General features: G+C 42.5%; 3 protein-coding genes and 2 long non-coding RNA genes across 7 annotated transcripts in view; 2 read left to right on the forward strand and 3 right to left on the reverse strand.

Moving 5' to 3' along the window:
• Positions 1–460: 460 nt before the first annotated feature.
• Positions 461–9039, forward strand: SP8 (Sp8 transcription factor). 2 transcript variants are annotated; one of them, XM_069729809.1, is made up of 2 exons: positions 461–551; positions 5951–9039. In XM_069729809.1, exons 1-2 carry the CDS (start codon positions 531–533, stop codon positions 7460–7462), a joined length of 1533 nt encoding a protein of 510 aa, XP_069585910.1. In that variant the 5' UTR covers positions 461–530; the 3' UTR covers positions 7463–9039. The 2 variants fall into 2 exon arrangements, with proteins under 2 accessions (XP_069585910.1, XP_069585911.1); XM_069729810.1 differs by lacking the exon at positions 461–551 and adding an exon at positions 675–775.
• Positions 9040–55077: 46038 nt separating this feature from the next.
• On the reverse strand, positions 55078–56132 carry LOC138643577 (uncharacterized). Its single transcript, XR_011314194.1, has 3 exons — positions 56093–56132; positions 55512–55843; positions 55078–55126 (listed from the first exon to the last, which is right to left on the reverse strand). It is a non-coding gene; the product is annotated as an uncharacterized lncRNA (long non-coding RNA).
• Positions 56133–64202: 8070 nt separating this feature from the next.
• On the forward strand, positions 64203–65386 carry LOC138643578 (uncharacterized). Its single transcript, XR_011314195.1, has 3 exons — positions 64203–64286; positions 64536–64867; positions 65253–65386. It is a non-coding gene; the product is annotated as an uncharacterized lncRNA (long non-coding RNA).
• Positions 65387–91739: 26353 nt separating this feature from the next.
• LOC138641967 (ATP-binding cassette sub-family B member 5-like) lies at positions 91740–217953 on the reverse strand. Of its 2 annotated transcripts, none has more exons than XM_069729812.1 (28): positions 175550–175574; positions 172217–172338; positions 170110–170167; positions 168516–168666; positions 167516–167558; positions 167234–167425; positions 166978–167149; positions 164533–164657; positions 164271–164445; positions 164063–164176; positions 139352–139462; positions 139104–139229; positions 138810–139013; positions 134106–134276; positions 133821–133982; positions 132349–132507; positions 129649–129792; positions 129221–129325; positions 126915–126992; positions 126739–126822; positions 123843–124046; positions 122123–122223; positions 113354–113494; positions 107449–107605; positions 107085–107282; positions 104414–104620; positions 92960–93106; positions 91740–92806 (listed from the first exon to the last, which is right to left on the reverse strand). In XM_069729812.1, the coding sequence occupies exons 2-28, from the start codon at positions 172303–172305 to the stop codon at positions 92609–92611; spliced, it is 3816 nt and encodes a 1271-aa protein (XP_069585913.1). In that variant the 5' UTR covers positions 172306–172338; positions 175550–175574; the 3' UTR covers positions 91740–92608. The 2 variants fall into 2 exon arrangements, with proteins under 2 accessions (XP_069585913.1, XP_069585912.1); XM_069729811.1 differs by lacking the exon at positions 175550–175574 and adding an exon at positions 217851–217953 and having other exon boundaries at positions 92468–92806.
• Positions 217954–260382: 42429 nt separating this feature from the next.
• The window catches only part of LOC138641968 (ATP-binding cassette sub-family B member 5-like), a 189792-nt gene continuing 161816 nt past the window's right edge, over positions 260383–288358 (reverse strand). The window contains exons 13-28 of the mRNA XM_069729813.1: positions 288053–288256; positions 285198–285368; positions 284919–285080; positions 283397–283552; positions 280558–280701; positions 278566–278670; positions 276817–276894; positions 276659–276742; positions 271643–271846; positions 270627–270727; positions 269721–269861; positions 264431–264587; positions 263639–263836; positions 262510–262716; positions 262149–262295; positions 260383–260927 (exon numbers count right to left, since the gene is read on the reverse strand). Coding sequence (XP_069585914.1) covers positions 260730–260927; positions 262149–262295; positions 262510–262716; positions 263639–263836; positions 264431–264587; positions 269721–269861; positions 270627–270727; positions 271643–271846; positions 276659–276742; positions 276817–276894; positions 278566–278670; positions 280558–280701; positions 283397–283552; positions 284919–285080; positions 285198–285368; positions 288053–288256 — 2457 coding nt within the window. The 3' untranslated portion in view covers positions 260383–260729. The remainder of the gene's footprint in view (positions 260928–262148; positions 262296–262509; positions 262717–263638; positions 263837–264430; positions 264588–269720; positions 269862–270626; positions 270728–271642; positions 271847–276658; positions 276743–276816; positions 276895–278565; positions 278671–280557; positions 280702–283396; positions 283553–284918; positions 285081–285197; positions 285369–288052; positions 288257–288358) is intronic.

Here is a 288358-nt window from a genome sequence, read left to right on the forward strand (position 1 = left end):
CTATATAAAAATTCACTCTCTGGAAATTACTAAATAAAATGTCCTGAGCATGAAATATTCCTGGTAAGACATCAAGGGAATCCACAGTAAAGTGAGCAATTAATGTCAGGAAAGAAACCCCGAATAAAAAGAAAAACAAGACTGGAAAACAGGAGAGTAGCAGCTAAAGAGGAAAAGTGAGAAGAAGACGCTTCGCAGTGAACTTGTGCGGGGGGCGTCCTGGCAGAGGAGCGGCCGGTGCAGCCCGGGGGGCACAGACAGCGGGGCGCTGGAGAGCTGATTGTGTGAGCCCGAGCTCCCCCTGGCGGCAGAGTGAGGCGCGGCAGGGGCTGTGCTCGGGGTCTGCCTGACCTGAGCCGGGCGGACGCGCTTCTGATTGGCTGGCGGGGGCTCAGCGGTACTTCAAAGCCACAGAAGAGCTACAATAGTGCGGGGATGGGCGGACCTGATCACTGGATCGCACACCTCTAAAAAAAGCCAGCTCTGATATCTACGTATAAAACGGATCCTCTGAGGAGGGCGCTGCTGGGATGGCCACGTCTCTGCTGGGGGTGAGTGCTGCCATTACTGCTTGTCTTTATTAACAGCGCAGGTCCGGCCCGGGGCCAGCAGCACTCCTCCATTGACTCCTGCAGTGTGAGGGAGTGGAGAGTGAGAGAAGAGGAAGGACACAGAGGGGGCAGAGTCAGTGGCGGGCAGCACCAGCACCTGGCAGCAGCACCGGCACCGGCGGCGGCTCGGTACATGACGGCACCCGTCAGCCTCTCCTCCACAGGTAGGTGCTGAGGCTTTGGACCACCCGTGGCCTCCGAGCGGGCGATGCCCACGATTCTTTCTCTCCTGTTTGAAATCTTCGGACTTTGGAAAGTTTTAAAAGAAACAAACAACTGTTGAGTGGGGTCACCCGAGAGCCGTGGGGTCACCCGAGAGCCGTGGGGTCACCCGAGAGCCGTGGGGTCACCCGAGAGCCGTGGGGTCACCCGAGAGCCGTGGGGTCACCCGAGAGCCGTGGGGTCACCCGAGAGCCGTGGGGGTCCCGTGTGTGCCCAGGAAGGACGGACCCCCATCACACAGTATTATCGCCGCTTCTCTCTCAGCTGACTGCTCCAAAGGTGTCAGGAAAGTTCACTGCAGGTCTCAAAGCCGCTAATTTAATAATTTAGAAAAGTTTAATATGCAGGAAAAATATGTCATTTTTTATAATAAGTAATGAAATAACAATTTTAGATAGAGTGATCTTTCCACAGATATACCGGTATATACTCGTTATCATGACGCTATAAACCAATTATTGGTGATATAACTGCATCCAGCGAAATGCCAGGATCGATCACAATGATACATTTAATCTAAATATTTAAAATTATTATTATAATACATCAGTGAAGTATTATGTCACACAGACACACACACATACATATATATATATTTTTTTCTATATATCATATATATGAAATAATAATAAAAATAATAGTTACCCACATACATATGTACAATGTTTTTATACATACCATTTTTATACAATATATTGATGACGATTTTTACTTTTGCATACATACAGTTAATGAAGGATGTTACTTTTTATATGGTTCTGTACACAAACAAATACTACACGCTTAGCAATGGTTCTGAGTCCATTAGTATAAATTGTGGAGGTACAGCCAATTTATTATATCTCTTAAATACCTATCTATTTATGGGTGTAACTATCTGTCCATTTCCATCTTTCCATTTTTCTTCTATTTTCGGTTTTTCACATGTAGCAGAGCTATGTTACTAAGATCACAAATTTTGGAAATATAGTTGATTTGGAAAATCGAGCTTTCCTTTCTTTTTCTTTCTTTCTTTCTTTCTTTCTTTCTTTCTTTCTTTCTTTCTTTCTTTCTTTCTTTCTTTCTTTCTCTCTTATCTATATTCCATATATTCTATCTATCTATCTATTATCTATCTTTCTATCTATCTATCTATTATCTATCTATTATCTATCTTTCTATCTATTATCTATCGTTCTATCTATTTATCTATCTATCATAGCTGTTTTTTCTGTACTAGTGACCACAGGGATGTAATACATACATACGAAAGTCCATGGTGTAATATATTGTTGAATACATACAGTGATGACACAACTTTATCCTTGATGTGTATGAGGCAGCAGAGTTATTATATGATTATAATTACCCAATGTATGTGATATATGCGGATTGGCTATGTGGAGAAGAATGATTAGTCATATGCAGAATATGAGGCAGTTGTGAGTGATACTTTATAGAGTTATATGAATATATATATATATATATATATATATATATATATATATATATATATATATATATCGTTATTGGCAATGTTTGTACAAACAATGTCGATAATACTAGATCTGTAAACATGTTGTGTAATTGTAAATATTTACATTATATGGATCTTGATATACTTGTGGTTATGATAAAACTTTGGAAATAGAAAGCTGCTGTTCTTATCCAGAGTTACATAACGCACCTGTAGCAGTGACAGAACTTTATATGTCTGATGTATGAATTATTAGTGTTATATTATACAGGATACCATACACCTATAGCAATGACACAACTTTCTAAGTACTGATGTATTAATTTGCAGTGTTTTTACACCTGTAGCGATATATGGAATTAGCAGTGTTATTATAGTGTCATATCCTTCTATAGTAATGATTGGACTCTGTATGTCTGGTGTATGAATTATTAGTGTAGGATATTGTACACCTGTAGCAATGACACAGAGTTATAGCATGGTGTATACATTTGCTGTGATTTTATACAGGGTTACACACTACACACCTGTAGCAATGGCAGAACTTTATATGTCTGGTGTATGAAGTGCAGGATACTGTACACCTGTAGCAATAAAACAACCCTATATGTCTGATAAATGACTTAGCAGTGTTATTATACAGTGACCTATCCTTGTATAATAGTGATGGTCTCTATAGGGTGAGAGGTTGTGGTGTTGTTATACAGGGACAGATCCTTGTATAATAGTGATGGTCTCTATAGGGTGAGAGGTTGTAGTGTTGTTATACAGGGACAGATCCTTGTATAATAGTGATGGGCTCTGTAGGGTGAGAGGTTGTGGTGATATACAGTGACCTATCCTTGTATAATAGTGATGGTCTCTATAGGGTGAGAGGTTGTGGTGTTGTTATACAGGGACAGATCCTTGTATAATAGTGATGGGCTCTGTAGGGTGAGAGGTTGTGGTGTTGTTATACAGGGACAGATCCTTGTATAATAGTGATGGGCTCTGTAGGGTGAGAGGTTGTGGTGATATACAGGGACATATCCTTGTATAGTAGTGGTGGGCTCTGTAGGGTGAGAGGTTGTGGTGATATACAGGGACATATCCTTGTATAGTAGTGATGGGCTCTGTAGGGTGAGAGGTTGTGGTGTTGTTATACAGGGACAGATCCTTGTATAGTAGTGATGGGCTCTGTAGGGTGAGAGGTTGTGGTGATATACAGGGACATATCCTTGTATAATAGTGATGGGCTCTGTAGGGTGAGAGGTTGTGGTGTTGTTATACAGGGACATATCCTTGTATAATAGTGATGGGCTCTGTAGGGTGAGAGGTTGTGGTGTTGTTATACAGGGACCTATCTTTGTATAGTAGTGATGGGCTCTGTAGGGTGAGAGGTTGTGGTGATATACAGGGACAGATCCTTGTATAATAGTGATGGTCTCTGTAGGGTGAGAGATTGTGGTGTTGTTATACAGGGACCTATCCTTGTATATTAGTGATGGGCTCTGGAGGGTGAAGGATTGTAGTGTTGTTATACAGGGACAGATCCTTGTATAATAGTGATGGGCTCTGTAGGGTGAGAGGTTGTGGTGTTGTTATACAGGGACAGATCCTTGTATAATAGTGATGGTCTCTGTAGGGTGAGAGATTGTGGTGTTGTTATACAGGGACCTATCCTTGTATATTAGTGATGGGCTCTGGAGGGTGAAGGATTGTAGTGTTGTTATACAGGGACAGATCCTTGTATAATAGTGATGGGCTCTGTAGGGTGAGAGGTTGTGGTGTTGTTATACAGGGACCTATCCTTGTATAGTAGTGATGGGCTCTGTAGGGTGAGAGGTTGTAGTGTTGTTATACATGGACAGATCCTTGTATAGTAGTGATGGGCTCTGGAGGGTGAGGGATTGTAGTGTTGTTATACAGGGACAGATCCTTGTATAGTAGTGATGGGCTCTGTAGGGTGAGAGGTTGTAGTGTTGTTATACAGGGACAGATCCTTGTATAGTAGTGATGGGCTCTGTAGGGTGAGAGGTTGTGGTGTTGTTATACAGGGACAGATCCTTGTATAGTAGTGATGGGCTCTGTAGGGTGAGAGGTTGTGGTGTTGTTATACAGGGACAGATCCTTGTATAGTAGTGATGGGCTCTGTAGGGTGAGAGGTTGTGGTGTTGTTATACAGGGACAGATTCTTGTATAGTAGTGGTGGGCTCTGTAGGGTGAGAGGTTGTGGTGTTGTTATACAGGGACAGATCCTTGTATAGTAGTGATGGGCTCTGTAGGGTGAGAGGTTGTGGTGTTGTTATACAGGGACAGATCCTTGTATAGTAGTGATGGGCTCTGTAGGGTGAGAGGTTGTGGTGTTGTTATACAGGGACAGATTCTTGTATAGTAGTGGTGGGCTCTGTAGGGTGAGAGGTTGTGGTGTTGTTATACAGGGACAGATTCTTGTATAGTAGTGGTGGGCTCTGTAGGGTGAGAGGTTGTGGTGTTGTTATACAGGGACAGATTCTTGTATAGTAGTGATGGGCTCTGTAGGGTGAGAGGTTGTAGTGTTGATATACAGGGACAGATCCTTGTATAGTAGTGATGGGCTCTGTAGGGTGAGAGGTTGTGGTGTTGTTATACAGGGACAGATTCTTGTATAGTAGTGATGGGCTCTGTAGGGTGAGAGGTTGTGGTGTTGATATACAGGGACAGATCCTTGTATAGTAGTGATGGGCTCTGTAGGGTGAGAGGTTGTGGTGTTGTTATACAGGGACAGATCCTTGTATAGTAGTGATGGGCTCTGTAGGGTGAGAGGTTGTAGTGTTGTTATACAGGGACAGATCCTTGTATAGTAGTGATGGGCTCTGGAGGGTGAGGGATTGTAGTGTTGTTATACAGGGACAGATCCTTGTATAGTAGTGATGGGCTCTGTAGGGTGAGAGGTTGTAGTGTTGATATACAGGGACAGGTCCTTGTATAGTAGTGATGGGCTCTGTAGGGTGAGAGGTTGTGGTGTTGTTATACAGGGACAGATCCTTGTATAGTAGTGATGGGCTCTGTAGGGTGAGAGGTTGTAGTGTTGATATACAGGGACAGGTCCTTGTATAGTAGTGATGGGCTCTGTAGGGTGAGAGGTTGTAGTGTTGTTATACAGGGACAGATCCTTGTATAGTAGTGATGGGCTCTGTAGGGTGAGAGGTTGTGGTGTTGTTATACAGGGACAGATCCTTGTATAGTAGTGATGGGCTCTGTAGGGTGAGAGGTTGTGGTGTTGTTATACAGGGACAGGTCCTTGTATAGTAGTGATGGGCTCTGTAGGGTGAGAGGTTGTGGTGTTGTTATACAGGGACAGATCCTTGTATAGTAGTGATGGGCTCTGTAGGGTGAGAGGTTGTGGTGTTGTTATACAGGGACAGATTCTTGTATAGTAGTGGTGGGCTCTGTAGGGTGAGAGGTTGTGGTGTTGTTATACAGGGGGCCTACAATACTCCTGCAGTACTAATGACACAAGTCTCCAGTGCAGAACATGGCCATCTAGTGATGATCTGATAGCTGCACTTTCAGTCCTGTTCTTCTGTTGCACCTGACACCAGTGACACTTGCAGTCCTGTTCTTCCGTTACTCGGTGCTCCCGTGGTCTGAGGTGACATCACTGACGTTGTTTCCCGGTCTTTGTCTTGTGTCCCCGCAGGAAGAGCCGCGCTTCGGATCTACACCCCTGGCCATGCTTGCAGCCACCTGTAACAAGATCGGCAGCCCCAGCCCGTCCCCGTCGTCCCTGTCGGACAGCCCCGGCTCGTTCGGGAAGGGATTCCACCCGTGGAAGCGCTCCTCGTCCTCCTCCTCCGGGAGCTGCACCCTGGGCTCCAGTTCCCTGTCCGGTTTCGGGGTCGGCGGCTCCTCCAGAGGCGGCTCCTCTTCCTCCAGTGCAGCGGCGGCGGCGGCGGCAGCGGCGGCGGCAGCGGCTGCCTTGGTGTCGGACTCCTTCAGTTGCGGAGTTTCTCCGGGCTCCAGCGCCTTCTCCCTCACGTCCTCCGGAGGTGGCGGAGGTGGAGGCGGGAACTGTCCGGTGTCAGCCGCCTCTCCTTTTGCTAACGAGTACTCTGTGTTCCCGGTCAGTGGAGGATCCCAGGAGGCGGCAGCGGCGGCGGCGGCAGCGGCGGCTGCAGCGTCCCACCACCACCAGCCGGTCTTCCTGTCCAAAGTGCACGCGTCCGTGGACGGCCTGCAGAGCATCTACCCCCGGGTGGGGATGGCGCACCCCTACGAGTCCTGGTTCAAGCCCTCGCACACCGGGGACGTGAGCGCCGCAGCTGCCGGGGGTGCCTCCAGCTGGTGGGAGGTAGGAGCGGGCTGGATAGACGTGCAGAGCCCCGGGGCCGGGACAGCGCTGCACCCCGGCTCCCTGCAGAGCTCCCTGCACTCCCCCCTGGGCGGATACGGCTCCGACTACACCGCCGCCGGCTTCGGACACTTTACTACTGGAGGGGGCGGAGGAGCCGGGACTGGGGGCACTGGAGGAGCTGGAAATGGGGGCGCTGGGGGGACACCTGGAGGCCACCTCCTGAGCCCAGCCGGGCAGCACCTGATGGACGGATTTAAGCCGGTGCTGGGCCCTGGGAGTTACCCTGACCCGTCCTCCTCGCCACTCTCTGCCAGCGCCATGCTGGCGCCCACCGGCCCACTGGGGGGCTCCCCGCGCTCCTCAGCCCGCCGCTACTCTGGACGAGCCACCTGTGACTGCCCGAACTGCCAGGAAGCGGAGCGGCTGGGACCCGCGGGGGCGAGTCTGCGGAGGAAGGGGCTGCACAGCTGCCACATTCCCGGCTGCGGCAAAGTCTACGGCAAAACGTCCCATCTGAAGGCGCACCTGCGCTGGCACACTGGCGAGCGGCCCTTTGTCTGCAACTGGCTCTTCTGCGGCAAAAGGTTCACCCGCTCGGACGAGCTGCAGCGCCACCTGCGCACCCACACGGGGGAGAAGCGCTTCGCCTGCCCCGTGTGCAACAAGCGCTTCATGCGCAGCGACCACCTGAGCAAACACGTGAAGACGCACAGCGTGGGGGCAGGCGCGGGCACTGGAGGGGCAGGCAGTGGGGGCAAGAAGGGCAGCGACACCGACAGCGAGCACAGTCCCTCTGCCAGTCCGCCCTGTCACTCACCAGAGTTGTTACACAGCACGGAAAGGAACGGCTTGGAGTGAGCTATGGACACTGCTGTAATGTGAAGACCCCCTATACACCCACCTGTGCTTACTGGACATAAGAATGACCACAACTGGAGCCCCCTCTGGTCCTGATGACCCCCATACTATTGGCATTAATAAACCTGGAACCAACCCCCCTCCCCCATACTTATACAACTTTGGAGCTGAGAGGGGGCATCAGAGGGAGCCCCCCAAATTACTGTACCCTCCAGTAAACTATTGCCAGAACTGAACTGTATGGCGAAGTAATATCTTACAAACCAGCCTGGAAGTTACATCAGGACCAATGGACAGCACTGGCCTCACCATAATGTCCCCCAGGGGAACACAGCACCCAGAGACTGGTGCACGCTGCTGTCTGTAGGGCTCTCAGTTATCAGCCAACAGGTAATCCTAATATATTCACTGGACTCTGCTAGTTTGTGGCTTTATACTTCTAGGCAGATACCTGTTTGCAGTGGACATTTCTAACAACTCTACACAAAAAAAGGCCAACATTTTGTAATATAATGATTAATGTAAAGGGTTAACACGTCTATTGATAGGGCAAAGCCATGACCTGAAGATTATATGGATACTTAGAAATGTTCTCATTAATATCATTCTATGTCTATATACATCTATTTTACCACCCAAGCCCCCCTTTCCCCCACTAAGCAATTTACTGCCCACCCTACTTGGCCAAAGGCTCAAAGTCTAAATATATAATATATAAACTGTCCCTAGCACTGGATCCACTGGCTTTAGACTTAACGATTTGGTCGTCGAATATTGTGCTACTAAACCGATCAGATGAGATCAATCGAAAGCCCGACAATTGAGAATAATCTTATATTTGTGGATCGGTAACCCAATTGATCGGATTAATGTAGTAACGATCTCCTGCATAAGGAAGTCTACATCAATCCAGGTTCATTGGGGGAGAATCGTTCTTTCCAGGGCCAGCCCCACTGACACATAGTGGCCATCAGCCCCACCGACACATAGTGGCCATCAGCCCCACCGACACATAGTGGCCATCAGGCGGTTTGTATAGTATTTTTCTTGTATATTCATTACAGTAAATATATATAGGAGTACAGATGAGTTTCTTTGTTGCAGGTGACTGCAGTCTTTTTTTTAATTAATATAATTCTAATTATTTTGTTCCTTGAAGTTGCACTTTGAGGGGCTAGTTTTGCTTGACTATGACTTTAGATAGGTATAAACTTGTATGTCACCCGTGGTGAATGAGCTGTCAGTGAGGACTGTCCTGGGTTTTATTCACCAGTGGGTGAGGCACACACTCATGTATTAAATAAATGTGTCTTTGGCCTGTGTATTTCCTGCTTCAATCACGATCACCCCAGACCTTTGTCCATACAAGTGCTGACTGACACTACAGCTAGAGTTTGCAGCCGCTGCAGACTGTTACTCCTTGTTGTAATGTTCAAATTATTTGAATATTTCACATTGAAATGGAAAAAAAAAACTTTCACTGAGACGTTTTAGATTGCATTATAAATGCATGAGATGTAATTGGTTTTATTTGTAATATTTTAAATAATGGTATTAATAAACTCTGAAAAAAATGATCGAAATTGTCTTTGTTATTCTATTGCGTTGATATTTACTATATTTTTTTCTCAATGTGCTGTGGACATTGCTTTTTTTTACATGAAGATGAATTAATAGTGTAGAGTAGTCACGAACTTTACTTAATTTATTAGTTGAATTTGATTAACATTTTTGTTGTTATTATTATTGCTACAATTACTAATGATAATATAATAATAATCTCTTTATGATATAATATTCTTACATTATAGGTTTTCCTAGTGCAAATAACATAATCTCATGCATGTTAATTTCCACCGTTGTCTACTTTATTATTATTGTTATTATTATTGTAAATTTTCATAGCACAATTTATTCCATGGCGCTTTACATGTGAAAAGGGGGCAAACTTGGTTTAATGTCAATTGTTTAGATTATTTTATATAAGAAATCAAGTAATGTTTAATTTTTTATTATAATAATATATTATGATGGGTATTATTATTATTATTATTATTATTATTTTACAATTCTTAAATTACTTTACATTATGCTGCTAGTACAATTAAAATTACCCATACTTGATATTATTTATATTATTAATATTATTATTATTATTCATACATCTTTCAGCCAATTTTTTTTTTTTTACATAAAAAGCTAGTATAAATGTATAAGATAATGCATAATAACAATTACTATTATAACTGATCTCTGCATTATAGGTGCAGGATTGTATATAGGGCTGATGATAAATAGCTTTCAGTTCGGGCTTAGCAGGTGACTAATGGTCATTGTATCCTGACAATATCAAACATGGAAAGCTGTTAATGACTGTAGACGAGAGCCATTCAGTGCTATATCTAGAGATGATGGTTGGGGCAAGATTTCATCTTTTTTTCACATTCTAAGGGGAATCTCTACTGAAAGCTACAGGCATGAGATAAGAATCCTGTAGTGTAATGTCCAGAAGTCATTATTATTACCTCCAGTGGCCACGCTGTCATTTAGGGGCAATTACACTCAGCCAAGGGCAATTTATGTAAAGGGCCAGGAAGTTAAGATGAAACAGTGGCTTTACATTCCTGAAGGGTAATAAATTGAGTTTGTGTTATATTAACCTCTTTGTGGCTGGTTCATCACAGTTTCGGGAAGTTTTTCCACCCACACTAACATTTCTTCCACTAAACTGCTATTATTACTACAACCATGCTACTATTATACCACTATTGCTGCTGACAATAATGAAAAATAAGGAACATAGAAGCTGTGCTAACGAAATCTATAACCAGAAATAGTTAATTTGGTTTCCCTATGTTAAACTCTTCCTTTATGGTTACTGTCTATTATCCATTTATCTCTCTATAGAAGTTGTTCTATTCTCTTATATAAAAAAGTCACACAACGCTTCAGTTTCAAGCTTGAATCTCCGAAATGTATGATTTTCTTTCATAAGGTAGATGAAACAGTTTTATATTTGTAGGGCTGCCATATTTTTGTATTTGCTATCTATTATCGAATGTTCTGAGACATGCAAATACTTTTTGCTGTTGGGGTGCTGCTCCTATTTTTTTCTGATATCTATCTATCTATCTATCTATCTATCTATCTATCTATCTATCTATCTATCTATCTATCTATCTATAGAACATGAATATATAGATAGGAAAGAGTAACCAATAGACATGCAGAATGGAAATAAGAAGTAGCTGTGACAAGTTCTCCAGCACCAGGATCGCTCTCCAAACTTATGTCTCTGACTTCTGTATTCGGGAATATGCGGCCATTGTGGTTCGGTGCCAAAACTAAGGGAATAAATCTTATTTTTTCTTGTTTCCATAAAACTAAAGAGGTTTTTTTTGTAGTCTAAAAACCCGGTTGCATTGTGTGCAGTGAGATCCCCCCCTACCCCCGAGCTGTGCGCCGCTGGAAAGTTTTCTTGCCGTTTATTACACAGGGACTGAATGACAGGAGCCAGGAGCTGGGGCTGTGCGCTGTGTGCTCTGCGCTGTGTGTAGTGCGCTGTGTGCTCTGCGCTGTGTGCTCTGCGCTGTGTGTAGTGCGCTGTGTGCTCTGCGCTGTGTGCTCTGATCTGTGCGGTCTGCGCTGTGTGTAGTGCGCTGTGTGCTCTGCGCTGTGTGCTCTGATCTGTGCGGTCTGCGCTGTGTGTAGTGCGCTGTGTGCTCTGCGCTGTCTGTAGTGCGCTGTGTGCTCTGCGCTGTGTGCTCTGATCTGTGCGGTCTGCGCTGTGTGTAGTGCGCTGTGTGCTCTGCGCTGTGTGCTCTGCGCTGTGTGTAGTGCGTTGTGTGCTCTGCGCTGTGTGCTCTGATCTGTGCGGTCTGCGCTGTGTGTAATGCGCTGTGTGCTCTGCGCTGTGTGCTCTGCGCTGTGTGTAGTGCGCTGTGTGCTCTGATCTGTGCGGTCTGCGCTGTGTGTAGTGCGGTCTGCGCTCTGGACTGTGTGCTCTGCGCTGTGTGCTGTGTGTAGTGCGCTGTGTGCTCTGCGTTGTGTGTAGTGCGCTGTGTGCTCTGGACCGTGTGATCTGCGCTGTGTGCTGTGTGTAGTGCGCTGTGTGTAGTGCGCTGTGTGCTCTGGACTGTGTGCTCTGCGCTGTGCGCTGTGTGCTGTGTGTAGTGCTCTGTGTGCTCTGGACCGTGTGATCTGCGCTGTGTGCTGTGTGTAGTGCGCTGTGTGTAGTGCTCTGTGTGCTCTGGACTGTGTGCTCTGCGCTGTGTGCTGTGTGTAGTGCGCTGTGTGTAGTGCGCTGTGTGTAGTGCTCTGGACTGTGTGCTCTGCGCTGTGTGCTGTGTGTAGTGCGCTGTGTGCTCTGCGTTGTGTGTAGTGCGCTGTGTGCTCTGGACCGTGTGATCTGCGCTGTGCGCTATACACCAGCAGCCCGACAATCACACACACAAGTAATAATGGCTGCTGTTATTTTTTGGGTGCTAGAAGTCAACTTTCCGGGTGCCTGAGTCACTGACTCGTCTCATATCACAACTCGGGACCTGTAACCTGCTGTCACCCGCGGGTCACCCAGCTGTCAATCATCCCACCGCCCGAGTGTGTAAAGATCGCACCACCCTGCTGCGTTTTATTTCGGTATAATCCGTGTAATTATATCAATCTTCGTGCAACTCACTGCGCAAAAAAGGCGCAAACTTAAAAGCAAAACAAAAAAATACCCAATAGGCAAATAAAAATGCAACAATACCAAATGGCCACCCTAGATAATATAGTGATGGTAATTGTAAGGGAACAGGAATTTTTTAAATCGATACCAATTAATACTCATAAGATAATACTGAAGATAATCCAGTAATAGAACAATGTACGGAGTAAGATACAACTAACATTGGAATTATTATGTGATGCATAAGGTTTAATAAATAATAGTGTAAAGTTTATAATTTACAGCTAAGGTTAAATAAAAATAAATATCTTCAAATAATAATTTGCAGAAACACTGGCTAGGAGGATTTTGGATTGTGAGGGACGTTTCCTCCATGTCCTGCACTTGTCCCCACTCAGCGGGGGAGATCACTGGTCTTTGGGGGACAAAGGATGAGAGACCCCTGTGCTGTTGTCCCGGGGCCTGGAGAGGAAATCGCCATTCTTTTACTGTGAGGATTAAAGGGCTCTGAATGTAACCTCTTCTATTCAGGAGTGGTCGCACTGCGCCCCCAACTTCCTCCCGGGCACTCAAGCAAGTTCCGACTACACAATGCATTATGTGTGTGCACTGTGTGCGCCTGTGATAGACAGGCAGAGAGGACAGCCTTAGTATTAGTCTACTGGATATGTGTCTAGAATATAGCACTCATTCTATATGTGTTTATAATTAGAAAGAACAGCGCTGCTGTACACGTGTGCGCTATAACCGGGACACAGCTCCCAGACAGACAGGAGATACTACACATTGTGTGGCTATAGGGTAGTGCATAAGAACTATATGGGTTATGTGACTGTCATTTACAGATTGCTGCAGACAGTAGTGTAGTATATATTACCTACACTAGAAAACTCATCTACACCCATATATACATATATGTACCCATATAAAACCCCTGTATACCTGTATTCTATAGAGTATATGGTTACTATATAGAGTATATCTGTATTATATAGAGAATGTCTGTATTATATATAGTGTACTGTATATCTATTATATAGAGAGAATATCTATATTATATAGAGAGTATATCTGTATTATATATAGAAGGTACTGTATATCTTTATTATAAAGAGTGGTTATTATATAAAGTATATCTGTATTATATAGAGAATGTCTGTATTATATATACTGTACTGTATATCTGTATTATATATAGAGAATATCTGTATTATATATAGAGAATATCTGTATTATATATAGAAAGTATTGTATATCTTTATTGTAAAGAGTGGTTATTATATAAAGTGGTTATTATATAAAGTATATCTGTATTATAAAGAGAATATATGTATTATATATAGAGAGTATATCTGTATTATATAGAGAGTATATCTGTATGATATATATAGAGTACTGTATATCTGTATTATATATAGAGAGCATATTTGTATGATATATATAGACAAAGTACTGTATATCTGTATTATATATAGAGAGTATATCTGTATGATATATAGAGTACTGTATATCTGTATTATATATAGAGAGTATATCTGTATTATATATAGAGTACTGTATATCTGTATTATAAAGAGTATATGGTTATTATATAAAGTGTATACAGTATGTATTATAAAGAGAATATATGTATTATATAGAGAGTATATATGTATGATATATAGAGTACTGTATATCTGTATTATATGTAGAGTACAGTATAGAGAGTATATCTGTATGATATATAGAGAGAGTACTGTATATCTGTATTATAAAGACTATATGGTTATTATGTAAAGTATATATGTATTATAAAGAGAATATATGCATTATATAGAGAGTATATCTGTATGATATATAGAGTACTGTATATCTGTATTATATATAGAGAGTATAGTATAGAGAGTATATCTGTATGATATATATAGAGTACTGTATAACTGTATTATATGTAGAATATATCTGTATTATATAGAGAGTGTATCTATATTATATAGAGTTTATCTCTGCCTATATGCACATTATCTCTACAGTACATGTGTGTATCATTACTATAATATCTATATACAGGTATGCCAATAATATACAGGTATATACTATGCAATATATGGATAACTATTTTATGCAGGTCGGATTTCTACATCTATTTTACGGAATATGATGTTTGCATAAAATGTACAGACAGAAGGCGAGATGTGCAGCATGACATATTAATAGTCTGCACAATGTACGTGTAACAATAATACCAACATCAGACTGGGAACACTTTCTGAAAAGTAGATGTGTGTCCATTATACGTAGAAGGATGACTATAATAAAATGCACAGGCAATATGTCAGTGGTGCGGGAAAGTTTGTGAACACTTCAAAATTTTGTACATTTCTGCATAAATTTGTCATAAAACTATGTCTGATTATCAATCAAGTCCTAAAAGTAGATAAAGAGAACAAAATGAAAAAAGTGTCAAAAATATTAGACTTGATCGAATATCAAAAAATGTACCAGTTCCTATAAATTAGATATAATCACAGATTGGCGACTCATACCAATATATATAATATGGAGAAACAGAGGGTCAATTTAAGCCAAAGTTAGTTTATTATAGTAATTTTGTTAGCATCAATATCACGGCCCCTGAAGAAGCAACATACATTTAGCGAAACGTACATTAGGGAACGGGACCAATGCCAGGACATATGCCGACCATGGGCAAATACCTATAACTATACTTTTTAGCCCTCTTTATTACTGATAGTGGTGCACTCCATAGGAGATTATAATTATAAAATCTTAGGTATAGGCCTTTTATGTGTTTAACAGAGGAGCTCTGTATACGAACTTACTAGGTTACCCAATTGATATCTTATAAAATTTGCTGCTAATTAGCACTTTATACATTTTTTCTTTAAGGAATTTTTTTTTACTAAGTTTTGTCCTGATTTTGGTCCCCCTTGTTTTCTCTTGGGTCACACTGTGATAGACCTATTTGTATCCATTATACCTTTTTTATATATTGATCAATTTTTGTGATATTGATGCCAATAAAATTACTATATTTAACTATCTTTGACTTAAATTGACTCTCTGTTACTCCTTATTATATGTATTGATCCAATATCATATGTTTGCGAAAAGCAAAAGTATGTGAACCGCGGCTTTCAGTATCTAGAGTGACCCGCATTTGCAGCAATAATTGCACCTAAGGTCATTGTTGACCAACCCTAAATATTGGCTTGGAGGAGTTTTAGCCCATTCCTCCCTGTTTTGTGAACTGTTTACTTCAGCTCTCCATAAAAAATTCTATAGGACTAAGGACTTGCATGATTCAGATTCAGTTTGTTTATGCAGAATATATAATGTATATATATATATATATATGTATATATACACACACACACACACACACACACACACACACACACACACACACACACACACACACACACACACACACATATATATATATATATATATATATATATATATATATCAATTTGTACACACAGTGGTGGCGTTATGTATATATTTATATATATATGTATATATATTAATATATATACTACACTGTTTATGTGTGTATACACTATATAGGTTGACTGATTGCAAGCACTGGTTGTTAAATGTGTGTCTATGGTACACATATATGCAGGATATAAACTGTTGCGCATTACAAATCCATAATATGACAATTCCTTCTATGGACTTTCAACATGGATTTAACCTTTTGCAATGCATAGAGTGAAATTTACACCAAAATCTGCATATAATACGCGTTTTGTGCTGCAGATCTGCAACAAAATCTATGACAGAACCCAGAACATTTTTTTCCGATTACACATAGATGTGACCTTACATCTGAGACCTAGCAATAATTTCATCGATGCCATATTTTCCTGTAGTCTGGGAGTATAAGCTTATGACAACCTTTGACACTCTCAGTGCAGGAATGAATGTGTCACATGGATTTATGTTTTTTACATCAATTAAGGAATTTGCTCCTCAGACCTAGCGGGGGCATCACAACCTGACCAGACCTCAATCATAGGACAGCAAAACATTCACGCTCCTTATCTATGAACTGTTCCAATAATTATGGACAGAACTGTTTATCGCTCTCCCATATTGGTAGTTCTGCTTCAGGTCACCTGCCTTATCTATGGCATTATTTCTGTAATGTGTTGTGCATAAATATGTAATTCTTCAGATTTTGCCTGACGAAGAGACCTGAGTAGTCTCGAAAGCTTGCAATTTGTTATCATCTTTTCAACCACTGAGGACTCTCAATTCTAAACATTTTTCTATCTTTTCCTGTACACTCACAATACTAGTAGCATCCTGCACAAAGCAGACTCACTTTCCTATTTGTTAGAAAGCATGAACAAGTACAAGCCAACTTCCCTTATACATCTGTTGTACTTTCCCCCTTTTATTCACCCTGATAAAGTGTTAAAGTGAACCTGTTATTTGTCTTATGCTGCCCAAACCGCAGGCAGCATGAATCAGAGCCTGGTTGCACGACTGCGGCCAGCTATATTCTTCTCTGAGATGCTCTGGTGTTCCATTGAAAAGTACTTTGGGCTACATTCTCATCATGAGCTTTTTGGGGCATAGTTTCAAAATCTCATTAAAGCTCATGGTGTGAACGTAGCCTGAAGGATCCGGCCAGAGACCATGGCCAGAGACGAGACTAGTCCAGGTCTGCCCCCTGGATGACTTTTCCAATATACCTGGGTGTAATCATAAAGGTAGGATCTGATTTTTTCCAGCTGCAGTTTGGGCAGCATGAATCCGGTGAAAGGTTCCATTTAATACATTGACAGCTGGATGTGGTGCCCATTCATACACAATTTGTTACACTGTTGAGAAGATTCAAAAAGACGGGCTACAAAATGGGAAGACTGCAAAACCAAAAAAGATAATAAAAATGAGAGTATTTCATTGAAAAAGTAGACAACTGATCCAGTAACTATGCATAATTGACACATAATTCTGTTATCTGTTTCTATCCAGCCAGCACTGTATCTATAACAAGGTGTCATTCCCTACCGCTCAAGGAAAGGAGGCTATTTACCAACATTAATGAGGATTCTTTCCAGTAAGAGCAGTGACACTATGGAACATTCTGCTACAGGAAACCTTCATTATGAATTTACTATAAGGGACCTCACCAACTTTATTGAGTGTTAAGGCTAATTTACATTGAACATTTGTGACTGTGTGTTTCAAAACTGCATAAAATATAGTTCCTTTTTTTTGGCTGTGCTTCGTATACAGGGGAAGATCAGGTGAAAGTTTAGAATGCACTAACAACATTACAAGTTATTTGTGCCAGATTTCTAAAGATGTGGAGTGAATCCAGGGATTTAGGGCTCATTCAATAAACAGTATTAAATGTCCATGCGTTCTCCATAGACATACAGGTCACCATCCGTATGTGTTGCATTTTTCATGGATAAAGAGAGGAAGCTAAATTTGTCCTATATCATTTATTAAATTATTAATTTCAAAGCTGGATACTATACACATGTACAGACCTATGAATGCAATATGGATTCGAAAACTGGACATTATTTCTTTTTTTTTCAGGACAAAAGTGGGACAATTTTGAATACGCTGGTGTGAACCCAGTTTTAGACCCCCTCACGTGTCCTGGTGATTCCTATACTGGAAAACCAGTACTGGTGAGATCCGTAGTCCGTGTCCATGTGCCATCCGTATGTGCCTACGTGACATCTGTGTGACATCCATGTATCCATTTGCTGTCGGCGTGTCCGTTTGTCACATCCGTGTGTCTGTGTGCTGTCAGTGTGACACGTATTGAGTGAAATGCAGAATAGAACTCAAAGAGGGTTAGGTATTAAAGATGTTAAAAAATATAGATAGTGATGAGAAACATGATAGATGATAGATATACAGTGAAGTAAATAAGTATTTGATCCCTTGCTGATTTTGTAAGTTTGCCCACTGACAAAAACATGAACAGTCTATATTTTAAGGGTAGGTTAATTTTAACATTGAGACATAGAATATCAAAAATAAAATCCAGAAAATCACATTGTATAAATTACATAAGTTTATTTTCATTTTGCAGTGAGAAATAAGTATTTGATCCCCTACCAACCGGTAAGAGTTCTGGCTCCTACAGATCAATTCGATGCTCCTAATCAAATCGTTACCTGCATTAAAGACAGCTGTCTTACATAGTCACCTTTATAAAAGACTCCTGTACACAGACTCAATTAGTCAGTCAGACTCTAGCCTCTACAACATGGGCAAGACCAAAGAGCTTTTTAAGGATGTCAGGGACAAGATCATAGACCTGGGCAAAGCTGGAATGGGCTACAAAACCATAAGTAAGATGCTGGGTGAGATGGAGACAACTGTCAGTGCAATAGTAAGAAAATGGAATAAATACAAAATGACTGTCAATCAACATCAATCTGGGGCACCATGCAAAATCTCACCTCGTGGGGTATCCTTGATCATGAGGAAGGTGAGAGATCAGCCTAAAACTACATGGGAGGAATTTGTTAACAATCTCAAGGCTGCTGGAACAACAGTGACCCCCCAAAAAATGGTAACACATTATGCCGTAAATTGATTGGGAGAAGGTGCTGTGGTCAGATGAGACAAAAATTGAGGTCTTTGGCATTAATTCAACTCGCCGTGTTTGGAAGAAGAGAAATGCTCCCTATGTCCCAAAGAAAACTGTCCCCACTGTCAAGCATGGTGGTGGACACATTATGTTTTGGGGATGTTTCTCTGCTAAGGGCACAGGACTACTTTACCGCATCCATGGGAGAATGGATGAAGCCATGTGGATAACCCCCCAAGGGCTGTGGGGTACTCAGTACCAGGTCCTTCTGTTTACAGGGGGATGTCACGGTGACTGACCCAGTCTTTGGCCCTGGGACGTCCATATTAAAGGGAAAGTTCTTTAAAGGGATCGAGTTTATGTTCATGATGCCACCTGAGGTATTCAGGCAGGGAGACCGACGCTGCTTTAAGGGGTGATGTTATGGCAGCTAGATGGTATACCTTCCCACAGGTGAAGTGTGTCCCCAGGGCTTTCCGTTGTGTTGATGGTGGTATGGTGATAGGCGCAGAGAAGAGCGAGGACACAAGGTTTCAGTCTCTTTACCTTTTACTGAAGGCTTCAGCATCCACAATCCAGGGCACCAGATCACAGGGCAGGCAGAGTCTGGCCAGTTTGGAGGCAAGTCCAGAGTCCCCTTATCCAGGTGAAAATCAGTAGCCTTCCTTTGCGCTGCAGTGGTGTAGTCTCTTACTGCCTATGGCTTCACATAAGGGTCTCACATATGTGGTGTTTCCTTCTCTCTGTCCCACATATAGGATAGGACAATACCCGTATGACTGGTGACTTGAGCCTGTTTATAGGGTCTCTTAGCTAACCCGACTCTGCAGGTGTCACTGTGCCTCCTGGGTGTAGGTGCGGAGAGGTAACCTGCAATTAGCTGTCCTGCCAGTCTCTGAAATAAGGCGTAGAGGTCCTTACTCCCTCGGTGTTCTGGCTACCGGGATTCTGCGCCTCAGAGGGAGGCAGCCTATTCGGGGCTGGTTCCCTCTGGTATCGTCTCCTTTGCTTTGACTTCCTTCACGCTCGCTGGAATACAATTCTGCCTTTTGAATGTCTCTTTCTGGGTACTGCAGCTCTGAGGGCATGCACAGCTCCTTTTAGCCTTCTGTCCACCTAAGACTCAGGTCTGGAACGTTCTAACAGAACTCCTGACTGGAGCTCTGTCAGGAACCAACTCCTGTCTGGAACTAACTATCTTTCCCTACAGATTACCAGTTATATATATATATGGGGAGTGACCTAATAAATAGGAGCAGAAGCTCCCTCTGGTGGTGTGGAGTGTGAAATATGTTGCATGTTTGTGATACCGGGATGCAGTTATCCTTCTTTGCCTCCAAACGTAGCATCACTCTCCCCGAGAGGAAAGCAATACCACTGCGACGACCAGGACTCTGGGGCGCCGCACATGTACCGTAAAATCCTGAGTGACAACTTCCTTCCCTCCGCCAAGACATACAAAATGGGTCGTGACTGGGTCTTCCATCAAGACAATGACCCAAAACATACAGCCAAGACAACAAAGGAGTGGCTCAAAAAGAAGCACATTAGGGTCATGGAGTGGACTAGCCAGTCTCCAGACTTTAATCCCATAGAAAATTTATGGAGGTAGTTGAAGCTCCGAGTTGCAAAGCGACAGCGTCAAAATCTTAATGATTTAGAGATGATCTGCAAAGAGGAGTGGAGCAAAATTCCTCCTGACATGTGTGCAAACCTCATCATTAACTGCAAAAAACATCTGACTGCTGTGCTTGCCAACAAGGTTTTTGCCACTAAGTATTAAGTCTTGTTTGCCAGAGGGATCAAATGCTTATTTCTTACTGCAAAATGCAAATAAATTTATATAAATTATACAATGTGATTTTCTGGATTTTATTTTTGATATTCTATTTCTCATTGTTAAAATTAGCCTACCCTTAAAATTATAGATTGTTCATGTCTTTGTCAGTGGGCAAACTTACAAAATCAGCAAGGGATCACATAATTATTTCGTTCACTGTAAATATGTCAGTGTCCTATATAATCAGTGCTTTGTGTTTTTTTTAATAAATACATAGTAAAAAAAAAAATGTGTGGGCTCCCGTGTAATTTTCAAAACTAGCAGAGGTAAAGCCGAATGCTGGGGGCTTCTATTAATAATCTGGGAAGGGGCCATTAGCCTTAAATGTTTCCAGGCTATTAATAACATCTCAAAGATGTTTGCTTAGTCTTTACTGGTTAGATTAAAGGGGGACCCATGAAAAAAATCATGTAGGGTCCCCCTCTAAAGACCACTGTAGGCTGATATTAATAGTTAGAGAGGAGCCACCTCCGGGGCTAATAACATCAGCCCTGAGCGGTACCAGAAATAGCAAATCAATAGCATGCGCCAAATGTGGCTCTAAGCCTTGCTCTTCCCACTAGCCCTGGTGCAGTGGCAGGTGGGGTAATAGGGTTGGGGTTGATGTCAGCTTTGTATTGTCAGCTGACATCAAGCCCAGGGGTTAGTAATAGAGAATCATCTATAAGACGCCCCCCTTACTAACTCCATAGTCATATTGTAGAAAAGACTCAGCAAGAACAAAGTCCTTTAATTGAAATAAACATACTCCACCCTCATTTTCCCATTCATCGACTGCCTGTCGATAATGCATTTGTCTCATGTCATAATAGATCTCTGCTTCATCTGGCATGATTGAACTGTTCAGCATCAAGTCCAGGAGACACTGAGCTGAGTGTCAGAGCGCAGTGATCCCTGAGCTTGATGTCAACTGACATTACAAAGCTGACATCAACCCCAACCCTATTACCCAACTTTCAACTGCCACAGGACTAGTGGAAAGAGTGCGAATTGGCGCATCTCATGCACCATTTCTGAGCCAGCTGAGGGCTGATATTGGTAGCCTGGAAATGGGGGGTGCAATATTCTTGGCCCCTTCCCAGGCTATTGATATCAACCCACAGGTGTCTGTTTAGCTTTTGCTGGCTAGAATCTAAAGGAGGACGTCATTTTTTTCTGGGGTGCCCTGTTAACTAATCAATGAAGGCTAAGCAAACAGCTGTGAGCTGTTATTAATAACCTGGGAATCTTTGGGGATGTTGTCCCCTTTCACAGATTAGTAACATCAGCCCCCAGCAGCGGGCTTTCCCTCTGTTGGTTTTCAAAATTACGCATGAGCCCAGGCAATTTTTTTAAATTAATTCTTTAGTTTACACACGATGTACACAACGAGTGCTGTATACAACTCACCTCATTGTCACTTGATCACCCTGATCTCACGGAGATCAGCCGACAATGATGAAAGCTGCCTCCAGCAGCCGGCACCTGGGAACAGCGCAAACTGTACGGCTTCTTCCCAGGCACCGGTACTTATTATGCTAATCAGTCGTGCATGTAAAAAATGAAATCGTGATTAAGGGTGGGTGTTCACCTCAAATGCGTAGATGTGAGCGTTATATCAACGCTAGATCACCTGTCATTGTGACTTTTAAGTCCTGTGTATGGATTTCATATAAATAAATAAGAATCTATTCGCAAAGCTGGCCTATTTCTTAAGGTACCGTCACACTCAGCAACTTTGCAACGAGAACGACAACGATCCGTGACGTTGCAGCGTCCTGGATAGCGATCTCGTTGTGTTTGACACGCAGCAGCGATCTGGATCCCACTGTGCCATCGCTGGTCGGAGCTAGAAGTCAGGGCCGCCATCAGGGCATTACAGCCGTGACTGGCGTATGGGGCCCGGTGAGTAGAGTTATCTGCTCACCAGGCCCCTACCGGCAGCCGCAGGCTGAACCGGGCCCTTAGCGGCGGCCGGCGCTGCAGCTGTTTAACAGCCGCCAGCCAATCTGAGGCTGGCAGCTGATGTCAGCCGCAGCGTGCAGGTCGCCGGCGTCTGACGTCATTGTCAGTCGCCGGCGAGTGCACGCTTCAGCTGCGTGGAGAGAGCAGGAGCGCGGCAGGTAAGCAGAACTTTTTTTGTTTATTTATTGAGAGCGGCGATCCGGGGGGAAGGGCCCAGGGCAGTAAAGCTGGACACGGGGGGGGGGGGGGCAGAAAGCTGGACACAGGGGGGGCAGAAAGCTGGACACAGGGGGGGCGGCAGAAAGTTGGACACAGAGGGGCAGAAAGCTGGATACAGGGGGGGCAGAAAGCTGGACACAGGGGGGCAGAAAGCTGGACACAGGGGGGCAGAAAGCTGGACACAGGGGGCGGCAGAGAGCTGGACACGGGGCAGAAAGCTGGACACAGGGGGGGCAGAAAGCTGGGCACGGGGGGGCAAAAAGCTGGGCACAGGGGGGGCAGAAAGCTGGGCACAGGGGGGCAGAAAGCTGGGCACAGGGGCAGAAAGCTGGGCACAGGGGCAGAAAGCTGGGCACAGGGGCAGAAAACTGGGCACAGGGGCAGAAAGCTGGACAAAGGGGCAGAAAGCTGGACACAGGGGCAGAACGCTGGACATGGGCAGAACGCTGGACACAGGGGCAGAACGCTGGACACAGGGGCAGAACCCTGGACACAGGGGCAGATTGCTGGACACAGGGGCAGAATGGAGAAACGGGGCATGATTGGAGATACAGGGGGTAGGATGACAGACATGGCGGCATGACTGGAGACACTGGGGCATGACTGGAGACAGATGGGGCAGAATTGAGACACAGGGGGCATGATTGGAAAGGGGGCAGAATGGTGATATGGGCATGATTGGAGACACTGGAGGCAGGATTGGAGACAGATGGGGCAGGATCATGGGGCAGGATGGATACGATGGAGACAGATGGGGCAGGATGGGGAGATCATATGGGGCAGGATGGGAGAACATATTGCTGACGCCAGGAATGAGACACATGGGGGCTAGGATGGCGAATATTATTACCATAGGGGCTAATTAAGGGATATTATTACTGCAGTGATGTATTTATTTTATTTTTTGAGTATACTGTTCTAAATGGGGGGGCGGTCCTATTACTGTGTAGAGTGATACTATGTCGCCTTCTTCATGTGGTGTAATGTAGAAGTTGGGAAAATTAAGTAATGTGTTCTGCAAGTGGTACTCGAGATAACGGTGTTATTTCCTGCAGAGATGAGTCCTGGCTGGATGAAGTGATGGCGGTCTGTGCTGGATGAAAGATGAAGGACTTCACCTAGAGACGTCACTGGTGAGTCAGTGTGTTACCTATACACTGACACTACACTGTATACTATATACAGAGGTCCTGTGTATAATGTCACCAGTGATCACTGGATTACCTATACACTATATACAGAGCTCCTGTGTATAATGTCACTGGTGATCACTGTATTACCTGTACACAGACACTGCATACTAAGTACAGATCTCCTGTGTATAATGGCACTGATGGTGATAGTATTGTGGCTTTTTTTTTTATTATTGATCAGTATTGTAGTATTCAGTCACTATGTGGTGGTAATATGTGATCTGGTCATGATGTTGTGGTATTTGTTCCTTGTATTTGATATTATTCGATCACTGTGGTGGTAATATGTCATCTGGTCATGGTGTGGCGGTATTTGTGCCTTGAAGATAGTATTATAGGTCACTGTGGTGATATGGTGTCTGGCCCTGGTGCTGTGGTATTTGTTCCTTGTATGTGGTATTATAGGTCATTTTAATATTTGAAAAATAAATAAAAATATACCTAAATTGTATTGCATATTTTAACAAATATTTAATAGGTTACAGTAGAGTAGGGCCCGGCCAAAAGTGTCTACCTTGTCATTTTGGTGGCTTAAAAAATCTTTTGGCCAAAACAAAAGCTGCTATATGTGTGATCTGGTGATGGGAACTGTTAATGTGTGATAGGTGAGAAGTGGAGTGGAGTGGTGGAACTGTGGACAGTTTGAGGGGTGGAACGTAGAGGTGGGGCTGGGGTAGAGCCTGGGCGGAGTCTCAAGGGGGCCCCGGACATTTTGCCAGTATGGGGCCCTGAAATTTCTAGTGGCAGCCCTGCTAGAAGTCCAGAACTTTATTTCGTCATCAGGTCGGCGTGTATCGTCATGTTTGACATCAAAAGCAACGATGCCAGCAATGATTTACATGGAGCTAACAACCAGCGAGAACGATAAGTGAGTCGCCGTTACGTCACTGGATCGCTCCTGCATCGTTCTGGTGTTGCTGTGTTTGACGTCTCTACAGCAACCTAAACAGCGACGCTCCAGCGATCGGCTCATTGTCTATATCGCTGCAGCGTCGCTGAGTGTGACGGTACCTTTATTTAAGGTACAAAGCCAAATGCTGTGCTTGGCTTATCTATGAAGAATGAATGGATTTCATGTGGATAAGAGTGGCTTGTTCTAACAATCAGTGAACTCCCAGTGCTGGACCCCTACAGGGGATAGGTGATAATGTCTCTTCACTGGACAGACCCTTTAACAATAAGACAGTTTTTGGTAAGCTCCCATGTCCCCTATAGTGGTGGCTTAAGGTAGTCAATATTTAATCTTTTATATTTTTACCTATGTAAGAGACTTGGAGTGCTGTATCCGAAAAATGAAGCCTGGGCAACTGTAAAGATACATTAATATATTAATCAGCATAGGATTTTGGACCAATGTAGGACCTTTAACAAGGTGAAAAATCATGTTAAAATTTTTGACTTTTTCCCCACAATCCGCAATCTGTAATGTATGGGCACAACCTGACGGTTAACGGATGCTAGAGTAGTGAGAGGTTAAGCACGACACTGTAACCTGTCATCCTTGGATTAGTGCCGCTAGATGTGTCTGTTGCAGTTGTCTCTCTCTGCCTATTTTAATAACATGCACAATTAACCAGGCCGAACATCCACATTTATGGGAAAGATCGATAGACAAATATCCTATGTGTAACTGTAAAGCTTTATAAGATCCATAGAGAAAGAGCAGATACAGTAACATACAGGGATGATAAGACCACCATTAATCAATCATCGTTCTGCAACCATCTCATTAACTGTTGTTATCTGGGATGTAGGTTCGGGAGGGTAAGAATAGAGAGAGGGGAGGATGGACATTTTTTTATTTGCTGATAGGGGGAAGTGCAATTTTAATAAGAAGTGGTATTATCATGAGAATATATTTCTAAAGACATAATACCTAAACTACCAGGAGTGACAGAGGAACAAATCTGATGAAATTCGATTCTCTATATTCAGTCAAATTCTTGGGGGGGGAAATTATTTTTAGATTTATTTAGCACAAAACAAATTGCTGGTAAAAGTGTTTTTGTCTTGATCCAAAGTCTTGCCAGACCCCAAAACATAATAGATGGAGGGGTTAAAAAATAAAAAAATATAATCAACTGTCCAGGCGCCGGAGTTCCCCACCTGGTTCCCCACTCACTTCTTTCCTCCTTCTTCTGGTCTACTCTTCCATTTTCAGCCTTTTTCCTTCTACGCTCATTAGGCCTCGTACAACGTCATGAGGCCACTGGAACCAAGTCAAAGAGAGAAGGCAGAAGGGAAGACCGAAGCCGGACAGAGGAAGTGAGCAGAGGACTAAGCCGGGAGCTGCAGTGCCAGGACAGGAGAAGTAGAGCCGAGTACAATGATCATTTTGTAATTTTTTAAACCCCTTACCGGCGCTATAAAAAAAATCAAATAAAAAGGCGTCCAGTACACCGCCATTTTTTTTTCTTGAATTGGGAGCATGCAATAGCAAAAAAATTCAGGTTCTCTCAAATCTGAATACTTTTGTGAACTTGCTCATCTTTACTGGAAGTAGATAATAAACTATAAAATATTTAAACAAAAATTCCTTTTTAAATGTATAGGGAAGAGTTAAAAACTTTTTTTTTTTACGGAGTAATGCAATAAAACATGTTAGCCACTACTGTGGAAGACATCCCAGCATCTGTAGTTCTACAAAAAGTTAAATGTAGCGTGCGGAAAGTTCAGCCTCCTATAAGAGCAACATCGACCTCCGGTGGCCAATCCATGTAGTGCATGCTGCACTTATTACGTTTTACGTCATTTTTTTCATGTTCGTTTTCCCTGTGTGAAGACTTTATTAGAACACACATATATATATATATATATATATATATATATATATATATATATATATATATATATATATTTTTTTTTTTTTAAATATAAACAGAGAAAGATATTATCAAAAAACTTTGCAGTCATTCTCCAGTCTCACCTTGAATTTCTAACAATGCAAATGACCATAAAATATAAAATGTCAGCCAGAAGGCAGTCATATTGTCTAATAATGAAATTATTGAATGAAACAAGACATTCTTCATAAGTTATCAGATATTCTACTCCCCCCCCCCTTTTAAATACGTTCCCACACCTTTTTCTTATCATGATCATTATCGTTATATTAATAAAAATCTCTAATCCTTACGCTTTCATCATTTCTTTTAAAGTCTATGGTAAGGAATTAACACCTCTAGTCAAAGTCAAAGTTTTTGCCGCTCGTAATCCGCGCGTGACATTGATTCTGCCTCGCTGATCGATAGCTTCTACGTTAAAAGCAACAGGAATTGACTTTTCTATCTGCGGATAATTCACACACTTCTAACTGGTTTGTCAATAAGTGAATATATCTATTCAGGGGCCCAGCTGGCTTAGGAAGACAAAAAAGGAAAAAAAAGAAAAAAAAAAAAAGGATGTTTCAATAAATACAAACACCCGGGTGCAAGTGGATGTAATAGAAAATCATGCCGGGGTATTTTACATGGTGTCACCGGCTCGTTTTCCCAGCTGATTCCACCTTAAATGCTTAAGCTCTTCTAGCTGATCGCTAATTAAATTTTCTTTCTTTGCGGATCACTTCTAATGGGCCCTGGGTAAAAGAATAATTATGCAGTAACATTTCATGGCTTGTTGGCCGAGGAATTCCCAGTGAGCTGTAGTCAGCATTTTATACCCCAGACAGAATTCCCATGTGCTGCCCTGTGAAATGAGGCACCAACGGAGAGAGAACAGATTAGCAGCAATGATCTCCTCTGCCAGCCCCGCCACGCTGCGCCAAGCTAATGGAAGGATATCCACATTATCTGCCGTCTCGATTTCTTACCTTACTCATAGGCTAAGTTATAAAAAAAAAATCTGATTTTCAACCAGAATAACGATTTTTATTTTAGCCGTATGACATTCGTTTTTATACATCTGAATGTTGTCAAAATTTACAAAACATAAAACAGTTTCCGGAACTAATAACTGCAATGTATCTGTGAAAATTAGATGCAATACAATAGGAACCCGAACCAAATAGAATTGAATAGACGAGTCTTTTCCAAAAATACAGACGAGAATAGTGCATTTTTATGTTCCACTGGTAAAAAAGTAGACACCTGGACAGCCCTCTTGAGTAACGTCGGCCCGTTGTTTTTCACGGACAGCACTCAAAAATATGGTTGTGCGATTGGGTTTTTAATGTACAGGTTGGGCCATGTATATGGATACACCTGGGTGGGCCATGTATATGGATACATCTAAATAAAATGGGAATGGTTGGTGATCAACTTCCTGTTTGTCGAACATTAGTATATGGGAGGGGGAAATCTTTTCAAGATGGGTGGTGACCATGGCGGCCATTTTTGTAGTTGACCATTTTGGATCCAACTTTATAAATGGTCCACCCAGGTGTAGCCACATAAATGACCCACCCTGTAGTTTTCATATTACAGAAAAGCTTTGATTCTGCACTTAAAAAAGTAACAGCAGTTTTTTTACATGCGGTTTTTTTTTTGTTTAGGCTCCCCAAAAAAGGCTCTGTAGAAAAAAGCACCAAAACTGCACAGTTCGGCAGCGTCTTTAGATGCACAGGGGGCACAGTTTTAATGAAATCACATCCGATTTGCTTGGACAGGTTAATTCAGCAAAATTTCTTTGCAAAAAAAAAAAAGCAGCATTTACGCTAAATGTGAACAGGCCTAGAAGTGGATGTTATTTCATGAAAACTTCAGCTGACACATCAAATAAAGAGGGTAACGTATAAAAATAATACAGCAAACATACAATAATTAGAGAAGATTGTTATTGCGTCACATAGTGCAGACAACAAGGAGGAGAAAAGCACGTGAACCTGCTACATGTGAATCCGGCCTCAGCTTTATGTTATTATTATATTATTTAATGGGTTTAACAGAAAAAAAGATCAATCACACCATTGTTTTGTGCCATTCACCATAAATAGTCTTACCACTGTGTCGTGCTGGTTTTCATGATTGCAGGGACACTAAATATGTCCGTGATATTTGATGATTTGTGATGTTTATTATTTTATTAAAAAGCCCATTAAAAATGCCATTTTTGCATTTGTTTTTTTATTACTTTATAGCAATTCTATAGAAACAAAAAATCTTACTGTTATTTTCCTTCTAGAATACATGTACATTGAAATACATTGCTATGTACAGATGTATCTCTGTGTATCAGTACAATCTGCCTGTGGGTTCAGTGCCTACAGAAAAGCTTCAAGTATAGAAAATCCTCTCTAACGTATCAGTGCAGGTTGTGGCTAACAGCTTCACCTGCTGCCTGCAAAGAAACAAGTTTTCTGTTCATATCCTAGGGAGACCATATTTCAAGTAAAGAAGAGAAAATGATATTTTTGTGACTGTTTTTCATTTCAATTTTTTAGTAATCTTACAGGAAGAAAAAAATCTGACTTTTATTTTTTCCTCTAGAACACAGGGACATAGAAATGCACGGCTGTGTACAGATAAATCTCTATGTATCAGTATACCTGCATGTGAGTTCAGAATCCTCAAAGCAAAATCAAGTGTAGAATATTCTCCAATGCCATTCATTGCATAAGTTTAGTTGCCTGCACTGGTTCAGGTTGTGGGTTTAAGTCCTGGAGATTAGAATCACAATAAAAGAAGAGAATTGTTTATTTAATTAATTGTAATTGGGAGAAGAGCAGAGATGCTGACCCCACCTCCAAGGAGGAGGCACGACGGAGTGATGAAGACGCCTAGAGAAGACATCACAGAGAAAGAAAGTGGAAGTCAGGACAACGCCCTGGCCTAGTATAACTGCCCCCTGAAATCGGGACAGTCTCGCAGAGGTGAAGAGAAAAAAAAAGGTTCCTTCATTATGACAGTGAAAAGGTCATCTGAGTGTGGTACAATTTCTTTGAGGGACCCATACACATGAACGGTCAAGTACCGTCTGATTCTTGGAGACAAATCGTGTATGCTGCAATTTTTTTCACTTGAACCACTCAGTCCAAGGAAAAAATCAGATGTGCACAACACCATAGAATAACAAGGATGTGAGTACTGTCAGTGAAAACTGCAGATACCACTCACCCAATTAAAAGGGCCACCTGCACGAGACCTTATTGAACCTCTAATGTCAAAAAATGCTATTATCCTGCAGATATAGAGTTAATCTGCAGATATAGGGTCAAATGGCAGGTTATTAATATGCTATAGCTGTGCGACCACCAGACTGAAAGCCTGAAACTTAATCTCCTCCCAGGAGCCTCTGGATTTCAGTCATAGAGGCGTGGCCATCATGGCTTCAGTCACCACTCTGAAACCATGATACTGTCTGACAGACAGCTGTATACCGATGCACTGTAGAGTCAACTGTCATCCAATGCCAGCGTGTGGTTACAACGGCTGCTCATTATGCGCTAAGTGGTGACTGAACCTTCACCAATATAACTGAAATCTGGAGGATGCTGAGAGGATTAAAGTTTATTTCCTCCTGGTAGCATGGCTTTAGAATGATATTAATCTGCAGATTAACCCTATGTGTTCAGGTTACGGCTTTATTCAGATGTCAAATTTTCACGTACAAGTATTTTCTGTGGTTTTCACAGATAGCACCAGTACATGTGATAGTCTACGAGTCCATTCATATGTATGAGGGTCAGATCGAAATTGGCAATACAAGTCAAGGGTTCCAAGAAACATTAGACCTCACTTCGATGCAATCCAAGTGACGTCTGATTTTCATAGACTGTGACAGAAGAAGCTGGAGAAACTGTTTTTTTCTCCACGTTTAGTGGCATGTAAACGTTTGGGCACCCCTGGTCAAAATTACTGTTATTGTGAACAATTAAGCAAGTTGATGATTAAATAATCTCAAAAGGGCCGAAAATTAAAGATGACACATTTCCTTTGTATTTTAGGCAACAAAAAAAATATATTGTCATTTTTTACATTTTAAAAATTACAAAATGAAAATGGGCTGATGCAAAAGTTTGGGCACCCTTTCAGATTTGTGTGCACAGATAACTTTGACTAAGGGTGCCGTCTCACAGTGGCACTTTGGTCGCTACGACGGCACGATCCGTGACGCTCCAGCATCGCTCCATTATCGCTCCAGCGTCATAGACTGCGGTCACACTTCGCAATGCACGACGCTGGAGCGATAATTTCATGACGTGTTTGCGATGTAGAAGCTGTTGGTTACTATGCGCACATCGTATACAATATCGTGCACACCTTTGTTACACGATGCGATCATGCCGCCACAGTGGGACACTTGACGACGAAAGAAAGTTTCAAACGATCTGCTACAACGTACGATTCTCAGCGGGGTCCCTGATCGCAGGAGCGTGTCAGACACAGCGAGATCGTAAGTATATCGCTGGAACGTCACGAATCGTGCTGTCGTAGCGATCAAAATGCCACTGTGTGACGGTACCCTAAGCTTTCAGATCTTAATTAGCCTGGTAGGGTTATGGCTTGTTTACTATCATTGTTAGGAAAGGCTAGGTGATGCAAATTTCCCAGCTTTATAAAAACCCAGCCTCCTCTAACCTTGTGTCAAAAAACAGTAGTTTTTAGTACTTCTAAGAAGCTGCCTAGCGCTCCGAAAATGAAAATGTTGGAAGCTCACAAAGCAGGAGAAGGGTATAAGAAGATAGCAAAGTGTTTTCAAGTTGCCCTTTTCTCAGTTCAAAATGTAATTAAGAAATTTAAGAAACTGCAACAGTGGAGGTCAATATAAGGTCTGGAATACCAAACAAAATCAGCTCCTCATAGCATTGCTAGAGAAGGGAATCAGAACCCCAGCTTGACTGCAAAAGACCTTCAGAAAGAATTAGCAGACTCTGGAGTTGTGGTACATTGTTTTACTGTTCATAGACACCTGCACATATATAGCCTTCATGGAAGAGTCATCAGTAGTGTTGAGCGATACCGTCCGATACTTGAAAGTATCGATATTGGATAGTATCGGCCGATACCCGAAAAGTATCGGATATCGCCGATACCGATATCCGATACCAATAAAAGTCAATGGGACACCAAGTATCGGAAGGTGTCCTCTATGGTTCCCAGGGTCTGAAGGAGAGGAAACTCTCCTTCAGGCCCTGGGATCCATATTAATGTGTAAAATAAAGAATTAAAATAAAAAATATTGATATATTCACCTCTCCGGCGGCCCCTGGACATCACCGCGGGTAACCGGCAGGCTTCTTTGTTTAAAATGAGCGCGTTTAGGACCTGAGAATGACGTCGCGGCTCCTGATTGGTCGCGTGCCGCTCATCTGACTGCCACGCGACCAATCTCAAGCCGCGACGTCATTCGCAGGTCCTAAATTCCTAGAATGAGGAGTTTAGTGCCTGAGAATGACGTCGCGGCTTCTGATTGGTCGCGTGGCGGTCACATGAGCGGCACGCGACCAATCAGAAGCCGCGACGTCATTCTCAGGTCCTAAACGCGCTCATTTTAAACAAAGAAGCCTGCCGGTTACCAGCGGTGATGTCCAGGGGCCGCCGGAGAGGTGAATATATCAGTATTTTTTATTTTAATTCTTTATTTTAAACATCACTATGGATCCGATACCGATTCCCGATACCACAAAAGTATCGGAACTCGGTATCGGAATTCCGATACCGCAAGTATCGGCCGATACCCGATACTTGCGGTATCGGAATGCTCAACACTAGTCATCAGAAGAAAACTTCTCCTGCATCCTCACCATAAAATTAAATGTCTGAAGTATGCAAACGAACATCTAAACAAGCCTGATGCATTTTGGAAACAAGCCCTGTGAACCAATGAAGCTGCAATAGAACTCTTTGGCCACAATAATCAAAGCTATGCGTGGAGAAAAAAGGGCACAGAATTTCAGGAAAACAACATCTCGCCAACCATTATGCATTGGGGTGGACCGTCTTTTCAGTTTGTGTTGCAGCCAATGGCACAGAGGACATTTCACAGGTAGAGTGAAGAATGGATTCAATGAAATTTCAACAAATTCTTGATGCAAACATAACACAATCTGTACAAAAGCTGAAATTAAAAAGAGGATGGCTTCTACAAATGGATAATGAATAAACACACGTCAAAATCTACAATAGACTACCTCAAAAAGTGCAAGCTGAAGGTTTTATAATGGCCCTCACAGTCCCCTGATCTGAACATTAAAATAGCAGTGCATGCAAGATGACCCAAGAATCTCACAGAACTGGAAGAATTTTCCAATGACGAATAGCAGAAAATCCCTCAAACAAGAATTGAAAGGCTCTTGTCTGGCTACAAAAAAGTGTTTACAAGCTGTGATAGTTTCACAAGGGGGTGCTACTAGGTACTAACCATGCTGGGTGCCTAAACTTTAGCATCGACACATTTTCATTTTTGCAATTTCTAAAATGTAAAAGATGGCAATAAGTTTTTAGTTTTCTAAAACATAAAGGAAATGTGTCATCTTTAACTTCAGGCAGTAATTTTGCCCAAACTTTTACATGCCACTGTACAAGAGAAGCAAATGACTCTTGGGCCACAAATTTTAATGGGTTCATTTTTTTGCACATGAGAAAAACAGATTGGTGATAATGTCATGTTAATGGTTGCCACACCTGCACGTGAGAACGTATGTCCATTAGGTTCTATTGATTTTACCAAATTATTTTAATTTTATGTGCAACTGAATCAAACTAAATTAGATTAAAAAAATCTGATTTGTGAAGTTACATTAGTTTGCATAATTTGTTAAAGATGGGGTTCACTCAGGGCTGTTTCTGGAAAAATACGAGTACAGTATTTTCAGCCAAATGCAGAAGTGGATTTAGCAAGAGCTAGAAGAAAATGTTTTACTTTCTTTCTGGGGTAAGCTGTACTGTTGGTGTCACACTGGGCTTTGTTTGATCTTTCCAGTATTGTTTTTGGTTCCTGCAACAGTTTATACGGCAAAATTGAAAAAAAAAAAGGAAAAACTACTATAAATTCCCTTTAAATGATTGCAGAATTTCATACTTTGTCAATTTTGGTTCTCAAGTCCTCAGACAGTTCTCTTTTCTTTCAGTTCACCGTGCTCAGTGTTTGACAGATAATTACAATTTGTCAAAGGCAACTAGACCCTAACTAAAGGTTAAAGTAAAACATAGCTTTTGTTTTTAACTATTAAAGAATACATTTAAAATTTGCTAGACCAGTGGGTGTCCACTATTGTGATATTATCATATGAATTATCAAATCCTCGGGATTTTACTCCAACATTCAGTCTACTATGATTTCCCTAGAGTTGGTGTGGCCACTACCACTACTCTCATTGGGAGTTTATGCGCACTCCACTGACTAGCTCCTAAAAGCAATTCATAGACCTCCTAGACATGTTTCGCCAGTCAACCTGGCTTCATCAGGGTTTGAGGCTAGAATGCTCACACCTGTTACTTGCCACAGGTGAGCTTGAACGAGTATCACATACTTAAAGCAAAGTTGCTTACCCACAATTTTGGAAAGATGCCAACAATTTTGTCAGGTCCATTTTGGGGTTTTGCGTGAAATTATGCCCAGTTTGCCTTTATTTCAGTTTTTTTGTTGTGTTGTTCCAATATATAGTTTACAAAGGAACAAAACGTGTATAACTAAACGTGTGCAATTGCGATCATTTTCTGGGAGAAATACTTCATTTTATTGAACAATTTCAAGAGTGCTAATATTTTTGGCCATGACTGTACGTGATATTTTCTTTCACTCTTTCAAATCCCTATATTACTCTTTTCACTTATGACATCCTGTGAGTCTTGTGCTGCACCTCACTATTATAAAGCCGTAGGTACATCTTGTGCCTCGGAAAAGCATTGTATTATGAATGTATCCTGTGGAGAAAAGAAAGTAGGAATGCACATGGGCGCATTGATGCATCTGTATTATGGCCGCAGGGTCCATACCTCTTGTGATGTGTCAATAATATAAAGGACTTATGAATATTGGTACAGAAGAAGTTTTCTTTACTATCAGTTAATTGAAAGATTAGCATAAAAGTTTGATGCCTAATTGAATAAAATTGATCCCTGTAATGTCAGATTTCTTTTACAGACAACACTCGGACTGAGAATACAGTCTAATGAATGTCGCATTAGAATCATATAATGTGCAGGATTGCGGACATCAGTGTATAGAGACATCTGATTGTGTTCATGAACTGTAGAATAGAGTATACATATAGAGTCAGTGGTATGGCAATAAAGCCACCTATTTGTGAGGATTTACTCTAGTACTCATATTCCATTCTGCTGCTGGAAATCTGGCAGAGGATGTAAGAAACATGTTTGTAATTTTTCCCAGGTTACATACTACCGTATTTTAACACAGAAAGAAAAAGAGCTCAGTGAAAGAACAGTATATGGGCCCATTGCAGTCCAATAGTCCATCATAATGGACCTCTTTATGTGTCTGTAACAGAAACTTCTTGCTTTTCTGGAGGTGGAAGTGGCCCCGCAGCTCTTGTGCCCTTGTGCTACTGTACAAGTTACTCCAATGTTATGTCCACTCCCGAATGACATCTGTTGGAGGCTAAAGACCACTTATGAAGCAAATTTCAGGATCCACCTGTATGTTATTTAACATGAGTTTTCAATGCTCATATGCCTGACTTATTTTATGGATATTTCACTAAACACTTTCCTATCTGGTGGCACCTTGCATTGGTGCACACTTTTTTTGGGGAAAAGTAAGAAAATGTCAACATGCAAGTCATTTTAGATGTATGTTCAAATTAGTTTATGCATGAAGTCTGATTCAGGGGTCTGGTCAACATGTATTAATACCCCGGAGCAAAATAAACTTTGGGGTGATATAAATACTGACCCTGCTGCTCACCCGTCCCATTGCTGCAACTCGGTGTCCAGTGCTCCAAGGGTACTATCCCAACTTTGTCCATGACTTTACTTGGCCCGATGCAGAGTGAGGATTGTGGAAGATGACAGAAGAGAAGGAGCAGAGCACACATCTTACACTTTAATTGCAGCGCCTACATCATATTGGCAGCAATACAACAAATATATTAGCATAGCAAATGCGCACATAGACATTTCAGATGTATATAACTGTACCAGTAACTTACAGTGTGTACGGAAAGTATTCAGACCCCTTTACATTTTTCACTCTGTTTCTTGCAGACATTTGGTAAATTCAAAAAAGTTCATTTTTTCACATTAATGTACTCTCTGTACCCCATCTTGACTGAAAAACAGGAATGTAGATATTTTTGCAAATTTATTAAAAAAGAAAAGCTGAAATATCACATGGTCTTAAGTATTCAGACCCTTTTTTCAGACACTCATATTTAAGTCACATTCTGTCCATTTCCTTGTGATCCTCCTTGATATGGCTCTACTCCTTCAGTGGAGTCCAGCGGTGTTAAATTAAACTGATACAACTTGATTTGGAAAGGCACACACCGGTCTATATAAGACCTCACAGCTCACAGTGCATGTCAGACCAAATGAGAATCATGAGGTCAAAGGAACTGGCCAAGGAGCTCGGAGACAGAATTGTGGCAAGGCACAGATCTGGCAAAGGTTACAACAGAATTTCTACGGTACTCGAGGTTCCTAAGAACACAGTTTGGCACCCCAGGAGTTCGGGTACCACAGTGGTGCTGCCTTCCTCTCGGGGAGGGTAATGCCATGCTTGGAGACAGGAGGAGTCCCTTTGGCAGGTAATCTCACATGCGACACACTCTGACTCCAGGCCAGAAGGGGGAGCTCAAAACCTGGTTTTAGGGGAGCTTCCCTCAATTTACATCCTGGTCTGGAGGAGGAGTCAGTTAGTTAGTGGTAGCCAAACTTATCCGAGACCTCAGAGAAATTCTGAATCATCACCACGTGAGTCGTTAAGGATTTGGTCAATGCCAATTACACGAAGAAGATTGGAGTTACAATCATGGACTCTCTTAAAGTGATGTGGTATTGGCTTGAGTATTGTTAAATCATTAACATCATGGGTATTCACAATATCACGAACATGTTCTCCAATACGTATCTTAAGTTGGCGAGTAATCATACCAATGTATATTAGAGAACATGGACAGACAGCGAAATAAATAACATGATCTGTACCACACGTGATGTTGTGAGTGATATGAAAAATTTTATCACCTTGAGCATTTTTGAAAGTCACCGCTTTATCCATGTTGGTGCAGGCCAGACAGTTCTTACAGGGGAAAAAAAAAAACATTTAGGTCCTTTAGAACCAAAGCATCTTTCCATAGTTACACCTCTATAATGGCTAAGGACCAATTCGTCCCTCAGGTTTCTAGTTCTTCTGTATGTGATGGCAGATGAGAGCCTGGTGCTCCTAGCTAGAACAGGATCGCTTCTTATCATTGGCCAAAACTTCAAGAGGGCCTGCCTCATGGAATACCATTTTTCATTGTACGTGGATATAAATCTTACCTCAGTGGAATTGGATTTAGATTTTTTGGGTTGTAGTAAATCAGTTCTATTTTTACTGCGTGCCTTGGACCATCCATGGTTAATGACCCGATTAGAGTATCCCCTTTGAGAAAAAACGTTGTGTCAATTCAGAAAATTGAGTCTCAAAGGAAGATTCATTGGGGCAGATTCTCCTAGTTCGTAAGAATTGGCCATATTGGATGCTCACTTTTAGAGGTTTAGGGTGAGAGGTAGTGGCATGTAAAACAGAGTTCACAGCTGTTTGTTTCCTATAAACTGCTGTATGTAAAAATCCATCCTCACCTTTGAAAATTCGGGTATCTAAAAAATAAATGCTTGTTTGGTTGTATTTATATGTCAACTTGATATTCAGATTGTTGTCATTAAGATATTAAGTAAATAACAGCAAATCGGTTTCAGAGCCCGGCCAGATGACAAAAATGTCATCAATAAAGCACATCCAAGTAGAAACTTGTTCAATCAAAGGAACACAATTAGTAAAAAAGATGGTATGTTCCCAAGACCCCAAAACTAGGTTAGCGTATGAGGACGCAAATGCAGCCCCCATCGCAGTTCCTTGAAGTTGGAGATAGAGAGTTTCTTTGAATATGAAAAAATTGTGCGTAAGAGCATATTCAAGTAAAGACAGAAGAAACTCACTAAGTCCATTATCAATATTAGACATGTGCAAAAAATGTCTGACAGCTTCGATACCATCATGTCGAATTGATGTTTATAGTGATTCAACGTCAAAGGTCACTAACCATGTTACCCTCAATAGGAATACCTTCAAATTTCCTTAACACATCACTGGTGTCTTTGATGTAGGATGGCAAAGATTCAACAATTGGTTTCAAATGGAAATCAAGGAATTTGTTAATGGCTTCACATAAACCTCCACCACCACCAGAGACGATGGGTCGCCCTGGTGGGTTGGTGATGGATTTGTGTACTTTAGGCAATAAGTACAGACAAGGGGTTCGCGGCTTTTCAGGAACCAATCCATTGCTCAATTCCTTAGAGATTATACCATTAAGGATTGCTTGTTCAGTCAAGTCATGCAATTGGTTTTGAAAAAAGGCAGTGGGATTAAACGATAGTCTTTTGTAGCAATTGAGATCCCTCAACTGCTTCAATGCTTCCTTTTCATACATCCAAGATGGCCATAAAACAATATTGCCCCCTTTATTTGCAAGCTTAATTAATATATTCTTAAGGAGTTTAAGCTCCTTCAAAGTCAATCTCTGTTTTTTGGTTAGATTGTCATTATATATCCCAAATGGGATATGATGAAATTCCTCAGTGACCAATCTGAAACAAATTGATCTCAGGGTAGATATTTAAAGGCAGAAATTTCTTAGATTTAGGAGTAGGGAACTTACTAGTAATAGGTGGTGTAGATGTTGAATTCCATGATTCCTCCAATATGGCAATCGACTCCTGTTCTTCTGGAGTCCATTCGCCTGTTGTGGGGATTTATCATTCAACTTTCTTAACACCAATTTTCTCGCAAAGAGATGCAAATCCTTCAATGTTGTAAAATAGCCAAATGGTGCCACAGGGGAAAATGTTAAACCTAGACTAAGAACGTCAATTTGATCCTGAGATAACTCCATGTTAGACAAATTTATTACCTGCAGTTTAGAGGGCTCATTAGAAGATCTTAAATTACGATGCTGATATGGACTATATCTGCGATTACCACCATGTCTCGCTCTATTAATACGAACTTCCTTTTCAGATCGTGATCCAGATGTACTCTCCATAGATGATACAGATGAAATAGATGCAGCCCTGTTAAGGAGATGGGACTGTTGCCATTTGTATATATTATTATTCTGATAGTCATGTAGGTCACGTTCAAACTTTTTTGTTTTAGTGTCCTGCATTTCTTTGGCCCAATTAGTAAGAATGTTATCAACTTCACCCTTAAAAGTATCTATATCAGTGATGGGAAGGACACTGTTCAACTTAGTCTGAAGTGTATCAATCTCTCCTTGCAGAGACTCAAGGGATATTTTATTCATACAGATGAGAATTGCCATAAGAGCAATTAGTGCAAATTTCCTCCCATCTGTTGCGGAGGAGTTGGTAACCAACAGGAAAAGAGGGAAGAATCCTAACCCTAAGATCACGAGGTATTAAATTTTTAGACAGGTAGTTTTCAGGCGAAACCTTGTAATACAGAGTGTATCTGAGTCCTTCTCTGAGTCCTTAATTTTTGGCTTCCTTCATAAATTTTTTTTTATCAAAAATTCAAGTTTGGTTTACTTAAAAGTATTATTTTTTTAATCCTTTTAAAATTTTGCCTTACATACAAGTCATAATGAAGGAAAAATGTTTCTTAACATTTTTTTCCCTGTAAGCAAGAAGTTTTCTTTGATTTTGAATGTTTTATTGTCAGTCCTTAAAGTGGAGCAAAAATTTGACACCATTGTTCTCAGCAGCGACCTGGGAGTCTGAGATGCTTCCAGGTGTCTTCCCCATCCTGTTCTCCTTCCATTCAGCACTTTTTCCATCATTTCAACATTTTCACTGCCCCTCAGACCTCCTTGTAGGGTCTGCTGCAAAAATGCTCAGATTTTCCTTTGACTTCCTTTATACTCGAAACGAGCACCTGAGCATCAGGAACTGCTCGGTTCGAGTAATGAGCATCTGAGCATTTTAGTGCTCTCTCGTCTCTAGTGCAAAGGGGTCTGGAAGAAACAAGGTAACTAATGGATTGAGGAAGGAACTGTCAAGTTTGGTGGAAGAAGCCTGATGATATGGGGTTGTTTCAAAGTCAAGGGTATTGATAACTTGACGAGAATTGATGGTGGTCTCATAGCTGAGCTATATATGAGTATCCTACAAGATGAGTTACTTGGCACACTCGAGTACTATGGGTTTGAAAAAGATGACATAGTTTTCCAGTAGGACTATGACACGAAGCATACATCAAGATTGGAAAAGAAATGGTTCAAAGCCAATTAAGTAGAGGTGCTGGATTAGCCCTGACATTCACCAGACCTCAACCCAATCAAACACTTGTGGATAGAGTTGAAGGAAAAGCTGTATACTTACTCAAATAAGTTTACTATTATGATGAACCAACTTTGGGAACGTGTAAAAGAGACATGGGAGCAGATTTTGGTTGAAACATGCTTGAATCAGGTCGAAAGCATGCCCAGAAGGGTTCTGCAGTGTTGAAAACCAACGGTGGATTTACAAAATAACAAAATAATAAAAATTAAAATTGAGATTTGTAGCAGCAAAACAGTAACAATGCAGTAACATGACAAGAATCTGCATAATTAATCATAGGCAAAATGGTTGCAAGTCAAATTTATGTATGAAATAGCCAAGATGATTGTCTAGTGAGATATGGAGCCTGAAAGTCCAAAACATTGTTACCCTTTAGCTCGTCAGTGTATGGAAAATGTTATTTCTTGCTCATTTTATGTGGTATAACTATCTGATTTAAGGGCACACAAATTTAAAATTTGAAAATTGCAAAAATTTCAATTTTTTTTTGTAAAATTTTCAATATTTTCATAAATAAAATCATACAGACCAAAACTTACCAATATCATGATGTCACGAAAAAACATTCTCAGAATCACTAGGCTATGTTGAAGTTTTCCAGAGTTATTTCCTCATAAACTGATGCATGTCAGATTTTTAAAATAAGGTTCGGTCATTAACGTACAAAGTGGCTTGGTTATTATGGGGTTAACAGACATTTTCCGCATTGCATGGTTTTAAAGTGGACATGAATCATAAAGTAATAGTCTGCAGAAAATGAAGAATGTACAAAAGCCATCATTGGCTGTGACTCATCTACAAAACAATTTAAGAATGTTGTGAACTTAACACTTTGGTAGGAAGTGTTATAATAGGATTAAGTAAGTCACTCTTGAAGATTCTATAGATAACTGACAGGTTCCTGCATTGCTAGAGGGCTTTCAATGATGAAGCAGAAGATTGGAGAGTTACTTTCACTTCCAGTGAAGACTATTAGTAGGGCAGAGATGGTCCACAGCGATTGGGTTTCCTCCATAGAAAATGTATAATGAGATAAACTGAAAGGTGAAAAAATCATTTAAGCTTTCCTAACTGTAGGGAAATATAGCAGATTGTCAATCTTCTATACTACTGTTCTTTTTTTATTAATAATATTATTAATTGTATTATTATTATTTGCTTATATATTTTATTTTTGTAAAAAAAAAATATTTACACACACACACACACACACACACACACACACACACACACACACACACACACACACACACACACACACACACACACACACACACATATATATAAATCACAATTCTCAGGTTGATGAAAAACAAAAAAATAGCAATACTTTTGTCCCTCCCAATATGCTGCGCAGTTCTAGGAACATGGAATCGCTGAAGCCAATCCTAGACCAGAGCGGTGGTTAGCTACAGTTACGGATCGGCTGCAGTAGTCATAGACATTGTAGCTGCATCAGGTAATTGACACTGGAGGGGAATAAGGAGTATCGTACGGGAAGAGGTGAGCATTGCTTTTTTTTGCTCCTGAGACTACCCCTTTAAAGGGTTTTAACACTGCAGAAAACTACAATACTTTGCTTGGATACACTAAACTGTGGTTGTCTTGACTGTATTGAAAACATTTTTTAGCAGTAGATGAATGAAAAGGGAATTTACATGATCAACAAGGGTCTGAATCAGGGCCGGACTGGGACTAAAATTCAGCCCTGGCATTTGAAGTTACACAGGCCCACTTGTCACATGGTGACTGTATAATATCTTTGTACACTTGTAGGCAGGGCCAATTTTAGGCAAAGTGGGGCCCTAGGCAAAGTTTAAAATGGGGCCCCAAATGCTAACATATAGCACATCACACAAAAGCATTTCGGTTGTATTTACATGCGCTGATCTCAGGCCGCTAAATGAGTTTGATCAACAATACTGAAGTTGTTTAACGCTTGCATCCCAGCTTCTTTCCACCAGCTGAGGAATAATGATGGGACAGAACGATCACTAATAGATCACTAAGGCTACGTTCACATTTGCATTGTGCGGTGCTGCGTCGGCGACGCAACGCACAACGCAAACCAAAACGCATGCAAAACGCATTGTTTTGTGACGCATGTGTCCTTTTTTGGCATGATTTTGGACGCAAAAAAATGCAACTTGCTGCGTCCTCTGCGCTCTGACGCATGCGCCAAAAAAGACGCATGTGTCACAAAACGCAATGCAACACATGTCCATGCGCCCCCATGTTAAATATAGGGGCGCATGACGCATGCGTCGCCGTGGCTGCGCCCGACGCAGCCCGGCAGAACGCAAATGTGAACGTAGCCTAACACATCACCATTCAGTATCATGTTATCAGCAGCACATCTACAGTTTACACCGGCGATGTGCTGCTGAGAACAAGGATTTTTGTTTCAGCAAAACCAATCTGAATATGCAGCATTTTACTTGTTTAGTAAAATACACCCCATAGTCCTCCATATATAATAATGTGCACCACAGTCCTCCATATAGTATAATACATTCCCTATAGTCCTCCATATATTAAAATACACTGCTCAGTCCTCCACATAGCATAATACACTCCTCATAGTGCTCCGTATAGTATAATGCACCGCCATAGTCATCCATGTAGTACAACTCACTTCCCATAGTATAATGCACTCCATAGTTCTTCATATAGTATAACGTATTCCCCATAATCCTCGATACTGTATAATGCAGCCCACATATAGTATATATCAGAGCCCACATAGTAGTATATAGCACAGCCCACACAGTAGTATACAGCAGAGCCCACATAGTAGTGTATAGCACAGCCCACATAGCAGTATTCAGCACAGCCCACACAGTAGTATACAGCACAGCCCACATAGTAGTATATAGCACAGCCCACACAGTAGTATACAGCAGAGCCCACACAGTAGTATATAGCACAGCCCACATAGTAGTATACAGCAGAGCCCACATAGTAGTATACAGCACAGCCCACATAGTAGAATATAGCACAGCCCACACAGTAGTATACAGCAGAGCCCACATAGTAGTATATAGCAGAGCCCACACAGTAGTATATAGCACAACCCACATAGTAGTATACAGCAGAGCTCACATAGTAGTGTATAGCACAGCCCACATAGCAGTATTCAGCACAGCCCACACAGTAGTATACAGCACAGCCCACATAGTAGTATATAGCACAGCCCACACAGTAGTATACAGCAGAGCCCACACAGTAGTATATAGCACAGCCCACATAGTAGTATACAGCAGAGCCCACATAGTAGTGTACAGAACAGCCCACATAGCAGTATACAGCACAGCCCACACAGTAGTATACAGCACAGCCCACATAGTAGAATATAGCACAGCCCACACAGTAGTATACAGCAGAGCCCACATAGTACTATATAGCACAGCCCACATAGTAGTATATAGCACAGCCCACATAGTAGTATACAGCAGAGCCCACATAGTAGTGTATAGCACAGCCCACATAGCAGTATACAGCACAGCCCACACAGTAGTATACAGCACAGCCCACATGGTAGTATATAGTACAGCCCACACAGTAGCATACAGCAGAGCCCACATAGTAGTATATAGCACAGCCCACACAGTAGTATATAGCAGAGCCCATACAGTAGTATATAGCACAGCCCACATAGTATACAGCAGAGCCCACATCTCCCCTCCCCCCTAGAATGGCCCCACAGTCCAGTAAAAGAAAACACTCATCACCTCCCCTCGTGCCTGCGGTGCTCCCTGCTCCTGTCTCGGCGACTGCCGCTGCACTGCCTGGGACACAGTGAGTGTGCGCGCACCCGCAGTGTCAGGGGCAGAGCGGGGAATGATGGGAGAGGGAGCATCAGGTGACACTCTCTCCTCCATCATTGCATTCAACTGTACCAGCGTCATAGACGCCATTATAGTTGAATGCGGCAGCAGAGGCACTGGGGGGGGAAGGGTCAGTCGGCGCGCAGCGGCCCACTACTGGCACCTAGCCTTCTGGCATTTGCCAGAACTGCCCAATGGCCAGTCCAGCCCTGGTCTGAATTAAATAGATTACCCTGCATTTTATAATTAGGATAAGCCATCAATATGTGATAAGTGCGAGTATGACCCCCAACTATTTATAATAATAGCTTATTAAATATGCACTACCATCAAATGTTTAATCCTCTTAATATATTGCAATCCTCATATTATATAGCACTGTGTACTTACAATTGCTCATTTTGCTATTGTAACCAGTAAATTCTTCTCTTTTATCTGCTCTACAGTATGTAGAAAAAGAAATTCTCTTTTCCCTGAATAACTCATTCAACTCCTGACCCAGCTGCTCCACTCCTTTCATCTGCCTGGGACTTTTGCAGTGACTGATGAATCATACAGGGAAAATTGAGTTCCGATTTCTACATAGAGCTTGGAAGAATTCAGCTAGACAGTTTCTAATCACCTGATGTCATAGACCTAATGGAAAAGAGAAGAATTAGCTGGGAGAAAGGCAAAATGAGCAATTGTTAGTGTATAGTGCTATATAATATGATTATGATTGTTAAGAGGGTACAAACTTTAATGGGAGTGATTCTTTAAGTTTGGATAACTCCTTTAGAAGCTTGCCTAGTATCAAACAAGTGTAAGGAAGACAACTGGGCTGTGGGTACCAATGAGACACCGCGTCCAGTGTTGCAGGGGGGAGGAAATGGGAGATGGAAAGAACCCATGATCCAGGGAGAAGGGGCGTGGTAAGCGAGGAGAAGACAGAGGGTTTAGCGCAGGAAGAGGCAGAGAGTTCCCGCTGAAGAGAAGAGAGAGCCCCTGCTGCACGCCGCAGAGAGAGAGTGAGAGAGAACAAGGGCAGTGTACGCCAACTGGGAGAGTGTAGTGCAGGAATCCCGACCACAGAGCACGTTGAACAAGAGGGTGTTGTGCAGGACTCCCGATTACACGCCGAGCAGGAGATTGTGGTAAAGGACTCCCAGCTGCAGAGCAGCGTGATGGACTAGGGGCTGAACAGGTCAGACCGATGACTGCCCGTTGCCGCCAGAAGAGTGCGCACAGATACGTTGGGCGGGGAAGCCTGAAGGTCCCAGTACAGGCATTGGCCGGCTCTCAACTTCCATTTCTGGAGGAGTGAACAGCAACAGACTCACGATAAGTGAAGCAGTTAAATGCATAGAACTGCAGCTCTGAGTTATACTGTTCTTCATGTTATTTAGCTTTAAAATCTGTTTAACCCCTGGTTGGCTCCCTGTGAGGAGAACCCCTATTATTTGTCATCAATTTTCACAACATAGACTGTGTATATTATTAGCCTGATCAATCAGGCCTGATAAAGATGATGTATTTATTTTCAAAAATCAATAGAATGGTTGAATAACCCTGACATTAAGATTAGGATGATTTCAGCTAAAGAATGAAATAGCTCTTGAGTTTGTGTTCAGGCTGCAGCCAACCAGCCTGACTGACAGCTGCAGCTTGTACTGACCAGTGTGAGATCTTAGCAGCAGGAAGGACGGGGGTAGCTGTCAATCAGGTTAGTTGAGCAGAGATTGAGATAAACTTAAATAAAGGATTATACTGCCATTATGACATGTGTTTTTAACGTTAGTACACCGAGTCTAAGAGATCTATTCAGTAATGTATGCAGTATTTATTGTGTAATCTGGTAAAAGCTATGTTTTAAGTAAATGTATATAATGGCATGTGAAAGAATAGTTGAAGGGTTATTTCCTTCTTTGATGTTGATCGCATTGTGACCCATACTCTGATCACTGGATATGTACCACATAATATAACATCTGTCCTTTGACTGTCACCATTTTAACATACAGTAAAAGCAGGCACGACTGTTTTGCCTGGAACACTTGCCATTGAAAATGTAACCTTAACCCACATATAAAACCTTCTGAACCAGTCTAGCAGGAGCTTTATTCCTCTCGACTCTACATCCTTAATGACATTCTTTAGAATTCAAATTATTGAGACTCACATTACTATCTTCTGTCCCACTCTGGAGAACAAAAGTATCCCCACTAACACTGTATTGCCACCAAAGAAAAAAAATTGTCATGTACAGTACATTCACATTGAAAAGTAAGAACAGGCATACTTTTTTCTTTTTACATACACCTACACCTTATTCAATATTATGAGTCTGGTTTGGCTTCAAAAAGATCACCAAATAATTGATATAAGTTATCTCCTTTTGTCTCTTAAAACATGTTATAGTTCACTTGGTGAGGTGGATTCTCCAAGGTATAGTTCCGGGTTCGCAACGTGGACCAAAGACGACAACAAAAGCCAGCAGGAATTGTTTTCTCTTATCAATAAAGATCAGTATAGCAGGGTATACAGGAACCGGGAATATAGAAGACATTGAGCCACATGTGTGGCTATACTGTACACAGGAACTGTAGATGTATAGTCAGTCCAGGATTTGCAGCAATCAAATTGTTAATGGCAGAGTTGTATGCAATCAGCAAACATGGTTAATTGCAAACAGTAGTGACGAACAGGCAAACTTTATACTAAAGATCACAAACTGTTTCAGCAGGGTTGTAGTGTTAACAACATCAATATTAGCAGAGGAGAGTTTGTTTTGCTTAAAGAGAACCCGACACTTCATACATGTATAAGCTGCGTACCGGTGTAACAGGTCAAATTAACTCCTGTCCAGATTAGACCTGGGTATATAGTTTGGCCCAGGCCAGAATATACCCCGGGGGATAAACTATCCTAGATCAAACTATACCCAGTGGTTTAAAATAGCCTAGGCCAATCTATACCCATCCAGGCTACAATATGCCCCTCTATTTTATGAGCCCTTGGAAATGTAACTTAAAACTGACTTACATGTAGTGGGAAGGTATTTGTGGTGTTAATCACATGAGGAAGATTGATCTTAAGCTTTAAGGTACCTTCACACTAAACGACGCTGCAGCGATCCAGACAACGATCCGGATCGCTGCAGCGTCGCTGTTTGGTCACTGGAGAGCTGTCACACAGACCGCTCTCCAGCGACCAACGATGCCGGTAACCAGGGTAAACATCGGGTTACTAAGCGCAGGGCCGCGCTTAGTAACCCGATGTTTAGCCTGGTTACCATCCTAAAAGTAAAAAAAACAAACGCTTCATACTTACGTTCCGCTGTCTGTCCCCGGCGCTCTGCTTCTCTGTACTGGCTGTGAGCACAGCGGCCGGACAGCACAGCGGTGACGTCACCGCTCTGCTTTCCGGCCGCTGTGCTCACAGTGAGTGCAGGAAAGCACAGCGCCGAGGACAGACAGCCGAAGGTAAGTATGAAGTGTTTGTTTTTTTTACTTTTAGGATGGTATCCAGGGTAAACATCGGGTTACTAAGCGCGGCCCTGCGCTTAGTAACCCGATGTTTACCCTGGTTACCAGCGAAGACATCGCTGAATCGGTGTCACACACGCCGATTCAGCGATGTCAGCAGGAGAGCCAGCGACCAAAGAAAGTGCTGGCCCTCTAGCCCCGACCAACAACAGCACAGCAGGATTCTGATCGCTGCTGCGTGTCAAACTAAACGATATCGCTAGCCAGGACGCTGCAACGTCACGGATCGCTAGCGATATCGTTTAGTGTGAAGGTACCTTTAGTCACACTAAATGACTTACCAACGATCACGACCAGCGATACGACCTGGCCGTGATCGTTGGTAAGTCGTTGTGTGGTCGCTGAGGAGCTGTCACACAGACAGCTCTCTCCAGCGACCAACGATGCGGGGAACGACTTTGGCATCATTGAAACTGTCTTCAACGATGCCGAAGTCCCCCTGCAGCACCCGGGTAACCAGGGTAAACATCGGGTTACTAAGTGCAGGGCCGCGCTTAGTAACCCGATATTTACCCTGGTTACCATTGTAAAAGTAAAAAATAAAAAAACACTACATACTCACATTCTGATGTCTGTCACGTCCCCCGCCGGTGTCCACAGGGTTAAAACTGCTTTCGGCAGGAGCGCTGCTAATGCACGCGCTGCTGCCGAGAGCTTCCCTGCACTGTCAGCGCCGGCAGTAACAGCGTGTGCTCTGCTTTACGGCCGGCGCTGACACAGTCAGTGCAGGGAAGCTGTCGGCCGGAGCGCGTGCATTAGCAGCGCTCCTGCCGAAAGCAGTTTTAACCCTGTGGACGCCGGGGGACGTGACAGACATCAGAATGTGAGTATGTACTGTTTTTTTTTTTTTACTTTTACAATGGTAACCAGGGTAAATATCGGGTTACTAAGTGCGGCCCTGCACTTAGTAACCCGATATTTACACTGGTTACAAGTGAACACATCGCTGGATCGGCGTCACACACGCCGATCCAGCGATGACAGCGGGTTATCAGCGACCAAAAAATGGTCCTGATCATTCCCAGCGACCAACGATCTCCCAGCAGGGGCCTGATCGTTGGTCGCTGTCACACATAACAAGATCGTTAGCGGGATCATTGCTACGTCACCAAAAGCGTGACATTGCAACGATATCGTTAACGATATCGTTATGTGTGACTCCAGCTTTACAATACAATGTGACTGGTAACGGACAATAGTCATTATATTTGAGGATACACTGTTGTCCAGTAAGATAAGGGCTGTTACCTTATAATACAATTGTAACTTGACCTTATCACTTCACTGGTTTTCTTACCGTCTCTGATTGGTTGAAAAGTGTGCAGATCTCTATCATGCTCACAAACACATCTGCTTTAAGGGTATATGCAAACGTTACAGATTTGCCTGTGGAATTTTCTGTGTAGATTCTTCCTTTCTTGCCAGAAAACGCAGGTGTGGATTTGATGCATTTTTAATGCGTTTTTTTCATGTGGATTTGTATGCGTTTTTAATGCGTTTTTTTCATGTGGATTTGTATGCGTTTTTGAAAGCTAAATAAAGATCTATTATTGAACAAAAAAAAAAGAATTGTGATGTAATTTCTTGTCCAACCTCTCCATTTACATACTCCATTGAAGAATAATGTTTACACACACAGAGATAGATAGATAGATAGATAGATAGATAGATAGATAGATGATAAATAGATAGATCTATAGATAAATATATATATCTATAGATACAGTACAGACCAAAAGTTTGGACACACCTTCTCATTTAAAGATTTTTCTGTATTTTCATGACTATGAAAATTATGTCTTACTTGCTGAAGAGCCCGGCGTTGCCTGGGCATAGTAAATATCTATGGTTAGTTATAGCGCCTCACTTCTCTTATTTTCCCATCACGCCTCTCATTTTCCCCATCACATCTTTCATTTTCCCCCTCACGTTTCTCATTTTCTCCCTCACACCTCTCATTTTCCCCCTCACACCTCTTATTTTCCCCCTCACTCCTCTCATTCCCCCTAACACTTGTCATTTTGACATCACATCTGTCATTTTCCGATCACTCCACTATTTTCCCTCACTCCTCTCATTTTGCACTCACACACCTTTTCATTTTCACCTCACACCTCTCATTTTCACCTCAGTATATACATGTCTGTCATCTCCCTTATATATAGTATACACCTGTATGTCATTTCCCCTGTATATAGTATATACCTGCTACGTGTCATCTCCCCTGTATATAGTATATACCTGTATGTCATCTCCTCCTATTTATTGTATATACCTGTATGTCATCTCCTCCTGTATATAGTATATACATGTGTCATCTCCCCTGTATATAGTATATATCTGTGTGTCATCTCCTGTATATAGTATATACCTGTATGTCATCTCCTCCTATATATAGCATATACCTGTATGTCATCTCCTCCTGTATATAGTAAATACCTGTAGGTCATCTGCTCTTGTATATAGTATATACCTGTGTGTCATCTCCTCCTGTATATAGTATATACCTGTGTGTCATCTCCTCCTGTATATAGTATATACCTGTTTGTCATCTCCTCCTGTATATAGTATGTACCTGTATGTCATCTCCTCCTGTATATAGTATATATCTGTGTGTCATCTCCTCCTGTATATAGTATATATTATATACCTGTGTGTCATCTCCCCTGTACATAGTATATATCTGTATGTCATCTCCTCCTGTATATAGTATATAGTATATACCTGTGTGTCATCTCCCCTGTACATAGTATATATCTGTATGTCATCTCCTCCTGTATTAGACCGCGTTCAAACGTTATTTGGTCAGTATTTTTACCTCAGTATTTGTAAGCTAAATTGGTAGCCTGATAAATCCCCAGCCAACAGGAAGCCCTCCCCCCTGGCAGTATATATTAGCTCACACATACACATAATAGACAGGTCATGTGACTGACAGCTGTCGTATTTCCTCTATGGTACATTTGTTGCTCTTGTAGTTTGTCTGCTTATTAATCAGATTTTTATTTTTGAAGGATAATACCAGACTTGTGTGTGTTTTAGGGCGAGTTTCATGTGTCAAGTTGTGGGTGTTGAGTTGCATGTGGCGACATGCATGTAGCGACTTTTGTGAGATGAGTTTTGCGTGACGACATGCGTGTAGCAACTTTTTGTGTGTTGAGTTGCATGTGACAGGTTAGTGTAGCAAGTTGTGTGCAGCAAGTTTTGCGCATGGTGAGTTTTGCGGATGGCGAGTTTTATGTGTGGTACCTTTTGAGTATTTGCAAGTTTTGTGTGAGGCAACTTTTGCATGTGTTGCAACTTTTGTGCATGTGGCAATTTTTCCGCATGTGCAAGTTTTGCGTGTGGCAAGTTTTCCATGAGGTTAGTTTTGCACGTGTGGCAAGTTTTGCGTGAGCTTAGTTTTGCATGTGGCGAGTTTTGCGCGTGGCAAGTTTTGCGCGTGGCGAGTTTTGTGCGGCGACTTTTATGTGGCGAGGTTGGTGTATGTGTGGTGAAATGTTTGATAAGAAAGAGAGGGGGCACCACAGATTCCAAGGGATCCAACCAGGTCTATATAATATGAACCATTTCAAAAAAGAAGAGAAAGAAATAGACCAAAAATCGGGGATCACCGGAGGCACGGATCAAGTAAAAAAAGGCAAATTTTATTCAAAAGTGTATAAACGGACACAGAAAACCACATAGAGCACACATTAAAAACATTTAAAACATTGGTCATCCATGTGACCTATACATGGTACACTTAGGCCCAAAATAGAGCCATCCCCCTGTATGAACCAACTCCCCAGTATCAATAGATGACAAATATAAAGAAAATCCTAACTATTACCGAGTGTGATGTCTATGTGAACAGCACCTTATTTTATCATACAAAAAATATATTGAAAAAGAGAGCTAAATGGCAAGTACACAAATAGTCATATAGCTAGCACATTCAGCATATGTCACAATGACTTGTAAGGAGATCCACATTGCCTAGATGCACCATGTTATAGTGAAGGCAGTATCCATGGTGCAAACACATAAAAAAAAAAAGAGTCATCTAGACATGAACCCCAATTGCCATAGAAATGAATAAAGATACATATGGAGGTGCAGATAACCAGCCCAGCTGAGGGCACAATCAGGTTCAAAGACTAATAGATCTATTAGCAGAGTAAGTACGAGACTCAATGTGCCAAAGCTGCAGAGACTCCCATGCTGAAGAGGCATGCACACAGTTACCAAAGCCTCTGGGGCTAGATGACCAAAGCTCAATCACGGCATGTAAAATAGAGCCAAGGGCTGCTGGACACACTCAGGACCACCTGGGGAGTGGAGACAGGGGGTACGCTGACCCGACGCGTGTCGCCACACTCAGTGGCTTCGTCAGGGGTAACTCCTGTCAGTGTACTGCGTCCTAATATACTAGTTAATCACTTAGGAAATAGCTGCAGCTGTGCTGCTTACCAGAGAAGCATGTAGTCAGGAAACATGGAGGTGCCTCCCCCAGTGTCGAGGGAGAGCTGCCAGCACCTGCGCACACAGGCATATCTCCTGTGTAGTGTTGAGCGATACCGTCCGATACTTGAAAGTATCGGTATCGGATAGTATCGGCCGATACCCGAAAAATATCGGATATCGCCGATACCGATATCCGATACCAATACAAGTCAATGGGACATCAAGTATCGGAATGTATCCTCATGGATCCCAGGGTCTGAAGGAGAGGAAACTCTCCTTCAGGCCCTGGGATCCATATTAAAGTGTAAAATAAAGAATTAAAATAAAAAATATTGTTATATTCACCTCTCCGGCGGCCCCTGGACATCAGCGGGAGGATCCGGCGTCCGGCACGGCTTCTTTCTTCAAAATGCGCGCCTTCAGGACCTGTGGAATGACGTCCCGGCTTCTGATTGGTCGCGTGCCGCCCATGTGACCGCCACGCGACCAATCAGAAGCCGCGACGTCATTCCTCAGGTCCTAGAAGGCGCTCATTCTAGGACTTTAGCTGAGGAATGACGTCGCGGCTTCTGATTGGTCGCGTGGCGGTCACATGGGCGGCACGCGACCAATCAGAAGCCGGGACGTCATTCCACAGGTCCTGAAGGCGCGCATTTTGAAGAAAGAAGCCGTGCCGGACGCCGGATCCTCCCGCTGATGTCCAGGGGCCGCCGGAGAGGTGAATATAACAATATTTTTTATTTTAATTCTTTATTTTACACTTCCGATACCGATACCCGATATCACAAAAATATCGGATCTCGGTATCGGAATTCCGATACCGCAAGTATCGGCCGATACCCGATACTTGCGGTATCGGAATGCTCAACACTACTCCTGTGTATTGTCTCGTCACACCAGGTTGTCAAGGGTGCCTGGCAACACCCCGCCCACCCCACATCATCGGATCTCCAACACAGTTGCAATGGGAGCACAGACGCTTGGGCTGGTACATCCCTGCGCCCCCTGGTGGAGTATTGCAAATACTTGTGAATGTTTCAGTTCTAAATGCACAAAAACATAGCAAAAGGACAGTGGTGCGCATAACTATGAGGTGGCCTGTGATACTACACAAGATTGTATCCCCACAGAGTAAATTGAGCTCGCTGCATACATGAGCTCCATCCATGACATGTTCTTGCACCCAAGCAGCAAGAATTCTGTGCCTGTAGTGTATCACCATACTTTGTATACAGGGTGCCGACAGACACCTTTAACCCCATGCGTGCCACTGCGCAGGGGAGCAGAAAAGTGGCACAAAAATGTACATAGCAAATGCCACATTTAGATCAAGATGCCAGAGGGGCCCAGCAACATTCCCCCCATACCACATCATCAGGTCTCAGGCAGAGTTGTCATGAGCGCATGGACACTTGAGCTGATGTGCGTCTTCGTGCCCCATGTTGGTGCACTACAGGCTCTTATGAGCATTGGATTGCAAGTGCCCAGAACCACCGTAAGCCTACAGATATACAAATACCAGTGAGGCAACATATAGTCTCGTATAGGATAACGATATCTCATTAGATAAGCCTCGGCACATTCAAAGTAAGTTATCATAGCTGCGTGCAGGGGCTTCACCTGTCACATTCAATTGCACCTAGGCAGCAGTTATGTAGCTGCATAGATGCATAGATGCCACACCTGTAGTATTTAGGACATACCCAGACATCCAACCCCACGCGTGTCATCGTGCAGGGGGGCAAACAGGTGTAAAAAATGTGCATTGCCAGTGCCCCATACATTGCCACATCAGGTAGAACCATAACTTTGTTAGAATGGAGCACGTAGTATAAAGCATGCTCTTCCAGTGCCCCAATCAGGACTATTACAAGACTTAAAGACTCCATACCTTGTGTGCAATATCATATCATAGACACTCAAGTCATGCTATAACTCAGCCAGCATTAGCCCTATATGGGATTGCTGGGATTCCCCAGTTACACTTTGTCCAACCCCAAAAGTCTTAATCAGGGTGCAAATGTGGGCTCCCATCACGCTCCAGGCAAAATTGCCCGGGACACGTGGAAACCTATGCTCACTGTATGTCAACACCAAATACGTCATTACAAACCAGTAATGGTAGACTTAAAATGGCTGGAAAGCATGACAAAAATAAATATTTACATGTAAAATTGCTGGTTTAATAAAGCAACCTAAAGCCTCTTTCAAGGGCAGAATAATATTATATATATATACATATTCCATGTAAACTCAAAGTGGGCCACAGATGGAATGTGGCACTACTACAAAAAGACAAAATCACTGCAGAAGCACCAATTATCAAAAGATATTTGGACATGCAGGTCAAGGGCATACGGTCTGGTGTTGTTGACAAAGACATCACATATAGAACCAGCAGGAGTGATACTAGTACGAAAGGTGCTTATATTAAATTAGAGTCCTAGTAGTGCTGTTCACATAGAGATCCAAATTCTACCTAGGCTACTGCAAGTTATTGCTAAACAGAAGACCTAGTTCAAAATATAAAAGTGATGAATGATGATAACAAAACCAGAAACATATAAAGCGTTCCTAGACATAAAGAGGCAACAAAGCAGCGCACCAATAGTGGGCATGAACGAGTCTTTCAGGATTGCTTATAGAACCCTGTAAATAAAAGGTCCTCATTAAGGCCAAACGGAGCTTTACAGTTCAAATTGAAGATCCATTTGGACTCGCGTCTTAGCAATTCCAACGTGATGTCTCCCCCTCTGATGTCTGATTGGACCAACTCCAGGCCCATAATTCGTGTTCCCCTATGTTGGGAGTTGTGTACAGATAAATAATGCGAGGCCACCGAGGACAAGGTTTTCCCCCTTTCCAAGTCTTTCTTTGCTGTGGTGATGCTTGAAAAGTGCTGCTGTATTCTCTTTTTCAGTACTTGAGTCGTCTGACCAACATACGTTTTTGGACACGGACAGATAAGGGCATAAATCAGATTCCGAGTTTTACAGTTGAAGTAGGTTTTTGTCACCACCTTGAAATGAAGAAGGGGATGGAATGAGAGTCACATCATTGTTGATAAATGGGCAAATGTTGCAGCTGCCACATGGAAATGTCCCAACGAGTTTAGTCCCTCTGTTTAGCCGAGTTGTTGGGCGTTTAAAGTGGCTATGGCTCAGAGAGTCCTTAAGGTTTTTTGGTCTTCTGGCTATCAAGGTTGGCTGTGTGGAGATGTGTGATTTAAGTTTGGGTTCGCTACGTAAAATCCCCCAATATTTAGTGAGTATCTCTCGAACCTCCCGCCACTGGTTATTATAAGTTGTAATAACACCCAGAGGTTTAGAAGGTCCCTTCACACGGGGCTGCAATAAATCCCCTCTGCCCGCATCTCTCGCTGCAGTGTAGGCACGTGCAATTACCTTTTTTGGATAGCCTCTATCCTTGAACCGGTGGGTAAGATCCTGTGAGTGCATCCGAAAATCTTCTTGGGTACTGCAATTTCGTTTTATGCGATAAAATTGCCCTTTTGGAATCCCTTTTCTTAGATGCTGTGGGTGAAAACTTGAAAATTGTAAAAGGCTATTGGTAGCCGTCGGTTTACGATACAGAGTGGTATACACGCACCCATCCTTAGGGTAAAGCTTGAGATCCAAGAATTCCACTTCTCTCTGTGACAGGTGTGAGGTCAGCCGTATATTCCAGGGGTTTTGGTTCAGAGTCATAATGAATTGATGACATTCTTCCAGGGTGCCTGTCCAGAGAAACAAGATATCATCAATATAACGATACCATTTGATGACATGCATGGAAAAAGCCTCCAGACAGTACACCCTGGTTGACTCCCACCACCCCAAAAAGAGGTTTGCGTACGAGGGCGCACAACGTGCGCCCATCGCAGTACCTCTGGCTTGCCTATAGAAAACCCGGTCGAACACAAAATAGTTTTTATCGAGTACAAATGACAGTAGATCAAGCAAAAAGGAATCATGTAACCTGTCACCTGTTGTGTTCTGGTCCAAAAAGAAGGCAACCGCCTGAATCCCCAGATAATGCCGTATGCAAGTATATAGGGACTCAACGTCCAATGTGACGAGGTACACATCAGGTGGAACACTCAGGTCCTGTAGCTGTTGGATCAAAAAAGTGGAATCCCTAACGAAGGAGTCCAAGGAGGCAACAAGAGGCTGTAAGAAAAAATCAATGTAAGTACAAGGACGCTCCAAAAGTCCCCCTATCCCGGACACAATAGGTCTACCTGGTGGTGTCTGTACGGATTTATGGACCTTTGGAAGTAGATAGAAGGTTGGTACTCTCGGATGGTGATTAGTCATAAAATCTCTCTCGCGCTTGTTTATAATACTCCTGGTGAATGCCGAATCCAGAAGGCGATCCAATTTGGCTTTAAATACATCAGAGGGGTCCGAAGGAAGGACCTGATAACAATCGGAATCTGACAGTTGGCGTCTAGCTTCATCCAGATACAATTCAATAGGCCATAAAGCCAAGTTACCACCTTTATCAGCCTCGCGGATGACAAAGTCTCGATTTGAACCAAGTTTCGCAATAGCTTTTTCTTTGGCCTTATTAAGATTTCTCCCTTTATTAGGGTCTGGTTTTAGGCCCTGTATCTCATCACATACTGCATTAAAAAAGCTCTGGATGGCTGGAAAAAAAGACAAGGAAGGTGTAGCCTGTGAAGGTAACCTACCAGGGAACTTTTTCTTCTTTTGATGTCCTCCTTCATTTTCCTCCAATAGGTCCAAGAGGTCCCTAAAAACTTGTCGCTCTCCCATGGGTAAATCATCCAAAATGGATGGTTGATGATATAGCAGTTTGAACGCCAACTGTCTGCAGAAGAGATAGACATCCTTTATGACAGTAAATTTGTCCATAATGTTGGTAGGGCAAAAGGAGAGTCCCCTCTCCAATACCGAGATCTCTACATCAGACAAAATATAGGAGGACAAATTAATAATGGAGAGCTTACCAGATTGTACTGGACCAGCCGGCATTGTGGGCACATCTATCGTTTCCTGTTCTGTCGTGTCATGCACACAGTTACCACGAGGCATGCACACAGTTACCAAAGTGTTATGGCTGGCAATCAGGCAACACAGCGTGCAGTAATCAGCGCACATACAGAGATCTGGCAATAACCAAAAACAATAGGACGAGCTCTGAGACGTGGAATCTCTGTAGACTGCAGTACCTGATCTATCCTCACACATCTATAAGCAGCAGTGGATTGCGCCTATCACTACCTATGCAACTCGGCACTGCCTGAGGAGCTGACTAGCCTGAAGATAGAAATACAAGCCTGACTTACCTCAGAGAAATACCCCAAAGGAATAGGCAGCCCCCCACATATAATGACTGTTAGCAAGATGAAAAGACAAACGTAGGAATGAAATAGATTCAGCAAAGTGAGGCCCGATATTCTAGACAGAGCGAGGATAGCAAAGAGAACTATGCAGTCTACAAAAAACCCTAAAACGAAAACCACGCAAAGGGGCAAAAAGACCCACCGTGCCGAACTAACAGCACGGCGGTGCACCCCTTTGCTTCTCAGAGCTTCCAGCAAAAGTTAATAGCAAGCTGGACAGAAAAAACAGAAAACAAACTAGAAGCACTTATCTAGCAGAGCAGCAGGCCCAAGGAAAGATGCAGTAGCTCAGATCCAACACTGGAACATTGACAAGGAGCAAGGAAGACAGACTCAGGTGGAGCTAAATAGCAAGGCAGCCAACGAGCTCACCAAAACACCTGAGGGAGGAAGCCCAGAGACTGCAATACCACTTGTGACCACAGAAGTGAACTCAGCCACAGAATTCACAACAGTACCCCCCCCTTGAGGAGGGGTCACCGAACCCTCACCAGAACCCCCAGGCCGACCAGGATGAGCCACATGAAAGGCACGAACAAGATCTGGGGCATGGACATCAGAGGCAAAAACCCAGGAATTATCTTCCTGAGCATAACCCTTCCATTTGACCAGATACTGGAGTTTTCGTCTAGAGACACGAGAATCCAAAATCTTCTCCACAATATACTCCAATTCCCCCTCCACCAAAACAGGGGCAGGAGGCTCCACAGATGGAACCATAGGTGCCACGTATCTCCTCAACAACGACCTATGGAATACATTATGTATGGAAAAGGAGTCTGGGAGGGTCAGACGAAAAGACACCGGATTGAGAATCTCAGAAATCCTATACGGACCAATAAAACGAGGTTTAAATTTAGGAGAGGAAACCTTCATAGGAATATGACGAGAAGATAACCAAACCAGATCCCCAACACGAAGTCGGGGTCCCACACGGCGTCTACGATTAGCGAAAAGCTGAGCCTTCTCCTGGGACAAGGTCAAATTGTCCACTACCTGAGTCCAGATCTGCTGCAACCTGTCCACCACAGAATCCACACCAGGACAGTCCGAAGACTCAACCTGTCCTGAAGAGAAACGAGGATGGAACCCAGAATTGCAGAAAAATGGAGAGACCAAGGTAGCCGAGCTGGCCCGATTATTAAGGGCGAACTCAGCCAACGGCAAAAATGACACCCAATCATCCTGGTCAGCGGAAACAAAACATCTCAGATATGTTTCCAAGGTCTGATTGGTTCGTTCGGTCTGGCCATTAGTCTGAGGATGGAAGGCCGAGGAGAAAGATAGGTCAATGCCCATCCTACCACAAAAGGCTCGCCAGAACCTCGAGACAAACTGGGAACCTCTGTCAGAAACAATATTCTCAGGAATGCCATGTAAACGAACCACATGCTGGAAGAACAAAGGCACCAAATCAGAGGAGGAAGGCAATTTAACCAAGGGCACCAGATGGACCATTTTAGAAAAGCGATCACAGACCACCCAAATGACCGACATTCTTTGAGAAACGGGAAGGTCAGAAATGAAATCCATCGAAATATGTGTCCAAGGCCTCTTCGGGACCGGCAAGGGCAAAAGCAACCCACTGGCACGTGAACAGCAGGGCTTAGCCCTAGCACAAATTCCACAGGACTGCACAAAAGCACGCACATCCCGTGACAGAGATGGCCACCAGAAGGATCTAGCAACCAACTCCCTGGTACCAAAGATTCCTGGATGACCGGCCAGCACCGAACAATGAAGTTCAGAGATAACTTTACTAGTCCACCTATCAGGGACGAACAGTTTCTCGGCCGGACAACGATCAGGTTTATTAGCCTGAAATTTCTGCAACACTCTCCGCAGATCAGGGGAGATGGCAGACACAATGACTCCTTCCTTGAGGATACTCGCCGGCTCAGACAACCCCGGAGAGTCGGGCACAAAACTCCTAGACAGAGCATCCGCCTTCACATTTTTAGAGCCCGGAAGGTATGAAATCACAAAATCAAAACGAGCAAAAAATAACGACCAACGGGCCTGTCTAGGATTCAAGCGCTTGGCAGACTCAAGATAAGTAAGGTTCTTATGATCAGTCAAAACCACCACGCGATGCTTAGCACCCTCAAGCCAATGACGCCACTCCTCGAATGCCCACTTCATGGCCAGCAACTCTCGGTTGCCCACATCATAATTACGCTCAGCAGCAGAAAATTTCCTGGAAAAGAAAGCACATGGTTTGAACACTGAGCAACCAGAACCTCTCTGTGACAAAACCGCCCCTGCACCAATCTCAGAAGCATCAACCTCGACCTGGAACGGAAGAGAAACATCAGGTTGACACAACACAGGGGCACAGCAAAAACGACGCTTCAACTCCTGAAAAGCTTCCACGGCAGCAGAAGACCAATTAACCAAATCAGCACCCTTCTTGGTCAAATCGGTCAATGGTCTGGCAATGCTAGAAAAATTACAGATGAAGCGACGATAAAAATTAGCAAAGCCCAGGAATTTCTGCAGACTTTTTAGAGATGTCGGCTGAGTCCAATCCTGGATGGCCTGAACCTTAACCGGATCCATCTCGATAGTAGAAGGGGAAAAGATGAACCCCAAAAATGAAACTTTCTGCACACCGAAGAGACACTTTGATCCCTTCACGAACAAGGAATTAGCACGCAGTACCTGGAAAACCATTCTGACTTGCTTCACATGAGACTCCCAATCATCTGAGAAGATCAAAATGTCATCCAAGTAAACAATCAAGAATTTATCCAGATACTCACGGAAAATGTCATGCATAAAAGACTGAAAAACAGATGGAGCATTGGCAAGTCCGAACGGCATCACCAGATACTCAAAATGACCCTCGGGCGTATTAAATGCCGTTTTCCATTCATCTCCCTGCCTGATTCTCACCAGATTATACGCACCACGAAGATCAATCTTAGTAAACCAACTAGCCCCCTTAATCTGAGCAAACAAGTCAGAAATCAATGGCAAGGGATACTGAAACTTAACAGTGATCTTATTAAGAAGGCGGTAATCAATACACGGTCTTAGCGAACCATCCTTCTTGGCTGCAAAAAAGAACCCTGCTCCCAATGGTGACGACGATGGGCGAATATGTCCCTTCTCCAGGGACTCCTTCACATAACTGCGCATAGCGGTGTGTTCAGGTACGGACAAATTAAATAAACGACCCTTAGGGAATTTACTACCAGGAATCAAATCGATAGCACAATCACAATTCCTATGCGGAGGTAGGGCATCAGACTTGGACTCTTCAAATACATCCTGAAAGTCCGACAAGAACTCTGGGATGTCAGAAGGAATGGATGACGAAATAGACAAAAATGGAACATCACCATGTACTCCCTGACAACCCCAGCTGGTTACCGACATAGAGTTCCAATCCAATACTGGATTATGGGTTTGTAGCCATGGCAACCCCAACACGACCACATCATGCAAATTATGCAGTACCAGAAAGCGAATAACTTCCTGATGTGCAGGAGCCATGCACATGGTCAGCTGGGCCCAGTACTGAGGCTTATTCTTGGCCAAAGGTGTAGCATCAATATTACTCAATGCAGAATCTCCTGGTGCAAGAGAAAACGCCCAGTCCTGTGGGTCGCCGCGCAAAAAAGAAATAATAATCAAAACCTGTTGAATAGGATTACCAGAAGAATGAGGTTTCAAGGCCAAAAATAGCTTACAATTATTTCTGAAGCTCAGGAACTTAGTTCTGTCACCAAAAAACAAATCAGGAATCGGAATTCTTGGTTCTAGCATCGATTTCTGATCAATAGTATCTTGAATCTTTTGTACATTTACAACGAGATTATCCATTGAGGAGCACAGAGCCTGAATATCCATGTCCACAGCTGTGTCCTGAAGCACTCTAATGTCTAGGGGAAAAAAAAGACTGAAGACAGAGCTAAGAAAAAAAAATGATGTCAGGATTTCTTTTTTCCCTCTATTGGGAATCATTGGTTTGGCTCCTTGTACTGTTATGGCTGGCAATCAGGCAACACAGCGTGCAGTAATCAGCGCACATACAGAGATCTGGCAATAACCAAAAACAATAGGACGAGCTCTGAGACGTGGAATCTCTGTAGACTACAGTACCTGATCTATCCTCACACAACTATAAGCAGCAGTGGATTGCGCCTATCACTACCTATGCAACTCGGCACTGCCTGAGGAGCTGACTAGCCTGAAGATAGAAATACAAGCCTGACTTACCTCAGAGAAATACCCCAAAGGAATAGGCAGCCCCCCACATATAATGACTGTTAGCAAGATGAAAAGACAAACGTAGGAATGAAATAGATTCAGCAAAGTGAGGCCCGATATTCTAGACAGAGCGAGGATAGCAAAGAGAACTATGCAGTCTACAAAAAACCCTAAAACGAAAACCACGCAAAGGGGCAAAAAGACCCACCGTGCCGAACTAACAGCACGGCGGTGCACCCCTTTGCTTCTCAGAGCTTCCAGCAAAAGTTAATAGCAAGCTGGACAGAAAAAACAGAAAACAAACTAGAAGCACTTATCTAGCAGAGCAGCAGGCCCAAGGAAAGATGCAGTAGCTCAGATCCAACACTGGAACATTGACAAGGAGCAAGGAAGACAGACTCAGGTGGAGCTAAATAGCAAGGCAGCCAACGAGCTCACCAAAACACCTGAGGGAGGAAGCCCAGAGACTGCAATACCACTTGTGACCACAGAAGTGAACTCAGCCACAGAATTCACAACACCAAAGCCTCTGGGGCTAGATGACCAAAGCTCAATCACGGCATGTAAAATAGAGCCAAGGGCTGCTGGACACACTCAGGACCACCTGGGGAGTGGAGACAGGGGGTACGCTGACCCTGGTTGGATCCCTTGGAATCTGTGGTGCCCCCTCTCTTTCTTATCAAGCCTTCAGTTTGTATGCGGTTGTCTGTTTTTCTCCCGCATTTTCTGGGCGTGGCACGCTGATAGTCTTCTATAACTGATTGACTTATTTTTTGGATAGATATTGTATATTATTGTAGCAATTTTTGGCATGGATCTGGCAGCTAGGGAAGCAGCATGGAATAGTCAAATGGGTAATATCTTTGAGGATACCCCCCTCAATGTGGCCATTAGTGGTAATGAGGATCTGGATTTTCATGGAGTATCTAGTGAATTAATTGGATTGCATAAGTCACTCACCAAAACATGGTGGAACATAAAAACGTTGGAGGAGTACAGAAAGGTGGGCCTGGTGCCCAGAGGACTTAGAGTCCAAATTTTTCCGGCCTGGGAAGCAGATGCCAACTTCCAAAATACGTGGGAGAACGGCTTATTGAAGTGCTCAAATATCCTCATAGAGATGCTTATTGAACATGATCGGGTAATTTTGTCTGCTATTAAAGAGAAAATAAAGACTAGTGAAATTAAGTTGGAAAAGTTTGACAAAAAAACCTTAGTTGAGCCATTTCAGGGCCAGCTGAAGGATATAATTGATAAATTTGAAAAAGACATTATAGGGGGTAAGAAGCAAAAATTTAAAAGAGATCAGTTGGATTTTAAAAATGGGCGAGCATATAGATGGACACATAAGGGCAACAAGAGGGGTACGAACCTCAATGTGCCAATGGATAAAAGTATAGCGAATCTTCATGAACTTACATCAAGCGATTTTTTATCGTCCGAACAAAGCGAGGCCGAAGGCATAACCGGAGGGGCCGAAGGAGGAGACACGGCCAAAAGAAAACGGAACAAGAACTACAGGGTCTGGTCCCCCAAATACAGACGGGAGACACGACTGAACAGGAAACGATAGATGTGCCCACAATGCCGGCTGGTCCAGTACAATCTGGTAAGCTCTCCATTATTAATTTGTCCTCCTATATTTTGTCTGATGTAGAGATCTCGGTATTGGAGAGGGGACTCTCCTTTTGCCCTACCAACATTATGGACAAATTTACTGTCATAAAGGATGTCTATCTCTTCTGCAGACAGTTGGCGTTCAAACTGCTATATCATCAACCATCCATTTTGGATGATTTACCCATGGGAGAGCGACAAGTTTTTAGGGACCTCTTGGACCTATTGGAGGAAAATGAAGGAGGACATCAAAAGAAGAAAAAGTTCCCTGGTAGGTTACCTTCACAGGCTACACCTTCCTTGTCTTTTTTTCCAGCCATCCAGAGCTTTTTTAATGCAGTATGTGATGAGATACAGGGCCTAAAACCAGACCCTAATAAAGGGAGAAATCTTAATAAGGCCGAAGAAAAAGCTATTGCGAAACTTGGTTCAAATCGAGACTTTGTCATCCGCGAGGCTGATAAAGGTGGTAACTTGGTTTTATGGCCTATTGAATTGTATCTGGATGAAGCTAGACGCCAACTGTCAGATTCCGATTGTTATCAGGTCCTTCCTTCGGACCCCTCTGATGTATTTAAAGCCAAATTGGATCGCCTTCTGGATTCGGCATTCACCAGGAGTATTATAAACAAGCGCGAGAGAGATTTTATGACTAATCACCATCCGAGAGTACCAACCTTCTATCTACTTCCAAAGGTCCATAAATCCGTACAGACACCACCAGGTAGACCTATTGTGTCCGGGATAGGGGGACTTTTGGAGCGTCCTTGTACTTACATTGATTTTTTCTTACAGCCTCTTGTTGCCTCCTTGGACTCCTTCGTTAGGGATTCCACTTTTTTGATCCAACAGCTACAGGACCTGAGTGTTCCACCTGATGTGTACCTCGTCACATTGGACGTTGAGTCCCTATATACTTGCATACGGCATGATCTGGGGATTCAGGCGGTTGCCTTCTTTTTGGACCAGAACACAACAGGTGACAGGTTACATGATTCCTTTTTGCTTGATCTACTGTCATTTGTACTCGATAAAAACTATTTTGTGTTCGACCGGGTTTTCTATAGGCAAGCCAGAGGTACTGCGATGGGCGCACGTTGTGCGCCCTCGTACGCAAACCTCTTTTTGGGGTGGTGGGAGTCAACCAGGGTGTACTGTCTGGAGGCTTTTTCCATGCATGTCATCAAATGGTATCGTTATATTGATGATATCTTGTTTCTCTGGACAGGCACCCTGGAAGAATGTCATCAATTCATTATGACTCTGAACCAAAACCCCTGGAATATACGGCTGACCTCACACCTGTCACAGAGAGAAGTGGAATTCTTGGATCTCAAGCTTTACCCTAAGGATGGGTGCGTGTATACCACTCTGTATCGTAAACCGACGGCTACCAATAGCCTTTTACAATTTTCAAGTTTTCACCCACAGCATCTAAGAAAAGGGATTCCAAAAGGGCAATTTTATCGCATAAAACGAAATTGCAGTACCCAAGAAGATTTTCGGATGCACTCACAGGATCTTACCCACCGGTTCAAGGATAGAGGCTATCCAAAAAAGGTAATTGCACGTGCCTACACTGCAGCGAGAGATGCGGGCAGAGGGGATTTATTGCAGCCCCGTGTGAAGGGACCTTCTAAACCTCTGGGTGTTATTACAACTTATAATAACCAGTGGCGGGAGGTTCGAGAGATACTCACTAAATATTGGGGGATTTTACGTAGCAAACCCAAACTTAAATCACACATCTCCACACAGCCAACCTTGATAGCCAGAAGACCAAAAAACCTTAAGGACTCTCTGAGCCATAGCCACTTTAAACGCCCAACAACTCGGCTAAACAGAGGGACTAAACTCGTTGGGACATTTCCATGTGGCAGCTGCAACATTTGCCCATTTATCAACAATGATGTGACTCTCATTCCATCCCCTTCTTCATTTCAAGGTGGTGACAAAAACCTACTTCAACTGTAAAACTCGGAATCTGATTTATGCTCTTATCTGTCCGTGTCCAAAAACGTATGTTGGTCAGACGACTCAAGTACTGAAAAAGAGAATACAGCAGCACTTTTCAAGCATCACCACAGCAAAGAAAGACTTGGAAAGGGGGAAAACCTTGTCCTCGGTGGCCTCGCATTATTTATCTGTACACGACTCCCAACATAGGGGAACACGAATTATGGGCCTGGAGTTGGTCCAATCAGACATCAGAGGGGGAGACATCACGTTGGAATTGCTAAGACGCGAGTCCAAATGGATCTTCAATTTGAACTGTAAAGCTCCGTTTGGCCTTAATGAGGACCTTTTATTTACAGGGTTCTATAAGCAATCCTGAAAGACTCGTTCATGCCCACTATTGGTGCGCTGCTTTGTTGCCTCTTTATGTCTAGGAACGCTTTATATGTTTCTGGTTTTGTTATCATCATTCATCACTTTTATATTTTGAACTAGGTCTTCTGTTTAGCAATAACTTGCAGTAGCCTAGGTAGAATTTGGATCTCTATGTGAACAGCACTACTAGGACTCTAATTTAATATAAGCACCTTTCGTACTAGTATCACTCCTGCTGGTTCTATATGTGATGTCTTTGTCAACAACACCAGACCGTATGCCCTTGACCTGCATGTCCAAATATCTTTTGATAATTGGTGCTTCTGCAGTGATTTTGTCTTTTTGTAGTAGTGCCACATTCCATCTGTGGCCCACTTTGAGTTTACATGGAATATGTATATATATATAATATTATTCTGCCCTTGAAAGAGGCTTTAGGTTGCTTTATTAAACCAGCAATTTTACATGTAAATATTTATTTTTGTCATGCTTTCCAGCCATTTTAAGTCTACCATTACTGGTTTGTAATGACGTATTTGGTGTTGACATACAGTGAGCATAGGTTTCCACGTGTCCCGGGCAATTTTGCCTGGAGCGTGATGGGAGCCCACATTTGCACCCTGATTAAGACTTTTGGGGTTGGACAAAGTGTAACTGGGGAATCCCAGCAATCCCATATAGGGCTAATGCTGGCTGAGTTATAGCATGACTTGAGTGTCTATGATATGATATTGCACACAAGGTATGGAGTCTTTAAGTCTTGTAATAGTCCTGATTGGGGCACTGGAAGAGCATGCTTTATACTACGTGCTCCATTCTAACAAAGTTATGGTTCTACCCGATGTGGCAATGTATGGGGCACTGGCAATGCACATTTTTTACACCTGTTTGCCCCCCTGCACGATGACACGCGTGAGGTTGGATGTCTGGGTATGTCCTAAATACTACAGGTGTGGCATCTATGCATCTATGCAGCTACATAACTGCTGCCTAGGTGCAATGGAATGTGACAGGTGAAGCCCCTGCACGCAGCTATGATAACTTACTTTGAATGTGCCGAGGCTTATCTAATGAGATATCGTTATCCTATACGAGACTATATGTTGCCTCACTGGTATTTGTATATCTGTAGGCTTACGGTGGTTCTGGGCACTTGCAATCCAATGCTCATAAGAGCCTGTAGTGCACCAACATGGGGCACGAAGACGCACATCAGCTCAAGTGTCCATGCGCTCATGACAACTCTGCCTGAGACCTGATGATGTGGTATGGGGGGAATGTTGCTGGGCCCCTCTGGCATCTTGATCTAAATGTGGCATTTGCTATGTACATTTTTGTGCCACTTTTCTGCTCCCCTGCGCAGTGGCACGCATGGGGTTAAAGGTGTCTGTCGGCACCCTGTATACAAAGTATGGTGATACACTACAGGCACAGAATTCTTGCTGCTTGGGTGCAAGAACATGTCATGGATGGAGCTCATGTATGCAGCGAGCTCAATTTACTCTGTGGGGATACAATCTTGTGTAGTATCACAGGCCACCTCATAGTTATGCGCACCACTGTCCTTTTGCTATATTTTTGTGCATTTAGAACTGAAACATTCACAAGTATTTGCAATACTCCACCAGGGGGCGCAGGGATGTACCAGCCCAAGCGTCTGTGCTCCCATTGCAACTGTGTTGGAGATCCGATGATGTGGGGTGGGCGGGGTGTTGCCAGGCGCCCTTGACAACCTGGTGTGACGAGACAATACACAGGAGATAAGCCTGTGTGCGCAGGTGCTGGCAGCTCTCCCTGGACGCTGGGGGAGGCACCTCCATGCAGAGGCGTAGCTAGAGCTTTTGCCGCCCGGGTCTGTTCCCGAGTTTGGCGCCCCCCCCCATGCCCCCCCCCAGCTCAATACACACAAAGGTTACCAAAAATGGTTTTCCTGTTTTGTAGAACTTAAACTGGGCCTAATGGTGTCACCCCCACATGCCACACCTGTGACTTAATACCACCACACCATGACCAGGCCACATAGTGACCGAATAATACTACATACAAGGGACAAATACCACCGCACCATTTCCAGACCACATATTACCACCACATAGTGACTGAATACTACAATACTGATCAGTAATAAAAAAAAAACCACAATACTATCACCATAAGTGCCAGTATTCACAGGAGATCTGTACTTAGTATGCAGTGTCTGTGTAGAGGTAATACAGAGATCACTGGTGACATTATACACAGGACCTCTATATAGTATACAGTGTATAGTGTCAGTGTATAGGTAACACTGACTCACCAGTGACGTCTCTAGGTGAAGTCCTTCATCTTTCATCCAGCACAGACCGCCATCATTCCTTCCAGCCAGGACTCGTTTCTGCAGGAAATAACACAGTTATCTCGAGCTCCGCTTGCAGAACACATTACTTAATTTTTCACAACTTCTACATTACACCACATGAAGAAAAAAAGGTGATATAGTGTCACTCTGCACAGTAACAGGACCGCCCCCCCATTTACAACAGTATACTCAAAAAATAAAATAAATACATCACTGCAGTAACAATATCCCTTAATTATCCCCTATGGTAATAATATTCCCCACCCTGGCCCCGTTTATCTCATTCCTGGCTCCAGCCATATGTTGTCGTATCCTGCCCTCATGAGTATCCATTCTACCCCATATGATCTCCCCATCCTGCCCCACCAGCCTCCATCGTATCCGTCCTGCCCCATGATCCAATCCTGCCCCGTGTCTCCAATCATGCCCCGTATCTACATTCTGCCCATGCCTCAAGTCCTGCCCCCAGTGTGTCCAGCATATTACCCCCATGTTGTCCAGCAATCTGCCCCAGTGTGTCCAGCATATTACCCCCAGTGTGTCCAGCAATCTGCCCCAGTATGTCCAGCATATTACCCCCAGTGTGTCCAGCAATCTGCCCTCAGTGTGTCCAGCAATCTGCCCCAGTGTCCAGCCTTTCCCCAGTGTGTCCAGCAGTCTGCACCAGTGTGTCCAGCATATTACCCCCAGTGTCCAGCATTGCCCCAGTGTGTCCAGTATATTACCCCCAGTGTGTCCAGCAATCTGCCCCAGTGTCCAGCATTGCCCCAGTGTGTCCAGAAGTCTGCCCCAGGGTCTCCAGCATTGCCTCAATGTGTCCAGAAATCTGCCCCAGGGTCTCCAGTATTGCCCCAGTGTGTCCAGCAATCTGCCCCAGGGTCTCCAGTATTGCCCCAGTGTGTCCAGCATTCTGCCCCATAGTCTCCTGTACTGCCCCAGTGTGTCCAGCATTCTGCCCCATGGTCTCCAGTATTGCCCCAGTGTGTCCAGCAATCTGCCCCATGGTCTCCTGTATTGCCCCAGTGTGTCCAGCATTCTGCCCCATGGTCTCCAGTATTGCCCCGGTGTGTCCAGCAATCTGCCCCATGGTCTCCAGTATTGCCCCAGTATGTCCAGAAGTCTGCCCCAGGGTCTCCAGCATTGCCTCAATGTGTCCTGAGATCTGCCCCATGGTCTCCAGTATTCAGTGTGTCCAGCATTCTGCCCCATAGTCTCCTGTACTGCCCCAGTGTGTCCAGCATTCTGCCCCATGGTCTCCAGTATTGCCCCAGTGTGTCCAGCATTCTGCCCCATGGTCTCCAGTATTGCCCCAGTGTGTCCAGCATTCTGCCCCATGGTCTCCAGTATTGCCCCAGTGTGTCCAGCATTCTGCCCCATGGTCTCCAGTATTGCCCCAGTGTGTCCAGCAATCTGCCCCATAGTCTCCTGTATTGCCCCAGTGTGTCCAGCAATCTGCCCCATGGTCTCCTGTATTGCCCCAGTGTGTCCAGCAATCTGCCCCATGGTCTCCTGTATTGCCCCAGTGTGTCCAGCATTCTGCCCCATAGTCTCCTGTATTGCCCCAGTGTGTCCAGCAATCTGCCCCATGGTCTCCTGTATTGCCCCAGTGTGTCCAGCATTCTGCCCCATGGTCTCCAGCATTGCCCCAGCCCCAGACAGTCAGAAATAAAGAAAAAAAAAAAAAAAGTAAAATCCTCACCTCTCCCGTTCCCAGCGCAGGTCCGGTGCAGTCAGCGTCTCTCCGGCTCTGCGACGCTCAGGACAGAGAGGCAGAGCGGCGCGCACAGTAGTGACGTCATCGCGCCCTCTGCTCTGAGACGTCGCAGAGTCAGAGGACGCTGTAGCTGCCGGCGCCGCAGGAACCAGGAGAGGTGAGTATTAGAGCGGGGGGCGGGGGCGGGGGCGGGACCCGGGGGTGGGGGGAGCTGGCCCTGGTCGTGGCGGCGGACGGCGCCGCCCGAAGATTTAAAGGGGCGTCTTTTTTTTTTTTTTTTTTTATCTTCTTCTCCTGCAGCGCCGGCCGCCCCCAGCATTGTGCCTCCCGGGGCGGACCGCCCCCCCCGCACCCCCCTTCCTACGCCACTGCCTCCATGTTTCCTGACTACATGCTTCTCTGGTAAGCAGCACAGCTGCAGCTATTTCCTAAGTGATTAACTAGTATATTAGGACGCAGTACACTGACAGGAGTTACCCCTGACGAAGCCACTGAGTGTGGCGACACGCGTCGGGTCAGCGTACCCCCTGTCTCCACTCCCCAGGTGGTCCTGAGTGTGTCCAGCAGCCCTTGGCTCTATTTTACATGCCGTGATTGAGCTTTGGTCATCTAGCCCCAGAGGCTTTGGTAACTGTGTGCATGCCTCTTCAGCATGGGAGTCTCTGCAGCTTTGGCACATTGAGTCTCGTACTTACTCTGCTAATAGATCTATTAGTCTTTGAACCTGATTGTGCCCTCAGCTGGGCTGGTTATCTGCACCTCCATATGTATCTTTATTCATTTCTATGGCAATTGGGGTTCATGTCTAGATGACTCTTTTTTTTTTTTTTTTTTGTGTTTGCACCATGGATACTGCCTTCACTATAACATGGTGCATCTAGGCAATGTGGATCTCCTTACAAGTCATTGTGACATATGCTGAATGTGCTAGCTATATGACTATTTGTGTACTTGCCATTTAGCTCTCTTTTTCAATATATTTTTTGTATGATAAAATAAGGTGCTGTTCACATAGACATCACACTCGGTAATAGTTAGGATTTTCTTTATATTTGTCATCTATTGATACTGGGGAGTTGGTTCATACAGGGGGATGGCTCTATTTTGGGCCTAAGTGTACCATGTATAGGTCACATGGATGACCAATGTTTTAAATGTTTTTAATGTGTGCTCTATGTGGTTTTCTGTGTCCGTTTATACACTTTTGAATAAAATTTGCCTTTTTTTACTTGATCCGTGCCTCCGGTGATCCCCGATTTTTGGTCTATTTCTTTCTCTTCTTTTTTGAAATTGTGTGGTGAAATGTGTGCTGAGGGTTGTATATGTGTTCAAGCACGTGGTAGTGTGTGGCGCATTTTGTGTGTGTGTTCATATCCCCGTGTGTGGTGAGTATCCCATGGCGGGGCCCCACCTTAGCAACTGTACAGTATATACTCTTTGGCGCCATCACTCTCATTCTTTAAGTCCCCCTTGTTCACATCTGGCAGCTGTCAATTTGCCTCCAACACTTTTCCTTTCACTTTTCCCCATTATGTAGATAGGGGCAAAATTGTTTGGTGAATTGGAAAGCGCGGGGTTAAAATTTCACCTCACAACATAGCCTATGACGCTCTCGGGGTCCAGACGTGTGACTGTGCAAAATTTTGTGGCTGTAGCTATGACGCCTCCAACACTTTTCCTTTCACTTTTCCCCATTATGTAGATAGGGGCAAAATTGTTTGGTGAATTGGAAAGCGCGGGGTTAAAATTTCACCTCACAACATAGCCTATGACGCTCTCGGGGTCCAGACGTGTGACTGTGCAAAATTTTGTGGCTGTAGCTGCGACGGTGCAGCTGCCAATCCCGGACATACACACATACACATACACACACACACACACACATACACACACACATTCAGCTTTATATATTAGATATTCTAGGTTCTTCAAAGTAGCCACCTTTTCCTTTGATGACTGCTTTGTGGGGTCCCCTTATAATTTATAGCTAGAAAGGCTATGCAGACAGCTGCAGGCTAATATTCATAACCTAGAGTGTGGCCATGGATATTGGTCCCCCGGTTACAAATACCAGCTCCCTGCTGCCCCAGAAATGGCACATATGCAAGATGCGCCAATTCCGGCACTTAGCCTCTCTCTTCCCACTGCCATGTAGCAGTAGCATATGGGGTAATAAGGGGTTAATGTCACCTTTATATTTTAAGGTGACATTAAGCCCAGTTTAGTAATGGAGAGGCATCAATAAGACACCTATCCATTACTAATCCCATAGTAGTGAAAGAGTTAAAAAGAGACACAGCCAGAAAAAAATATTTTAATATTCTTAATTTCACCATCGCCATCAATCACCTGCAAAAAATTAAAAATAAACCAACAGTATACTCTCTGTCTGATGTAGTCCAATTAATAAAGAGTGTCCCACGACGATCTCCCCTATAGAACAGTGACATCAGGTGATGTGACTGCTCTACAGGGCCTCCCACAATGCACTGACAGGAGATAATGGCTCCTGTAGTGCATAGCTGAAGAGGTTACCTGAGTTCATTCTCTCGCTTTACGGCAATGCGGCGAGAAAATGAACTTAAGTGACTTCTCTCCCGGCAGCAGCGGAGGGATATACTGTACATTGAGGAAGATTACTCCAGCTGTCAATTCATCGCGGGGCCCCTGTAGAGCACGGACATCACCCGACGTCACTGTTCTACACGGGAAATCGTCATGAGACACTCGTTATTATCTGGACTATGGCAGAAAGGTAAGTATAGGTTGTTTTAGTATGTTATTTTTATTACAGGAGAATCGAGGGCTTTGGGGACTAGGTGTTTGGTAAGTATGTACTGTATGTTATGTGTATGTACTGTATATTATATATTGTATGTTCTGTATGTTTGTTTTTTTACTACTGAACACAGCCATTGTCTGATGGGACTACTTTTCCACCATCGGCAATGCTGTCACTGTAAGCATTCATTGCTGGATGGGAGCAGTCATCACATCAGACAATGGATGCCTACACAGATATGCACATACACAGGAACACACACAGACACACACACACACAGACATATACACGCAGACTCCTGCACAAACTATACATGCACATAGCTCCGCCCACACACTCCCTCCTCCTGATCTGCAGCGTTTCATCTGCAGCTAAACCGCAGATCTTTTTTACAACTGCAGGTTTGCTGCAGATGTGCCTGACTCAATGGAAGACAATGGGTGCTGAAACGCTGTTGATCCGCCAAAAGAATTGACATGCTGTGGAAATAAAAGCTGCAATTCCACGCGTTGTTTTCATAACAAATGTCAATTTTACATAGACTAACATTGGCTGTGCACTACACTGTGGATTTGATGTGAATCCGTGTGGCCAAAAATGCCACAGAAATGCATAAAAATCGGTAACGTGTGCACATAGCCTTAATGTGTAACTACTGAGAAGTGCGGCAGGATTCTTTACCACATTATATCTTTGTGGAAGTCTAATATTTTTTCTGATTTTATGTTTTTCTGTTTCAAGTAATAAAACATATGTTTTTAGAACTTTAAGATTTAACCCTTTCATGCAAGAGCTTGTTTTCGTCTTCGGGACAAGGCCATTTTTTTCCATTCTGACCAGTGCCACTTTATGAGATAATAATTCTGAAACGCTTCAAAGTATCCTGGTGATTCTGAGACAGCCCCCCGAGGAAGCCCAACACGAAATGCGCGTCGGGGCTATTGGACACACACTGGCACATACTTAATGGGTAAGATTAGCATGTCTTCATTAAGGTACCTTCACACTAAGCAACGCTGCAGCGATACCGACAACGATGTCGATCGCTGCAGCGTCGCTGTTTGGTCGCTGGAGAGCTGTCACACAGACAGCTCTCCAGCGACCAATGATGCCGAGGTCCCCGGTAACCAGGGTAAACATCGGGTTACTAAGTGCAGGGCCGCGCTTAGTAACCCGATGTTTACCCTGGTTACCATCGTAAAAGTAAAAAAAACAAACACTACATACTTACCTTCAGCTGTCTGTCCCCGGCGCTCTGCTTCCCGCACTGACTGTGAGCACAGCGGCCGGAAAGCACAGCGGTGACGTCACCGCTCTGCTTTCCGGCTGACCGGCGCTGACACAGGATGCAGGAGGAGTGCAGAGAAGCAGAGCGCCGGGGACAGACAGCGGTAGGTAAGTATGTAGTGTTTGTTTTTTTTACTTTTACGATGGTAACCAGGGTAAACATCGGGTTACTAAGTGCGGCCCTGCGCTTAGTAACCCGACGTTTACCCTGGTTACCAGTGAAGACATCGCTGAATCGGTGTCACACACGCCGATTCAGCGATGTCTGCAGGGAGTCCAGCGACGAAATAAAGTTCTGGCCTTCTAGCTCCGACCAACGACATCACAGCAGGATCCTGATCGCTGCTGCGTGTCAAACTGAACGATATCGCTATCCAGGACGCTGCAACGTCACGGATCGCTATCGTTATCGTTGTGAAGTTGTTTAGTGTGAAGGTACCTTTACTTTACCTCTTCCTGATTTATCTATCTGGAGGCTTTAACATTATATACTCTTGCACTTTAGTATGCACTATGCACTTTTTTTGAGGATTGCAATAGTATATATATTTTCAAGTGATCTGCTCATTGAACCCATGTTGCAACTACAGTGTGCTATGTCCTCTGTACACTAACTTTGTCTGGACCTTGTTATTTAAGTCTGTATGTGATCTTTTGCTAATATTAATGTTAATAAAACTCATTGTTACTCTTTTTAAGTACCGTAAGTGTTTTGGGACTTTTTACTCCAAGGTTTGTTGTAGGATTTATAGTACTGGAGAGTCCGTGGTAATTATATGCTGTCCAAATTTATAGGGTATATTCCTATTATTTTTTGAATGACATAAATCAGTGGAACCTGTTCTTAAGTATGCATACATGCAGTCATGTGCTGACTAGACTGTATCTGACCTCTCTTAATGCAAGTGTGAGTCGCCCACCAGGGCAGTGGGGATACTCAGTACCGGATCCGGTCACAGTTAAAGGGGTAGTCACGGTGGCAGCGACCCGGTCCGTGGCCCTGGGTGCTCAAGTAAAACGGGAAAGGTCTTAAAAGGGGTATTGAATAAAGTTTATATTCATAACGCCACCTGTTGTTCTCGGTCAGAGGGGACCGATGCTGCTTAAGGGGGTCCTCTGGGGCGATGTTATTCTAGCAAGATGATAACACTTCACACAGGTGAAGTGGGGTCCCCAGGGCTCCCAGTGTAGTGGGCAAGGATGGTGGGTTGCCAGTAAATAAATGGAGGACACAGGGTTGCAGTCTTTACCTGGCTTACTGTTGTTGTTGTCAGCCTCAGTCCAGGATACTGGTAACAGGTGTAGATGGAATCCAGGCAGCCTGAAGACAGATGGAAACCCCTTTGATAGGTCAGTTTGGGTGCCTTCCACTATGCGCTGGGCTATTAGTTCCTTGCGGCCTGTAGTGTCCTGACAAGGTCCTTGTTCTCTCCTGTCCTGGGACAGCACCTGCATGGTAGGCAACTTGAGCCCTTCCTCTGGGGTTTCGGTACATGGTGACTCCGGGCTCTAACTGCTGCTGTACCTCAGGTATTATGTGGGCAGGTTACTCTCTGCCTTCCGGTTCTACTTTGGGACTTGCAGTTCTACACAGCCTTGGTCTCCTGGCGCCCGGTTTCTGCGCTCAGCTTTGAAGGGCCCAATTGCAGCCTCCTCTAGCTCTTCTGTTCCTCTCAGCTCCTTCACTATCTCTTGTCTCTACCAGACTCACTAACTCCTCCTCCGGATCAGGATGTATATAGGGAAGTTCCCCTAAAACCGGGTTTTAAGCTCCCCCTTCTGGCCTGGAGTCAGAATGTGTTGAATGTGAGATTACCTGCCAAAGGGATCCCTTCTGTCTCCAGGCATGGCATTACCCTCCCCGAGAGGAAGGCAGCACCACTGTGGTACTCGAACTCCTGGGTTGCCACAAGTGTATTGAGCGATGTCGATTACAGTCTAGTTGGAATGTGACTGGAAGTATGGAAATCACATACTTGCGGTCACATGACTGCCCACTGCCACTGCCTGCACCAGAGAATCCTCACAGGAAGCGATAAGAGGATTCCCAAGTCTGTAGTCACATAGAGTAACTGGAGACTTGTGATTTTAGTTGGGACAATCCCTATAAAAATCCCTTTGTTCTGTAGAACGGAGAATGTTTAATAAGAGGTAAATTGCAAAGCGGCTTATTTTTACAAGCACGTTGCAATATTACACATTTAACAAAAAGGGGCAACCCCTTTAAATTATAAACTGATACTTGTAATCGTCAGCCTTACATGACATAATCATAAGCCCTCGGGGGAAAAACGAAAAATCAATCTGTTCTTAAAATTCATACAATTTAATACTCGAAGAATGTTTTCTGGAGTCTTTTATACTGAATGTGTGAAAAAAAAGTCAGCAACTTAATGAATTTCTGAAGTTCAACCATCGAGGTCTACCCTGACAAAGCTTTAATGCAAAAATAGTTGTACATGTCATATTGCAGACACAAAGCTTTGAAATGTGGCACAGTTTACCTATGACCTTGAGAGCGCTTTGTACTTCTGGAGTGCATCTGTCATGCAATGAGGTGAGTACCTTGCAGATTTTACAATAATTAGCCTGAAATGCTTTGGTCAGGAACCTGATCCTTATCCCTTGTAATTTGTATAGAGTTCACTAGGTTGTCTTATTTTCTAAATTACCAATGTCAGATCTGGTGTCAATGATGGTGTAATATATTTATTACTTTGGTTTCACACACAACGTTTTGTTTTAAATAAATGATGCATTTTTGCAGCATATTTTCACCCAATTTTAACATATTTTATTTTGGCTTGAAAGCAATATGGAAATATACAACATAGACAAAAGCATTTTTATACTTACACATTACACCTACTGGTGTATTGCCCCTAGAAAACTGTAATGCCCTGTGCAATTGCCATAGTGAGTGGCATCAAAACAATAATGCTTCTTAAGTGCCCAATTAACATCTAACAATGTCCACTGAGTCCCCCAATGAACAGCTCCCTTATACACAGTATGATGGGCCCACAGCTCTACAATACACAGTATGATGGGACTAGAGCTCCTGTATACAGAGTATGATGTCCCCACAGCTCCACTTTATACAGTATGAAGGTCCACCAGCTCCCTTATACACAGTATGGTGGGTCCACAGTTCCTTATACACATTATTGGGGACCATATTTTTCCTATACACAGTATGGTGAGTCCATAGCTCTTCTATACACAGTACAGCCTGACTTTTATACCAGGAGAGATCTTTGAACAAATTATTAAACAACATGCATCCAAGTACCTGGATGAGAATAAAGTGATTAACTAGAGCCAACATGGGTTTGTAGCTAACAAGTCATGACAGACTAAATTAATTTCCTTATATGATGGAATCACTGACTGGGTGGATCAGGGAAACGTAGTGGCTGTAGTATATCTTGATTTCAGCAAAGCATTTGACAAATATATAATACCATCCATATTGAAGACATAACCAAGTATGGAATGTACAAGGCAACTGTTAGATGGCTTCATAGCTGGTTTAGTAATCAGACCCAAAGAGTGGTCATAAATGGCTTCACATCGAGTTGGAAGAATGTCTCAAGTGGGGTACCACAGGGCTGTGTCTTAGGCCCTGTGTTGTATAACCTTTTTATCAATGGTTTAGAAGAAGGAATAGAGAGTAAACTGATTAAATTTTCTGATGACACAATGCTAGGAGGGATAGCTAATACTAGAGAAGCGAGAGGATTGGAAAAGGTCTAATCAAACTGGAGCTGTGGACAGCAACTAACAGAATGGTTTTTAACAGGGAGAAAAGCAAAGTCCTACATTTGGGAAAGAAAAGTTAAAAAAGCTTATACAGAATTAGAGGAAAAGGGTTAAGCAACAGCACATATGAAAAAGACTTGGGTATACTAATAGATCACAGACTGAACATGAGTCAACAGTGTGATGCAGCAGCAAAAATGGCAAACACAATTCTGCATTGCATTAACAGAAGCATACCGTCTAAATCATGTGAAGTAATTACCCCCCTCTATGCCTATTTGTTCAGACCTCATCTGGAATAGTGTGTCTAGTTCTGAGCTCCTGATTGTAAAAAAGACATGAACAAACTGGAGCCAATTCAGAGAAGAGCAACCAGAATGGTGTCCGGTCTTCAAATAATGTCGGGGACATTGAGGAACGATTGGAGGATTTTGGAATGTTTAGCTTGCAAAAGATAGGACTGAGAGGAGACTTATTAGCTGTATACAAATATCTCAAGGGCTGTCACACTGTAGAGTAATCAGCTTTATTCTCATTTGCACAAGGAAAGACTAGAACTAATGGGATGAAACTGAATGGGAGGAGACACAGATTTGATATTAGAAAAAACTTTTTGACAGTGAGCTTGATCAATCAGTGGAACAGGCTGTCACAAGGGGTGGTGAGTTTTCTATAAACAGAGGCTGGACAGACATCTGTGTGGGATGATTTTGTGAATCCTGGATTGAGCATGTTGTTGGACCAGATGACCCTTGAGGTCCCTTCCAACTCTAACATTCTATAATTCTATGGTGGGCCCACAGCTCCCTTATACAGAGTATAATTTCTCCATAGCTCCCCTATATACAGTATGGTGGGTGCACTGCCCCCTTTATACAGTATGGTGGGCCCACAGATCCCTTATGCAGAATATGATATCCCACAGCTTCACTATATGCGGTATGATGTCCCTAGAACTTACCTATATGCAGCATGATGGGCCCACAGCTTTCTTATACACCTTTTTGGCTTGTATAGGGTGCTGATCACACACAGGTGATGCCGTGTCTGACTTATAGCCTATTAGTGATGCCCATACTATTAGATTAGGCAGGTTGCTCAGCACTTCACATGTCCTGGTGTTTTTGGTACTGGAAAAAACAGTACTGGTTAGATCCGTGCTCCGTGTGCCATCCATGTGTACGTTTGTGACATCTATGTGATATCTACAATATGTGCTGTCAGTGTGACACGTACGCAGCATAGAAATTAAAAAGTTAGGTATTAAAGATGTTCAAAGATAGATATAGTGATAATTAACATGATAGATAAAAAGCAATATGCTGTAAAATGCTATGAAATCAGTGCTTTGCATGTATTTTTCTGTACTTGTTTTTTTTTATTATTAAATAAACAAATTAATTGAAAAAAATGGCATGGGCTCCAGTGTAATTTTCAGCAGAGGGAAAGCTGAACGCTGGGGGGCTAATATTAATTATCTTGGAAAGCGCCATTAGCCATAAATGTTCCCATGCTATTAATAACACCTCACAACTGTTTGCTTAGCCTTTACTGGTTAGTTTACAGGGTGACGCCAGAGGAAAAAAGACATAGGGTCCCCCTATAAATTTTAACCAGTAAATGCTAAACAGACAGCTTTGTATTGATATTAATAGCCAGGGAAAGAGGATATGGGTATTGCCCCCCTCCCAGGCTAATAACATTAGCCCTCAGCGACCCCAGAATTGGCGCATCCGTAAGATGCGACAAATCTGGCACTTAGCCTCACTCTTCCCACTTGCTCTGGTGCAGTGGAAAGTGGGGTAATAGGGTTGGGGTTGATTTCAGCTGTTTTATGGCTGCTGACATTAAGCCCAGGGGTTAGTGATAGAGAGTAATCTATAAGACACCCCCATTACTAACCCCAGTCATATTGTTAAAAATACACAGCTAGAATAATACCCTTTAGTTAAAAGGAAGACAGACTCCTTTACTTGAAATAAACACTCCCCAACCCTCTTATATCTATGTATTAGCGTACAATAAAAAAAAACATATTCCTCACCTAAGATGATACTGTATGGGGAAAAATTGATCTACTATTGATTCTTCTGTCCCCATCATTATTCCTCAGCCGGTGTAAAGAGGCTGGGAAACAAGCGGCGAATGACTTCAATATTGTTAATCAAACTCGTTTAGTGGCCTGAAATCGGCGCATGTAACTACAACCGAAATGTTTCTGCATGATGGTGCAATTTGTTAGCATTTGGGGCCCCATTTTATACTTTTGCCTAGGGCCCCACTTTGCCTAAAACCGGCCCTGTTTGCGGGACAAATGGATTGTCGCTGGACAGGTGAAGAATATGTTTTTTTATCATTTTCATTTTTACAGTAATAAATGGGAAAAAGAGGGTTGGGTGTGTTTATTTCAATTAAAGGACTTTATTCTGGCTGTGCATACTTTACAATACAATTATGGGGTTAGTAATGGGGCGTCTAATAGATGCCTCTTCATTACTAATCCCTAGGCTTGATGTCAGCTGACAATTTTTTTATTTAATTCTTTATTTTACACACTATGTACACAGCGGATGCTGAATACAACTCCTGCTATTGTCACCTGGTCGCGCTGAGCTCAGGAATACCAGGCGACAATGATCAGAGCAGTCTTGAGCACCCGCGTCTGGGAAAAGGGCTAACTGTACAGTTTTTCCCAGGTGTCGAGACGTGTCACACCAATGACACATGGATGTTATCCGTGAGTAATCAGTGTGCATGTGTCCATAGTGCTGGTAAAAAACAGACGTCTGCGGATTTTTAACAAGGACACAGAAAGAATAACCTGACATGTGCACACCACCATTGACTACAATGGGTGTGCGAGTGTCAATATTTGCTGTTGTTAAAAAACGGACCGCATACAGATAAGAAAATGGACATGTGAAGAGGGCCTGAGTGCACCCATGAGGACAGACACCCTGGTTTACATGGCCAACATGGATGGGCTTGGCTGCACCACAAACAAAAATGAAGTGCAAAAACAATATAATATATACGAGGTATTTTGGCGAAAATATGCAAGCTCACAACCCGAGTCCGGGGCGAAAAGAGGGGTGATTTGAACTTTTATTTTTTTAACTTTTTTTTAACTTTTTTTTTAGATTTTTAAAAACTTTTTTTTTTTACTTTTGGTATGCATCAATAGTCTCCATGGGAGACAAGAAGCTGCCAAAACCCGATAAACTCTGCTACATACATGTGATGATCAGATCACTTGCTATGAGCGTCGACCACCGGGCGGCAGTCATAGCAATCCAGTAGTGATGACCATAGAGGTCTGCAGGAGATCTTCTTTGAATTTTGGGAGGTATGCTGCAATCACAAGATTAGACTGAGAAAACATACGTCACAGAATAGGAACTGGAACCAGACTGAGACATACATTTTCTGCATCAGTCGAGAACTAGCTAAGCGTATGGCTGCCGTCACACTAGCAGTATTTGGTCAGTATTTTACCTCAGTATTTGTAAGCCAAAACCAGAAGTGGAACAATTAGAGGAAAAGTATAATAGAAACATATGAACCACTTCTGCATTTATCACCCACTCCTGGTTTTGGCTGAGAAATACTGATGTAAAATACTGACCAAATACTGCTAGTGTGACGGCAGCCTTACAGTGTCATAAAATCCAAAAGTATTGTGATAACCAGAAAAATAATATTTGCAAGGTATTGTTAACCTGTCCGATGAAGGGCCTAGCCAGTAGATATATTGCTATAATACTTCTGTCTAATTTTGAAACAAATATATTTGACATCACACAGATATTTCTGACTCTAGCACACTGTTGTTTATTAAAGTGTTAGCTCACAAACTCTGCAGTAGTTTCATCATCTTCCCACTAGATGGCAGTAGAAGCATACAAATAATTGGCTCATACTTTGATAAGTCTGATAACTTGACTAATAGATTGCTAGAATGCAATATATGATTACTACCCATGTAAAACAGTAAACAATCAGATATTACTATTATTGTTGCTATTGTAATATATTAAGACAGCATTTTTTTTGTTATCCATATTTAAAAAAGAAAAACAATTGGACATGCTTTTTTTTTCTAATTCTAATGTATTTTCCTATTTTAGCAATGAAATCCTGATAACTTGCAGTTTTCTCTCTGGCTAGTTAGACTAATAATAGGTTACTACTTTCCTTCAGCAGAGATTGCTTTTTAGTAGTCATCTCATTATTTTATCAGACACAATTAGGTTGTGTTCACAAATTGTGGTCATTTTTTTCACTTTATTTTTCTGTGTAGCATCACTGTGATTTTAAAAAACTGCACCACCCCTGCAATGTGTGAACATGGCCTTACAATAACAGCTACAGCATATATATGTGGCGCCCCAGGGTCCTGGTCGTCACAGTGACATCGCTTTCCTCACAGGGAGAGTGATGTTAAGCTTGGAGGCAAGGAAGGATAACTCTCACCAGGTAAACACAAACATGCAAGATGTTCACACTCCAGGCCACAAGGGGGAGCCTTTCATCCTATTCCTAGGTGACTCACCTTTATATATTGTGGTTTGAAGGGAAAGTGAGTTCAGCTTTAGTCAGATAGTGCCAGAGAGGAGACTGGAGCAGTCTGAGGCAGAAAGAACGTATGAGGAGCTGTGCAGCCACAAGAAAGTACTGCAGCTCCTGGACAGAGATAATACCGAAAGCAGAACAGATTGCAGCGAGCGTGTAGGAGAGCAAAGCACAGGAGAGTGATATCAGGGGAGACCAGCTGTGATTGGGCTGCCTCCCTCTGAGGCGCAGATAACCGGTAACCGGAACACCAAGGTTGTAAGGGACTCTACGACTTACAGCAGAGACTGGCAGGACAGCTGAACTGCAAGTTACCTGCCCGCCTCAATATCTAGGAGGCACAGTGACGCATAGAGCTCAGGTCATGATAGAGATCCTGTAAAAAGGCTCGAGTCACCTGTCATACGGGTTTGTGTCCTATCCTATATGGGGGATGGAAAGAACTATGAGGACCTTATTAGAAGCCATAGGCAGTAAGGGACTACAACACCACCGCGCTAGAGGAAGGCTTTTAACTTCACGTGGTAAAGAGGACTCTGGATTCGCTTCCATGCCAGCCGGACCCTGCCTACCTGTGATCTGGTACCCTGGACTGTGGCTGCCTGAAGTCTTCAGTAAACCAGGTAAAGAGACTGCAAACCTGTGTCCTCGTTCTTTACTGCACCATTCACCATCTTCCGTCTACACACCGGGAGCCCTGGGGATATACTTCACCTGTGGGAAGTGTTATCGCAGGTCTCGACCTACTCTCTGATGAGTCCACCGTAGAGATGACGTCACGGCACCGGAGAGATAAGACACAACGCACCAGGGCTGTATCTGAAATATCTCTAGTTTTAATAAGCTTACACACACTTTTTATGCATTCTTGTGTTGGAGGCGGATTCTCCATATTATGGGCTAAGCGTCGGCGTGTATTACTCCCTTGCCTCCCTATGGTTTCGCAAACATATTTTTACACAGTACATTATTCGTTACTTTACCAAGGACATTCCCTGCAACAATCTGCAATAACAGCTAAAATGAAGAATAGTGAATAACAACGTGTTTATCTGACCTATAATAACACTTACACAAAATGGAGGCAAGCAGGATAAAATGGATCCTGCTATAACAGGAAGGTATACCATCTAGCTGCCATAACATCACCCCAGAGGACCCCTTAAAGCAGGGTCGGTCCCCACTGACCAAATACCACAGGTGGCGTCACGAACATAAAGTTTATTCAATTTCCTTTTTACATGGGCGCCCAGGGCCACGGACTGGGTCGCGGCCACAGTGACATCCCCCTGTGAATACCGGACCCCGGTACCGGGTACCCCATGGCCCTGGCGGGCGAATCATATACATACCACTGGATGCACTATTCACAACAAGTCATGATCACAGCTGACCTCCTTCCCTTCCCTGCACAATGACCTCTGCACAGGTCATAGAGCATGACTGGAAAACTTTCAACAAGTCAAATCCTGACTATTACTATCTATAGTCAATGTAGCAGTTCTGAGTGCTGCTAACAAGAAACTCAGGCAAAATAACTGACACCACCTATAATATAACACTGGGAGCGTCACTCTGTCTGAAGCCATTATAGACTGCGCAAGCACAGCACCTGTGCAGTCTGGACCCCACCCCACAGAGTGAAGCATCCGAGGATGAGGACTGTGGCCCAGGAGATCACGGTATGCGTAAGCACTGATCTCCGATGGAGAAGCAGGGATGTGCCAGGAGGGTGAGTATGATGGGGGACAGTGAGCCATGCGTTATTCACCTGTCCCCATTCCACGCGCCGAGCGCTACTCTGTCTTCTGCGTCCTCTGGCTGTGATGTTTAGGTCAGAGGGCGCGATGACGTGGTTAGTGTGCGCCCTCTGACTGAACAGTCACAGCCAGAGGACCCAGAAGACAGAGCAGCTCATGGCGGTGAAACAGAGACCGGTGAATATCGCAGGTGAATATCGTGACTCCAAGACCTGACCCCCATAACGTGCCAGTGTCCCTGCCTTCTCAGGCTCGCGGCACTTGGTGTCCAGCGATGAGAGGTGAGTATGTCATTTTTTTTATCGCAGCAGCATATGGGGCATATTATGCTATGGGGCATCTGATGGGGCCATCAACCTTTATGGAGCAGCAAACTGGGCATATTATGCTATTGAGCATCTTATGGGGCCATCAACCTTTACGGAGCAGCATATGGGGCATATTATGCTATGGAGCATCTGATGGGGCCATCAACCTTTAGGGAGCAGAATATGGGGCATATTATGCTATGGAGCATCTTATGGGGGCCATCAACCTTTATGGAGCAGCATACGGGCATATTATGCTATGGAGTATCTTATGGGGCCATCAGCCTTTATGGAGCAGCAAACGAGTCATATTATGCTATGGAGCATCTGATGGGGCCATCAACCTTCATGGAGCAGCATACGGGGTATATTATGCTACTAGATTGTGGCCCGATTCTAACGCATCGGGTATTCTAGAATATGCATGTCCCTGTAATATATGGACAATGATGATTCCAGAATTCGCGGCAGACTGTGCCCGTTGCTGATTGGTCGAGGCAACCTTTATGACATCATCGTCGCCATGGCAACCATTATGACATCATTGTCGCTGTGCCCGTTTCTGATTGGTCGAGGCCGCCAGGCGGGATGACGTAGACGCGGGATGTCTACGTCCTTTATGACATCATCGTCGCTGTGCCCGTTGCTGATTGGTCGAGGCCTGGCGGCCTCGACCAATCAGAGAGCCGGGATTTCCAGGACAGACAGACAGACAGACAGACAGACGGAAAAACCCTTAGGCAATTATATATATAGATGGAGCATTGTATGGGGCCATAAACCTTATTGGCACAACATACAAGGCATATTATGATATGGAGCATATTATGGGGCCATCAACCTTTATGGAGCAGTATATGGGGCACATTATTCTGTGGAGCATCTTTTGGTGCCATCAACCTTTATGGAGCAGCATATTGGGTATATTATGCTATGGAGTATCTAATGGGGCCATCAGCCTTTATGGAGCAGCATACAGGGCATATTATGCTATGGAGCATTGTATGGGGCCATCAACCTTTATGGAGCAGCATGTGGGGCATATTATGCTATGGAGTATCTGATGGGGCCATCAACCTTTATGGAGCAGTATATGGGGCACATTATGCTGTGGAGCATCTTTTGGGGCCATCAGCCTTTATGGAGCAGCATACAGGGCATATTACGCTACGGAGCGTTGTATGGGGCCATCAACTTTTATGGAGCAGCATGTGGGGCATATTATGCTATGGAGCATCTGATGGGGCCAGCAACCTTTATGGAGCAGCATATGGGGCATATTATGCTATGGAGCATCTTATGGGACCATCAACCTTTATGGAGCAGCATATGGGGCATAATATGCTATGGAGCATCTTATGGGGGCCATCAACCTTTATGGAGCAGCATATGGGGCATATTATGCTATGGAGCATCTTATGGGACCATCATTAACCTTTGTGCAGCATTATATGGGGCATATTATGCTATGGAGCATCTTATGGGGCCATCAACCTTTATGGAGCAGCATATGGGGCATAATATGCTATGGAGCATCTGATGGGGCCATCAAGCTTTATGGAGCAGCATACGAGTCATATTATACTATGGAGCATCTTATGGGGCCACCAACCTTTATGGAGCAGCATACCGGCATATTATGCTTTGGAGCATCTTATGGGGCCATCAACCTTTATGGAGCAGTATATGGGGCACATTATGCTGTGGAGCATCTTTTGGTGCCATCAACCTTTATGGAGCAGCATACATGGCATATTATGCTATGGAGCATCTTATGGGGCCATCATTAACCTTTGTGCAGCATTATATGGGGCATATTATGCTATGGAGCATCTTATGGGGCCATCAACCTTTATGGAGCAGCATACGAGTCATATTATACTATGGAGCATCTTATGGGGCCATCAACCTTTATGGAGCAGCATACCGGCATATTATGCTTTGGAGCATCTTATGGGGCCATCAACCTTTATGGAGCAGCATATGGGGCATATTATGCTATGGAGCATGTTAAGGGGCATCAACCTTTAAGGAGCAGAATACGGGGCATATTATGCTATGGAACATCTTATGGGGCCATCAACCTTTATGGAGCAGCATATGGGGCATATTATGCTATGGAGCATCTGATGGGGCCATCAACCTTTATGGAGCAGCATATGAGTCATATTATGCTATGTAGCATCTGATGGGGCCATCAACCTTCATGGAGCAGCAAACGGGGTATATTATGCTATGGAACATTGTATGGGGCCATCAACCTTTATGGCGCAGCATTCAAGGCATATTATGCTGTGGAGCATCTTATGGGGCCATCAACTTTTATGGAGTAGTATATGGGGCACATTATGATGTGGAGCAACTTTTTGTGCCATCTACCTTTATGGAGCAGCATATTGGGCATATTATGCTATGGAGCATTGTTTGAGCCCATCAACCTTCATGGAGCAGCATGTGGGGCATATTATGCTATGAAGCATCTGATGGGGCCAGCAACCTTTATGGAGCAGCATATGAGGCATATTATGCTATGGAGCATCTTATTGGGGCCATCAACCTTTATGGAACAGCGTATGTGGCATAATATGCTATGGAGCATCTTATGGAGCCATCATTAACCTTTGTGCAGCATTAGATGGGGCATATTATGCTATGGAGCATCTTATGTGGCCATCAACCTTTATGGAGCAGCATATGGAGCATATTATGCTATGGAGCATCCTATGGGGGCCATCAACCTTTATGGAGCAGCTTACAAGGCATATTATACTATGGAGCATCTTATAGGGCCATCAACCTTTATGGAGCAGCATACCGGCATATTATGCTTTGGAGCATCTTATGGGGCCATCAACCTTTATGGAGCAGCATACGGGGCATATTATGCTATGGAACATCTTATGGGGGCCATCAACCTTCATGGAGCAGCATGTGGGGCATATTATGCTATGGAGTATTTTATGGGGCCATCAACCTTTATGGAGCAGCATACGAGTCATGTTATGCTATGGAGCATCTGATGGGGCCATCAACCTTTATGGAGCAGTATATGGGGCACATTATGCTGTGGAGTATATTTTGGTGCCATCAACCTTTATGGAGCAACATACATGGCATATTATGCTATGGATCATTGTATGGGGCCATCAACTTTTATGGAGCAGCATGTGGGGCATATTATGCTATGGAGCATCTTAGGGGGGGCATCAACCTTTATGGAGCAGCATGCGGGGCATATTATGCTATGGAGCATCTTATGGAGCCATCGACCTTTATGGAGCAGCATAAGGGGCATATTATACTATGGAGCATATTTTGGGGCCAACAACCTTTATGGAGCAGCATGTGGGGAATATTATGCTATGGAGCATCTTATGGGGCCATCAACCTTTATGGAGCAGCATGTGGGGCATATTATGATGTGGAGCATCTTCTGGGGCCATCAACCTGTATGGAACAGCATATGGGGCATATTATGCTATGGAGCATCTTATGGGGCCATCATTAACCTTTGTGCAGCATTATGTGGGGCATATTATGCTATGGAGCATCTTATGGGGCCATCAACCTTTATGGAGCAGCATATGGGGCATATTATGCTATGGAGCATCTGAATGGGCCATCAACCTTTATGGAGCAGCACACGGGGCATTATATGCTATGGAGCATCTTATGGGGCCATCAAACTTTATGGAGCAGCATATAGGGCATATTATGCTATGGAGCATCTTATGGGGCCATCAACCTTTATGGAGCAGCATATGGGGCATATTATGCTATAGGGCATGTTATGGGGCATAAACCTTTATGGTGCAGCATACGGGGCATATTATGCTATTCAACATCTTATGGGGGCCATCCACCTTTATGGAGCAGCATGTGGGGCATATTTTGCTATGGAGCATCTTATGGGGGCCATCAACCTTTATGGAGCAGCATATGGGGCATATTATGCTACGGAGCATCTTATGGGGCCATCATGAACTTTATGGAGCATTATATGGGGCTCCTGATTCAATATGGATATACAAAAACATTTAACCTACTGATGTCTCAATCAATTTTACTTTTATTGGTATCTATTTTTATTTTTGAAAATTACCAGTAGCATCTGCATTTCCCACCCTAGGCTTATTCTCGAGTCAGTTTTTTGTGTCAAAATTAGGGGTCTCGGCTTATACTCGGGTCGGCTTATACGTGAGTATATATGGTACCTATCCGGTATTGCCGCGGGGTCTCTTCAAGCCAGAGGCCGGGACATGAATCCTCCGTCAGAAATGGCGCGTGCGTGTAGCGTATTTCAGGTGTCATTTTGTAAGTTACGCATCCGGAGATGAGGATTGTGGTGACGGCATCGGCATCGGCACCTGCACAGTCTGCTCTTTCCACCGCCATTTTTATACTGAATCTATATGTATAAAATACGTCAACGGAGCGCAGGATGGGAGCAGCACATAATGGATAGGGGCACAGGATGGGAGCAGCACATGACTGGATGAGGGCGCAGGATGGGAGCAGCACATGACAGAATGTGGGCGCAGGATGGGAGCAGCACATGACAGGATGGGGGCGCAGGATGGGAGCAGCACATGACAGAATGGGGGTGCAGGATGAGAGCACCACATGACAGGATGGTGCGCCGATTTGGAGTAGCACATACCAGGATGGGGGTGCAGGATGGGAGCAGCACATGACAGGATGGAGGAGCAGGATGTGAGCACATGATAGGATTTGGGGTGCAGGATAGGAGCACATGACAGGATGAGGGCACAGGAAGAGAGTAGCACATGACAAGATGGAGGCGCACAAAACAGGATGAGGGCGCAGGATGGGGGCTGCACATGACAGGAAGGGGGCGCAGGATGGGAGCAGCATATGACAGGATGGGGCGCAAGATGGTAGCGGCACATGACAAGATTAGGGCGCAGGATGGGAGCAGCACATACCAGGATGGAGACCATATACCAATATAAATGCTCGCCACCCGGGCGTAGAATGAGTTCAATAGCTAGTAACTCTATAATCAGAAAAAGTAAAACAGATTAACAAATTAGAAAAAAATATATATATTTTCTTTATAGTTGGTTTTAAGAAATAAAAAAAAGAGGTATGTTCCCTTTAAATGAATTTAAGTGTAAAGAAATGACAGACATCCAGTGTTTTCTTTGTGTGGTTTTTATTAGTTATTAGTCAGCCGAGCGTCTTATACACATATTGAGCAATCCTATAAACAATAAAACTGCAAATCTTCAATATATTCAAAGAAAAACTCCTCTCATGCTGCACGTTTACCATCCACAGTTTATATTTACACAACATGTTGAATATCTTTATAAATATAGTGCTTTGCTTTCCATCTGCTACTATTGATTTATATGATGTTTTATTCTCCATTCAGACCATCTGACAGACAGAATATTATAAAAATACTGCGTGATTCCTCTTACCGCATGGTAACTTGTAGGTCAATTGTCAGTCACATGAAAGTCTGTGACGAGCAAATAAACCACTCAAAAAAATCCAAAAGGGAACTAAAAGAGGTTTCGTATTCATTTTGGATGTAATATAAAAAAATGCAACACATTACTCATTTTAGCACACGATAAAAACACAACTTTCTGTAAAGATGTTAATGGGGTTGTCCAGGATAGAAAGTAGAGTCTGTCATTTTTTCTAGAAACAGACCCTCCGTTGTCCACAGCTGTGTTTTGTACCCAGCTTGATTTAGGTGGGGCTGTAATACCAGGTATGGCCCATGTATAAGAGAGGCGCTGCATCTAGAAAAAAACAGCATAATAATGGTTCTAAATCAGGACAGCCTCTTTTATTGATGAATGGCATTAGTGGGGTTTTTGCTTTAACAATATATTTATAACTAAATATAAAACAAAATTTGATATAGATTTACCTACATAATAGATTGTTTACCCATAAATACTAAAAACACCGAACAGAAAAATAAAAAAAAACATACCATAAGGAAACAGCCTTACCCAAACCTGTCAGATGATAAATGCACTAGAAGGATGCAGCAGGCCCCCACGACAGGTGTTTTTGAAATTAGTGTTAGGACTCGCAAGTAAGAGGACCCTTGATGTTGTGTGGTGAGCTTATCTATTTTGGCCAAAATACCAACCAATACTTCATTTAATGTATTTATTATATGCGATAAAAAATAATGCATATAATAAACACATTAAATGAGGTATTGGTTGATATTTTGGCCACAATAGATAAGCTCGAAACCCAACATCAAGGGTCCTCTTACTTGCGAGTCCTAACACTAATTTCAAAAACACCTATCGTGGGGGCCTGCTGCATCCTGCTAGTGCATTTATCATCTGACAGGTCTGAGTAAGGTTGTTTCCTTATGGTATGTTTTACCCATAAATACTAGAAAGTAAATAGAGTCTTGAAAAAAAATATGATGGATACAGTAAAAAATTCAATTCTGGTACCAGTCAAACCTGAGGTAACGTGGCACCTTTTATATAGAAATGTACTCAGTCAACAGGAAAGCCTAGTATAGAGCACTCGACTTTTAATGGAGTTGCCCTTGCAGAGAATGTCCAGCCTTTTCTTCATTCTCAATAAGTGAACAATTTGTGCTGACTATTTTCCGAGTATATTTTTATAATGTCTAGTGCTCCATTTTACTAAAACAGAACTCCAAATCCCTCGTCAAGGCACACATATGATAAAATTCTGTCTGCGTGCAGCCATCACTAAGCTTACCACATACTGTTTATACAATTACCAGCTAACTAATAGAACAGTATGCGGTATGCTCACAAGCGCCCCTTAGAGGCATCTGAAGGCAGATTGAATCTAATCACTTTTCCCATAGGACAATTCCCACCTTAGAAATGTTCATCTACCTTAGGCCGGCGTCTGACAAGTGTATGGCATCTGATGCAATATGCTAATGACCCTGGGCTCCTGCTCTACTGCGAGCGGGAGCTGAGTGTCATGTGTCTGTGCTCCGAGCCTCTCGCCCAGAGAGGATCAGAGCACAGCTGAGGAGGAGGTGGAGAAATGAATTTCTCCATCTCCTCCATTGCCGGGGTCTGCTTATAGCGCACATCACTCGGATGATATCCGAGTGGTGTGCGCTGTCTCACTCGCACCCATAGGTTTATATGGGTGCGAGTGAGCCGAGACTCGGCCGAGTGTCAGTGACATTTCACTCGCACACTGAAAAAGGCAGAGAAAAAATACGTTGAAGGGAGCTGCCCAATAGATGAATACTTGTCCGAGTGCTATGTGATTTTTTATATCATAGCACTCGTCCATATTCAACAGTAGTGTGACTCCGGCCTTAGGAATATGCTGCTGCCAGTCGACATTTGGCCACACCTGCGAGGATCTCTTCATCTCTCCATTACAAAAGGAGTTCCATAAATTGTCAAACATGAGTACACAGCTATATTCAGTCACTCCCAAATAAGTGAATGGAGATAACAATGCCCGTGTGCTGACCTCTCCACGATGGGGGTCCATGGGGAGGTCTCGTTATCAAGACAGGTCTAGTGTTGTGTGTCTTGTGCCTTTTTTTCCATCCATTTCATTATTCTTTTTGAACCTTTCTTGAAGTCTATTTTATACATGAGATTTCAAATGTTTTCACCATTCTCATCAATTGTGACTTTTAAAAAGTTACACAATTTTGAACAATTCCACTCCAGTCCCGTCAGTGTATTTTTGAGTACATCAGTTGTTAGTTCCATTTTTGGCATCAAAAGTGGCAAAAGCAGTTTAAGACAGAAACAAATTCATGAATCGCTAGCACCATTTTGATACATTTGGCACCAAAAACAGCAACTAATACCGCAAGACAAAAAAGGAAAGTGACTTAATAAATGCAAATAATAAATTAAGGCATAAATTTCCGACCTCTATAAAGATTAAAAAATCAGTCATCATTGAATGTTTTTTAAATAATGTTAAAGTAATTTACTTAAAATGTCACAGAACTGTCATCCCATACATCAGAATTGTCTTCTACATGTATTCCTGATCATCAGATATCAAAGAAACCAAAGCAAATCATTTCTATTTGTGTTAAAAAATGCTTATACTATAGCTAGAACAATCTATCTATCTATCTATCTATCTATCTATCTATCTATCTATCTTAAGACAGACATCTTTATAAAGACAGTGCAGTCTGCCTTATTTATCCCGATGCTCATGCAGTTGTATATTTGCACTTCTTGATCATTTCCAATAAATAAAGATACCAAGCAGTTGAGTCTCATCAGGGTCACAACTCTCATCATAGAGACCTTAACCCCAAGCTGGAGATGGTAAGACTCAGCAGCTCGCCCTCTTTATACCGATGTTTGCTCTTCTTTATGCCGTTGTGTTGAGTAGTCGCCCATTCACGACTCCAGGAGTTGACGTTTCGCACCACAATAGTGTGCATCTGATTCTATTTCCAGACTTTATCAAGTTATAGTTTGTGCATTCACAAGTTCATAATACTCCCCTCGGTTAGCGAGAAGCTGCTGGTGAGTTCCCTTATCTATCACCTTCCCGTTCTTCATAACGATGATCAGATCTGCATTTTGGACGGTGGACAGTCTATGAGCAATGATGATACAAGTTCTTCCTTTCCGTGCTTGATCTAGTGCTTGTTGTACAATCTAACCATGATAAAAAAAGATAAAGTCAAAGTTTGACCAAAAGAAACAGCCAATAATGAATAAAGGCCCTCCTGTCTCTCATGCTTCCACATTACTACGCAAATCGGCTTATGGGTTTGCAAAAATTTGTGATAAAAAATATTTTACCCTCACCTTTTCACTCTCATTATCCAGGGCTGAGGTGGCTTCATCAAGGAGTAGGACTTTAGGAGAACGGATAAGTGCTCGGGCAATAGCGATTCTCTGCTTTTGACCTCCTGACAGCTGGGTGCCTTTACCTCCAACTGATGTGTTATATTTCTGAAGAATTGTACATAAAGGAAACAACATATTAACATCTCAACATACTTATGAATGTACTACAGATCTGTGCAGTTCCTCAATGTATCATCTATAATAGGGATATATGACCCATACTCTACTCTTAGTTTTATATGGTGAAATACAGAGGTTTTCTTACAAAAATATTGGCATGAATGAGTTTGCTCGTAGTGGAGGCTTTTGGACCTCGAGAAAGTATTACATGGCACTACATCTATCACACTGTGGCCATGTAACAGACAAAACCTAAGATAAGAACAGATTGAGCATACACCCTGTAGTAAGCAAATAAAAAAATACTAATAGTACATGTAACTAAAATAATATAGTGTTGTGAATTCTGTGGCAGAGCTCCCTCCTGTGGTCACAAGTGGTACTTCGGCTGGTTCTCTCTGTGAGCTTCCGTTGGTGGAGGAAAGTGGTACTGCGGCTTCTGAGTTTCCTTCCTCAGGTGATGTGGTGAAGTCGTTAGGTGCTGCTCTATTTAGCTCCACCTAGTGCTTTGATCCTGGCCTCCAGTCAATGTTCTAGTATTGGACCTCTTTCCTCCTGGATCGTTCCTGTGGCCTGCTGCTCTGCATAGCTAAGTTCCTCTTTGCTATTTGTTTGCTGTTTTTTTCTGTCCAGCTTGTCAATTTGTTTTTTACTGCTTGCTGGAAGCTCTGGGACGCAGAGGGTGTACCTCCGTGCCGTTAGTTCGGTATGGAGGGTCTTTTTGCCCCCTTTGCGTGGTTTTGTAGGGTTTTGTGTTGACCGAAAAGTTACCTTTCCTATCCTCGCTCTGTTCAGAAAGTTGGGCCTCACTTTGCTAAATCTATTTCATCTCTACGTTTGTCTTTTCATCTTAACTCACAGTCATTATATGTGGGGGCTGCCTTTTTCTTTGGGGTATTCCTCTGAGGCAAGGTAGGCTTATTTTCTATCTTCAGGCTAGCTAGTTTCTCAGGCCGTGCCGAGTTGCATAGGGAGCGTTAGGCGCAATCCACGGCTGCCGTTAGTGTGGTTGGAGAGGATTAGGGATTGCGGTCAGCAGAGTTCCCACGTCTCAGAGCTCGTTCTTGTTTTTTGGGTTATTGCCAGGTCACTGTATGTGCGCTGACCTCTATGTCCATTGTGGTACTGAATTACCTTTCATAACAGTACTGGAGGCCAAAAGTACTAATGATTCTCAATAGAGGGAAAAAAGAAGTTCTGAGACCATTTTTTTTTCTCTGCTCTGTGTTTTGCCTTTTTTTTCCCCTAGACATTTGGGTGGTTCAGGACACAGGTGTAGCAATGGACATTAAAGGTCTGTCTTCATGTGTGGATCAGCTCTCGGCAAGAGTACAAAGTATTCAAGACTTTGTGGTTCAGAATTCTATGTTAGAACCGAGAATTCAAATTCCTGATTTGTTTTTTGGAGATAGAACTAAATTTCTGAGTTTCAAAAATAATTGTAAACTATTTCTGGCTTTGAAACCTCGCTCCTCTGGTGACCCAGTTCAACAAGTTAGGATCGTTATTTCTTTTTTACATGGCGACCCTCAGGACTGGGCATTTTCTCTTGCGTCAGGAGATCCTGCATTAAGTAATATCGATGCATTTTTCCTGGCGCTCGGATTGCTGTACGATGAGCCTAATTCTGTGGATCAGGCAGAGAAGAATTTGCTGGCTCTGTGTCAGGGTTAGGATGAAATAGAGGTATATTGTCAGAAATTTAGAAAGTGGTCCGTACTCACTCAGTGGAATGAAGGTGCGCTCGCAGCTATTTTCAGAAAAGGTCTCTCTGAAGCCCTTAAGGATGTCATGGTGGGATTTCCTATGCCTGCTGGTCTGAATGAGTCTATGTCTTTGGCCATTCAGATCGGTCGACGCTTGCGCGAGCGTAAATCTGTGCACCATTTGGCAGTATTACCTGAGCTTAAACCTGAGCCTATGCAGTGCGATAGGACTTTGACCAGAGTTGAACGGCAAGAACACAGACGTCTGAATGGGCTGTGTTTCTACTGTGGTGATTCCACTCATGCTATCTCTGATTGTCCTAAGCGCACTTAGGCTACGTTCAGATTAGCGTTGCGCGCCGCTGCGTTGGCGACGCAACGCACGACGCACGAAAAAACGCGTGCAAACGCACGCAAAAACGCTGCGTTTTGTGACGCGTGCGTAGTTTTTTGACGAAAATCGGACGCAAGAAAAATGCAACTTGTTGCATTTTCTTGCGTCCGACGCTAGCGTCAAAAACGACGCACGTGTCAGAAAACGCAACAAGAAAAACGCATGCGTCCCCCATGTTAAACATAGGGGCGCATGACGCGTGCGTCGCCGCTGCGTCGCCCGACGCAGCGTCGGGAAACGCTAATCTGAACGTAGCCTAAGCGGTTCGCTAGGTCTGCCACCATTGGTATGGTACAGTCAAAATTTCTTCTGTCTGTTACCTTGATCTGCTCTTTGTCATCGTATTCTGTCATGGCATTTGTGGACTCAGGCGCTGCTCTGAATCTGATGGACTTGGAGTATGCTAGGCGTTGTGGGTTTTTCTTGGAGCCCTTGCAGTGTCCTATTCCATTGAGAGGAATTGATGCTACACCTTTGGCCAAGAATAAGCCTCAGTACTGGACCCAGCTGACCATGTGCATGGCTCCTGCACATCAGGAGGTTATTCGCTTTCTGGTGTTGCATAATCTGCATGATGTGGTCGTGTTGGGGTTGCCATGGCTACAAGTCCATAATCCAGTATTAGATTGGAAATCCATGTCTGTGTCCAGCTGGGGTTGTCAGGGGGTACATGGTGATGTCCCATTTCTGACTATTTCGTCATCCACCCCTTCTGAGGTTCCTGAGTTCTTGTCTGATTACCGGGATGTATTTGATGAGCCCAAGTCCAATGCCCTACCTCCGCATAGGGATTGTGATTGTGCTATCGATTTGATTCCTGGTAGTAAATTCCCAAAAGGTCGACTGTTTAATTTATCTGTGCCTGAGCACGCCGCTATGCGGAGTTATGTGAAGGAGTCTTTGGAGAAGGGGCATATTCGCCCGTCATCGTCGCCATTAGGAGCAGGGTTCTTTTTTGTAGCCAAGAAGGATGGTTCACTGAGACCTTGTATAGATTACCGCCTTCTAAATAAGATCACGGTTAAATTTCAGTACCCCTTGCCATTGTTATCTGATTTGTTTGCTCGGATTAAGGGGGCTAGTTGGTTCACCAAGATAGATCTTCGTGGTGCGTATAATCTTGTGCGTATTAAGCGAGGCGATGAGTGGAAAACTGCATTTAATACGCCCGAGGGCCATTTTGAGTATCTAGTAATGCCATTCGGACTTGCCAATGCTCCATCAGTGTTTCAGTCCTTTATGCATGACATCTTCCGAGAGTACCTGGATAAATTCCTGATTGTGTACTTAGATGACATTTTGATTTTCTCGGATGATTGGGAGTCTCATGTGAAGCAGGTCAGAACGGTGTTTCAGGTCCTGCGTGCTAATTCTTTGTTTGTGAAGGGATCAAAGTGTCTCTTTGGTGTTCAGAAGGTTTCATTTTTGGGGTTCATCTTTTCCCCTTCTACTATCGAGATGGACCCTGTTAAGGTCCAAGCCATCCATAAATGGACTCAGCCGACATCTCTGAAAAGTCTGCAAAAGTTCCTGGGCTTTGCTAATTTTTATCGTCGCTTCATCTGCAATTTTTCTAGTATTGCTAAACCATTGACCGATTTGACCAAGAAAGGTGCTCATTTGGTCAATTGGTCTTCTGCTGTGGTGGAAGCTTTTCTAGAGTTGAAGCGTCGTTTTTCTTCTGCCCCTGTGTTGTGTCAACCAGATGTTTCGCTTCCGTTCCAGGTCGAGGTTGATGCTTCTGAGATTGGAGCAGGGGCTGTTTTGTCGCAGAGAAGTTCTGATTGCTCGGTGATGAAACCATGCGCCTTCTTTTCCAGGAAGTTTTCGCCTGCTGAGCGAAATTATGATGTGGGCAATCGAGAGTTGCTGGCCATGAAGTGGGCATTCGAGGAGTGGCGTCATTGGCTTGAAGGAGCTAAGCATCGCGTGGTGGTCTTGACTGATCATAAGAACTTGACTTATCTCGAGTCCGCCAAGCGGTTGAATCCTAGAGCTCATTGGTCGTTGTTTTTTGCCCGTTTTGACTTTGTGATTTCATACCTTCCGGGCTCTAAAAATGTGAAGGCGGATGCTCTGTCTAGGAGTTTTGTGCCCGACTCTCCGGGTGTATCTGAGCCGGCGGGTATCCTCAAAGAGGGAGTAATTGTGTCTGCCATCTCCCCTGATTTGCGGCGGATGCTGCAAAAATTTCAGGCTAATAAACCTGATCGTTGCCCAGCGGAGAAACTGTTTGTCCCTGATAGGTGGACGAATAAAGTTATCTCTGAGGTTCATTGTTCGGTGTTGGCTGGTCATCCTGGAATCTTTGGTACCAGAGAGTTAGTGGCTAGATCCTTTTGGTGGCCATCTCTGTCGCGGGATGTGCGTACTTTTGTGCAGTCCTGTGGGATTTGTGCTCGGGCTAAGCCCTGCTGTTCTCGTGCCAGTGGGTTGCTTTTGCCCTTGCCGGTCCCGAAGAGGCCTTGGACACATATCTCTATGGATTTTATTTCAGATCTTCCCGTCTCTCAAAAGATGTCAGTCATTTGGGTGGTCTGTGATCGCTTCTCTAAGATGGTCCATTTGGTACCCTTGTCTAAATTGCCTTCCTCCTCTGATTTGGTGCCATTGTTTTTCCAGCATGTGGTTCGTTTACATGGCATTCCAGAGAATATCGTTTCTGACAGAGGTTCCCAGTTTGTTTCGAGGTTTTGGCGAGCCTTTTGTGGTAGGATGGGCATTGACTTGTCTTTTTCCTCGGCTTTCCATCCTCAGACTAATGGCCAGACCGAACAAACCAATCAGACCTTGGAAACATATCTGAGATGCTTTGTTTCTGCTGATCAGGATGACTGGGTGTCCTTTTTGCCTTTGGCTGAGTTCGCCCTTAATAATCGGGCCAGCTCGGCTACCTTGGTTTCGCCGTTTTTCTGCAACTCTGGGTTCCATCCTCGTTTCTCTTCAGGGCAGGTTGAGTCTTCGGACTGTCCTGGTGTGGATACTGTGGTGGACAGGTTGCAGCAGATTTGGACTCATGTAGTGGACAATTTGACTTTGTCCCAGGAGAAGGCTCAACGTTTTGCTAATCGCAGACGCTGTGTGGGTCCCCGACTTCGTGTTGGGGATTTGGTTTGGTTATCTTCTCGTCATATTCCTATGAAGGTTTCCTCTCCTAAGTTTAAACCTCGTTTTATTGGTCTGTATAGGATTTCTGAGGTTCTTAATCCTGTGTCTTTTCGTCTGACCCTTCCAGATTCTTTTTCCATACATAACGTATTCCATAGGTCATTGTTGCGGAGATACGTGGCACCTATGGTTCCATCTGTAGATCCTCCTGCCCCGGTTTTGGTGGAGGGGGAGTTGGAGTATATTGTGGAGAAGATTTTGGATTCTCGTGTTTCAAGGCGGAAACTCCAGTATCTGGTTAAGTGGAAGGGTTATGCTCAGGAAGATAATTCCTGGGTCTTTGCCTCTGATGTCCATGCTCCCGATCTTGTTCGTGCCTTTCATATGGCTCATCCTGGTCGTCCTGGGAGCTCTGGTGAGGGTTCGGTGACCCCTCCTCAAGGGGGGGTACTGTTGTGAATTCTGTGGCAGAGCTCCCTCCTGTGGTCACAAGTGGTACTTCGGCTGGTTCTCTCTGTGAGCTTCCGTTGGTGGAGGAAAGTGGTACTGCGGCTTCTGAGTTTCCTTCCTCAGGTGATGTGGTGAAGTCGTTAGGTGCTGCTCTATTTAACTCCACCTAGTGCTTTGATCCTGGCCTCCAGTCAATGTTCTAGTATTGGACCTCTTTCCTCCTGGATCGTTCCTGTGGCCTGCTGCTCTGCATAGCTAAGTTCCTCTTTGCTATTTGTTTGCTGTTTTTTTCTGTCCAGCTTGTCAATTTGTTTTTTACTGCTTGCTGGAAGCTCTGGGACGCAGAGGGTGTACCTCCGTGCCGTTAGTTCGGTATGGAGGGTCTTTTTGCCCACTTTGCGTGGTTTTGTAGGGTTTTGTGTTGACCGAAAAGTTACCTTTCCTATCCTCGCTCTGTTCAGAAAGTTGGGCCTCACTTTGCTAAATCTATTTCATCTCTACGTTTGTCTTTTCATCTTAACTCACAGTCATTATATGTGGGGGCTGCCTTTTCCTTTGGGGTATTTCTCTGAGGCAAGGTAGGCTTATTTTCTATCTTCAGGCTAGCTAGTTTCTCAGGCCGTGCCGAGTTGCATAGGGAGCGTTAGGCGCAATCCACGGCTGCCTTTAGTGTGGTTGGAGAAGATTAGGGATTGCGGTCAGCAGAGTTCCCACGTCTCAGAGCTCGTTCTATGTTTTTGGGTTATTGTCAGGTCACTGTATGTGCGCTGACCTCTATGTCCATTGTGGTACTGAATTACCTTTCATAACAATATAGTATACTTAGTTAACACTATTTTGATCAAAAAAGCTAAAAGCCATCCCACCGCGATAAGGTGCACCCTTAGTGGGACAGTCCTATCTTTAGTATTAAAACATCGCCTGGTCTCAACTGACCTCATGGGGGCAGAGCAGGATCCAGGCCCGACTGCTCAGACACCTGACTATGGGAAGCTATGGTATATAGATAAAATACCTACTTTTAAGGGGGGGGGGGCGCATGCCCCATTTGTACAAATTACAAGAAACTTCAGCAAAACCAAAGAAATGAGCTAGAGCATAAGTTATTATAAATGCAATTTCTAGGAGCACATTCACACTTTGGCCATTTAACAGACAAAACCCCTAAGATGAAAACTAAATGAGCATATACCCTATAGTAAGTAAATAAATAGTAGCAGTGCATGTAAATACCATATGGTACTTAGTAGGGTTGAGCGACCTTCACTTTTATAGGATCGGGTCGGGTTTCACGAAACCCGACTTTTGGAAAAGTCGGGTCGAGTGAAATCGGCCGATCCTATAAAAAAGTCGGGGTCGGGGTCGGCCGAAACTTGAAACCCAATGCAGTGCATTGGGTTTCCATGGTTCCCAGGGTCTGAAGGAGCGGAAACTCTCCTTCAGGCCCTGGGATCCATATTTAAGTGTAAAATATAGAATTAAAATAAAAAATATCCTTATACTTACCCTCTGACGCGCCCTGGTACTAACCGGGAACCTTCCTTCCTTAGAATCAGCCTTCCAGGACCTTCGGTGACGTCGCGGGTGACGTCGCGGCTTGTCATTGGCCGCGCGGCCGCCCATGTGACCGCTCGCGCGGCCAATCACAAGCCGCGACGTCACCCGTGACGTCACCGAAGGTCCTGGAAGGGCTGATTCTTAGGAAGGAAGGCTGTCGGAAGGAAGCAGGGCGCTTCCGAGGGTGAGTATATTCCTATTAGGTATATACTCACCCTCGGAAGCGCCCTGCTTCCTTCCGACAGCCTTCCTTCCTAAGAATCAGCCCTTCCAGGACCTTCGGTGACGTCGCGGGTGACGTCGCGGCTTCTGATTGGCAGCGCGAGCGGTCACATGGGCGGCCGCGCGGCCAATCACAAGCCGCGACGTCACCGCGACGTCACGGCAAGGTCCTAGAAGCGCGGATTCAAAGGAGGAAGGCTGCCGGTTAGTACCAGGGCGCGTCAGAGGGTAAGTATTGCAATATTTTTTATTTTAATTCTGTATTTTACACTTTAATCTGAATTCCGATACCAATTCCCGATTACTTAAACATATCGGGAATCGGGATCGGAATTCCGATTCCAGATTCAAAAGATCGCCGACTTCATGGCCGACCCCCCACTGGGGTCGGGTCGGGTTTCATGAAACCCGACCTTGCCAAAAGTCGGCGACTTTTGAACAATTTCGACCCGTTTCGCTCAACCCTAGTACTTAGTTTACACTATTTTGATGAATAAAGTATTGTAAGTACCCTATGTTAGAATCATAGAATGGTAGAGTTGGAAGGGACCTCCTGGGTCATCTGGTCCAACCCTCTGCTCAAAGCAGGAATCACTAAATAATCCCAGACAGATATCTGTCCTGCCTCTGTTTGAAGACTTCCATTGAAGGAGAACTCACCACCTCTTGTGGCAGCCTGTTCCACTCATTGATCACCCTAACTGTCAAAACATTTTTTCTAATATCTAATCTGTGTCTCCTCCCATTCAGTTTCATCCCATTGCTTCTAGTCTTTCCTTGTGCAAATGAGAATAAAGATCCTTCTACAATGTGACAGCCCTTGAGATATTTGTAGACAGCTATTAAGTCTCCTCTCAGTCTTCTTTTTTGCAAGCTAAACATTCCCAAATTCTGTAAATGTTCCCCATAGGACAGGGTTTGCAGAACGGTCACCATTCTGGTCGCTCTTCTCTGATCTTGTTCCAGCTTGTTGATGTCTTTGATGTTGATGTGGTGCCCAAAACTGGACACAATATTCCAGATGAGGTCTGACCAAAGAGGAGTAGAGGGCAATAATGACTTTGCATGATCTAGACTGTATGCTTCTGTTAATACATCCCAGAATTGCATTTGCCTGTTGCTGCTGCACCACACTGTTGACTCATGTTCAGTTTATGATCTATTGGTATACCCAAGTCTTTTCACAAGTGCTGTTGCTTAGCCCTATTCCTCCCATTCTGTATATGAATTTTTCATTTTTATTGCTCAGATGTAGTACTTTGCATTTTTCCCTGTTGAAAACCATTCTGTTAGTTGCTGCCCACTGTTTCAGTTTATTTATATCTTTTTGAATCCTTTCTCTCTCTTCTCTAGTATTAGCTATCCCTCCTAGCTTAGTGTCATCAGCAAATTTAATCAGTTTACACTCAATTCCTTCATCTAAATGATTGATAAAGATGTTGAACAATACAAGGCCCGGGACAGAACCCTGTGGTACCCCACTTGAGACATTCTTCCCACTGGATGTACAACCATTTATGACCACTCTTTGGGTCCGATCACTAAGCCAGTTATGAATCCACCTAAGGGTATGTTCACACGTTCCTGATTTCCATCCTTTTTTTTTCAGGACTGTTTTTTAAAAAACTGCAGCTCTTGGCAGAAAACGCATGTCCTTTTTTTGGTCCTTTTTTTGTCCTTTTTTGATGCGTTTTTTGATCCTTTTTTTGATCCTTTTTTTGATCCTTTTTTTTATGCAGTTTTCTATGCAGTTAAAATGGCTGAAAATACCCTAACCCTACCCCTAACCGTACCCCTAACCCTAACCCTACCCCTAACCCTACCCCTAACCCTACCCCTAACCCTACCCCTAACCCTACCCCTAACCCTATTCTAACCTTAGTGGAAAAAAAAAAAATTCTTAATTTTTTTTTATTGTCCCTACCTATGGGGGTGACAAAGGGGGGGGTGTCATTTACTATTTTTTTTTATTTTGATCACTGAGATAGGTTATATCTCAGTGATCAAAATGCACTTTGGAACGAATCTGCCGGCCGGCAGATTCGGCGGGCGCACTGCGCATGCGCCCGCCATTTTGCAAGATGGCGGCGCCCAGGGAGAAGACGGCCGGACGGACACCGGGACGCCGGGTAAGTATAAGGAGGGGAGATTAGGGCACGGGGGGGCATCGGAGCACTGGGGGGGCATCGGAGCACGGGGCGGTGGGATTGGAGCACGGGGGGGTGGGATCGGAGCACGGGGGGCAGCCACACTCCACCCACGCACTTCCGCCCGCTTCCCCGCACTTCCTGCTGCAGCGGTTCGGCACCACAAACCGCAGTAAAACCCGCAGATATTTTTTTCATCTGCGGGTTTTACTGCGGGTTTGACCTCACAATGGAGGTCAATGGGTGCAGAACCGCTGCGGCTCCGAAAAAAAGAAGTGACATGGTACTTCTTTTTTCCCGCAGCTATTCAGCGCGGTTTTTTTTTTATTTTCCGCATTGTGGGCACAGCAGTTCCTGTTTTCCATAGGGTACAATGTAATGTACCCTGCATGGAAAACAGCTGCGGACCCGCAGCGGGAAAATCGCGGCAATTCCGCGTGAAAAAAAGGATCGTGTGAACATGGCCTAACAGTTGCCTTGTACATTCCATACTTGGTCATTTTTTCAATAAGGATTGTGTGAGCTACTTTGTCAAATGCCTTTCTGAAGTCAAAATATACTATATCTACAGCATTTCCCTGATCTACCCAGTCAGTGATTCTGTCATAGAAGGAAATTAAGTTAGTCTATAATATAGTACTATAATTAAGTTACTCTATATATAGTACTACTTCATACAAACAGAAGTGTGGCTCCCCTTTTTTGAGCTAGGCATTTCATCTATATACCTTCCCATGGGCATGTGTCTGCACAGTCAGGCATGTGTCCTGCTCTACCCCATCTATAGGTTGGTTGATACAACATAAGGTTTTAATACTAGAGATAGGAACATACTGATTGGGTACGCCTTGTTACAGTGGGATGGTTTTTACAATAAATTTGATGAAAATAGTGATAACTAAGTCCCCTATGTTATTTACATGTACCATTACTATTGATTTACTTACTGACTATAAATTAGCAGTACACTACTTAAAGCACTGGAGTGTTTTTTTTTTCAGTGCTGGAGTGGCGCTTTAAGTGTATGCCTCCTGTTCCCGGTCATATACTCACCATTTTTCAGCACCACTCCGGTCCCGCGGCGCCATCTTGTGAGCGCAGCTTCTGACTGGCTGGAAGTCAGACGCTATGTCACAAGCTTTCAATGCAAGGCTATGAAGGGCAGAACGAGGACAGAAACAAGACTCTCATAGACTTATATTGAAGAGTGACCTCCGAAACATTGGAGCCATCGGCAGGTCACTTTTTGCCAGAGACCGACGGGAGCAACGCTGGAAAACGATACAGGTGGTGGTGGAAGACAGGGGCAGGGGAATAACATTTAAAGCGCCACTCCAGCGGTGCAATAAAAAAACCAAAAGACTGGAGTGGTACTTTAAATAGAGTAGGGATGTTACACTTCCTCCATAGTGTGCACAGCCAGTGGATGTCATTATATTTGTATATACTATCATAAAAAGCACATTGAGTTAAAATGTACCTCCACCAAAGTTTACAGCAGGAGTTACAGTCTGAAGAAGGCAAGACTAGGGCCCTTTCATAATTCTTTATAGCCCCATTATTTTTAATGTAGCTATAGAGTTTGTCCCTTTACTCATTCCCATGGGAGAAACTCTACATGGTCTCAGGATGCAAAATAAAACTAATTGGCTAAGGATGCAGAAAATGCATATATTTCATAGTATAATCCTAATCACATAATATTTACCTCCGGCAGCTCTTCTATGAAGGAATGGATATTGGCAGCTTTTGCAGCTTGTTCTATCTCCTCCATGGGCACTTCGCGGGAGTTGTCCCCATAAGCGATATTTTCAGCAATACTGCGGTCAAACAGCACTGGCTCCTGGGACACGATTCCAATCTGATTTCTTAGCCATTGTAGATTCAAGCCCTTTGCTGCACTTTTGTCAAACAACTGAAAACAGAAAGTCCAAATTGTAAAATTTGACATAATTAATAAAATTAATACTAATATACCGATGCCATCTTTTTTTAATTAAAGTTTAAATGGGGTTTCCAACCTTCAGGTAAATTTCTGCAGTCACTCTGTGCAACAGTGCAACAGCAGATTGGTAACTCCTGACTGTGCAATGTGCACACTGTCAGGATTCTTCTAATTTGCCAGACTGAGCAAGCTGTCATATGTTTTGTTGCACTGTGGAAATGTTTTATTTTTGCAGGTGAGTTGGAAGGCGGTCTGCGGTGCCCTACGGTGCCATTTTATGTGTGATGCTGTCACTGAACTAAGGAATGATAATCTTCGGGTGACAGTTACAATAAACGAGCAGATGAATGGATATACTGGGAAAGAGTGTGGTGCTTTCTGAGGGATACATTGCTTAGTGACACTGATAAACTTCATTTCTAGGTGATGTCAGAGAGAGCCCATACAATCAAAAGGTTTGTGATAGACTGGAGTAGACAGTGGGGAGGGAATATACTGTATGTAACCTGCTGAGATTCATGGCCAAAGTAGAATTGCTGCCATAGTGTCAGTGTAACTGAATGTACAGTAATCCAATGGGTAATGTTTCTCCTTGTGGAGAGTGACTTGTCAAGACTGAGGTGAGGAGACTTTAAAGCCACATTGATCCACTGGGAAATACACAAATTGTGTCTTCAGAGAGGATGAGGACTCGAACTCTAGTGCCACCTATTGGAAGTAACAATCCTAAAAGTCATTATCGACCCTTTAACAAACCTTGTCACATGACTTAGGATAAAAAACAAAACCAAAATCTCAATTTGCAGACATGGTGTTTCACGGTACTGCCCCTCGTCAGTGCAAAGTGTGAAATCTGGTTTGGCTGAGTGTGGAGCCAAACTAGACCTCACACTTTGCACCGACGAGTGGCAGTACCCTGAAACATTGTATCTGTAAATTGAGATTTTGCTTTTGGCATTTATCATAAGTCATGTGACAAGGCTCGTTAGAGAGTTGATATTGACTTTTAGGATTGTTACTTCCTATAGGTGGCACTAGAGTTCGAGTCCTCTTCCTCTTTGAAGAGACAATCTGAATGTACATTGCACCTGATTGTCCCCAAGTGTGACTGCTTGCAGGACAGATATGTGGCGCCCTGTGTGTGTGTCGCCATAAAATAGTCAAATATGTACTATTTTATATGTGTATTGTGAATGACGGGAGTTATGCTTTCTCTGCTGGGGACAACGGCACACACAATTTACCCCGCTCCTTTACTCTGTCTGAAGCTTAGAGCTTTGCAGAGATACCCTAACTGGGAAAGGAGTTGCATAGTTAGTCTGTGAGGAAACAGTGTGTGAAAAGAAAATGGAGAATGTTCATGGAGGAGAGACATGTGCTGTCTCCAGGGACAGTCCTGAGAAGGATCAGGGCATCAGGCCATCCAGGCTTCCAGAATCGTGGTAAGCTGAGATGCTGTGTGGTTTTCATAACCAGCAGCGAAGAGTTTTCCCAGAAGCTCCAAAGCAACAGAGAATCAGTGAGGGATTGTGCAAGAACAAACACATGCTTCACATTGAGTACGTGGCTGTACTGGAAGTTTCAGACTCCAGGAAACCTTTGTCCCAGACGGGATTAGAGCAGCAGGGAGTTCATACTGAATCACAGCAGAGAGAGGATTCCCATCGTGCAGAGCAGACTGTATACCTGGTGAGAGTTGTATTCCATCCTCTGAAACTGCATCTGGACTTCAGTAAATGGTAAAGTGACTTTCCCTGTCTCCTGCCTTATTACTCTGCACCATCTACTTCCATCACTATCGCTGGGGGCCAGCCCTAGTTGGAGGGGGTTAAACACCTGCACTGCCATCATCACTTACCCCCCAGGGATCATCTGCAATGTCGGCCATCTTACAGCCGAACACTCCAACTGGTGTCACAAACTATTCTTTTTAATTTTTGTTTTCCTTTTTATCTTTTTATTTTTAATCCCTATTTCACTGTCCCCGGAGCACAGGCACCGGACTGTCTGCCATCTCCGTGACCCCCTGAATCCAATGATGCCCGGCGACCTGAGTACCACACTCTGGGCGATACAGATACAAAGAGAAAAAATGTGTGTGGACAGTGCCCTTCAGAGCAAGGTCTTGGTAAAAAAAAAAAATAACATGGCCCATAAAGTAGGATTGCGATAAAGAGGCAAAGCCCTAAAGAGAAAGGTCTCATTCATACGTCTGTGTTGCACATATGTTTCTATCCGCTTTTTTCATGGACCCATTATAATCTATGGTGCTATTCACATTACTGTGTTTTTTCTCGAACCATCGGAGAACATACATTTTGTCTTATTCTACTGCTCTGTACATTTATGATGAAACTTTGGATTTTTGACTAAATTTCCCTAAATGTATTCACAAAGGATGTTTAACAATTTTAATAAACATGTGAGATCTTACCACCGCTCCTTGGATTGGATCATAAAACCTCTGGAGCAGCTGAATAGAGGTGCTTTTTCCGCATCCACTGCTGCCAACGAATGCCACTGTTTGGCCGTTGGATATTGCCACAGACAGCGCTTTCAGCACAGGCACATCCGGACGAGATGGATAGTTGAAGGAAACTTTTGATATTTCCAAATTGCCTTCATATTTTTCCTATTTGCACAGAAAATAAATAAAAATTTGAATAAAAATAGTATAATAATATTATAACAATATATAATAATAATAATAATAATAATAATATTAGTATAAGGTTCAGTAAACCAGAACCATCTTTTTACACATCATGGTTGTGCTCCACTCTGTGTCATTCACTTACTGGTTTCTGTCCTTCCATGCTGTAGCTGTCAATGGATGGCTCAGTGTTGAATAGATGAAACAAATGGGAAGCGGCAGATTTGGCTTTTGCATAATCAGGAGCAAAGGATAATGTTTGTCCTACAGTAATAGCTCCGTACGCCAGGCAGGAAAACACACTGTGAAATATATCATATAATATTTTCATCAGACATTTTATTTAGTTTCTCAAAACATCAGTGTATCCATGTAGTCAAAAGGAATCAAACACAATATTTAATATTTTATTTACTTGTATAAGATATTTTGGTTTACATTAGTTTCCAATAATAAGGCCGTGTTCATGCCGTATTTTCTGCAATGAGGGATATATATTTTCCAAAAGTGTCCTTCTGTTCAGATGGCTACGTTTTGTGCCAGTCTGAACATATAAGCAAAAAAACATTTTTAGAAAAAGAATAAAGATCATTTTAAAGCTATATCATTGCAGTTTTCTGCCCTGTTGAGGGTTCGCATGCATCTGATTTTTAGGCCATGTTCACTATCAGGTCAGTATTTTAAATTAGTATGTGTAAGCCAAAACCAGGAGTAGGTGATAAATACAGAAGTGGTGACGTGTTTCTATTATACTTTTCCTCTGATTGCTCCATTCCTAGTTTTGGCTTATAAATACTGATGTAAAATACTGACCAAATACTGAATGTGTGAACATGGCCTTACAGGGCTTTTCAGGTGAAACCTCCAGGAACACTGCAGAAACTCAGTGTGGACATAACCTAATAAGAAGTGATATTCACGTCAAATTCATTGCTGATTATAGCTGTATGTACACAGATATACATCACAAAGTGCCCACTGCTGTAAATAATAAAAATATTAGAAGTCATAAAGACTGTATAAAAGCACATGGTCACAGGCACATTGAGAAACAATTGATAAATAGGTTTCAAATTGAGCTTCAATACTGTTGTACCTCCCATGTGTTGCACTAGCACGGCTCTAGACATCTTGAATTTTTTTTAAAGTGAATTAAAAGGGACCTGGGCTTAATAAATATATAACTTTCCCTACATTTATTTATGGCGTGAACCTCTGTGATAAATTTGTTACAGTTTCTCACTGTCACTTTAAGTTTATAATTAGTGATGAGCGAATATACTCGTTACTCGAGATTTCCCGAGCACGCCTCGGGTGTCCTCCGAGTATTTTTAGTGCTCGGAGATTTAGTTTTTCTTGCCGCAGCTGAATGATTTACATCTGCACTAAAAAATACTCGGAGGACACCCGAGCGTGCTCGAGAAATCTCGGGTAACGAGTATATTCGCTCATCACTATTTATAATCTATGAGGGTGATTCTTCAAAGGGTTTTACCAGAAATCTGGTGTAAAACATTTTGAACAGTTACAATATTTTTGTGCAACGGGGTGGTGCATGGTTACATTCTGTGACTTTTGTCATTTTCAAACAGCTCCAACAAAATGGATGCAGTTGGGCAGGAGGAGCCAGAAATGTTACTCCAGTCTAGTGATGAGCGAGTATACTTGTTGCTAGGGTTTTCCCGAGCACGCTCGGGTGGTCTCCAAGTATTTGTTAGTGCTCGGAGTGGTCCAGCTAATGTAAGCTCCCTGACCCTAGTATTATACTTATCAGTCGCCTATTGGAGTGGTGCAGCTAATGTAAGTTCCCTGTCCCTACTATTATACTGATTAGCTGCGCTTTGGAGTGGTACAGCTAATGTAATTTCCCTGACTCTACTATTATACTGATCAGCTGCCTGTAAGCGTGGTGCAGCTAATGTAAGCTCCCTGACCCCAGTATTATACTTATCAGCCAAACTTTGGAGTGGTCCAGCTAATGTAAGCTCCCTGACCCCAATATTATACTAATCAGCTGCCCATTAGAGTGGTGCAGCTAATGTAAGCTCCCTGACCCCAGTATTATACTTATCAGCTGCCCATTGGAGTGGTCCTGCTGATGTAAGCTCCCTGAAACTACTATTGTACTTATCAGCCGCCCATTGGAGTGGTGCAGGTAATATAAGCTCCCTGACCCCAATATTATACTAATCAGCTGCCCATTAGAGTGGTGCAGCTAATGTAAGCTCCCTGACCCCAGTATTATACTTATCAGCCGCCCATTGGAGTGGTCCTGCTGATGTAAGCTCCCTGAACCTACTATTATACTTATCAGCCGCCCATTGGAGTGGTGCAGGTAATATAAGCTCCCTGACCCCAGTATTATACTTATCAGCTGCACGTTGGAGTGGTCCAGCTAATGTAAGCTCCCTGACCCTAGTATTATACTTATCAGTCACCCATTGGAGTGGTGCAGCTAATGTAAGTTCCCTCTCCCTAATATTATACTGATCAGCTGCCCGTTGGAGTGGTCCAGCTAATGTAAGCTCCATGACCCTACTATTATACTTATCAGTCACCCATTGGAGTGGTGCAGCTAATGTAAGTTCCCTCTCCCTAATATTATACTGATCAGCCACCCGTTGGAGTGGTGCAGCAAATGTAAGTTCCCTGTCCCTACTATTATACTGATCAGCTGTGCGTTGGAGTGGTACAGCTAATGTAAATTTCCAGACCCTACTATTATACTGATCAGTTGCCTGTAAGCGTGGTGCAGCCAATGTAAGCTCCCTGACCCCAGTATTATACTTATCAGCCGCCCATTGGAGTGGTCCAGCTAATGTAAGCTCCCTGACCCCAGTGTTATACTAATCAGCTGCCGATTGGAATGGTGCAGCTAATGTAAGCTCCCTGACCCCAGTATTATACTTATCAGCCGCCCATTGGAGTGGTGCAGCTGATGTAAGCTCCCTAAATCTACTATTATACTTATCAGCCACCCGTTGGAGTGGTGCAGCTAATGTAAGCTCCCTCACCCTAGTATTATACTTATCAGCCACCCGTTGGAGTTGATATAGAAGGGTTAATGTTTTGCCTTTAATTGCCTTTTGCCTTTAATAGCTAAAATTGCTAGATTGTATTGTTATGATGCTGTAGTCTGGTAGACTCCTCTTCAAGGATTGTATACTTCTTATCTTCTATGTTTTCAATAGTCAGCCACAACATGTTCTGGGTACGTGGGAAATAAAGGTCAGCATGACCCAGGGTAACAGGGGGAGGGCTACTTGAATTACATTGAGAATTACATTTGCTGTAAATGGTATAAAATATTGCCTTGTGTTTGGATATATCAGATAAAGTGACTTTGCTCACAGCACATGTGCCGTTTACTTTTTCTCCAAGAGCGCTTGTCAATGAAGGGCGTAACCTCCTGATTTGACCTCACTGATGATCTGGCATGTCTGACTTTGGGTCAGAACGCAAACAGCTACAACAGAGTGGTGCAGCTAATGTAAGTTCCCTGTCCCTACTATTAAACTGATCAGCTGCCCGTTGAAGTGGTACAGCTAATGTAATTTCCGTGACCCTACTATTATACTGATCAGCTGCCTGTAAGCGTGGTGCAGCCAATGTAAGCTCCCTGACCCCAGTATTATACTTATCAGCTGCCCTTTGGAGTGGTCCAGCTAATGTAAGCTCCCTGACCCTAGTATTACACTTGGCAGCCGCCCATTGGAGTGGTGCAGCTAATGTAAGTTCCCTGACCCCAGTATTATACTTATCAGCTGCTGTCTTCTGCTACTGGCGCCACTCCAGTCCCATCTTGCGACTGTAACTGCTGACTGATCGAAAGTCAGAGGTAACGGTCACAAGCTCTAAATGTAAATCTATTAGAGCCTCATTCTGACCTCACTCTGGTTCTCATACTGTTCCATTGAGAAGTGACTTCTAAATCATCTTGCAAACACTGGAGTGATTCCGGAGGTCACAGGTGTGCACCATGATGGCTCAGTGGTTAGCACTCTTGCATTGCAGTAATGGAGTCCTGGGTTCAAATCCCATCAAGGATAACATATGCAAGGAGTTTGTATGTTCTCCCTGTTTTTGAGTGGGCTTCCTCCAGTGCAAGAGTAAACTAACGCTCGGCTCTAAGGCTACTTTCACACTAGCGTTTTTTGCAATACATCGCAATGCGTCGTTTATGGGAAAAACGCATCCTGCAAAGTTGTTTGCAGGATGCGTTTTTGCCCCATAGATTAACATTAGCGACGCATTGCGACGCATTGACACAAGTTGCAACCGTCGTGCGACGGTTACGCCGTGTTGTGGCGGTCGGACCGCCGGGAGCAAAAAACATTACATATAACATTTTTTGCTGCCGACGGACCGCTTTTTCCGACCGCACATGCGCGGCCGGAACTCCGCCCCCACCTCCCCGCACCTCACAATGGGGCAGCGGATGCGCAGGAAAATGCATCCGCTGCCTCCGTTGTGCGGTGCATTTCACTCCTAGCGTCGGAACCTCGGCCCAACGCACTGCGACGGGCCGAGTCCGACGCTAGTGTGAAAGTAGTCTAACTCTGACAGAGTTTTATCCAAGTGACATCAGCATAGTTGGCTCGATTCTCACGCAGTAGGGAACATACGCCAGTGCGTCCCTGGCATAAAAGTTTCTAGTTGCAAATAACTGCTGCAGCTCTTCCTTAAAAGTCTACGTCCAAAATGGTGGGTGATAATAAACTAGAGAAAGATGCAGGAATTTGAGCTCGCTGTCAACTATGGGAATTAAATAAATCCTGTAAGTTGTGGTATATGCTCCAAGACTTCTTTTCATTGTAGGCAATTACAATAGGTGTTCAATATAGAAAACTAACGGCACTAAACACATTTGTTCCACATGAAGAAGGCCCGGGCACAGTTTTGTTTACAATAAAAAGACGTCTTGGCGTGTATACCAAGATCTTTCATTCTACAGTTAACAGTCAGCTCATATCCATGAATCCTCCATTTTTATTTTACTAAGATTATTACTTTTAATACACATTTTTGAAAAAGTGCACCACCGCGCATGCGTTTTAAAACTATCTCGAGTCCTTTATATCTGTGGCTCCGGATTTACAAATAGGCAAGGTTCTCACCTTCATTGCTCTTGTGGGGTATATTTTATGTGGTGCGCCGGATCGTTCTCATGCGCACGCGCTCCACACCTGCTAGGGAGTCCTTGCATCCTCGGCTTCAGTTTTCCGAGAGCGCATGTCCGTGATGTCAGCTGGGGATTTCCCCTTGACGTGCGCTCTCGGTGAATGCTGGGGATCGAGAATCACTTCCGGCAGGGATTGTGGTGCGCCTGCGCACCTTGGAGACGCCGGCAAACAGGCGCCAATATAAAACGCTGATTTTGGGAAACCTCTCTATTCCCTCTTTAAGAAAGCTACGCAAAACGCGCGTTAGGTGGGTCTATCCAGGGTCCCAGGCGCTGGTTACTCACACCATAGGTAAGATATTTTGCACCTTGTATGCACTTTAATTGCTTTGTTTCCTCCCTGTATGGGTGACACTTGTTTATATGGAAACAATCGCTGTTTACTGCTATATGGTGTTCCATATTATATGCTAATGTCAGCCAGTTACACATGGTGATACACCATACCTTTTTGTACTAGCATTGGTGCCTTGTTACTAACACCATGGTAATATTATATATCTCCGTGCCTGGGATTATGATGTTTTATACTAGGGTCTCCTTGCTTCCTTTGTATTGATTGTTAATTTATGGTTAATTTTTCATGTAATAAAATATACTTATATTATAATTTTGTATAGAACTCCATTTTTTATTTTGTTGTTTCAATTATTAGGAGTATACTTTACTGTCCTAAAAAATCTACATGGATAGAATCAGATATTCATCTAAATTTTTAGATGTTTCATGTGGGATCCATGTTATCTCTGTGAGTGTGTTTATATTCTCAATGATATATCAGTGCAAGACAGGACATAGATTCAGGTGGCCATTTATCCTAATTATCAGCCAATATAATCCTGATAATAATAATAATAATAATACTTACAGAAATACTTCCTCTGATTTCATCCTTCCAATTTCAATCATATAAGCTCCAAAACGGTAACTTGCTGCATAGGCAAAGTTAATGAATGACTGGCTAAATGCAAAACAGATGCCGTATATCTGGGCCTTCCGCTGAGAGTTCCTAGAAAAAAATCAGATTATAGGCAAGGCAATATTAAGATCCAACAGGCAGAATCTCAGATCTTGATATTAAAAACAAATAAATATAATTTGTGTAGCTTGGTAAGTGTGGAGAATCTGGTCATGTACATCACATCCTATAGCTGAATGTTATATTGGTTGCCTGTCTTTCTTGTCTACTCAAGAAGATATTATCCATTTTTCCTTGAATACCTGCTATCAGGAGTAAAGGTGTTATTTAGATGGGCAGAATTTTGCGTATAATAATCATTGATCAATGTTATATATGTCGGTTATTGCTGGTTTAAAGACTCTTTATCATAGACTAATACAAACTGTATGGAAATAAATGATCATTAGTACAATTATTGTCCCCACATGATTTACCCTGGAATACGAATAGATGAAACGCGCATTGAGGTGGTGAGATGCAACATCCTGCACTTGCTCTGATTCCAGGTAAAAATATACTCTGCAACCTTGTATGCGTAAGGTAGGAGCACTCCATGCACTTAAGCACCTTAATGATTTTACAAATGATCATGTAGCCAAATAGGTCCATATATATTCTAATAGCTTTTTCTTTTGCCCTACATTAAGGTCTCCTTCCATTGTATGAGTTTATGCTGTATATCTTTTATCCTGATACTGTCTATCTTCTAATATAATTTAATCACTCCTTTTTCCATTTTTTTGTTGATCTGGCCTATGTGGGTTACTGGCTTCCCATTACCCAGAGACTCCAGTTTAACAGTTTAATTATGGCATACAAAGCCATTCACATCCTGTCTCCTCCATACATCTGTGACCTCGTCTCCCAGTACCTATCAGCACGCAACCTCCGATCCTCACAAGATCTCCTTCTCTACTCCGCCTTATCTCTTACTCTCACAATCGCATACAAGATTTCTCCCGTGCATCCCCTCTCCTCTGGAACTCTCTACCCCATCATATCAGACTGTCGCCTACTGTGGAAAACTTCAAAAGGAACCTGAAGACCTACCTCTTCCGACAAGCCTACAACCTGCAGTAACAACCGATCCACCAAACCACTACTCGACCAATTCTGCTCTCACCTATTGTATCCTCACTCATCCCTTGTAGACTGTGAGCCCTCACGGGCAGGATCCTCTCTCCTCCTGTACCAGTCGTGACTTGTATTGATTAAGATTATTGTACCTGCTTTTTGTAATGTATACCACTCCTCACATGTAAAGTGCCATGGAATAAATGGCGCTATAATAATAAAAAATAATAATAATGTGCTATACATTTTGATATGGAGTGTGACTGTGTGGTAAAAAGGTCATGGACTAATATGTATGATTTACATATTGTTGTTAGCAAATTCACTGCTTACACAGGGAGATGTGCTGCCAGCAGTGATTATAACATCAGCCAACAAAGAACGAGCAATTGCTTGTATGGCAGCAAAACTGTGAGAAGTTAACATACAGCAGTGATTGGGAATGAAGGTTCTTACAAACATTTGGCTGATTGTCTCGTCGCCTTAGGTAAGGATGCCCCATATACAAAAGATTGTGGGCCAATCCCACTAAAAGGGCTTTTGTACATATAACTCACTCAAATCCAGAAACATGTAAAAGACATTTAAGGTAAATGGTTTTCTAACCTTTTTGAAAATTGGGCAGAAGGAAGCAATATTAATAAAAGAATGAAATGCCGGAAAGTGTTCCATACCCATCTCAACTCCCATCACTTTAATGCTGCCGTTTTGATGGTCTTTGCTAGACCCAAAAGTGATGATGTATAGAGATGAGCGAATATTTCATTGTTTCGTTTGGATTACAATCCCCGAATTTGCAATATTCGCCAATTAATTTGTCTAATATTTGCCAAACATAACCGAATGCCATTCAGCTTAATGGGAGGCAAAAACAAACGCATGCACAACACCTTATAACAGACCCAAATGCTGCCAAAACATATCAAATGAGGGACAGACACCAGGAAGGTGGCCTCAATTCACCCACAGTACAAATTTTAGCATGGAACTGCAGCAATCAGCCAGGCATGAGGTATCGGGTCTGGGACAGCATTTACAGCTTTCAATTGAACGTCATAGTAATACCACATGCAATACCTCTATCTGCTTTCATGCTGAGCCACACTCAGGTGGCACAAATATTAGTTTTGCAGACAACCATTGTCATAAAAATGTAAGGATAGTAACACGGGTAGTTGACTCCAAGGACGTGGAGGCCTGACGGTCTTGGAAAACTACTGCTACAGGCAACAGGCATGTATGAAGGAGACCCAACCAGGAGTGTTCACATTTCCAAACATTATTGGCAGACACCACCAAAGTGGCATCAATTTCACGAGAGTAGAAATGGTATAATAGGGACCGACAGGTCTTTCACTACACCCAATACAGCAGATAGACATCCAACCAGGAGTGTCCACATTTCTAAAAAATTACTGGCAGACACCACAGAAGTAGCATCAATTTCACCACAGTAGAAATAATATAATAGGGACCAACAGGTCTTCTACTACACCCAATCCAGGAGATGGACACCCAACCTGTCCCAACCACATTTTAAAAATTGATGGACTGACACCACCAAAGTGGAATTACTGTCACGAAAATAGAAATAGTATAATTGGCACCGACACGTCTTCCACTACACAAAATCCAACAGGTGGGCATCCAACCAGGAGTGTTCACATTTCCCAAAATTACTGGCAGATGCCACAAAAGTGGCAGCAATGTCACCACAGTAGAAATAGTATAATAGGGACCGACAGGTCTTCCACTACACCCAATAATGCAGATTGACACTCAACGAGGAGTGTTCACATTTCCAAAAATTACTGGCAGACACCACAAAAGTGGCATCAATTTCACGAGAGTGGAAATAGTGATTGACAGGTCTTCCAATACATCCAATCCAACAGATGGACACCACCAGGAGTGTTCACATTTAAAAAAATGAGAGCCTGATCCCACCAAAGTGGAATAACTGTCACGAGAATAGAAATTGTATAATTGGGACGGAGATGTCTTCCACTACAGCTAACCCAGCAGATGTAGACCAATCACAACTGTTCACATTTAAGCAAATTTGTGTTAACATCAGCAGGAGCAGCAGCCACAGCAGGCACAGAAGCCACAATAAAGATATCAAAGAGTGCAGTTACGTGACAATAATGCTTCACACTAAAATGCAATATCACCTAGTCTGTACAGTCCTCGATTGGGGTGCAAAAGTCCTTAGAGATCCATGACTTGTTCATCTTGATGAAAGTTAGGCAGTCTACACTTTCAGAGGACAGCTGGCTGTGCTTATCCGTCAGGATACCACCAGCAGTGCCGAAGACAAGTTCTGAGAGAACGCTGGCTGCTGGGAACAATAAAACTCCAAGGTGTGTGAGGCAAGCTCAGGCCAATCATCCATTTTGGAAGACCAAAATGTGAAAGGGTCCAAACCCTCCCTGATGGTGTTTATATTCAGTTGTGGATACTCCTGCACCATCCTCTTCATTCCTTCACCACGTGTAAGACTTGGACTCTGTTGTGCTGGTGCACGAGTTGGTCTAAACTCTTCCACTTCCACCACTGCTGCTGCTTCTGATGATAATGTTTTGGGGTTGATGAATTGATGTCCCAGAGGTTGGAAGTCTAGAGCTGCGATACGAACTGTGTGCTTCACTGCTGTCTTGGTGAAAAGTTCTTGTAAGGTTGTGTAAAAGTGTGTTTCGATACTCCAGCATTCCTGGGTCCCTTTCTGGGGTGGGAATGATCTGGCAAAATTTTGTTTTATAATGCGGATCTAATAAAGTGGCAACCCAGTAGTCACCATTATTCCTAATCATAACTATACAGGAATCATGTTGCAGATAGTGCAGCAAGAAGGCACTCATATGTCGGGTTCTACTATGAGGTCCAAGCCCATGCTGTGTTGGTGGCTGGGTAACAATGAGGCTTGTTTCCTCCGTCCCCTCCTGCCAACCATAAACAGAGAGGGAGGATTATCCTCTTCATCTGACAGTTGTTCGCCCATCACCTCTTCCTCCTCCATTTGTTCCTCGAATCTTTCACCTTCGATAACAGTTTGTCTGTTTCTCACCAGCCCCCCTCGATCGCAGTAATCCACCTTGGCACCTGCCTGTGTGGCGACAGTCTTGAACTTAGAGACAATGTTATCCCTTCTGCATCCTCCTCTGCTTCCTCCTCTTCTTCTGGGACCACCATCTCCATACGCAGGCTATTCAAAGTCTGCTCCAGCATATAGATGACTGGAATAGCGATGCTGATGATGGCGTCGTCAGCACTAACCATCTTAGTAGCCATTTCAAAACTGTGTAGAAGGGTGCAGAAGTCATTAATCTGTGTCCACTGTGTAAACGTGCTATGCGCCACATCCGTACTGCATTGGTCCAGGATATATGACATGACATACTACATCAGGGCTCGTTGTTGCTGCACCATGTGTAGAGTGGAAATCCATCGTGTCAGCACATCGCATATCACCTGTTAACTGGCATGGACAAAGACCCCTGTATCGATGCAAGTCGATGACCAGAGGGGTGCGAATGGCTGAAATGAGCACACAGCTTCTGTGCTTTCTGGAGCAGCTCACCCAGGCCAGGATAGTGGCGGAGAAAACGCTGTACCATCAGGTTGAGTATGTGAGCCATGTAAGGCACGTGTGTGAGCTGGCCTCGCCGTTGGGCCACCACCAGGTTTGTACCATTATTGGACACAGCCTTCCCTGGATGCAGGTTCAGCGGAGACAGCCATTGATCAAACTCAGCCTGGTGAGCTGTCCTGTCCACAACTCTTCAGCTGTATGACTGCGATCTCCAAGGCATATCAATTTTAATACTGCTTGATTGCAGTGAGCCCTGGCTGTGCAGTACAGATGTAGTGCCCAGTCAGCGAGATGTAACGCCCTTGGTCATGCTTACTCGTCCAAGTGTCTGTGGTGAAATGCACCCTGGCAGACAGATATTTTGTCAAGGAACGGGTGATGTTGTCTGCGACATGCTGGTGTATCGCAGGCACAGCTTTCTTAGAAAAGTAATGGTGACTGGGTAATTGGTCCTGGGGGACTGCGAAGGCCATCAGCTTTCGGAAACCGTCTGTATCTACCAGGCAGAAAGGCAGCATTTGCATGGCCAACAGATTGGAGATGGTGGAGTTAAACCTCTTAGCTTTGTCATGCATAGGAGGAAACAATCTTTAAGTGACCACAACTGCAGAACCATGGGCTGGCTGCAGTGCTGAGAGAGGGCGGAGAACAGTTAACCGGACAAACTAATGGACCGTGAGAGAGGTGCAGGCGTGCGTGTTTACGGTGGATTGAGATCGGTCAAAAACAGCAGGCTTCCGTTATAGCTGATGGTGGGCTCTCAGTCATCGTGACTGGAGCGGGTAAAGAACCTGAGTTTCTGCGGTCGAACACATGCGTCTTGACAGTTGGCATGGTAACAGAGGAGGAAGAAGCAGCAGAAACAATTGATGGGGTGGGTGATGGTTGTTGAAGTCCGCTGGTCCACATTTTTGTGCAGTGGGATTCCCACAGTAAAACATGTTGATTGCGCATGTTAAGGTTCATACATGTAGTAGTCAAATTATTGCACATTTTACCTCATCTCAGTTTTTTTTTGCAAAGTTGGCAGATTACATGAGCTGGTTCATCTTTTGTAGTGTCAAAAAAGGTGGAGGTTAGGCAACCCTTGCCAGCCCTGCAAGCTGCAGACCTGCGGATGCTGCTGGTCACAGGCACAGTTGTGGCTAAGGATGCATTGCTCATCGTGGCAGCATCACTACATCTCTGTGATGTATGGCAAAACATAACCTCCTCATCTTCATCCTCAGATGACATACTCAGCTATGTGCCTCTATGTTCACGCCAATTGGGATCTAACACCACATCATCATCATCCTCTGTGCTATCACATTCCTCATCTTTGGATTCATGCTCCTCATCTTCTTGCCCTGACAGCACAGTGCAGTCCGCATGAGCCTCAGATATCTGAGTCTCATCAGGATCACCTCCCCCAGGGGTTAATGTCTGATGACAAGGGTCAGGATGTTGTTCGGACCATACTTCGTTGTGGCCCGGATCCAAGCTAAAAAAAATTTGGTCATCGGTGCAGATTTCCTCCTCTTGACTCTGCAAAGCTTTTGAGCACACTTCTGATGAACATGGCATAGAATGTGTGAACAGCTCTTCAGACTCACCCATCTGTGCTTCCATACAGTCAGTCGAATGGTTGGATAGTAGGGACGAGGGGAAAAGCAAGGGGAATTTGGGTGTTACCTCTGTGGACTATACTAGGTGTGATGTTGAGGTGGAGGAAGAGGAGGAGAGGCCACTTGAAGCTGTGCTTGCCATCTACTCGAGTAAATGCTCTGTCTGGGCATCATCGACAAGGCATACCACTGTGCATCTGCCAAAGAAGGGTAGTGGTGTAGCCTGTCCAGTAACATAAGTTGTCAGTTGTCTTTGCATAGGACGTGATGTTGCTTCACTAGTGCTTTCACAAACATTACCATCTACCCCACATACACCTTGAACAATTTGAAAGTCAGGTCCCCTACTGCATGACAATAGGAACAGAAGATTTTTTTGTGGTCTATGTATCAGGCCTCTATAACACACAAGATGCTACAAACTATTTTAAAGTCAGGTCCCCTACTGTATGACACTAGGAACAGAAGAATTTTTTGTGGCCTATGGTTCAGGCTTCTATAAAATAATAGATGCTACAATCTATTTTAAAATCAGGCCCCCTACTGTATGACACTAGGAACAGAAGAAGTTTTTGGGGCCTATGGATCAGGCCTCTATAACACATTAGATGCTGCAAACTATTTTAAAGTCAGGTCCCATTCTGTATGACGTTAATAACAGAAGAATTTTTGAGGCCTATGGATCAGGCCTCTATAACACACTAGATGCTACACACTATTTTAAAGTCAGGTCTCCTACTGTATGACAATAGGAACAGAAGATTTTTTTGTGGCCTATGGATAAGGCCTCTATAACACACTAGATGCTACAAACAATTTTAAATTCAGGTCCCCTACTGTATGACACTAGGAACAAAATAATTTTTGTGGCATCTGGATCAGGCCTCTATAACAAACTCAATGCTACAAACTATTTTAAAGTCAGGTCCCATACTGTATGACACTAGGAACAGAAGATTTTTTGTGGCCTCTGCATCAGGCCTCTACAGCTTAATTTCAACACAACCAAATGACAAAGTGTGATATGGCGGGTTGTCTAACTTTTGCAACTTTTTGCAACTGTCTGCAGACAGGTTCATATCACTGCCACAAAATGACAATGTGGGATACAGAAGGCTGTTTCACATTTAGCAACATAACATGTGCCTTAAGTCTGCAGACAATTTTATATCTCCACAGCACCAAATGACAAGATGGGATACAGCAGGCTGTTTCACATGTAGCTAGTGAAAAAATATTAATTAGAATGCTATTCTCGTGTATGGAGCACAATAGACACAATGGACACTAGCTAGCTACACTATCTGATGGATATACAATTGCCTAACTAACTAGCTAAAATCTTGCTGCTAACAGTGCCAGCGTCAGGAGCAGTCTCTCTGCACTGTTACAGTGTCAAAATGGCGCTAAACAAGATGTCTGCTATTTATATGGAGAGGGATATGTGATTTCAGCAGCCAATGACAAAACCCGTTGTGTCAGGACATTGTGGGTGTTTTCTGTGCCCTGATTGGCTAGTCGCAATGTGCACACATAATGTTAGGGAAAAAAATGAATGTTTACAAAAATGCCCACCTCTGAGCACTGCAAACCCCTCACCTCATCAAACACATGTCAAATGCTCATGATACACCATCAATATAGTTGCTAAAGTGCTGAAAATACTTTTGTGACAACACAAATATTTTTCTGCACTTTTACCAAATGTTACATATTTTTCTTAATTTTAAAAAATTTTGCTCCTGTTTACGATCACGAATCCGAGTGTGCCAAATTCATGCCAAATTTATATTTGACAATCGTTTTCTTAACAAATTCACTCATCACTAATGATGTTCCATCAGAATAGTCATCTGACTAAAGCCACTGATTGGCTGCAGAGTCAGGAGTCTGAAAATACAGGTCCTGGTGGAGACCCCGGAATGGAAGACTATTGGAGATGCCGATAATGTCTGTAAAGCGCTGTGGAATTAATGGTGCTATAAAAGTGAGTAAAACAAATAAATTACACATTGAAACTTTGCTACTTTGCTTTTCTGGGCAGTTTTCAAAAAGGGGGTGTAAAACTCCATTTTAAAGCGAGTGTCAAGTCACTGCTCTAAAAGTGTATCCCAGTACCAGAGATCTACTATATAGATCATCTCTCACAATAGAGGACCTGCACTATACATTACAGTAACAAGCCAAAAATTTCAATGGCTGTTGTGTAATTTTCATTTCCGGCAGCACTATTGATTACAGGGCCGCATTGTGATCAGCCTTTTATTAGGGCACCTCTCTAACAAAAAGAGGTTGTATAAACGAGACAAACTTTTAAAGAAGCTATTAATTTTTAAGTTCAAGAGGACAAAACAACTGTGAGTGTAGATAATATACAGTAGATAAATGTGAATGATTTCTGACCTGTATGGTTTCTGTAAGCTTTCGCTATACATTTCTTCAAATGTTGTTTCTCTGGTCAGTGACACCACAGTTCGGATATTATCCACTGCTTCAGTTGCAATCTATCAATTGTAATAAGAACAGAAGAATATTTATATATTTCCATATATTCACATTTATGAAATTAGAACCTGCCTTAAATTTACAATATTGCTAAGTATGCTATGCAAAATGTTCATCCATGATTTAGTATTTCAGGCTATTAATTATATTCCACTACTTTCTGATGGGAGGTGGTCCGAACTGCTGAAACACCCAAGATTCAAGAATAAAGGGATTGCAGTATTGAAATAGCCCAGCGACCCCTTCAAGCAGCTCCTGGAGCATTTGACTGCCCAAGGAACCGCAGTATAGCCCATTAATTGAAAACTTGTGCACAGTGCGTACCTTGAGAGCATTGTTGTGCAGGAGAAATATATAACACTAAACAATCATTCCAAGTAGTGCTAAAGAAATAGCCATAAATAATTTTTAGATATCAGATTATTGCATATGTAAAACCCAAGGTAACCGGTTGTTACAGTGATGTTGCCTTCCTTTCTGGGAGGGCGATATCATGCTTGGAGGCAAGGGGGATTTCCTTTACCAGGTAAGGCACCCACATACAACACATTCTGAATCTAGGCCAGAAGGGGGAGCTCAGGACCCGGATTCAGGGGAGCTTCCCTCAGCTTTAAGTATTCTGATCTGGACGAGGAGTCAGTTCAGTTAGGAAGAGACACTGAAGAGTGAAGTGCAGACAGTGGAGCCGTGCAGCCAGGATTTGTGCTGCAACTCCAGGAAAGAAAGAGAATCCGAGGGGTGTGGAATGTGGTGGAGCTACCGAGGAAAGGAGCACAGTGGAAAAGGAAGGGGGCTCAGAGGGGACCTGTGACCGGGCACCTGCAGCGCCAGAGCGCAGGGCCAGGTGCAGGGAGCCTGAGGTCGTGTTGTGCTCCTTGACACGCGACAGAACCGGAGGGCATTGAACTGTATGTAATTTGCCCACACCCCACCTGAAGACGAAGCACACCCTGGAGAGCCCCGGTCGTGATAGAGACACTGTAAAACGGCTCAAATTGCCTGCCATACAGGTACCTGTCCCAGGACAGGGGAAGGAAGGGGTACTTTGCCAGCAAGTTTCAGGCAGCAGGGACCCCACACATCAGTGCAAGTAGGAAAGGCTTACGGACCTCACCTGGGAGAGGGATCTACCATTGCCTCCAGGCCGGCTGGGCCATACCATCACCTGTTCCTGGTACTCTGGACTGTGGACTGCTACTGCCAGTAAACCAGATAAAGACTTTACCAGTGTCCTCCACTTATGTGCCGGCATACACCATCCTTGCCATACCCTTTGGGAGCCCTGGGGACCACACTTCACCTGTGGGAAGTGTCACCATCTTGCTGCAGTAATATCTCCCCAGAGGACCCCTTTAAGCAGCGTCGGTCTTACTGACTGAACACCACAGGTGGCGTCATGAACAAACTCTTTATTACCAAATTCCCTTCAAAGACTTTTCCCCTTTTAAGTGAACGCTCAGGGCCACGGACTGGGTCACAGCCACCGTGACATCCTCTTTAAGAGTGACCAGACTCGGTACCGAGTATCCCTATTGCCCTGTTGGAGACTCACATATATACATGAGAATTTCTACAGTATTTTGTATATCTAGCATCTAATAAAGTGATGAGCACTTACCTTTCCAGCGTATTGAAGCTGTTTTTTATCTTTATTTGCGAAGCCAACAAGTGCTCTGGTCTCAAGAAAGCCAGTGGTCACGAGAACTGGAGTTAGGAGTAGGATAACCAATGTCATTTCCCATCCAAAAATGAAAGAGACTATGATGCCCACTCCCATTGTGGAAAAGTTTTCAGCGATCAGTCCAAGTCTGGAGCCAGTTGCCTGATTGAGTTGACAAATAAATATACTGCATTAAACTGTATTCTTATATAGGATCTACAGTGGGTATGGAAAGTATTCATACCCCTTTAAATTTCTCACTCTTTGTTTCATTGAAGCCATTTGGTAAAATCAAAAAAGTTAATTTTTTTCTCATTAATATACACGCTGCACCTCACCATGACTGAAAAAAAACAGAAATGTAGTCATTTTTGCAAATTAATTAAAACAGAAAAACTGAAATATCACCCGGTCATAAGTATTTAGACCCTTTTCTCAATATTGAGTAGAAGCACCCTTTTAAGCTAGGACAGCCATCAGTCTTCTTGGGAATTTTGCAACAAGTTTTTCACACTTGGATTTGGGGATCCACTGCCATTCTTCCTTGCAAATCCTCTTCAGTTCCATCAGGTTGGATGGTGAATGTTGGTGGAAGCCATTTTCAGGTCTCTCCAGAGATGCTCAATTGGATTGGGCCAGTCAAGAAAGGTCACAGAGTTGTTCTGAAGCCACTCCTTTGTTATTTTAACTGTGTGCTTAGGGTCATTGTCTTGTTGGAAGTTGAACCTTCGGCCAAGTCTTAGGTCCAGATCACTCTCATCAAGGCTCTTCTCCCATGCTTGCTCAGTTTGGCTGGACGGCCAGGTCTAGGAAGACTTCTGGTGGTCCCAAACTTCTTCCATTTAAGGATTATGGAGGCCACTGTGCTCCTAGGCACCTTGAGCACTGCAGAAATTCTGTTGTTACCTTGGCCAGATCTGTGCCTTGCCACAATTCTGTCTCTGAGCTCCTTGGCCAGTGCCTTTGACCTCAAGATTCTCATTTGGTCTGACATGCACTGTGAGCTGGGAGGTCTTATATAGACAGGTGTGTGCCTTCCAAGACAAGTCCTATCAGTTTAATTAAACACAGCTGGACTCCAATGAAGGAGTAGAACCATCTCAAGGAGGATCACAAGAGAATGGACAGCATGTGACTTAAATATGACTGTCTGAGCAAAGGGTCAGAATATTTATGACCATGTGATATTTCAGTTTTTCTTTTTTATTAAATTTACAAAAATTCCTACATTTCTGTTTTTTTCCCATCAAGGTGGGGTGCAGAGTGTACATTAATGTGAAAAAAAATGATCTTTTTTTTATTTACCATATGGCTGCAATGAAACAAAGAGTGAAAAAATTAAAGGGGTTTGAATACATTCCATTCCCACTGTATGTACACCTAAATAGGGTGTCCAACAATAATTCTATTTTTCTTGTTATAGCTGAGTCTGAAGCAACTATTCAAAGCGTTTCATCCAATGAAGAGCAACTACTGAGCTATAGAGATGGGCGAACCCAAACAGTAAAGTTTGGCATCTGTATCGAACACCTACTGTTCAGGCACAAACACTGAACATGGACTTCACCAGGAAGTCTGTCTTACTGTTTGGGTTCGACCCCCGAACACTGGGTGTTTGTTGTTGTGTTGTCATGTGTATGACAGCGTGGCAAACACCGCTTCTGAATGGTGGTAAAATCATCACTACAGGTCAGACAAATGCATTTCCCATGCTGTCAAATGACAGCCTGAGCCCGCAGCTGCTCTTGAGTACTGCTCCTATCAGCCAATGCCCGCTCTCACTAATAACAGTGAAAGCAGGAGTGGCTTGGAGTATTCATCATTCGGCGCCCGTGCTGTAAATACATTTAAAAAAAAAACGCATAGGTTCCCTTGTATTTTTGATAACCAGCCAGGCAAAACTCACAGCTGGGCGCTGCATCCCTCAGTTGTCAGCTTCAGCAAGGCTGGTTATCAAGAATAGAGGGGTACCCACGCCATATTTCTTAATTATTTAAATAAATAATTTTAAAAAACGGCATATAGTCCCCCCAATTTTTGACAATCAGCCAAGCTAAAGCAGACAGCTGGGGCTGGTATTCTTTGGCTGGTAAGGGGCCATGGATATTGGCCCCCCAGCCTAAACATATCAGCCCACAGCCACCCAGAAGTGGCACATCTATTAGATGCGCTAATTCTGGCTTTTTGCCCTCCTCTTCCTACTTGCCCTGTAGCGGTGGCAAGTGGGGTTCATATTTGTGGAGTTGTTGTCACCTTTGTTTTGTCAAATGACATCGAGGACACGGATTAGTAATGGAGAGACGTCTATAAGACATCTATCCATTACAGGTCCCAGTGCTTTATAGGACCAAAAGAAGCACCCTATAAGTTTAGCAGTTGTAACACTTCATGTTTTATTTAAAGGGGTATTCACATCTCCAAGATCCTATCCCAATATGTAGTAGGTGTAATAATAATGATATTAGCAAATACCTCCATTTAGAAATGTAGTATAGTTTTTCTGATATGCTATGTTCCTTTCCTCATGTGCAGGCATTGCAGGACCTTAACCTTCACTATATCAGTGGTTGTATCCATGGATACCTAAGGTCCTGTAATGCCTTGGACATGAGGAAAGCGAATCGCGACATAGCGAATTGAAAAAAATATTCTAAAGATCTAATTGGAGGTATTTGCTAATATTATTATTTCTACACCTACTACATATTGAGATAGGATCTTGGAAATGGGAATATCCCTTTAAGTTTAATTGCTGGGTTGTGGGGTTATTTCATACTAATTCCACAACCCAAAAATAAAATTTTAGAAAAGTCAATGTTCTGAATCAAATTGATGAAATAGTATGTGTACTTACAGCCTGTATCTGAGAAGCATCTGTGGCAAGTCGAGTTGTTAAAGCTCCAGTACCATTTTTCTTGTCATCAAACCATGACATTTCCTTAAGACAAAGAAATAGGCAAAATATCCAATATAACCACAGATCAACACATTAGATTCACCTCATTGGGTAATATTCATTGCCAAACTAACCTGGCGCAGCATAGATTTAAATGCCATTTGTCTCAGCCGCATGGTGAGGACCTCCCCTGATCTTCCAAACATGAAGCCCTAACCAAAAACACAGAGCATGATCTGTAAAATATACTATACACTGGAAAAAATGAATAAAACGGTAAAATGTCTTCAATTGAGAACTATATGAAAACATCATGAGGCCAAATTTTGGCCTATGCTAAAGTCAGAAAATTCAGTATATTTTTTGCACAACAAAGACATAGATTTGTGATATTTGTTAATCTATCTAAAAGTTGCCAACCACACACACTAACAGTTAAACATTACTTTTCAGCCACTTTTCCAAAACAGACAATTGCAGATTAAAATGTATCAAAATTGTGCAATTTGTGAATTTTTAGCCTGAATTTAATCCAAAAAATTGCATTGCTCGACTTGATACTAAAGTACATATATTAATTTTGATGCAGTCGCTTATTTTCTTAGGTTCAATCAAGAAATTAAAAGGGTGATCTACAACTATGATATTGATGAACTATCCTTAGGATAGTCATTAATATCACATCAATGGGAAATAAAATGGAAACAATTGAGAAGCTAAACAATTCAGCTACATTGCCAATTTAGTGGCCGCTGGTGGCTAATGCAGATCAACATGCCCTCTCGAGTAGAACCTGATCTGCAGAACCCAGCAATGGCCTAGCTGATGGAGCTGTGCTGTTCAGCTCCACAACTGTTTAATTCCAACTGCTTCCAGAGCGAAGAACAGCTGATCTGAGGGGGTGTCAGACCATCAATATCATAGTAGTCAGGGCTGCTCTACCATGAGGTAGTCCGAGATGAGTAGTCCGAGTTGTCTCTTAGGGGGGAAGATGACAGATCACCTTCAAAATACTCAGCCTCGGTCAAGCCTCATGACATAAATTCATCATAACGTGGATCACGGTGTGTTGAGAGGGCTAAGGAGCTGAGATGCTACCTAGGTTACAAAGTCAACATTTTACCCATGAATTGAGAATTTTGAAAATGAAAGATCAGTCCTGGCAGAGAAAGAGGCACATTTCTCTGATGAGATATATTACAAAGTTTCGTAATTTCATGTGTACTATTGATTTATGGGAAAAAAAATTTAATCAACGGTTACTTGTTAACAATATGGATGCCATTGTCAATCTCTGACATCCAAATTAAAGGGAACCTGTCACCCCGTTTTTTGAGATTGAGCTATAAATACTGTTAAATAGGGCCTGCGCTGTGTGTTCCTATAGTGTATGTAGTGTACCCCGATTCCCCATGTATGCTGAGAAATAACTTACCAAAGTCGCCGTTTTCGCCTGTCAATCAGGCTGGTCAGGTCGGGAGGGCGTGGTGACATCGGTGGTTCTTCCTCAGCTTTACGTTGGTGGCGTAGTGGCGTAGTGGTGAACAAGCAGCGCGCGATCTGCGCTGTAATCCCTTGCATCGGTGGGGGCGGCCATCTTCCTGGGGCCGCGCGTGCGCAGATCGAGTGAAAATGGCTGCCGCGATCTCTAATGCGCACGCGCGGCATCCCGCGGCCATTTTCCTGAAGCCCCGTGCAGCAGAGCACTCGATCTGCGCACGCGCGGCCCCAGGAAGATGGCCGCCCCCACCGACGAAAGGGATGACAGCGCAGATCGCGCGCTGTGTCTTCACCACTACGCCACTACGCCACCAACGTAAAGCTGAGGAAGAACCAGCGATGTCACCACGCCCTCCCGACCTGACCAGTCTGATTGACAGGCGAAAACGGCGACTTTGGTAAGTTATTTCTCAGCATACATAGGGAATCGGGGTACACTACATACACTATAGGAACACACAGCGCAGGCCCTATTTAACAGTATTTATAGCTCAATCTCAAAAAACGGGGTGACAGGTTCCCTTTAAACGGAGCAGTCGACGATACACAAGCACACATGCCAGTCTTTGTGAACATTCATGGTGGAGTCAGATGCTTCCAATTCATGAAGAGGGCGCATCTCACAAGTGGTGAGCATCTCCATGCACCACACCAGAAATATTACTTCACGGACTGGAGTGAGATTTCTTGTGTAGGGAACAATACAGCTCATCGTGATTACAGCTCATCGCGCTCCAGCCACGCACCCATCCCGAAAAGATCAAATGACTTTGGTAGAGCTGAAAGAAACTGGTGCGTTGCATCAAAAATTTTGCAACTTTTCAAAGCAATTTATGCCAAAATGATGGCCAACTTGCTTTGATGAAATAAGTGCCTATGTGTCTACAGCATGATACTACAGCAGAATACAATTTATAGAAGAAATGAAGAGTTAACTAACCTGCAGAAAAAATGTGAAGAAGGAAACCACACCAATAACCGCAATAATTATAGAATAAAGATTTATTTCTGATCGTATTTTCTCTGAATCATTAGTTTCAAATATCTGTTAAAAAAAGAAAAGATTACAAGATATGTGATGATTCTGAATGTATAGTAACTAATATTATCGCTCTACTAGCTTTAATAATTGTGGATTTTTAAAAAAATATTTTGAATCCTGCTTTTATAGCTTGGCTATACAATTAAGTAAAATAATGCTATTTGATTATTATTATTTATCCTATATATTTAGAAAAGTATTTCAATTCTGTGTTGACACATTTCAGGAATTGTGTTTTTTTTGCAGTGATTTAATGAAAAAAGCCCAGTTTGAACTATTACATTCTCAACAGAAATATGGAAGATTCATGCCTAAAATATACTTACGGTTATAACTTTAGCGAATAGTATACTGAAAGCTGGGTGACCTATTCCATTGATTAATGCCGCAAGTGTTCCAATCATAATATATGGCCACTCTGATTTATTCAGTCTTAATATCCGGAAAAATGAAATATTTGGAAGTTTTTTCTGTGGAAATGGAGTAAAAAACTATTTGTGTTAATGCCTGCCACTTGGTCACAGTCGCTGCTAAAGCTGCCAGCGCTTATATTCTTATCTCAGAGCTACTGGATACATTTACGCTCCTCTAAATTGAAATTGCAACATTGCAACACCAAAAAGGAAAAGTCATGGAATTATGGAAATCGCAGGATGGATGGACATGGTAATGATTTGCAAAGGATGCAAAAATGGAAAAAATATTTTTTAAGACAAGATAAAATATTATTTGGCATATACAGTTCCTTTGAAAACCTTTGTATCTGCACAGTTACAAACCACAAGCAAACCCTTTGCTGTCCAATCCTATAGTAACTTTTATCTCCCTTCTCTCTGCCCCCCTGCTTCTACTGCCTGTAATGCTTTTTTTGCTTCTCAAAAGCGAAGAATGGATGAAAATTTGGGATACGTGCCTTTCACCACAATTATATGTTTTAGACGCTATTTCCAACTTGCCAAAGAGGAGTGGCTCAGTATATGGGATATGGCTTGGCGGGAATGGAGATGTGGCCTGATATGTGACATGATGCACCAAAATGTTGTCCTCGTGACGCTCCGGTGACCGCTCCATGCATTTCGATCTCGCGAGATGATGACGTAGCGGTCACGCGAGACCGCTACATCATCATCTCACAAGACCGCAATGCACTCTTGAGACCGGAGAGCGCGAGGAGCATCGGTAAACGCTTCGCCTGGATCCGGGGGCCAACGGAAGGTGAGTATATAACTATTTTTTATTTTAATTATTTTTTTAACAGGGATATGATGCTCACATTGCAATATACTATGTGGGCTGTGTAATATACTACGTGGGCTGTGCAATATACTACATGGGCTGTGTAATATACTACATGGCTGTGCAATATACTACTTGGCTGTGCAATATACTACGTGGGCTGTGCTATATACTACGTGGCTGTGTTATACACTACATGGGGTGTTATATACTATGTGGCTGTGTTATACACTACGTTGGCTGTGTTATACACTATGTGGGCTGTGTTATATACTGCGTGCGTGGGCTGTTATATACTACGTGAGCTGTGTTATATGCTACGTGGGTTGTTATAAACTACGTGGCTGTGTTATATGCTATGTGGGTTGTTATACACTAAGTGGGCTGTGCTATATACTCCGTGGGCTGTGCTATATACTACGTGGCTGTGCAATATACTACGAGGCTGTGCTATGTACTATGTGGCTGTGCTATTTACTATGTGGGCTGTTATATACTACATGGCTGTGCTATATACTACGAGGCCGGCCTCGAACAATCAGCGACAGGCGCAGTCCAGCCACGAATTGTCGCGGGATTTGAACCACGCTTCGCTAATTGGTCGCGGTTGGCCGGATCCTGTGTATTATTCTAAAATCTTCATAAATAAACTACATACATATTCTAGAATACCCGATGCATTAGAATTGGGCTACCATCTAGTCAGTAATATAAATGTCCATGCTAGAGTTGGAAATAGTGTCTAAAACATATAATTGCAAGCATTGAACCAGCAAGTATGACCCCGGCCTAAGGGACATTGTGGCCTATTTAGACATCAGCTTCAGTTGTGACTGCTACTTATAAACCAGCCATAGCTGCGCCCAGAGAAGTTATTCTCCATGAATTGAATGTCCTTTATTATACTCCGAGGTCTCTCCAAACCCCAGAGTATAACAAAGATAAAAAGTAAAAATTAAAAAAATACTTATACTCACCTTGCGCTCATCTCCTGGACACTCCGCTCCTCACCATCACCCGTCCGGTCCTTGTCTCATCTTCTAATCACCACTGTGAGTGCTGAATCCTTGGGATGAGGACCCAATGGCTTTGCACAAAAAAATGTAAGGTGATGATGTCATGGGCAACATCAGAGCAGGAATTTCCTGACCTAACGTGAGATGGATTCAGCACTCGTGGCAGTGATAAGGATATGCACCAAGGACCAAACGTCAATAGTACACGTAAAAATAAGCAACTTTGTAATATATCACGATCAGTCATTATCAAAATTCTCAATTCTGAGGTAAAATCTATATTTGGTGAAGACAGATAGTTACATTACTGAGATAGGAGACGGCGGCTGCTATCGCTAAGATTCTGTATAAATAGAAGGAGGAGGAGGAGGAGTTCTGCCTCTAGCTCCTCCCTCCACACCCGTCTACATAGAATCTCATCAGTAACAGCCGCCATCTCCTATCTCAGTAATGTAATAATGTGTCTTCACTGAATACAGATTTTACCTCAGAATTTAAAATTTTGATAATGACTGATCAATTTTGGAAGAGAAAAAAAGCAGACTTCACTGCTAAGATATATTACAAAGTTTCTTATTTTCACGTGTATTATTGATTTATGAAATAAAAATGAAAATGAAAATGACAATTACGCTTTAACCTTTTGTTGGTACTTTACAGCTCAGTTGAATCCACATAGAAGTGAATTACAAAAAATCCCTATTTGGGCAAATGCAAAGTAGAATTCAATTCCCATGGAATATATTCGCTTATCTCTACTTGCTGTCTCTTCACCTCTTCTGTTTCCTCCTCGTTATCTTCTTCTTCTCCGTTATCAGATATAGAAAATTTTCCATTGGACATGTTAGAGTATAATCTCTGTATTAGAGGTGGTTTGTCCTGTTTTGCTTCCTCATTTCGTCCAGTTTCGGCCTCTTCTGTCGCTTTTATAGTCTGAAAATAAAGTAAGTTGTGGGGATGAGATTATTTTGATACAAAGTTCTGTGCTTATCATGTGTTGACCCATGAATGTAATGGAAAGCTACTATGCAAAAGTTTTAAACAAGTGTGGAAAAATACTTTTAACACAAAAACCTGATAGGTCATTTACTGTTGATACATTCCCATTAAATTAGATTAAAGAACGAAATGCAAATGTTTCTTATTATTTTACCATGGGCTGTTTCATACAGAAAATCAGATTACTTTGGAAAAAAGATAATTTATTTTTATCATAATAAAACATTGGGAAATCATTGTCACCATGTACTGATTTATGGCTAATATGTTAGTTAGGAGAATGCACATTGGACTAAAGACCACAGGGTGGGCACTGATTATATTATGTAATATGAGATAATAAACTGTGGGTTTATATCTTTAATTAGACCTGTAGATAAGTGATGCCCAATTGGGGACACTGAAGCTTAGAAATATGACCTTAACATATCAGATTAAGAAAAAACAGATGGTAACCCGTATTATTCAGCAATTTATTTAACAATATCATGCATTAACTTATATTGTTAAATCTATCCAAAAATGATCCATTTTTTGCATGTATATGCCTGCCTCCCTGGTGTTTCTTACCAGACAATGCAAATGGATAAAGCTGTAGTTTTACGTGGGTTGGTTTAAAAATTATCCTTGATTGGGGAGTATCAACAGCATTCTTCTCTTCTAAGCGAAGAAGCAATAGATTTTCACAAGTTGTCCAAAAATTATCCCTTTATTAATGGAACAGGAACAGGGTAGCTGATATCTCAAGTAGGAGTGAAAAAAGTAGTTTTTTCTACCTGTCCAATAGGCAGCTCTAGAAAATGTCATGTGATAACTGATTGGTATTGTGATACCATGCCTCAAACCATATGGTCCCGCCCTCTTTTCAACAATATGTGAAGTAGTGGTGGACATTTTATTTACATCCACGTGAATTGAATTGCAAATTGTTTGAATTTGCCGGGATCTGCAAGTTTCAGGACAATTTGATCATCTCTAGTATTTATGCATGATTTTATGTACTGGCTTTTTACCAGTGTAAAAGTGGTCCATGTTCACTTCATGTTCTCTTTGCTAAAAAACAGATCTTCTTATATATGTTCTGGAAAGATTTTCTTCTTCCATTGAGCCCAAATCTTTGAATAGGTAGATAGAATCTAAGGAGAAAATGCTTCAACTACTGCTGCTACAAAATTGTATGTAAATGGTATGATAGACCAACAATATATTAACTATTAACTATTTTTATTGTCATATTGTGAACATACCTGGGCTGTTGCAAGAGAATAATATATTCCCTTTCTTTCCATTAGTTCTGAATGTGTTCCTTGCTCAGCAACAGTGCCATTCTCCACCACCACAATCAAATCTGCTGTCCACACAGTGCTGAGACGGTGAGCAATAACAATTGTAGTACGTCCTTCGATGGCCTGAAAACAGATGTAATATCTTTATGAGATGATAAACATTAAACTGCTGTAAAATAACTGTAAAAAAATTCAAGATCATGTGAACTTTGATTATTTAATCTGATAATACATGAACTCACTTACCTTATCTAGTGCAGCTTGCACGACAGACTCACTAGCAGTATCCAGAGCAGAGGTGGCCTCGTCCAGCAGAAGTATCTTAGGATTTCGAACCAAAGCTCTGGCTATTGCTATTCTTTGTTTTTGGCCACCACTCAACTGAGCTCCTCTTTCCCCAACAAGAGTTTCAAATTTCTAAAAGAGCATAAAATCATGGAAAGTATGAGTTGACCTTTTAACTTAACATTACCTTATTAATCAAGTATTTAAAGAACCACTCAAGGGTGTTTTTTTACTATATCGCTGGAGTGGTGGCACTACTTTAGGCTCCCTGCCCCTTGCATTATACGCACCAGCCACCATCTTAATCTGCTATCGGTGCCACTCCGGTCGGCTTCTGCAGGTTATGGCCTGCCGGATTGCTCCAGTACTTGCTATGTAATCCGGATGTCACAACTCAATGTAAGTCTATGAGAGGCAAAACAAGGCCAGAATGAAGCTGTTATAGACTTCCATAGAGAGCTTGTGATCATTAGCTCTGACTTCCTGTCAGTGAGAAGCTGCGATCACAAGATGCGTATCGGGACCGGAGCGGTGCTGGGAACAGCTGAAGACGGCAGCTGGTGTGTATAATACTAGTGGCAGGAAACTTACATTAGTGCCACCACTCCAGCTCAAAATAAAGCCGTAGTGGTGCTTTAAAATCAGACTAACCTAGAGCTTACCGGTATATATTGCAGTACTCTTCACTAATAATGTCTGCTGCATTATACAAATTCAAAGTAACATGGACTGACCAATATCTTTGAATCAGACACAAAATACTTTTCCTTCTGCCAAGAATGTTAGATTTGGCACAAGACTTTTATTACAAAGCCCATAATCAATGTATTAGCGGCCAGGTAGCACGGTCTTGTGCTGAACTTCTAAACTTTACTTTTAGCAAGCAGCAGAGACATTGGGCAATCTATGCTGCTATATCTCAGAAATGTCATATTACAATTTTTGGTCTCTTGGTAATTCCTGGCACATAGTTTCGAATTACATTTGGAGATGCACATTAACCCCTTTCTGACCTCGGACTGGATAGTACGTCCGAGGTCAGCTCCCCTGCTTTGATGCAGGGCTCCGCGGTGAGCCCGCATCAAAGCCGGGACATGTCAGCTGTTTTGAACAGCTGACATGTGCCCATAATAGGCGCGGGCAGAATCGCGATCTGCCCGCACCTATTGACTAGTTAAATGCCGCTGTCAAACGCAGACAGCGGCATTTAACTACCGCTTCCGGCCGGGCGGCCGGAAATGACATCAGGATGATAACCATAGAGGTCCTTGAGACCTCTATGGTTACTGATCACCGGTGGCTGTGAGCGCCACCCTGTGGTCAGCGCTCACAGCACACCTCCATTTCTGCTACATAGCAGCGATCAGCAGATCGCTGCTATGTAGCAGAGGCGATCGAGTTGTGCCTGCTTCTAGCCTCCCATGGAGGCTATTGAAGCATGGCAAAAGTAAAAAAAAAAGTAAAAAAAATGTGAAAAAAATAAAAAAAATATAAAAGTTTAAATCACCCCCCTTTCGCCCCAATCAAAATAAATCAATAAAAAAAAATCAAATCTACACATATTTGGAATCGCCGCGCTCAGAATCGCCCGATCTATCAACTAAAAAAAAGCATTAACCTGATCGCTAAACGGCGTAGCGAGAAAAAAATTCGAAACGCCAGAATTGCGTTTTTTAGGTCGCCGGGACAATGCATTAAAATGCAATAACGGGCGATCAAAAGAACGTATCTGCACCAAAATGCTATCATTAAAAACGTCATCTCGGCACGCTAAAATAAGCCCTCAACCGACGCCAGATCACGAAAAATGGAGACGCTACGAGTATCGGAAAATGGCACAATTATTTTTTTTTTTTAAGCAAAGTTTGGAATTTTTTTTCACCACTTAGATAAAAAATAACCTAGTCATGTTAGGTGTTTATGAACTCGTAATGACCTGGAGAATCATAATGTCAGGTCAGTTTTAGCATTTAGTGAACCTAGCAAAAAAGCCAAACAAAATACAAGTGTGGGATTGCACTTTTTTTGCAATTTCACCGCACTTGGAATTTCTTTCCCGTTTTCTAGTACACGACATGCTAAAACCAATGATGTCGTTCAAAAGTACAACTCGTCCCGCAAAAAATAAGCCCTCACATGGCCAAATTGACGGAAAAATAAAAAAGTTATGGCTCTGGGAAGGAGGGGAGTGAAAAACGAACACGGAAAAACGAAAAATCCCAAGATCATGAAGGGGTTAAAGGACTTTTTTTTTGACAAACTGCATTTTTTCTTGTTACAAGGGTTATCAAGAAATAAGTTGATCCGAGATTATCATACTTCTGGGAGCATCAGAAATCTGCTCTACAGGGACTTGCGTCAGCGAGTGTTCAATTCACTGGCAGGGCGCCCACCATAGAAATAAGGCATTACATGATGCCCATTATAAAAAGAAAATGTCCCCTTAATGCATAGACATGCCAGGTCCTACAGAGAGAATGACACTTCAATAGGTCAGTCTCTACTTGAAATTAGAGGGGTTTTCCCAATTTTGCAAGGTATGGTCTATGGACAGTATATTTGTCATGACTCAGGATGAGGTGGTTCTGGCTCTGTCCTGGTCAGGTCAGGGTTAAGATACTTCGCCTCTCTTTGGTTCTGCAGTGGTTATTTAATGCTGGTAGTTCCTGGGTATAGCGGCAGATGCAGGTTTATACTCCCCTGATGATTGCATAGGATGAAACGCGTCGGGAGACGCTGGCCATAGCTGAGGCTTCTACTTTTCTCACCACTACAGGGGGACTCCAGATAGAGAGGAATCTCTCCAAAAATTCCCGGTGAGATCCACCCATATATATTTGGGGATTTTTTTGCACACATGTTGGTTAGATGCTTGTCCAGCTAAAACAAGCTATATGCATATTTAAACCAAGTCCAGCACCGGTATATTTATTGTAAGGGAACGCCTAAGAATATTTCAAGGGCTACACGGTTCCATGTTTACAAGACGTCGGTGTACAGTTGTTTATTTTGGACGTAGGTGTTAGATTTAAAGCCTCATTGCTATGCTGCTACAAACTGACAGTTACTGTGATTTGTGTTGAAAAAGGATGCATGTGAATATACAACTAGTGGGAAAAGCCTCCTGATATAACATCACTGGAGACAGACAGGCATAGTGGTTAATGCAGGTTCTCAGATTCCTTTAAAAGCCTCCTAATATAACACTGTGGGCTGGTATCTGATATTAATTAACCACTTTTGTATGACTGGTTCTGATAACTGTATAACAGGTGCTTTGAAAGGCTGGATATCAGTCTGCATTTATGATTTCAGTAAAATATCAGTCCAGGTTAACGTATGACCCGTATGGTGGACTGTTTGGAAATACAATGTCGATAGATTGAATTTGCAATTTTCCAAGGGGTCTAAAAGATATATGCTTGCTTTCCCACTGTATATATAGTGGTATTAGGCATCATCCCTTAGGCTGGTAATATACCAGAATAGGGAACAATCGGTACTGTCATTTTATTGTATGTATTTATGTTAGTCCTCCCTTCTGTGTAGGGTATAGGGCACTTTCCTCACTAGGTTTCCCTTCCCCCATGTGCAGTGTTTTTGGTGTTACATGTCGCATTTTTTGAATTTTTAACGTAACTTAATAAAAGTCAAGTTTTAGGTATCCAATTGCTATTTTCTACTTTGAGTTACTCATTGGATTACGCACCCTGCTAATATATAGTTCCTGGGTCCAGTGTCGGTGATACTTCCGTTTACTCCGCTAGGGATTGCTGACTCAGGTTACTAATCTGTTATTGTAGTCCCTCTGTGTGTGAGCTTTTTTTTGTATGACCTGGTTTGTCCCCTGACTTCTGCCTATGTGTTCTGCTCTGTACTGCCCTGTCTTTCCTGATCCTCCGACCTCTTGGCTCATCTCGGTTCACTCCCTGTCCCATCCCTAGGTACTTCGCTCTTGTTTGACTTTGACCCTTGGCTCTTTATTTGACTACATTTACGTTTTGTGCCCTGTATTCCATGCTCTCAGCCGCTTCCCTGTCCTCACGTGTGGTAGCTCCGCCCCACTGCTAACACGTGACTGTTTAGTGTCAGGTCCTGTGCACAATGCGTGCTTTAGCACTCACACTCCCTGCGCTCAGTTCCAGGCCCCTGCAAGCGCCCCCTAGGCTCCTCAGGTGACACACAATGTGTGTCATTACAATATTACTTTCTTATTTCCAACAGAATAATTAACACTAAATTGGCAGTGCAGCGTGGACTAGGATTGATGAGTACTCAGAGCTCAGACTGCCTGCAATCACCAAGTTATCATCTGTCCTGTGGATGGATGATAATTGCTGATTAGGGTCATGCTCGTTAATAACAGATGTCTCCACCAGAGCAGCCAGTACGGTTTTACATATTATTTCTTGCATTTTACTGTTGGTCCCAGGGGACTGATTTAAGTTCAGTTTGTGAACTATCGAATTATTAAGTTGCTGTAATAATTTGAACTATGACTTATTTTAAATAAGAGAAAACCATTTAAAATTAAAAATAGAAAATCCATCTCCTTAAAAGTAAAGTGCAAATGTTAGAAGTTGGGGATCTTGACTTTTTGTCATTAAATACTTGAAAATTGAAAACAAATCTATGAGCAGTGCCCCATAAATTGCACATACGTACATCGGGCAGTGCTGTAATGAAGTCATAGGCATTGGCTTCCTTAGCTGCTCGCTCTATTTCTTCATCTGTCACATCTAATCTGCCATATTTAATATTGTTCTTAATGGTTGTTGCAAACAGGACGGGCTCCTGGCTGACCACGCCAATCATTTCTCTGTAGTGTCTAACATTCAAGGTTCTTACATCATGGCCATCAACCATTATCTGAAAAAAAGTAGAACACTGAAATAACTCAAGTCTAAATTAAAAAAAATCCAATATCTGAAAGAAAGTATCAAAATATACCATACTTACCATTCCTTCTTGAGGATCATACATTCTCTGCAAGAGTTGCACTGTTGTGCTTTTCCCACAACCACTTTGCCCGACCAATGCCACCGTCTGCCCAGGTTTAACTTTTAGATTAAATCCTTTTAAAACCTTAGTTTGAACAGAAAATAGTCCGTTGTGTGTTTTCACAAAGACAAGTCCACACAAAACACACAAGAACATAAGACAATGGAGTAAAAGGGCATCTAGCAAAGGAATAAAATGGGATTTACCTGAACCTTTGGTCTTGAAGGATAACAAAAATGCACATTTTTAAATTCAACATTTCCTTTGATATTATCAGGCTTATACCCCTCGGATGAATAACTGTTAATTGCAGATACCTGTGGTTATAGGAAAGAAAATATACAGACACAAATTAGCAGAATTTATCATTGTAAAAAAAGTCATTGTCCGCACAAAAGTATTTGGTGAAGTATGAAAAGTCAGGAATCATCACCTAACTAATGTCAAAGTTTTCCAGGGTTGTATAAATAAACTGAATGCTACGTAAATTAATATTTAGATATATTTCTAATATCCCTTCGTCTCAATTCTTCACCATTTTAAAGTTATTAGTTTGCTGTTCCTAGTTCTGCTCTTAGTTAAAAAAAAAACGGCAATTCACACAGTCTGAACATCAGAATGATAAATTGCTATTATTCATTTGTGGGACACTTACAGTTTCCTATGTTACAGAATTTCAATGTGACTGTTAAAAATGGACGCTATATTGTGGCTCCCTACGACATCTGATATTTTTCATGCACCGATACCCTTGAACGGGTGAGTCTCATCCGATTTACGGAAGAAACTTGTGAATGCTGCAGTTTTTTTCACATTCAGATTTGGTTAGTGAAAAAAAAATTATTCATCTGCACTGTCCCACGGAATAACAGTGGCACGAGTGGTATCTGTTATTTTCACGGGCAGCAGTCAAGCCAAAAATTCAGTTGTGTGAATGAGCTCTATAGGAGAGAGAAAGAGAGGCCCCTGCTGATGATAAGAGGTAACAGATGGGAGAGACCTACCCAGTGACTCAGGAGATGGAAAATGACTGCCGTAAAAACTGTGCTCCACTGATCTGTGATGGTTGAGAAACTGACCACCGCGGCACAAGGTGTGATAATCTGCAACATGTCAGAGCTGCACGGCATTAAAGAGAAGCCCACACGGCCACAAAATAAGAGATTAGCCAGGCAGGTCTATTTTTATGATACCCAAATCAAATCTCAAAGTGTTTCTGAATTCATGTAATATTGAGAATTTCAGGAAATGCGTTCTCTTTCACTGACAGCTAACAAATATCTTAAAGGGAACCTGTCAGCTAAAAGTACATTATTTACTTGCAGACACAATGGTAATCAGCAGGTAATGCTGCTGTGAGATACACAGTCACCATTCATTATGCAGTAAGTGGGGCTGTAATAATTTACCCCCCTGAACCTTGACTAACAGATACACACACAATGAAGAACAAGCAGTCAGTCAAAGTGCAGGAGAGATATGACAGCGTGCTCACTGTGCAAGCGAGTTGTGACCATTGCACTGTCTCATTGACTGGAAACAGGCATCTGCAGGGAGAATTTAACTTAATTTCTTCCCTGAAGCCGCTGTCCAGGAAAACAACCACTGTATCTGCAGCTACGGGTAAATAATGCTTCTGTTTAAAAATGGTGAAGAATGTAATTTATATCAGAAGGCTGGAAAATTTTCCTTTATGCAAAGAATAAATCTTATAAACCATAAACTAAAAATAGGCTTTCTTTGTTGGATGTTAGTACCAATGATCTTTATTAGAGTAATTTAATGGGAACCTGCCACCAGTTTTGGCTGATAAGAGATACAGCCATCACCTTTCAAGGCTGATATACAGCATTGTATGATGCTGAATATCTGCCCCGAGCCCGACCTGTAAGAGAAGAAAAATAACTCGACAGGGCATAGAAATACGCCTGAACAGAAGCGCTGTGCCGTGGAGACTGTGTAGATGATGAAGGATGAAGCATGAAGAAAGCAGGAGGACGGGGATTGTAAGAAGATGGGAGGTGCCAGACCAAAACCAGCGACGCCAAATCGGACCAGACCGCCCGCAGGTGAGTATAATAAAAGTTATTTTTCTTTTCTTACAGGTCGGGTTGGGGGCAGATATACAGCATTATAGAGTGCTGTATATCAGCCCTGAAAAGTGATGGCCGTAACTCTTATCAGCCACACCTGGTGACAGGAACACATGGGCTACTTGCACAGTGAACAAGTCTGTATGATCATGTTCACACACCACCAAGAAACCTGAAGACACAAAAGAGAATAGTAAAACCAAAAACACTCAGTTTGAAAAAATGTTGCAGTAATTCGCAAGTGCTAGTAAAAGATGTAAAAAACAGGGTATTTGGTTGATACGTTTTTTGCAAAAAATGTATACTAAGCTGCTCTACCAATCTTCACGGTATACCCTTATCAGAGCAGTCCTAACTAATGTATGCAATCCCTATCTGATGTATTTAAAAACCTGATCATCTGTATATAACCTGTGTGAACAGGGTTCAGAGAGGAAAAATCCATGTGTGCATACAGGGTAGAACAGCTTTTGTGCAGATAGCCCAAGAGGAGTGGTGGAACTCACCAGTCTTGTAGACACAAGAGAACAATTATGGAAACAGGAACACATGGGCTACTTGCACAGTGAACAAGTCTGTATGATCATGTTCACACACCACCAAGAAACCTGAAGACACAAAAGAGAATAGTAAAACCAAAAACACTCAGTTTGAAAAAATGTTGCAGTAATTCGCAAGTGCTAGTAAAAGATGTAAAAAACAGGGTATTTGGTTGATACGTTTTTTGCAAAAAATGTATACTAAGCTGCTCTACCAATCTTCACGGTATACCCTTATCAGAGCAGTCCTAACTAATGTATGCAATCCCTATCTGATGTATTTAAAAACCTGATCATCTGTATATAACCTGTGTGAACAGGGTTCAGAGAGGAAAAATCCATGTGTGCATACAGGGTAGAACAGCTTTTGTGCAGATAGCCCAAGAGGAGTGGTGGAACTCCCCAGTCTTGTAGACACAAGAGAACAATTATGGAAACAGGAACACATGGGCTACTTGCACAGTGAACAAGTCTGTATGATCATGTTCACACACCACCAAGAAACCTGAAGACACAAAAGAGAATAGTAAAACCAAAAACACTCAGTTTGAAAAAATGTTGCAGTAATTCGCAAGTGCTAGTAAAAGATGTAAAAAACAGGGTATTTGGTTGATACGTTTTTTGCAAAAAATGTATACTAAGCTGCTCTACCAATCTTCACGGTATACCCTTATCAGAGCAGTCCTAACTAATGTATGCAATCCCTATCTGATGTATTTAAAAACCTGATCATCTGTATAATACATCAGATAGGGATTGCATACATTAGTTAGGACTGCTCTGATAAGGGTATACCGTGAAGATTGGTAGAGCAGCTTAGTATACATTTTTTGCAAAAAACGTATCAACCAAATACCCTGTTTTTTACATCTTTTACTAGCACTTGCGAATTACTGCAACATTTTTTCAAACTGAGTGTTTTTGGTTTTACTATTCTCTTTTGTGTCTTCAGGTTTCTTGGTGGTGTGTGAACATGATCATACAGACTTGTTCACTGCGCAAGTAGCCCATGTGTTCCTGTTTCCATAATTGTTCTCTTGTGTCTACAAGACTGGGGAGTTCCACCACTCCTCTTGGGCTATCTGCACAAAAGCTGTTCTACCCTGTATGCACACATGGATTTTTCCTCTCTGAACCCTGTTCACACAGGTTATATACAGATGATCAGGTTTTTAAATACATCAGATAGGGATTGCATACATTAGTTAGGACTGCTCTGATAAGGGTATACCGTGAAGATTGGTAGAGCAGCTTAGTATACATTTTTTGCAAAAAACGTATCAACCAAATACCCTGTTTTTTACATCTTTTACTAGCACTTGCGAATTACTGCAACATTTTTTCAAACTGAGTGTTTTTGGTTTTACTATTCTCTTTTGTGTCTTCAGGTTTCTTGGTGGTGTGTGAACATGATCATACAGACTTGTTCACTGTGCAAGTAGCCCATGTGTTCCTGTTTCCATAATTGTTCTCTTGTGTCTACAAGACTGGGGAGTTCCACCACTCCTCTTGGGCTATCTGCACAAAAGCTGTTCTACCCTGTATGCACACATGGATTTTTCCTCTCTGAACCCTGTTCACACAGGTTATATACAGATGATCAGATTTTTAAATACATCAGATAGGGATTGCATACATTAGTTAGGACTGCTCTGATAAGGGTATACCGTGAAGATTGGTAGAGCAGCTTAGTATACATTTTTTGCAAAAAACGTATCAACCAAATACCCTGTTTTTTACATCTTTTACTAGCACTTGCGAATTACTGCAACATTTTTTCAAACTGAGTGTTTTTGGTTTTACTATTCTCTTTTGTGTCTTCAGGTTTCTTGGTGGTGTGTGAACATGATCATACAGACTTGTTCACTGTGCAAGTAGCCCATGTGTTCCTGTTTCCATAATTGTTCTCTTGTGTCTACAAGACTGGGGAGTTCCACCACTCCTCTTGGGCTATCTGCACAAAAGCTGTTCTACCCTGTATGCACACATGGATTTTTCCTCTCTGAACCCTGTTCACACAGGTTATATACAGATGATCAGGTTTTTAAATACATCAGATAGGGATTGCATACATTAGTTAGGACTGCTCTGATAAGGGTATACCGTGAAGATTGGTAGAGCAGCTTAGTATACATTTTTTGCAAAAAACGTATCAACCAAATACCCTGTTTTTTACATCTTTTACTAGCACTTGCGAATTACTGCAACATTTTTTCAAACTGAGTGTTTTTGGTTTTACTATTCTCTTTTGTGTCTTCAGGTTTCTTGGTGGTGTGTGAACATGATCCTACAGACTTGTTCACTGTGCAAGTAGCCCATGTGTTCCTGTTTCCATAATTGTTCTCTTGTGTCTACAAGACTGGGGAGTTCCACCACTCCTCTTGGGCTATCTGCACAAAAGCTGTTCTACCCTGTATGCACACATGGATTTTTCCTCTCTGAACCCCGTTCACACAGGTTATATACAGATGATCAGGTTTATAAATACATCAGATAGGGATTGCATACATTAGTTAGGACTGCTCTGATAAGGGTATACCGTGAAGATTGGTAGAGCAGCTTAGTATACATTTTTTGCAAAAAACGTATCAACCAAATACCCTGTTTTTTACATCTTTTACTAGCACTTGCGAATTACTGCAACATTTTTTCAAACTGAGTGTTTTTGGTTTTACTATTCTTTTTTGTGTCTTCAGACACCTGGTGACAGGTTCACTTTAAGGTTGGGGGAATCTGGGTTCAGGTAATACTCTACATGACTGCAGATGTTTGATTCCTCACAGTATCCACATGCTATCAGGAGTCTCCGTTTTTGCTGGCGAGTGCAGGTGGTCACATGACCACAAGTATGTGTCTAGTATGCATGCAGTCATGTGCAGCCTAGACGTGCGTGGCCTCACTCAATACAAGTGAATTGAGCGAGTCTGAACATGTCTAGTCAGAATGTGGCTTGAAGTATGCAAGTCGCATACTTGGGGATACGTGATCACTAGTGTTGAGCGTTCCGACACTGCAATATCGAGTACCGGCCGATATTCGTGGTATCGGAGTTCCGATACTGAGTTCCGATACTTTTACAATATTGAATACCGGAATTGGAAGTTCCCATAATGCAATTAGCCAGTTTGATTTAACCCCTTAATGACCGCCAATACGTCTTTTAACTGACCTGAGATATAAGAGAATAGCCTCCCCATACAGATGACAATCCAGCATCTGTCGGTTGTACACTATAGCTGACAACTTGCTGCATCAGACACGATTAGTATTTGCACCATCTAAATCTGTTTAACCCCTTAGATGCTGCTGTCAATAGTGACTACATCATTATAAATGGTTAACAGAGTGTGGGGGCTTCTTCTTTGTCACAATTGGTGCCCTCAGATCATGATTTTGTTGTCCTGATGTTTGCCATGGCAATTCATGACCAAATAGCGGCCTTAGGGTCTGACGGCTGTAGTAATCTGTTTAGAAGTTAGCAACATTTAGGTGGTAAAAATACACATTTTCATTTCTGTCATACCACTTTGCATTAATTCCTGTAAAGCACCTGAAGGGTTAATAAACTACCTGACAGCAGTTTTCAATATGTTTAGGGGTGCTGTTTTTAAAATGGAATCACATTTGGGGGTTTCCCCAATATATGGGACCCCTAAAGTCACTTCAAACATGGATAAGTCCCTAAAAAAATAAATTTTGTAAATTTCTTTGAAAAAATGAAAAATTGCTGCTACATTTTTAAACCTCCTAAAATGCTAACAAAATAAAATAACATTTTACAAATGGTGCTGATGTAAAGCAGACATGTGGGAAATGTTATTTATTAATGGTTTGCTGTTGTATGACTATCTGGATTAAAGGGATAATCATTCAAATTTAGAAAATTGCTAATTTTTTAACATTTTTCTCAAATTTTTGATAATTTTTATAAATAAACACAAAAAATGTTGATCAAAATTTACCATTATCATAAAGTATAATGTGTCACGAAAAAACAATCTCAAAATCACTGGGATTTGTTGAAGCGTTGCAGAGTTATTACCACATAAAGTGACACTGGTCAGATTTCAAAAATTTGGCTCGGTCACTAAGGGGTTAATTCAGCCAATGAGGAATCCTAAGAAGTGTGGGCACATCCTGTTATGCATGTTAGGCATGTTAACTAGAGTTGAGCGACCTTGACCTTTTTAGAGTCGAGCCGGGTTTTGCGAAACCCGACTATGTCCAAAGTCGGGTCGAGTGAAATCGGCCGATTATGACGTAAAGTCGGGATCGACCGAAACACGAAACCCAATGCAAGTCAATGGGGCAGCATAGTCGGCAGTGAGTGGGGGCCAGGAAAACACCTAGAGTGCCCATTTTAATGTCAAAACCATCCATTCTTCTTAATGAAGCTTGTCAAGCGTAATTTACCTTAAAATAATTGGAAGGCATTTGAAATTGGGGGTCATTTGGCTAAAGTTGTGGGGGGTAGGGCTGGTTCAAGTAATTAGTGGGCCCAGTAAATCTGGACCACGTCACGGCAGTGGAGCAGGGAGAGGTAAGTATTTCAACTTTGCAAGTGCTGTGATCCTGAGCAAGCAGGGGGGGGCCCACTCGTTGGCATTGGCACTGGCACAGGGCCCCTCAAAGTACAGCGGTGTGTTTGCACGGCGGGGGCGCCTCCCACCGGCAGCAACACTTTTGCGTACTATGAGAGGCCCTGTGCCAGTGACGTCGCCAACTAGTATTCCTCCCCCCACCTGATGAAGGAACCTGCACTTTCATCTGCACCTTCCTCTTTGTCCCCGTGTAAGGTGGTATGGTATGCGGGAAGAGCAACCTGACTTTCAGCAGGGTCACAATGTTGTTGTGTAGCGTGCACGGGGAATGTTGCGTTATGGGTCAATGTACCAGCAGACTCATCTATCACTGGCTGGGCAATGGGCACGATGAAGTGGAAACACAGATATAGGCCCAAAGAAGAAAGTGGGCTAAATGCAGTTCAAAATTGGTAACACAGGAATAACCAGGGGGCATTGCAGTGGAGGACAACTGGAATGAGAGGCTGACACAGAGAGTAGGGCCAAATCAGTAAGTAGTCGAAATGCAGTTCAAAATTGGCAACCGTAGTAAACAGGCGGCACAGCTTTGTTCAGTGGAGGAGAACAGCAAGGAGTGGCAGACACCGATAGTAGGCCCCAACCCAACTAGTAGGCCAAATGCAGTCTAACATTAACAACTACTTAACGAGAGGCTGAAAATGGAATTTCAGGACAGGAAACCAGGAGAACAGCAAGGAGTGGCAGACACCGATAGTAGGCCCCAAACCAACTAGTACGCCAAATGCAGTTGTTCCATTTAACCACAATTTAATGAGAGCCTGAAGATAGAAGCTCAGGAAAGGCAACCTGGGGAACACCTTGGAGTGTAACACAACCTCTCTCTACACCACGGAAGGGCTGATTCTTAGGAAGGAAGGCTGTTGTAAATAAGCATTGCGCGTCCGAGGGTGATTATATTCTTATTCGGTATCTACTCACCCTCGGACGCGCCATGCTTCTTGATTTGTAATTAATGTTTATTTGCAATGTGCTTTTGACTTACTCAATTATTTTTTTAATTATTGATTTTATTAAATTAATAGTTTAACATCTTATTGGAAATAATTTAAAGGAGACGCGACAGGACAACACTCGGTGGATGCCATATCTGTGTTAACAACTCCAAAAAACTTTCAGTTAACTTCTTGCAGGAGAAAGAAATTGTAGCTGTTGGACCTTTGTAGTACAGTTCCAGATATTTGTTGTGTGTTTGTTTTGATTGTTAAAATGTCTGCATTTGAGATCTCAACACGATCTTATTTTTTATAATCAAATTAATTTTTTAAATATTTTATTAGGTTGGTTCAAGGGGTACACGGGCCGCAGTAGACAGGTCAGTGGAGGCCTAGTGGAAGGAGGGACCACAGACAGGCATCGAAGGCCTAAAATAATAACACATGGCTGTAGGCAATTTTAAATTGGTTCCAGGGGTACACGGGCAGCAGTGCCCTGGTCAGTGTAGTAGTAGTTGAAAGAATGGACCGCAGACAGGCATCGAAGGCCTAAAATAAAAAAATTGGGCTGGCTGTAGGCAATTTTAAATTGGTTCCAGGGGTACACGGGCAGCAGTGGTGTGGTCAGTGGAGGCCTAGTGGAAGGAGTGACCGCAGACAGGCATCGAAGGCCTAAAATATTAACACATGGCTGTAGTCAATTTTAAATTGGTTCCAGGGGTACTTGGGCAGCAGTGCCCTGGTCAGTGTAGTAGTAGTTGAACGAATGGACCGCAGACAGGCATCGAAGGCCTAAAATAAAAAAATTGGGCTGGCTGTAGGCAATTTTAAATTGGTTCCAGGGGTACACGGGCAGCAGTGGTGTGGTCAGTGGAGGCCTAGTGGAAGGAGTGACCGCAGACAGGCATCGAAGGCCTAAAATAATCACACATGGCTGTAGGCAATTTTAAATTGGTTCCAGGGGTACACGGGCAGCAGTGGTGTGGTCAGTGGAGGCCTAGTGGAAGGAGTGACCGCAGACAGGCATCGAAGGCCTAAAATAATCACACATGGCTGTAGGCAATTTTAAATTGGTTCCAGGGGTACACGGGCAGCAGTGGTGTGGTCAGTGGAGGCCTAGTGGAAGGAGTGACCGCAGACAGGCATCGAAGGCCTAAAATAATAACACATGGCTGTAGGCAATTTTAAATTGGTTCCAGGGGTACACGGGCAGCAGTGCCCTGGTCAGTGTAATAGTAGTTGAAAGAATGGACCGCAGACAGGCATCGAAGGCCTAAAATAAAAAAATTGGGCTGGCTGTAGGCAATTTTAAATTGGTTCCAGGGGTACACGGGCAGCAGTGGTGTGGTCAGTGGAGGCCTAGTGGAAGGAGTGACCGCAGACAGGCATCGAAGGCCTAAAATAATAACACATGGCTGTAGGCAATTTTAAATTGGTTCCAGGGGTACTTGGGCAGCAGTGGTCTGGTCAGTGGAAGTCTAGTGGAAGGAGTGACCGCAGACAGGCTTCGAAGGCCTAACATAACAAACTTGGGCTGGCTGTAGGCACTTTTAAATTGGTTCCAGGGGTACACGGGCAGCAGTGGTCTGGTCAGTGGAAGTCTAGTGGAAGGAGTGACCGCAGACAGGCTTCGAAGGCCTAACATAACAAACTTGGGCTGGCTGTAGGCACTTTTAAATTGGTTCCAGGGGTACATGGGCAGCAGTGGTCTGGTCAGTGGAAGTCTAGTGGAAGGAGTGACCGCAGACAGGCTTCCAAGGCCTAACATAACAAAATTGGGCTGGCTGTAGGCACTTTAAATTGGTTCCAGGGGTACATGGGCAGCAGTGTATGGTCAGTGGAAGTCTAGTGGAAGGAGTGACGGCAGACAGTCTTCGAAGGCCTAACATAACAAAATTGGGCTGACTATAGGCACTTTTAAATTGGTTCCAGGGTAACACGGCCAGCAGTGGCCTGGTCAGTGTAGTAGTTGTAGAAAGAAGGGACCGCAGACAGGCTTCGAAGGCCTAACATAACAAAAATGTCAAAACAATGGTATTGTCAGTGCCAGGCATTGAAGGATGTCAGCGCCTAGACTACACATTGGTGAAGCTGTGAGAGATAATTTTGCTAGTGGTAGAGCACTGTTTGAGCTGGGGGGGGAACTGGCTTGTGGCCGGCGGTACAGGCACAGGGCCCCTCATATTACAACGGTGTGTCTGACGTTGGGTGCGCACCACCACCGCCAGAGACACTTTATTGTACTATGAGGGACCCAGTGGCAGTGCCGTCGACCAAAAGCGGCCACACCCACCTCTTCAGACAAACAGCACTCTCAAGGGTCCAAGCGCAAAGTGGCGATAGCACGGCCCCGTGTGGGGAGTTTGGCCATTTCGTGAGGTGGAAACATGTCGTATGCTGGACAATCAGGTGAAGAAAATTACGAGATTGGAAAAGTCATTCAGAATAGTCCACAGGCAAGACCTTTTCATAGGAAAGCTAGGTGTCAGCCGGGCAGGGTGGGGCAAAAGATTTTGAAATCCAGTTGTGGTTCATTTTAATGAAGGTTAGATCATCTACATTTTGGGTAGCCAGACGAGTCCTTTTTTCTGTTAGTATTGAACCTGCAGCACTGAATACTCTTTCTGATAGGACACTAGCTGCCGGGCAAGCAAGCTCCTGCAATGCATATTCTGCCAATTCTGGCCAGGTGTCTAATTTGGATGCCCAGTAATCAAATGGGAATGACGGTTGAGGGAGAACGTCGATAAGGGATGAAAAATAGTTTGTAACCATACTGGACAAATGTTGTCTCCTGTCACTTTGAATTGATGCTGCAGTACCTGTCCTGTCTGCGGTCATAGAAAAATCACTCCACAACCTGGTCAGAAAACCCCTCTGGCCAACGCCACTTCTGATTTCTGCCCCTCTAACACCTCTGGTCTGCTGGCCCCTGGAGCTCGTGTGAGAACGATCACGGGCGCTGTGTGCAGGGAATGCCAGAAGCAAACGGTCAACAAGAGTTGATTGTTTTGTTGCTAATATTAGTTCCAAGTTCTCATGTGGCATAATATTTTGCAATTTGCCTTTATAGCGAGGATCAAGGAGGCAGGCCAACCAGTAATCGTCATCGTTCATCATTTTTGTAATGCGTGTGTCCCTTTTGAGGATACGCAAGGCATAATCCGCCATGTGGGCCAAAGTTCCCGTTGTCAAATCTGCGGTTGTGCTTGGTTGAGGGGCAGTTGCAGGCAAATCTACGTCACTTGTGTCCCTCAAAAAACCAGAACCCGGCCTTGCCACGCCACCAATTTCCCGTGCCCCCGGGAAAGCTTCCTCATTAAAAATATACTCATCCCCATCATCCTCCTCATCCTCCACCTCCTCTTCGCCCGGTACCTCGTCATGTACACTGCCCTGACCAGACAATCGCTGACTGTCATCAAGGCTTTCCTCTTCCTCTGGTGCAGACGCCTGATCCTTTATGTGCGTCAAACTTTGCATCAGCAGACGCATTAGGGGGATGCTCATGCTTATTATGGCGTTGTCTGCACTAACCAGCCGTGTGCATTCCTCAAAACACTGAAGGACTTGACACATGTCTTGAATCTTCGACCACTGCACACCTGACAACTCCATGTCTGCCATCCTACTGCCTGCCCGTGTATGTGTATCCTCCCACAAAAACATAACAGCCCGCCTCTGTTCGCACAGTCTCTGAAGCATGTGCAGTGTTGAGTTCCACCTTGTTGCAACGTCTATGATTAGGCGATGCTGGGGAAGGTTCAAAGAACGCTGATAGGTCTGCATACGGCTGGAGTGTACAGGCGAACGGCGGATATGTGCGCAAAGTCCACGCACTTTGAGGAGCAGGTCGGATAACCCCGGATAACTTTTCAGGAAGCACTGCACCACCAGGTTTAAGGTGTGAGCCAGGCAAGGAATGTGTTTCAGTTGGGAAAGGGAGATGGCAGCCATGAAATTCCTTCCGTTATCACTCACTACCTTGCCTGCCTCAAGATCTACAGTGCCCAGCCACGACTGCGTTTCTTGCTGCAAGAACTCGGACAGAACTTCCGCGGTGTGTCTATTGTCGCCCAAACACTTCATAGCCAATACAGCCTGCTGACGTATGCCAGTAGCTGCCCCATAATGGGAGACCTGGTGTGCAACTGTGGCAGGTGCGGATGGAGTGTTTGTGCGACTGCGGTCTGTGGACGAGCTCTTGCTTCTGCAGGAGGACGAGGAGGAGGAGGAGGAGGAGGGGGTGCGAACGGCTACAGACAACTGTTTACTAGACCGTGGGCTAGGCAGAACTGTCCCAAACTTGCTGTCCCCTGTGGACCCTGAATCCACCACATTTACCCAGTGTGCCGTGATGGACACGTAACGTCCCTGGCCATGCCTACTGGTCCATGCATCTGTTGTCAGGTGCACCTTTGTGCTCACAGATTGCCTGAGTGCATGGACGATGCGCTCTTTAACATGCTGGTGGAGGGCTGGGATGGCTTTTCTGGAAAAAAAGTGTCGACTGGGTAGCTCGTAGCGTGGTACAGCGTAGTCCATCAGGTCTTTGAAAGCTTCGCTTTCAACTAACCGGTAGGGCATCATCTCTAACGAGATTAGTCTAGCTATGTGGGCGTTCAAACCCTGTGTACGCGGATGCGAGGCTAAGTACTTCCTTTTTCTAACCATAGTCTCATGCAGGGTGAGCTGGACTGGAGAGATGGAGATCGTGGAACTAGCGGGGGTGCCGGTGGACATGGCAGACTGAGAGACGGTGGGAGATGGTATTGTTGCCGCCGGTGCCCTAGATGCAGTGTTTCCTACTACGAAACTGGTGATTCCCTGACCCTGACTGCTTTGGCCTGGCAAAGATACCTGCACAGATACAGCAGGTGGTGCGCTAAATGGTGGTCCTACACTGCCGGAAGGGATGTTGCGTTGATGACTAGCTTCATTGGCCGAGGGTGCAACAACCTTAAGGGACGTTTGGTAGTTAGTCCAAGCTTTCAAATGCATGGTGGTTAAATGTCTATGCATGCAACTAGTATTGAGACTTTTCAGATTCTGACCTCTGCTTAAGGAAGTAGAACATTTTTGACAGATGACTTTGCGCTGATCAATTGGATGTTGTTTAAAAAAATGCCAGACTGCACTCTTTCTAGCATCGGATACCTTTTCAGGCATTGCAGACTGAGCTTTAACCGGATGGCCACGCTGTCCTCCACCAGGTTTTGGCTTTGCCACGCGTTTTGGGCAAGATACGGGCCCGGCAGATGGAACCTGTGGCGATGTTGATGCCTGCTGCGGCCCCTCCTCCTCCTCTGCTTCAGAACTGCTGCCGCCTGCACCCTGTTCCCCCAATGGCTGCCAATCGGGGTCAAGAACTGGGTCATCTAATAACTCTTCTTGTACCTCCTGCGCAACTTCGTCTGTGTCACCGTGTCGTTCGGTGGTATAGCGTTCGTGATGGGGCAACATAGTCTCATCAGGGTCTGATTCTTGATCAGCACCCTGCGAGGGCAATGTTGTGGTCTGAGTCAAAGGACCAGCATAGTAGTCTGGCTGTGGCTGTGCGTCAGTGCACTCCATGTCAGATTCAATTTGTAATGGGCATGGACTGTTAACTGCTTCACTTTCTAAGCCAGGGACGGTATGTGTAAAGAGCTCCATGGAGTAACCCGTTGTGTCGCCTGCTGCATTCTTCTCTGTTGTTGTTTTTGCTGAAGAGGACAAGGAAGTGACTTGTCCCTGACCGTGAACATCCACTAACGACGCGCTGCTTTTACTTTTACCAGTTTCACGAGAGGAGGCAAAAGAGCTAGAGGCTGAGTCAGCAAGATAAGCCAAAACTTGCTCTTGCTGCTCCGGCTTTAAAAGCGGTTTTCCTAATCCCAGAAAAGGGAGCGTTCGAGGCCTTGTGTAGCCGGACGACGAACCTGGCTCCACAGCTCCAGACTTAGGTGCAATATTTTTTTCCCCACGACCACCTGATGCTCCACCACTACCACTACCCTCATTACCAGCTGACAATGAACGCCCCCGGCCACGACCTCTTCCACTAGACTTCCTCATTGTTTTAAAAACGTAACCAAACTAACGTTATTTGTTGCAGTCACACAACTTACACGGTGAGCTATAACTTCAGTATGATTTAGCTACCCCTTTACAGGTTGGTGAGACCACAGCGAAAATCAGGCCCAATGTTACACACTCTTTTTTTGGTGGCTGCAAATTAGAGAGATGCCCCACACGCAGGACTGTCACTGAAGCACAAATGTTAATATTAATGTCACACTATTATTTTTTTTTTATTTTTATTTTTTTCAGGAACACTTTAGAAACCCCCCCCCAAAAAAAAACATTGATTTTTGCAGGGAGAATTTAGAAAACAAATGTAACAAACTATATGCTTTCTATGGGCCACTGAGTGAGAGATGACGCACACAGGAATCAGGAGTGGCACACAAGCCCAGAGGCCAATATTTTTCTACCAATGATTGATGGAGTTATTTTCTCTGGTAGATTTTGGAACCCAAATCAAGGAAAAAAAATATAGGCTTTCTATGGACCACAATTGGAGAGAGAGAGAGAGAGAGAGATGGCACACCCAGGAGTCAAGACTGGCACACAAGCAGAAAGGCCAATATTAATCTCCCACTGTTTTTTTTTTTTTTTTTTTTTTTTTCAGGGAGACTTTAGAAAAAAAAATAATAAAAAAAATATGATTTTATCAGGAAGAATTTAGAAACCAAATAAAATAAAATGATTTTTTCAGGGAGAATTTATAAAACAAATAAAACCAAAAATAGGCGTTCTATGGCCCACTGACTGAGAGATGACGCACCCAGGAGTCAAGACTGGCACACAAGCAGAAAGGCCAATATTAATCTCCCACTGTTTTTTTTTTTTTTTTTTTTTTTTTCAGGGAGACTTTAGAAAAAAAAATAATAAAAAAAATATGATTTTATCAGGAAGAATTTAGAAACCAAATAAAATAAAATGATTTTTTCAGGGAGAATTTATAAAACAAATAAAACCAAAAATAGGCGTTCTATGGCCCACTGACTGAGAGATGACGCACACAGGAATCAGGAGTGGCACACAAGCCCAGAGGCCAATATTTTTCTACCAATGATTGATGGAGTTATTTTCTCTGGTAGATTTTGGAACCCAAATCAAGGAAAAAAAATATAGGCTTTCTATGGACCACAATTGGAGAGAGAGAGAGAGAGAGAGAGAGAGAGAGATGGCACACCCAGGAGTCAAGACTGGCACACAAGCAGAAAGGCCAATATTAATCTCCCACTGTTTTTTTTGGTTGTTTTTTTTTTTTTTTTTTCAGGGAGACTTTAGAAAAAAAAATCATAAAAAAAATATGATTTTATCAGGAAGAATTTAGAAACCAAATAAAATAAAATGATTTTTTCAGGGAGAATTTATAAAACAAATAAAACCAAAAATAGGCGTTCTATGGCCCACTGACTGAGAGATGACGCACCCAGGAGTCAAGACTGGCACACAAGCAGAAAGGCCAATATTAATCTCCCACTGTTTTTTTTTTTTTTTTCAGGGAGACTTTAGAAAAAAAAATAATAAAAAAAATATGATTTTGTCAGGAAGAATTTAGAAACCAAATAAAATAAAATGATTTTTTCAGGGAGAATTTAGAAAACAAATAAAACCAAAAATAGGCGTTCTATGGCCCACTGACTAAGAGAGAGAGAGAGAGATGGAACGCTTAGTACTGGCACACAAGCCCAAAGGGCAATATTAATCTCCCTTTTTTTTTCCAGGGAGAATTTCTAAAACCCCCCCCAAAAAAAAAATAGGCTTTCTATGGCCCACTATTTGTGAGAGAGATGGGACGCTCAGGACTGGCACAGATGGCACGCTCAGGACTGGCACAGAAGCCCAGAGGCCAATATTAATCTCCCTTTTTTTCTGGGAGAATTTATAAAACCAAAAAAATATTTAAATAGGCTTTCTATGGCCCACTATTTGTGAGAGAGATGGCACGCTCAGGACTGGCACAGATGGCACGCTCACAACTGGCACACAAGCCCAGAGGCCAATATTAATCTCCCTTTTTTCAGGGAAAATTTATAAAACCAAAAAAAAAATTAAATAGGCTTTCTATGGCCCACTATTTGTGAGAGAGATGGCACGCTCAGGACTGGCACAGATGGCACGCTCACAACTGGCACACAAGCCCAGAGGCCAATATTAATCTCCCTTTTTTCAGGGAAAATTTATAAAACAAAAAAAAAAAATTAAATAGGCTTTCTATGGCCCACTATTTGTGAGAGAGATGGCACGCTCAGGACTGGCACAGATGGCACGCTCACAACTGGCACACAAGCCCAGAGGCCAATATTAATCTCCCTTTTTTTCAGGGAGAATTTATAAAACCAAAAAAAAAATTAAATAGGCTTTCTATGGCCCACTATTTGTGAGAGAGATGGCACGCTCAGGGCTGGCACAGATGGCACGCTCAGGACTGGCACACAAGCCCAGAGGCCAATATTAATCTCCCTTTTTTTCAGGGAGAATTTATAAAACCCCAAAAAAAATAAAATAGGCTTTCTATGGCCCACTATTTGTGAGAGAGATGGCACACTCAGGACTGGCACACAAGCCCAAAGGCCAATATTAATCTCCCACTGTATTTTTATCAGGGAGAATTTATACACCCCACAAAAAAAAATACAGAAAAATGAAAAGGCTTTCTATGGCCCACTATGTGAGAGAGATGGCACACACAGGGATGGCACTCTAGCAGAAATGCCAAATTGCCAATCTTAATCTCCCACCAAAAAAAAAAAAAAAAAAACACAGGGAATGTCCTACAATTACTATCTCCCTGCCTGCAGTAATCTCAGCCAGGTATGGCAGGCAGCTACTATCTCCCTGCCTGCAGTAATCTCAGCCAGGTATGGCAGGCAGCAATAAGGAGTGGACTGATGCACAAATGAAATAAAAAGTGTGGACAAACAAAAAAGATAGCTGTGCAGAAAGGAAGGAACAAGAGGATTTGTGCTTTGAAAAAAGCAGTTGGTTTGCACAGCGGCGTACACACAGCAATGCAGCTATCAGGGAGCCTTCTAGGGCAGCCCAATGAGCTACAGCGCTGAGGGGAAAAAAAAAAAAAAAAAACTTCCACTGTCCCTGCACACCGAGGGTGGTGTTGGACAGTGCAAATCGCTGCAGCACAAGCGGTTTTGTGGTTAATGGACCCTGCCTAACGCTATCCCTGCTTCTGACAAAGCGGCAGCAACCTCTCCCTAAGCTCAGATCAGCAGCAGTAAGATGGCGGTCGGCGGGAACGCCTCTTTATAGCCCCTGTGACGTCGCAGACAGCAAGCCAATCACTGCAATGCCCTTCTCTAAGATGGTGGGGACCAGGACCTATGTCATCACGCTGCCCACACTCTGCGTTTACCTTCATTGGCTGAGAAATGGCGCTTTTCGCGTCATTGAAACGCGACTTTGGCGCGAAAGTCGCGTACCGCATGGCCGACCCCGCACAGGGGTCGGATCGGGTTTCATGAAACCCCGACTTAGCCAAAAGTCGGCGACTTTTGAAAATGTTCGACCCGTTTCGCTCAACCCTAATGTTAACTAATGGCATGGCTGTGATTGGCTGCTGAAATGATGTCATGATGCACTATAAAAGCCGCCGCCGCCATTTTGGGTTCACTCTGCTGTGAATTTACTTAGGGACCAGACGCTGCTGTTCTGACCCTGAGGAACAGTTTGAGCTAGCGATTTGCTTTATTGTGCTTTACACAGGCTACTTTAGCAACCGCTGTGTGAGAATTGAGAAGCTTTCATTTGTCTTGCAGTGCTGATCACGGCTGTCTGCGAGGTCTGTGTGTGTGAGTGCAGCTCACGCTGTAGTTGTGTTCTGCAGCCACCTCGTGTTGTAGTCCACTCAGCGTGCATCACTGCCTCATACATTGTCCTTTTTTGCATTAGTGCAGCGCATTTTTCCTGATTTCTCCTATTAGTGTCGTTCCATCCGTATCCAGCTAGATTGCTTGAAATCACTATATAGGAGTAGATAGAGGAGCCTTTCTGCTGGCTTTTGCCCTGCAGCCTCAGCCAGATTAGTATTAGCCAATTTTTTTGAAGCCTCATCTATTACATTGTAGGTTATCTTCCTGCATTGTAAAAGCTACAAAAAGTTTGTGATACTATCGGTTTTACATCTTGGTGCACATCCAGTGTCTTTTTGAGAAAGAAACAAAAAGTTAATAAAGTTCACCAAACACTCCACTTTACAGTTGTGTAGGCCACATTATCTCATATTAAAGTCTAGTCCACACTTTATAAAATTAGTGTGTCTTATACCTGTTAGCAGCTGTTCAGGAATAAGCACACTAAGCCCTTAGTACTTTTCTGCCTATCTTTATCAGTTTACCAAGATGAAGAAGGCAAGGAGTAAGGCAGGTGGTCGTGGGCGTGGAGTTTCTGCAGGGAGAGGACAGAAGCCGTTGTCGGATGGAACTTCAATTAGTGCCACATCCTCTCAGGCACAGACCACTGGAGAGCACCCATCTGTCTCTTCACCACCTACCAAATTGCCCAGGCAGTCAGAGAGCCCTGGACAGGAGCCATCTCTACTTCTGTTCTCTGAATCTGTTGGCTTGGAAAGAGGGGGCCAGCCAAGCAGCATTCCAGAATCTGAAGAAGACGTAGTATGCAGTGATGCACAACACCTTTGTCTCTCTGAATCTGAAGAGGTGGGTGAGCAAGTGCCTACGGTAAGCACACCTCAGTACGCATCTGATGATGAGACTCAGGTGCCACTTTCTGGTGCGTACTGTGCTGTTGAGACTACCCAGGAGAAGCAGTCGTTTGAAGAGGGTAGTGTAGATGATGAGGTCCTTGACCCATCATGGCGTGAGGTACAGGAAGGTGGTGGGAGCAGCTCTGAGGAAGAGATTCCGCGGACGGCCAAAAAAGGAGGGAGAGGGAGGGGGCAGACTCTGTTGCCTGTATTCTCCACTTCAGCACCCATTAGGAGCATGCCTCTTCCAAAACCCAAAACAGGTGCTCTCAAGACTTGTAGTGCCTGGTTCTTTTTTGACACAGTTGCAGATGACATTTGCTTTGTCAAATGCAATGCTGTGTAATCAGAGAGTGAAAAGAGGGAAAAGTGTCAGCAACCTCAATACCACAAATATGTGGAAACATGTGCGGACCAAGCATGTGGTGGAGTTACAAAGACACACTGAAAACCTAGGCCAACCTACAGTGCCACCTAACACCTCTTCAGCTCGTGTTGTAGCCTCTTCCTCCAGCTCACACACAGCTGGTTCGGCTTCCTCACAGGATCACCATGGAAGAACCTCTGGCACCATTGTACAGACACAGTGTCATTCCACCCACAGCACCATGTTCCCTGTCATCCTCACACTCCCAGGCCAGTCTACAGCCATCGGTAGCACAGGCATGGGAGAAAAGGCGCCCATACTCGGCAAACCACCCCCGAGCACAGGCTCTGAATGCTGGCATTGCAAAACTACTGTCCCCTGAAATGCTCTCATTCAGGCTGGTGGAGACTGACACCTTCCATAACTTCATGGCATTGGCAGTCCCACAATACAACGTGCCCAGCCGCTTTTATTTCAGCAGGCAAGCTGTCCCTGCCCTGCAAAAGCATGTGGAGGGAAAAATTAAACATGCACTACTAAATGCCATCAGTAGCAATGTCCACCTGACCACCGATGTGTGGACCAGTAACCATGGACAGGGATGATATCTTTTCCTCACTGCCCATTTGGGTAAATGTTGTGGAGCCGGGTACAGACCTTGAGAGTGGCGCTGTACATGTTCTGCCAACTCCAAGGATTGCAGGAATCCAGTCTGTACACACTGACTCCTCCTCATACTCCAGTTCCTCTGAATCAGCGCTGCAGGAGCCGTCACAGTCTACCTCCACATGGACCCGTGACTGCTTACCTGTTACGACCGATATGAGCACAGCCGTGGCCAAGCGTCAACAGGCCATATTGAAATTAATTTCTTTGGGGAATCGAAGCCACACAGCGCAGGAGCTCTGGAATGCCATCAAGCAGGAGAGCGACGTGTGATTTGTGCCAGCAAATCTCCAGCCAGGCATGGTACTGTCTGACAATGGCTGAAGTCTGGTGGCAGCTCTAGGCCTAGGCAACCTCACTCACATCCCATGTCTGGCACATGTGCTCAACTTGGCCGTGCAGAGTTTTTTGAGGGACTATCCGGATCTTGATGCACTGCTGCACAGGGTCCGCATGGAGTGCGCTCACTTGCGGTGTTCCAGCATGGCAAGATCGCGCATTGCAGCTCTGCAGCGCCGATTCCGCCTTCCGGAACATCGCATCATATGTGACCTACCCACCAGGTGGAATTCAATGTTACATACGTTGGAGAGGTTGTGTGAGCAGCAGGCAGCAGTAATGGAGTACCAGCTGCATCAGGCGCAAACAAGTCGCACGGCGTGCCGTTCACACTGCACCACCACTGAGTGGGCCTCTATGAAGGACATCTGCCACGTTTTGCATGCCATCGATGATTCCCATGTGGATGGTGAGTGCAGATGATGCACTAGTCAGCATGACTATCCCCCTTATCTGCTTGCTTGAAAAAACACTGCAAGCACTAAGGGAGGAGGTTGTGGAAGAGGTGGAGGATGAGGAGTCACAAATTTCATCTTCTTCAGGACAGTCTGTGCAACATGGTTCCTCACAAAGGCCTAGGCAGGGGACACTTTATGAGGAGGATGAGGAGGAGTCAATGGAGGAGGAAGACATCTGTCCAGAGGAGGGAGGTACACAATGCTCTAGTAGTCAGTATGTAGAGCGAGGGTGGGGTGATGCAGAGCAGGCAGAGAGGACCCCTCAAGCAAGGGACAGCGTTTCTTGGCCAGTTGGCAGTCTGCAGCACATGGTTGATTTCATGCTGCGGTGCCTGAGAAACTACCGCCGCATCGCCCACATTCTCAACACGGCTGATTATTAGGTGTACACCCTTCTAGATCCTCGCTACCGGGACAACTTACAAAGCCTCATAACACCGTTGAACCGGGAGCGTAAAATGCGGGAGTACCAAGACTCACTGGTGCATTCCATCATGTTCTCCATTCCACCCAAGAGCAGTGCTGCTAGTGCCTTACAAAGCAGCTCAGTGCGTCGAGGCAGTGGAGGAAGCTCTGCACAAAGAGGGAGCAGAAGCAGCACCTCAGCACAAGGCAAGACCAGCATGGCCCAAATGTGGCAAAGTTTTGTGTCCCCGCCTCAAATGTCTACACCATCACAGATGGCTCCAGTCAGCAGGAGGCAATGTTTCCGTCAAATGGTGACAGACTACATGTCTTGCCCTCTCAGTGTTCTCCCACACGGCTCTTCCCTCTTCAAGTTTTGGGTCTCTAACCTGGATACATGGCCAGAGCTTAGCCAGTATGCATTTGAGGTGCTGGCTTACCCTGCTGCTAGTGTATTATCAGAACGCGTCTTTAGTGCCACAGGTGTACTAACAGACCGTAGCATGCAACTATCCTCTGATAACATTAACCGGCATACTTTTCTGAAAATTAACAAGGCCTGAATCTTGCAGGAATTTGCCAGTCCTCTTCCAGATTAAATAATTGGTTGGCAACAGTATCCAGGTCTCCCATTGTGTTCATGTTTCTACCACCTGAACTGTAATCCCTGGGCTCCAACAGTGCCAGTTGCTGCTCAGAAGTGCTGTGTGCACAGTCAACACATGCTCCAGTGTTAATGGGGTTCAGTAACGTCAGCTGATCCCCTGCTGTGTGTCCAGCAATTTCTCCTGCTCTGTCCACACTGACACTACTACAGATATTAAACTTGCTCCAATTAGGCCTCTGGCTCCACTCTGTTTCTCCTGTAATCCCTGGGCTCCAACACTGCCAGTTGCTGCTCAGAAGTGCCATCTGCACAGTCAAAACATGCTCCAGTGTTATTGGGCTTCAGTAACGTCAGCTGATCCCCTGCTGTGTGTCCGTCAATTTCTCCTGCTCCGTCCACACTCACACTACTACAGATTTTAAACTTGCTCCAATTACGCCTCTGCCTCCACTCTGTTTCTAGTATTTACCCTGGGCTCCAACACTGCCAGTTGATGCTCAGAAGTGCCATCTGCACAGTCAACACATGCTCCAGTGTTATTGGGGTTTAGTAACGTCAGCTGATCCCCTGCTGTGTGTCCGGTAATTTCTCCTGCTCTGTCCACATTCACACTACAACAGATTTTAAACTTGCTGCAATTAGGCCTCTGCATCCACTCTGTTTCCAGTATTTACCCTGCTGTTTCCCAGCAGTGTCTTTGGCACGGGTACTCCCTCCTACCCAGCCTGGTTCCAGCACGTCAGCTGTTTCCGGGTAGTGTCAATGTCACTTTGCCTCCAATACGTTGTCCTGTCAACTACAACAGATTTTAAACTTGCTGCAATTAGGCCTCTGCCTCCACTCTGTTTCCAGTACTTACCCAGCTGTTTCCCAGCAGTGTCTTTGGCACGGGTACTCCCTCCTACCCAGCCTGGTTCCAGCATGTCAGCTGTTTCCGGGTACTGTCAACGTCACTTTGCCTCCAATATGTTGTCCTGTCGGGTTGCGGTCGGGTTAGCCAACTCTATGGTGCCTGCAGTTTAGGTGCTTCCTATGTGGGCTGCGGGATCTGGCAATGACTGTGGGTTTCGGAAACTCCGGCCAGCTCGCGGCCTTGCAACTTTTTTTTTCATGGGTGCCTTCTGCTGCCTATCTGAGTTCCACTACCTTTAGCTGGTTCTTTGGAAGTCAATCTTGTATATGTCCCCCTGGGTTCCAGTAACGTCAGCTGGTTCCAGGCAGAGCCTTTGGCTTAGGTGCCTCCTTCTCTGTATCCGAGTTCCACCAACGTCTGCTGGTCCTTGGTAGTGCTTTCTGGCACGGGTACCTCCTGCTTAGTAACCAGGTTCCAGTACCATCAGCTGGTCCTCGGTAGTTCCATTGGCTCTTATACCTTCGGCTACCCATCCGTGTTCCAGTACCGTCAGCTGGTTCTCGGCAGTTCCTCAGCCTTCTTGTACCTTCTGCTACATTTCCAAGTTCAAGCTTTTTGAAATGGTTTTTGGTAATCACTCTGGTTATCCCTGACGACGACCCTAAGGCTAAGTTCACACTTTGTGGATTCCACTGCGGATTTTTCCGCAGCAGAATTCCAAAATCCGCAGTGAAAACCCGTCGCGGTTTTTACTGCGGAATTATCGTGGTTTTTACTGCGGTTTCTTCTGCGAATTTTCATCTGCAGTTTCCTATCGGAGCAGGTGAAAATCCGCAGAAAAGAAGTGACATGCTGTGGAATGTAATCCGCTGCGTTTCCGCGCGTTTTTTTCCGCAGCATGTGCACAGTGTTTTTTGTTTCCCATAGGTTTACATTGTACTGTAAACCCATGGGAAACTGCTGCAGATCCGCAGAGGTCAAATCTGCTGCGGATCCGCAGCAAAATCCGCAAAGTGTGAACATAGCCTAAAGGCTACGACCCTGAAGACCACCCTGAAGAAGACGATGACCCTGAAAACGACGACCCTGAAGACCACCCCGAAGGAGACGACGACCCCGAAAACGATGACCCTGGAGATGACGACCCTGAAGACCACCCGGATGAAGACCAAGAAAATGACCCTGAAGAAGATGACCAAGAGGACAAAGAACAAGAAGACAACCACCAAGATACAGAAGAACAAGAGACAGAAGACCAAGAAGCAGAAGAACAAGAAGCTGCAGAACAAAAGTTAAAAATCAGAGCAAAAGATATTATCTAAATTATAAGCAGAAGAAGACTAAGCAGTGTATGGTGAGTCTATGGTGAGTGGGGGTGAGTCTATTTCTCCTCTTGGTGCCCCTGGAAAATACCTGCTGCTGCAGGCAAAACTGAACGCGGACAAATCTTTTGTGACAGCAGGCAGAACGGAAGGTGTAATCTTCAAACTTTTGTAGATAACTACAGGAATGTTTGTCACAAATAAGAATATGATGAAGAAGAAGAATATGAAGAAGGTGAAGAAGTAGAATATGAAGAAGAATAGTTGAATAAGAAGAATATGAAGAATGTAAAAAAAAGAATAGGAAGAAGGTGAAGAAGAAGATGAATAAGGTGAAGAAGAAGTTGATGAAAAAGATGCTGTTGCTGAGGATGATGAAGGAGAAGGTGTGGGAGAAGTAAAAAAGAAGGTGAAGAGCATGGAAGTAGTGAAACAAATATCTGAGAAAATATAAAAAAGCTTAACATAGTCAATATCTTTGTAACTCCGAACGTCTTAAAAAAAAAATTAATTCCCGCTATTCCATTTGATTGGGCTAAACCTCTATGCCTTTAATGTCTCCTCCACCTCCCCCAATACATTCTACATTATTCTTAGTTGTTTTCCTTCATGTACAATTAACCTACAAGGAAAAGAAAGGGTTTATTTTTATTCCGATATTTGTGCCCCATTGACTTGCATTGGTTTCCGGTTTCGGAATCAGCGATTTCTGATATTTTTGGGGTATCGGTCCGATCCAATCCGATCCGATATTTCCGTATATCGGTAGGTATCGCTCAACACTAGTGATCACCTGCTTTTGGCAGCAACAAAGGAGAATCCCGACATAGTGTGGTGTGCCGTAAGGATTTTGAAGTCTGCATTCACATTGAGTGACTGGAGACAACCCCTTTAATAGCATTTCTTTTAGAATTAAAGCCTAGATCAGACAAATTAAAATGTATACCCAATGCTTTACCTGGTCAATAGTATGGAATATGTTATATGCAGCTCCTCTGGCCACTGAGAAAGCTTCAAGATGGGAAGCAGCCTGACCAACGCAGTAACTGCTGAGGATAACACTGAATAAGACCTGAAAGGAAAAAATGAAAATACACTTTGTAAATCATCACAGAATGCTGAGATTTGTTATAAAATGATCATAATATTCATTTTGCAAAACTCACCACAAGAACATTTCCAATGGTATATCCGTAATCTCCTAATATTAAGACTGAGCCATACCAAAATCCAAGTGCATATGAGGCATAAATCATAAAGTACATAAAACCAACAGACATCTGAGAGGCAATGGCCTTTTTTATTCCAATTTTTTTGGCTTCTCCCAAATTTTTTGTGTATCTAAAATATGAGAATAAAGTATTTAAATAATATATTACTTTCGTACGTGAAATGTTTTCTATACTTGACCCTACATGACATCTGTACCTTTGTAATTCTTTCTCCTGTCCTCCAAATGCGGCCACAGTTCGTATTGAAGAAAGGACCTCATCGGCTACAGATCCTGCTTTTGCATATGCTGACAGCTCCTTACTTGTCAGTTGCACCGTCAACTAAAATTGTGATAAAATTATTATTGCAATTATATTCCATATTACATACTGAACAAGCATTAACCAACAGCTTCACATCCCTGATAATAAACAAAACTGGGATACAGGGTGCAAAATTTAAAGGAGTTATCCACTTTATTTTTATTTTAACAAATGTGTTGGGGAATGATTTTATGACATCTGCTGACATACAGTACAGACCAACATTTTAGACACACCAAAAAAGTGTGGAAGGCGTCAATAACAAGCGGACAGCAATTTAGAAAGGAGAACCTATAATACTTACAGTACAGACCAAAAGTTTGGACACACCTTCTCATTTAAAGATTTTTCGATATTTTCATGACTATGATAATTGTAAATTCACACTGAAGGCATCAAAACTATGACTTAACACATGTGGAATTATATACTTAACAAAAAAGTGTGAAACCACTGAAAATATGTCTTATATTCTAGGTTCTTCAAAGTAGCCACCTTTTGCTTTGAGGTTGGCCGCTACTTTTTTTTATTGATTGTCTATCCTTAGGAATAGGCCATGAGTATATGATCAGTGGGGTGTTACACGTGGCACACCTGCCAATCAGCTGTTACTAACTCTGGTGGTGACCCAAAATTTTCGGGTGTTGCCAGAATACAGCAGCACCATCAAAACTATAGTGTCCATAACCACCATTCATTATACCCCCGGAAGAAGGCACGGCGCCGAAACGCGCGTTGGGGTGGGTGGCACCGCGGTCCCTCAGGTAACTATATTTACTACTATTATTTGGGTCATGCTCTCCTGTTATTTATAGGTTATGCTTTTGCAACCTGGTGATGTGACTTTATGGTGTTTCTGCATCTTCTACATTTGGTACATATATATATTCCTATGAAATTCTTGCACAATGCACTGGCACTTTTTTGAGCTGATTAGCAGTTTATGTTAACTATTGATTGCTTGTTGGGTACTGCCTTGCCACCTTATTTTGGTGAGTTCGTTGTCACCTCCCTGTGATCTCTATTTATTATTTGTTTTGTACTGTTTGAGCTAATAAAATTGTTACTTTTATATGAATTTGGTTCTTCTGGTGCTTTTTCTTCTCTATTGGTTCACCATTCACTTGAGTAGAGTCTACACTCAAGACTCTCAACATTCTGTGATGATTTACTCTATCTGTAGTATTTGGCTGTGGCCACTATAAAAATGACAGATTTGCTGTGTTCCGGCAGCATCCAAGAACTTCCGAGAATTTGCCTCCAGAAATAGTTCTGTATTGTCTATAGTATGTGTCATCCCCAGTCAAGTAAAACATGTTAAATTGCAATTCAGACTTACTCAGGGCAACATTAGCATGTACCGTACTTGTTTTTTCATTTAGGATAAGTTCTAAGACCCCAATACATGCAGACCAGTGAGTAGGAGTCAAATTCTATTGATTTGCCAAAAGTTGCATAATTTTTGTGCAACTTTAAGTTGTGCAAAAACTTTACAACTTTTCGGAGCAATTTGCACGAGAAATCTGGTGAATTTTCTTTGCTACTTTTTGACACTTAAAATGAATCCATACTTTGTAATTTATCTTATTAGAGAAAAATTGCGATTTTTTTCATCTTAATGATCCATTCTTTTTTCCTGAGCTAATCATTCATTCTCAAAAAATGCTCAAATCTGTCTACAACTCTGTCTCCAGTGAAAGGTCAAGTTATACCTGCTGACTATAAAAATCTATAGGAGTTAAATGGATGCAGCAGAACAGCACAAAACTGCTGAGACTTGAAGTGCAGATGAAAAAATAGCTAAAAATACAGGATATAAGTCATTTAATGGACAGAAAGCATGCTGTACCTCATGCATACAGAAGACAGTTCATTCTGAAAAGTCACCTGAACACTCAAGTTCCACTTTCATATAACTTTTCAGATTCTGATTTAGCATTATGATTATTCCTGAAGTAGGTTCACATTGATGCTGTATTACTTTGTGACCTACCGGTATTTTTACATTTTTTTTAACCAAACTTCTCAAATTGTTTTGGATATCTTCTTTAGTTGAAATTTTCAGAAATGTTTAAAAAAGTTTAATGGTCCATTACATACAAAACGTATATATTTGAGTCAAATGGTTTTTTTTTTTACAGTTTTAATGTAACATTGAACATTTTTAAGAAGATCCTCAATACAAATTGTACATTTGAGTGAAAAGAAATTGCAGTTTTAATGTATTGCTAAACATTTTTAAGATCTTTAATGCATATGTTCCAGTCATCAGTACAAGACCCACGTCACATATTAAACACATTATTTTTTAGTAACTCAAATAAAAGGAAGGCTTTACCTTAGAACAAATTGCAGTCGCAATTGTCACCAGGGGACTTGTAGCCAATATGACCAGGCCAAGTTGCCATCCTTTGATTAGTCCAATTAGTAGTCCTCCTACGGCAGATGAAACGTTCTGTACAAGATGGCCAACTTTATCTCCTATTCCATCATTAATCTTGTTGACATCTCTACAAAACGATTATTGCAGTAATTAATACATGCACTCATGTAATTGTTTTCAGAAGACAAGTTAAGAACAATGGTCCTCTTACTCTGTTAGGCGAGTGTTAAGTTCTCCAGATTTCGTAACGTCAAACCAGCTCATTTCTTGTGATAAAACGGAATGAAAAAACATCTTCCTCATCCTCCTCGTCTGTCTCGCTGCAGCTAGAACCCAAAAAGAAACTTGGCCATAGCCACATAGCAGGACAGCTGCTCCTATTGCCACGTAGTACAAGGCATACCTGGTGAAACAGAGTAATGCCATATTAGATATAATTATTGTGTCATCATGACAAAGTTCGGCTAGAAGTAATACACTCCCAAAAACTTACTCTGACATTTGTTCAGGAAGAGGTTTGAATCTATCACATGCAGCTGTGAAAAAGGGAAATTGTGTTGTATTATATTGTATTGAGTACAGCTTAAAGGGATTTTTTGCTGAGAACATAAGGGATAAATGTTAGTCTTGTTGGGGTTTACTTATTTACAAAGCAGTTTAAAGCCCCCCTGTACGCTTTAAATACCTGATGGCAGGACGATGGTTCTGCTGATTTTTGAGCCGGCATCTATCTTGTCCAACTCTTTGACAGTGTCTTATTTCTTAGAAAGGATCGGCAGTCTGACATCAGACATTCTGGATCCAAATATCCCCTGACATCATCTGTTGGAGGCCTCTGTACACATTAGACATTGGGCTGAACCCATCGATTTTGATGGATTTGGCCAACATTAATTTAAAGTGTATGGGGGACTTAACTTTTATCTTAATGATTGCATCCCCTTGCACATAATGGTGCCTGTTTGCACACTCATGAAAAAGACTGTGATCGGGTGGTCAAGCAAGCACAGTCAATCATCATTCTTTAATCTCTGCTCATCTTGCATATGTGCCGTAGTGAAATGAGACCCCTTCCCTGGCCAGATACATGCAAAAACCAATGGAAATCAGAACATGTGCAGAGGGGATCAGTGCTGTATATAATGACACTTACTAAGATGTGTCCAGTACATATATAACCAATTTTTTTTAACTTTACAAGAGTCTTGCATAAAGTTCTGTGCACAGCCGGTCAACAAATCTCATTTTACTACGGAGCATGTGCAGGATGAGTGCCTGACTACATATACTCGACCTCCCAATCGGAGGGCAGTTATCACTAAGGAGGCAATGGGCACTCATTATGATAAAAAATAAACATTGATCATATTTAATCATATGAAAATAAACATTATTTTATCAGGTATGGATTTATTCAGTTCTCATTGAACTATAACATGTCAGAAAATATCAATATACAAATAATAATAATAATAAAATAGCATTGCTCTTACTTGTGTTTTGGATTGATGAGTTGTGACATACAAGGCTGTCTGTCATTTCCCCAAACACAATGAGCATTAGTGGATGGCTTAAGCCATTTAAAACCGCTCCAAGAAATCCAGTAATCATGTAGAAAATATCCAGCCGATTCGCATATCGAAACTAACAAAGAAGAGAGTAAACACTTAATAGTTTACAATTGTAGATAGTGGAGTGGCAGAGCGGTATTGTCATCTATAAGGCTATATTGTTATATTGTAGAATTTTCAAATTTGAAAAATGTTAATTACTTGAATCTTTGTTGCATTATCAATATTAATGCCTAATAGAGGTGGACATGCTGACATAGAAGACTGCGTCCGGGTGTCCGCCTCCAGTAGGTCTAAACATCCTAAAATTTTGTGCGAAGAGCAGATGTTGACTCTGTAGACACCATTAAAGTCAATGGCCCTGTCTGCACACCCGAATCCCATCTTGCGGAGGGGGGTGTCTTTGGATGTAAACCCCGATGGGACTACTGAGCGTGGCGAAGAACACAATATGAAAGAACGCTCATACTGTCAGACTTGCTAGTGCTGTGCCCTAATAATTTCTGTGTGACCACCATAAGAATCGATATAGCTGTATTTTTTGTATGAGACTTGTGGATGCGGGTAAGGGGATGCTTTGATAGAGATTCTTACTGAGTCATCTTCTTCCTATTAATGTATCTTTGGACAGTGATCACCACTGAAGTAACTAGTGTTTCATTTTTCCATATTATGCTAAGTTGTGCCATTTCTGACATTATGGATATTAAATTGGATAAACACTGTCCTGGGTTGGAGGAGGAAGGAGAATCCATGGTTGGAGTTTGGTCTTCTAGGAGGAATTGCCATCCTAGAATCCACGAGTTGATTTTTAACCACTGTCTGTACCAAGGATCTGCTGTGGACTGATGTTACTATTATACCTGCGTATAGCGGTGCTCCAGACATTGCAAGTGGTTGTAGCCAGTATCATGGGTGAGTACAATTCAAAATGCCCTTAGTTAAAAGTGTGACCTAAGCTAGTGACTGTGGTAGCGATATATCAGTTATATGGCCCCATTCCTATTGCCAGTGGGTGACCACTATGCTCTGTGCCCAACTCCAAAGTGTAACTGCAAAGCTCTGTGCCATTAATATGTTGCATTATTGCCAAGCTCTGTACTTAATAATGTACATAACTAAAAAAGCATTGTGTCCTCATTGCGAGACTGTAACCACTTTGTAAATGAACAGATAAATGGTAATTTTATTCTAAAGATTGACCCTAGACTTTACTCATTGAAGTTGTGACTTTTACTGGGGTTAAGAGTCCAGTGGGTGGTCTCAACAAATAAATGAGAGAATAAGGCATAGTGCTTGTAATGATAGCTGTCAATCAGTGTTTAAATCAATGGAATACAATTATAATTAATATTTTCTTAAAACTAATATCTGCGCAATTCCTCCTGCTTTAAAACAATATTGCCTATAGGACAACATGGTCAGTGGGACAGGACAAGCTTTAACTATTGAATGGTTCTATTAACGAATCTCTGAAATCTGCAACCTTACAAATCTGCTTTGTGAATTGACTTACAATTTCAAATGGCCCAACCATCTTTGGTTTTTCTTTTGATTTTTTTTCTCCATCATCACTAGAAAGAAATCGTTATGTGATTTATTATTTGCTAAAATAGATAGATAGATAGATAGATAAATAGATAGATAATAGATAGATAAATAGATAGATGGATGGATAGATAGATAGATAGATAGATATGGATAGATAGATGGATTAATAGGTAAATAGACATACTGTATATGAGAGATAGATAGATAGACAGATAGAGATAGATAGATATGAGATAGATGGATAGATAGATAGATAGATAGATAGATAGATAGATAGATAGATATCGGATAGATAGATATTGGATAGACAGATATCTAGATATATGATAGATAGATAAATAGATAGATAATAGATAGATAGAGAGTAGATAGATAGATAGTTAGATAGACATATAGATATGAGATAGATGGAAAGATATTGAACTCATATGCTAGGTTCACATTGCGTTAGTGCAATCCGTTTAGCGCATACGCTAACGGAATGCGCTAACGCAATGTACAAAAAGGGATCGCGTTTAGTGATCCCGCTAGCGCAGATGCCCAATCTGCGCTAGCGAGAACGGACCCAAAAACGCTGCATGCAGCATTCGAGGTCCATCAGAAACTAACGGGACATCGCTAACGCATGCCAAAAATGGCATACATTAGCGATGCGTTAGTTACATTGTGGTTAATGGGTGCGCTAACGGATCCGTTATGTTGCGTTAGTGGTGCTATGTAACGGACTCTGTTAGCAGACTGCCACTAACGCAATGTGAACCTTATGTAACAGGACTTCCGACGTTATTCTGATTGCAGGGCCGGCGTTTGGCACAGGCAGACCAGGCAGTCGCCTGGGGCCCCCACCTAGAAAGGGGGCCCCCTGCCTCTGCAGTCCCTGTATGAAGTGCCCAGAGGGTGTACAGCAGTGAAGCAGCAGTCCCAGAACGTGTCTCCCAAATTCCCCCTGACACCCCCTCAGTGCTGTGATTTACTCCTTTGGTCCCGGAGCTCTGTGATGATTGCTGTAGGATCAGGTTTCACGGTCACATACAGCAGGGATCAGCATGGGCTCTGACCAGTCACTAAATCATTGCTTGTAATCTGATAGGGCGATGTCCTGTCACTACAGTCTGGATGACACAAGACAGGAATATTGTCTGCTGAATCAGGGCATTTATTATATAGAAATAAATGAATTCCCACATGAAATAATAAGGATAAACCATACACATATATAGTACAGGTGTGCATAGAAATCAGCGTTTTTGGTGCATTTTTTTTTTTTTGCAGCCAAAGCCTGCTCTCTTGGCAGTAAAAACACTGCTTTCAAAACACCCATTTTTTAGGGTATGTGCAGAGGATCCGGAAATGGCAGCCATTTGGATGCAGTGGACATGTGCTGCGTCCAAAGTGCTGCCATCTTTTGAACACAGGTGATTCCGCGTGTGTTCATAGAACCGTGTGGAATCCCTGCGTCCTATACATTGCAGGGGTGAGATTTCTCTTGCGGAGACTCATGTCTGCGCAAGATAAATTGACATGCTGCGGTCTGGAGAGATGCAGTTGTGAAATTCAGTCAACGGAAAATAAAAGGGTGTGCAGGAGATTTCTGAAAATCTCAGTTTTTGCTTGTGTTGTAAACTGCTGTAAACTTATTATTTGCAGAAGAAAAAGCTGCAAAAATTCTGCCTATGAACATGGCCAAAAGCTGCTTTTCAAAGTGCCAGCAGTGACCCTGCATACAGCTAATAGTGGCAGACCCATTGGCCGATATAAGGCCCCTAAATATTGGGGCCACAGTGCAATGTTATCATTTGGGGCCCCCACTTTAAATTTTTGCCTAGGGCCCCACTTTGTCTAAAACCGGCCCTGTCTGATAGACAGCCAGACCCACCTGCCTAAATGGGGGAGCTAGCTGTCAATCAGAATGATGTCAGAAGTCACTCCCTGTCACGTCAGTAGAGGCAGCTAAATCCCCAGCAGGACTGGTCTGTGACCAATCTGTGTCCGGGAAGAACGGCGCCGTTATTTATCTTAATTTGAAGAAATAAAAATAATTTTTGTAATACTTGTAATTCTTTGTACTGTACCTGGTGGTGTCTTTTGTTTCTTCTAGTAAGATTTCTGTGTTAGGATTGTTATTATTCATCCTTTTGTCATTGTCTTTAGCGTCCGTCATGATTTCACTTAAGCGAAACAACCAAGAAAACCACTATGCAGAATAGAGAAGATTGAGTTATCTTGAATTAGTCACATTAGTCTGTGCATTATCATAGCTAAAAAGTCAGTAATAAGATATCATGAAACTATAGAACTCTGTTAGTAGTACTTTATACATTTATATAATTGGAATTTGGCTGATCTGGTGAAACTGATCTTACAAATTTTATAATTTGTCTTATGAGTTCATGTCAAAAACGTCCTCAAATAATTATTAGGCCTATATTAGAAAGGCAATACTTCCTTAAGTATGATGGCTCCTTTGCCTGAAGTCACACAGCATAAAGGCTGTCATGCCCTTAAACCAAATAGTTAATAAAAAAGATAATTAAAAAATTATTAATTTACATTAACCACATGTCTAATTTACATCAGCATAGTTTTTAAACATATTTTTTGTTACTAAGTTAGAAGGATTAAAAGTTGATCAGCAATTTTTAATTTTTCTAACAAAATGTACAAAACTATTTTTTTTAGAGACCACATCACATTTGAAGAGACTTTGAGGGGCCAATGTGGCAGAGAATACCCAAATTGACACCATTTTAAAAACTGGACACCTCAAACTGCTAAAAACATGTTCAAAAACATTTATGAGGCCTTTAGGTGCTTCACAGGAATTAAAGCAATGTGGAAGAAAAAATGAAAATGTTACTTTTTCCCACAAAAATGTTGCTTTACCCACAAATTTTTCATTTTCGCAAGGGTAACAGGAGAAAATGGGCCATACAACTTATTGTGCAATTTCCCATGAGAACACAGATAACCCATATGTGGTGGGAAACTACTTTTTGGACACATGGCAGGTTTGGAAGGAAAGGAGCACCATTTGAATTTTTGAGCACAAAAATTGCTGGAATAAATAGCAGACACCATGTTGTGTTTGCAGAGCCCCTGATGTGCCTAAACAGTGGAACCCCCCCCCCCACAAGTGACCTCACTTTGGAAACTACACCCCTCAAGGAACTAATCTAGCGGTATGATGAGTACCTAAAACAGCTGCTTTACAGAATTTTATAACGTTGAGCCTTGAAAATGAAAAAAATACTGTACATTTTTCCCATAATAATATTGATTTTGCCCTAATTTCTTCATTTTCACAAGGTAAACAGGTCAAAATGAACCACAAAATTTGTGGTGGAACCCTACGGTTTGGGCACACAGCTCAGGAAGGAAGGAGCACCGATTGAATTGTGTAGCACAATTTTAGCTGAATTAGATTGTTGATGCCATGTTGTGTTTAAAGAGCTCCAGAGACATTCCAAAACAGCAGAAACCGCCACTAGTGATGCCATTTTGGAAACTACACCTCAAGAGGAATTCATCCAGGGGTGTAGTGAGCATTCACAGAATTTTATAACATTAAGCTTGCACCAATCAATGCTGTTTAACCACTTTAATGCAGCTTTCAATTATTGATTGCAGCATTTAAGTGCAGAAATCCTGACAGGACTTCTGTTTGGGAATCCACATATCTCCCTGCCATGATATGATCGTGGATTGCCAGAACCCTACTAATGGCTCCCAGAATTACTATATTGGTACACTTTTGAGGCAAAGCGACAGGCTGGCCTTCGTAGGACAGCATTACTTTCACTATAAACTGTAATTGACAGCAGATTCAAGTCCTCTAGGTGGACTCAAAAAAAGTTATAAAAACAGAAATGTAAAAATAAAGATGTTAAAAATGTTAACAAAATAGACATATTTGATATTGCCACATTTTAAAAAGTCAAGAGAGCACAAACAAATTTAAATTACTGCTAAGCAAATGTTCCAAAATAATATGGATAGCTCACCATGCAAAGACAAGCCCTCCTAGGCAGAAGAATGAAAATTTTTGGAGCTTCAAATTTTTTTTTTACACATTTTTTTTTATTTTTTTTACCACTATATACTTATTTTGTACTGACATTTTTGTACTGCCATGAAAAATCTTGCTGGCAGGTTGTTTTTGCTGCACAATGAACTCAGTGACAAACAAACCACCCAAGACCATGGCTGAATTAATTTTTTTCATGGACAGATTAACACATTTTTGTAAAATTACCCCCAATCCCGTCATACAAAAAGTAGAGTAGACCCATGTTTTGGAATCTGTTAGTACTACAGTCCCACAATCACCTTACTCGGACTTGATTATGAAGATAATTAGAATTTGGAGTTCTGTTTGCCAAAAAAATACTGAAAGTAACATCAATTTTTATAATATTAAAATTGTTACTAAAGCAGATACACTTTAGTTTAGTAATTATTACTAAAGGGAAACCGTCATTAAGAGGAAATGATCCTTCATATTGTAATAGGAATTATTTAATAAAACTTTTGCCATGTCATGGTGACATGTCTGCTTCTCAGATCGGTGGCAATTCAGTGGTGTACAGACAGAATGGGGCAAATTCATAACTGTTTTTTTCATTAGGTTTGTATATTTTTTGTATATTTTCCCCTGTTTTTCAATTCCGACATATTGATTTTTTAATTTGTGCCTTTTATAAAGTCACTTTTTAATGTATTCATCTGTGGGTGGGGTTAAGGCTTTCTGTATATTTTAGCCTGATTCATCATTTGCGACTTTCCAAAAAGTTGCAAAATTTGCTCCAGTACCCATTGGATGATTTTATGTATACCAGATTTATTGGTGCAATTTTTTCAACGTTATGCGAAATGTGCAACTTTTTGAAACAAAAAAACATCACCAAAAAGGTTAAAGACAAAAATAAAGAGGATTTTTGAAGTTGGCAAAATTCATCAACCATTTTGAAGACTTACGAACAAAACCTATCAACCAATATCGCAAGAGAAAAGTGACTTAAAAAACGCAAATGGTGAATTGAGGCCTATGTCTCTTAGCCCATAGAAGAATCTTATCTGTCTATACAGAGCTGAGCAAAGCCAATGAAGAGCTGAGCGGAGCCAATCAGAAGTGGAAGGCCACCTGAGAGAATCTTTACCCTGTCTAAGTTAACAGTGGGGGCTCTCAGACCTTGGAACCCACCAAATCAAAATCTCAGACCTGTTACCGTCATGTCGGAAGCCTTATGAAATAATAGTCCCTTTTAGTGGTCCTAAATAACATATAATAGAATGAACACATATAGTACAATCTGAACTACTACAACTATTGTAAGACTGATGTTATCATAGTTAGTATGTATTATATCCAAGAGATTTATCCTGTTAAAAAAATTCGCTATACTGACCTGATTCTAGGAAAGAGGAGTGACTGAGACAGATACCAACTTTTTCCTTTATATACAGGCAGAATAAGAGATGCGTCATCCCCTAGTTATCTAATGTAATAATTAAACATGCTGAGGGTAAAGGCTGATATTGTGCAATTAGCATTCAAAACTTTCTATGCATTCAGGATTGAGTGAGGTCATATCCTATTACTTGACAGTATAACTGTTATCTTTGCATGGTAAAGATAAAAAGATGAAAAAAAACCTTCTGTTTAAAAAGAACCTTAAGCTGATACATTCTTCCTGATCCATGGACAGCGTGTATCAGCTGTAAACTTCCCTTTAAAGGGGTTTTCTGAGAAATGTAATAATATAAATAAAATAAATAATGAACATTTAAATATTATCAATTTTTCTAAATACCTTCATTTAGCAAAAATGTATGCTTTATCTAGTGCACTCTGTAATAGAGAAAATTAAAATCATTAAACATCTCTGTTAAGGAGACACATCACCCTCACTTTATGGGACTAATAATAACTGGGGAAGAGAGAAACTAATTAATAATTGGGAAAGTGAGAGAAATAACCCACATTCAACCTCCATTGAAGTAAGAGCCTCCTGTAATGACCAGGTAATCTTGATCTAACAAAAAGCAAAATTTGGGTTTGATCATTTGTCAGTCCTGGAAGTAACAGCTTGCTGTGGGTTTTGTCAATTTTCCTAAGGAGTACCCCCTCTGCTAAGCTCTGAATAATTTTCATAACATCAGTAATCTTCTTTCATTATTCCTTTTAATTTTACATAATTGTAGTGTCACGCTGTGACTGTACATGTTTAGGGAAAAGGGCCCTGCACTGTCCCTAGGACTGGGGCCCTAATTATCCCTGCTCCCAAAGGTACCTCTGATGGTGAGAAGGTTTGGATCACATGCCTTTCTGCTCTCCTGTCATACTCTAAGCTGTCCCCTCCCAGTCACCCAGGAGGCCTGGGACAGAAATACTAGTGTAAAAATGCGTAAGACAAACATTAGTCAAACCAAAAGACATAACAAGATTTTCATAATGCCCTTCTGGGTTGTTAAGCGCCATCTTCCACTCATCCCCCTCCTTTATCCTAATGAGATCATGGGCTCCCCTGAGATCCAACTTGGAGACCATTTTGCTCAAAATAATCTGATTGAATAAATCAGCAATGAGTAGGAGAGGATATGGGTCCCAGATAGTGATCCGATTTAACTAACGGAAGTTTAAACATGGAGGCAGGCCTCCATCTTTTTTTTTTTACAAAAAAGAACTCCCTCTGCTACAGGTGAAGATGAGGTTCTAATGTGTCCCTTGGCAAGACTCTCAGAGATATAGCCTTTCATGTCCTTTCTCTCAGGACCTGACAGATTGTATAACCTGGTGTTAGGCAACTTTGCACTCGGAAGCAAGTTCACAAGACATTGATACACACACTTATGAGGCAGTTCTTGACACCCATTTTCAGAGAACACCTCCTCAAAATCAGACAGAAAAGATGAAATGTATTTGGGGAGACATAATAGTACCTAGGCAATTATTTTTGCAAAAATCACTCCACTTAATTATCTCTCTGGCCTGCCAGTCTATGACCGGATTTTGAATGGTTAACTTGGGAAGACCCAACACAAGAGGAGTAGGGAGGCCTTCCAGCAGGTAACAAGAAAGGAGCTACCTGTGAAGAGCCCCTACACAAAGGTTCACCTTATAGGCTATTTACGTAAAGGTTCCCTGACCAAGAAGTGCTGAGTCTATCACATTGACTTCACCAGCTTACTATAGGAGAGACCATGGATCTGAGTGAATCGAACATCCTCCTGCCCCACTATTTAGTAGCACACATATTGTCTCAGTTTCTGTACCTATAACCATTCTGAACGTATGATAAACTGTGACACATCTGCGGAGGAGATACATACGCCCAGGTTGCAATCCTCCACACAACCTGGGGTCTGAAGTTTTCTGACGGTTTCTGGTGTTTAGTTTAGATGGACAAGCCCCAATGAAATGACCGTTTTTGCCAGAGTAAAAGCACACCCCAGTTTTGCGGCAAACCGCCAGAGACCCACATAGTCCGGCTCATCGTTATTGGTACCCATAAAGTGTAAGTACTTAATGTGGATTATCTCCTGAAAAAAAAAATTAATTGAGTGAAACAGTTTTTTGTGTTTAGCACTCGTTTTAAATATAAGAGCAAATGATAAACAATAATTTAAAACAAAAAAGAATGGGAGGGAAAAATAGAAAAACCTAAAGCTTGCTGTGACACTGGTACTGGCACCTTTTAGATTAATTTAGTATGGAAACACAATTTGACTCTCCTGTGGTAAATCACATGAGAATCTCCTGTGATTAATTGTCAGTGCCCATGTGACATAAATTATCCAATGAATGATGACTTCACAGTTTAAAAAGCCCCATGGTACGCCCTGTTATTTGTCACAATAGTGAAGACAAAGGTGTTGCCTGAGCTGCCATCTCCAAAGACCTTGGCATCCCAGTTTCAACAGTGCGTAACCCTATTAAGAAGTTTGCCAAGCATGGAACCATCAAGAACCTCCCTGGACATGGAGGAAAGATTAAAATTAACAAGAGATGTCTTGGAAGGTTGGTACAACAACCCTAAAAAAAGAAGGTAGTGTGTACTGATTGGCCAAGATCACCTACAATAATGAATAAAATGTAAACTTTATTATACAAAAAGAATTGCAACACAAATTGGACAAGATGCAAGTTAAAAACATTAAAAGAGCCAAACAATTGTTACACATTAACCACTAGACAGTCCATGTAAGGATCAGTCAGTGAGCTCCTCCAAAGTGCTAGCTGCAGGCAGACATAATCAAACAAATGAGCATATAAATAATCAGAATATTTTTTCAGAAAAACTGATATCTGATATACTAATGCCCAAAATAACCATGAAACCTAAGGATGTTCTTATAAACCAACAATATGGTGCAAATTTCAGTACCCACCCCATATGCAGATTGAAAATGAAATGAAAAAAAAAAAAATATGGGAACAAAAAATCAGTAAAAAAAAGGTTTCAGGTAATTGCAATGAAAGGTAAAACCATATGATACACAGTGATTTTAGTAAAATATGCCCCAAACAGTTAGAAGCACTGAAGCTTCCATTAGAGTAATAGTGTAATACTGGAACCTGTCAGCAGCATGATGGTAGGGAGGAGGACCCCACGCGTATCGCCACCTTAAGTGCAGCTTCCTCAGGGAAAAGAAAGTTGGGACGTATGGTGGAAAAAACACCATGTCAAACATCCAAAGACCTGAAGGCCAACCTGGTACAGTCTGGGGTCATAATTTCAACATGTACCATACGCCGCACCATAAACCAAGCAGAATTTTTTCCAAAAAATGTGTATGACCCAGCGATGAAGAATCCACTGCACCTTTAGGGGGTCTTATATGTATAAAACTTCCATTTTATTGAAGAATAGTTGAAAAATAAAAAAGAGCACAGTTACATGCAGTCAGATCAGCCAGTGGACATCTAGAACCAACATATTTTGGCCTGTAACAAGGCCTTAATCATGGTTTCACTGAACAGAAAAAATAGACATTAAATAGCTAAGGAGACCGCAACAAAATGCAACATGTTGCGTTCGACGCGGGTCAGTGCAGCATCAAAATGACGCATGCGGAGGCATCCGCATACATCCGTATAGCCTGCGTACCCAATGTTAAAGATAGGGTACACAGGACGCATGCGAAGCTGAAGGAAGAGGCGCAGCAGTGGGCGGGGCTTGACAGAGGAACAAGGCTTTCATCCGCAGCCCTGCCAAATGCAAGTCTGAAACCAGCCTAAAACTGTCAGGCTGACTGAGATGGATGTCCATTCTCTGTCTTTTAAAGAAAGGCATTTATTTTCTCCTTCAGTCCAGCTTCATTCAGTCACCTGTCAGGCTGACTGAGCAGAGGAATGTGTGTTCATGATGCCTGATCTTAGTGGCTCTAACTTTCGTCTTGACTAGATGTTCTTCCTACTGTGTGTCCTCTGAACTCTATGACAGGCAGCACAATGATGGTGGTTGCCATCTTTCAATCCTGATAGAATGCACTAAATAAAGCATTCCTTTTTGCTAAGTATAGGTATTTAGAAACATTTTTAATATTTAAATGTGTATTATTTAGTGTATTACATTTCTCAAAGAACTTTTAAGTGAATTTACTTTGATAAATTGTTGGTTTATCCATATTCAACCTCCAAATAAGATATTCTTTTTTTTCAGCACTGAAATCCTATGTCAGTACTTACATAATGTAAATGACAGACATAGCATTCAATTATTGCGTGCTTATCTCTTGTTGTACGCTTATCTACAATCAAGGGCAAACAGTATGAGCTGACTGTGCAAAAAATATAAAATAAAGGAAAAAGAACATATTTAACCAGAAAAGGATTAATCTACAAAAATTTCACTTTTACAAAATGAAAAGGCAACCTTTTTCTAAATGGCTGCAGAGGGAACCCATCTTCCTGGATCGCGCCGGTTGATCAGCTGATCGGTGCCACAGCTGCATGTGTCGCGGCTGTGTCACAGTCACAATACATGCATGGAGAGCCCAACAAACACACGTCACATGCAACTGCAGCGCCGATCAGCTGATCAGCCGATGCGTTCCCTCTGCAGCTTATTCGGTAAGTGCTATAGCTTGCCGAATAAGAGGGAACCCGAACAAATTCACTCAACTCTAGTCATGAAGTCTAGTTGATTGCAACCTTAGCAAGGTCATTGCTTTACATTCTTTAAATTGGTGTTCTCAAGTTTGAAAGTTATTCAATTTCCATGGGAAAGGGAGATGACTTTACGATCACTGGGGGTCTGACCGTTGTGACCTCGAGAGATCTCAGGAACCCTTGTTCTGAGGAGCCCTGGCCGAAAGGACTCCATGATGGATCCTGCATGCTACCACTCAATTCATTCTAATTTTAGTTTTGAAGACCAGCTGAGAACTGCGCCCAGCAATTTCTGGTGGTCACATTAATAGTGAAGGGAGTAAGAGTGCGTATGATCAGCCATCGTTCCTTTCAGCCAGGGTTCCTAAGAACTCCAGTTACCTGAGATCTCTGAGGATCATGAAGATTGAACCACCAACAAGAGGAAAGTTATCATGAATCCCATGAAAAGGAGATAACTTTCAAACCTGAGAATACCACGTCAATGCAGTAGATTTAGAGGTTAACAGCATCTTCACAAAATGCCCTTTTCGGTAGTTTCTCCTTACACATCATACTTGCTGCATCTAAAGTATCACTTTGCCGTACTGCTTACATTACCTGTTTAATGTTTCTCTTATCCCAGCTGACATTATAGTCCTGAACATTCATTCTGAAAGGAATCTGTCAGAATGATGCACTCCTCCCAACAACAAAAAATAGTTTGTATGATCATGTTACTTTCTGAATGATAATGTATACCTTTTCTTGTGCACTGACTGCCTGAAAAATTACTGGTTTCATTCATATGCAAATTAGGCTTAAGTGCTCAGGGACTGGTAAAGCAAACCTTCCCAAATCTCTGCTTCCCTGGTGCTGTCTCCAGCCACCTTCTCCCAATGCCGCTGCAGGTGATTGAAGGTCAAAGCAAGAGACCAGGTGATGACCTCTAGGAGCTCTTGGAAGAGTTGGTCTGATGGCAACGCAGGACTGGTCTAGATTGTGCCTATAGACCATGGTCTGGCCTTCTAATTTTCTCTTTAATGGCATTTCAGAGACAGATATACCCATCTGCATTTGTACAGTCAGGCTCTGATTCGGGCTGCCTGTGATCTGGGCAACGTGAATCAGCTGACAAGTTCCCTTTAAGAACCTATCCTAAAAATAGGTAATCAATATGAAAGCCCTAGAAAACCCCTTTAAGGGCATAAAGATCTCATAAAGGGGATGGAAGACAGGAGAAACGTTAGGCTTTATGGTGGCTTCACTCTGAGATAATATATCCTCTCTGGAGTTTTACAGACATTCCAGAACTTGTATGGCACCTCACAACTGAGGCTCTAACACAAGTGTGGACCTGGCTTAGCTAATTTGACTATCCTTCAATACATTTCTCTTTCCCTTGCTACTTTGTCATTAAGATGTTGTACTTTGTAAATGTGCGATTTATTACATCTCCTTTAAACCTGTATAGTGAAGGTGAGTCATGGTTGCCTAGCAATAAGACGTCATTCTTCCATTCCTCGCCCAGAGATTACTTACGTTTATTTGACTTGTTCCTTACAATTGAAGATAAGCTCATTTTAAGCTAAAATGTGTTGTATAAATTGCACAACATTTGGACTTTTCACATAAAGTGGTGATGATGGCGTTGATAAAGGATCGGGGTGTTCGGTCAAAATTATTCTCAATTTACTGCTTGGTAATTGGTAATCTCCATTTCTGCCTTGTAATAAGCATAACAAAGAATGGCACCCTGTTACATAATTTTATATTATATCTATATGGCAGGTCAAACCAGGGCAACCCTTTAACACCAAGTACGATCTTATTTGAAGTCTCCCTTTTATCGGGTTGGTTATAATATAATTCATGATGGCGCAATTTACTGGTTATGTAATTTGGTTAATTATTTGTCAATATCAAATAATCACTATGTGACACTCTTTGTGCCAGGACTTTCTACCACCTGGACCTTGGACTGTTCTGCTTTCTTCAGCTATGTGTGGAAACTGTAGTATAAAGCAGTGTTCCTCAACCCTTTTCCTCAAAGCTCCTCAACAGAACATGTTTTCAGGATTTCCTTAGTACTAAACAGGCGAGAGAATTATTAGTAAGGCATCAGAAATTGCCACAGGTTATCTTTATAATAAGGATATACTCAAATCAGGACCTGATGGGGGGTTTTGAGGCCTGGAGTTGAGAAACACTGGTCTAAAGTAATATAGAAAAAATGTCAGTTTCCTGTCAATCAGTGATACGACCACTCACCACTGACCTGAGCGTGAGAACCGCTTCCTGTGACCTGGGGTAACCTTGGTAACGTCACTGTCGGTCACACGCAGCAGTACTCTTGTGGGTACGCTCAGCTTTCTGTGCGGACTTTCCCTATAGATTTGCTTTAGAGGCGGAAAATTGACATGTAAGAAAAGCACATGTGTTTTTAGTACATTTTCGAGGCGGAAATGCATTAAAAACGTATGTAATCCGCACCTGAATATGTCAGTATAGTTTTGTCAAAGCCAAATACCAGGATGTATGAAAAACAAAACAGCCTTTACTTACAGCATGACATACAATAAGAAACAAAAAAACACAGTCAAACAATGCAATAAAAATTCATGCTAAAAAAGCGCACACAAAAATGCATAGAAAAACAAGAAGTAACCAATATAAAAAATAGGTGCAGAAATTGTACAGAAATTCTGTGGCGTCAAAAACTCACTTAAAGCTTATTGTGGGACTGTAGCCTCAGGGAGACAACTAGTTTAATGGCTTCAGCAGTCTTACAAGAGGTCACACGTTTACTTGGACAAAATAAATGAAGGACTGTCAATTGCAACAGTGACTTTACCAACCTTTGTGACAGTGTGCTGGCAATTTTATAAGTAGAGCCTTCTTCACACCTGCATGATCTATGTGTTGCCCTTAATACAGTGGGGTGTTGTGAGGGTACAGTTGATTTTTACACTAGAGGAAGAAGCCAGTCAGCAGGGCCGGACTGGGACTAATATTCAGCCCTGGCATTTGAAGTTACACAGGCCCACTTGTCACATGGTGACTGTATAATATCTTTGTACACTTGTAGGCAGGGCGAGTTTTAGGCATAGTGGGGCCCTACGCCTACGCAAAGTTCAAAATGCTAACATATTGCACATCACACAGAAGCATTTCAGTTGTATTTACATGCGCTGATCTCAGGCTGCTAAATGATCGACAATACTGAAGTTGTTCAACGCTTGTTTCCCGGTCTAATGATGGGACAGAACGATCACTAATAGATCACTAACAGATCACCATACAGTATCATGTTATCAGCAGCACATCTACAGTTTACCCCGCCGATGTGCTGCTGAGAACAAGGATTTTTGTTCCAGCATAAACAATCTGAATATGCAGCATTTTACTTGTTTAGTAAAATACACCCCATAGTCCTCCATATATTATAATGTGCACCACAGTCCTCCATATAGTATAATACACTCCCTATAGTCCTCCATATATTCAAATGCACTGCTCAGTCCTCCATATAGCATAATACACTCCTCATAGTGCTCCATATAGTATAATGTACCGCCATAGTCATCCATGTAGTACAATTCACTTCCCATAGTATAATGCACCCTATAGTTCTTCATATAGTATAACATATTCCCCATAATCCTCGATACTGTATAATGCAGCCCACATATAGTATAATGCAGCCACCCCAGAGTATAATGCAGCCACCCCAGAGTATAATGCTGCCACTCCATAGAATATAATACAGCTCACCTCCCCATAATATATAATGTAGCCCCCATAAAATATAATGCAGTCCCCCATAGTATAACACAGCCTCCCCCATAGAATATAATATACCCCCACAATAGTATATAACAGCCACATAGCATATAACATGGCCTCCCGCATAGAATATAATATACCCCCATAGTATATAGCACAACCCGCATAGCAGATAACACAGCACATAGTAGTGTCTAACACAGCCCACATTGTAGTGTATAGCACAGCCCACATAGTAGTATACAGCAGAGCCCACATAGTAGTGTATAGCACTGCCCACATAGTAGTATACAGTACTGCCCACACAGTAGTATACAGCAATGTCCACACAGTAGTATACAGCAGAGCCCACATAGTAGTATACAGCAAGGTCTACATAGTAGTACACAGCAGAGCCCACATAGTAGTATACAGCACTGCCCACATAGTAGTATACAGCACTGCCAACATAGTAGTATACAGCACTGCCCACACAGTAGTATACAGCACTGCCCACATAGTAGTATACAGATGAGCCCACATAGTAGTATACAGCAGAGTCCACATCTCTCCTCCCCCCTAGAATGGCCCCACAGTCCAGTAAAAAAAAAAACACTCCTCACCTCTCCTCCTCCCCGCTTGGCTCCCTGCTCCTGTCTCGGCGGCTGCTGCTGCACTGCCTGCCTGCGAGTGAGTGCGCGCGCACCCGCAGTGTCAGAGGCAGAGCGGGGAATGATGGGATAGGGAGCATCAGGTGACGCTCTCTCCTCCATCATTGCATTCAACTGTACCGGCATCATAGACGCCGGTATAGTTGAATGCAGCGGCGGCGGCGCTGGGGGAGAGAAGGGTGAGTCGGCACGGCGGCCCACTACTGGCACCGGCCCTTCTGGCATTTGCCAGAACTGCCCAATGGCCAGTCCGGCCCTGCCAGTCAGGCATGGAAACACATTGTGGAATAAAAAAAGCTTCTTTATATTATTGGGTCAAGGGTCTTAATTCAGTTAGTGCAGCCCAAAATCAGGAATTGCTTTTTCTTCAATTGTTCTGGTGGAGTTCAGGAGGCAACAGAAATTGGTATTGAGCTTTCACAGGAGTTGTGCCTACACAACTCGCTCAGGTGAGCACATTACCTGGATCTATTTTATCTTTATAAAGGTGTGAGCCTATGGGATAGTGCACTCGGTTTCCCTACAGTGTTGCAAACTTTTATAGTCTTTGCTAGAGTATCACTCACAGTTCCCCTCTCTTGGCAGCAATGCCCTTAAATATCTGCACCAGTCTCCTAGCCATCTTTGGAGTGACATTCTTCTTCATGCTCAGACGATGGCTTACAGAATGCCTCTGGCGTGGCTACTCCTTGGCCATCAATCACTGTTGGTAAGTAGAGTATAGTATCTGCCACCTACGTAGGGGAATTTTCTTGACTTCTTATAGCAAAAAATAAAGGATTTGAAGTTTAAATGGCAGCAGTCGTATCACACTTGAACTCATGACTTTTCTACCAGGTTTAAGCAACTTCTATAGGATTTATTTCTCTCTGTAGTGGTGCAAAGTTGAGACTGAATAGCTTACATAATAGTAGAAAAATGAAGGACAGCACTCACCAAATCCTTAAAATAAAAGTCCTTTAATCCATGCTTTAATTGAGGACATTTTCTGTGGCGTGCAGATAACTAGGGAAGGTGTGCGGGGGAAAGACAAGAGGAAGACAACGGCCGTTTCACAGCTTTTGCTTCTATGGATCCATATTAAAAATGATGAGTTTCAACTTCCTTTTATGGGAGGTAACCTTTTTCCACATCATTAAACATACAATAAAACATAAATTATAAAAACATTACAAAAATACAGACATGTTAAATCTATTGTTAAGCCCTAATGGGCCTTAGGCAACTGTATCTAGAATCCATCTTGCTTTTCTTTATAATAATAGCCGATTGTAGTCTTCTCCTTGTAGCGGGTATTTTACTTGAAGGCTTAGAAATAGTAAAATACCCGATACAAGGAGAAAGACTACAGGAGAACTCAGGTCACAGTGCGAAATGGCCATCGTCCACCTCTTGTCTTCCCCCCCCCATACCTTCACTAGTTACCTGCACACCACAGAAAATGTCCTCGAGCATGGATTAAAGCATAGATGAAAGGACTTTTATTTGAAGGATTTGGTGAGTGCTGCCTTTCACTTCTTCTACCACTACATAACATTTTCCTGTTTCCTACCTGTGATATAATGCCATGGTCAAATAAAGCCTTACTTGTTTTCTTTCAAACCATTGCCCCTAAAGGCTAGCTTATGGCAAGAGAACCACTATCATTTGTATTGCGCCTTTCTCACAATAGACTACAAGTACATAGAGGGAGTAAATTAATCAGTTTGGTACAGAGGCGTAGCTTCTGAGTGGGCCCCTAACCAGGTAACCTTGATTACAAGTGGGTGATGCACCCTAATAGTGGAGGAAAACCTCAGCAGATGACCGCGCTATTACTGAAGATAATCTATATATATAATTGTCTAAGGGTTTTTCCGTCTGTGTGTCTTTCTGTCTGTCTGTCTGTCTTTCTGTCTGACTGTCTGTCCTGGAAATCCCGCCTCTCTGATTGGTCGAGGCCGCCAGGCACGAGCTTTGACTGCACCAATAACTAAAAGAGCCACCTTGTCAGAATGCAGCATTACTGCTGCACAAGATGGCTCTTTTAGGTTCTAACGGCTGGGGGGGTGACAGAGTCGCTTTAATATTTGGTTTCTAAGCGACGATTTCCCAGTCAGTAGTCACAGTGAAATAACATACCTGACCTGAGGTTTAAAGAATTGTTTTTCCTAGAAATAGAGTTATAGGATTTTATTATGCTGACAGGCTTTGGCCTCTGACCAAGAGAACTTCAGTACTGTGAGGGCTCAGTTTTAGTCAGCTGGCATTCATCCATTCTTGTGGCTCAGCTTAGCTGGGATTTATAGCAAGAGATGGGTCATTGACTTCTGCCTGAAATGTCAAATATATGTTCATGGGCAAGAAGATCTGGACAATTCACTTCTTCATCTGGCTCCTTCTCGCCCTCCCATACACAACTTCTTTGCTTCTTAGCAAAGGGGATGCAACGGGAGAGACTCGGACATTTCTCACCCCATTTCTGCCATCTTCCTGTACTCTGCCAGGCTTTGTCATCCCAGGCAAGTCACACATATTGTTGTCTTTACAACTGGGGTGCGGCAAAAAATAGATAAAGGAATAAACCAGTATAATCTGGTTATTAACTGTTTAGTGACCGGGAAAGGTTCAGTTTGTAAGATTTAGATTTTTTTCCTGCCCTTCTTCCAAGAGTCATAATTTTTTATGTTTCCATTGAAATAGCCATATTAGTTTTTTTCTTTGCAAGATGAATTGCAGTTTTTAATGACACTATTCACTTTATCATATAATGCACTGGATGATGGTAAAAGATGATAGTTTCCCTCATCATTTATGGGGAATTATATTTACAGTATTCATAATGGCATGGCAGAATTATTCTTCAGGTCAGTATTAGTACAGCGATACTGAGTTCCTAAAAAAATTAGCTTGTGCTGATAATTTCTGAGACATGTAAGTTTCTTATTTTTCCATCAATGGAGTTGTGTGAGGTTTTTTTTTTGTGCCTTGAGCTTTTTTATTGATACCTGTTAGGTGTTGAGTTCCCATCGCTGCACAGGGGGAATCTCGAACCATGTCCACTGCCGTTTCCCATTCTCCTCCAGCCGCAGTGGAGCCTGCTCAGCAGAGATGTCAGTCCCAGTGTCTGGCTCAAGCTGATACTGTGTGGCTGGTTACTGCTATGCTTCCAGGCTCAGCCATCGTAACCAGAGTACTGATCAGTGGCGCACAGGCACTCCTGGGACTAAGTCCTGCTTTTCTTCTTCTGAGCATGCCAGAGGGACGACCTCTTATTGGAGGTCGGGGGTCACATGCTCAGCTCCTGTAGCAGCTCCTATTGAACCACTAGGAAGGTCCTGGAGAACTTCCGCTTTGAAAGATTCGCATGGCCGCACAGCCATGCGCTAGTATAAATCAGTTATTGTGTGGGTGTGGATGTATACCTGTTCTGGTGAAAGCTCCAAATCATTCCCATCCCTAGTGTTGGTGAATGCTTGCGAATGTTGGAGCTGTCTAGCGCCAGTTAGTGCCATCCAGCACCAGGCACAATCTAATAGCGTATATCAGCAGCGTTAGCCAGTGCGGCACCGTGCGCAACCAGTGTGCTTACCTGTCCCTAGTTTGGGCAATTAGTGGTGTCCGCCAGAGCGGCGCTGTGCGCACCCAGTACGCCAAATCTATGTTGTGTTTATTTTACCTGGCACCGCAGTTCCGGTGCCGAACGCAAATGGTCTAGAGGTACTCTAACCCCGCGTCTTGGGTCAGAGTTCTGTGACTCTATACTTGCGCTTCCTCTGCGGTATTGCAGTCCTCTGATGCAACAGGGTTCGCTTCTTTCATACCGTGTGTAGCTAACCCGTGTGTGTTTTAATTATTCCACCATTTACTGTCCGCCATTACCTAGCAGCAGGTATCATCTCTGCACGGTGGAACCCGGGCTGCGAACGCACCTTATTCCATCGTTATAATTATTTGGTGCGTTCCGCCAGCCCTATCAGATACCATTTTGGACTCATGGCATTTTGATCTGTTTTTGCTGCATTTTCTATAGGTACTACAAAGGCTAAAAATCTGCTATTCTTGCATTTAAACTCTTTTTTTTTCTTTCAGGTGCTTAATGTATGGGTACAATTTTATATTTTGATAGATCTGAATTTTATGAATGAAGTGATACCAAATATGTATATATTTTTATTTTTATTTATTTTTTTAATTACTTAAACTTTTACACTTTTTTATTTTTCAAACCCTTTTAATTTTACTATACTTTTTAGTTCCTTTAAGGGAACTTGTACTTGCGATCTTCCTATGAAGTCCATCCACAGAGTGAGCTTCATAAGACGACCAAGATGGTAATTATAAGGATCTTAAGGAAACCCCCCGGCTGCTAAGAAAACACATTGCTTCTCCACGATGGGTCACAGAGAGCCAATGAGAGTCTGTGCACATGTGTATTGGCGATCACAGCATTTATATGGTTAAAATGCTGCAAGTGGAGCTCACTGCAGCGATGGCTGTTATTGGAAGCTGCTGGCTGTGTAGCACTGCGGATGTCTGTCAGGCTCAGTTGCTGACCCTGCTCCATACATCACATGCAACTATCAGCTTCAAAATTGATGTCAAAGACGTCTCAAACACTTCTCCATCTAAGAAGATTACACTGTATGTCTATAATCTTTCCTTTTCTCTGTATTTTATAAAATATACTTCAATCTAAACAATGAAGGAGCTTTCAGCAACCTTTGTAGTAAACAAATTGTCTAAATAATTCTCAATTCATAGATAGGAGTAGAAGAAACCAAATCTGCTAACATTCAAATCTGCAATGGTTGCAATTCGAATTTTCAAGATGTGAACCTCTTTTTTCACACTAATGCTCAGTTCACGCAGAGCAAATTGCAAAAATCCATATTCTAGAAAATACAAATTTTTATAAAATGGAGTCTACTGTTAAAGATTCAGCAAAGTATGTATAAGAGAGGGTACAACAAGTGTCTTATACTCTAAACGAACCAGTGATTTCAGTGGACACCCTAAAATGCTTGATTTCAAATATGGAAGACTTAGATCGGGGTCACACCTAACGTCTAAAAATACGGTCTGTTTCTTACGGCCAAGATATGCAGAAAAGTTCCTGAACAGTGATCTGTATTCAATGTAAGGATGCGATTTTTTCTCCAAAAAGTATCCGCATGTCATCCGTATGGCATCCTTATGGCATCCGTACGGCGAGAATCTCGCCGGCTTGCAAAATGGACATATAATGGATCCATGGGCTCAAATATTCGTGAACACATGTATACGGTCTATATATATGTAAGACACATATATATATATATATATATATATATATACTAGATGGTGGCCCGATTCCAACGCATCGGGTAGAATATGAATGTCCATATAGTATATTGCACAGCCCACATAGTACAGGTCCTTCTCAAAAAATTAGCATATAGTGTTAAATTTCATTATTTACCATAATGCAATGATTACAATTAAACTTTCATATATTATAGATTCATTATCCACCAACTGAAATTTGTCAGGTCTTTTATTGTTTTAATACTGATGATTTTGGCATACAACTCCTGATAACCCAAAAAACCTGTCTCAATAAATTAGCATATCAAGAAAAGGTTCTCTAAACGACCTATTACCCTAATCTTCTGAATCAACTAATTAACTCTAAACACATGCAAAAGATACCTGAGGCTTTTATAAACTCCCTGCCTGGTTCATTACTCAAAACCCCCATCATGGGTAAGACTAGCGACCTGACAGATGTCAAGAAGGCCATCATTGACACCCTCAAGCAAGAGGGTAAGACCCAGAAAGAAATTTCTCAACAAATAGGCTGTTCCCAGAGTGCTGTATCAAGGCACCTCAATGGTAAGTCTGTTGGAAGGAAACAATGTGGCAGAAAACGCTGTACAACGAGAAGAGGAGACCGGACCCTGAGGAAGATTGTGGAGAAGGACCGATTCCAGACCTTGGGGAACCTGAGGAAGCAGTGGACTGAGTCTGGTGTGGAAACATCCAGAGCCACCGTGCACAGGCGTGTGCAGGAAATGGGCTACAGGTGCCGCATTCCCCAGGTAAAGCCACTTTTGAACCATAAACAGCGGCAGAGGCGCCTGACCTGGGCTACAGAAAAGCAGCACTGGACTGTTGCTAAGTGGTCCCAAGTACTTTTTTCTGATGAAAGCAAATTTTGCATGTCATTCGGAAATCAAGGTGCCAGAGTCTGGAGGAAGACTGGGGAGAAGGAAATGCCAAAATGCCTGAAGTCCAGTGTCAAGTACCCACAGTCAGTGATGGTGTGGGGTGCCATGTCAGCTGCTGGTGTTGGTCCACTGTGTTTCATCAAGGGCAGGGTCAATGCAGCTAGCTATCAGGAGATTTTGGAGCACTTCATGCTTCCATCGGCTGAAATGCTTTATGGAGATGAAGATTTCATTTTTCAGAATGACCTGGCACCTGCTCACAGTGCCAAAACCACTGGTAAATGGTTTACTGACCATGGTATTACTGTGCTCAATTGGCCTGCCAACTCTCCTGACCTGAACCCCATAGAAAATCTGTGGGATATTGTGAAGAGAAAGTTGAGAGACGCAAGACCCAACACTCTGGATGAGCTTAAGGCCGCTATTGAAGCATCCTGGGCCTCCATAACATCTCAGCAGTGTCACAGGCTGATTGCCTCCATGCCACGCCGCATTGAAGCAGTCATTTCTGCCAAAGGATTCCCGACCAAGTATTGAGTGCATAACTGAACATTATTATTTGTTGGTTTTTTTGTTTGTTATTAAAAAACACTTTTATTTGATTGGATGGGTGAAATATGCTAATTTATTGAGACAGGTTTTTTGGGTTATCAGGAGTTGTATGCCAAAATCATCAGTATTAAAACAATAAAAGACCTGACAAATTTCAGTTGGTGGATAATGAATCTATAATATATGAAAGTTTAATTGTAATCATTACATTATGGTAAATAATGAAATTTAACACTATATGATAATTTTTTGAGAAGGACCTGTATATTGCCCAGCCACGTAGTATATTGCCCAACCACGCAGTATATTGCCCAGCCATGTAGTATATTGCCCAGTCACGTAGTATATTGCCCAGCCACGTAGTATATTGCCCAGCCATGTAGTATATTGCCTATTGCCCAGTCACGTAGTATATTGCCCAGCCACATAGTATATTGCCCAGTTACGTAGTATATTGCCCAGTTACGTAGTATTTTGCCCAGTGACGTAGTATATTGCCCAGTGACGTAGTATATTGCCCAGCCACGTAGTATATTGCCCAGTTATGTAGTATATTGCCCAGTGACATACTATACAGCATAGAGCCACGTAGTATATTGCCCAGCGACTTAGTATACAGCACAAAGCCACATAGTATATTGCACAGCCACGTATGTCACAGGTTAAAAAATAAACATATACCCTTCCGAGGGAGCCCTTGTAGTCATGTCGCCTGTGTGCGGTGCACTCGGCAGCTTCCGGTCCCAGGGTTGGTAGCGCAGGACCCATGATGACGTCGCGGTCACATGACCGTGACGTCATGGCAGGTCCTTCTTGCACAGGCGCGCAGGACCTGTGATGAGGTCGTGGTCACATGACCGTGACATCATGGCAGGTCCTTGTCACATACCATCCTTGCCACCGGAACCTGCCGCTTGCATGGAGCGGTTACCGGAGCGTCGCCAGGAGCAGGAAAAGCGGCGGAAGGTGAGTATATAATGATTTTTTATTTTTTTATTATTTTTAACATTAGATCCTTTTACTATTGATGCTGCATGTGCACATACCCTAATGGTGTAGGAAGGCATTTCTTTGGAGGGCCACACAGCCCTCCATGTCCTAGCCAGCGTTACCCTGACTGCGATTAGTTATCGGGATGAGATCCTTAGACCCATTGTGAGACCATATGCAGGTGCAGTGGGACGTGGGTTTCCTCTGACGCATGACAACGCTAGGCCTCATGTTGATGAAGTGTGTCCGCAGTTCCTTCATGATGAAGGCATTGATGCTATGGACTGGCCTGCCCATTCCCCAGACCTGAATCTAATCGAGCACATCTGGCACATTATATCTCATTCGACTCACCAACGCCACATTGCGCCACAGACTGTCAGGAGTTGACTGATGCTTCAATCCAGGTCTGGGAGGAGATCTCTCAAGAGAACTTCCACCATCTCATCAGAGCTATACACAGGCGATGTAGGGATGTTGTGATAGAAATATATATCATGTAGATCTCACTTGCATGTATACTCATATATACTCACAGTTAATATATACATTATAATCAATGGCTTAAAATGGCTGACATAAACTGATATAAGCCAGACAGACTGTATGGGGGTTTTTCCAGCCAAAAGCGGAACAGCACCAGATGTATTAAGTGCTGATCAGATGTCTCCACTTTCTCCTAGATGCAGAGAGCTACATTTTAGTTGCTTAATCAGCATTCATATGTGCATTAATCACAATATTCCATATATATTTAGTTAACCAATAACAGAGGAGCTAGACAATGTGGTAATTAACTAACCACCCCTAACCACTCCTTTCTATATGCAATTATAAAACTATGTATGTATAATAAATTATCAGTATTGATGGAATGTTATTGACACAATAGTGTGCAGTCTCATTCCTTGAGCGCTCAAAATACTCAGTCTTATTGGGAACGGCCACAGCACACACAGGGATAGATTTATCAAAACCAAATTTCCATAACAATGTCATACAGGCACATGGATGCCACACACACTATTGAGCATCATTTTCTTGTCTTGAGGCATTTCTACTGAAATTGGATCAGCCTGTAACTTGATTTTCCACTTTGATTTTGGGTATCATTCCAAGTCCAGACCTCCATGTGATATTAATTTTGATATACGTTGATTATTTTTATGTTTTATTGTTCTCAACGCATTCCAGTATATAATGAATAAAGATTTTCAACTGGAATATTTCATTGTGTAATATATAGGATGTGGTATTTTAATGTTACCTTTATTTTTTTGAGCAGTAAATATATATACAGGTCCTTCTCAAAAAATTAGCATATAGTGTTAAATTTCATTATTTACCATAATGTAATGATTACAATTAAACTTTCATATATTATAGATTCATTATCCACCAACTGAAATTTGTCAGGTCTTTTATTGTTTTAATACTGATGATTTTGGCATACAACTCCTGATAACCCAAAAAACCTGTCTCAATAAATTAGCATATTTCACCCATCCAATCAAATAATAGTGTTTTTTAATAACAAACAAAAAAAACATCAAATAATAATGTTCAGTTATGCACTCAATACTTGGTCGGGAATCCTTTGGCAGAAATGACTGCTTCAATGCGGCGTGGCATGGAGGCAATCAGCCTGTGACACTGCTGAGATGTTATGGAGGCCCAGGATGCTTCAATAGCGGCCTTAAGCTCATCCAGAGTGTTGGGTCTTGCGTCTCTCAACTTTCTCTTCACAATATCCCACAGATTTTCTATGGGGTTCAGGTCAGGAGAGTTGGCAGGCCAATTGAGCACAGTAATACCATGGTCAGTAAACCATTTACCAGTGGTTTTGGCACTGTGAGCAGGTGCCAGGTCGTGCTGAAAAATGAAATCTTCATCTCCATAAAGCATTTCAGCCGATGGAAGCATGAAGTGCTCCAAAATCTCCTGATAGCTAGCTGCATTGACCCTGCCCTTGATGAAACACAGTGGACCAACACCAGCAGCTGACATGGCACCCCACACCATCACTGACTGTGGGTACTTGACACTGGACTTCAGGCATTTTGGCATTTCCTTCTCCCCAGTCTTCCTCCAGACTCTGGCACCTTGATTTCCGAATGACATGCAAAATTTGCTTTCATCAGAAAAAAGTACTTGGGACCACTTAGCAACAGTCCAGTGCTGCTTTTCTGTAGCCCAGGTCAGGCGCCTCTGCCGCTGTTTATGGTTCAAAAGTGGCTTTACCTGGGGAATGCGGCACCTGTAGCCCATTTCCTGCACACGCCTGTGCACTGTGGCTCTGGATGTTTCCACACCAGACTCAGTCCACTGCTTCCTCAGGTTCCCCAAGGTCTGGAATCAGTCCTTCTCCACAATCTTCCTCAGGGTCCGGTCTCCTCTTCTCGTTGTACAGCGTTTTCTGCCACATTGTTTCCTTCCAACAGACTTACCATTGAGGTGCCTTGATACAGCACTCTGGGAACAGCCTATTTGTTGAGAAATTTCTTTCTGGGTCTTACCCTCTTGCTTGAGGGTGTCAATGATGGCCTTCTTGACATCTGTCAGGTCGCTAGTCTTACCCATGATGGGGGTTTTGAGTAATGAACCAGGCAGGGAGTTTATAAAAGCCTCAGGTATCTTTTGCATGTGTTTAGAGTTAATTAGTTGATTCAGAAGATTAGGGTAATAGGTCGTTTAGAGAACCTTTTCTTGATATGCTAATTTATTGAGACAGGTTTTTTGGGTTATCAGGAGTTGTATGCCAAAATCATCAGTATTAAAACAATAAAAGACCTGACAAATTTCAGTTGGTGGATAATGAATCTATAATATATGAAAGTTTAATTGTAATCATTACATTATGGTAAATAATGAAATTTAACACTATATGCTAATTTTTTGAGAAGGACCTGTATATATATATATATATATATATATATATATATATATATATATATATACTGAGTGGGGCCAGGATGAGAGACATTATATACTAGGATAGTCCTAAGATCAAGGACATATACCAGGAAGGAGCCCAAGATGGGGGACATTACTAAATAATGGAGGAAGGTGATTCAACTCATATGTCCTTATAGGATTTAGAAAGCTACAAGGACCCATACATTACACCAACATGCGGGTGGTGAAGGGGTGATGGGGGTAGGTCCATATTTAGCAGCGGGGTCCATTGGACTCTAGTTACACCTCTGCTTCTAAGAAAGCTTAACACCACTCATGTCAACTATTTTTGCTATTTAGAGTACTGGTACATTGGTTTTCTAACTATTGTCAATTTGTGACTAAAGTCTACAAAATATCAGTGCTGCTGCTGTTTCATTCTACTGATTTAGGATCACATCACATGTAGCCCTACAAATCAGATAGTGATAATATAATATGTTCCTTTTTATGCTTACTTGCCAATAGACACTTAGGAGGTTAAACAACAGTCAATCAATATACATTGTGAGGCTTTATAAGATCAAGCACCACTTTATGATAGAAATGCTACTAAGTGTTGATCCAGCTTTATATACCAGTAATGATATTCTACATTTTAGACTATACTATGTTAATATTACTTCATTGTATTTAGTGATTTCTATTGCAATGTATTATATTGAGTCCCAGCAGAAAGGGAAGGTTTACTCATGCTGCAAATTAACACAAGTTCAAAGTGCTATCAGAGACATGTTATTCATTAACTTCAGTAAGAGCAAGTAACCTTATGTGACTCCTGTTAGTGAAAGTACTGTATAATGGAAGCAATGTCATATACTGCTTGTTAGTACTGGACAAAGCTAGAAAAGGGACATTTCAGGATACTGATATTGCATTGAACATAAATTAGAGAAGAGTAAATATTTCACCTGTTTTGCCATTGTGTAGTGTCAATGAATCATGTTTAAAATTGGGGAATTGACTTACATATTTTCTATTGGGAATGAACATTCCTAGGAACATTCTTTCCCACCTAATATTGCAGTGTGAACAGGCTGGTGATCATATGACGAATGACCCAAAGGGTCGTTTGCCTGGTGAAATATCATTTTGGCTAATCATTTTCGGTAGCACACTATCATTTTTCTCAGCAGCACATATCTTGTCTACCTAGGACAGTTTATGCACACAGAACGATCTAGTACTTGTTGCAATTGGCCTGTCTAAACAGGATATTAAATGACCTCCTATCAGCAAACAAGTAGCTGATCCGCAGTCATTTAACACCGCAAGTTGTGTGGTGTAAACCCACCCTCGAATACATGGAAGATCTATTTATATAGAATTTTCAAGAATTAATGCTATTGTATGGTTATTGACATTTGGATTGTAAATGACCCTTTCCTTCTTGCATTATTGAAAGAGTTTGAACACTACTTGGATGCCCCCTTCTCGATCTTAATGTTTGCCCCGTTAAAATAAAAACACTTTTACTCATCTCAAGTGCCGGCGCTGTTCCAGTGGTGATGACCCTCACATTCTCGAGGCTTACATGATCCTGTTACGTCACATGAGCTGTGCATTTAATTAGCACTGGTGTCACTGTCCCCACCTTTGACGTATAAATAATCAAGAGGCTGTTCATGGCCCGCCGCACCTCTCACTTCCTCATGATTACTTATACGTCCAAAGTCGATATATGTCAATGTCAGAGTCAATAGTCTTGATGTACCCAAATAGAATGACCACCTATAATAAGCACCCAGGGCAGTTATACAAGTGGAACAATAGCAACTTATGCAATGACGTTGGAATAATATCCTGGTAGATGACAAAGGACAAAGCTGAGACTGCTTAGAGCAGAGGCCAGTTAAAACAGGAAAGGCTCCAAAAACAGACAAAGGTATAAGAATATTTATAAATGCTTTTAAGTAGAGAAAAAAATGTTAACCAAGGGGACAGCACATTATTTTTGATAAAAAAGAAGAAAATAGATAACTTGTGAAAAAAATTAAATGAAATGAAATTAAGAATAATGGAAACATCACAAATCTTCATTCAGGTTTTTGTACCATCTGCTATGGGTTTCTGATTATTTCATTAATGAGTAGAGCAGGATCAAGCTCTACTAAGGATTTGTCTTCTTTTCATTATATACAGCCTTTTGGCTATTTAAATTGTTTTTAACGTTTGTTTTGACTAATATGTTAATAAACACTGATATTATATGGAAGATCCCTTCATGTGCATAGTTCTCTCCTTTCTTTTGTCACTTGGTATGCTATTGGTTGAGCCCTTTAATTTTGATATAGTAAGAAAAAAGTTTTAAGCCTCACCATGTTATTGAATATCAGAACCATTCACGATATAGCGTTGCCACTCCAAGGAAAACCGCTGACCTACGGCAAACGATGAAGAAAAAAATCCAAATGGCAGCAAGCGGATAAAATCTTCAAAACTTTATTTCTAGACATAACATTAAAATTCATGGTGGTAGATGGAGTAACGCTCAGATGCGTTTCTGGCACAAACTGCCCTTGATCACTGATTAACTCTCAGTTACTCTCAGTAACTCTCAGTTACTCAGTGATCAAGGGCCGTTCGTGCTAGAAACACGTCTGAGCGTTACTCTATCTACCACCATGAATTTTAATTTTATGTCTTGAAACAAAGTTTTGAAAATTTTATCCACTTGCTGACATTTGTATTCTTTTCTTCCCATTTTATTTTTGTTGTGCTCTCTAATTTGTTTAAAAACTACTGTTAACGCACATGGCAGGGCTCGGAAGGGAAGGAGCACCATTTGAATTATGGAGCGCAATTTAGGTTGAAATAGATTGCAGGCCCCATGTCGCATTTGAAGAGCGCCTGACATGCCAAAATAGCAGGAATCCCCACAAATAACCCTATTTTAGAAAGTACACCTCCTGAGGAATTCATCTAGTGGTGTAGTGAGCATTTTTAACCCTTAGGCGATTCACAGAATTGTACAACATTGGGCTGAGTAAATAAAAAATTACCCTTTTTTCCACTAAAATCTTACTTTGGTCCAAAGTTTAAATTTTCAAAGGGATGATAGGAAAATATTAATGGTACAATTTGTTGTGAAATTTCTTCTGAGTACACTAATACCTCATATGTGGTCGAAAACTACTTTTGAGGCACAGTGCAAGGCTCAGAAGGGAAGATGCAAAATATCAGAGTTCAAATCTTGCTGGAATGGTTTGAGAGCGCCATGTTACACTGGCGGAGCCCCTGATTTGCCAGAATGACAGAAACCCCATAAGTGACCCCATTTTACAAACTACACCTCCCAATGAATTAATCTAGGAGTGCAGTAAATTTGTTGACACCATATGTGCCTCATAGAATTTCATACCATTGGGAGGTGAAGAAAGAAAAATTACATTTTACAACTCTAATATTTTATTTTATACCAAGTTTTTAATTTTTATAAGAGCTAATAGGGAGAAATAGACCTCACTTGTAACCGGAAATACTTTTCAGGTACAGTGGAAAGCTCAGAAGGGAAGGATTGCCATAATATAATACAGATTTTCTATTATGGTTTTACGGCTGCCATGACCCACTGGAAGAGCCCCTGAAATGCCAGATAAGTGACTCCATTTTACAAATTACATCTCTCAATCAATTCATCTCAGGGCTCAGTGATCATATTGATACCGCGGATGAGTCATAGAATTTTATACCATTAGGTGGTGAAGAAAAAATAATTCAATTTTTACCAAAAATGTTGTTTTAGCCCCAGGTTTTACATTTTCACACAGGTAAATGGGTAAAAATGGTAACAACCTTTGTCACACAATTTCTGCAAAAAGTGACAATACCACATATATGGATATATAGTACTGCTTAGCCACAACGCGAGACTCAGGAGAAACAGATCACTATTTGACTCTTGGAGAACAATTATCGTAGAATAGTTTGCTGACTCCATATATAGAACCCCTAAGTGCCAGAAGGCAGAATCCCCCCTCAAGTGACCCCATTTTGGAAATTACACCTGTTTGGAAATTTATCTACAGTTATAGTGACGGTTTTGACTCCATAGGTGATTACCAGAAACAAGCATCAGTGGATATTACTGAGTGAGAATTGCAAATCAGCCACTGTAGTGCCTTTATGTTGTAGTGACATTGTAGTGCCCAGTTCATTGTAGTGCCTGTACATTGTGCCCAGCTTGTGCTTCTGGAGACACGCATCCCGTAAATTAAGTGGGCTCTCATTGCTACAAAAATGTCAAACATGTGGACGCTAAATATGGTTTAGGCACACTGGCACCCAGAAGGGAGGGGGACATTTGGATTTGGAAGCACAAAATTCGCTGGATTTCTTTTGGGGGCGAAAAGCCATAGTGCTTTTCTAGAACCTTTGTGCTACCAGTAGCGTTTAAACCCCCTATATTTTATTGACAGATGAAGAACCTGAGTGGGGACTTGCTTTTTTGATTGATTTGAAGTTTTACTGGGAACATTTTATATGACATTTTGGATTACATTTATCCTGTGCTCTATGGTGAGCATTTCATTGGAGTTTCCATCTAAAATTTCTGAATGACATGATTCGGATGAAACCATTCACAATAACGAGGCAGCAGAGTTTTCTGGACTCCGTCTGGCCTCTGTTCAGTGGTGTCCTTCCCTTCAAAGGTGTGTTATTACACCCAATTAAAAAGACCGACACCGGTACATCATAGGAAAGACAATGTCCTCAGTGTCTCCATCTGCCTCATTATAGAAATCTTCTGCCTGGGATTCCGTTTGAATCACGTATTTCAGAATTTTACACAGAGACCTTGGTGTAAGTGCTCAGTGTAGAGCGCAGGATAAATGTGGGCTAAGCCTTACTGCGATCTTTGGGAGACAGAATGAACAAATCAACATCAGGTCAAGAATCGGTTTTATTAATTTTTCCTCATGCAATGTAAGTAATTATATGGCTTTACGCTTCAGGTCGGTTTATTTAAATAAAAATCACAGTGTGAGGACCCCTCTATTTTTAATAACCAGACTTACTGAAGCTGAAAGCTGATGATTGCAGCCCCAGCTGTCAGTTTTGCTTGGCTGGTTATCAAAAATACAGGGGAACTCAAAACATTTTTTTCATTCATTTATTTATTTATTTATAGCGCAGGCGGTGGGTCATGAATACTCTCATCAGCTGCTCCCCTTCTCACTGTTATTAGTGACAGCAGGTGTAGCCTTATGGGAGTAATAGTCCCATCAGCCGTCGCCTGCTCTCATTGTTCTCACTTGAATACATCTCTCATCATTCTCCCCTACTCACGCTGATCGCCAGCAGACGACCAGGGAAGAATGATGAGAGCCATCTTCAGCACCCAGCTCTGGGGAACAGCACTTACTGTACCGCTGCTACTCAGGTGCCGGTACATTTCACATGAATGACATCCCAGTGTGTCATCTGTGTGCACATGTGAGGTACGTTTTGCGGCACGTGTTGCCGGTAAAAAACGAACATGTCTACATGTGGGTCACATGGACACATGGTCCATGGAAACACACTGACATGTGCAAAGACCCATTCTACATGTGTAAGTGTCTCCAGAATGTGTGACAACTGTCACCACACATCAGAGACATGAACGCGTGAAAGAAGCCTATGGCAAATTACTCTATGCCTAAAGTATAGGCAGCATGTATCAGACACCTGCTGTGTTTTTGCAGTCATATATGACTCTGAAACACCAAAGTGACCACAGAGGATATATCTTGGACAGGGGCAGGCTGAAATCGATGGGCAGAGCAACATATGCCTCTCAGGATGGTCCTCATGCAACTGTTTAGGTCCACTTTGCTGTCTGCTGCTTTAGCAGCCGACACTACCCTCTAAAATATGCAGACGAGGCTGCATAAACCGAGCGCGGTTCTATCTGACAGACTGATGTCAAAGCGTGGGTAGCCTGCTGGAGAGGATCTCAAGGCAGAGGTATGGTCCAGTCGGGAAACAAAACGCACACAGGAGGCGAACACTGTGTGACTGGTTACCTGCTCCACCCCTGGGATGTAAAAGCACCCCCAATAAAGGTATACAGTGCTCAGCATAAATGAGTACACCCCCTTTGAAAAGTAAGATTTTAATCAATATCTCACTAAACCCAAAAATAATTTCTAAAATTTTGACAATATTGACTTTAGTTGAATATTTTTTTAACCCACAATATGAACGTAAGGATAATTTATCTTTCATTACAAAATTATTATTATTATTATTATTTATTGTTATAGCGCCATTTATTCCATGGCGCTTTACATGTGAGGAGGGGTATACATAAAAACAAGTACAATAATCTTAAACAATACAAGTCGTAACTGGTACAGGAGGAGTGAGGACCCTGCCCGCGAAGGCTCACAATCTACAAGGGATGGGTGAGAATACAGTAGGTGAAGGTAGAGATGGTCATGCAGCGGTTTGGTCGATCGGTGGTTACTGCAGGTTGTAGGCTTGTCGGAAGAGGTGGGTCTTCAGTGCAAAAGCTCGCTCACACTAGTATATCTCAGACCAATGTTATAAAATGAGGCAGTGCAGTGTTTTTTCTTCCCTGCATTCGGCATGAAAAAAAAAAAATTCTGGGATTTCACCCCGAAATCAGTACAGTGCCAGCCAAAAAACACATGCCGTATGGACCATCAGTATAACATCTGATTTTTACAAATACATTACAATTCTGTAGCATAGGCAGGGCCGGACTCGGACAAAAAAGCAGCACTGCCACACAAACCCCATCAGTCCACAAACTATAACACTCCCCACCCCCAGTCAGTGAATTTTGCTTTACTTTGTTGTGCCGCTCACTCTCCTAAAAGGAGTTATTTGAAGAGCCACATGTGAATGGCACCACATTGCGTATGATCGACCACAGCTACATTTACATGGTGCTCTACAGAGCTCCGATTTTCAGGATCATGGGGGTCCCAGCAGTCAGATCCCCAGCAATTGGAAGGTTATCTCCTATCAAGAGGAGAGGGGATTACTTTGGATAATCCATTTAAACAGGTTTTCCAATATTTTATTTTTATTTGGCCATAGTAATATTGAAAATACTAAACCAATATTGACCCTCTCAAAGTCCAATGTCGCCTCATAGACAACAAGACAGGAGAAGTGGCACTGTGCAGTGTATATATACAGGACAGGAGGAGTGATTGCACTACCTCAGAATTCAAAGAAAAAGACTCGAATATTGTTTGGACCCTTAAAGGGAATATTGAATCGTTGCACTTTGCCAAATAGACTTATATGTTGCGAGATAGAAAGTTAATATATTAAAGAATTAATATAGTCAATAGTAATAAAGATCGAGACTTGAATATAGATAGAATTGTATTGTGTTTTATATAGCCGATAGTGTGTAGTGTTATGACCTGGTGGTCAGGACAATAATGGACCTGGTGGTTAAGAGCACACGGAATGACCTGATAGTTACTGATAATAAAGGACGAGCTCTGGGACGTGGGAACTCTGCTGACCGCAATCCCTAATCCTATCAAACACACTAGAAATAGCCGTGGATTGCTCCTAACGCTCCCTATGCAACTCGGCACAGCCTAAGGAACTAGCTAGCCCTGAAGATAGAAAAATAAAGCCTACCTTGCCTCAGAGAAATTCCCCAAAGGAAAAGGCAGCCCCCCACATATAATGACGGTGAGTAAATATGAAAATACAAACACAGAGATGAAATAGATTTAGCAAAGTGAGGCCCGACTTACTGAACAGACCGAGGATAGGAAAGGTTGCTTTGCGGTCAGCACAAAAACCTACAAAAAGACCACGCAGAGGGCGCAAAAGGACCCTCCACACCGACTCACGGTGCGGAGGCGCTCCCTCTGCGTCCCAGAGCTTCCAGCAAGCAAGACAACAATAAAAATAGCAAGCTGGACAGAAAATTAGCAAACCAAAGAAATACAAGCAGGAACTTAGCTTCTGCTGGGAAGACAGGTCACAAGAACGATCCAGGAGTGAACTAGACCAATACTGGAACATTGACAGGTGGCATGGAGCAAAGATCTAAGTGGAGTTAAATAGAGCAGCCAGCTAACGAATTAACCTCGTCACCTGTGGAAGGAAACTCAGAAACACCCACCAGAGGAAGTCCATGGACAGAACCAGCCGAAGTACCATTCATGACCACAGGAGGGAGCCCGACAACAGAATTCACAACAGTGTAGCTGATATTCTGATCCACTTTTGAATAAACTGAAGAAAATGTAGTGCGCCCGTGGGGGTTGATAGACAGTTCTGCACCTGAATAAAGATTGAATGATTATTCTGCACGTTGAAGTTCTAAGCTAGTATACCCGTAGTGGGTAATTGTATTTCACAGATAGTTCATAGTTATATTGTTTTATTAAATTTCTCTTCATAAAAGTATGCGTACAATGTAAATAGTTCATGTAACGTTCAAGTGTCCTCACCTCTCATAAAGGGAAGCTTTAGACATAGTATTAATTTGTTTTATAAGTTTATAGCATTCTAAAAAGGAAACAAATTGTATGTCTTTCTGCATTAATATGTATTGATGTATTGTTGTTCTTCTTTTCCCAGTCCGGGAGTACTGGATTTAATGGGGGAGGGGGGGGGGGAGGGGGTGTGCCCCAGGGTCCTGGTCATCACAGTGGTATTGCTTTCCTCCCGGGGAGAGTGATGCTACGTTTGGAGGCAAGGAAGGATAACTGCATCCAGGTATCACAAACGTGCAACACATTCATACTCCAGGCCAGCAGCGGGAGCTTCTGATCCTATTTACTAGGTGACTCCCCATATATATATAACTGGTAGTCTGTAGGGAGAGTGTGGCAGTCCTTCAGGGAAGCTGTTCCTGGCAGGAGCGAATTCCTGTCAGAGGAGAGAGGAGAGAGTCCACGGAGCTGTGCATGCCCTAAGAGCTGCAGCTCCCAGAAAGAGACATTTTGAAGGCAAAATTATATTCCAGCGAGCGTGAAGGAAAGCAAAGCACAGGAGAGGATACCAGAAGGGGACCAGCCGTGAACAGGATGCCTCCTTCTGAGGTGCAGAAGATCGGTAGCCGGAACACCGAGGTATGCCGGCTACCGAGTATGAGGGATGGTTGGGAGCTATGCCTTTATGTGTGAGGGTTAACCCTTATCTCCCTCTTTGCTCCCAGCTTGTACTGTTGTATATCCTGTGCAGGAGAGGTATGGGTTAAGTCCCCCATAGTGCTCCCCCCCTGTGATCTGTGGATTATCACATCCAGTCCATAGACTGCAGTAAGGCTTTCTCAGCCCCTGCCTGTCACCTCCTGCCCCATATGTGATGTGGATCTATGCATGTGGAGCAGAGGTGGGGAACAACATTTTTCCAATGTTCCCAATCTATTGGTTGAGCAACCACTATTACTTGTTACAATAATCTTTATTGCAACAAGTATTGTAGGCTATGTTCACACTACTGTAATATTTGTCCAAGTGCTCTCTGTGAACAAAAAATAAACTCACACCTCAGACAGAGCACTAGGAGCAATGTTATGCAATTGGGCTATCCAGATTACAGTTTGAAAATGTCTGTATGAGAAAGATCACAGCATCCACCGGTCTCGTCTGTATCTTGAATGATACTCGCTTGTTGAAGTCTATGGGTGTGCAAAAAAAAAAAAAAAAAGGGATCCCATATGAATCATCCGTATAGCATCCAATTTTTAATAAATAATAATAATCTTTATTTTTATATAGCTCTAGCATATTCGCAACGCTTTACAGTTTGCACACTGTTCATCGCTGTCCCCGATGGAGCTCACAATCTAAATTCCCTATCAGTATGTCTTTGGAATGTGGGAGGAAACCGGAGAACCCAGAGGAAACCCACGCAAACACAGGGAGAACATACAAACTCCTTGCAGATGTCCTTGGTGGGTTTGAACTCAGGATTCCAGCTCTGCAATACTAACCACTGAGCCACCATGCTGCACTTCCATTACTAACAATGGATACTGTATTTTATAAATTTTATTCACTTCTGATGTATAAAAATGAATGCTATACAGTTTATAATACAGATGGAAATCGTCTTTTTCTAGATGAAAATAATAATTTTTTTTTATACGCTCATGTAAACTTAATCACATAAGCAACTTTATAAAGTGATGAAATTAATATTATGCAGAATTAAAGGGTGATCCAAAACCAAAGGGGACTTTCATACTAAATTTAATGCAATAATCTAATCACTTTTCTAATAAATTTCAGTTAAAAAAAGTCTACCTTTCCAATCTACTTTTTTTTTTTTCTTCCAATAACCTTTTTGCCCCAATGTGCATTTTCGGGTACTCACATGGGACGTCATTAGTGGGCAGAGACTGTGGTCACTGCCACAGCTACTTTCCCCACCTTGGAATAAAGCGTCATCTGTTTCAGAGACTGGACTGGTCCCTGCCGGGTCATCACTTCTATTTAGAGCCAGCAAGGGAGCGCACTGTCACTGTGCATTCAAAGGATCACAGCACAGGGAGCTCATACTGAGTATGGGTCAGAATTAACAACCGACGCATTATCAGGTGAGCAGGACTAGCCCGGCCTCCAAAATAGACATCACTGATGGCGCCTCACTTCAGAGAGGGTGCAGAGGCTGCGACAGTGATTGCAGCTTCTGCCCCCGATGACAGCTCAATTGAGTATCCCGACAAGCAGTGGTGATTCTCAAGCAAAATGTCATGGGGCGTTGAAAAAAAAAATAAAGACAAGAAGTCAGAATGTAGAAGGTACGTTAGGGAATTTTTCATTGAAGTTTATTAGAAAACAATATTAGATTATTACACTGAATAGATATACATTTAATATGAAATTCACCTTTGGTTTTGGACCGCCCCTTTAATTTCAGCCGTTTGTATCAGCCCTCCTTAGCAGTGCCAGTTTCTCATGCAGCCCCTTGGGAAAATTAATTGCCCACCCCTGCTCTATATAGTATAATGAGCCCCATATAATGCTCCATACAGTATATGATGAGCCCCATATATTGCTCCATACAGAATGGGCCCCATATAATTCTCCATACAGAATAGGTCCCATATAATGCTCCATACAGAATATGATGGCCCCATATAATACTCCAGTATATGATAGGCCCAATATATACATATATATATATATATATCCATATGATCCTCCATATCTAATGGGCCCCATAAGATGCTCCATTATATAATGGGCCCCATATGATGCTCCACTATATAATAGGCCCCGCATGATGCTCCATACATAATGTTCCCCATATGCTCAGGGAAAAAGTTTTAGTGTTATCATTCACATTCTCTGAAAAAAGGCCAAGAAAGCAAAAATTCTGCCCCGGTATGTAAACTTTTGAGCACAACTATATACGTATAAAACAAAGAACCCAAGTAAATATAATTCGGCCAGAGGAATTAAGTGAGTTTAATAAATGAAAGAAATGGAATCTGTGTGGGGTAAACATCACCTCCTACTGATATGGTGCCAGGCCCCAACGCGCGTTTTGGTGTAATGCCTTTGTCTGACCCCTAGTGGTGATGTTTACTGTACTTACCTCCTGCAATTTCCTATAGTTGTGGTGCCACCTGTTGGTCGCACACTTTTTTTTAAATCTAATTTAATGTTTTTTTTTTATTCATTTCAACAAAGGTTTCCCATTTTTATAAGATTCTTGGATTCTTTGTACACATTTTTTTCTGCAGGTTTTCATCTATTTTTGTGCTGAGCCATTCATATTTTTTCCATATATATACTCTGGCACAGTTCTTTGCCTGTTGCTTCATTTGTTCCTATTTATTTCATGCATTGCGAAACTATGGTATTGCATTACATTGTACAATTGGTCTTTTTTTTTTAAGAATAGAATTCCCAAAACAGATATGAAAGTAGCCTAAAAGTGCTTTCATGCTTCCTGATTGTTTTAGGTATGCTCTCTTCACAATAATTGGCCTATGTAATTAGGTTGTCAATCACCCGAGTAACAAGCAAAACGCTTATTTGTTGGATTGAAAAAGGTTTTTAAGACTGATGGAAAAATCGTCATTGTTGGCCCACATCGTCCTGTGTAAATAGTGCTGTCAACAACAATGGAAGCCTATAGACATAGAATGGTCTGTTACTGCCCTCTTAGAGACGTTCTGTTCTTATGGGAAGTGCAGCCTGTCTAAATACACTATTATATGCCTGACTTGCTTGTTTATAGCCGATAGGCAGTCATTTAATGCTGCAAGGTGTGGAGTGTTAGCCCACACTGCTACTCACATTATGCTCTCGCATTGGCCGAGCGTTTGATAAATAGCAAATAAGATATCCAAGGTTCCGCTCTGCTGAGCCCTGGACTGTAGTGGTCGTACATAGCCACCTATGTTTGTGTTTGATTTTCTTTATGCTGAGTACATATTTGTTTGTAAAAGTATAGTAAAGCACAGTATTTATTACTTTTTTTAAAAAAAAACATATACTAGGGGTCCACCAAGAAGATGGCTGGACAGATACCACATAAGATTATTATAATCTTGGGCTCTGCAGAGCGCTAACTTTGAATGTTTTGTTTGTGAGTGTGTGAGTGTGTGTGTGTCTGTGTGTGAGTGTGTGTGTGTGTGTGTGTGTGAGTGTGTGTGTGTGTGTGTGTGTGTGAGTGGGGGTTACATGTGTTCAATTGGCTGATACCGAGATTATAATGTAGAGAATCCCTTATTTTAGATTTGCGGCACATTTCCATATATATCAGGTTTCCTACAACAAGGGAATGCACGATATGTAAATGATATGATGTTTATCTTGACTTGTGACCGTTACCTTTGACTTCCGGTAAGTCAGTAGCTATGGTCACAAGATGGCTGAACAGAACAGGAGCGGTGCCAGGAAGTAAGAATTTTACTACGGGCAGGGAACAGACATTAGTGATGCCATTGTAAGTGTTACTATAAGGGTATGTGCACACGTCTGGATTTCTTGCAGAAATTTCCTGAAGAAAACCGGAAATTTTCTGCAAGAAATCCGCATTTTTTTTTCCACATTTTTTTTAGCATACTGCAAGCGTAATTAGCTTGCAGAATGCTAATGTTTTCCAAGCGATCTGTAGCATCGCTTGGAAAACTGACTGACAGGTTGGTCACACTTGTCAAATATAGTATTTGACAAGTGTGACCAACTTTTTACTATAGATGCTGCCTATGCAGCATCAATAGTAAAAGATAGAATGTTTAAAAAAAATAAAAAAAATGGTTATACTTACCTGCAGACAGTCGATCTCCTCGGCGGCGTCCGTTCCTATAGATGGTGTGTGTGTGAAGGACCTTCGATGACGTCGCGGCTTGTGATTGGTCGCGTGAGCGGTCACATGAGCGGTCACGCGACCAATCACAAGACCGCGACGTCATCGCAGGTCCTTCACACAGACCATCGATAGGAACAGAAGCGGCAGCATGCACCGGAGAGGCGGGAACACTCCTGGGGCCATCAGAGGGTGAGTATATCACTATTTTTTATTTTAATTCTTTTTTTTTACCAATTATATGGTGCCCAGTCCGTGGAGGAGAGTCTCCTCTCCTCCACCCTGGGTACCAACCGCACATAATCTGCTTACTTCCCTCATGGTGTGCATAGCCCCATGCGGAAAGTATGCAGATCAATGCACTCCTAGGTGTGCGGAATCCCCGCAATGCCGCATATTTAACCCCTTCACCCCAAAGCCTGTTTTCACCTAAGTGACAGGGCCAATTTTTACAATTCTGACCACTGTCACTTTATGAGGTCATAACTCTGAAACGCTTCAACGGATCCTGGTGATTCTGACATTGTTTTCTCGTGACATATTGTACTTCATGATAGTGGTAAAACTTCTTCGATACGACTTGCATTTATTTGTGAAAAAAACAAAAATTTGTCGGAAATTATGAAAATTTAGCAATTTTCAAACTCTTAGTTTTTATGCCCTTAAATTAGAGAGTTATATCACATAATATAGTTAATAAACAACATTTCCCACATGTCTGCTTTACATCAGCACAATTTTGGAAACATAATTTTTTTTTGTTAGGACGTTATAAGGGTTAAAAGTTGACCAGCGATTTCTCATTTTTGCAACAAAATTTACAAAACCATTTTTTTACGGACCACCTCACACTTGAAGTGACTTTGAGGGGTCTATATGACAGAAAATGCCCAAAAGTGACATTATTCTAAAAACTGCACCCCTCAAGGTACTCAAAACCACATTCAAAAAGTTTATTAACCCTTCAGGTGCTTCACAGGAATTTTTTGAATGTTTAAAAAAATTGAACATTTAACTTTTTTTTCACAAAATTTTTACTTCAGGTCCAATTTGTTTCATTTTACCAAGGGTAACAGGAGAAATTGGACCACAAAAGTTGTTTTGCAATTTGTCCTGAGTATGTCGATACTTCATATATAGGGATAAACCACTGTTTGAGCGCATGGCAGAGCTCGGAAGGGAAGGAGCGCCATTTGACTTTTCAATGCAAAATTGGCTGGAATTGAGATCGGACGCCATGTCGCATTTGGAGAGCCCCTGACGTGCCTTAACAGTGGAAACCCCCCACAAGTGACCCCATTTTGGAAAGAAGACCCCCTAAGGAACTTATCTAGATGTGTGGTGAGCACTTTTAACCCCCAATTGTTTCACTAAAGTTTAGAATGTAGCATTGTGAAAATTAAAAAATCATTTTTTCTTTCCACAAAATGATGTTTTAGCCCGCAATTTTTTTTTCTCCCAAGGGTAACAGGAGATAGTGGACCACAAATGTTATTGTCCAATTTGTCCTGAGTACGCTGATACCCCACATGTGGGGGGGAACCACCGTTTGAGTGCATGGCAGAGCTCGGAAGGGAAGGAGCACCGTTTGAAATGCAGACTTAGATGGAATGGACTGCAGGTGTCATGTTGCATTTGCAGAGCCCCTGATGTACCTAAACAGTAGAAACTACCCACAAGTGACCCCATATTGGAAACTAGACCCCCCAAGGAACTTATCTAGATGTGTTGTGAGAGCTTTGAACCAACAAGTGTTTCACTACAGTTTATAACGCAGAGCCGTGAAAATAAAAAATATATTTTTTTCCACGAAAATGATATTTTATCCCCTATGCTTTCATTTTCCCAAGGGTAACAGGACAAATTGGACCCCAAAAGTTGTTGTCCAACTTGTCCTGAGAACGCTGATACCCCATATGTTGGGGGGAACCACTGTTTGGGTGCACGGCAGAGCTCGGAAGGGAAGGAGCGCCATTTGAAATGCAGACTTAGATGGATTGGTCTGCAGGCGTCATGTTGCATTTGCAGAGCCCCTGATGTACCTAAACAGTAGAAACCCCCCACAAGTGACCCCATATTGGAAACTAGACCCCCCAAGGAACTTATCTAGATGTGTTGTTAGAGCTTTGAACCAACAAGTGTTTCACTACAGTTTATAACGCAGAGCGGTGAAAATAAAAAAAAATTTTTTTCCACGAAAATGATATTTTAAACCCTATGCTTTTATTTTTACAAGGGTAACAGGACAAATTGGACCCCAAAAGTTGTTGTCCAACTTGTCCTGAGAACGTTGATACCCCATATGTTGGGGGGAACCACTGTTTGGGCACACAGGAAAACTCGGAAGGGAAGGATCCCTGTTTTACTTTTTCAAAGCAGAATTGGCTGGAATTGAGATCGGACGCCATGTCGCGTTTGGAGAGCCCCTGATGTGCCTAAACAGTGGAAACCCCCAATTATAACTGAAACCCTAACCCCAACCCTAACCCTAACCCTAGCCCTAGCCCTAACCCTAACCCTAACCCTAGCCCTAACCCTAGCCCTAACCCTAGCCCTAACCCTAGCCCTAATGGGAAAATGGAAATAAATACATTTTTTTACATTTTATTATTTTTCCCTAACTAAGGGGGTGATGAAGGGGGGTTTGATTTACTTTTATAGCGTTTTTTTGGCAGATTTTTATGATTGGCAGCTGTCACACACTAAAAGACGCTTTTTATTGCAAAAAATAGTTTTTGCATCACCACATTTTGAGAGCTATAATTTATCCATATTTTGGCCCACAGAGTCATATGAGGTCTTGTTTTTTGTGGGACGAGTTGATGTTTTTATTGGTAACATTTTCGGGCAGATGACATTTTTTGATCGCTTTTTATTCCGATTTTTGGGAGGCGGAATGAACAACAACCAGCAATTCCTGAATTTCTTTTAGGGGGGCGTTTATACCGTTTCACGTGTGGTAAAATGGATAAAGCAGTTTTATTCTTCGGGTCAGTACGATTACAGCGATACCTCATTTATGTAATTTTTTTATGTTTTGACGCTTTTACACAATAAAAACTATTTTATATAAAAAAATAATTGTTTTTGCATCGCATTATTCTGAGAGCTATAACTTTTTTATTTTTCTGCTGATGATGCTGTATGGCGGCTTTTTTTTTGCGGGACAAGATGACGTTTTCAGCGGTACCATGGTTATTTATATCCGTCGTTTTGATCGCATGTTATTCTACTTTTTGTTCGCCTGTATGATAATAAAGCGTTGTTTTTTGCCTTGTTTTTTTTTTTTTTTTTTTGCGGTGTTCACTGAAGGGGTTAACTAGTGTGATAGTTTTATAGAGCGGGTCGTTACGGACGCGGCGATACCAAATATGTGTACATTTATTGTTTTTTTTACATAAATAAATGTATTTATTGGGAAATGTTTTTTTTTTTTTAATTTGGGGATTTTTTTAAATTTTTTTTTTACACATTCTATTTTTTTTTTTTTACTTTCTAACATTGTCCCAGGGTGGGACATCTCTGTATTAGATCAGATCGTTGATCTGACACTGTGCATAGCACACTGTCAGATCAACGATCTGACAGGCAGCTTAGCTGGCTTTCCAGCGCCTGCTCTTAGCAGGCGCCGGCTAGCCAGGTCACTTCATGACCCGGAAGGAGTCCGGCGGCCATCTTGGATCCGGGGACTCCTTCCGGGTCACCGGAGCAACGCGATCTCATTGCGTTGCTCCAGTGGGAGAGCGCAGGGAGCCCCCGTCCCTGCGCGATCCCCCTCTATGCCGCTGTCACTACTGACAGCGGCATCAGAGGGGTTAAATGCCCGCGATCGGCGATAGCGCCGATCGTGGGCATTGCTGCGGGGTGTCAGCTGTCATATACAGCTGACACCCGCACCCGATCACCGCGGCGCTCAGCGCGAGACCGCGGTGATCGGTGCGCCGTACTAGTACTGCTGCTGGCACTTATGCAGTGCCGGCAGCGCAGTACTAGTACGGCGGCTGGCGCGAAGGGGTTAATGAACATGTTGCTTTTTTTTCCGCGATGTGATTTTTTCGCGGAAAAAATGCAACATTTGTACAAAAAATGCGGAAAAATGCGAAAAATCCTGAACGTGTGCACATGGCCTAAGGGATAACGTTGTGCTGTCATAAGACAAATATAGCAACAACCATTGTAAAACAAAACACTTTAGTGCTTTAACATGTGAACAGATTGTGTAATGCACTGTTAGGATATGTCTCTTTTTACACTTTCCTTGCTAGTAATATGACTGCTGAATATGCAACTTGCATACAGATGATCACAAGACAAATTGTCTCTTTTTCTTCTCTCAATAGTTTCAACTGGAAGAAGCAAACAGGTTGGCAGATTATATATATTCAAAAATAATTTGATGCCCGAATCTATGTAGCAAGTTTGGTTCTGTTCCCGTATCTATATAGTAAGCTTGATTATGCTCCAGTATGTACCTAGTAAACTTGATTCTGTTCACATATCTATGTAGTAAGCGTGGTTCTTTCCCCGTATTTATGTAGTAAGATCGGCTGTAGTGATGAGCGAGTATACTCGTTGGTTGGGTTATCCTGAGCACGCTCGGGTGACCGCCGAGTATTTGTTAGTGTTTGGAGATTTAGTTTTCATCGCCGCAGCTGAATGATTTACAGCTACTAGCCAGCCTAAGTACATGTGGGGGCTGCCTGGTTGCTAGGGAATCCCCACATGTAATCAAGCTGTCTAGTAGCTGTAAATCATTCAGCTGAGGTGATGAAAACTAAATCTCTGAGCAGTCATAAATACTCGGAGATCACCTGAGCGTGCTCGGGAAAGCCCGAGTAACGAGTATACTCGCCCATCACTAATCGGCTATACTATAAGCCATAATCATCAACATTAACAGAAATAAACACTTGAAATAGATCACTCTGTTTGTAATGATTCTATATAATATATGAGATTCACTTTTTGTATTGAAGTACTGGAATAAATTAACTTTTTGATGATGTTCTAATTTAGTGAGAAGCACCTGTATATACCTCAAATGACAGTGGCACCTAAGAGGTTAAACCGCTGTGATAGGGTCTGTCTGTAATTACACCTCTTAGACTCCAGTGCCGGTTGTATAACAGGACACCAGTACTATAAATAGACGGAGCCACATGAAGTACAGAACAATATCATCATGGAAAATCTGGGCCTCATAACTTGTTTCCATTTATCAGGTGCCTCGTAGACACACTTCTTTTTCTAGACACTTTTCAGCACTGTTTTGTGAAGTATAAAAGTGTTTAAAACACAGAATAAATTTGGATGTGCTGTACATTGTGTCAGAATTCCTGGGCATTTTGCTTAAAAATTAAAGTATTATACATTTTCAAATGAAGGAGAGGAGTAAGGGGAAGCTTAAAAATGCAAAGTGAGCAGCTTATATGGCACCCCTGAGGATCCAGTCACCACAGAGGTACTGCATCTCTTGTGTTACCCCCAACTCTCTGGTAAGGAGGGGACACTGCACAGAACCCTAACACTTGCACCCATCACTAGACCTCTCCAGGCCAGGGAGGGATTAGGTAGGAGATGTGGGTCGAGAGTGAAGGGTTGTCAGGGGAGACAGGAGGGAGGAGTTTGAGAGTCTGTGAGGAGAAGTGGAGCAGAGCAGATGTGTGGGTCTATAGCTCCTGACAGTATGATGAGAGAGAGAAAGGAAAGAAGCTCCCAGAAGGAACGAAGGGGTCCTAGGGGCACGGGAAGTGTGGAAACCAACCGTGGGGCCCACATCTACTCTGACCATCTCCAGGTGGAGGGACCAGGTCACAGAAGGGGAACCGGCCCCTGATCAATTGAGGAACTACAAGTCCAAGCTAGGAACCTGGAGGCTGTCGTATCTGCAAGTGCAACAGCCACAAGCACATATATTTCACTGAAAAGGTAGGCAAAAAGGGTCAAGGGGACAGTGAAGACATCACACAACAGGACCCATGACTACCGACTCGGGACACTGGGTGTGAGCGCAGTGTAGGAGAGGTGAGAGCCTGCGCAGTGAGTCTGCCAGGAAAGGCATATAGGAAGTGGGTCTGGACAAGTGCCCCAAATTACTGGAGAGTTTGCTGGACCACTCACCCGGAGGACACAGCACCCGGCTGGATACCATACTCGAACTGTGAGAAAAACGTGAAGATTGCACCGTGCTGTGTCCTCTCTCTTTATTGCGCCATTGACCCTGCACTACATCCACCATCACCAACTTTAATAATCTAACTGCCCTGGGGACCAAGCGCTACCAGTGGAGAGCTGTTCCAACTCTGCTGCATCACCATCATCCCCAGCAGTCCCTTTAAGCAGTGTCGGCCATCCCTGGCTGAGTATCACAGGTGGCATAACGAACATTCCCCTAATCCCCTACAAACTTTATTTCCATCATCCATCCCTATTTCATTGTGCGCCCAGGGCCATGACCAGGTCACTGCTGCCACGACCCCCCCTGTAAGAACTGTCCGACCTGGTTCCGAGTACCCCACGGCTCTAGCGGGTGTCGCACTTACTCCTGCAATCAACCAGAATCTGGCTTTTACTGAATGTGGTCTGCTAACATTATGTATGGAGGACTTGGCCAGAGGTCTTATAGGGAATCTGTCAGCAGGTTTTTGCTATGTAATCTGTGACCACCATGATGTAGTGGAAAAGAGCCTGATGTGTCACTTATCAGGCTGTGCTTTGCTGTTTCAATATAATTAGTGTTTTATTAGCAGGAGATTATCAATAGAGGACAAGCTGCCTCGTGCAGGGTAGACCGGCCGTGCCCTCTGCACCTATAAGCAGCTCTATGTCAGTATACAATGTGCACAGAAAGCTGTAGGCAGGGTTAATAAATGAGCTCTGCTAGAGAAGGTTGTGATTCCATCATAACTGCTGCATCCAAAAAACTAAGTGACACATCGCTAGAGTCAAGGTCTCTGTCCCTACCTCACACTGCTGTCAGATTCCTTTTAATGGCTGTTTAGCTGTGAATTGTTATAGTTCCTTCTTTTTAAGCACGTCATTTTTTGGTCAATCAGTAACTGTAGTCCAACAGTCACACCTATGCAATTTGAGAGCCCTTTTTTAATTTAACACTCAAAAGTACAGTATGTTGAAAATGGCATGAAAATTGATTCCCCATGAAGTAACATACTAATTGTATATTAGATTGTCATTACTTGGCCTATAAGGCAGTTCCCTGTTATTTTTTACTTTTTCTTGCTGTTTTGTAGTTGTATTTTTTCCTATAGCATATTAATATGAAAGTATTTTATTGTACTATTCAAAAAAGGAAATAAGGTTCTCTTCTTCAAGAATACTTAATTCAACTCTTTAAAAATACAATGCTTTTTGAGTCTTTAAGTGGTTGTCCAGTTCCTTAATTAAAAAAAAATAACAGAATCATGGTATCTAATAAATTACAGCACAGACCCTTGGAGCGCCTCCCACTGGTCTCTGTACTTCCCGCGCCATCTGAATAGACGTGATTGCTACTGCCAAAGATTGGTTGCAGTGGTCACATAGCCATCCAGACAGAGCAAGAAAAACAAAGCCCAGCTGGAACTTGGGAGCTGAAAGAGTAACCGTTGTTTAAATTATTAGTTCATAAAGCAATAGTACATGTGAAAATAATAAACTTTATTACAAAAATGTGTTTCTCTCTCCTCCTGGGCTGAGCTTTTATCCTGATCTTTGGTGAAAACAGATTTTACCATTGCTGATATAGGAGATGACAGTTGGTGCCCATAATATTCTATGGTGAACTCAGTAACTGTAGTTTAAGGAGAACTTGCAGCAAATTTCACCGATAAGATATATTACAAATTTACTTATTCTCAAGTGTTCTATTGATTTATCAAATAAAAATGAAAATGAAACTTACTCTTTAACAGGTGGTGGATCAGTAAGGTGAGTATTGCTTATTTCATAAAAATAAAAACATTCGTAAAAACGTTTAAGTGGCCAGAAAACATTTTTAAGGATTCCCGACCACTTGAACCCCCACCTATTATGAGATCGAAGATCTTATGTCTTCCTTAAAGGTATTCTCTTGTACTTTTATATTGATTGGCTATCTTTAGAAGAGAACATAAATATTTTATCAGTACTGGTATCACACTCTTTCATCTCCAATGATTTTCTGTTCCCGCAGCCGACATCAAACGGATGCACTTAGTTACAGGAATACGGAGCAAAACTACACAGCTCTGTCAACTGTAGAGTGGCCATGGATGGGTACGGCACATCCACCTTCCAGTGCAGTACCTGACTATGGCCACTATACGGATGACACGGCTAACCTGTGCTGTTCAACTCCGCAATTGAGCATATCCGGCTATCACAACACCGGTAACAGCGGGGGTGCCACATGTCGCACCCACAAAGTTGGGATACACAGATCTCATAATGAAGACCTATCCTGAGGATTGGTCATCAATATAAAAGTCCAGGCAGCCCCTTTAAATGGAGCTACTGTCACACGTGAATGTCATCACTTCATTTATCGTCAAGGAGTCAGACGGAGATAGTCAGTTTAGCTCTTGGCTATCCTCATCCACAATGAGTAAAGCTCCATTCCAATAAGGACACACAACCTCTCTTCTGGTAAATCAGTGATGTCAGTGGTTGTGGGCAGTGTCAAGGGCCCACCAGCAACATTGACTTTGGAGGGTCCCACTTTTCACCTGCATACAAATATTACACTACCATAATATTACAAATTTACATTTTTACATTTTTCTGTACCGAGTGAATCAAGTGAGTTATTCAAGGTACTGCCAATACCTTGGGGTTGGGGGCCCACCGGAGGATTCTCCTGTTGCCCTATGGGCCAGTCCGAGTCTGGTTGTTGGGTCCCCAGCCATCAGACACATAACCCATCCTCAATATAAGTAGTAATCATGGGACAAGGCCACCATAGTAGTAAAAATCCAAGCGAACGTCACAGAAGGCAGTTCTCTGGTGGCAGGAGTTTAGCATTTGCCATGTTAGTTCTCTCCACCTTGTGTTATACTGATAGTAGACACAGTAGATCTTAGTAAGAACTTGATGAACACTCCTGAGCCAATTCATTCGAGCCGGCATTTCTGCATCACTGTACAGGAAATTGCTGCTTGATTGCATCATATTTCCCACTGCGGCTTTATGTTCTGTATCTCTGCCAGCATCGCAGCTGAACTATATGCTACATAGTTTAACTTCTTCTTTGCCATCCTCTTACCCCTGAGTGTACGGCGCTTCCCCGTCTCCTCCTCCTCATCTTCTTCATCCTCCGGTTAGCTGCCATCCTTGATGTCTACAGTATACTTTCCCCGGAGTGTGTGCGATTTAAGCAGTCAGAAAAGAAAGGAGGAGCTGAGCCGTCTCTCGGAGTCTAATTTCATTTACCAAAATTCAGCACGTGACTCTGATTCATCTTCATAATCCAAAAGCAAACACGTTGCACCGCTCACAGGCTGACACAACTCCTGGACAGGGTTGCCAACTTGACTGTGGATTTTTTTCCAGACAGCTTATTAAAAGTACAGGACACAGACAATATGTTTTACATTTCCACATTAGAAAACCATAATAAATGTTTATAATTATAAGCGATAAGTGTCTACAGCCCAGAATACTGATAAGAATGGAATAAATGGTGCTATACTAATAAATAATAATAATAATAATAATAATAATAATAAAAAACACATCATATGCATTCACAGTGAACTGTAAAATGGTGAGAGAATTACAGTCAAAATATCCTGTAGAAGTTTTATTCCGCTGCAAAAAAATCACGGACGCCTTACATTTTTTTTTACAGGCAGGACAAAAAAGTGCCATATTTTTACGGACTGTCCTGGAGTTTCTGGATGATTGACAAACCCACTCCTGGTATCACATATATTACACTGCGACACACATGGAGAAGAAATGGAAATATAGCACCAAGATCCCAAATTATTAGATATACATTAGAATCAACATAGATAGCACTAAACTGTACATACAAGGTGATATGTAGAGCTAAGCAAGAGACAAAAGTTCAGTTTGCTGTCGTAACCCTGTATCTATATACTATGGTCAAGGCAAGGTGGTGTATTAGTGCCCCCAGGTACGCAGCAGAAGGGGCATGTCCTGTAACATCGGCCAGCTGCACCTCTCATTGGGCAGTTTATATATATAGATAATTAAATGGATCATATTTTTTAGTTCTATAGCACCAACATATTCTTCAGCACTTTACAATTGAGCGCAGACATGTACAGACAAAATCAGACATTACAGAGTAATACATAGTTCAACAGATAAGAAGAGGAAGTGAGGGCCCTGCTCACAATCTGTGAGGAAATAAGAGAGACACAAAAAAGTAAAAAAGTAAAAATAACGTTCTTGTCATGTATGGTCCAGCCATTAGTATAATAAATAGGGGCATTCAAATAACGAAAGAAAAATCCAACTCCATGAAAATCCAAAAACTCTTCTTTATTGATGTGAATCGAAAACACTCCAGTCGGTGAATTTAAAATGCCATGGGAATGGATAACACAACTAGTTTCAGGTAGTGAAACTCTTAATCATGTTGATTCAAATAACGGTGCATGAACCAGTCCCCAGCCATTATCTATACAAGTACAGATACAAAGTGCTACTCATTGCGTGGAAGGTATACATGTTCCCCATCCTGGTATACGCGTCCCCCATCCTCATATATATGTCCCCCATCCTGGTATAACATGCCCAGTCCTGATATAATGTGACTCAGGAAACAACTATATAAAACAAAAAACCTGACCAGCACCTCCATGTAGTGTGAATAGGTGCACGCTGCAATGACTGCATATACAACAAAAAAGGAGGACGCAGCAGCACTCTATATAGCAGCACCAATATATATGCAAACACAAAATCTAACATAATTTGCATAAATTGGCCAATTCATGTTAGTCCATCAATCGCGACACGGTGACACTTCTCTGATGTGTCCTATCATCCTAAATATGCCATGTGAATGGGCAAACATGCCTCTCTTGGGTTACAAACCTACACATTTAAGAGGGCAACTCAAGAAACAACTATGGCTAAATAGGCCTGTAACGTGCGCAATAAATGACCAAAGGAAAGTTTTTTTTAGAATTAAAGCAAGAAGGTAGTGATGATTAAAGGAAAAATATAAATTGCGTAAAAATCAAATTAAGGCATCAAAGATTGAGAGAGAGAGACTATTTGAAGGTAGTAAAAATAATGCAAAAATATTCTACAATTATATAAACAGGAGGAAACTGAAAAATGATAGTGCTGGTCCCCTCAAAAATAGTCTGGATGAAATAATGGAAGAGGATGAGGGAAATGCCAAAATGCTAAACTCCTTTTTCTATTCAGTATTTATACAAGAAAACCACATGATAGATTACATGGTCAGGGATACTAGAAATTCTCCACTAAATGTCATCTGCTTAACCCAGTAGGCTCACAGCTCCACCTTAAAATCATAGACAAATCCCCACGCCCGGATGGCATATACCCCAAGTACTGCAGGAAATAAGTAGTGTGTGCTCCTGGGAAACTGTGGTGTCTCCTGATGCTGGTGAGCGATGAGAGCTATGCACAGCCGCACTGAGCACTGAGCACCACGTGACCGCAGGTCCTCAAGGGGATGAAGGTAAATGCCTCGACCACTGCAGCTCCAGTGCAGCTGCAGCCGCAAACCCTCACAGAGGGATAGGTAATGAATAAAGAAGAAGAGTCGTGGTCTTAATGGAGCACTTAGGGTGGAGATGAAAAAGGTATATATGATTAAAATGAGCAAACCTTTAATATAGAAGTTATCCGCAACGCATTCCAAGGCAAGCTGTCATCTTCATCAGGTCTGCCCATTTTAATCATATATGCCTTTTTCATCTCCACCCTAAGCGCTCCATTAAGACCGCGACTCTTCTTCTTTATTCTGTATCACAGAACTGGAGCACAGCAAATGTGGTACCAATACAAAAATGGGACAAAATCTGAGTCTGGACACTATAGGCAGGTAAATTGTTGTCCACTGCAATGTGTAGTTGGCAGATTGATTTAAACCTTGGAAATAAGGTTTTCTTCAAATACCTTGCTTTTCCAAATGTGCCTGTGAGCGGCGCTATCGATGACTGCTCATCCCCATCATGTGTCCCCCGGCTACAGTTGCCTCTGATGTCCGGTGATGTCACGATAACTTCCGGAACTAGAAGCTGACCCAGCATCACCAAGGCGGGACCCAGTCTCCCTGAGCGACTGGGCTGTGATTGGAGCTTCACCGCACATCACCTCTCTCCTGCAATGCTTTCATTAACAGAGCCCAGCAAACCCGCACTATTCTGGGCTCTGCCCAAAGGTTAAACTAAAACGCTTTGGCCACAATGATCAATGGTATGCGTGGAGAAAATAAGAGCACAGAATTTCAGAAAAGAACATCTCTCCAACCATTAAGCATGGGGGAATCAATCATGTTTTGCCATTGTGCATTGAAAATCTGTGGCTAGTAGTGATGAGCGAACCCGAACTGGAAAGTTTGTGGTTCGTATCGGACACCTAGCATCTGTGCACCGACCCCGAACACAACACAGACTTTTTCCTGGAAGTCCATCATAATGTTCGGGTTCCCCAATCGAATAAAGCTTGTTCAAAGGCTGTTGCACAGCCAAACAACACGCTTTTATACTGGGGGCACTTCCGGAGCCATCACAGTACTGGCAATACTTGGTTGTGCCACTATTCTGTTCCTCGTGTGCTGTCAGTGTGGTTCTCTGTGCTATATCAGGTTCGTGTTCTGTGCCATATAAGCCTTGTGCTCTGTGCACAAAAAACTATTCCTGTGTGCCATAGCAGCGTTGTGTAGACTGCCCTAAAAGCCTGTTCCTGTGTGCCATACCAGTGTTGTGCCGACTTACCAACCAGCCTGTTTCCCTGGGGCAAAAAAATCTTATTGCTCTGTGCCATATAAACCTTGTTCTCTGTGGCAAAATAATCCTATTGCTCTATGACATATAAACCTTGTTCTATGGCAAATAAAATCCTATTGCTCTGTTGCATAAAAACCTTGTTCTCTGTGGTTTTTGCCACTGAACCTCCAACCAGGTATGGTCGTGTGATAATGAGTGTAACCTGCTGGCGGCTGTGAAGCTTGACAAGCTCAGACATGTACCATGCTTGGCACATGTGCTCAACCTGGTAGTTCAGCGGTTTCTGAAAACATACCAAGATTTAGCAGAGCTTCCGCATCAGCGCCTATTTCCGCAAGGCAGCTATAGCTGCCGCAGTTCTGCCAGTGTTCCAGCAGCACATGGAAGTGCCAGCTCACAGACTGGTGTGCAGTTTCATCAAGTGCTGGAACTCCACACTGCACATGCTGACAAGGCTTTGTGAGCAGAAGAGGCCAGTGGTTGAGAACCTGCTCCATCATGACGGTAATCTGGCCAGCCTCCGCACATAACAACTGAAGTGTGAGCATGGATGTCTGACATTTGTTTGTTTCTCCAAGACTTTAAGAACTCCACAAAGATGGTGACCGGTGATGACGCCATAGTCAGTGCAACAATCCCGCTTCTGTGCCTACATAAACAGTCGCTTCTCTCAATTAAACATGAAGCTTTGCATGCTGACAAGGTGGGGATGGAGGAAGACATAACACAGATTGTAGCCAGCCCAGCCTCATCTCATCTGCTCAGTGTGGATTGGGTAAGAATAATGAGGTGGATGCTGAGGAGGAAGAAGAAGGTAAACAGCAGCAGGTGCCTAGCGCAGCAGAGGCTAGTAGCCACACAACTTTCGTCCCATCTCTCCTTCGTGAAAAGGCTAAGGATGGGAATGAGAAGGAAGAGAGGGAGGAGGATGAAGAGGAAATGAAGAGTTGTCATCATGGTGGAGACAGGGAAGTGTTGGCTGTATGGAGCTTGGCACATATGGCCAACTTTATGTACTACTGACTTTTCCGTGACCCTCGTGTTACATTTATCTTGTTCAAAAAAGAGTACTGGTTGTTCACCCTGCTAGACAGACGCTACAAACAGAACTTTGCTTTGATTCTTCCTGAGGTGGAGAGGTGTTCTAAAATAGTGCTATACCAGAGGGTCATTGTGGAAAATATGTTTAAAAAATTCCCATCAGACAACACTAGAGGCAGGGGACAAGCTTCCTTGTCCAACCAAGGAGGAGAGTCCAATGAGACCCACAGCAGAGGCAGGAGTACACTGTCAAAAATGTTGGACAATTTTATGGTACCAGCCCAGTGCCCAGGGCCTGATGACCAGATATTTTTGACAAGGAGGGAAAAGTTTTTAAAGATGGTCAAGCAATACCTGCCTAACAAAACCAATATACTCCATAAGTCGTTTGCAACCTTCAGCTATTGGGTCTCAAAGCTGGATACCTGGCATGAGCTGTCCCTGCATGCCTTGGAGGTGTGTTTCTACTCTGCCCCTAGCGTCTTGTCTGAGCAGGTTTTTAGTGCTGCCATGGGGGTCATAACAGACAGGGGCTTTCGTCTGTCAACAGAGAATGTAGATAGGCTCATTGTCATAAAAATGAACAAAGCCTGGATTAGCCCACACTTTTCCACACCATCAGATGTATTGCAATATTCAATATTTTTATGAGGCCTGCCAGTTATTGCATTTCAAGGATCCGTGGATGACTCTACTCAGTTTTTTCTGTTATTTATATGCTAAGCTTTCTGACTGAGCACTTCGCCCTTCACCATGTGGTGATTTTAACTACATCTAATCACATCAGGTTCCGACCAACCCATAAATGTAGGCTTTACCAAGAGAGGTGTTTATATTCACCCATGTATTCAGATATTAGCCATAGGTAAGTGTTCACACTGGGCAGTTAGGTCAGGGACCCATCCAATTCATGAGATTACCTTGACGATGGTGGATGAGCTCACACTATTTGTCCAAATTTTGTGCTAAACGTCTCATGTGTATTTCTCCTAAATTTCAAAAGCCACTTTGCTATTCCCACTTCATGTATTTCACAATCACATGCTTTAACACAATTGAGTGCAAACATTTTCATGTTTTGATATGTAAGTTGAACATCTAAACATCTAAAAAAGGTAGGCAGTGTGCACATGTTGCAGATTTGGTGCATTTTTATAGTTTTTTTGCATGAATTTGTGAGAAAACCTGATGAAAAACTTGATGCCAGCAAAAGGAATGAGAAACCTGATGTGTCATGCACACGTTGAGTATTTTTGACTTGCAGATTTTGCATTTTTTATCATTGATTGGAGTGAATTCAATCAAAAATGCACCAAAAACGCTTATTTTGCAGCTGCATTTTTCTGCCAATAGAGGCAGAAATGGTGCAGAAATTGCTGTAGGGGAGATACCTATCACTGAGGCTATTAGCTTCAGTGATTTAAAACCCAGAAGTTTGCTCCAGCACACTATGTGTTGAGAGGAATTAATCAGCCTTTTAAAGGGCTGGGTTTTTGTGGACAACCATAAAGCTGTTAGGAGGTTGTCCACCTTATCTCCACCCCAGGGTATGGTCTGGAGTTTAAATAGTCGGTCTCCTGAGACATTTAATGTTCAATGTGTCTGAAGAGGCTAACTCCAGAGAAGTGTTTGTGTTTGTGTTAAATGAACCATATGTTTTGCTAACTCTGAGCGAGCGAATCCCTGTGCTTTGTGGTACCACTTTGTTTTGTTTCTCCTGTTTTTACCCAAAGGGTAGTGTTTATTTTTACCTTACTATGGTTTGTGCTGCATAATAAACTAGTGAAGATCTTAAAGAGACAGTTTTCCCATGTCTACCCCCGTGAACAGCTGAGTGAGCCGATCTACCAGTGTGCATGTAAGGGGTTACAGAGACTGACCTATGCCCCAAACACGTCCTGGTTAGCTAAGGTTCTAATCTGCATATAAATATATTGCAATGTACCTGATGCTGCTATATATGTTGTATATATAGGGAGAGTGCAGTACCAAGTTAGCCCACTAGAGGATTAAATAGTAGAAGGATAAGAATAGAAGCTTAGTATAATAAATAGTTAACGTAGGAGGGGCCAGCTGTGGGTAAGATAGCAGTATTTCCTTATTGGAGTTTAGTAGGGCCAGGGAGCCCAGACAGCCCAGGAGGCCAGAGACCCGAGGCAGTCCTGTAGAGCCTTAGAGTCTGGAGCAGAACAGTGGACCCCATAACATTGAAAGCTAGAAGCCCAGTCGTCCAAGGCCAGGAGACCAGAAATTGCAGCAGCACAGGAACGCAGGTGGCTCTATCATGTGGCAGCTTACTACGTGGGCAGAATCCCTCATGTCTGGTGGGAAGCGGTCAGGGGAACTCCTAAGAGTAGTGAAGCTGGACAGGGAGGACACTGCGGTACCAGACAAGGCAGTATGATCCGGGAATGTGCTGAAGGACATGAGGGAGAGCACAGGGAAAGTGAAGGATGCAAACTGTGGAGAACCATATGTTGATGCTGTAATAGACTTGGATGTACTGAGAAAAGAAACCAGTAAAGCAACCCGTTTAAAGTTGGAACTGGACTCGGTCTCTATGTGTGTGCAATCGTTGGGAGTGAGCCGGCAACAGACCAGAGGTGACCTTGATGGTTCGGAGAATGGAGAGACAGGTACGCTGACAAAGGGACATTGTTTTCAGGTGTCAGGTGGCCAGGGTGTGCTCCAGCAGCTGTCATTGTGGGCCACATCTACGGCCCTGGCACCCCTCACATGCACATACCCTTATCAGCATTATATTATTCACCCATAGACTATTCCGTGGTGTGCAGTACATATCCTTGGTATATAACCCTCAAAAGTGCATAGCCTTTATAAATCTAGGAGTACCAATACATGACAATTTGAACAGAATGTGTGTGAGGCCCACTTTTATGTCTAATATAAACTGTATCTGAGTCCCTAATTTTTGTCAGTTCTTACTTCCTTCATAAATTTAACGGAAATGTCCTATTTTTTTTATTGAGTTAAAATCAATTTTGATTTCCTAAAATTATAATTTAAAAAAAAATCATTTTAAAATTTTGCCTTATATACAAGTCATTATACAGGAAAAAGTGTTTCTTAAAAATTTTTTCTGGTAAAATGCAATTGCTCGTTGGTTTGGAATGTTTTATAGTCAGTCCTTAAAGTGGAGTAAAAGTGTAACACCATAATTCTCAGCAGTGATCTGGGAGTCAGAGATGCTACCAGGTGTCTTCTCCATCCTGTTCTCTTTCCATTCAGCACTTTTCGCATCTTCTTGAACATTTTCACTGCCCCAGACCTCTTTGTAGGATCTGCCAGAAAAAATCTCAGCTTTCCCATTGACTCTTCTTATACTCCTTATTCGAAAGGACCATGCGAGTATTAGGCTGTGTGCACACGTTGCGTTTTTTTTGCGTTTTTTTCACGTTTTTTTCCGATAAAAACGCTATAAAACCGCAAAAAAAACGCATACAATAAGCATTCCATCATTTAGAATGAATTCCGCATGTTTTGTGCACATGATGCGTTTTTTTCTGGGAAAAAAACGCATCGCGGCAAAAAACGCAGCATGTTCATTAATTTTCCGTTTTTTTTGCGGATTTCCCACTCCAAAATGCACTGGGAAGTGTCCGGAAAAAAACGCGGCAAAAACGCATCAAAACCGCGGCAAAAACGCGTCAAAATCGCGGCAAGAACGCATGCGGTTTTCTTGCGGATTTCTTGCAGAAAATGTCCGGAATTCTCAGGAATTTTCTGCGAGAAATCCTGAACGTGTGCACATAGCCTTAGGGCTCATTCCCATTTGCGATTAAATTGGACTAATGTAATCTGATAAAAAAATAGGATTTCATTTGGACTAATGTTATTCTATCATTGTGTGTTCATCTGCATTTTTTCCAGCTTGGATTGGATCACCATCAGACTGGAAAAAAATTGCAAAATGCTAGGATTGTATTCGGAAATTGGATCGCATCCCGCAATAGAAGTCAATGGGTGCAAGAAAAAAATCGCACCGCACTTGGACCATGTGAGTGCTGTCCGATTTTTACACACTGATCACTTTTAAAAAGCCATCAATTCATCTGCCGCGTACAGTAATATCACAGCGGGACAGGTTACAATAGAATAGATATATACATATATAGATGTCAGTGACACACATAGATAGATAGATAGATAGATAGATAGATAGATAGATAGAAGAAAAGCCAGCAATTCATCTGCCGTGTACTGTAAAATCACTGCAGGAGTCAACAGGGTAGAGGAGATGGATTACATACAGTAAAATACATAGAATAGATAGATATATAGATGTCACTGACATACAATTAATACAGTGTGTGTGCAGCTTACTGTACATGTATTTAATTATTAAAAGACTCTTTTCTGAAAAAAATGGCTTGGGCTCCAGAGTAATTTTCTAAGCCAGCAGAGGGAAAGCCAACAGCTGGGGACAGATGTTTATAACCTGGGAAGGGGGTAATACCCATGGAGCTTCCCAGGCTATTAATATCCCCTCACAGCTATATAATAAGCTAAAAGCAAATCAAGGCAGCAAAAAATGAGACAGAGAGACTCATTGCCAGAGAGAGTAAAAATAATCCCAAAATATTCTTTAACCACGTAAATAGAAATAAACTAAAAAATGATAGTGTTGGCCACCTTAAAATTAGCCTGGGTGAAATGGTGGACGATGATGAGGAAAAAGCCAATATGCTAAATGACTTTGTTCATCAGCATTTACACAAGAAAATCCCATGGCAGACAATATGATCAGTGATAACAAAAATTCTCCATTAAATGTCATCTGCTTAGCCCAGCAAGAAGTACGGCTGCTTCTAAAAAAACTAAAATTAACAAATCTTGCGGCCTGGATGTGATACACCCCCGAGTACTGCAGGAATTAAGTATCTTTAAAAACTCCATTATAACAGGGTCTGTACCACACGACTGGCATGTAGTAAATGTGGTGCCAATATTCAAAAAGGGGACAAAAACTGAACTCGGAAATTATAGGCCAGTAAGCTTAACCTGTACTGTGGGTAAAATCCTGGAGGGCATTCTAAGGGAGGCTATGCTGGAGTATCTGAAGAGGAATAACCTCATGACCCAATATCTGCATGGGTTTACTAGGGACCGTTCCTGTCAGACTAATCTCATCAATTTCTACGAAGAGGTATGTTCCAGACTGGACCAAGGGAATGCAGTGGACATAGTGTATATGGACTTTTCAAAAGCTTTTGATACGGTGCCACACAAAAGGTTGATACATAAAATGAGAATAATGGGGATAGGGGAAAATATGTGTAAGTGGGTTGAGAGCTGGCTCAGGGATAAGAAACAAAGGGTGGTTATTAATGGAGCACACTCGGACTGGGTCGCGGTTAGCAGTGGGGTATCACAGAGGCCAGTATTGGGCCCTCTTCTTTTTAACATATTTATTAATGACCTTGTAGGGGGCATACAGAGCAGAATTTCAATATTTGCAGATGACACTAAACTCTGCAGGGTAATCAATACAGAGGAGGACAATTTTATATTACAGGAGGATTTATGTAAACTCGAAGCTTGGGCTCATAAATGGCAAATGAGCTTTAAATGGGGATAAATGTAAGGTCATGTATTTGGGTAGAAGTAATAAGATGTATAACTATGTGCTTAATTCTAAAACTCTGGGCAAAACCGTCAATGAAAAGGACCTGGGTGTATGGGTGGATGACAAACTCATATTCAGTGGCCAGTGTCAGGCAGCTGCTATTAAGGCAAATAAAATAATGGGATGCATTAAAAGAGGCATAGATGCTCATGAGGAGAACATAATTTTACCTCTATACAAGTCACTAGTTCGACCACACTTAGAATACTGTGCACAGTTCTGGTCTCCAGTGTATAAGAAAGACATAGCTGAACTAGAGCGGGTGCAGAGAAGAGCGACTAAGGTTATTAGAGGACTGGGGGGTCTGCAATACCAAGATAGGTTATTACACTTGGGGCTATTTAGTTTGGAAAAACGAAGACTAAGGGGTGATCTTATTTTAATGTATAAATATATGAGGGGACAGTACAAGGACCTTTCTGATGATCTTTTTAATCATAGACCTAAGAAGGGACAAGGGGGCATCCTCTACGTCTGGAGGAAAGAAGGTTTAAGCATAATAACAGACGTGGATTCTTTACTGTAAGAGTAGTGAGGCTATGGAACTCTATGCCGTATGATGTTGTAATGAGTGATTCATTACTTAAATTTAAGAGGGGACTGGATGCCTTTCTTGAAAAGTATAATGTTACAGTTTACGGTATATATACTAGACTCCTTGATAGGGTGTTGATCCAGGGAACTAGTCTGATTGCCGCATGTGGAGTTGGGAAGGAATTAGCTTCCCCAATGTGGAGCTTACTCTTTGCCACATGGGTTTTTTTTTTGCCTTCCACTGGAACAACATGTTAGGGCATGTTAGGTTAGGCTATGGGTTGAACTAGATGGACTTAAAGTCCTCCTTCAACCTTAATAACTATGTTACTATGTTACTATGTTTAGTAGCTATTAAAATGGGGGACCGTAAAAAAATGACTAGGGCCCTCCTATAAGTAATAGCTAGCAAAGGCTATACAGACAGCTATAATCATCTGCCCCCAACCGTCGGCTGCACTCACACTGTACTAATTGTATTTGTCACTGACATCTATATATCTACCTGTTCTATGTGTACTTACTTTATGTAATTCATCTATTCTATCCTGTCAACCCTTGCTGTGATTTTACAGTATGCGGCTGCTGAATTATCAGATTTTTTTTTATCTATCTATCTATCTATCTATCTATCTATCTATCTATCTATCTATCTATCTATCTATCTATCTATCTATCTATCTATCTATCCATCTATCCATCTATCTATCTATCTATCTATCTATCTAGCTATCTAGCTATGTTTTGAAGAATATTTCCTTTGAAAACAATTTGTAAATGACAGAGAATTGCTCTATGTAAAATCTCATGTTAAAATCAGATGGCAGTTGAATAGCAATCACACTGCATTTGGATGTAAATCGGATGCTAGGTGTGGAAAATCGTATTGTACTCCCATAAAAAATGCATAACACAGGTATGACACTTGAATTACACTCGTCTGACTTTGCAGGAACAAAGTCGGACCGATTTTAAAATTGCTAGTTTGACTCAAGCCTTAGGATTTGCTCGGTTCGAGCAATGAGCACCTGAGCATTTTAGTGCTCGCTAATCTCTAATTAGTACTGGTTGTTCCTGACTGAGTTTTCTGCATTAAAATTGCAGCAAAAGCTGATAACTTCATTTTTTTCCAGTTTTTTTTTAACTTTCTCATTGCTTTCAATTGGTTAAAAAATGCTGTAAGAATGCTGCAATAATGCTGAAAGAAGTGACATGCTGCAGTTTTAAAATATGCAGCAGTTTTCCAATTCAAAATGTTTGTGCATTAGATTTCTGAAATCTCATAGCTTTTTGCTGGTACTCTAAAACACAGCTTTTAATTTGCATTAAAAATGCAGCAAAAACGCAATGTGTGAACATAGTCTAACAGTAATTTTGACCAAGGGTGCCCAAACTTTTGCATGCCACTAGTGCGGCTAAACTAAGAATACTGTGCACAGTTTTGGTCATTAGTAGTGTTGAGCATTCCGATACTGCAAGTATCGGGTATCGGCCGATATTTGCTGTATCGGAATTCCGATACCGAGTTCCGATATTTTTGTGATATCGGAAATCGGAATCGGCGTGTGCGGTGCGTATGGTTCCCAGGGTCTGGAGGAGAGGATACTCTCATTCAGGCCCTGGGATCTATATTTATGTAAAAAATAAAAAATAAAAATAAAAAATATGGCTATACTCACCCCTCCGAAGGACCCTGGCTGTCACCGCTGTCACGGTCAGGTGAGCGGTCAAGTGAGCGGTCAGGTGACCGTCACCTGACCGCGACGTCATCGAAGGTCCTTCACTCTCTGCAATTCTCAGGAACGGAGGCGGACGCTCGCAGCGGTGACAGCCAGGGTTCTTCGGAGGGGTGAGTATAGCCATATTTTTTGTTTTTATTCTTTATTTTTTACATTAATATGGATCCCAGGGCCTGAAGGAGAGTTTCCTCTCCTTCAGACCCTGGGAACCATCGAGGATACATTCCGATATTTGTGTCCCATTGACTTGTATTGGTATCGGAAATCTTGGCACGCTTAGTGGACCTAATACGCGGCACACAAAATAAACAGTGGCTAACGATAGAGAATGAGCTCTCACCTCTACCTATCAGATCGCTCCTGATGACTTATGTCAAGAAATGACCTACCCCCTCACAATCTAACCCACTTGTACAAACACTCATCAGGACCTGGACGAAAGTACATAACATACTAATACCCCCTTCATCGCCACTTCTCAAACTTTCAGATGTCCTAACCCACACAATCAAAACTGATAATAAAATATATAGCAGCCAGAAAGGCCCAAACACACCCATAGACCAGCTATATGGGGAGGGAGTGCTTCTGCCCCTTTCTGAAAATAAAAAATTAACGGGCCTACCGAACTTTAATTTTCTACAGTACACCGCCTTCAAAGAATCTCTGAGAATAATGCAATACAACTCCGACACTACCTGAATTCTCACAACTTTCGAAACCCAATGCGCCAGAGTATCCAAACCACCGAAAACGCTATCCACTCTATATCAAACTCTTCTGACTGAAGACCTTTGCTTAAAAAGAGCATATATAACAAGCTGGGAAAGAGACTTGGGATACACTCTTAATAAATACCAAGTCCAACACATCTACAAAAACTCACATGGCCCCACGTGCTGTGTGAAAACACAGGAAAATTCCTTTAAAATAGTATCCAGGTGGTACACTTCACAAACCCAAATACGAATTTGGAAACCAGACGCCTCCACCTCATGTTGGAGATGCAAAAAAAAAAGAATAGGTGACTATTTTCATTTGCGGTGGTCTTGCCCCACCCTATAACAATTTTGGTCTATTGTGGAGACGACTATCCTGGATATCACAGGTAGAAAATTGAAACTGACACCAGAGTCTGTTCTTTTAAACCTACCCATATGCCCCAATCTACCTTGCCGTTCCTCTTCCTTAGCCTACAACATTATAGCGGCTGCTAAACTACTGGTGCCGACACATTGGAAATCAACAAAAATACCCACACTTCCACAATTATTATCCAAAATTGATCAACTCCACAGAATAGCTGAAATAGCAGCCTCCGTGAACCACATGACCCCAACGTTCAAAGAAACATGGAACCCTTGGGTCCTCTATAGGTCTAACAAACATCTGATATCTGAAGACTTACCTTAAACAAAACCAGCTGCAGAACAAGGTGCTTCCCACCCTTCCCCCCTTCCCATCTTTATCCTTGAATTCAGATCCCCTCCCTTTCTGCCTCCTTTTCTTCTCTTTATTCTTTCTCTTTTAATTGTGTTTTATTTTTCAGACGACCAGCATTTTAGTCTGATCATAATTAAAGTTCGATTGCAGGAACCTTTTCCTATCTCTTAATATAACACTGGATTCATATATCTTCCAATTGACTACTGTTCATCATCCACATAATACAATTGTCTTACTTACATAAATTCTGAGTAACCTCAAGCTCTATGTATGTCCTAGGAGCTTTTACTCGAAGTTTACCTATTGTCATTCTATTAACTGTTATTTTTCCTATTTTCTGTATTTTATACATGTTTGTTTATCTGTTCTTTAATGAAAATCAATAAAAAGAACATTGAAAAGAAAGGTATCGGAAATCGGTATCGGCGAGATCCGTTATTTTGCCGGTATCGGCCGATACCATCCGATACCGATACTTTCAAATATCGGAAGGTATCGCTCAACACTAGTTATTGGTATATAATAAGGATATACCTGAACTAGAGCTGGTGCAGAGAAGAGAAATCAAAGTTATTAACTCCTTTCTAACCTCGGACTATCCCGTCCGAGGTCAGATTCCCCGCTTTGATGCGGGCTCTTTCTACATGTAGGCCTTTGATAGGTAAGAGGTGGCATCCTCTACGTCTAGAGGAAAGAAAGTTTTATCATAATCTCTGCCACATGATATTTTAATGGTTGATTCACTACTAAAATTCAAGAAGGGTCTGGATGCCTTTCTTGATAAATATAATATTATAGGTTATGGACACTAGACTCTGTGATGAGGTGTTGATTTAGGAACTAGTCTGATTTCCATATGTAAAGTCAGGAAGAAATTTTTCCCCTGAGGGCAGTCTCACACGTCCAGATAATTCCGGTACCGGAAAAAATCGGTACCGGAATTATCCGTGTCCGTGTGCCCCTACGTTTCTGTGGCACATCAGTGTGGCACACGTGCGGCACACGTGTGCTGCCCGTGTGCCCACTGGGTACCACACGCACCGTGCTGGGTACCACACGTACCAGCACAGGGGGTGGGAGGGCAGGGGGCACATAGATCTTTATTTTAAACACAATTATTCATATCTCCTCCACAGCAAACGCTGCTGCAGGGAAGATATGAATCGTGGCTTCAGCACAAGTGGGGGGGACAGCGCTTAATGTAGTGCTGTCTCCTGCACGGCACACAGACTGCACACGGACAACGTCCATGTGCGGTACGTGTTTTACACGGACCCATTGACTTTAATGGGTCCGTGTAATACGTGCGCTCCCACGAACACTGACATGTCTCCGTGTTTGGCACACGGAGACACGGTCCGCAAAAAGTCAATGACATCTGAACAGATGCATTGATTTTAATATGTCTACGTGTGTCAGTGGCTCCGGTACGTGAGGAAACTGTCACCTCACGTACCGGAGCCACTGATGTGTGAAACCGGCCTAATATGGGGCTATTAATGTCTAGCTTATGGTTTTTTTTTGCCTACATCTGGATCAACATGTTATGCAACAGATTGAACTCGATGGACTTAAGTCTACCTTCAACCTCATAATAACTATGAAACTAATGTATTAAAAAATAGAAAACTATTCCCTACAAAATTGTCAGAATTGCCTTTTTGGAAATTTCAATGTACTTTTTTTACTATTTCCCAGTACACTATTTGGTAATATGTCTATGTGGACAGAAAAATAAATAAGTTATGGCTCTTTGGAGAAGGGGAGGTAAAAAAAGTAATATTAAAAAACAGAAATTGGCCATCTCTTGAAGTTGTGAATAGACTTTACACTATTTTGAACATCTGATAGGTGCCATTATATTTTTTATATTTTATACTATTACATCTTTTACCACTACACAGATTTTCCAAAGTAATATTGGCACAATAATGCTATTGCGAAACATTTTAAGATGCTATAGCATTCATCATGTCTGATCGTGCTGTTCTGCAATAAGTGTTACATAATGGATGACATCATGGTCCGAAGCCTGTTTAAACTGAGCAGAAGTTGTGTAACATTATCTGTAGGATTAAAACATGACGAAGGCACATTGACCTACTTAAAGCAGCACTCCTCCCATCAATGTTTTTATCCTCTTAATTTATTGCTATTATCATATTATACAGCACTGTGTACTTACAATTGCCAATTTTCTCTTTCTACCCAGTTAATTTTTATCTTCTCCATTAGGTCTATGACATAATGTGACCAAAATCAAACTAACTGAATCCTTCAAAGTCCTATGTAAAAATAGGAAGTCTCTTTTCCTTGCATGAATCATTATTAGAACTCCACTCCCTCTTCAACTCCTGACCAAGCTGCTCCATTTCTTCCCCCTGCCAAGGACTTTTCAGTGAGGTAGAATTGTATTTCAAATAATGACTCACCCAGAGAAAATAGACTTTCTGTTTCTACATAGAGCTTAAAAGAATTCAGCTGGTCTGTTTTTAACCACAAGAAGTCATAGGTCTAATGGAAAAGAGATGAAGTAACTGGGTAGCAGGGCAAAATGAGCAATTGTAAGTACACAGTGTCATATAACACGTGTCATAACACGTTTTTCGCTCCCCTCCTTCCCAGAGCCATAACTTTTTTATTTTTTCATCAATATGGCCATGTGAGGACTTATTTTTTGCGAAACAAGCTGTACTTTTGAACGACATCATTGGTTTTAGCATGCACTAGAAAACAGGAAAAAAATTCCAAGTGCGGTGAAATTGCAAAAAAAGTGCAATCCCACACTTGTTTTTTGTTTGGCTTTTTTACTAGGTTCAATAAATGCTAAAACTGACCTGCCACTATGATTCTCCAGGTCATTACGAGTTCATAGACACCAAACATGTCTAGGTTCTCTTTTATCTAAGTGGTGAAAAAAAATTCCAAACTTTGCAAAAAAAAAAATAAAATTGCACCATTTTCCGATACCCGTAGCATCTCTATTTTTCATGATCTGGGGTTGGTTGAGGGCTTATTATTTGCGTGCCGAGCTGCTGTTTTTAATTATGCCATTTTGGTGCAGATACGTTCTTTTGATCGCCCGTTATTGCATTTTAATACAATGTTGTGGTGACCAAAAAAAGTAATTCTGGCATTTCAAATTTTTTTCTCGCTACGCAGTTTAGCGATGAGGTTAATCCTTTTTTTTATTGATAGATAGGGCGATTCTGAATGTGGCAATACCAAATATGTGTAGGTTTGATTTTTCTTATTGCTTTATTTTGAATGGGGCGAAAGGTGGGTGATTTAAACTTTTATATTTTTTTTATTTTTATTTTTTCACTTTTTTTTTAACTTTTGCCATGCTTCAATAGCTTCCATGGGATGCTAGAAGCAGGCACAACTCGATCGGCTTTGCTACATAGCAGCGATCATCAGATCGCTGCTATGTAGCATAATAACAGGCTTGCTATGAGCGCTGACCACAGGGTGGCGCTCACAGCTAACCAGGATCAGTAACCATAGAGGTCTCAAGGACCTCTATGGTTACCATTCTGATGCATCGCTGACCCCCGATAATGTGACGGGGGTCAGCAATGCGCTCATTTCCAGCCGGATCAAAGCGGGGATCTGACCTCGGACGTACTATCCCATCCGAGGTCGGAAAGGGGTTAATGTAATTGCCATTTTTATTAGATTAGCTTTAGATCTATTAAGTTAAATTTATGAAACTGTCTAAATCACAAGCTGGGAACATAAGCTGATGATGACCTTTGACATTCTCAGTGCAGTAATGAATGTGTTGCATGGATTCATGTCTTTTTATGCAGCGCCCCAGAGATCTGGTCGTTGCAGTATGACACTCTGCCACTAAGGGGAGTAATGGTACATCTAATGGCACTGAAGGAATTCTACTGACCAGGTATCACCAGCACACATTACACTTCACACTCCGGCCACTAGGGGGAGAAAAAGGCTTTATTTATTGGGCCACTCCTCACACTGGTAAAACTAGGGGTTGGATAGGAAGTTAGTCAGAAGTTGACTGGGTTGGATTTAGGCAACATCCCATGGCAGGGGGTGTTGCAGGGAGAAGATTCAAAGGGGTCCCTGTCAGGCGTGGGAACCTGGCAGGTGCCTAGCGAACAGAGCAGAACGTAACGGAACCGCGCTTGCACACCCCGCGGCGGTATCCTAAGAGAGAGACACGAAGGGAAGGATATTGTGGAACAGTGAGAAACGAGATCAAGCACAAAGGAGAACCAGTAGGAGTCGTGCCGTGAGACCGAGGCAACATCCTACTGAGGCGCGTAGCCGGTGGCCAGAACACAGCGGGAGTAACTGACTCTAGGCCTTACTTCGAACTCCGCAGGACAGTTAATTATAGGTTAGCTGTCTACCTTAAATTTCCTATGAAGACATAGGGGGCAACGCGTGGAGAGGGGCTTTAGGTCTTTAGGACTTTAGGTCCCGGAAGAGCTCCGAGGCTTCCCGTCATACGGGTGCGTCCTAGCCATAACATACCTGGGAGACAAGAAACTAATAACATCTGGAACAAGTGAGAGAGAATTAGAAAGAACGAACGAACGAGAACAGCAGTTGTGAGGACTATTCCGAATGCTCAGCAGGGTAGCACTACAACACACAGGCGCTAGTGGTAGGCACTGATTTCCACCTGCAAAGGGAACTCTGGATGTGCCCATCGGACCGGCCGGTCTCAGATAGCCCTGTTAAGCGTGCTCTGGATTGAGGATCCTGAAGTCTTCAGTAAAGAGATAAAGAGACTGCAACCTTGTGTCCTCGTTATTGACTGCACCTCACACCATCACCATCCACCTTACTGGGAAGCCCTGGGGACATACTTCACCTGTGGGAAGGTATACCATCCAGCTGCCATTCCATCACCCCAGCGGACCCCACAGCAGCGTCGGTCACCCTGACCGAACACCACAGGTGGCGTCACGAATCCCTGACAGACTGTACCACCTTTATTGGATGCCCCTTAGCAGGGTCGCGGACCGGGTCTAGCCACCGTGACAGTGTCAGAACCGAACCAGAGAGGCCCGGTACCGAGAACTTGTGGCCCTGTGTCTGGAGGTGCTCCATTTACATTAACTAAGGAATTGGCTCCTCAGATAATGTGGGGTCATCATAACAGAACCACACCCCAATCAGAGGATAATAAAACATTTGTTATCTATGAACTCTTCCAATATTTATGGAAATAACTGTTTATCACTCACATAATGGTAATTCTGCTTCACGTCACCTGTCTTGTCTATGGCATTTTTCTGTGCTGTGTTGTGCATAAATATTCTGTTCTTCAGAATTTGTTTTAGTCTATGCCTGATGAAGAGACCTGAGTAGTCTCGAAAGCTTGCAATTTGCTACCATCTTTCAGTTAGCCATTAAAAGGTATCAACCTCTGAGGACTCTCAATTATAAATATTTTTCTAAATTACAAGGTGTCTTTGTTGTGTATAGAAACCAATTAACGTACAGTTTTCATTCTTCATAGTGCTCTTGAAAAGTTGAAAGCTGCAATGTGATTTGTTAAATGGCTATGCTCCATTATCTATAGATTCCAAGTGCATAAATATGATTTTGATACTTTATACATGTAAAAAAAAATAATTTTCTACTAATCAGATGATTTCATGTTTATTGGCTGGCAGAGCAGATCGATGTAAATTGTCAGTGTGGGAGCCTGTGGAGAAACAGTACGTAAACATGTGGCACACAAAAAGCAAAAACGTAATGGACACACAGAACACAAACAGCTGAAATACAGACCTTCACAGGAATCAAAATAGTATCTATTGTTTTGTAAACTGTACTGTTATGAAGGCCTCTAGATTCCTAATTTAACAGCACCGTAAGACCTTGGGAGTTGGCGTCATGGGAGTTGGCCTATAGACTTACAATGTAAAAGCATTTTTTTGCACTTTTGTTTAGACAATTTTAGCCTATCAAAAATTTATTGGCAGATCTTCTTAAAAATGATAAATGAAACATGTTCCCACAATGGTGTCTAGGTAGGTCTGTATCTCTAGGATTGTTGATTATTGTAAAGAGAAGGAAACCCCGACACTCACGTGTTGGATAAAGCTTCATTTAAATTAAATCCACACAAGGTGTTTCATCCCAACCAAGGCTTTGGTCACAATTGACAAAATGCTGGGATGGTATGAAATGTCTTATGTAGATTTCAATTAAATGAAGCATTAACCAACACATGAGTGCCAGAGTTTCCTTCCATTTACTGATGTTTTCCCACATGCACCTCAACTGAATGCCAACTAATTGTATTATATTTGTTGATCATTGTAGTCTTTGAATAAATGTGTCAATCTGTAAAGTTGTTACTGACAAACAAAAAGCTTCACTTTTCTCACTTCAAAACAATAATACAGTTTGCAACAGACTTCAAGTTCATTATTTGTACTAAAACTATTTGAATTAGCGACTTGAGCCGCTCAGGATTGAGTTGGAGTCGAATTTCCTGAAATGTATAGTTGAAATGGAACACACTATGATTCGATTCATAAGGATCAGGAAAAAATAAAATAAAATGCTTAGGCTCTCACGCAGGACAAGTATGTAGATGTACATAAAAAAAAGTGATTTGCCCACAAAAAACACCCCAGTAAGAAATCAGATGCCTCTTGAAATGAGAAAAGAAGCGCTGTGGTGAAGAAGAAAAGGAGAGTGGTGGTCATGGGGGATTCCCTACTCAGAGGAACAGAAGCTGCTATCTGCTGACCGGACATTACATCACAAGAAGTGTGCTGTCTTCCAGGTGCCCAAACCAAAGATGTGTCTTGTCTAATAATGTGTCAAGACTTTTCAGCGCAAAAGATGACTACAATGTCTATTAAGACACATAGGAACAAATGGCACAGCAAGAAAGGACCTGGAAACTATCGGCAGAGACTTTGAAGACCTAGGCTGGAAAGTAAAGGAACTGGGAGCACAGGTCGTCTTCTCATCCATCCTCCCAGTGGATGGACATGTGAGTCGCCCGCCAGGGCCGTGGGGTACCCGGTACCGGGTCCGGTGTTCACAGGGGGATGTCACGGTGGCGACCCGGTCTGTGGCCCTAGGCGCCCATGTAAAAGGGGGAAATTGAATAAAGTTTACGTTCGTGACGCCACCTGTGGTATTCGCTCAGTGGGGACCGACTCTGCTTTAAGGGGTCCTCTGGGGTGATGTTATGACAGCTAGATGGTGTAACTTCCCACAGGTGAAGTATATCCCCAGGGTTCCCAGTGTGTAGATAGACGATGGTGAATGGTGCAGTAAAGAACGAGGACACAGGTTGCAGTCTCTTTACCTAGTTTACCGAAGACTTCAGGCAGCCACAGTCCAGGGTACCAGATCACAGGGCAGGCAGGGTCTGGCCAGCTTGGAAGCGAATCCAGAGTCCCCCTTACCAGGTGGAGTTAAAAGCCTTTCCTCTAGTGCAGTGGTGTTGTAGTCCCTTACTGCCTATGGCTTCAAATAAAGTACTCACAGTTCTTCTCTCTGTCCCCCATATAGGATAGGACAACACCTGTATGACAGGTAACTTGATAACTTGAGCCTTTTTACAGGGACTCTATCACACCCCAGGCTCTATGTGTTACTGTGTATTCAGGTGTGTGTGGTGGACAGGTAACTTGCAGTTCAGCTGTCCTGCCGATCTCTGTCCTTTACAACCTCGGTCTGCCGGCTACCGGTTATCTGCGCTTTGCCAGGGAGACAGTCTGCTCACTGCTGTCCTGCCCCTGGTGTCCTTGCCTATGCCTCGCTCTCCTTCACTCACCGAACGATGTTCTGCTTTCTATATGTCTCTTTCTCCAGGGGCTAGAGAAAAAAAATTTGGTACTGAGCAAATTATCTCAACCTCCAAACTACTATTCTTGTCTTCCGGAAGCGCCAAAAAAGGAATTTTTTTTCTCTAACCATTGTATTTACATGCAGTCCTTGGATCAAGGCTGCATACCGGAATATTATAAGGCGTGGATCCATCATACGGATCAATTGAATGTACATACAAGACATCCAAAGGGTGAGTGCAACAATATATATTTCTTGATGTGAACATACACCTACACTTAGACTCTGCGCCCCTTGTCTCCCCTTTTATATCTCCTTCCGATATCCTTGTGAAGTTTCTCCAGGGGCTGTAGTACTTCAGACTACATGGCCCCTTATACGTTCTTCCTGCCTCCCTCCTGTCTCCAAGGTAATATTTGGCGCTGAATACTTCCTGGCCTGGGAAGGTCTTGAGCCAAAGTTACACCTGGTAGCAAGTAGATGTCGTGGGTTTTAAATTCGTGTACAGTTAGGTCATGTCCTGCAATGGGGGTCTGCGTAGCCTGGGTACACGTGATCACTGCTAAGGTTGCTACTGCTGTTTCAGTGGTAGTTATTGTGCACACTGTCGTTTTTGTAATAGCTTTTGAGGCTGGTGTCACGGTGGGAGTGGTAGTGGTTGTGGCCACTTTAGCGCTAGGTGGCTCTGCTGATGTTTTTGGTTTGGTCAGCTTTGAAGCAGTGTCTCTGAGCTTCTTTACATTTAAAGCGTACCACCCTTTGTCACCGAGAAGTCTGGTGTATGTCACGCGATCACCGCGATAGAGGTCCCTGTCCGGGTGTCCTTCTCTGAGGTGAGGCTCCACGTCTCTCATATTAACAAAGATCTCAGCGTACAGGCCTGGCTCTTTGATAAATCCCCAGCCTCCTTTTAGTTTGAAGGCTACCACTGCGCCCTGCTTCAGCGGGGCCTGATTTGTCTGTCGGTCCTTGTGGGCCTGAGCCTTAGCGCACATGTCACTTTTGTCAAAGGCTTTGCACTGGGCCTGGTACTCCTCATGCTTCTTCCATTTACAGAGGAGCTGCTGCTGGTACTCCTCCCAGCTAAGGACCTCCATAACCTCTCCAGCCTTCCTTTCTGCCCCGGAGAACCCCATGAGCTCTGTCCCAGGATTCACCCAGCGATACACAGTTCTTTCAGGGTATACCTCGCCTGGCAGACTGGTGGGCTGGATTGGGGCCTTCATGAAATGTTCCATTCCCGTGGCCTGGTCCCATTCCCCCAGGATCTGAATCCGTCCGGATCCATAACGGGGTGGTGCAGCTAGTGGGCCCACTAGGAGTTCCTCGGCTGCCGTGGCAGGGTCGGTCTCCATACCAGCCGCTGCGGTGTCTCCAGTGCCAGTCACCTCTGCTGGAATCAGGGGCCGTCGGACGGGATGCGGTTCCTGCAGCTTTTCTCCTTGCGCAGCATTCCACGTGGTCTCAGCGTTCAGCGGCATCCGCAGGAGCTGGTCGGTGAGTTCTTCCACTTCGGCTTGCAGGAGTTCGGGGACGGCTTGCCGCGGCTTCCATCCTGGTAGCTGGGGGAGTCCTCGGCTTCGACCCCACACTCCAGGTTGTCAGGTTCCACCCCACACCGACAAAGACGTGAACAGTCTATCATTTTAAGCGTAGGTTAATTTTAACATTGAGAAATAGAATGTCAAAAGTAAAATCCAGAAAATTACATTGTATAAATTATATAAATTTATTTGCATTTTGCAGTGAGAAATAAGTATTGTATCCCCTGCCAACAATTAAGAGTTCTGACTCCTACAGACCAGTTAGACGCTCCTAATCAACTCATTACCTGTATTAAAGACAGCTGTCTTACATAGTCACCTTTATAAAAGACTCCGGTACACAGACTCAATTAATCAGTCAGACTCTAACCTCTACAACATGGGCAAGACCAAAGAGCTTTATAAGGATGTCAGGGACAAGATCATAGACCTGCACAAAGCATTCCTGGTCTACAAAACCATACATAAGACGCTGGGTGTGCAGGCCCATCTGAAGTTTGCCAATGAATACCTGGATTATTTTGTAAGTTATTGGAAGAAGGTGCTGTGGTCTTTAACAGGAATGGTATTTAACAGGAATTACTGAAAGATTCTAGATCAGGGCAAGAAAAATGAAAATTACATCTATAGAATGGGAGGAATAGGACTAAGCAGCAGCACATGTGTTGTATACCCTTGGGTATACTGATAGATCACAGACTGCACATGAGTCAACAGTGTGATTGTTAGGTGTTGAATTCCCGCCGCTGCACAGAGGGAATCTCGAACCACCTCAGCTGCGGTCTCCAATTCTCCTCCAGCCGCAGTGGAGTCTGCTCAGCGGAGACGTCGGTCCCAGCATCTGGCTCAGGCTGATACTCTGCGCTTGGTTACTGCTGCTCTTCCAGACTCAGCCATTACTGGTCTGCGGCGAACAGATGTCTCTGGGACTAAGTCCTGCTTTTTCCCTTCTGGGCATGCCCAAGGGAAGACCTCTCATTGGAGGTCGGGGGTTACACGCTCAGGTCCTATAGCAGCTCCCATTGGACCACTAGGAAGGTCCTTGTCTGCTGCAGCTATAAAAAGGTTCACATGGCGGCACGGCCATGCGCTAGTATCAACCTACGTCATGAGCTTTTCTACTTTGTGGTCATGTCTGCATGTCGTCAGGGTTGGCTGAAATAAGCCCCTAGAATACCGGCACCTCTGGTGAGGAGTTTTGTGTGTGTGAATTCAGGGCTGGCGTATAGCCACTAGAATTCCGGCTCCACTGGAGAGGAGTTGTTCGTGTGCTATGCTGACTGCATGACCACTGTTTGCTTTCTGCTCTGTTAGGTAGCTGTGATCCTCTGTGAGGTTAACAGGGCACAGCATTTTCCTATCTTAGCGATTCTGTGAAGTAACAGAGTTCACTTATACCGCCATATAGTGCCGCCAATCGCTAGCAGCAGGTTCTCTCCTGCACGGTGGATCCCAGGTTGCAAACGCACCTATTATAACACATATACAGTACAGACCAAAAGTTTGGACACACCTTCTCATTTAAAGATTTTTCTGTATTTTTATTACTATGAAAATTGTAAATTCACACTGAAGGCATCAAAACTAGGAATTAACACATGTGGAATTATAAACCTAACAAAAAAGTGTGAAAAAACTGAAAATATGTCTTATATTCTAGGTTCTTCAAAGTAGCCACCTTTTGCTTTGATGACTGCTTTGCACACTCTTGGCATTCTCTTGATGAGCTTCAAGAGGTAGTCACCGGAAATTGTCTTCCAACAATCTTGAAGGAGTTCCCAGAGATGCTTAGCACATGTTGGCCCTTTTGCCTTCACTCTGCGATCCAGCCCACACCAAACCATCTCGATTGGGTTCAGGTCTGGTGAAGCACCCCATCACTCTCCTTCTTGGTCAAATAGCTCTTACACAGCCTGGAGGTGTGCTTGGGGTCATTGTCCTGTTGAAAAAAAAATGATGGTCCAACTAAACTCAAACCGGATGGAATAACAAGCCGCTGCAAGATCCTGTGGTAGCCATGCTGGTTCAGTATGCCTTCAATTTTGAATAAATCCCCAACAGTGTCACCAGCAAAGCACCCCCACACCATCACACCTCCTTGTCCATGCTTCACAGTGGGAACCAGGCATGTAGAGTCCATCCGTTCCCCTTTTCTGCGTCGCACAAAGACACAGTGGTTGGAACCAAAGATCTCAAATTTGAACTCATCAGACCAAAGCACAGATTTCCACTGGTCTAATGGCCATTCCTTGTGTTCTTAGACCAAACAAGTCTCTTCTGCTTGTTGCCTGTCCTTAGCAGTGATTTCCTAGCAGCCATTTTACCATGAAGGCCTGCTGCACAAAGTCTCATCTGAACAGTTGTTGTAGAGATGTGTCTGCTGCTAGAACTCTGTATGGCATTGACATGGTCTCTAATCTGAGCTGCTGTTAACCTGCGATTTCTGAGGCTGGTGACTCGGATAAACTTATCCTCAGAAGCAGAGGTGACTCTTGGTCTTCCTTTCCTGGAGCGGTCCTCATGTGAGCCAGTTTCTTTGTAGTGCTTGATGGTTTTGCAACTGCACTTGGGGACACTTTCAAAGTTTTCCCAATTTTTTGGACTGACTGACCTTCATTTCTTAAAGTAATGATGGCCACTCGTTTTTCTTTACTTTGCTGCCTTTTTCTTGCCATAATACAAATTCTAACAGTCTATTCAGTAGGACTATCAGCTGTGTATCCACCAGACTTCTGCTCAACACAACTGATGGTCCCAACCCCATTTATAAGGCAAGAAATCCCACTTATTAAACCTGACAGGGCACACCTGTGAAGTGAAAACCATTTCCGGTGACCACCTCTGGAAGCTCATCAAAAGAATGCCAAGAGTGTGCAAAGCAGTCATCAAAGCTAAAGGTGGCTACTTTGAAGAACCTAGAATATAAGACATATTTTCAGTTGTATCACACTTTTTTGTTAAGTATATAATTCCACATGTGTTAATTCATATTTTTGATGCCTTCAGTGTGATTTTACAGTTTTCATAGTCACGAAAATACAGAAAAATCTTTAAATGAGAAGGTGTGTCCAAACTTTTGGTCTGTACTGTATATACTCGGTGAGTTCCGCCAACCCTAACAGTGATGCAGCAGCAAAAAAGGCAAACACAATTCTAGAATGTATTAAGAGAAGTATAGAGTCTAGATCACGTGAAGTAATTACCCCCCTCTACTCCTCCTTGGTCAGGCCTTATCTGGAATACTTTGTCCAGTTCTGGGCACCACATTAAAAAAAAGACATTGAAAAGCGTGCAAGTTCAGAGAAAAACTACCAGGATGGTGAGCAGACTGCAAAGTTTGTCCTATGAGGAACGGTTAAAGGATCTGGGAACATTTAGCTTGCAAAAAATAAGGCTAAGTGGAGAATTAATAGCTGCCTTCAAATATCTGAAGGAATGTCACAGTGTAGAGCAGCGGTTTTCAACCTGGGGGTCGCGACCCCGAGGGGGGTCGAACGACCAAAACACAGGGGTCGCCACCAGTGGCGTAGGAAGGGGGGAGAAGAAGAAAAAAAAAAAAAAAAGACGCCCCTTTAAATCTTCGGGCGGCGCCGTCCGCCGCCACGACCAGGGCCAGCTCCCCCCACCCCCGGGCCCCGCCCCCGCTCTAATACTCACCTCTATTGGTTCCTGCGGCGCCGGCAGCTGCAGCGTCCTCTGACTCTGCGACGTCTCAGAGCAGAGGGCGCGATGACGTCACTACTGTGCGCGCTGCTCTGCCTCTCTGTCCTGAGCGTCGCAGAGCCGGAGAGACGCTGACTGGCTGCACCGGACCTGCGCTAGGAACGGGAGAGGTGAGGATTTTACTTTTTTTTTTTTCTTTATGTCTGACTGTCTGGGGGCAATGCTGGACACACTGGGGCAATACTGGAGACCATGGGGCAGATTGCTGGACACACTGGGGCAATACAGGAGACCATGTGGCAGAATGCTGGACACACTGGGGCAATACAGGAGACCATGGGGCAGATTGCTGGACACACTGGGGCAATACAGGAGACTATGGGGCAGATTGCTGGACACACTGGGGCAATACTGGAGACCATGGGGCAGAATGCTGGACACACTGGGGCAATACAGGAGACCATGGGGCAGATTGCTGGACACACTGGGGCAATAAAGGAGACTACTATGGGGCAGATTGCTGGACACACTGGGGCAATACTGGAGACCATGGGGCAGAATGCTGGACACACTGGGGCAATACTGGAGACCATGGGGCAGATTGCTGGACACACTGGGGCAATACAGGAGACCATGTGGCAGAATGCTGGACACACTGGGACAATACTGGAGACCATGGGGCAGAATGCTGGACACACTGGGGCAATACTGGAGACCATGGGGCAGAATGCTGGACACACTGGGGCAATACTGGAGACCATGGGGCAGATTGCTGGACACACTGGGGCAATACAGGAGACTATGGGGCAGATTGCTGGACACACTGGGGCAATACTGGAGACCCTTTGGCAGATTTCTGGACACATTGAGGCAATGCTGGAGACCCTGGGGCAGACTTCTGGACACACTGGGGCAATGCTGGACACTGGGGCAGATTGCTGGACACACTGGGGGTAATATGCTGGACACACTGGGGCAATGCTGGACACTGGGGGTAATATGCTGGACACACTGGGGCAGATTGCTGGACAACATGGGGGTAATATGCTGGACACACTGGGGGCAGGACTTGAGGCATGGGCAGAATGTAGATACGGGGCATGATTGGAGACACGGGGCAGGATTGGATCATGGGGCAGGACGGATACGATGGAGGCTGGTGGGGCAGGATGGGGAGATCATATGGAGTAGAATGGATACTCATGAGGGCAGGATGCGAGAACATATGGCTGGAGCCAGGAATGAGATAAACGGGGCCAGGGTGGGGAATAGTGTTACCATAGGCATAATAGGGGATAATTAAGGGATATTATTACTGCAGTGATGTATTTATTTTATTTTTTGAGTATACTGTTTTAAATGGGGGGGCGGTCCTGTTACTGTGCAGAGTGACACTATATCGCCTTTTTATCTTCATGTGGTGTAATGTAGAAGTTGTGAAAAATTAAGTAATGTGCTCTGCAAGCGGAGCTCTAGATAACTGTGTTATTTCCTGCAGAAACGAGTCCTGGCTGGAAGGAATGATGGCGGTCTGTGCTGGATGAAAGATGAAGGACTTCACCTAGAGACGTCACTGGTGAGTCAGTGTTACCTATACACTGACACTATACACTGTATACTATATAGAGGTCCTGTGTATAATGTCACCAGTGATCTCTGTATTACCTCTATACATAATGCATATCAGATATTTACATTCCGAATCATAACTAATAAAATTACAGTTTTAAAGTAGCCACCAAAATTATTTTTTGGGTTGGGGGTCACCGCAACATGAGGAACTGTATTGCGGGGTCACGGCATTAGAAAGGTTGAGAACCACTGGTGTAGAGGGATCATCCTTATTCTCATATGCACATGGAAACAGGAAAAGCAATGGAATGAAGCTGAAAGGGAGAAGATACAGATTAGATATTAGAAGCAACATTTTTACAGTGAAGGTAATTTATTTCAGTCTTCCAAATTTTATTATTATGACCTAATAAAATTATATATTTTTTATTCATTTTTTAATTTGGTTTAGTCACTATTTTTGAGTAGGTATACTAATGAGTGGAACAGGCTGCCACGAGAGGTTATGAGTTCTCCTTCAGTGGAAGTCTTCAAACAGAGGCTGGACAGACATCTGTCTGAGATGGTTTAGTGAATCCTGCATTGAGCAGGGGTTTATGACAAGATGACCCTGGAGGTTCCTTCCAACTCTAGCATTCTATAATTCTATGATATCACACACTGCTGGAGAGTGAGTGAGCACACTAATATTGTCAGGTGCAGGGAAGCAGAAAACATAGTGCCATGCAGAGAATATGGTCTAGCCCAGACTTGGGCAAACTGTGGCCCATTGGCCAGACTGGACCAGCCAGAGGACCAGATATGGTCCGCAGGTCACAGTTTGCCCAGGTCTGGGCTAGACCATGTCTTCTGCAGGGCCTAGACAGCTCAAGGGCTGAAACAGTGGCTCATGTGTTACACCATGCCCTACCCCGTCCGCCATCCATCTGCTGCCTCCTGTCACCGCTACCTACATTTTCAGGATGCAGACAGCGGTGAATACATTGGTGGAGGATGGGGACATGATTACGTCATTTCATTGTGCTGCTGCAGAGACTCAGGGCACAGCATATAGGAGCACAGCACCGATGGAATGGAAGTGAGGTGAGTATATGTTGTTGTATATGGAGTTATGTTTGGGCTCATACTGTGTATATGGAGGGTATATGCGGCTTACACTGTATATATGGAGGCTATGTGGGGCTCACACTGTATATGTAGAGGCTATGTGAGGCTCACACTGTATATATGAAGCCTATGTGGGGGCTCATACTGTGTATTGGAGGCTATGTGGGGGCTCATACTGTATATAGTGAGGCTATGTTGATCACATGCTGTATATCAGAGGCTATGTGTGGCACATGCTATATATCAGAGGCTGTGTGGGGCACATGCTGTATATAAGAGGCTATGTGGGGCTCTCGCTGTATATAGAGAGGCTATGTGGGGGCTCAAACAAAAAGTAGAAAGCTATGTGAGGTTCACACTGTATGTAGGTGACTATGTGGGAGCTCATACTGTATATTGGAGGCTATGTGGGGCACATGCTCTATATCACAGGCTATGTGTGGTACATTCTGTATATAAGAGGCTATGTGGGGCTCTTCTTGCATATTGTAAGGTTATGTTGGGCTTCTGAATGTAGGAGCCATGTGAGGGCTCCTGCTGTATGTAGGCTATGTGGAGGCTCATACTGTATGTAGGAGGCTATGTGAGGGCTTATTCTGTAAATAGGAGGCTATATAGGGGCACATATTGTATACAGGAGGCTATGTAGGGCCCATACTGTATATAGAAGCTATGTGCGGTCTCAGACTGTATATAGGTGGCTATATGGGGGTTCATACTGAATGTAGGAGGCTATGTGGAGACCAATACTGTATATAGGAGGCTATTTGGGGGTTCCCGACCACTGCGCTCTGCAAATGACTTTCGACTAACCTCATCACTAATCCGTACCTCCCACTCCCGATTCCAAGACTTCTCCCGTGCAGCGCCAATCCTCTGGAATGCTCTACCCCAAGATATTAGGACCATCCACAATTTGCATAGTTTTAAGCACTCCCTCAAAACACATTTGTTCAGAGCGGCCTATCACATTTACTAATCAAAGTCATTTTATGTTTGTGTATGTGTGTAGCCCATTCACTATCTCCATCTATCCCCCACCCCCTGAAGATGGCTGGATCATCATTGTAAATACATCATTGTAAATACACACCTGTACTTTGTATCTCCCCCACCTCATTGTAGATTGTAAGCTCTCACGAGCAGGTTCATCTTATTTTGCTTTAATTTTTGTATTGTTAAAGTTGTTACTTATGACTGTTGTGTTTGAAACTGTTAAACTGTAAAGCGCTGCAGAATATGTTGGCGCTATATAAATAAAGATTATTATTATTATGCAGAATTAATTTCAGCTTATTGGTTTGGCCCTCCATAACAGTCACTGTCTCTCATGTGGTTACTAGGGATAATTAATTGCCCACCCCTGGTCTAGTCCAAGAAATCAGGGGCGGCTATTACAGCCATAAAATATTGGGTCCAGCCAACGTACTCCATTTTAGGCTTGTACTGTGTAAGCATAAGAGCTCAGAACACACAGCATAGAGAAAGAAAAAGGCCCACATTATGGTGTAGTACTTGAATGCTGATGTATGAGATTGAAAATAGGCGTGATAGTCTCAGTATGTAAACACTAATCCAAAAATTCAACTAATATACAGTATATAGAACTGCTGTAGCTGTAAAGTCACTCATTGTGGCACAGTGAATTAACAGAGCTGTGATGTGATATGCAGTAATAACAGCACCTTAATTGCTGCATCTTTTTCACACAGTGCAGGAAAGAAGGGTCAGTATTAAATATCTCATTGCCAGAGTTGGGAGAATCCGAACAGTAAAGTCATAGGGTCCATGTGTGGCCTCCGAACATGGACTTCTTCAGGAAGTCCATGTTACTGTTTGGGTTCAACACCCCAAACATTGGCTGTTTCCCACGCCATCATCTGTGTGACTGCATGAGAAACACTGGCAGCTCTAATCGGCAGTAAGTTAGTTACCGCCAGACAGAGCTGTGGTTCCCATACTGTCAGATGACATTGTGAGTCAGCACTGTGACTGGCAGTAAAAAGGTTACTGCTGGTCAGAGGTGTTAAGGCCCCTTCACATTAAGTGACGCTGCAGCGATACCGACAACGATCCGGATCGCTGCAGCGTCGCTGTTTGGTCGCTGGAGAGCTGTCACACAGACAGCTCTCCAGCGACCAACGATCCCGAGGTCCCCGGTAACCAGGGTAAACATCGGGTTACTAAGCGCAGGGCCGCGCTTAGTAACCCGATGTTTACCCTGGTTACCATCGTTAAAGTAAAAAAAACAAACGCTACATACTTACCTACCGCTGTCTGTCCCCGGCGCTTTGCTTCTCTGCTCTGGCTGTGAGCGCCGGGCAGCCGGAAAGCAGAGCAGTGACGTCACCGCTCTGCTTTCCGGCCGCTGTGCTCACAGCCAGAGCAGAGAAGCACAGCGCCGGGGACAGACAGCGGTAGGTAAGTATGTAGCGTTTGTTTTTTTTACTTTAACGATGGTAACCAGGGTAAACATCGGGTTACTAAGCGCGGTCCTGCGCTTAGTAACCCGATGTTTACCCTGGTTACCAGCGAAGACATCGCTGAATCGATGTCACACACACCGATTCAGCGATGTCTGCAGGGAGTCCAGCGACGAAACAAAGTTCTGGACTTTCTTCCCCGACCAGCGACAGCACAGCAGGGGCCTGATCGCTGCTGCCTGTCACACTGGACGATATCGCTAGCCAGGACGCTGCAACGTCACGGATCGCTAGCGATATCGTCTAGTGTGACGGTACCTTTAGCTGATGAGACAGTGCTACTCTCATCAGTGTACGCCTGCTGTTGCTGATAACAGCAAGAGCAGGTGCCGCTGATTTGAGTATACATCAGCCGCCACCTGTGCTATAAATAAATAAATAATAATAAAAAAAATGTTGTGGGGTCTCTTAAATTTTTGATAACCAACACAGACAAAACTGACAGCTGCTGGCTGCAGCCCTCAGTTGTCAGCTTTATCATGACTAGTTATTAAGAATAGAGGGGCCCCACGCCGTTTCTTTAAATTATTTAAATAATTAATTGAAATAAATGGTGTGGGGTCCTCCTATATTTGACAACTAGCCAAGCAAATGCAGACAGCTGGGGCTAGTATTCTCCGACTGGTAAGGGGACATGGATATTGGCCACATTCAACCTTAAAATAGCAGCCACCAGCCACCCCAGAAAAGGCGCATCGATTAGGGTTCTTACGCAGCAAGCTCTGCCATAAGAGACATCACCTGAGATCATCAGCTATGAACTCCTCCAGTGACCGTTCTCATGGGAGCTGAGCGCTACACACTGCAGGAGCAGGATTGCGCTCCTGTCTCAGTGTGAGCTGGCTGGCATGGATAGCGGTCACATCACTAATGTGACTGCTATCCAAATAATCCGGATCTTCATAGGACAGATATGAATTATATTCATGTCGTACATTTGAGGGATACAGTTGTTTATTATTTCTCTTCTTATACAGGAGACATGGACATTGGTGGATTAGGCATAAAGGTGTGTAGTATAGTTGTTTATTATATTCTGTCTTTTACAGGTGACATGGGCTTTAGTGGATTAGGCGTAAAGGTGAGTATAACTGTGATTTTTTTTTTATTTCAAATAAAGTAGTCTGTGTCATTAGTTCAACTAAAGGATATTATTCTGGCTCTGTGTTTTTATACAATGTAACTATGAAGTTAGTAATAGGGGCATCTTATAGACGTCTCTCCTTTACTAACCTGAGGGCTGATGTCAACGAACATAAATGAATACTCCCATCAGTGGCACCTGGTCTAGCTGTTATCAACGACAGCAGGCGTACGCTCATGAAAGTAATACTCTGTCATCAGCCGACACCTGTGACCAATGGTAACCTTTTTACCGCAGGTCACAGATGCTTGCTCACGCTAGCATTTGACAGCGTGGGAACCACATCTCTTTGACCGACGATAATGATCTTACCGCCGATCAGAGCCAGTGTTTGCTGCAGATAATATCGTGGTGAACAAGGAATATTTGAACCCCTCATTTATCTGAATGGGGTCCAGGTTTGGGTTCTGGTACCTAAAGCAAACTTTTTTTAGATGTTTGGCCGAATTCACTGGACCCAAACATCCACGGGTTCGCCCATCACTACAAAATGCTAGTTGGGCATCTAAAACAAAATCTGAATTCAAAGCTTGTGTGTCATTGAAAGGGCAGGTGCAGACGACCATTTTATTTCCAATCCAAGAAACTATCTGATTATGCTAATCAGACTCTGATCAAATATTGATCCAATTTTCTTGGAGGTGGACAGAAAAAAAGTTTCTCTACCTTCTCCATTATGTTAAACCATGAACATTGGACTGAGTGCGGTCTGGCATTTTTCACGCACCTATAGATACAAGTGTGTTCAAAAATTTACGTACCCCAGCAGAATTTTTGCTTTCTTGACCTTTTTTCAGAGAATATGAATGATAACACCAAAACTTTTTCTCCACTCATGGTTAGTGGTTGGGTGAAGCCATTTATCATCAATTTTTGCATTTTCTCTTTTTAAATCATAATTACAACGCAAACCATCCAAATGACCCTGATAAAAAGTTCACATACCCCATTTCTTAATCCCGTGTATTGCCCCCTCTAACATCAATGACAGCTTGAAGTCTTTTGTGGTAGTTGTGGATGAAGTTATTTATTTTCACAGATGATAAAGTTGCCCACTCTTCTTGCAGAAAGCCTCCAGTACCTGTAAATTCCTGGGCTGTCTAACATGGACTGCATGCTTGAGATCTCCCCACAGTGGCTCAATGATATTGAGGTCAAGAGACTGAGATGGCCACTCCAGAACCTTCACTTTGTTCTGCTGTAGCCAATGACAGGTCGACTTGGCCTTGTGTTTTGGATTGTTGTCATGTTGGAACGTCCAAGTACGTCTCATGTGCAGCTTCCAGGCTGCTGAGAGCAAATTTACCTCCAGTATTTGCTGATTATAAGCTGCATTCATCCTTCCATCAACTTTAACCAAGTTTTCTGTGCCTTTGTAGCTCAGTGCTCACGTCTTGACCTCTCTCTAAAAGTAACGTTTATGGTTGTGGCCAAAAAGTTTTAATCTAATCACTACAAATAGGGTTGAGCGAAACGGGTCGAAATTGTTCAAAAGTCGCCGACTTTTGGCAAGGTCGGGTTTCATGAAACCCGACCCGACCCCAGTGGGGGGTCGGCCATGAAGTCGGCGATCTTTTGAATCTGGAATCGGAATTCCGATCCCGATTCCCGATATGTTTAAGATATCGGGAATTGGTATCGGAATTCAGATTAAAGTGTAAAATATAGAATTAAAATAAAAAATATTGCAATACTTACCCTCTGACGCGCCCTGGTACTAACCGGCAGCCTTCCTCCTTCGAATCCGCGCTTCTAGGACCTTGCCGTGACGTCGCGGTGACGTTGCGGCTTGTGATTGGCCGCGCGGCCGCCCATGTGACCGCTCGCGCGGCCAATCACAAGCCGCGACGTCACCCGCGACGTCACCGAAGGTCCTGGAAGGGCTGATTCTTAGGAAGGAAGGCTGTCGGAAGGAAGCAGGGCGCTTCCGAGGGTGAGTATATACCTAATAGGAATATACTCACCCTCGGAAGCGCCCTGCTTCCTTCCGACAGCCTTCCTTCCTAAGAATCAGCCCTTCCAGGACCTTCGGTGACGTCGCGGGTGACGTCGCGGCTTGTGATTGGCCGCGCGAGCGGTCACATGGGCGGCCGCGCGGCCAATCACAAGCCGCGACGTCACCCGCGACGTCACCGAAGGTCCTGGAAGGCTGATTCTAAGGAAGGAAGGTTCCCGGTTAGTACCAGGGCGCGTCAGAGGGTAAGTATAAGGATATTTTTTATTTTAATTCTATATTTTACACTTAAATATGGATCCCAGGGCCTGAAGGAGAGTTTCCGCTCCTTTAGACCCTGGGAACCATGGAAACCCAATGCACTGCATTGGGTTTCGAGTTTCGGCCGACCCCGACCCCGACTTTTTTATAGGATCGGCCGATTTCACTCGACCCGACTTTTCCAAAAGTCGGGTTTCGTGAAACCCGACCCGATCCTATAAAAGTGAAGGTCGCTCAACCCTAACTACAAATTACATTGTTCCAGAAGTTTTGAGGCTTGTCTCTGTGCTGTTTTGCGTGTTGTAGGGGAGATACTTTGTGGCATTTGTGCAGTAATGGCATTTTTTCTGGCGACTGGACCATGCAGCCCATTTTTCTTCAAGTGCCTCCTTATTGTGCATCTTGAAACAGCCACACCGCTAGTTTTCAGAGAGTCCTGTGTTTCTGTGTCTCTTTGTGTTTTATTTTTGCATCTCAAACAATTTACCTGGCAGTAGTGGACGTCATTTTTGTTGGTCTACCTGACCGTGGTTTTGTTTTTACAGATTTTCCATTTGTTAATCACAGTTTGAACGCTGCTGACTGGCATTATCAATTCCTTGGATATCTTTTTGTATCTCTTTCCTGTTTTATACAGTTCAACTACCTTTTCTCGTAGATCCATTGACAATTCTTTTGCTCGTAGATCCATTGACAATTCTTTTGCTTTCCTCATGAATCACAATCCAGAAACATCAGTGGCTGGATGAAAGATGCAAGAGTCTGTCTTGATCCCAGAAACTCAGTCAGTTTTTATGCACACACACTGATTACAAACAGACAGGTCACAGGTGAGGATGTTACCTTTAGTAGCCATTCAAACCCATTTGTGTCAACTTCTGTGCATGTCATCAGGCCAAAATCACCAGGGTATGTGAACTTTGGATCAGGGTCATTTGCATGTTTTGGGTTGTCATTATGATTTAAAAAGAGAAAACAGTAGTTTGACAATAAATGGTTTAAGATTGCTCTCACTAAGTGTATAGGGGGACACTCGCTTGGCACTGGATTAACGTAGTCAGGCACGATTTTTCAATTAAACACAGTCTATACGTTTTATTAAAATGTCATAAAGCGGGCTATGCACAGTTCACATTATACATTTCATCAAACACAATAGGCACCGACTGGTGATATTAACTTGCAGCTTTGTCTTAAACACTTCATTTACGGCTTTGTCCCAAGTCACATACAGCGCATATAACACTGGGTTGCGGTCTCTAAACACGCCAAACCTCACTCCGTTCAGTCACTGTGGGAGACCACACAGTTCATGGAACATCACAAGCACCAACAGTCTGTATAGGTACATGACTGGAACTCCTGCTCCACCTGCTTACTCCTTGTCAGTCCACTCCTCCGGGAAAGCTGCCTCACAGGGAACACCAACTTGCCTGGGTGGCATATCCTAGTCAGTCCAGACCGACCGAAGGACGGTAGCTTCCCCCACATAGACCATCCAGAATCATAGTCTTTCTGTGCGCTATTCAAGGATCCGGTCCTACTCCCAGGACCTCCCACTGACATCTCCTCCTCACATGAACTGCACATGTGACCTATCCGGGTACTATTGAGGACCTCATCCAACACCCCAGGCATATGACCTGTCCAGGTACTATTCAGGACCTCGTCCAACACCCCAGGCATATAACCTGTCCAGGAGCTATTCAGGACGTCAGTCCAATACCCCAGGCATATGACCTGTCCAGATGCTACTCAGGATGTCAGACCAACACCCCAGGCCACTAGCAAGTCCAAAGCCCCACCATGTGCTCCTCAGGACTCCAACTCCCAGGAAATCCAACACAGGTTGTTCAGTGTGCTATTCAGGGATACGGTCCTACTCCCAGGGCCTCCCAACACACAATCATGTGACCTGTCCAGGTGCTATTCAGGACCTCTGTTCAACACCCCAGGCCACCAGGTCCAAAGCCCCACCATGTGCTCTTCAGGATTCCTACTCCCAGGAGATCAAACACATAGGCTCTCCAGGACCTTCCACTGGAACCACACAGGAACATATGACCCACACCCTGGTCACATTATATACCCTTAACCACTCCCCTGGGTGGGAGTGTGGATGTGTGGCTAGTTTGTCCCGCCCAGCTCACACAGCTAGCCTAGTAAGTCTCCCTTACAACTACACCATACATATACACACTCTTGAGGGACTACAGGTCCCAGAACAACAACATTGCATCAGACTTACCACGCCGACTCCCTCTGCGACACATATCGCCACTCACAATTCTGCCAGTCACTGTTTCACCACGATTATCACAATAGATATGCCTCCATGCACTTCCCAAGGAGCACACACAGCGCCCCCTAGCTGCCACAGGGGTCACTGCATCACAATGGCTTCATCCAACCACTAACCATGAGTGGAGAAAAAGTTTTGGTGTTATCATTCATATTCTCTAAAAAAAAGGCTAGGAAACAAAAATTCTGCCAGAGTACGTAAACTTTCGAGCACAGCTGTATGAATGGGTGAGTGCCATCTGATTTTTGAAGGCAAATCATGCATGCTGCAATTGTTTTCCTAGGACCACTCTGGTTCCTCTTCAGCTGAGACTCTTCCAGCCTCACTGCACTAAAGCACCTACAATTTCCCAATAATTTAATTGTCAGCTTCTGATCACACTCTCCTTGGCTCATTGATGCAGTTTTTCACCTCTTGTCTATTGGATTTCCCACTTCAGCTTCTAGAATACCCTCTCTCCTCGAGTGAATGGACTGAATAATGAACAAATTCATGATGGCCTCCAGCCCCAGTTGTGGATCCGAAAAACAGAATGATGTTTTCTTTGTGCCCGACACATGCTAAAACAGCAGCAACTGAATTTCTAAAAGTTTGTAATGAAAACCTACCAAATCTACATGTGATTATTTCAACATTTGTACAAGATTGATTCAAAAAATACGATCAACCCAAACCTATATTTACAAACTTGTACGTAGGATAGCATAATGTTCTTCTTCCCAGAGACTTTGAAAGCTCTTCTTGGATGGAGTAGTGACGTATGTCCATTGTGTCCCCTGCACAATTTCCTGTTTGTTTTTTCAGATTAGGAAAATGAGTCATGCATAGTTTCTTACTGTAAGCATTGCCGAGGTTGTGTAAGGACAAGCCGGGACTAATGCACAATGATTCATCACAGCCTGTCTGCCATGACTGCTCAGAATACAACTGTGCTCTGAGTACGCTACAGACTACATGTGTTGTTTCATAAGGTCTGTATTTTACATAACACGCTTTAATATTATGTTATTGGCTGTTTTCCCTCTCTATGGATATCTTTGGCATGCAGATTGTTAGATGGCCTAGAAATAATGGTAAGTGGTTACAAGCTTAAAAAGAATTTATCACCAGAAAATGGCCTACTATCTAAATCAGAATTTTAGTTTAAAAGTTTTTTTTAACCATTTAGGTTATATATGTTTTTTCATATCGCTATTTAGGTAAAAAATGAAATCAGAAATCTTGAAATTTTCACCCTGTCAATTAGGCCTAATATTAGTCTTATATTTCCTGTACTTTTCTAGCAGCCACATGTACATGGTGGAAATAGGTGGACCAGGCTCTGACTCATTGACATATAAGGGAGATTTCTAGGCATGGTCTAATTTGGGGAAAGGTCATCATGTCAGGAGATGGAGGAGACGAGATGTGACCATCACCTACTGAACATGGTGGATTATTAGTTAGCTACTATATATGAAAGTATTAATTCTCATTGTAATCTTGTCAGTACAGATAATGAGACTGCATTTCTAAAAAAAAATATAAAAAATGTTAAAAAAAACATACATTTTTGCAGAAAAACCTGATTTAGACTGTAGGTCATTTTCAGGTAACATATTTCCATTAAAAATGGCACTTTGGTGAGAGGAGCACCTCCCTCTCCTCCTGTGTTCTCCTTCAGCTCATCAATGTTCAAATCTCCTCTGTGTAAGGCCTCCTTCACACGTCCTAGTGATTCATGTACTGGAAAAACCAGTAGTGGTAAAATTAATGTTCCCTGTCCATGTGACATCTGTGTGTACGTGTGTGACATCCGTGTGCAGTCCGTGCGACATCCGTGTGTTGTCCGTGTCAGTGTGCCACATATGGAATTAAATGCAGAATAGAAATTACAGAGCTATATGTATCAAGGATATTCAAACACAGAGATAGATAGCGATGAGTAACATCATAAATGATAGAAAAATAGAAAGATAGACAGACAGATAGAAATATCTCAGTGTGATTTCAAATCAGTGCTTTGCATGCTGATTTTTCTGTACTTTTAAAAAAATAAATAATTAAATAAAAAAATAGCATGGGGTCCCCCGTAATTTTCATAACCAGATGAGGGAAGGCCAAAGGCTGGGGGCTGATGTTATATTCTGTGAAGGGGCCAATAGCCATAAAGGTTCCCTTTACTGGTTATTATAGGGGACAACACCCAAAAAACGATGTGGGGTCACGCCTATAATTACTAATCAGTAAAGGCTAAACAAAACAGCTGCAGGCTGATATTAATAGCCAAGGAAAGGGCCATGGATGTTAGCCCCTTCCCAGGCTAAAAACATCAGCCCTCAGCTACCACAGAAATGGCACACCCATAAGACACGCCAATTCTTCCCACTTGCCCTGGTGCTTTGGTGAATGGGGTAATAGTTGTGGGATTGATGTCAGCTTTTTTATGTTCGCTGACATCAAGCCCATGGGTTAGCAAAGGAGAGACGTCTATGAGACACCCCCATTACTAACCCCATAGTCAAATGTAATAAAGATAGAGACAAAGTAAAGTACTTTAATTTAAATAAACACACAGATCTACTTTTTAAAATAAAAACTCCCCAACCTTCTTTTACCCATTTAGTCACCAAAAATGAAAATAACAAAACAAAGTTATACTCACCTCTCCCACGATAATCCATTAATGTCCATGTCCTATGACAATCTGGATGGTTTGGAGAGCGGTCACATCACTGATGGACATTTGTAACAGCGCTTTACAGAAATCATCATCATCGCTGTCACTATTGGGGTTCACAATCTAAATTCATTATGTTTTTGGAGCATGAGGAAAATGGAATCTCATGCCAATACAGTGAGAACATACAGTATAAACTTTTTGCAGATTGTAATGCTGCTGTGCCAGCACCCCTGCATTGTGTCCCCTTTCCCCTCCATGCAGGGATGCTGGCTTACTGACCGCCCCAGCCCTGCGGCATGTTCCCTGGCATTTTCCTGTTTTCCTGTCACTTCCTGGACTGTGTGCGCACGCTGTAGTCCTCTCTTCCTTTTTCTTTAAGGGGTAGCGCATGCATTATGCTAAATACTCTCAGCTTGTAGCTGAACAGCATTTACCATAAGTAGTACACCTGCAAGATGTCTCCCAGCCAACATCTTGTATAAAAGACTCCATCTTCCCTAGGAAGTCACCAAGCAATGCAGTCAATCATTAGTAGTAAGGTATGCTGCTAGTGAGTTGTGAAGTTCCCTGGCCCCGGGTGTGACCAGAGCCTGAATGTTCTCCACTGGTCCTAGGAACCTCATCCCCTGGTCCTGGAGTGGCCAGGACGTGAACCTTGTCCCATGTTCCTGGAGCAGCCAGTGTCTGAACCCTATCCTCTGGTCCTGGAGCGGCAAGTGCCTGAACATTGTTCTCTGGTCTCCTAGTGGTCAGTCCTCTTCCCAAAGTTCCCTGATTCCCGTGCATGAACATTATCCTCTGATTCTGAATCCTAGACAAGCATGTTTGAACTAAGCCCTAAAGTAGTGTCAGCGTACCTGACTCCTGGGGTCTGCAGCTGCAGTACCAGGTTCTGCCCAAGAGCTTGACATCACCACTAGAGACTCCAGTGAACAAGGTGGCCACTTAGTTATGCCCCTTCCTGAGTAGGCCCGGCCTTGTGGTACAGAGGGTCCACAAATCCACATGCGCCACGGTTGGTCGTAACAGTCTGCTCGGCCCAACCATAGCCACAACACAGAAGCTGTCCTTTGTTGACCCAAGTACCCCAGAGCATCAATGCAACAGTGAGCCACCATGCTGTCCCTTATCATTTGAAGAACCAAAGGATTGATAGTCTGAAATCAGATATGCTAGAAATGTATCTCTCCTGACATCATCCGATGAGGGATACTTGGAGTCTCCCAAATATTAGACCTCAATACTCACATGCTGTTGGAAGATCAGTGAGGCCTTTGTTAGAGCCTCAGCAGCCATAGTAAAGAGATCAGATCACACAGGTGGTGGCATGGTAATGAGCTAACAAGGAGAGCCACCACCCAGTGACTAACACCTAGATCACTACTGACCTCAGCATTTAATATAATTGATACAGTATGTGTGACAAAATATCTTGTCTTACAGCTCACACTGTGTAGTTTAATGTCTTAGGCTACTTTCACCCTAGCGTTTTTTTTCAATACGTCGCAATGCGTCGTTTAGGGGAAAAAAACACATCCTTCAAAGTTGTCTGCAGGATGCGTTTTTGCCCCATAGACTAACATTAGCGATGCATTGTGACGAATTGACATACGTCGCAACCGTAGTGCGACGGTTGCGCCGTGTTGTGGCGGTCCGCCGGGAGCAAAAAACGTTACATGTAACGTTTTTTGCTGCCGACGGTCAGCATTTTCCGACCGCGCATGCATCCATGCATATTTACATATCCATAAATATACACATAAATATATATAATGCTTTTGAGACATTTTTGCCTTTAAAGATTTACAAAAACAATATGAAAAATGCATGTAGAAAGGCATGTGTGTTGTATGTTCATGTAGACGTGGTTCAAATCGCAGTTTTTTGTTTAACATTAAAGTATTTTTTACCATTTGATCATCTAAAGTCACAAAAATGCATGTTCATGTTATTTTTATTTTTTAAATATAATTTAATGCAACTAACATTTTGAGCAAGCAAGTATAATGTGAAACTGTACAAAAATAACACATATAACATTATGTTCTTCAATTCTAAGCATTAGATAAAAAAATAATAATAGATGTGGCTTGTTTATTAGTGCATACATTATAAAATCTACCTCTAGTCCACTTATATGTTACACAGAGGAGTTAGGTAAAGCTTAAATAAAAAGGTTTTTTTGGAATGCCCATTGGCTTGTTTTCTAGCAGCATCTAAGCAAACTTTTAGGTTTTAAGGCTTCAGATTTATGTTGTTTTTCAGCAGTTCAGAGCATTTCATCTAAATTATAGCTTGTGCGTTTACTAGTTGGAAATATGCCCCTCGCTTAGTGAGAAGCTCCTGGTGAGTTCCTATTTCTATTACTCTTCCATTCTTCATGACAACTATAACATCTGCATTCTGGACTGTAGATAGCCTATGTGCGATCATGATGCAAGTCCTTCCTTTCCTGGCTTGATCAAGTGCTTGTTGTACAACCTGGATTACAAGAGCAAATTTTGGGTTTAATTAATAGAATTACAGTAATAAGGAACAACAGTTAGGGTATGTTCATATTAAGATTTCTTTGGGCTGAAAAGTCCACTTAAAAGGTACTGAATGTTGATACATTGTCTTTTTCAGGCAGATTCCACGTGGAGTTTACCTGAAAAAGTGTTGCAAAAACAATGTAAAAATGACATTGTGAATTCAGGCTTACAAGGGACCCCCCTCCATTGCTCTGGACCTGAGCAACAAAGTTCTTGTTTTGTTTTCAATGTTTTATTTATTGAGAATCATAAGATGGTTGACATCAGCAAACAAAGAGTCAATTTGTGTAAACTCGAAAAACAGAAGAGGCATAGAAGAACAACAAAGTTCTAAACATTCCTGAACATAGCATTTTCATATTTGGCTTGTTCGTTACCTTGCCTTTATACATCCCTGCCTTCCCTAACCTCTCCCTGTCCATCATCTCTGATGGAGCTCTGTCTGCCCTGACCCATGCCAGTATAAATACCAAATTTGTGTTTTCTTCTACGCTGTACTGTAAATTGAAGTCTTCAACCAATCTACAAGTTGCTTTGTCCAACTTGTGGAGGTGAACTGACGATTCCCTGCAGTCAAGTCCACATATCAATCCAGAGAATCCCTTTGACTGTAAACTCAAGAGTAACCTGCATCACGTCCATTGTCAACTCAGACGATCCATTCATTTTCAGGCAGGCCTTGAACCACATACATTAATCTATATTAATGAAGCATTCCACCCATCAAAATTTTTATCCTCTTAATATATTGCAATCATCATTGAAACAGGAAGTCTCTTGTCCCTTAATTTATCATCCCCCTCTTCAACTCCTGACCCAGCTGCTCCATCCTCCCCTAAACCAGGGACCTTTGCAGTGACTTATCAGTCATGCAGGGAAAATAGACCTCCTGTTTCTACATAGAGCTTAGAAGGATTCAGCTAATCCATTTTTAATCTTGTGATGTCATAGACCTAATGGAAAAGAGAAAAATTATCTGGGTAGAAAGTCAAAATGAGCAATTGTAAGTACACAGTGCTATATAATATGATGACTACAATATATTAAGAGGATAACAATTTTAATAGGAGTACTTCTTTAATTCACCTGTAACAACTTCTGATAAATAGTCATAGTAACTGTACTATTTGTATACTTGTAAAAAGGGAATGGAATTATAAGTAAATTTTACCTTTTCGCTTTCATTATCCAGCGCTGAGGTGGCTTCATCAAGCAGCAGAATTTTTGGAGAACGGATAAGTGCTCGGGCAATAGCGATTCTCTGCTTCTGTCCCCCAGAGAGCTGAGTGCCTTTACCTCCAACTGATGTGTTATATTTCTATGGGTAGCAAGCATTTTGGAAAACTTAATGAAGACATGATATGATAGATGAGAGACAACAGATAAATGCGTGGAAAGCTATAATCCCCTATAAAAGCATGAAAAACAGCTAACATGTCCATATATCTCAAGCAAGATTTGCTCCTGTTAAGAATTACATGTGAAGGAGAAATATTTTTCATTATTATGATCACAGTCATTGGGGTTTTTACCTCTGGCAGCTCTTCTATGAATGAATGGATATTTGCAGCTCTCGCAGCACGCTGTATTTCCTCCAAAGGCACTTCCCGGGTGTTGTCCCCATAGGCAATGTTCTCCGCAATACTACAGTCAAATAGCATTGGCTCTTGGGACACAATTCCAATTTGCGATCGAAGCCATTGCACATTGAAATCTTTTATGTTAGTGTTATCGAACAACTAAAAAAATCCACAGAAGATGCATACAATTCAGATCATGATTGCCTTGTAGTCATTAAAAGATTAAAGTGATATTACCACTAAATAGATTTAACACCTATCCACATGATAGGTGATTACTGGGAATCTCATTGTTGGTGCCTCCACTCCACCATTATTTAAAATGAAGGTCCCAAAGTCCCTTTTGTGAAAGAAGAGATACTACGCATGCTTCGTGTACTTCCATGGGTCTATTGCGAGTGGTTGTGCACATGTGGGACCACCACACTCATAAACTACGAATAAAGATCAGGTCATGCATGTGTATTAAAGACTTTTTACTATGGGCCTAAAAGCTAAGAACCAGGTATTTGCTACCTACCTGCAATGTTTTGTCCGGCATCGATATCTACCAGCCCAGAGCAGCCATGGACCGCTCCTGTCAGAAATTCAGCAGCTTTTGTTGATGTTACTTTGACAGAGCAACAGCTTCTCTTCCACTCTGCTTTATTGATGGGGCGTAACTGCCTATGTCATGCTGCCTAACTACAGGGAGCCAGCTGTCAATTAGCATGATGTCGACAGTCACACTCTATCAACAGGGCAGCCTGGAAGAAGAAGAGCTACTGTGTTGATGTTGAGCAGCTGATTCACAGGCAGGAGCGGTCAGTGACCACTTTGTGCCCACATTGGCCAGGAAGTTGGCAACTATCTGCTTGTTAGTTTTTAATAGTTCCATATAACCCCTTTAACTTTGGAACCCCAAAACTTTGGAACCCCAAGATTGGCTTTTATCCCAGCTATCCCATCCACTGATCATATTTGTTTTTAGTCGAAAAACCCTTAATGTGATTTTTTTATCACTTAAACATAAAAATCCAGCATATTTGACTACTGTAACTTTGTAACTTATGACGTAGATATTTTTGCAAACTAATCTTACCAAAGCTCCTTGACAAGGGTCATAGAACCTCTGCAAGAGTTGGACAGATGTGCTTTTCCCACATCCACTGCTGCCCACAAATGCCACAGTTTGCCCACTGTGTATATTAACAGATAGCTCTTGTAATACAGGCACATCCGGACGAGATGGATAATGGAACGATATCTGTTGTAGCTCTAAATTTCCTAGCAAATTATCCTAAAGTAAGTAAAAAAGAAAGAAACAAATACCTTAAAGGAAACCTGTCAATAGATTCATGCTGTTCAAACCACGCGCGGAATGAATTAGCCTGCAATGTTTCAAAGCATGGATACTTTCAAAAGCCGGCTAGAGACTATGGACTCAATTTGTCATTTTCTTTATTTGTCCTGTTGAATTTGCTGACATTTTCAGTACTAAATTTATAAAAAAAATGTTCATGGATAGTTCATGAATTTTGTGCAAAATAAAAAAAAACGCAGGTGTACAGCTATCACTCCAGAAATGGAGACTTGAGTACATTTGTAACAAATGTCGTGTCCTTACGAAACGTTATAAATAATGAATCAGGTAAAAAAAAATTAAAATCTGAATGTAAAATTTACTAAAAAAGGCACAGATGGAAAGATTAATATGAAGCAAACAAAAAAATCACAAAAAAAACAACTACAAAAGGGTGTAAAAGCAATAATGAAAAATTCACATATTTTTCGCTGGACTAGCTTAGAGCTTATCATCAGCCTTTCTCATCTGATAGATAACAAGCAATCAAGCAAATGTAATCATGTAATTTATTTTCTAATAAATGCTTACTGGTTTTTTTCCTTGTAAACTGTAGCTGTCAATAGCTGGTTCTCTATCAAACAAAGCGAAAAGATGGGAGGCTGCAGATTTGGCTTTGGCATAGTCAGGAGCAAATGATAATGTTTGGCCTACTGCGACGGCTCCATAGGTTAAAATGATGAATACACTGTTCAAGAAGACAAAACAACAAAGCATTAAGGGTTCGACTGTATATTGTAATATTTATAGCACCAATTCAGTATTTTGTACTCTGGAGTGGTGCTACTAATGTTAAGTCCCTGCCCCAAATCTTATGCATAACCATCTTCATCTCTTATCGGTGCCACTCCTGTCGGTCTCCAGCAGTTTATGACCTGTCAGATTGCACCAGTGTTTGCTGGAGCAACCCAGACGTCACTTTTCAATGCAAGTCTATGAGACTGTTGTTCTAGCTCTCATAGACTTTAATTGAGAGTTTGTGACCATTACCTTTGACTTCCGGTCACTAAGAAGTTGCAGTCACAAGAAAGCACCATGGTACCTGAGCAACATTGAGAAGAGCTGAAGAAATTATATTAGTAGCACCACTCCAGTACTGCAATAAAAACACACTGGAGTGGTGCTAAGTATATTCCCAGACATGTTTTATAGAGTCTTTTTGACAAGTTAAGATAGGGAATACAGTGCCTACAAGTAGTATTCAACCCCCTGCAGATTTAGCAGGTTTACACATTTGGAATTAACTTGGCATTGTGACATTTGGACTGTAGATCAGCCTGGAAGTGTGAAATGCACTGCAGCAAAAAAGAATGTTATTTCTTTGTTTATTTTTTTTTTAAATTGGGAAAAGTCTTTTCAGAGGGTCATTTATTATTCAACCCCTCAACCCACCAGAATTCTGTTTGGTTCCCCTAAAGTATTAAGAAGTAGTTCAGGCACAAAGAACAATGAGCTTCACATGTTTGGATTAATTATCTCTTTTTCCAGCCTTTTCTGACTATTTAAGACCCTCCCCAAACTTGTGAACAGCACTCATACATGGTCAACGTGGGAAAGACAAAGGAGCATTCCAAGGCCATCAGAGACAAGATCGTGGAGGGTCACAAGGCTGGCAAGGGGTACAAAACCCTTTCCAAGGAGTTGGGCCTACCTGTCTCCACTGTTGGGAGCATCATCCGGAAGTGGAAGGCTTATGGAACTACTGTTAGCCTTCCACGGCCTGGACAGCCTTTGAAAGTTTCCTCCCGTGCCGAGGCCAGGCTTGTCCGAAGAGTCAAGGCTAACCCAAGGACAACAAGGAAGGAGCTCCGGGAAGATCTCATGGCAGTGGGGACATTGGTTTCAGTCAATACCATAAGTAACGTACTCCACCGCAATGGTCTCCGTTCCAGACGAGCCCGTAAGGTACCTTTACTTTCAAAGCGTCATGTCAAGGCTCGTCTACAGTTTGCTCATGATCACTTGGAGGACTCTGAGACTGACTGGTTCAAGGTTCCCTGGTCTGATGAGACCAAGATCGAGATCTTTGGTGCCAACCACACACGTGACGTTTGGAGACTGGATGGCACTGCATACGACCCCAAGAATACCATCCCTACAGTCAAGCATGGTGGTGGCAGCATCATGCTGTGGGGCTGTTTCTCAGCCAAGGGGCCTGGCCATCTGGTCCGCATCCATGGAAAGATGGATAGCACGGCCTACCTGGAGATTTTGGCCAAGAACCTCCGCTCCTCCATCAAGGATCTTAAGATGGGTCATCATTTCATCTTCCAACAAGACAACGACCCAAAGCACACAGCCAAGAAAACCAAGGCCTGGTTCAAGAGGCAAAAAATCAAGGTGTTGCAGTGGCCTAGTCAGTCTCCTGACCTTAACCCAATTGAAAACTTGTGGAAGGAGCTCAAGATTAAAGTCCACATGAGACACCCAAAGAACCTAGATAACTTGGAGAAGATCTGCATGGAGGAGTGGGCCAAGATAACTCCAGAGACCTGTGCCGGCCTGATCAGGTCTTATAAAAGACGATTATTAGCTGTAATTGCAAACAAAGGTTATTCCACAAAATATTAAACCTAGGGGTTGAATAATAATTGACCCACACTTTTATGTTTAAAATTTATAAAAATTTAACTGAGCAACAAAACTTTTTGGTTTGTAAGATTTATGCATCTGTTAATAAACCCTGCTCTTGTTTGAAGTTTGAAGGCTCTAACTTATTTGCATCTTATTAAACCTGCTAAATCTGCAGGGGGTTGAATACTACTTGTAGGCACTGTAAATACTGTACATTTAAACAAAACCAAAGAAATGTGCCTGCCTATTTCTTGGGTTTTGCTTTAGTTTCTTGTACTTTGTACATACAAGGATGTGGTTCTCCCTTTTTGGGCTGTGCATTCCGTCTATATAGCTTACCGTAGGCAGGCGTTGAAACACTCAGGTTTGGGTCCTTCTTTGCCCTAGTCTATTGTGAGGCCTGCTGGCACGTAGGGAGATAAACTGCAAGAGTTAGGGACCATCCTGATTGTGTACACCTTGTGGTTGGATGACTTTTACACCTTTTTGATAAAAATAGCGTCAACTAGGTTCCTTATATTATTAACGTGTACTATTACTATTACTTTTTATTTATTTACTGCAAGGCATTTGCTCATTTGTTTTTTCCTCAGTTCAGACATACATTTAAGTAGCTAAGTCAAACTTGATATCACTCCTGAACAGATTTAAAACTTCTATGTCAAAGCATTTGCTCATTGAACCACTTAAAGGAGAACCTATTATCAGGATTTTATATCCCACGCCAGTGGAATGTTAGTAAAGGTGCCTTAATGCTAATGAAATCCTAACCTTTCTGGTAGTTGATATTTTATACTAATGAGCTACAAGTGCAGTGGGGACTTCTAACTCTCCTGACCTCTCACATCATTCCCTGGAGGAGGAGACGTCGCAGGGAGGAGAATATCACTGGAGCGAGAGAGGCTTCAGATCTACCATAGTTCTTCAGCATTATTTTCATATCCATTCAAGCAATGATTTCTCAGTACAGGAGGAACAGACTGGCCATGTAAGGATATAAGGATATTACTCCAATCTTTAGGTGCACGTAGCTCTTTCAAATGGTTTGGGGTGGTGGTGACAGATTTCTCTTAGGGAGGACATGTACATTTTTGTAAATACTTACCTTGCTCATTAGGCAACCATTCTGGACCATTTTTTCTTCTAGAAATCTGAAGCAGATTTTTATTTCCTTAAAAGGTCACTAGATAACAAGGGCTTGATCATTAATGCTTAAACTTGACATTACTCTTGTACCATTGAGTATGAGCCCGTACTCTCGGAAGAGTTTGCAGATCTTCTAGGCACATATCAAATCCTCCCCAAAACCGGAGAATGTAATGGAGTGGAAGTGGAAAAGGCTGAAGGAGGCATGGAAGAATTATAAATGGGAGTGGAAGAGTTGTGGAGGGGTCTAAAAAAGGGGGATTGCTACAGGTGAAAATTTTTGCATGAAGTGTGGGGTAACATTTCTCCAAACAGCTGTAAAGTAGGGCTACATTTACTTGTTATGCTGCACTATGCACTTAACCTGAATATTCCCCTGTTAAAATGATTTCTTAGGATCAGAATGGCTACTTATCCTTAGCACAGGTCATCAATATTAGATCATTGAAGTTCCATTTCTTGGCACTCACCTCCATCAGATATTTGAAGGGGCAATGGAACTTGTGCAAATGCTGCATCCTTTTCAATATTTACTTTGTGCCGTCTACCTTCACACTATAGTAGTAGCATGACTGGGTATGGCAATGCTATCCCACTGAAGTAAACTACAGAATTGTATAGTGCAGCCTGCCCTTTGCTATTAAGTAAACAGCATACGAGTAGATTGCACAAGGTAAATATCGAGTAGGTGGCACTACTGACCATTCAAACCCTTCTGACAAGCCATGCAGATCTTTCATAGAAATGAATTACAGTGTACCGAGATTCCGAGGTTCACAAGTCCACCAATCTGTTTTGATGGTCTGTCCTAACAGCAGACCCTCAATATTCAGAGAGCTCCTTTGACCCTTTCCTGAGAAATAATGTTCCTGAAGGAAACTGAGTTTGTAACAGCAGTGAAAACGCTGAGCTCTGCTTGTAGTTGTTAACCACTTAAATGGAACAGTGGGATTTCCAGAGAACAGTTCCTCACACTCATCACACACCTCAGCAAAGCAATAGCAGAGTGCCAGTGAGTTGCCCATGGTAGCCAGGGGGCTGCCATAACATATTTCTATCAAGTCTGCGGATGGTGTTCATAGAAGATCATGATTTTTACTACATAATGCAATGCTATAGTATGGCAATATACAGTAGAAGCAATCAGATGACTTTAGATATCCGTCCCTGAAAGGGAATATAAAATAACGTATACAAAAATTTGAATCACCCACCTTTTCGCAAATCAAAAATAAAAAAAGTAAAAAAAATAAAAATATGTAGTATAGCCGCAAACGGAAAAGTCTGAGCTATCAAAATATTACATTAATTAACCTGAACGATAAACACCATTATGAGAAAAAAATCAAAATGCCAGTTTTGCAGTTTACTTGTGACAGCACATCCTCAAAAATAACGCAATAAGAAGTGATCAAAATGTCATATATATCCTACCATATCAATCGCTTTCATTTTAAAAGAGCGGAATATGAAATTAAACTGCCCGTTGATTCGGGGTTATGTGCAACGACAAAGGTCATTTTTCTTTTACACATTTGCCCCAGTATTTTTGGATATCAGGGAGTACAGCACATGATTAGGATTTTCTTCAACAGGGATATGCAAATTGTCTCTTCAGAGAGGAAGAGGACTAGAACTCCAGCACCACCTATTGGAAGTAGTGATCCTAAATGATAACATAAACTTTAATGAGTCTTGTAGTATGACTTGGGATAAAAGCCAAAGCAGAATCTCAATTTACAGACACTGTGTTTCAGCATGTTGCCCCTCATCGGCGCAAAGTATGAGATCTGATTTGGCTGGGTGAGAGGCTCTGGACTGGGATGTAAGGGGCAACGTTTCTTCTTGTGCAGCTTGCCACTCTCCACAAGGAGAAATGTTACCCCTTAGAACTTTAATAGGCAGAAATATTTAGTTTGGTGCCCTATCCTTATATCTACATACATTGGCAGCTTAGGTTGTTGGCAAACTCCTGACTCCCAGGACCCCGGCTACATGACCTGACCGCCATCTCATGACCATGCTCCTAAGAAGACTAAAATCAAGAATTATGGCATCAAACCACTAGACAATTCACATTATCGTACATGTTGATACTTACAGCATCACTTCTTCCACATTCATCCTTCCCACATTTATTAAATAAGCTCCAAAGCGGTAACTTGCTGCATAGGCAAAATATATAAAAGACTGACTGCATGCAAAGCAAATCCCATATATCTGGGCCTTTTTTTGTGCATTCCTACACAGTGAGATGAAAAGAAAAAAGATGCGATGCATTAATGGTATCGTAGTAGAAAGACAAGAAGAAATGAGCCGACCCTGATTGGTAGTAGAGATAAATATGTAGAGCTCTATATTAGGATCTGTCACTTTCCTAAGTAATTACATACAGTAGCTGGTCATTTTTATGGAGAGGTTATGTCTGAATTTTTCTTTTTTTTTTTAATAATTTTTTCTCCCTTTCTTTTCCAGCGCTCATTGGTTTGAAGCATTATTACCGTTCACTGCACAGTCGCTGGTCGGGAGTGCGGAATGCAGGAAAAGTTAATAAGCGATATGAAACTAAATTTTTTTACATTTATAGTCGTTTTATTCACATTGCTTGGATTAGTTAAAGTCCCAACGATGAATCAAGTTAAATAATAAAACCTTTGCTTCACAATCTGTAGAAAAAAAATTATAATAGGAAAATGAATACTTTTTTCCTAAGTATCTCAGCCCAATTTTGGCTTCAAAATACTATTGATATAATAAAAATGACCAAACCTGCAATTTATTAATAAGTCCAAACATGTTTTACAACTCTCTGCATGTTCACGTAACACCTGATTTCATCCACAAATTTGTGCTGCATTTCTTTTATCTAAGTGAGTGCTATGCTAATATATTATTTTAGTATTATTTGAATTTACTATTTTCCATTATTTTTAGCTGGGACAATATTTGTAACACTTTTAGTATAGATAGAATGCATAAAATTCTTTAATGATTGGAGATATCAGACCTGTATGGTTTCTGTAGACTTTCAGTATAATGGTTCTCAAATGTTTTTTCTCTTGTTAGGGACACAACTGTTCGAATATTGTCTACAGCTTCAGTTGCAATCTATTAATTGAAACATGGAGGAGAAAATATATTGAAAAATCATGTAATACAGGATTTACATTTAATGGGAACCTGTCATGTGAAAATGTTATCTGATCTGCAAGCGGTATGTTATAGAGCAGGAGAAACTGATTATATTAATATATATTTTTGTGGTAAAAGTTTCCGTAAAACTTGCCTTTTATTCATTGAGGGGTGTTTGTCTGCATATGAGCCCCATGGGCGGTCCTAATCATTGATTAAGTCTTCCCTGTATCACTGTGCATGCAGATACAGCTGTCAATCACTGAGTAGGAACGCCCATTGGACTCATACATACAAGCAACAGGGGTTTCAAGGAATAAAATATAAGTTATATTGAATCTTTTACAACCAACCTATACGTCTTTCTGCTCAGCTTCTCCTTCCGTAGACCATGCTGTCCACAGGTATACAACTTGACTGGTTCCCTTTAAGGAAGTGGAACACACGTATTTAGGCCAGATATTCATGGTCTGTGTATGGGTTGCAATGTCATGACCTGAATTCAAGAGTCTCATATATGCTCAAGAGTCTCACACATGAGGCTGCTAAGTTTGAGTCAGGAGACCAACTGTCCATCACTGAACCATTGATGTCTGTCATGTAAAAATGGCCTTATGTTGGTTATAGTCGGTGCAAACAGTTTTCTACAGGGGTTCACTGATATGTCATCTACTTTAGAACAAGACCTCAAAAACTTAGTAGATGTGTATAACACTGTGCTCAGTTAATGAAGTTATAGTTCTGTTATAATGGTGGCGTCATTTTATAACAAAGTTATTGTAGTTGTGGAACTAGTAGGACTTAACCAATATTTTTAGCATGGAGCAATGAAGTTAGCACAGAGAGCAGAGAAATCCTTCACACTATTGGTAAAAGAACAGTTATAACAACCTTTCCAGCGTCTTGAAGATCCTTTTTATCACGATTAGCAAAGCCAGTAAGTGCTCGGGTTTCTAGTAGACCAGTAAATACAAGGACTGGAGTCATAGCGAGAACCATCAAAGTCATCTCCCAGCCATAAATAAAAGCAAGTATAACGGAAAGTCCCATACTGGCAAAGTTCTGTGAAATTAAACCAAGCCTGGATCCGGTAGCCTAAAAAAATTAAATAAATGTAACTCACATTCTTCAAGAAACCAAATAACAGCCAATATATGAAAAATGTAATAAAGACAAATGTGTTATCTGAGCTGTGATAAGCAGCATTTGGGAGGGAGGGGTAAACACACACTGCCCCACAAAATACCCTGAAAAACGCCCAGTTGGATTGCGAAGTAGAGAATTCACATAGTGTGCTCCAAGAAGAAACAACTGTGAATATCTCTGCACTGGAGCAACTCAGCACAAAATGGGAAAGAGCTGCAGAATCAGGAGAACTCAGATGTTTAACAAGGTATTTAAGTGAAATATCCTCTTTAATACAAATGAACATTATATATCATCTTGTCCAAAATACTGCAATACAATACAATCTCTTATTTGCAGTGAAGGAGTGGCTAAACATGTGACAAGATAAGAAAATAGTTTAGCATTTCTGTTATGTTGCAACAACCAATCCCGTATATTATGCATACAGGACAAGGAAGAGATCTCACAAATTATCCATAAAACCAATATTTTTATTCATCCAAATTTTAAAAAATGCATAGAAAGCAAAATGCCCCCGGAAGAAGCTGGCGGCAAAACGCGCGTCGGGGTGAGGGGACGCTTGGAGGAGCACCATTTCCACAGTTAATTACCTTCTTGTATATTATTAGCTGGGTTTTGTATGGCTAGGTTAAGTCTCTTGGTACAATAGGGACTTTGGATTAACCCACTTATTGCCTTTGGCCTGCTCCTGTCTTACCATATTCAGTGGCTTATAGTATACATACCTGCTTGACTTGTGATCTTTGTCTGGATCCCCATATAAACTTGACGTTCATATTCATAATATTATTTATCCTGTGGAATGATTATTTTATTTGAAGGGGTTTGCTCGTTAGCAGCTTTTTTTGTACTGATACCGTATGCATTGATTAACATCATAACTATGTACCCATTAAAGATTAGTATTTGAGCCATGATCTCCCTGATATATCCTTCATTTTACTGCTATTATTATTTTTCACCCCTACTCTGTTGATATTATGCTCAGCGTCCCCTATAACAGCATTTTGCTTTTTATGTATTTTTTAAAATTTGGATTAATAAAAATATTGTTTTTATGGATATTTTGTGGGATTTCTTCCTTGTCCTGTACGCATGATATACGGGATTGGTTGTTGCATTATCTTTGAAGTGCCCCTGTAATATTGGACATATGTTAATCTAATTTCTATTATGTTATAGACATAAAGGAAATCAGAAAATACCTGAACCCAGGCATGTTGCATGCTACAATTGTTTAATTTCCTGCCTTTCGATGTTAATTTGTCACTCCCTTAGAATGTTGGCTACTATACACAAATAAAGTCACAAACATTGGACCTCATACGGTGATTGCTACATGTTCCAGGAACACAAAATAAAGGGTTGTACAAAAAAAGATTCTCGGACCACATTTAGTATTGTCCGCTTGGGTTTACCTAGCATAAGAAACAACTAGGGTGATTAAAGGGACCATGTCAGCACAGAACGACTGTTCAAGCCTAGTGCAGGCTCTTGTTGCTTCACAGCAGGGACAAAAATGTAAATACACCTTCACGCCTGCTTGTTTTCCCTTAATTTCCACCCTTCCCCCTTCTTTGATTGACAGCTCTGATTTCATAGAGCCAAAGAAAGGCGAGGAACGATGGAAAACAAACTGGTGGGAACGTGTATTTAAATGACAACAAATCAGAAAAAGTCCAGCTCAACGAACCCTATAGGTTACATGACGCATGGCATCAATTATTATATTATTTAAATTATGCACCAAAGGCCTGTAATTGGCTTGAACAGTCATACTATGCTGACAGAGTCCCTTTAAAGGGACTCTGTCAGCTATAAAAAAGGGTATTTACCTGCAGATGTGCAGATATTGTGGTAATCTTTAGGTAGATGCCATTTCAAACATGTTTGACTGTCTAACTGGAATGGCAGCTACAGGGAGAAAATAAGCTGTAGTCTCCCTGCAGCTGCACTCTACAAGTCATCAGGGTGCTACTGGCAGTCAGCAAAAGTATAATCACTCCCCTGCTCTTTGACAAACAGCTTGCTCGACAGCGAGTGTGCAGACCGTATTGTTAGTCAAGGTACATGTGAAGTGATTACAATATATTCTAAGAACAGATTCTTACAGACCCCAGTAGCACCCCAATGACTGTAAGCGTGCAGCTGCAAGGAGAATGTCATTTCATTTTCTCCCTATACCCGCTCTTCCAGTTAGACAACCAAACATTTTTTAATTGGCAAATACTTTTTTTAGTTTACAAATTCATTTTAAAGTACTTTGCAACAGATGTGATCAAGTCACAACACACGTTTGAAACCTCCTTCTCCAGAGATGTCATAGATCTTTCACCGATCACAGTATTAATATACTGTATGTACAGTATACATGATAGGCACAATATGGTATGTTCCCACAATCCTGAACTAGTATGTTCGCTGCGTCCAAAGTGCTGCATTCTATTAAAGTGTTCACTGAACCATGCGAATTTACTGCATTCAATACGTTCTATTGAGGCCATTTTTGTTGTGGAGACCAGGGTCTCCGCAAGAGAAACTGACATGCTGTGGTCTTGAAAGACGCGCCGCATGTCAGTCTCCACGGGTGGTCCGCAGGTGCAGATGCATGCATAGTGGACATGGGATTTCGAGAAATTCCATCCACTATGATGTAACATCTGGCCTCTATGGGTTGACGCTGCATAAATAAGCAGTGTCAAACCCACAGCAGTTCCTCATCGTTGACACATACTCTATCTGTGGTCATCAGCAGCGGTAGATAAAATACAGTTCCTGCATGACTCATGACATTGCTGCTCAGATAGCCTGATGTAATTGTTGATATAGAATGTTTTTCCTCTCTGTTCTACATTTTGTTTAGTATTAACAAGTCTTATAGTTTCATATTCAAGGTTTCATACTTGGCCTAATATGTTCTTATCTCATATGCAATGTTCTGAGGTTCTGAGAAAACTGTGTTATGGGTACATGATAAATAAAAGTTATTATAACATATTTGTCAGAGAGGGGCACAAGGGAGATTTCCAAATGGGAACCACATTGTTTGTAAATGGTATAAGAAGAAATGTTCACAGAGAAATAAACAGAATTGTTTTGCTCCCCTTTTTCCCAGAGCCATAACTCTTTTATTTTTCCGTCCTCATAGACGTATGACAGCTTGTTTTTTGTGGGAAGAGTTGTACTTTTGAAATACATCATTCAGTGTTCCACATAGTGCACTCGAAAATGGGGAAAAAAAGTGCAGTGAAATTATAGAAGGTCTTATAACATATTTGGGAGATTTCCAAATGGAAACCACATTGTTTGTAAATGGTATAAGAAGAAATGTTCACAGAGAAATAAACAAAATTGGTTTGCTCACAAGTGTGTATTCTTTTCTCTGAGCGCTTGTTATTTGGAGGGCCAAGTCTCCCCCTTCACGACGTGCCCATTTTCGTTTCCATTTTTTCCCTCCCCTTTTTCCCAGAGCCATAACTCTTTTATTTTTCCGTCCTCATAGACGTATGACAGCTTGTTTTTTGTGGGAAGAGTTTTACTTTTGAATTACATCATTCAATGTTCCACATAGTGCACTCGAAAATGGGGGAAAAAAAAGTGCAGTGAAATTGTGAAAAAAACACAATTCTGACATTTTTTTTTTGGAATATTTTTCACACTGTACAATTTATAGTAAAAATGGCCATGCAATATGATTCTCCTAATCAATAGGATTACAGCGATACAAAACATGTCCAGTTTTCAGATTTTTTTTTTACACCACTAAAATAATACGTTTTAAACATTTTTTATGGGAGTTGCGTCTCCATTTTCCTAGACTCGTGACATTTGTATTTGCTTGTTACAGCATTTTTTTGTGAAATTGTGGTGACCCAAAAAACTTAATTTTGGCATTCTTGAATTTTTTCTATTTACGATGTTTACTGATCAGGTTAATTGCTTTTATATTTTGATAGATCAGACTTTTTTGAATGCAGCGATACCAAATATGTGTATTTTTTTTAATATCTTTATTTTCACTGGGTGGAAAGAGGGTGATTTGAACTTTATATATTTTTCATATTTTTTAAAACATTTGTTTAAATTTTTACGGATTTTGTTAGCCCCCTCAGGGGCAACCTCAGCTTTGCTTCATATAGCAGTCTCCTTTGAAGCTCTGCCACAGGCAGGGATTTAAAGGAGTTCCGTCATGACAGTAATGGTGGCCATCAGTTGATCCCCGGCTGTCACAAGTAAGTACAAGTGTGCTCGTCAGCAGGTTAACAGCAGCTCCTTGCTACAGCTCCACTCCACCTGCGATTGTTAGCGACAGGTCTTGGTTGTAATTCACAGCCATCGCCTGCCGGGTGAACCCCTCCATACACCTGCTTCCGACTTGCGCCGTATATATAAGGCGCATGTCGTGAAGGGGATGATTTGGCCTCACTGGTGTTCCTGTAATCTTACTATAGTAGGAACAAAAACAGCTACAACATTGTGTTATGCACATAAAACGTTGGGGGTCAGCTCATTTATTTACCAAGATATATCAAGATATATGTTAAGTAGAAGAATTCATCGGTGAATCTCAAAATTTTTTTCCATTTTGGTGATTTGAAACAAGTAAGGTGCTAAAAGTATAGTCCAAGTCTTAATTCTTAGTTATTGCCTTTGGTTAATCCCTGTAATTTATGACATTTTTAATCCAGAGTGTAAAATGTGCAGAGTTGATTGCAAACTAAAAAGAAAGCAAAATGTAGAAACCTGATTGTTACGTACAGTTTGAATCTGAGAAGCATCAGTAGAGAGTCTGGTTGTTAAAGCTCCTGTGGTATTTTTCTTGTCATCAAACCAGGATATTTCCTAGCAAGTAAAAAAAAATATTGATATTATAACCCGTACAGAAGAAGATATTGAACCTTCATGTTGACACTAACCTGACGCAACATTGCTTTGAATGCCAAATGCCTTAGACGCATGGTGAGAACTTCTCCTGATCTTCCAAACATGAAACCCTGATCAGAAAAAAACATGAATTATTTAAAGAACAATGTATTTAGAACAATGAGTAATTCTACAGGGTGGGCCATTTATATGGATACACCTGGGTGGGCCATTTATATGGATAAACCTAAATAAAATGGGAATGTTTGGTGATATCAATTTCCTGTTTGTGGCACATTAGTATATGGAAGGGGGAAACTTTTCAAGATGGGTGGTGACCATGGTGGCCATTTTGAAGTCGGCCATTTTGGATCCAACTTTAGAAATGGCCCATACAGATGTATCCATATAAATGGCCCACCCTGTACAATGATAAAATTGGATTAAAAAGAAAGTGTGACATTGTCCTATCTGTGGACAGCATGGTATAGAGAAGGGGAGCTGAGCAGAAAGATATAAAGTATGTCAGAAAAGATTTAGTATATCTTGTATTTTATTCTTTTAATTCCTTGGTGTTTGCATGTATATGAGTCCAGTGGGCGGTCCTAATCAGTCATTGGCAGCTATTTTAGCATGTCTAGTCATACTGGGAAGATTGGCAATCTCTGAGTAGGACCGCCCACTGGACTTATGCATACGAACATCAGGAATTTCAATTAATAAAATGCAAGTTTTACTGAAACTTTTCCAACAAAAGTGCATATCAATTTCATCAGCTCCTCTTTCTTACATCTTACCTGCAGATCAGGTACGAGTTACAATGTGACAGGTTCCCTTTAAGACAATATAATACTAATAATAATTAGCGGAAAGTGCACAAACCAATAGATTATATAATAAAAATATAAAGCAAAATCTGAATAGACGTAAAGGAATTGTGAAAGACAATTTTTTGTAATCTGTAGGCAGCATGAGTTAGAGGTTAAAACACAGATTTCAGCAATGCCTCTCTTATCAAGCTCTGTGGTTTTGGTTGCTTGCAATGATTGTGATATGTATGTACCTCACTGCCTATGGACATTATATATACAGATCCTTGGGAGGGCGGGGTTAATGCCAGAAAGATGCCAGTCATAGAATTCGGCTCTGTGTGGTTTGTCCTTTGTGCTCTGAATTCAGACATTCTGATCTTCTGTTGCCGGACCCTGTATTTGCCTATTGACTACCCATTTCTCTTACACCTTTTGCCTTGTCATGCTCTGTCCTTGAAATTCTGACTCTGGTCTGTAACCTGACTATGCCTTTGTCTCTTCCCTCTGTTTATAACGTACCCTCCTTGCTCTTGACCTTGGACTCCTTGGCTATCCTGACTCATGGCTTGTCCATGAGCAGTGACTCTGTGTCACAGATTCACCTTCAGTCCACAGCACTGAGCATGAGCTCTCTGCTATAAAGAGTGAGATTGAGCATACGATAACTTGAGACATCACGCTATTCAGAGTAGAAAGATCACTTTCTGTGTTATGGAGTGATGACATGCCTCTAGGCTTCCTGAGAACTTTAAGTCGGGTTGCTTTCCACTGATTTTTCAACAGAAAATATGCAATTTGCATGCCAAGCACAAGATTGCATGGTACATAAATTACTTTGATTAATGATTTTTTTCTAATAAATTATATTTGGATCATATGTTATTTTTGTCATTACTAGCAAGCTAAAATAGAAAGTAGTGGTGAAATCTGATGAAAGATACTTTTTAAATACAAAAAAACTGGGTTTATAGAAAAGGATCATCAACTTACCTGTAAGAAGTAAGTAAAGAAAGACACAAAACCAATTACTGCAAACATTATACAATATAAATTGGATTCTCTTTTTATTCTATCCGGATCATCATATCCAAAGAGCTGTCAAAACAGGAAAAATAGTTATCATCCAGGACGTAGAAGACAGAGGAGAAAGAAAGCCTCAGCATATAGGAGCAGATCTGAAGGTGGGTAATAACAAAACATCCTGCTTACGGATAATATGGTTGGCTGGTATCTTTTTTTTTCTGCACAGTATGATTACATTATAATTTATTTCCAATTCTCTTGATTATTTAAAAGTTACTTTATAATTTTGCCAGTTTCTTCTATTCAACGGTTGTAAAAGAAATCCAAATATAATCCTTTTCACATCATGTACATGAGATTTATTCATCCCTAGGTCTTCTTACATCAAAAGGAAGATGGGAGCATGACTACTACCATGGATCTCATGTACATCATGTGATTGGGTGGCAAAACGTAGGTAGGGCTGATGACTGAGTTTGCCTCTGGAACTTTCATTCTTAAATGCTTTTAATACTGCAACTTTTGTGAGTAAGAAAATAAGGCCAAATTCTTGCACATTTCATGGCTCTATCCCACTAGTGTCTCTGATTCTTAAAGCTTATTTACAGAGATAGAAGGAGAAACTGTAGAAAGATTAAGGCAGAGAAACTGGCATTCAACCAGGATGTTTGACAATTTCTATGGTCGTATTGGGTGGCAAGTAGAGACATCTGGAATTCTGTATTCCCCATTCTTTATTGAGTTGCAGCCCATAAGACTGTTGGAATATTGTAAGAAAAGGAACGATGGTGACTCTGTCCTAAAAGTTTTGTGGCTTTTCAAAACGTTGTTGATTCAGCTGTGGTCAAACACTGTGTTGTGTTGTTATAGTGCTTTGGCACAAAGCACTATATTGTTATTTTACACTTGTTCTTGGATTATTCTATCCATCACTTTTCATTTGTCTCATGCTGTCATCTGTAGAGGACTGAAACCAATTAGGTCTTCTGTGTAAAAGCTAGAGCAGCTCTCTGACATCTACTGTAGAATCAAGAGGGTCATATGACTAACTCAACTCTTCCTTAAGAAGAAGGGCATGCATCCTCTGTCACTCTTTACATGGTTACCAGATAGGAAGTTATCATGATGTGTGTGCTGCATTTGCAGGATTAATACGTTCCGGAGAGTATAAACAAGACTTTTTATCTACTCCAACGCATTTTGGTGGCGTCTTTATCAGGGTTAAAGAAAACAAAGTGTGAATGTAAAACCTTGTTTAAAACATTCTCATTAAACACAGTGTCTGCAAATTGAGATTCTGGTTTGGCTTTTATCCTAAGTCATGTGACAAGGCTCGTTAAAGGGTCGACATTGACTGTTAGGATTGCTACTTCCAATAGGTGGCGCTAGAGTTCTAGTCCTCTTCCTCTTTGAAGCGACAATTTGCATATTTCCCAGAGGAGCATTGCGGCTTTAAGACTCCTCATCCTAGCATGCTTAACATGTCACTCTCCGCAAGGAGAAACTATACTTCATGGATCCTCATTAATCCCGCAACCCACACATCATGACAACCTCTGATTTGATAAATTGCTACCTAGAAGAAACTTTCCTTGAGCCACGAGGCTGCAGCAATTGCATATTAGGCTTCTATAAGTGGTGAGTCCTCACGCAATCCTCACAGGTGAGCGCTACTCTCACTCTCACCACTACTCTGCTGCTTACGGAACTGCCCTATCTGTGCACTTCTGTTCCATTCGCAATTCCTCACTCTTTGCATGGTTTCATTATTCTCCTTACTTTAAGTTTGAAAGGATATTCTAATCTAAAGAAAATATGTCTTGGTCACATGTTAGCTTTAAGGTAGGTATATGAATATGTGAACTACAATAGTATTATTACTAGTATTTTTCTTAACACTGTTACCAAGGTTAGTGAAACATGTTCTGCCATTTTACTTGGATCTCATAATTTACTTACAGCAATTATTTTGGCAAAAAAGATGCAAAATGCCGGATGACTTCCACCATTAATTAGTGATGCAAGAATCCCAACGAAAATATAAGGCCATTCAGACTGGTTAAGCTTCAAAATTTTAAAGAAGGAAACATTGGGAATACTTTCCTGGAAAAAGAAAATAGTTCAGACATATTATAATCTTTCATAATCTTATATTTGTGGAATTGCCAGAGATTACTAAAACTGAATTTCCCTTATTTTAAATTCTTCCTTCCCTCCAAATGTATCAGTCAGGGGAGAATTGAGAGGTCCCCATACACATAAACTTGTTTGTCCCTCCAACTTTGCTCATGTGTGCATGGCCTAATGCTTAATGATGGTCATTTACTAAGGGGTACTGTGAAACAGTGGGTTAAATAGAAACGAATAGGATCTGTTATTGAATCAGTAATTAGCCTTAAAGAATTTGCCCACTACAAAGACAACCCCTGCTCAATTACCATGCTCCCCCATGGAGCATAACAACAGCCTGTTCTCACCTCTAATGCCAGCACTCTTCTAAAGGTACCGTCACACTAGACGATATCGCTAGCGATCCGTGACGTTGCAGCGTCCTGGCTAGCGATATCGTCCAGTGTGACAGGCAGCAGCGATCAGGCCCCTGCTGTGCTGTCGCTGGTCGGGGAAGAAAGTCCAGAACTTTATTTCGTCGCTGGACTCCCCGCAGACATCGCTGAATCGGCGTGTGTGACACCGATTCAGCGATGTCTTCACTGGTAACCAGGGTAAACATCGGGTAACTAAGTGCAGGGCCGCGCTTAGTAACCCGATGTTTACCCTGGTTACCATCCTAAAAGTAAAAAAAACAAACACTACATGCTTACCTACAGCCGTCTGTCCTCCAGCGCTGTGCTCTGCACTCCTCCTGTACTGTCTGTGAGCGTCGGTCAGCCGGAAAGCAGAGCGGTGACGTCACCGCTCTGCTTTCCGGCCGCTGTGCTTACACAGACAGTACAGGAGGAGTGCAGAGCACAGCGCTGGAGGACAGACGGCTGTAGGTAAGTATGTAATGTTTGTTTTTTTTACTTTTAGGATGGTAACCACGGTAAACATCGGGTTACTAAGCGCGGCCCTGCGCTTAGTTACCCGATGTTTACCCTGGTTACCGGCATCGTTGGTCGCTGGAGAGCGGTCTGTGTGACAGCTCTCCAGCGACCAAACAGCGACGCTGCAGCGATCCGGATCATTGTCGGTATCGCTGCAGCGTCGCTAAGTGTGACGGTACCTTAACAATGTTGGTGCCAGGTCTCCAGTGACATTGTTATGTGATGTGAGCCCTGCAGCCAATCAGCAGTGGATTCACTCTCACTTCCTCCAGAAGTAACTGACATCCAGAGGAAGTAGAGAGCAGCAGTATTTCTCACTTCTTGCAGATGTCAGTTTCATGCAAAGGAAGTGAGAGTGAAGCAGCCACTGATTGGCTGCAGAGCTCACGTGACATAACAATGTCACACAAGTGTCAGGGGACATGATACCAAAATTACTGGAAAGTCACCGGCAGTGGAGGCCAGTATTATTTTCCATAGGGGACCAGAGTATGAAAATTAAGAAGGGGTTATCCAAGTAGTGAACAAACCCTTTAAGCTGGTTTTAACAACTTTTTAGATAGGTCAATAATTCCATAACTATGAACGCTCATTTCTAACTATCAGTCTAGATGGACTGATAGTTAGAAATGAGCGTTCATAGTTATGGAATTATTGACCTATCTAAAAAGTTGTTAAAACCAGCTTAAAGGGTTTGTTCACTACTTGGATAACCAATAGGCTGAGGCTAACAATGACCTGACAAACAAGCAAACCACTAGTGCGTTTTTATGTGGATTTTTAATAAAATCTGTGCAATATATATTCATTCATGGTAGTATTTGTAGGTGTTCATGATTAGTATTCTTACCACTGAGTGCAATGTATTATTGTGGCAGCATTTGTAAATCTGAGCAATGTGAATGTAAATTGAGACTAGTTCAAGATAAAAGAAATGTCTCAGTATTTGGATTCAAGGGTCTGTCCACGGTTTAACAATCCCTTTTGAATTCCCAGAGTGTTGCAAAAACAAAATAAATGATACAGAACTTCACCTCCTTGATGTGTGCCTTTTCTACGAAGACAGAACTGTGTCCCCCACCTGTTTCCTGGCATTAACAATCAGAGGGAGTTGATCGGCTGCAGCCTTCGCATTTTGTTTGAGAGGAAGAAACAGTGACGTCTACACGAGATGTTGCTGCCAAGAAGCCTGCAGGAGACACAGTTCTGAGTACGGTGGATTGCAGTTGGTTCAGGAGGGGAATATCTATTTTTTATGTTATTAACACGCTGAATCCATTCATAAAGGAATGTAAAGTACAGGATGACCACTTTACAGTGGCCTCCATCGTGCTACTGACCAGGCGCACTTCTCTGTGCCATGTCGAGGCCAGAGCAAAGTACTGTAATGCATTTGCAGGGAAAGGTCAAAGAGCGCCGATGACTAATAGGTAAAGGTCGCGCATGTGCACTACAGTGCTTTGCTCTGCCCTCAGCAGGACAGAGAAGTGCGCCTATGAAGGAGCACAGTGGGAAACACTGTGTGGATGAAGAAGGTCGTGTCATCCACGAAGCAAGGAAGGAGGACGATGATCATAAGAAGAGAGGAGGCATCGAACTAAGACCTGAGATGCTTCTGGTAAAAGGTATTTTTTGTGCTTTGCAGAAGAATTGGGGACATTCATACATCATACTAGTATGCTGTAAAATAGGGCTTAAATATGCTGGCCGTACTTTGGGGAAAACCTGGTGACAGGTTCCGTTTAAGGTCTTACCTCTTCTTCATTCTGTTCCTCATTTTCATCTTCTTCTTTGTTCTCTTTTATGCCGTTTTTTATAGGGGAGTTCGGGCACTTTATCGATAATTGCTTTTTGGGTATTCCATTTACTGACTCTTTTATTTCATTACTGTCTTCTGCTCCTTGTATAAACTGTTGAAAAATAGCATAAATCATCAAGCCACTGACACCTTGCCATTTAAAAATGTCTCTTTCAGAGTTTGCTACAATCTATGTTTTTACATTTCTGACATGTGCAACGTTAACTGTATTTGCGAACAAATCATGCAACTTAATTTTAGTGTTTTGTGTGCCATGATTGCAGATATTGACGGTGCGGACATATTGCCTGTATGCCTACAGCCTTTTATTCCTATTCTTTACGTTATCAACAAAGCTTCCCACTGTGTCCCCAAACTTTTTTTCTGGTCTGATTCTGGCAACACAGGTGATCTCTTATATATAATTCTGTTTGTAAATGTCTGATATAGTATTTTGATGTATAAAATCAATATTTGTATAATGGGACTACTTCTTTATTATTTAACTTCCTGCATTACTTCACAACATTACATCACAACCTTTTTTCTGCCAGAGGCCTTTTGAATAGTTATACCATATTTCAGAGGCACAATAAAGAAAAAAGGATGGTCAAATTATCAACATGGGTGTGTTCTCCCAAGTATAGTCCAGAGTCATTCATGGATCAGGGCAAAGCAGCCACAACTGAGACAAACATGGAGAGGTTTGATCCAGAGAAGAGGCTTTAAATTTTCTATATATAAAATGTAGCTTTTATTGCGCCATTTAAAAAACAAACCCAATCTGTGTTTGGGCACATGAGGTACCAGACAAAAGATCAACGCATTTTGACTTGCGTCTTAGTCATGATCACGCGTTGATCTTTCTTCTGGTGCCTCATCTGTATATGTGCCCAAACACAGATTGAAATTGTTTTTAAATGGCGCAATGACAGCTACATATTATATCTATAGCATGACTAAGACGCAAGCCGAAATGCTTTGATCTTTCTTCTGGTGCCTCATTTATATATGTGCCCAAACACAGACTCTAATTGTTTTTAAAGGGCGCAATAAAAGCTACATTTTATATATAGAAAACTTTCAGCTTCTTTGCTGGATCAAACCTCTCCTTGTTTGTTATCCTTCAGGGGCAGTACAAATCATGTGCTAACATTGCCCACAAAGTATGTAATCTTTTATTGCACATGCCTCAGCGTTTAGTAGTGAATATTGTGTGCATGTGCTCATAGACCAAGAAGAAACTGAAAGGCTGGCGGCCATCAATACACAGTTACCGACCCAAGCACTGCTGTCCCTGGGAATATGTCCGGGGGCCAGAGAAAAAAGGTCATCACTGGCCATAAATGGCCAGCAGACCTGCAGTTCCCACCCCTGCTGTAAATAGTAGTGGGAAGCCATACATGACCTACACCACTGATTTTAGATTTTGTTTGCATAGATTCAAGCGATTAGCCAAATGGCCGAGTCTACTGTACCTGTGCTGTTGCAAGGTTATAATATATTCCTTTCATCTCCATTAATGCTGAATGAGTACCTTGCTCACTCACTGTGCCATTTTGTACCACCACAATTAGATCCGCTGTCCAAACTGTACTGAGTCGATGGGCGATCACAATTGTTGTCCGCCCTTTACTGGCCTGAAAATAATGCAACCAATATAAATATAAAACTTAAACTACCCAACAGTGTGTTTTGGTGGAATACCTTCATCAAAATGCTATTATTTTGGTTCACAAAATGTTCATCATACATACCTTATCTAAAGCAGCCTGCACAATTGATTCACTTTCAGTATCTAGAGCAGAAGTGGCCTCATCCAGGAGAAGTATCTTAGGATTTCTCACCAAAGCTCTGGCTATTGCTATTCTTTGCTTTTGGCCACCACTTAACTGTGCCCCTCTTTCTCCAACAAGAGTTTCAAATTTCTGAAATGGAAAAGATTAAAAAAGATAAAAAATATTTAATACAAAACAAAGAAATAATCTCTCAAGCTTCACAAATTATGGCAATTGAAATCTTAAGAGGTTGTTACCACTAATAAAAATAATAATAAATCTTTATTTTTATATAGCGCTAACATATTCCGCAGCGCTTTACAGTTTGCACACATTATCATCGCTGTCCCCAATGGGGCTCTGTGACAAAACACTCTGGGATCGCCTTTGCTGGGGTCAAAGGTCACGTGGTTTGTGCATTGAATCTGAGGCGTAAAGCAGGTTTTCTGAGCAGGCTGACCTCAGGTCAGATTTATTAACGTGAAAGCAACATGAACAAAACAAAACATAAAAATAAATCCTAGCCTGTCCGGCACTAACTAAACAAATACGTTGCTATCTCAACAACTGGGGGGCTTCTCCCACCCAGCTAACATCACACAGATCTTGAGCACAGCTCTCACTCACGTTTGTCACACACAGGCAGGCAATCTGTGTGCCCCAGGCTGACGCTTGAAACCCCCAGCTGGTCATCTTTTATTCCTGCAATCATTAACCCATTAGCACCCTGAAGATACTGAGTGGCCTAACTCACATAGGACAAACACCTGGGCGAGATATACCTGCCTCCAACTACCACACCAGCATGAGTCTTACAGGCTCACAATCTAAATTCCCTATCAGTATGTCTTTGGAATGTGGGAGGAAACCGGAGTACCCGGAGGAAACCCACGCAAACATGGAGAGAACATACAAACTCTTTGCAGATGTTGTCCTGGGTGGGATTAGAACCCATGACTCCAGCGCTGCAAGGCTGCAGTGCTAACCACTGCGCCACCGTGCTGCCAATCAATGAACACATGATGAACTGGACACGCGATGTAATAGTGGTTGCAGCAGAGCCTAATTAAAAAAAATGTCTTTCTTTTTTTACATTCTAAATCTCTCTGTTAAAAGTATTTGGTACCTAACAGGTTAACTTAAGTCCAAGTGGGTGTTATCAGATATTTTAAACTAGGGGTGTGTACTTCTCCCTGCATGAGGTATCCATTCATACTCAGGAAGCAACACAGCAGAAAGAGAACATGAACCCACCAAAGCTTAGGTTTCTCAGTGTGCGAGAAGTAAGGATACAGCTCTGACCTCCTGGTTTAACACCCAATGAGGTTACTAGAAAGTGATGAAAAATTAGAGTTGTGATTACTCATACATTTCAGATATGGTTCCCATGGAGGTGAAGGGTAACACAGCTGAGTTTAGTGATGTCACATTACAAGCCTTCTATAAGCTCTCCTTTTCTTATAGCACTGTCAGCACTGCTATACTGCCTCTCCCCTCATGCTACCTTTCACACTTATGTCTGCTGTGCAGAAAGCATCTTTTGAGCATATCAGAAACATGAGTGATAACTGACACAGCTCTGGACTGTCAGTGTAGGAAGATGGTCAGTACAGTAGAGCTGACAGTGACTGGGAGGGATACAGCTTTAGAGGGACAGTGAGAAATGTGATCTTGTGTATAGGAAATTGTGATTCTACACAATCAATAAGATCAATACTTATAACAGCAGCTTGGTCAGAAACTGAGAGGGAGGGGGAGGAAAGAGAGCAGCTAACTGCTGAATAGAAACTAATGGGCTGGAGAGGTGGTTGGTATGTTAAGAGTTAACTTCTCTCCTGAAATATAACTACTGTACAGACTAGGCCAAGGTCTAGGCAGGCACTGGTGGTCAGGTCCCATGGAAGCCACTTGAACAGTAAAAGCTCTCGTTGCCGCAGAATGATGTCAGATTAAAAAAAGGACATCGGTTGAAAACTTGCTTATTTTCATGCTGTCTAAATTGAAGCAGTTTAATATCTTGAAAATACTCCTTGAAGTCAAAGAAAAAACAAGCAAGCCCTCTTCAAGTTCTTAAAGAAGTACAGATCTGAATACCCTTGTCGTCCTGTGATTCACACACAGCTGTTATTGACAAAGGGGCGAATGGACTGAATGGGAGGAGACACAGATTAGATACTAGAAAAAACTTTTTGACAGTGAGGGTGATCAATGAGTGGAACAGGCTGCCATGAGAGGTGGTGAGTTCTCCTTCCATGGAAGTTTTCAAACAGAGGCTGGACAGACATCTGTCTGGGATTATGTAGTGAATCCTGCATTGAGCAGAGGGTTGGACCAGATGACCCAGGAGGTCCCTTCCAACTCTATGATTCTATGATTCTATGACTGAACATCAGGTTGACATAAAGTATTTGACGCTCTGCAATCTTTCATACAAATGTAAAGTTCTCAATAAATGTAGTGATTTATCAAACCTATTCTTGGAATACAATGAATTCCTGACATATTGAACTATTGCACCCCAATAGCCTTTACATGGGCATCTCAGTAATTTTCAATAACCATGTGCCGGTTACAACTTTGCCGTTAGTTTCCCAGTGGCACACATTTCCCCAGTCTATTCTTTTTTATTTTTGTGCTTTGATCATTTTTATGGAATACTATCAAAAGTAGTGTAAAAATCTAAACGATGAACACCCACTGCTTCGCCCTAATCAGATCTTATTTCCGGAGACATTCAGTGTGAATGCAATGTATCAATATATTCAGGTTTTCTCAGGCAATGGCTTGTATCAAGTTCTATTTTATCATCCTAAATGCTGTCATTGATTGCCTACCTCAGGCAGTGCCATAATGAAGTCATAGGCATTAGCTTCTTTCGCTGCAGCTTCAATTTCCTCATCAGTAACATTTTCTCTCCCGTATCTGATATTTTTTCTAATTGATGTTCCAAACAAAATGGGCTCCTGGCTGACCACTCCGATAAATTCTCTGTAATGTCTTACATTCAGAGATCTTATATCATGACCATCGACCATTACCTACAACAACACAACAGGCAATGTTTGATTTAGTGGAGCAACATCATCTTTTTTATCAATTTTAATTTATAAAAGTGGAAAATTGTAACTAAAAACCCTTAT

This window comes from Ranitomeya imitator, chromosome 6 (genome assembly GCF_032444005.1).
Source record: "Ranitomeya imitator isolate aRanImi1 chromosome 6, aRanImi1.pri, whole genome shotgun sequence".
NCBI classification, from domain to species: domain Eukaryota; kingdom Metazoa; phylum Chordata; class Amphibia; order Anura; family Dendrobatidae; genus Ranitomeya; species Ranitomeya imitator.

Excerpts from the sequence above, each read along its gene's own strand:
- SP8 (XM_069729809.1), top strand. The coding sequence starts at position 531 with ATGGCCACGTCTCTGCTGGGG. Across the intron at positions 552-5,950 it reads TGGCCACGTCTCTGCTGGGG|GAAGAGCCGCGCTTCGGATC; the intron begins GTGAGTGCTGCC and ends GTGTCCCCGCAG.
- LOC138641967 (XM_069729811.1), bottom strand. The coding sequence starts at position 217,916 with ATGGCAGCTAACCGGAGGATGAAGAAGATGAGGAGGAGGAGACGGGGA. Across the intron at positions 139,463-164,062 it reads TATTCCATACTATTGACCAG|GTATCTGCAATTAACAGTTA; the intron begins GTAAAGCATTGG and ends CTATAACCACAG. Across the intron at positions 93,107-104,413 it reads TCATAGAAGAGCTGCCGGAG|AAATATAACACATCAGTTGG; the intron begins GTAAATATTATG and ends ACAATTCTTCAG.